Source organism: Haliotis rufescens, unplaced genomic scaffold (genome assembly GCF_023055435.1).
Source record: "Haliotis rufescens isolate VD_foot unplaced genomic scaffold, xgHalRufe1.0.p SCAF_5, whole genome shotgun sequence".
NCBI classification, from domain to species: Eukaryota; Metazoa; Mollusca; class Gastropoda; order Lepetellida; family Haliotidae; genus Haliotis; species Haliotis rufescens.
The window spans coordinates 51128350-51416707 of record NW_025964223.1 but is presented as its reverse complement, the minus strand read 5'-3'; the positions used below and the strand labels follow the sequence as shown (position 1 = coordinate 51416707).

Sequence of the window (288358 nt, the reverse complement as noted above, 5' to 3'; positions counted from 1 at the left end):
TGCTGAAGACCAATTCTAACCCCGGATCTTCGGGGGGTGGGGGGTCATAGGAGTGAGTGATTTATCTTCACAGTATATCACCTTAATGGGATGAAAGGTATGCCCAAAGTGGCGCAGATCTTTCCACGTGATGGAAATAATTCAAGACACTTCAGCTTCTACCTAGCAACTTGAACCATTTTTGTTTATTGCCTCTTCACACGGGTAACAGAATTTAGTGTTAATGAACTCTCCTTACCACTTACACAACATTTGCATCCGACTCCTGCTTTTAGCCGTAATGACAACTCCTCACACTGCCGAAGTTAACCAAGTTACCTTCAGCAGTGCGGGTCATCGTCACATACTTACAGGCAACAAATCAACTCGAGGCCTCTCCAGTGTTACTCAAATCACGGCGAAGAATGTAACCAGATTTATTAGTCCAGGAGCGATGACAAAATTTGCCATTCTCTCGAGTTGTAACGTGTGTCATTAAATGTCCCTTGACTAAATTGCTTGTTGATCGTATTATCCCTCTAAGAAAAGGAAGAAGCTTGACCAAGAGACGGGCTTGCTTCGGTCTTGCATTGTCAGCGTCATCGCGAGGAGGCTCTGAGGTAAACAGTTTTATCAATGCCGAAGGTCATAGACCCTATGGTCAACATGGTTTGTGGTCATTGCCTTCAGGGGGATCAGTTCACCAGTTTCTAAAACTAAACCCAAAAGTCAAGTGAGTGAGTGAGTATTACGGCGTGTCAGCTTGACGTGGGAGGAAAGCCCGCAGCCATGAAGGTCTTGGACGTTTACCACTTTCGTGAAACCTACGAGCATGGGTCACGGTATATAGAAAAATACAGTGTTTATACATGTATTTAAGAAAAAGAGCGTGCTCTACCCCACATGCAGTGTAATAAAGTATGGTCTTGACCTGAATTATTATTATAGTATACTATATATATATACGAGGCCGTTTGCGTCCGTGAGCTTTGGCGATTAATAGTTCAGGGCTATACTTTATTGCACTACACATGGGGATAGAGCAAACGTTTTTACTGTAATTTTCTCAGATGCCGAATTTACGACTAACCGTGTGTTTTGTTGGAGATGGTTTTAAAATCAAATCTGTATTAAGCGGTTCTGTAAATTGTAAATCCCCAAATAGGGCTAACTGTTCCACCTACTTGTCTGCACCCTCATATTAAGAGACAAAGTACTTTGAAAATTATTTGTTTATGGTAAAATAAGTAACTGTTTATTATCCGTTCAATATGTGATTATCCATAATCCCACGCAGCAATAAAAGTATTTAAATTTAAGTTTTTATGAGGTGTTTCTGTCGTAAAAATTGAAATGTAGAATGTTAGCAGACTGCAGCAACTTTAAGCTATGAAACAGTGTGCTTACCGAGTTAGTTGCACTTCATGACCGACGGGATCCGACGGCCTTGGACGTGATACTGGTTGGACAACTTGGCGGAGGGACAATCGACAATCGTTATGTTTGACTGCGGTATGTTGCTAAATGTTCTTCGCTGAACAACAGGTATACATGTGGTCATGAAACTGTTCAAGGATTCCTCATTTCAGTGTTCATGGACAGACATAATTCCTAGGGAACCAACGTTCGTCTCGGACAAATGTGTGGCTGTTGTGACACGGACACAGGGACTGAATGTGTTTGGGGTACGCCGGTGGCATGAGAAGTGGTTGACATCATCATGCAATATTTCTTCCCAGATTATTCTACAAATTAAAACAGGTGTCGATCGATAATTGATGTGGATGTTGCTTTTTTGTACTCTGCAGAAGCAGCTAGACAATATATTGCTTCTCCAACTTGGTATTTAACTCTGGTAGACATACTTGATGTGTCTCTCTGAGAAGAAGCTAGTCCATATATTGCTTCTCCAACTTGGTATTTAACTCTGGTAGACATACTTGATGTGTCTCTCTGAGAAGAAGCTAGTCAATATATTGCTTCTCCAAATTGGTATTTAACTCTGGTAGACATACTTGATCGTGTCTCTATCTCTGAGAAAAGCTAGTCAATATATTGATTCTCCAACTTAGTTTTTAACTCTGGTAGACATACTTGATGTGTCTCTCTAAGAAGAAGCTAGTCAATATATTGCTTCTCCAACTTGGTATTTAACTCCGGTAGACATACTTTATATGTCTCTCTAGGAAGAGTGAGTGAGTGAGTGAGTGAGGTTTTACGCCGCTTTTAGCAATATTCCAGCAATATCACGACGGGGGACACCAGAAATGGGCTTCACACATTGTACCCATGTCGGGAATCGAACCCGGGTCTTCAGCGTGACGAGCTAACGCTTTAACCACTAGGCTACCCGACCGCCCCCTCTCTAGGAAGAAGCTAGTCAATATATTGCTTCTCCAACTTAGTATTTAACTCCGGTAGACATACTTGATGTGTCTCTCTGAGAAATTCTTGTTTCAAATGTGAAATGATTAAAACGACCCACAAGATATGTCAGTGGAACGCGTTGCAATTATACTATTTACATTCACCTGTATATAACTACGTACGCAGTCCTTATAGTGCAAATGAACAGGACCTCAAACGGAGATCGAGTGGTCGCGTTCTTTGACTAGGCTGAGTGTAGCTACGTAATCGAACACCGACGCCGTGAAATATTGATCCTACTAGATTGATTATTCAGAGGCCTTCGGTGTTAGGAGTCGGGTTAAAATATGCCCCAGCACACCAGTGTCGTAAGAGGAAACTTCAGTACGTCGCTAGACCAGGCTCTATATCGTGGCTGATTCAGTGCCCCGACGGTGTGGTGTAGGCGTTTCGATCCTGGATTGTCTGGTCTAGACTTGATTTACAGACCTCCGTGAAATAGCTTGAATATTGCTGAATGCGTCGTAAAACAGCATTCGGTTACTCAACCAAAATGCATATAAACAATATTTTGTTTTATTATATAGAAGTCATCAAAACTAATAAATACATGTTACCACAACATCCTTGATAATATTACAGTGGAAATAAAATTTAATTCTCCCCATAAGTTAAAATACCTTTGAAAACTTGAAGGACTGGTGACGTGGCAATGTTAAATGTGATATAAGATGTCCTGTTGATCATTGATTGGTGACCCCGAGGAAGACTAGGCACCTATGCTTGTAGTCAAAGGCGACTGAGGAGGGTCGGATGGTCAGGCTCACGTGAACAGGCTGATTGCGTGTCATCGTTGTTCGTGTTCGTCCAGACCCAGTCGACCGCCTCCGTGGCCCGGAGAGCAGAAGGTCCGGGGTTCGATCCCCGGCCGCGTCATACCAAAAGACGTTAAAAGATGGTACTTGTTGTTACCCCGTCTGGCGCTCGGCATTAAGGGGCTAAAACAAGGACTGGTCGGCTCGGAGTCAGTAAACTGTGTCTGAGTGGGGTATTCATGTTAAACTGCGGCATGGTATCTCAGTGAGCTAGCACTATAAATCGGCATCGGTCGGTACTAGTACAAGCAGCCACACACAAACACGTGCATGCACGTCGCTATATAAGTGAAATAATCTTGGACGCTATATTAAACCCACTTTCACTTCCAGACCCAGTCATTTAGACGCTGTGAGAACATAACATTTCTTCACTCACTAACACTCAGTAAACACTACAACCTGAAAGTATTCATAGGTCAATAAGATTATACAAAACGAATGGGCTGACAGGTGTGACATTTCAACGATTATTGTCATAGTGCTATCTCTATGATTAACCAAAACTGATTATGTTTTAACGTTAATAGATTTATCTAATGTGTACAACTGTATTTGTGCATAATTCCGCACTTATAATCAAATACCGATGGTTTCTATGGTGACTGAAAGGATTGGTTGCTGTATGGAATCAGTTATTTTTATTATTCTTATAAATATTCCACACATTCCACTCTGATATTATTATTAATGAATTATGATATTTACACACCGTCAATCAAACAGCTGACATCAGCGATGATATTTCAAGTAAAATGACAAGTATTTTCTGGTACATTGACACGTAAACTAATTGATATCTGTGTTGATATTTGGATTATTTTGACATTAAGTATAAAAGGTCAACGTAAGGGGATATATTAATCAGCCTTGAATATCTACGGAAGCAGCTTACAAGAAGCAATCAGACTACAACATCAGGAAACTCCTAGAAGCCATCTACATCAAAAGGTATACTAAGGTCTGCTAGTATACTCTGTGTTCATTAGTCATCCACTGGCTTCCAATTAGCTTAATCACCTCTCTGTGTCCATCAACTAGTCACTGTAACAACTTAGATGTCAATAAGTGTATATATACCTATGTTGTTTAGCCCTATCCATCACTTGCTTGATAAAGGTGTTAGGATCTACACCGAAACGTCGCACTAATTGTAATAAAGAAGTTGTTCATCCATAGAACTCGTCTTACTACTTTACTACTTTACAAGAAGCAGTCGAGTGTCCATTTCATAAACGGGGTGTAGGCTATATGTTACAAAAACACAGGGAACTGTACAGTCTTTACTCAATTAATTGTGATTTTTTTTCTGACGCGTGCAGAAAAGGGATTTAATTGTGACGTGTTGAGACCGTCTGTTACTTTAGATCTTACAGTCTATTAGCATTTCTTGTTGACTGTCTTTAATCTATGGGGAGCAACGAGAGAGAGTCATCGACGTCGCGGAGAGGACATTGTACTGAGTATCATGGAATTCATGTCCCGTTGGTAGGAGGGTACATCTCGGGTCAAACAAGTTCGCAAAAGTACCACGATTTTATATTCCTCTTGTGCCATCTGAAATATTTCTGCGTCGTGGCAAGCTGCTCTCCCCAACTCTTCATATGATTAAACACTGTTTTCATGTACTCACAAGCTTAAGGTGGTATATATGTCTGAATGTTTTTTAAAATAAACCGTGGGACAAAAGACTATACACCCATACTTGCTGGTGACTAAAAATGAAATGAAATTCAATGGTTATTCCGTCACGCCAAAGACCCGGGTTCGATTCCCGACATGGGTACAATGTGTGAAGCCCATTTCTGGTGTCCCCCGCCGCGATATTGCTGGAATATTGCTATAAGCGGCGTAAAACCGTACTCACTCACTCAATGGTTATTCGATGGTGATGTATTTCAACGTAGTTGTGTTTTGGACCTCAGGTTCGCAGTGTTTCGGCGACTGTTTTCAGCCTACTTGTGTTTTTTCATAGTGCGTGTAACCATTTGGTCAAATATTTTTCCAACTGTCAAGTGTATACTTTCTTTTCCCCGCCAGTTTACTAGATCACTAGGTGGTTACCTCTTCAAATTTATGTCCTAATCCAATTCGATTCTCTTAGAACTTATTTCAAACATCAAAAGAATTCTTCCATTTTAATAAACGAGAAAATAATTAAAATGTCTGTCTTTGGCAAGGACCAATGACGGTTGCTTGCGACATCAGAGAAGTTTAAAATTAGTGTTACGTTACTTTGCAGTGTCTTATATAGCCCCACGTGTTTAAGTGGCTTTGCTGCTACTGTGCCAGAACATTGCAACAGACCACGAAGGTTAGATTTAAGATCGTTTATCATAATTATTGTACTGAGGTAGGATGTTATTTATAAAATAAAATAAATTTGTTTTGTCGCAATTTATATGATTATGCCTGCTTTAATTTTTACCGGTAAATCCTGCTGACATCAAATAAGTTATGATAAAGTAAATAAGGAAAGTAGTAGCATGTCGAGTTGTTGTCATTGTTTTTTTGTATCGTTATCATGAAATATGTTAATGCGTATGGGTGTGTCATAGTTTGAATGCAAATGTTATACGTTACAGGTTAATGTATTTTCCTTTGTTGACATGTTTTCACAGGCCGTGATAAAACTTGAATAATATTAATCAAGGTAGCGTAAATGCATACTCACTCGCCTTCTCGCGCTGGGAATTGACTCCATTCAAGTCCACTCTATTCGCTACATCCGACTATTCGCTATATCAGACTATTTGCTACATCAGACTAATTACTGCGTCCAACTGGTCGATATATCTGACTTTTCGCCACATCGGACTGTTCGCTACATCGGACTATCAGCTGTGTCTTGCAATATGCTGTATCCGACTTTTCACTTCATCCAACAGGTCACTGCATCCGACTATAGCCACATCCGACTAGTCGCTACATTCGAATTCGTTATATCCGGACTGTTGGAGGCCAAGTTTGAAAATACAAATAACTGTGAGTGAGTGAGTTGTGTTTAACGCCGCTTTAACATTATTCCAGTTATATCACTGCATGCCAGCATAATGTAGTAGGAAAGCCCGAAGTGATGCAGGTCTCAGACGTTTACCACTTCGGTGAAACCCATGAGCACGGGTATGGTGCTGACACACCTAGAAACATAATAGGGGCGAACCGGGATTCGAACCCACAATCATAGGTTTCTGGCGTGTCCAAGGGACGCAACTCTTCACAACGAATCGCGGCGCCTTAGACGACTTGGCCACCCGTGCACCCTACAAATAACTGTGTCCCAGCTCATATAAAAGATGCCCACTTGTGTTAAATGCCTGTCTGGCGATTTGCCGCTTGGAGCAAACATTATCTCTGTGACCATTCAAACTAAACGTTGCAGATCGGTGTAGCTACAGCGAGCCTCAATGTTTTATTGCCATGTGTATCTGGAGGAAAACATCTCGACGTTTATTTGCTCTTCAAAAAAACAAGAAGTGGGGATAATACCTGGCACAACTTAGTGTCAGTTTAATGATCGCCTCGATGTTGCTTGTGTTGTTAATGTCGAAGAAGAAAATTAATAAACCAACAACTACACGCAGGAAAGCCCAGGTAGAGGCTGAAGATGACGTTTAGAGCACCCACTTCCAACCATCGAGTGAGTGAGTACGTGTCGAAGGAAGACCAAATCGGTCAAGGGGACGTAACTCTACAGGAGAAACATATTTGTGTCAGGACTTTAGCTCTACGACTGTCATATATCAGAGACCATATAATAGATTAATCTAGTATATGGTCTCTGCATATATATGTTAGAGTATGAATAATATGTTTGTCATGCCTTGTGGAGAATGGTTAACATGTTCTTGTCTATTCTCGCCTTGCTTTTATAGTTCGTTATCATTTGTGAAATACACTGTTCCTACCGTTCAGACTTGTTGATAATGGTAAAAATATCCTTTAAAAAAACACTCTGGTGACATTATCTATATGTCCCCACAATCTCTCCACAAAGCCTACAAATCCTGTTATGCTTTCTTATGAAGACATTCTCCTGAACCGCCCGTGGTGTAGAAGGCGTCTGCTTGAGAGCGAAAGATCGTTTGTTCCACAGCTCCGTCATGCCTAAAGACATTAAGATGTTTTTGCCATTAGGGCATAAAACAAGGACTGGTTGGCTCCAAGTCAGAATAATGTGTGTGAGTGGGGTATTCATGTAAAAAGCTATTTTATCTCATTGGGCTAGCACTATAAAACCGGCATTAGTCCGGACTTCACACACATATACACACGTGCATGCGCGTCGCGCCATAAATGCAATAATTTTGAACGTTAAACCCAATTTAAGCTCGACGTAAAAGTGATGGCGGAACAAGTACTGCACTCTCTACATATTGGCCACACGATCATCTCTTAGTTGGATCGCATGAGTGAGTGAGTGAGTATGGTTTTACGCCGCTTTTAGCAATATTCCATCAATATCAGGCGGGGACACCAGAAATGAGCTTAAAACATTGCTCCCATGTGGGGAATCGAGCCCGGATCTTCGGTGTGGCGGGCGAACGCTTTAGCCACAAGGCTACAGCACCGCCCCGGTTTGAAGGACAAACATGGTGTACCAAGGAAGTGTACACGTGTACTGTGCCCATCACAGGGTCTCCTTCTTGGTACTGACGTCTTCCTCATATCGGTTATCTGACCGCACTCTGTATTCTCCTCACACGCAAGGTCAATCTGGATGACCATCCGTTAATATGATGAGACACTGTTCATTTTCCTCCGACTATAACAGTATGAAATCTCATTACTTTGACTGCTGGTCAATATAGCTGCCAATCACCCCATAGTGCCAAGATAAAATGAAAGACTCATCAGGCTTGATATAAAGTGCTTGAATGATCTTGAACCGATGAAAAATGTTCAGATGAATTCCTTGCCTTGCTTGCTTCATTGATTTGTCTATGTTGAGATTAATAGCCTCAGAAAATTCAGAATATATTTAATGGAAATCGACAGAGGTACTGAATCTCGTATACGAATGTTGAGAGTAAATCCTATAGTGTGCTGCATAGAAACATTTATGTTACAAGCAGTCTTTCTGTTCCTAAAACAATGTGAGTTTTCCTAAGTGTTTTCATGTCGCTATGTGAGTGAAATAATCTTGAACGCCACGTTTCGCCTCCTTTTAGTGAGTGAGTGAGTATGGTTTTACGCCGCTTTTAGCAATATTCCAGCAATATCACGGCGGGGGACACCACAAATGGGCTTCACACATTGTACCCATGTCGGGAATCGAACCCGGGTCTTGGCTACCCGACCGCCCCCCGCCTCCTTTTACCTCACCTCAACTGGTACGACACTCGACAATAATAAACACACATGTTACCCAAAGTGCTTAGTACGCCACCTCGACAATAACGAAAGCACATGTAACTCAAAGGGCTTGGTATTACACCTCGACTATAAATAGCACACATTTTACCCAAAGAGCTTGGTACTCCTCGACTATAACGAAGGCACATGTTACCCAAAGAGCTTGGTACTCCTCGACTATAACGAAGGCACATGTTAACCCAAAGAGCTTGGTACTCCTCGACTATAACGAAGGCACATGTTAACCCAAAGAGCTTGGTACTCCTCGACTATAACGAAGGCACATGTTAACCCAAAGAGCTTGGTACTCCTCGACTATAACGAAGGCACATGTTAACCCAAAGAGCTTGGTACTCCTCGACTATAACGAAGGCACATGTTAACCCAAAGACCTTGGTACTCCTCGACTATAACGAAGGCACATGTTAACCCAAAGAGCTTGGTACTCCTCGACTATAACGAAGGCACATGTTAACCCAAAGAGCTTGGTACTCCTCGACTATAACGAAGGCACATGTTACCCAAAGAGCTTGGTACTCCTCGACTATAACGAAGGCACATATTAACCCAAAGAGCTTGGTACTCCTCGACTATAACGAAGGCACATGTTACCCAAAGAGCTTGGTACTCCTCGACTATAACGAAGGCACATGTTAACCCAAAGAGCTTGGTACGACCCCCTCGACTAAACATACCACACATGTTATCCAAGGTGCTTTGTACGACAACTCGACAATTACGAACAGACATGCAACCTAAAGTGCTTGGAACGACACCTCGACAATAACGAACACACATGTAAACCATATGTTAATTCAGCAATTTAAAAACATAAATATTAATTTCAAGTGATTCCGTGGCATTTGATTGGCTTAAAGGTAATTGTTTTTGTGTTTAAGTTGTCATCCTCCCAAATTCTTGTATTTAATTGATTCAAGTGGGTCTTTTGTCAGTTTTCTGTACAATGTTTTAGTTTTGTAGTAATATGGTGCTGCTATTATTCCGTCTAAAACGGCGTCGAAATCGAATTGCATCCCTTTGTTTTTCTCGGATCCGATAATGGTTCGAATACACAGCTTAACCTTCGTCTGTCTTACCAGCTGTTGTAAAGGCCTGTGATATATTCATGTGGGGCTGCACCTAACTTACGGGGGCGGTCGGGTAGCCTAGTGGTTAAAGCGTTAGCTCGTCACGCCTAAGACCCGGGTTCGATTCCCGACATGGTAACAATGTGTGAAGCCCATTTCTGGAGTCCCCCGCCGTGATATTGCTGGAATATTGCTAAAAGAGGCGTAAAATCAAACTCAATCAACCACCTTTCGCAACACATGTAACATCGTGAGTCTTAAGTAGATTTCGTCACGATCTTGAGATCCTTCATGGATATACCGTGCCACACTACTTGGATGAGATGGGTACGTGCTTTGCGACCGCTGCTTTGCCTGACTCTGTAACATGCCGTCGTGATCATGAGGTGGTAGATATATCTCTGACAGGATTCGCTTACTTTCTCCCCACAAAAACTTTGCATTCAACTGTGAAGTAATTTGCAAGAAAGTTTATTACCAAATATATCGATACAAAGACGAATACAAACATATCATCAAACAACTTCACCTCGAACCCCACCCAACACAAAACAAGGAAGGCACAGAGAGAGAGAGACAGAGAGACAGACACAGAGAGAGACAGACGCAGAGAGAGACAGAGACAGACAGAGACACAGAGAGACACACACAGAGAGACAGAGCGACAGACACACAGAGAGACAGACAGAGAGATAGGCACAGAGAGAGACACACAGAGAGACACAGAGGAGACAGACACAGAGAGCGACTCAGAGAGGAGACAGACACAGAGAGAGACTCAGAGATAGACAGACACAGAGAGAGACAGAGAGAGACGGGCAGAGAGAGACAGACAGACAGAGAGAGAGAATCCCCCCCCCCTTCCCAACTAACTTGGGCTAAAGAATACCCAGCATCCTCAACAAGGAGCTTTAAGGTGAAGGTCACCGCATTTGATCACAATCATCCTAACTAGGCATTTGTTTTGAATGTATTCGCATGAAAGTCCATGTCGTCTCTCGTACATCAGTTGAGCAAGTGTTGATCGAACTTCCAATATCTGAAGTACATGGAAAGACAACTGTATAGTATATAATACTGAATGCACATTTAGCCTGTATTGACATATGAAACAACACAAAACCGTTCTGACATCATTCAAGTGTTGTGGTATAAGCGATTAACAAAGATTAGAAAGAAATGAACTGCCGGACAAAAGAAGGTCTACAATTCTGAACTTGACCAACAAATAAGAAAATTTATAACATAACTAGTATCCGCCGTGGAAGGTTGTGTTCTAGGGGATACTTCTTGACTCTTCAGACTTCAGACTTTTCTACACAAGTCTGTCTGTGGGTCCACAACGGTTTTATTGAGATACAGTTACAAAGTGTAGCTCTGAATCTCAGCCCGAGTGCCAAGTTCTGCTGGTTCACAATCACATCTACAGTAAATTACGTTTATAACAAACTGACGGATATTGCGAACTTAATTTTTGGTCCCTGCCATTTGCTGCACAGATGTTCTATATACGCTTATAACGAACTACGGTTATGCTGAACTAAAATTAGTGGTCCATTTGAGTTCGTTATAACCGTAGTTTACTGTTAATATCTTATTAACATATTTGGCATTCCTGACCATGGTCCTAATGTCCTAATAAGGTTATACCTCCAGACCAGTAATGCCTCGTCTGCAATCCCCATGTTATCAATGCAGTGACCATCAGGATATCTCCCTTGTAGTCATGTAATTCCAAGAATATCCCTGAATTCTAAGAATATACCTGACTCCCCTCACTCCCTTTTTGGACACCCTTCCGTGGCTTACATGTATGTTTTAGCCAGGTCAAAGGTGCAATGTTCAGACAATATAGGTATTGGGGAACATCAGTAAGGGGCTTCACTCACGGTATCCATGTGGGGAAGCGAACCCGGGTATTCGACGTGAGGAGTGACCGCCGTAGCCACTGGGCTACCCCACCGCCCCAAGGCAATAATATAAACATTATATGAAATTAGCTTTGATGTATTGTAGCATGCGTGTCTTTCAGTCGTTAGAGGAAGATCTTACCGTTTTTGTCATGTCCCGATCAAACTCTGTATGTCCCAGTCCCCCGGCCTTGGTGTAGAGGCTGTAAGATTTACAGTATCAAATCAAGCACGCCTTTATTGAATATCAAGCGACAAAAACATTTCTATTACCATAAGAAATGTCACCTGAAAACAGCGTCCATTGTACGATTGCGACTATATCGTAAGCATGTGTTTATGAATTACTACCAAATACTGATGATATACGGTTTTCGCGATATACGGTAAGCGTACCCTGTCCCGCCGTTAGCACCCGTCACACACACATGCAAGAGAAAGATAATTATTCACTAGAATAACACGGGAACATATGGTAAAAGTCAAAATTGGGAATTGTATTGGACATCGTTTTTGTCGAGGATGCATCAAATTTGGAAATGTCCTCCACATGTCCACTGTACAACTTTTAAAGACGAGAAATGTTGTAAACAACTTTTGAGCAAGAGCAGTGCGTCGCTCAGAAAAACATAATCTCTCTGTGGTAGTACACATCTATTCACACATATATATTATATTTGGACAAGCATGTGAAATCTTTAGTCTATGTCACTTGATCAAAACAGCAATTGCCGAGGTGTTGCCTGTTGCCTTTAAAGTCTACATGTCTGCTGTATGTCGGCGGCCTGCAAGTAGTTGAATCTGGGCCAGACATTCACGTGATTGGTACTATGAGCAACGCCGTCGGGGTACGGTGATGCGAGGGGGCACGGGGGGGCCCAGTCATCTAAGGCGCCACGATTCGCTGTGCAGAGTTGCGTCCCTTGGGCACGCCTGAAACCTATGATTGTTGGCTCGAATCCCGGTTCGCGCCGATCATGTTTCTAGGTTTGTCAGCACCATACCCGTGTTCGTGGGTTTCACCGAAGTGGTAAACGTCTGGGACCTGCATCACTTCGGGCTTTCCTCCAACATTAAGCTGACACGCAGTGATATAACTGGAATACTGTTAAAAAGCGGCGATAAACCCAACTCACTCACTCACTCATTCACTCACTCACTATGATACGCAATTAGCATAGTCATAGAGCCTGACCATTCGATCCATTTTAGTCGACTCCTGCGAGAAGCATCCGTTGCTCCGTCTTACCAGGAATCTCTTCTATTGAGGCTGATCTTTTTCAGGCAGGCGTCGTAAAGAAATTATACACCCTATGTACTGTTAAACATATTTCTCTTGCTCTTCTTAGCCGCAGAATCATGCGTATGTTGTATTGATCCCCATCTGTTGACCTTTAGATGGGTGGCACATGTCTGCGACTTTAACAAATAATGTTAACTGTAATGACAAAACGTACTTTGCTGTTTAGCCGTCGGTGTCGCTCGGTCAACCGCAGCAGCCGTCACTACCCGCGTCACGACAGACCCTGGTAAACATGATATTTGTTATAATTATATTGCAATGAAATAATTCGATAGATCTTTCTATTGTAAAATATGTATTGTACGGAAACACTTGAACATCAAAAATACCGTCAATTGTAGTTCTTGTAATACAATATTTCGAATGATAACCTTCAAATTTGATTTCATTTGCAGAGCTTTAAACGTCACATGATGTTACTAATGACATGGGTGAGTGAGTGAGTTGGGTTTAACGCCGCTTTTAAAAGTATTCCAGTTATATCACGGCGTGTCAGCTTAATGTGGGAGGAAAAGCCTGATGTGATGCAGGTCTTAGGCGTTTACCACTTCGGTGAAACCCACGAGCACGGGTATGGTGCTAACAAACCTAGAAACATATTTGGGGCGAACCAGGATTCGAACCCACAACCATAGGTTCCTGGCGTGCCCAAGGGACGCAACTCTGCACAGCGAATCGTGGCGCCTTAGATGACTGGGCCACCCGTGCCCCTCTAATGACATAACACTAAGTTGTTGTACAGTGATGGGTCACTTGGTTGTAGGTGTTCATCTAATAACCCTGCCCTCTATATGATTCGTCAGCTATGTATGACTCCATTGCGATCATGTTCTTTATTGATAGTGCAGTTGTCATACACATATGCTCTTATCATCGTGGGTTCGAATCCCTGTTCGCCCCAATTTTGTTTCGTGGGTTTCACCAAAGTGGTAAACGTCTGACACATGGAATACTTCGGACTTTCCTCCCCCATTAAGCTGACTCAACGTGACATAACTAGAATACTGTTCAAAGCGGCGTGAAATGAAACTCACTCACTCACTCACTCAAGTACCAGATGTTTATAGAGAATAAAGAAATGAAAATAAAGCAACTCGTGGTTTAACCAATTTTTTTTTATGGAGACAGAACATATTTTATCATGCTTGCATAGTTTCTAACTCGGAAAAAAATATTTTAGAACCCATCACACATTGCTTTTCAGGTCATCCAGTTAATAATTTATTTATTTTTTAAACGAGAGGGAAAATATATTTTTCAAGTATCTTCTATAACAAATTAAAAATAAATTACAGACTCCCCCTCCGCGCCGTGCGTTGAGTTTTAAAACATATATATACTTGAGTTCAAAAGCCGTCATTTAATTGATGTAATAGCGTTAAAACACCTTCATCATTGACACTCATATATCAAAACGATGGCTTCAGATATTTGAAAAATAAATTAATAAAACGGCATCCTCTCAACAAATTAAACATCCTTCAACTAATCATCACTGTAACATCGCATACATCACGCTCTTAATCCCAAGCACACATTAGTTGGGTATCCCTTGGTGCTATTATAGAATATCCACATACATATCCGGAACAGTCATTGTGACTTCCCTCATCACTTCTCTCGGAATAGCAGAATCTATATCATATATGATCCAACCAACACATCGTGTGGAGGAATAGGATTTGGCTTTACATGTTATGTCTAGCTGGGGTGAGTGAGTGAGTCTGGTACTACACTGATTCACTTTCATCACGAAGTTCTTAGACCTTTCCCACGTTTGTAAAACTCACATGAACAGGTATGGTGCTGCAAAATCATGAAACATTATCAGAGAGACTCTGGGAATCGAAATCAGAGCCATTCTAGGCCTTTGGCACCAATTCCACACAGATGACGAACCAAAAACATACTAGGCTATGGAAATGTACATACCATGTTGAGTTTTAGACGTCGATGCTTCGACGTGATCAGTGTGGGTAGTTGTTGCACTTGCGGTGACAGTCGTCAATGGCGTCGATGGGTGCGATGTTAGTTCTGTAAATTACATATTTCATGAATCCTAAATGTTAATGATTTTCAAATATCATTATCAATATTAGTTTGGAACTATTTTCAAAATAGTTTAACCTATGCTGTACGACATTTGCTTATTTGTCCACCACGAGCATTGAGATTGTACGTGGTCGTCATCCTTACGATATATGTATATATGATTAAGGGTTTTCTGTACAATAACAAGTTTGATTTAAATTTAAATAGGTTTTGTACCATGTTACAAGGAGAGCATGGTCTCCAGAAGTCGGACAAGAGTCGCACGTTTGATGCGCTGAACAAAATAGAAAGAATTGTCGCAAGTTGCAATGTCAACAATCTAGAAACGCCCGCCGTATATGACAAGATAACGTTATAAGTTCTCAGATAGGCTAAAGCTGGTGACTGGGGGTTCAACTGGTAATTCGATACAGGAATATTACAATTCACACACAATTTGATTTGGTTAGAACAATACAATTCCAAACACAAACCCACTTGACATTTCGCCTCGCATCAACGTTGTCGTTTCTCTGTCCAGTGTTGAAGGTAACTTTGTTGTCTCTGACGTCGTTTTTGGTGGAGATGTTCTTTCTGAAACTGCAATAAATCTTATTTTTGAACTAAATAATTTAATAATATCTTTTTAATAATATTTATTCATATTTATATATTATACACCAATTGTCTAGTTATATCGTTTGCATCGCTGTACTTCATGGTCCTGATAGAGACCTGTTAGCAATAACGTCCAATATTGCAACTCTGTTTGTCAAGCACTACGGGTAACTCGACATTATTATGTCTTCAGGAAGTCGAGGTTCAATATAACTGACCTTGCTGCGGATTATTTAATATCCTGTAAAACATCTTGAACCCATACTGGTCAAATGTTTTAACAGATAACGCTACTATTCGTCATTTTGGATTTCAACATTCGTATTGACCTACACAATAAATGACATGCTCTCTTGTTACTGAACTCCATTGCGAAGAGCAAACACTATTACTACTACACTGACAGGTACACTAAAATGCTTTTAATAACGTCTTTATGGTTTGAATACAGATTCATATAAAATCAATAACCTACCAGACTCCTCCCTTGGGATCAGTGTTAAAAGTTCTTCTTCTACAAGATATTTATTGAAGCTGTCCCTGACGTCGGTTGTCTGTGCCAACGGGAGCACTACTGGATCTGAAATAGGGTTTAACACCTTTTGAACAGCATTCCCGTTATATCACGGCGTGTCAGCTTGATGGGGGAGGAAAGTCCGAAGTGATGCAGGTCTTAGACAGGTCATTGACAAATCCCACACTGGCAACAAGAGACAGAGAGACACGCCCCACACGAGGGGTGGTGTAACAACTGAGCTAACAATGTGAATATCGGGTGTGACCTCCATTTGCGTTGATACAGGGCATTGAAAACAGCCTTAAATGTCAACCAAACATTGGCCCTACTGAGAAAGCGTTACCGGCTGGTTCTGATCCTGTCGTAGGCGTCCATCTACTCGTCCCAGATATGTTCCCTGGGGACTGGTCTGGAAAATCAGCCGGTCATAGCAGCACAGTAATATCATGCTACCCCAGGAAGTCTGTTACAATATGTGAGTGGGCATTATCCTGTTGTAACGTGACCTTACGTCACAGCATTTGCACAAATTGTAGAACAAAGTCGTTCCGCTAGCGTACGCACTGAAATTGCTATTAACATTGATGTGTTGTGTTCTCACATGAATTGTGATGCCACCCCATACAGTTACACTTTAACCCCCAAGACGTTCTCCTGGAAGCCTACATACCCTTGCACGCCAGATGAAAGCTGAACACATCTGTGAGCACTATACTGTCCTAGTTTTGTCTGCTGAAGCTCAGATGATGGCGACACCAAACATCAGGCGTCCCTGACAGTGACGTTGAAGCAAAATTTGACGTATCTCTGGACGTCGGGGCCGGGTGTTGTAATCTCTGAACCGGTTGCGTAGGGTTCTGTCACTAATTGCACTCAACCCAGCAATTGTACGAGCTGTTAATGTGGCGGTTTGATGTAGATTCGGCAGATGCACCAACCGAATATGGCTGTTTTGTTGACGTCACATCGCACGTGGACGACCGGCCCGTTTCGGGTCATGAGTGATGCCTTGCTGTAGATAACGTCTCCAAAGATATGACATTAGGTTTCAATGAACATTAGAATGTCTGGAAACTTCATTTTGTCACAATTCCCGTTTTTAGTATACCCCCGGCAGGTAGACGCTGATTTACAGCATGCCGTGGCATTGCGTAATCGTTATTTATGGTTAAACAAACCTGTTTTCATGAGCACTTGATAGCTTAACACCCATTGTGTGCTGTTCACATTCAACGCCCACGAGTCTGAGTATTTTGCTCCCAACACACACTCAAACATCCAAAAACGCCATGCATTAACATACACGTGCAAATCGTGAATCACGACCTTAAAATCGAGGAGATGTCTTCATGAATATGTATTAAATTATGCATTTTATAATTTCAAGAATAAATGTGGTTTATATTAATTCTATATGAAGGACAGTTACTTTTTCACGTCAGTATATGAGGTACAATACCTTTATGTTCTCCGGAACCCGTAGAGAAGATTTCGCCTTCTATGTCCAACTTCCCAGCCCCAGTCGTCAAAGCAGGTGTTTCTTTGGTCGGCATCACATCTGTAGGAGTGAAACATGTAAAACAAACATTTTAGCTTTTTACTATGCCCATGATCAGAATAAACTGTCAAAACAGAGGATTGTGCGATCAGCGTCACACAAGAATTGACAAACATAAAGCAAAAATTTCATCAATCAAGTTACTATACAGTCGCCTTAAAGCAGCTTGTATGATCAACGTCACATTAAAAGCTTGATGCAAGGAACAGGTTTATCATGTTTATGTCTTGGGGAGTGGGGTGGGGGTCGGGTTCAGCGGGTAGCATCTACCTGATGTAATCGTGGAAGCCACCGCTTCTTGCCCAACATCCTCTGCTGTGAGTCCACTGGAGGATTCAGTAGTGAGGGCAGGCTCCCAGGTGTGGATGGAGACTACACGGGTGCTCCTGTCCTTGGCCAGACCACATGGCGCATCAGAGGGAAAACAAGCTGCCAGTCCCATCACTTTGTTCTCGATCCCACTCAAGGCTTGTTTCAAGCGAGCATTATCTTCAAGGACTTCTTTGATGATACTTTTGAATCCACTGACACTGGTCTGGAGAGACTTGATCTGCTGAGTCAGCTGTTTTGATTCTCGATTGGACTTTCGCACTAGCGCTATAGCACCGACCAACTGACGGTATGTCCATGCCATGTGGACCTTGATTATTTGATGCTGGTGGAACATTCGGTCTATCCGTTGGTAGTTGTAGTTGTCGACGGCAATGTCAAGCACACCGGATTTCAAAATGTCCAGCAATTTCTTTTCGATGAGTTTAGGTAGGGTTTGACGTACAACCCTATTCAAGAGTTTCCTTTCCATCATGTTCTGAAAAATGACCATTTCGTTTTTCCAGTGCTCCCGATGTGCATAGATTGTGTCTTCAAGATGGGACAATTTCTTGTACACTGGCCTAAGCCTATGCCCGTTGGTAACCAGCAGGGTCGTCATGATCACATATGCTAACACACATTTTACGTCCATTGCTATCGGATGTACGTTCACAATTGATAGAATACTCTCACTGAATATTGTTGGTCAAGGAAGTCCATATGTCACTAACTATAGTTAACTTTCATTGTCATTAAGATCTGTAAAATCCCAACGATGAGGGGATTCTGTAGTCAAGTATGTTCTTCCTGTTTTCAATACCAGTATACTTGATGCACTGTGCAGACGAGTATTACACAATGGGAAATTGTTATGCAGTGTTATACAAGTGTGCTGGGGAGCAGTCCACATCTCACCAAGTGATCTCATGCTATAGTACTGTAAGGGTCAACAGATGTAACATTTCATCTTGGTCGACAACGCCGCCAACTTCTTTTCAAACTTTCCTTTTTGGTGGTAACTGTAAAGGTCCTAGAATATAAAATGTTACTACACATAAGTGACTGAGGTCAATGAAATTAAATGTAATTAACGCCGCATCGGCGATATGTCAGCAACTACAAATATACACCCAGAAAAATATCTATCAGCCAATTCCTAATTGTGTATTCCCGGATACTTTAGTGTATATAATAAAATAGATTTGGCCTTATAGTTTTCTTCACTCCGTTAGGACAAATGATCAACTTTTGTTTATTGTCACCATTTTCAAAATTTTATATGAGCGGATAGGTCCAGTTTTTATTAAATATTTAAGTAGATTTCCCAAACACTTCAATCTTATTTCCCAATGATACCGAAACGCTCCCTTCAATGCTTTAAAACCTGCTGGTGCCAGGATGAGTTCAAAGAAAAGAAAATGTTTTGAGTGGCCTTACTGCTGTTCTTCATTTTGGAGAATCAGTATCATTCAGCGCATGCGGTGTCTCCTAAGGCAAGTGACGCTCGTAATTTGTCTCTATTTACCCAGCAGTGAATGGGTACCCGTTAGGGTGAGATGTTAACCTTCTAGCGCCTCACGGGCAGCTGCGGTTGTATACTCCTCGGGGAGCTGAGAATGAACACCGAGTTCACACTGATCCATTGACCAGGCTAATTATAATGTAATGCCGTGAGAATTCACTTGGTGAATGGAATTTAGCGAAAATAAATGCACTGATTAATATTTATTACGATTCCACTGGAACTAACCGAAAAAAGGGGCCACTCAATTCAGGGGAGGTGATGTGAAATGGGGTTTAAAGTTGAGTACATGATTATTGCACTTGAACAATACGTGCGTGCGTACGTGCGTGCGTGCGTGCGTGCGTACGTGCGTGCGTGCGTGCGTGCGTGCGTGGCTGTTTGTACTAGTCCGGACTTATGCCGATTTTATGGTGCCAGCCCACTGAGATACCACGCCGCAGTTTAACATGAAAACCCCACTCCGACACAGTATACGGACCAGTCCTTGTTTTAGCCCCTTAATACCGAGCGCCAAGTAGGTTAACAAGAAGTATCATCTTTTAACGTCTTTTGGTAACCGGTGATCAAACCCCCGACTGTCCGCTCCTTCGGGCTGACGCTCTACCACTAGAACACGGAGATAGACAGATATTCTTTATTTCCTCCAGATATTGAAGATACATGGCATATATGATATTATGTATAATTACAGAGCTGTACAGTAGTACAATTTAACAATATTATGAGAAATGATGACTACAAAATGCATGACAATCAAGCATTCTTATAACTGTTTTGTAACAGATACAGCCATGTCCTACAGTATCTTGACACGATAACTATAAGGTCACCCCATAGACTTAGAGATATGGAGCTAACACACTCAGGCATACCGCCAAGTAGTACAGACAGGATTATATCATCGTCCTCACTACATAGTCTTGCAAATGTAGAGACATCTATCAGAGACTAGAACCATTGGTCATAGGAATTACACATTTAGAAAAAAAACTGTTAATTGTTTGAAATCCGGGGTTGACAAATAGTTTGAGAGACGCGACAGTGATACAGAGTTACATTTGACTCGTTTCTCACGAGTGTCTGTGGTGATATGCTAGATATTGTAAGCACATCGTGTCGGAAAAGGAAGTACTCATTCGCCAACACTTGACGTATCACGGGATTGTCCATTTAAACTTATATAAATCCATACTGGAAAACCCACCAACGGCGGTATGAACATAATTATCTACATTCAACCAATAGTACAAGGAAGAAGACTGGACTAAAAAGTATGTTTTAGCGGCAACATGTTTACACAGCACACTAACAAATTTGGGAAGTTTTCGCTTTCTGGGCTGAGAACATTTTTTTTTTAAATATGTACATATATACTGAACAGCAAAAGAAACGTCACCCCAAGTAACATAGCATGAAAAGTTGTCATTTAAATATCTGGGTAACTTTTGTCAAAGTTTCTAAAATTTAATATTACCTTGTCTGGAAAATTTGATGATAAAAAAACAAAGTTGATGACAATAAAACCGATCGCCTAAACGCATCACGGCAACGGCCATGGTAACCCGATGCACGTGAGTTCCGTGCAAATTGAAATGCACATGCGTTCCCCCATTTCTTACCCTATAAAAATCCACCCATATCGGATAACATTTATTCGATATTGAATTGCTACCACATGCCAAGATTGACACGAAATCAGCGACACCAAGCCCTTGGACGATTACAAGCTGGACAAACCGCCCGGAAAGTAGCCAATGCATTTCAAGTCCACCTAAGAACCATATACAGGCTCCAGCAACGGTACCAGACCACCAACACCACAGACGACCGACGACGTAGTGGAAGACCAAGGGTTACCACCCGACGTCAGAATCGTCAGATTGTGCGACAGCATCTTCAAGATTGCTTTGTTACTGTTGTGGAAACTGCTCGACAGACCATGGGGACACACCAGCGACAAATTAGTGCGGACACCGTGCGTCGACGATTGCCGAGCAGACACCTCCACTGTCACAGGCCACACCGAGGACTCATTCTGACACCGAGACCGTCTTCAGCGGGCAACACAGCACCAGCATTGGCGCCACCAGCATCGAAGAAGAGTCCTCTTCTCAGGCGAGAGCCGTTACTGTATCTCAACAGAAAATGGCAGAAAGAGAGTCTTGCGACGCCGTGGGGAATGTTATTCGGATGCTTGTTTTGTTGAGACTCGTGGGGTGGTCCGAGCATCATGGTGTGGGGTGGTATTGGTCTTGCACTGAGGGTCGGTCCTGTGGTATTCCAGAACATCGGTCCAGGGAGAGGCAATGGTGTAATGACAACTGCAGGTGAACTGCGACAGGCGTTCCTGTGTGGGCTCAAGTGCCTATGGCCTTCATCAACCGCCTCATCCACTCCATGCACATGGCGGACACAAGAGATACTGACGTGTGATGCCATTTTCTCAGACACTAGTGTTGTGTTTCACTTTAAGAACATTTGACACTTTAATTTCAACCTTGATGATCAGTTTTGCTAAGTTTCATCTTTTTAATATGTCTCAAAGTATGTTTACAGCGAGAACTTGGTGAGAGTGAGCTTTTAGTAATATTCCAGCAATATCACGGCAGGGGACACCAGAAATGGGCTTCACACATTGTACCCATGTCGGGAATCGAACCCGGGGCTTCGGCGTGATGAGCGAACGCTTTAACCACTAGGCTACCTGACCGCCTTCGAACACTTGGTGTCATCACTATTTGATAGTGATTCATAAACACGTACGTCGGAATCGCATAATCGACTCTGCTTTTAGCAATAAAATCGTAAGATAACGTCAAGTGTTTTGTTGCTTATATGTATGAGTGTGAGTTGATTTAGAACACTGTCAGTAAAACACAACAATAATTGTTGCGAAATCATTATGAACACATTACCAGAAACCTGTGATTGTGGGTTTCGAATCCCGGTTCGCCCCGATTACGTTTCTATGTTTGTCAGCAGTTTGTGCTCGTGGGTTTCACTGAAGTGGTAAACGACTGAGATTTGCATCACTCCGCGATTTTATCTCACAGTAAGCTGACACGCCGTGATATAACTGGAATACTGTGTTAAACCCACCTCATTCACTCACTCACTCACTCACTCAATCACTGTTAAGGATAACTTGCAAGTAACTGGACATTCGTTTCAAATAATGTACGAGCCAGCAAATCTGGCGAGTATCATTATTTGTACCAAGTGTCCAGTGACGCGTACGTCATCTGACTTAAAATACAACATCACCTAAATAGATTCTGCGTAATCACATTTAAAATACAACCTACAAGTTAAAATATATCAATAAATATATGACACTATACACATCACAAACATGATGCACGGATATTCATAATATCTTTATCTTTTTGCTTCGATATCCATGCTGCATTTGAACTTGCTCGAATATATTCGTACTGCACGTGTATTTTGTGCGATTTGATTGTTGTAGCAAGCTCATTCGTACATCACGTGCTTAGAATTGATGCGTGAGATTAAAAATTTGCTGTAGAAAGTAGATCAGGAATCTTTCAATTCGTTACAGGAAGTCTTCAGTTGAAACAATAGAGTGACGTCACAGCTGTATTTAATAACTGTTAAGGTTTATCGAAACTATGGATGATCCAGTTTGGTATTAATTTCAACTTTTTATATTTTGATTTGACATGGATGTATTGCTTGTGTACATGAACAATAACAATGTATGGGTACTTCGAGCAATCGTTACCATCTAGCATCAACAGCGCTTAGATCGTATCAGAGGGGTTACGTTTAACATGTGAACCTAATGTGTGAATCGTAAGCCTTTATAGCTTGATGAAACCCACCTGTACGATCTTGGTACGTCAGTGTGACAAAATACGTACTTCGCGTGACCCGTGAAGATTCAGGTTAGAAGACATGCGTGTCATAAGAGGCGATTAAGGGGATCCGGTGTTCCAGTTCGGCTCGATCTTTTACAGACCGACATCACATAGCTGGAATATTGCTGAGTGCGGCGTTACCCAACAAACAAACAAAACATACTTCACGTGGATGGTGATGGTGTAACAAGTCGCCATTAACATGTTCATCTTGTGTAGTACCATAACGTGACAAAGATCCAACGTTTCGTTTAAGGTGAGACAAGACGGTTATAGAAAATTGTTTCACGGATCAGCGCGATTCTCGAAAGACATGTTGATGTGGCTACTGATTGACGCGTTGAAGGTACACGTCGACGTCCGACCGTCGTTGCCAGGTTATACTTCAGTCTCCTATTATGTACCTTTCTTCAGAATCAATACGTTGTTTCCGCATAACGGCCTGGACGTCCGAAGGGGCATGATATTAAAGTGAGTGAGTATGATTTTTTACGCCGCTTTTAGCAATGTTCAAGCAATATCACGGCGGGGGACACCGGAAAATGGGATTCACACAGTGCACCGATATGGAGAATCGAACCCGGGCCGTCGACGTGACGAGCCACCGCTTTAACCACAAGGCTACCCCACCGCGCCCATGATGTTGCAGCCACACAGAGTTGTTGAGTGATAATCATTCACAGCCAGTCGTGATATAACCTCTCACCAACACACGCACTTTCTGTTGAAAACTGAACCAGAAATATGCGTGCTCTCCGTCAATCAAGTAAACCATGCAATAATGTAGGACGGTGAGAATTCCTGTAAGTGTGCATTTTATGTAAAAAAATAATAGAACATCGCCCTGGCACTCTCCCGTGATCATGCAGGTGTTACATGAAAGCTTGTAATTCCCCCTGACGTTGTTCCCACGAATACACGCCGAAGCTATCTTGAGGGAAAACCAAAAAAATTGTCAAGAATAGTCACGAATTCATTTTTATTCGTACCTGATTCGTACATGCATTCGGCGTATTGTTAACTGATTCGTAACTGATTCCTAACTTTCGTGCAGTATTCGTAATAGCTTCATGTAAATCGCAGTGAATTCTTGACAATATTCATGCGAATTCAGCCGAATCCCACGAATATTCGTAACTCTATCGTACGTGTATCGTAACTAGATCGTAGAGCGTCACGAATTGAACCAGAATATTTGCTAAATTCCACGAATCCTCACGAATCCTAAAATTTACAAATCGTGGCGATTCGTGGGATTCGTCCTCTGTGTGGAATAGTAGCATTAGGGCCTTCACGATGACGCTTAAAACTCGAGCGATTTCACGAAATCACTGGAAATAGCACCAGGTCCTTCATTTTACACAATGATACTGGATAAATTGTTTGATAGGCAGTACTTTTAAAGTTGACGGATGACAAAGTAGACACAATTTATGGATAACAACTTCTCTTCTGTAATTAAAGAAGTTGTGTTATCCATAAATTGTATCTACTTTGTTCCTGGATAAATTTCGGGAAATTTGCATAATGACAATCATAGTTTTCATGACTACTCTCTGAACATTTATCTCAGGTAATTGCATTTGCAGCAATTACTGTCACTATGGTGTCGATAAGTTAACAGTTGATGAGTACGTGTTTCAATGGGATAACTGTTAGTATGATAATTTCAATAACACCATGCTCATCACTCCCTTCTGGGGCACGGGTGGCCCAGACGTCTAAGGCGCTGCGATTCGCTGTTCAGAGTTGCGTCCCTTGGGCACGCCAGAAACCTATGATTGTGGGTTCGAATCCCGGTTCACCCAGATTATGTTTCTAAGTGTGTCAGAACCATACCCGTGCTCGTGGGTTTCACCGAAGTGGTACACGTCTGAGACCTGCGTCACTTCGGGCTTTCCTACCACATTAAGCTGACCCGCCGTGATATAACTGGAATACTGTTAAAAGCGGCGCTAAACCAAACTCACTCACTCACTCACTCACCCACTCACATCACTTCCTTCCTGTACTTCACCAGAAGATCGGCCGGTCTGCTGGGCCACAATAGAAGACACCTATGACATCACAGGTAAAGCTCACGTTCCCACTGGCCATGGGAAAAAGTATGCAACAAAATAACAGATGCTGTCAAACTCTTCAAGTCCTAACCCGTGTGTGTCAAGGGAAGAGGAAGGGTCCCAAGAGTACAGATACGTCACTGGAATATTGTATTAATTACTTCATCACTCATTGGCTATTATTTATTGATCGCTTGTTGATAAGTGTATAAAACACATTGAAATGTTTTAAATGTAATGCGATAAAAAGAGGTTATCATTATTATTATTATTATTATTATTATTATTATTATTATTATTAAAATATAAAATGAAGCAATGAGGGTTTGGGTGATCCTGGCACAGTCAGGCTGGTCAGGTTCATCATCAGCTCAGGGCCCTTAACTGCCCCCTCCACAGGCAGTCCAGACAGCGAATGGGACTTTTCCCAGGAAGCGCTGCCTAGTCGAACCCATCGGGAACTTTTCGGAGTATGTGAAGACTCCCTAACACTGCAGCCTTCTACATTACCCAGATTGTCAAAAGGGTTGTATTTCTGGCAGCAAACTCGGGTAATCTCCCAATGTCAGTCAACAGATTGGGAGGTACCAAACTTAAAGCACCGAGAACATTTGGGAGTCGGACAACTTGGTACTTGGGATGCAAGTGTGACAAAAGGGACAGAAAATTCAATGAAATAAATTATTTCACTAGATTTCAACGCAGCGTCCTCACACCCGGTACCCCTTCAACTTGCCCACAACTATACCTCTTCACCACCCCTAACCCCATCGCCCTAAGACGGTACTACTTGAACGGCCCACCATCAACCAGCGCCCACACACACACACACACACCAACCCTACCGGTACCCGTTCAATTTACACACATCGCCCCAACAAGGTACCTCTTCAACGTCCCCACACATGTGGTGCACCTTCATCCTCCCCGCTGCCGCTAGGCAAACAGACCTGGTGTGATATTTCCTATCTTGTCTTTTCCAGATTGACATGCCAAACAGTACCCATTGTCAGGAACGCTCACTCCTGCATCCGTGATGGTAAACGTCAATACGTGCACGTGTGTCCCGTCATTGTTTCAAACAGATAAATGATAATGTCTGTAAAAAAAACTGAATAGATAGTTTTTCAAAGTTTAAATGAGATCAAAATGTCAGATTTACTATTTTGCATATTCCCCGTACTTGCTATCGGCTTGGGAGAAAGCCTTCACAATAATCACTTCGATCCTTATCACTGTGACTGGTGGCTCCTGTTATTGTACATTTATGCATACCAGGAGAGTTACTGGCAAAATATGACTAGATTTCCTCTGTGTGCAGTGAAAGGGGCTGCAATATCCGAGTCAGGGCCAATGTAAGGAAATGCTTGTATCTCTGTCTCGTCTAGACATGATAATCTTCCAAATAAATCTTTATTCCACATTCATGGGCACAACGGCTGGGATTCCAGACACACACGGGTCCCGCTAATAAGTCTTGAAGGTTGGCAAGTGGCCTAGAAATGACCATTCGGGGCACTAATTCAATGAAGGCTTTAGACTGGCCGCCCCGGTGTCATAATGTCGTAATCTAGACGCCCGGCAGTACATTCAGGCTGCATCAAAAGTTTACTTTTCATGTTGATTGTGTGCGTCACGCCCCAGGCGCGTGGACACTGGCACTATAAACTGGAGAAAATAACTTGGGTAAATAACACAGAGGAGATGTGGAGTTATAGTAGGTTTGGCCTCAGGGTTTCCTGGTTTTGCTGCCACTGTAAGGGTCCTTTTGATATTCGGTTTGGGGTGATTGTGGAGGAGATGGATGAGCAAAAGACTTGGTTCTCATGGATTTACTGGAACAAAATACATTGAGCTTGGTTTTAAATAACGCATTGTTCGCTTGAGTGAGTGAGTGAGTGAGTATGGTTTTACGCCGCTTTTAGCAATATTCCAGCAATATCACGGCGGGGGACACCAGAAATGGGCTTCACATATTGTACCCATGTCGGGAATCGAACCCGGTCTTCGGCGTGACGAGCGAACGTTTTAACCACTAGGCTACCCGACCAGCCCGTTCGCTTGACATAATGAATGTACGAAACCTAATGGTGCCACTGTGGTAGCAGAATCCCGAATATTTTCTCGTAGTGTCAAGTATTTTCTAGGCGTTTTAAACACATTTCTCGTAATTGCGATTTTTTTTTTAAACTTCGAGTTTCTTCTCGTAACCAGACAAACTTGAAATAATGAGAAATATCGAAAGTACCAGGGGAAAAAATGAAATTTCGAGAAAAAGTATGAAATAACTGAAATAACGAGGACAATACTCGAAATTTCGATTTAAAAATAGAATTATGCTTCCAAAGTGGCACCATTAGGCTTTCGTGTGAATGTACTGGAAAGATTGAAAAAATTATTCGGCTTCTCTTTTGGGAGAAAAGAACTTTGTCTTGAAGCAGTGGTCGAAAGTTATTCTGTCTCTGACTAAAACAGATTCAATTACAAAGATAAATGAATTGATCACGGCATTCTTTATAAAAGTTTTGTTTGTTTGTTTTGTTGTTTAACACTGTACTCAGCAATATTCCAGCTATATGACGGCGGTCTGTAATAATCGAGTTCTGGTCTTCGGTAATTCTTTTTATATCCTTTAAATCGAGATGTTTTAACAGACACGCACTAAAAGAGTGTTTCACTAGTTGAAGATTGATTACAATGATTTGATTAGACTAATGCTTAATCTATGAAAACATTTCTTTAAAATAATCGTAATTCTTTTCCTCTGCTAGAGAATGAAGAAAACTAGACTTTGTTTAGTTTGATCTAGACTTGCCTAGGCTTTTAGTAAAACAGAGTCATGGCGCGGGACTATGATTTAATGCGTTGTGTGAATTGTTCATTTGTGTTTGCTTTTTCAGTTGTTTTTTTGCAGTGGACTTAACATTTTTTGCTGTATTGCACAATTAGGATTTTTATATTCTATATTTCATAATTTTTGCTATAGCTTGATTATTGTGACATTGTGTGTATTCTGTGTCACGTGTTCTCTATTGTGGAGGTGTCGCACCAAGTACATTGAGTTACATGTGTGTTCTCTATTGTGGAGGTGTCGTACCAAGTACATTGAGTTACATGTGTGTACAATAGTGTCAAGAAGTCGTGCCAAACACATTGGGTTACATGTGAGTTCTCTATTGTGGAGGTGTCGTACCAAGTACATTGAGTTACATGTGTGTTCTCTATTGTGGAGGTGTCGTACCAAGCACGTTGAGTTACATGTGTGTTCTCTATTGTGGAGGTGTTGCACCAAGCACGTTGGGTATCATGTGTGTACAATAGTGTCAAGGTGTTGCACCAAGCACGTTGAGTTACATGTGTGTACAATAGTGTCAAGGTGTCGTACCAAGCACGTTGGGTATCGTGTGTGTACAATAGTGTCAAGTTGTTGCACCAAGCACGTTGAGTTACATGTGTGTTCTCTATTGTGGAGGTGTCGCACCAAGCACGTTGAGTTACATGTGTGTACAATAGTGTCAAGGTGTTGCACCAAGCACGTTGAGTTACATGTGTGTTCTCTATTGTGGAGGTGTCGCACCAAGCACGTTGGGTTACATGTGTGTACAATAGTGTCAAGGTGTCGCACCAAGCACGTTGGGTTACATGTGTGTACAATAGTGTCAAGGTGTTGCACCAAGCACGTTGAGTTACATGTGTGTACAATAGTGTCAAGGTGTTGCACCAAGCACGTTGGGTTACATGTGTGTACAATAGTGTCAAGGTGTTGCACCAAGCACGTTGAGTTACATGTGTGTACAATAGTGTCAAGGTGTTGCACCAAGCACGTTGGGTTACATGTGTGTACAATAGTGTCAAGGTGTTGCACCAAGCACGTTGAGTTACATGTGTGTACAATAGTGTCAAGTTGTTGCACCAAGCACGTTGGGTTACATGTGTGTACAATAGTGTCAAGGTGTTGCACCAAGCACGTTGAGTTACATGTGTGTACAATAGTGTCAAGGTGTTGCACCAAGCACGTTGGGTTACATGTGTGTTCTCTATTGTGGAGGTGTTGCACTAAGCACGTTGACTTACATGTGTGTACAATAGTGTCAAGGTGTTGCACCAAGCACGTTGAGTTACATGTGTGTTCTCTATTGTGGAGGTGTCGCACCAAGCACGTTGGGTTACATGTGTGTACAATAGTGTCAAGGTGTCGCACCAAGCATGTTGGGTTACATGTGTGTACAATAGTGTCAAGGTGTTGCACCAAGCACGTTGAGTTACATGTGTGTACAATAGTGTCAAGGTGTTGCACCAAGCACGTTGAGTTACATGTGTGTACAATAGTGTCAAGGTGTTGCACCAAGCACGTTGGGTTACATGTGTGTACAATAGTGTCAAGGTGTTGCACCAAGCACGTTGAGTTACATGTGTGTACAATAGTGTCAAGGTGTTGCACCAAGCACGTTGGGTTACATGTGTGTTCTCTATTGTGGAGGTGTTGCACTAAGCACGTTGACTTACATGTGTGTACAATAGTGTCAAGGTGTTGCACCAAGCACGTTGAGTTACATGTGTGTTCTCTATTGTGGAGGTGTCGCACCAAGCACGTTGGGTTACATGTGTGTACAATAGTGTCAAGGTGTCGCACCAAGCATGTTGGGTTACATGTGTGTACAATAGTGTCAAGGTGTTGCACCAAGCACGTTGAGTTACATGTGTGTACAATAGTGTCAAGGTGTTGCACCAAGCACGTTGGGTTACATGTGTGTACAATAGTGTCAAGGTGTTGCACCAAGCACGTTGGGTTACATGTGTGTACAATAGTGTCAAGGTGTTGCACCAAGCACGTCGAGTTACATGTGTGTACAATAGTGTCAAGGTGTTGCACCAAGCACGTTGGGTTACATGTGTGTACAATAGTGTCAAGGTGTTGCACCAAGGACGTTGAGTTACATGTGTGTACAATAGTGTCAAGGTGTCGCACCAAGCACGTTGGGTTACATGTGTGTACAATAGTGTCAAGGTGTTGCACCAAGCACGTTGACTTACATGTGTGTACAATAGTGTCAAGAAGTCGTGCCAAACACATTGGGTTACATGTGAGTTCTCTATTGTGGAGGTGTTGCACCAAGCACGTTGAGTTACATGTGTGTACAATAGTGTCAAGGTGTTGCACCAAGCACGTTGAGTTACATGTGTGTTCTCTATTGTGGAGGTGTCGCAGCAAGCACGTTGGGTTATATGTGTGTACAATAGTGTCAAGGTGTTGCACCAAGCACGTTGAGTTACATGTGTGTACAATAGTGTCAAGTTGTTGCACCAAGCACGTTGAGTTACATGTGTGTACAATAGTGTCAAGGTGTTGCACCAAGCACGTTGAGTTACATGTGTGTACAATAGTGTCAAGGTGTCACACTAAGCACGTTGGGTATCCTGTGTGTACAATAGTGTCAATGTGTTGCACCAAGCACGTTGGGTTACATGTGAGTTTTCTATTGTGGAGGTGTCGCACCAAGCACGTTGGGTTACATGTGTGTACAATAGTGTCAAGGTGTTGCACCAAGCACGTTGACTTACATGTGTGTACAATAGTGTCAAGGTGTTGCACCAAGCACGTTGAGTTACATGTGTGTTCTCTATTGTGGAGGTGTCGCAGCAAGCACGTTGGGTTATATGTGTGTACAATAGTGTCAAGGTGTTGCACCAAGCACGTTGAGTTACATGTGTGTTCTCTATTGTGGAGGTGTCGCACCAAGCACGTTGAGTTACATGTGTCTACAATAGTGTCAAGTTGTTGCACCAAGCACGTTGAGTTACATGTGTGTACAATAGTGTCAAGGTGTTGCACCAAGCACGTTGAGTTACATGTGTGTTCTCTATTGTGGAGGTGTCGCAGCAAGCACGTTGGGTTATATGTGTGTACAATAGTGTCAAGGTGTTGCACCAAGCACGTTGAGTTACATGTGTGTACAATAGTGTCAAGTTGTTGCACCAAGCACGTTGAGTTACATGTGTGTACAATAGTGTCAAGGTGTTGCACCAAGCACGTTGAGTTACATGTGTGTACAATAGTGTCAAGTTGTTGCACCAAGCACGTTGAGTTACATGTGTGTACAATAGTGTCAAGGTGTTGCACCAAGCACGTTGGGTTACATGTGTGTACAATAGTGTCAAGTTGTTGCACCAAGCACGTTGGGTATCATGTGTGTACAATAGTGTCAAGTTGTTGCACCAAGCACGTTGAGTTACATGTGTGTACAATAGTGTCAAGTTGTTGCACCAAGCACGTTGAGTTACATGTGTGTTCTCTATTGTGGAGGTGTCGCACCAAGCACGTTGGGTTACATGTGTGTACAATAGTGTCAAGGTGTTGCACCAAGCACGTTGAGTTACATGTGTGTACAATAGTGTCAAGGTGTTGCACCAAGCACGTTGGGTTACATGTGTGTACAATAGTGTCAAGGTGTCGCACCAAGCACGTTGGGTTACATGTGTGTACAATAGTGTCAAGGTGTTGCACCAAGCACGTTGAGTTACATGTGTGTACAATAGTGTCAAGGTGTCGCACCAAGCACGTTGGGTTACATGTGTGTACAATAGTGTCAAGGTGTTGCACCAAGCACGTTGAGTTACATGTGTGTACAATAGTGTCAAGGTGTTGCACCAAGCACGTTGGGTTACATGTGTGTTCTCTATTGTGGAGGTGTTGCACTAAGCACGTTGACTTACATGTGTGTACAATAGTGTCAAGGTGTTGCACCAAGCACGTTGAGTTACATGTGTGTTCTCTATTGTGGAGGTGTCACACCAAGCACGTTGGGTTACATGTGTGTACAATAGTGTCAAGGTGTCGCACCAAGCACGTTGGGTTACATGTGTGTACAATAGTGTCAAGGTGTTGCACCAAGCACGTTGAGTTACATGTGTGTACAATAGTGTCAAGGTGTTGCACCAAGCGCGTTGGGTTACATGTGTGTACAATAGTGTCAAGGTGTCGCACCAAGCACGTTGGGTTACATATGTGTACAATAGTGTCAAGGTGTTGCACCAAGCACGTCGAGTTACATGTGTGTACAATAGTGTCAAGGTGTTGCACCAAGCACGTTGAGTTACATGTGTGTACAATAGTGTCAAGAAGTCGTGCCAAACACATTGGGTTACATGTGAGTTCTCTATTGTGGAGGTGTCGCACCAAGCACGTTGAGTTACATGTGTGTACAATAGTGTCAAGGTGTTGCACCAAGCACGTTGAGTTACATGTGTGTTCTCTATTGTGGAGGTGTCGCAGCAAGCACGTTGGGTTATATGTGTGTACAATAGTGTCAAGGTGTTGCACTAAGCACGTTGGGTTACATGTGTGTACAATAGTGTCAAGGTGTCGCACCAAGCACGTTGGGTTACATGTGTGTACAATAGTGTCAAGGTGTTGCACCAAGCACGTCGAGTTACATGTGTGTACAATAGTGTCAAGGTGTTGCACCAAGCACGTTGAGTTACATGTGTGTACAATAGTGTCAAGGTGTCGCACCAAGCACGTTGGGTTACATGTGTGTACAATAGTGTCAAGGTGTTGCACCAAGCACGTTGAGTTACATGTGTGTACAATAGTGTCAAGAAGTCGTGCCAAACACATTGGGTTACATGTGAGTTCTCTATTGTGGAGGTGTTGCACCAAGCACGTTGACTTACATGTGTGTACAATAGTGTCAAGGTGTTGCACCAAGCACGTTGAGTTACATGTGTGTTCTCTATTGTGGAGGTGTCGCAGCAAGCACGTTGGGTTATATGTGTGTACAATAGTGTCAAGGTGTTGCACCAAGCACGTTGACTTACATGTGTGTACAATAGTGTCAAGGTGTTGCACCAAGCACGTTGACTTACATGTGTGTACAATAGTGTCAAGGTGTTGCACCAAGCACGTTGAGTTACATGTGTGTACAATAGTGTCAAGAAGTCGTGCCAAACACATTGGGTTACATGTGAGTTCTCTATTGTGGAGGTGTTGCACCAAGCACGTTGACTTACATGTGTGTACAATAGTGTCAAGGTGTTGCACCAAGCACGTTGAGTTACATGTGTGTTCTCTATTGTGGAGGTGTCGCAGCAAGCACGTTGGGTTATATGTGTGTACAATAGTGTCAAGGTGTTGCACCAAGCACGTTGAGTTACATGTGTGTACAATAGTGTCAAGTTGTTGCACCAAGCACGTTGAGTTACATGTGTGTACAATAGTGTCAAGGTGTTGCACCAAGCACGTTGAATTACATGTGTGTTCTCTATTGTGGAGGTGTCGCAGCAAGCACGTTGGGTTATATGTGTGTACAATAGTGTCAAGGTGTTGCACCAAGCACGTTGAGTTACATGTGTGTACAATAGTGTCAAGTTGTTGCACCAAGCACGTTGAGTTACAAGTGTGTACAATAGTGTCAAGGTGTTGCACCAAGCACGTTGAGTTACATGTGTGTACAATAGTGTCAAGTTGTTGCACCAAGCACGTTGAGTTACATGTGTGTACAATAGTGTCAAGGTGTTGCACCAAGCACGTGGGGTTACATGTGTGTACAATAGTGTCAAGGTGTTGCACCAAGCACGTTGAGTTATATGTGTGTACAATAGTGTCAAGTTGTTGCACCAAGCACGTTGAGTTACATGTGTGTACAATAGTGTCAAGTTGTTGCACCAAGCACGTTGAGTTACATGTGTGTACAATAGTGTCAAGTTGTTGCACCAAGCACGTTGAGTTACATGTGTGTTCTCTATTGTGGAGGTGTTGCACCAAGCACGTTGGGTTATATGTGTGTACAATAGTGTCAAGTTGTTGCACCAAGCACGTTGGGTATCATGTGTGTACAATAGTGTCAAGGTGTTGCACCAAGCACGTTGGGTTACATGTGTGTACAATAGTGTCAAGGTGTTGCACCAAGCACGTTGAGTTACATGTGTGTACAATAGTGTCAAGGTGTTGCACCAAGCACGTTGGGTTATATGTGTGTACAATAGTGTCAAGGTGTCACACTAAGCACGTTGGGTATCATGTGTGTACAATAATGTCAAGGTGTTGCACCAAGCACGTTGGGTTACATGTGAGTTCTCTATTGTGGAGGTGTCGCACCAAGCACGTTGAGTTACATGTGTGTACAATAGTGTCAAGGTGTTGCACCAAGCACGTTGACTTACATGTGTGTACAATAGTGTCAAGGTGTTGCACCAAGCACGTTGAGTTACATGTGTGTTCTCTATTGTGGAGGTGTCGCAGCAAGCACGTTGGGTTATATGTGTGTACAATAGTGTCAAGGTGTTGCACCAAGCACGTTGAGTTACATGTGTGTACAATAGTGTCAAGTTGTTGAACCAAGCACGTTGAGTTACATGTGTGTACAATAGTGTCAAGGTGTTGCACCAAGCACGTTGAGTTACATGTGTGTTCTCTATTGTGGAGGTGTCGCAGCAAGCACGTTGGGTTATATGTGTGTACAATAGTGTCAAGGTGTTGCACCAAGCACGTTGAGTTACATGTGTGTACAATAGTGTCAAGTTGTTGCACCAAGCACGTTGAGTTACATGTGTGTACAATAGTGTCAAGTTGTTGCACCAAGCACGTTGAGTTACATGTGTGTTCTCTATTGTGGAGGTGTCGCACCAAGCACGTTGGGTTACATGTGTGTACAATAGTGTCAAGGTGTTGCACCAAGCACGTTGACTTACATGTGTGTACAATAGTGTCAAGGTGTTGCACCAAGCACGTTGAGTTACATGTGTGTTCTCTATTGTGGAGGTGTCGCAGCAAGCACGTTGGGTTATATGTGTGTACAATAGTGTCAAGGTGTTGCACCAAGCACGTTGAGTTACATGTGTGTACAATAGTGTCAAGTTGTTGCACCAAGCACGTTGAGTTACATGTGTGTACAATAGTGTCAAGGTGTTGCACCAAGCACGTTGAATTACATGTGTGTTCTCTATTGTGGAGGTGTCGCACCAAGCACGTTGACTTACATGTGTGTACAATAGTGTCAAGGTGTTGCACCAAGCACGTTGAGTTACATGTGTGTACAATAGTGTCAAGTTGTTGCACCAAGCACGTTGAGTTACAAGTGTGTACAATAGTGTCAAGGTGTTGCACCAAGCACGTTGAGTTACATGTGTGTACAATAGTGTCAAGTTGTTGCACCAAGCACGTTGAGTTACATGTGTGTACAATAGTGTCAAGTTGTTGCACCAAGCACGTTGAGTTACATGTGTGTACAATAGTGTCAAGGTGTTGCACCAAGCACGTTGAATTACATGTGTGTTCTCTATTGTGGAGGTGTCGCACCAAGCACGTTGACTTACATGTGTGTACAATAGTGTCAAGGTGTTGCACCAAGCACGTTGAGTTACATGTGTGTACAATAGTGTCAAGTTGTTGCACCAAGCACGTTGAGTTACATGTGTGTACAATAGTGTCAAGTTGTTGCACCAAGCACGTTGAGTTACATGTGTGTACAATAGTGTCAAGTTGTTGCACCAAGCACGTTGAGTTACATGTGTGTTCTCTATTGTGGAGGTGTTGCACCAAGCACGTTGGGTTATATGTGTGTACAATAGTGTCAAGTTGTTGCACCAAGCACGTTGGGTATCATGTGTGTACAATAGTGTCAAGGTGTTGCACCAAGCACGTTGGGTTACATGTGTGTACAATAGTGTCAAGGTGTTGCACCAAGCACGTTGGGTATCATGTGTGTACAATAGTGTCAAGGTGTCGCACCAAGCACGTTGGGTTACATGTGTGTACAATAGTGTCAAGGTGTCACACTAAGCACGTTGGGTATCATGTGTGTACAATAATGTCAAGGTGTTGCACCAAGCACGTTGGGTTACATGTGAGTTCTCTATTGTGGAGGTGTCGCACCAAGCACGTTGAGTTACATGTGTGTACAATAGTGTCAAGGTGTTGCACCAAGCACGTTGAGTTACATGTGTGTACAATAGTGTCAAGGTGTTGCACCAAGCACGTTGAGTTACATGTGTGTTCTCTATTGTGGAGGTGTCGCAGCAAGCACGTTGGGTTATATGTGTGTACAATAGTGTCAAGGTGTTGCACCAAGCACGTTGAGTTACATGTGTGTACAATAGTGTCAAGTTGTTGAACCAAGCACGTTGAGTTACATGTGTGTACAATAGTGTCAAGGTGTTGCACCAAGCACGTTGAGTTACATGTGTGTTCTCTATTGTGGAGGTGTCGCAGCAAGCACGTTGGGTTATATGTGTGTACAATAGTGTCAAGGTGTTGCACCAAGCACGTTGAGTTACATGTGTGTACAATAGTGTCAAGTTGTTGCACCAAGCACGTTGAGTTACATGTGTGTACAATAGTGTCAAGTTGTTGCACCAAGCACGTTGAGTTACATGTGTGTTCTCTATTGTGGAGGTGTCGCACCAAGCACGTTGGGTTACATGTGTGTACAATAGTGTCAAGGTGTCACACCAAGCACGTTGAGTTACATGTGTGTACAATAATGTCAAGGTGTTGCACCAAGCACGTTGGGTTACATGTGAGTTCTCTATTGTGGAGGTGTCGCACCAAGCACGTTTGGTTACATGTGTGTTCGCTATTGTCAACGTGTCACACCAAGCACGTTGGGTTACATGTGTTTTTGTTTTTGTCGAGGTGTCGCACCAAGTATATTGAGCTTAATTGAAAAATATGTGATGAAACAGTTATAAATCGCAATTAATAAATTCAAATTAGATTAGCTATTTGTAATCTATTTGGGCCTTTGAAAAGCCAGTTGTACATTCAAACCCGTCTATGAAGTATCCGTGCTCGATTTTATCAAAGATATCAAAGGTAACAAGATACAATTTAGGATTAAATTTCCATTATGACACACAGATTAAAATATCTCAATTCTGATGTGCCGCCACTACTATCATTGTATTTAGTTTACAAGTCACACATATTTAGACCAAATATTGTATATTGTGGACAAATATGGAAAACTACTATGTTTATGTGATAATATAAATGAGCGCTTATTCATAAACTTATTGAAACTTGAAACTCCGATTTTAACCTTTCTGCACTTGTGGTATCATTCTGACGGGCGCACTACCAAGATACCCATCTACCTTCAGTCACGAACACACTCCTAGACATTCTCAAAGCCACATGCAGATGCCAAATGCCTTCGCAATGTGTAATACTTTTGACAAACGAATATTATATCTAAATGAGACAAGATGTCTGGTAGTAAGATGCTGGAATATTTTAGTAGACTTTCTCCATTACAAGTCCGAAGAGAATGTTTATGCCTCAAGTATAATCGCTTAGTGTTACAGTGGTTTATTAGGGCTGTCAGGAAATACTGGAACACGTGGGTTCTTAACGTTATTATTTTGTCGTCCAAGTGGTCGTGTGAGGTCCTCTGACCCCGTGTTCCATCTGCTGAAAGAAAACGTACGGTTGTTCAAGTAACTGCGTTTTCAATTTCAAATAGTTGACAACAGATTGGGGGCGATAAATAAAAGATTCAATCCGGGGAAAAAATTAAATGAAAACACAACTGTGCTACAAAGTTGTTTTCGGTGACTGTTTCATACTTTAAACTCAAACGCCGTAAATGTCGTACATGTGTTTCTCATTTTACAGTGTTCCGAAAGTAAGCGGAACATGTTTTAGAAAGAATGATTTATACTTCCGTTGCAATAACGTTAAGGTACCGCGAGGTAACACATAACAACTCATAGAGGCTACAAGCAAGTCAACATTTGACGGACAATGTCAGATTGACGTATGACATTGGTCGATATCTTAGCTGACTTATTTTGTCACTGAGTAATATTAATCAGCCAAGAGAGAAATGAACATTTCTACACAAGCTTTCAAAAAGAATAGTGGTTTAAGATCTAAAATATTTCATTTCATATTGATGTCATATCTTATTCACAACGCTAATAACACTGATAATTCCGATGCGTTCTCATTCTAACACTGTCTTCAAGACGCACATATGTCTGTCAGATTCACACATGCACACACACACGCACACGCACACGCACACGCACACGTACACGCACACCCTTACCTACACCCTCACCCACACCCACCCACACCCACACCCACACCTACACTCTCACCCACACCCACACCCACACCCACACCCACACCCACACCCACACCCACACCTACACTCTCACCTTCACCCACACCGACCCACATAGCGCCCAACACCTACACCCTCACCCACACCCACCCACACCCACCCACACTCTCACTCACACCCACCCACACCAACACAGCGCCCAACACCTACACCCTCACCCACACACACCCACACCCACAACCACAGCGCCCAACACCTACACCCTCACCCACAGCCACCCACACCTACACTCTCACCCACACCCACACCCACCCACCCACCCGCACCAACACCCCCACAGCGCCCAACACCCACCTACACCCTGATCATCACCCACCCACACCTTCACTCTCACCCACACCCACCCACACCTACACTCTCACCCACACCCACACCCACACCCATCCACCCACACCAACAACCACACAGCGCCCAACACCCACCTACACCCTCATCCTCACCCACCCACACCTACACTCTCACCCACACCCTCACCCACACCCACACCCACACCCACGTCTCGGTTATTTCTTCATTATTTACCCTGCCCTACTCCCCGCTACGTGGTATGGCTACAAGGTGACTACTCAGTCCCCTGTTTCACGTATTATCACTAAATACTAGCTGTTTCTTCCTTGTTCTACAAGATGGTATGCTGTAACGTGGTCATGGTTCGAATGTTATATTGTGTGAAGCGGTGTAAAATCGTTCAGAATCTCTCGTCAACGGTCGTCCTTGACGCTGGGTTTACCAACGTGTGCTTAGGAAGCTCCGATTAAAACGATGAAACTGTGAACCATTCTCACAACTAAACACCCCCTAAACACCCCCTATATATATATATATATATAAAAACACTTTCAAAAATTAGTTTACATAGATAGATAGGGTGTCTGATAGTGCACACGGGCCTACAGTTTCATCGTTTTGATCAGAGTTTCCGATTCATAATGTATTGACGTACTATCAAAGCTTGACGTTAGTGTTTTAATTCGCACTGTCTTTGTTTGACGTCAGGGTATAATTTCGTTCTGTGTCCGCTTGGCGTCACGTGAAGTGTTGATGCTGTATCGGGCTTATCCGGCATACAAAACAACCCAAATAACATCAATGGGTACGTTGGTCAATTATCGTCTCGTAGTCACATGCCATCACCCCAGTTACCCGTGAAGATCCGGGGTAGAATAGGTCTTCAGCAACCCATGCTTGCCGTCAAAGGTTACCATGCTTGTCGTAAAAGGCGACTAACGGGATCGGGTGGTCAGGCTCGCTGACTTGGTTGATGCATGTCATCGTATCCCAATTGCGTGGATCGATGCTCATGATATTAATCACTGGATTGTCTGGTCCAGACTCGATTATTTACAGACCGCCGTCGTATAGCTGGAATATTGCTGAGTGCGGCGTTAAACAACAAACCAACCAACCAACCAACCAACCATCACCCCAGGAGCGTTTGTACTAGTTTATGTTCTCCTAGCGGTTCGTTCCCCGTATGGATTCGTACACCGGGTAGGCCCCAAATACCCCTAAATGTGGTGGGTCGATCTCATTAGGGCTTGGGTGGTTTACATGGTGTGGCCTGACTGATTGTGTGTCATCAATCCACGATTGTCTGTGTTCATCCTGTCACCGGTATGTCTGGCCCTAAGGGGGCGGTCGGGTAGCCTGGTGGTTAAAGTGTTCGCTCGTCACGCCGAAGACCCGGGTTCGATTCCCGACATGGGTACAATGTGTGAAGCCCATTTGTAGTGTCCCCCGCCGTGATATTGCTGGAATATTGCTAAAAGCGGCGCCCTAAGACGTTTACAAATAGCCCGACATCATTTCATTTTCAGCACGATTTTATGCTCTTGGTGGGAACTGTCAATCTAAGGGAGACAACTCACGTTTTACGTATTTAAGAGCTGTGCACATGTTTCAGTGCGTGCCGAGATGATTGGTGATAAAGTAAAGGCTCATGATTCTGTCCAGTTTTATTTGAAGTGATGGGCGGTGGTGTCGCCCAGTAGTTAAACAGCATCTCTTGTATCCGCCCTCGCCGCCGGGATAGATCTACAACACTGCTTAAAGCAGCGAAATGGTTTTTTTGGGTAAAGAAAAGATTACTTCGTGTGCTTGTTTGATAGCCTTGAAACATAAACCTAGAAAGTGGATGAGCTTTGAACCATGTTTCTGAAGTAGGGCTGAGAGCAAGTCAACTGTGATAAGTATTTCAGTCACATCAATGTCGGGTTAATGTGGGAGGAAAGTGAGGGAGACTGCACACGTTTACTACTTTATTGTCTAAGTAAGGATAAGATTTTTGGATGAACAACTTCTTTATTACAATTAAGAGCGACGTTTCGCTGTAGGTTCTAACACCGTTATCAGGCAAGTTTAATAAACAAGTAAATTTGCTTGGTAACGTTGTTAGAACCTACACCGAAACTTAGTACTCTAAATGCCCATCAAAGAAGTTACTTTATAGTCAAAGACCTGTGAGCCTAGGCTTTTAGTAACGTAGCACAAGTGTTCGGAAGGCTTGACTTCAAATTCATTAGTTTGATGTCTCAAGTCGGTTCTCAGGCCTGTTGTACAGCATAATTGTGGTAGAAGTAACTGTTCTTTTCAATAGGCCAATGTTTGTGACAGGGGTCTGTGTTCATTTCGTTAAAAATTACATATGCATATTGTGTATAAAGATAATAACCTTGTACCTGAGTCCACAAAATCTTATTTTGTATCTTATTGATACTATTATATTTGTTAGGACCACCTGTGACCATTTGGCAAGTTTAGACATCCAAGATGGCCGCCATATTGTGCTTACTTTCTTTACTCTAACTTTGAAAGTAATCAGTACACAACTACGACTCAAAAACTGCAAACTCTTTTTTACACTTGAACATTCTTATATCAATCAAACATGTACGACAAAGTATTTGCAATGACGTAACAGTACTATTCATTTCTGCAGGTTGTGCTTCAATCAAGAAAATCAAGTTCATCACAATCATGTAATCTAGTCATTTTGACAAAATCTACCTGCCATGCAAACTTGTTTCTTCTGCACTGACACAGGTCACTCCTCTTGATTGTCGATTTTTGACACTTGTATGATGTGAGTTGAGTACATGCAGATGGAGCTGGTTCTTTTGACAAGAGTTAGTGAGTGAGATTAATGTGGGAGGAAAACCTGAAATGATGCAGATCCCAAACCTTTACCACGTGGTGAAGCCCACCAGCAAGGGAAAGGTGATGACAGAAGTAGACTGACAGGAGGTTCTGAAGAGTTTGTGGTTAGCGGTCTAAAACTGGTGCTTAGTCATTCCTAGTAATTCCCCTGTCTCGTTTGACCGAGAGCTGCCTGCATACTGTCATATGGAGGCTGATTAAGGTCATGAAAACAAATATTTTACAGAACCTCACTGATGGCTCTTCGTGTTCCCTAAGTTGTGCCACGACATACTGATAACATTGGGTAATATTAGCATGACTTAAGCAGGTCCAGGAAACGTTGGTGCTATTAGTTCATGAGATCCTACAAAGGTAGAGCACAGCACTGGACCTAGACTGTCTGCAACTTATTTCAATAGTTCCTATTTTAGGTTGCGTTTTGTGCCTATGTGGATCCAGAGCTCAGAACAATGACATAGATAATTGTATCTGGTATATTTGGAAACATATCTCTGGAGACTTGCAGGCTCTTCATGTGTGGTATCCAGGGCCAGGTATGCATGCAATTTCATATGTGTGTTTCATTTCCTATTTTGAAATGTTTTTTACATGAACAATTGTCTTGCCTTTGCATGTGTTTGTGACGGGTGCTATGCTCTCCTTTTCGGGAAAATAAATATCATCACTATTTTATAGTCATTCATAAACACATGCTTATGATATAGCTGGAATGTCAAGTAACTTTGCATCCATCTACAACAACACAGCTTGCGCCATCAGACAATGTATTTGGACCTGTTTTGCGCCAACTTTCATTCCGACATGCAACTAGAGTAGATTTGTTCACTCGATTGCTGATGTACCTTGAGGTAGAGGTTCTCTCAAGTAACCATTGCCTTGACGTAGAGGTTCTCTCAAGCAACCATTGCCTTGACGAAGAGGTTCTCTCAAGCAACCATTGCCTTGACGCAGAGGTTCTCTCAAGCAACCATTGCCTTGACGTAGATGTTCTCTCAAGCAACCATTGCCTTGGCGCAGAGGTTCTCTCAAGCAACCATTACCTTGAAGTACAGGTTCTCTCAAGCAACCATTGCCTTGATGCAGAGGTTCTCTCAAGCAACCATTGCCTTGACGTAGAGGTTCTCTCAAGCAACCATTGCCTTGACGCAGAGGTTCTCTCAAGCAACCATTGACTTGACGCAGGGGTTCTCTCAATCAACCATTGCCTTGACGCAGAGGTTCTCTCAATCAACCATTGCCTTGACGCAGAGGTTTTCTCAAGCAACCATTGCCTTGACGTAGAGGTTCTCTCAAGCAACCATCACTTCAGCGCAGATGTGTTTTTCTGCCTTGCTGGATCCTTGTCTGTCAAACAGATAGGCACATCTCTCCCCGTATGTAGCAGTGGTACCATTTGCAGAATGACCATTCCATCCAGTGTTTAAGCTGTCCTATCCATGTCAACATTCTGCTGTGAGCCAAACACTCCTTTTCAAAGAGATCCATCTGAATGGAAATAGTGGGGGAGTTCATAGGTCAGCATTTTCAGATCCACATTTCTAGAATTAGACATTGTTTTGATTAATCTTCTGAAAAGTCAGTGTCACCGTGAACAGCCATTAGGTTTTCAAATTTTGGTTTGACAAGCTTCTCCTGTGTCCGAGTGCCAGATGATTTAAAATCAGGCGTGATTAGGGCAACCAAAATCAGCACATGAATGTGTCCATTCGTTCATGGATACATTCCCCGATTTGTTCCGTTTGTTAGATTATTCACAGTCAACAACAGTTGAGCTATATCTCGGCAGCCTCTAGACAGTAGAGCCTGGAATAAATAAACCAGTGGTTGATATAGCCAATATTCAGATGGGATACAATGACAACTGATCAAATGTATTTACTTCTTATCTTATAGATTGCTAAGTCCTACTCAAACATGGTTTCACATTAGTGCTTGAGCATGCAAGACGTTGTGTGTCATATTAACTGGTACTACAACTCCAGCTTAAATGTTCACCAAAGATTTCATGTACTGTCATCAATATTTAGAAAGGTGAATGGGATTGCCATTGGTCCATTCGTGACAACTGACAGGGGACTCTTCTCCTTCTCCAGTAAGGTACTTGTGGCACTTGTAATGGAAGCCCTCTTGTAGTTGGTAGGACACCTTTCAAAGTCCATGGCATTGGGTGATTTAATTGATGCCTGCCCCTTCCTTTCTTTCTTTCACATCTATGTGTTGGTCTCAATAAGGAGATCATGTAAGTATGCGTCCATAAAGTGATTTCCTGACACCACTTAGTGTCCCACCCCATTCTGAACAGCATGTCTTTTGTCCTCCTTTTTGTCCTTAACTTGTTTCCTGATTGTCGGAACCTGCAACATGAGTGTTAAACTGTTAAATTCAGTTGCCAGATTTCATGGTACAGTAGCAAACTTATGGTTGGTTGGTTGGTTTGTTGTTTAACGCCGCACTCAGCAATATTCCAGCTATATGACGGCGGTCTGTAAATAATCGAGTTTGGACCAGACAATCCAGAGATTGATATCATGAGCATCGATCCACGCAATTGGGATCGATGACATGCATCAACCAAGTCAGCGAGCCTGGCCACCCGATCCCGTTAGTCGCCTTTTACGACAAGCATAGCCGCCTTTTACGACAAGCATGGGTTGCTGAATACCTATTCTACCCCGGATCTTCACGGTCAGCAAACTTATGGTAGCAGAGAGTAAGCCTGATATGCCACATCAGTGAAGGGCACTCCACACTGGATTCAACACTGGGTTCAGATCAAGCTGAATTACTTAGACACATTCGAGATGCGCCCATGCCATGTCAGTTCTTACATAATCACATAAGGTAATGCTGTCACATTCAGACTATTCATCTCCGCATTTTTCTTTAAGCATGTTATATTTTGTCTCTTGTCAGAGATCCTACACACCAAAATATGATGAACACATAATCTGTTGTTTTCAGATGGAGCGAGTTGCATGTGTGATTATGGTGATATATACTCTGCCAAAAAAGAAACGCAAAAGTAGGAAAATCGTGTTGCCGACATCCATACAACATTAATGCCAAAAATGAATTAGTCATTTCTGCATGGATTGGGATTGATTTGTGTGGAAAGAATGAGGTACTGCAGAGATTTGGTGAAAAATCGCAACAACAAAAATCACAACCACGTGAAATCCTGGCGCAGAATCACACCAACATTAAATGCACGTGCAACATCACTTGTTAGGCTATAAATAACGTTGGGTTCTTATGCCATCACAATCTTACAGCAACTGAACAGCGAAAACATGCCACGACTGACGGAAGCCCAACGCAAAAACACCATCGGCCGACTGCAAACAGGAAAATCATCTACAGCTGTAGCCAGGTTTTTCCACGTAGCACCAAGCACCATTACAAGGCTGTGGAGCCGTTATCATACACAAGGGACAAGACGTGACCTTTCCGGATCCAGTAGACCACGTATCACTACGAGAGCACAGGACAGATTCATACGATCACCTCTACAACTACGGCAATACCAGGACTGAATAGAATACATGTACTGCTCAGACAGTGAGGAACTGTTTTTGCGCTGCAGGTATTCTCGCTCGACGACCAGTTCGAGGTGTAGTTTTGACGAACCTGCATCGTCTTCGTGTTTCCTAGCTCAGAATTGAACACACATTACGTTTATGTCCATTATACCATAAATTAAGGTGGTGAGGTGAAATGGGGTTTAACGTCGCGTCCAAGATTATTGCACTTATATAGCGACGTGTATGCACGCGTATGTGTGTTTGGCTGCTTGTACTAGTCCGGACTGATGCCGATTTATAGTGTTAGCACACTGAGATACCATGCCGCAGTTTAACGCGAATACCCCTCTCAGACACAGTATACTGACTCCGAGCCGACCAGTCCTTGTTTTAGCCCCTTTATTCCTAGCGCCAGACAGGGTAACAACAAGTACCATCTTTTAACGTCTTTTGGTATGACGCGGCCGGGAATCGAACCCCAGACCTTCCGCTCTCCGGGCGGACGCTCTACCACTAGACCACGGAGGCGGTGTCCATAAATTAAACGCCAACGCTTTGAAGATAGCGGAGATATTTAGAGAAGCTACGTTGTTTTGAATGGGTTGTCAATTTCAGTGTGTGTGTGTGTGTGTGTGTGTGTGTGTTGTTTGTTGTTTAACGCCGCACTCAGCAATATGCCAGCTATATGACGGCGGTCTGTAAAATAATCGAGTCTGGACCAGACAATCCAGTGATTGACATCATGAGAATCGATCCACGCAAATGAAATCGATGACATGCATCAACCAAGTCAGCGAGCCTGACCATCCGATCCCGTTAGTCGCCTTACGTCAAGCATAGTCGCCTTTTACGGCAAGTACGGGTTGCTGAAGACCTATTCTACCCAGGAATCTTCACGGGTCGTTGTCAATTTCAAGTAAGGAAACAGATAATAGCCTTAAAACATGTTATGGCGTTATGATAATAATTATTAATATTATGTACAGATTGAAATTACAAAATGCAGCAAAGAGGGTTTGGGTGATCTTGGCAGTCAGACGGGTTAGGCTCATCATTAGCTCAGGGCCCTAGCCCCCTCTACACGCAGCCCAGACAGCGAATGGGACTTCTCCCACTCAGAACTTTTAGGAGAATGTGAAGACTCCCCAACACTGCAACCTTCTGCGTTGTCGCGATTGTCAGAAGAGCTGTATTCCTGGCTGCAAACCAGGGTACTCTCCCAATGTCAGTCAATAGATTGGGAGGTACCAAACCTAAGGCACCGAGAACAATTGGGACAACTTGCTACTTGCGATTGAAGTGTGACATTTCGAAAGCGAGGTCCGCATATTTGCCATGTTTTTCCTGAATCTTCCCAATCACATTAGTGTCAAAAGGGACAGAAATGTAAATGATATAAATCATTTCACTGGATTAAAAAGGACAAGATCAGGTTTGTTGGCCTGGGTAGGTATGAAGCTGTTTACGGGCCTATTCCACACATTTTTTGTATTTATCATTTTCCATGACACCCTCAACATATCCTGGGTCGTACCATGGATGGATCTCTGTGTCAAAACCACAAGCATGGCGAAGACGGTAATAAAATGATCGAGCCACTACATCATGTCGCTTTAGATACTGTGTTCATGCCAAAGCCGGGTATGTTCGACAGTCTCATTAAATTCATTGCATAATCTACATTCCATATTAACATTTTGATACAAAATCACACATTGACGGTTTCGATTGGGAAGTGACTGGTCCTAAGCAGCAAACAGAAAGCCTTCTCCTTCACAATTCAGACCAGCCTACTTCATCCAAGCGAATGACTCTGCGAGGTTGCTGTACCTCTTAACTCACTGCATATATAATCGATGTTGTGGTCGTTCAGATAGCATCTCCTTGAGGCTGAGTTGGTATGGCACTTCGCTTGGTTGACACTCATGCCTGCACCGTTCAGCGGTCCAGAGGTACAGAACCATCAACAAAATCACTACTGACATTCGGATTATGTCCCACACCCCTGGCTCGTTTAAGTAAACTGTGGAATGTCTTGTTTCATCTTAACCAGTATATACCACAGTTGCCACCTGATAAATACTGTTCCAATATGGATTCTTCCCAATGCTGACCTACATGATTGAGGTGAGCCAGTAGTTGGTGTACATTCTACATTGACACAACACGAACGAACATATTCATGTGAAATTGCGAGAAGGACTAAGACGGCAAGTAGGGTATTTGTTTCTCGTGTGAATGTATCTGCACCGAACATATCATGACACGAAGCCGAAACTTAATTTATTTCACATTAATATCCCACGCAAGTAATAACTAAACGTTTATCAATTCCCTGCGTTGAATCGATACCAACATTATCCCAATGCATCACAAAACTAACAACACAACAGAAACGTTTTGAATGAAGATCAAGGTCAAAATTGGCCTTCGAAAACATTCTACGACTGTAGCATGCAACCAAACAAACATAATAATTTTTGTGTGTTAAGATATTACATGTCTTTGTTTCACGTTTCTGTCTCTGTTTGAATGTCCACCAACATAGCTATAACAACTATAGCTATGTTGCATCGATGCCAATAATCAGTATTAATAGAATATACATGGATACCTTTTCTATAGTGTTTGCAATGTCCTTCCATGAAACACGTTCCCTTGCACAATTAGCACACAACTGGATAGGTTTGGAGTCCGATAAGTTGGATACATTTTGGGTAAGATGGTGAGAAACACAGACAGGGCGCTGATGACGAGTAGGAGGGTGATGTAGATGGTGACAACGGAGACATGTCTGGACGTCTTGGGCAGTGTGTCACTCAGCAAGGTCAGGAACACCACAAAGGACAGCATGATGGTCATTATGAAACTGATTTGTTCCCCTTGATCCATGGGCAGAGCGAACACAAGAGGGATTAAAAGCGATATGAACAATACAGGAAGGAAGAGATTAAGAACAAAGTAGGAAGGGCACCGCTTGAGCTTGATAAGAACGACCACATCTGGTGTATAAGGAGGGGAACTGTGTTCAAGATGTTTTGAAATCTCTGCAATACTCCACACACTGTTTTGACCTGTACTTGTCATCACACCAGCAGCATCAAGGAGGTTGAGCCAGACACTTTCATACATCATCCATTTTGTAATAACGATCTTGCAAGTTTGTGTATCGAATGGAAAATAGGTTGTGTCCAATGCACATTCAGTCTTATTCAGATCGCCAGGGCTCAACATCATAGTTTCATTGCTGAACATGAATACTATCAGATCATCATACCCCATTGCCTTGTGTGTTTTAAGGTTATTACTGATCACAAGATCAGGAACCCAAATAGCCTTCTGTTTGTAGCTCACATTAGTCATCAGACTCACTTCATGCTAGAGTAGGGTAGTTGTCGTCATTGTCTGTTTTCTTTCATCCAAATCTGCTAAAGATTGTAAATAGAAATTGACCGAAACATTAACGGTACGTTGACAACGTAGTCCTTCAGTGAATCATTCACCAGCCGTCTCCTGATGACATCTTCACTAACCACAGAAGTAAAGATGGACCAGCCACATAGAATCAGCTTCATCAGCACATTCCGAGAATTCATTGCTGGAGTTCCACGATATGTTTGCTCTCTTTTCATCACAGTGCTGGATGACGTAATGTGGCTAATACAACAGACTAATCGCTTTGTCGAATAAATATTGCGGTGTAACACAGCATTCGTTTTGGTGCAGCAATTACCAGTGTCTTCAATCCAGCCACTTAATGTTCTGTTTATCTCAGTTACACGTATTGACAAATGTCTTAATGCACACTTCCGGCAAGAGGAAACTCAATCCATATTACAATACAAATATTCCATGAAGGGAATATAATGGCCCATCGATGCCATTGTTTAACTACAGATTAGGATTACAGCGGACAAACGGACTTGGTCTCACATGAACCAGCGTCATCAGAATATGTCACGTGATGTGAAAGGGTTTTAAACGTTGCGTCAATGTTTATTGCACCAGTCCGGACTGATGTCGATTTTATAGTGCCTACTGAGCGCCAGGTAGGGTAACAAGTACAATCGTTTAACGTATTTTGGAATGAAGCGGGCGGACGTTCTACCACAAGGCCACGGAGGCGGTCCTTAATATGTCAGTCAGTCATATGCTAACATATGGTGAATGTTCCGATATATTAAGCCATTTGAAAACAATAACTATTCTTAAGTCTGTTCGGACAAAAACTAAACTGCTTGGCGCAAAAATTACATTGTGGCAAGGTATTTTTCTTAAACAAAATTCAGGCTCATAGTTTGAAAAAAAAACCATATCTGGTTTTTGAGCTGTATCTGAAAAGATATCAGATTTAGATTTAGATTCAGTTTTTTTCAGAATTCTAGGCTGTCTGACCCATAGTACATCACATACATGTATATCTAAAATGTATAGGTGCAACCTAATATCTCCTTTGATAGAAAGAACTTTGAACAAAAAAACTGACAATGTAAGCATTTTTTGTGAATTTGAAGATGGTCATATTTCTGCTGCATCCAATATAGAATTAGAATAATTTCATGCATAGTCTTTCAAGTACAAACTACGTTCTACTACATTACATGGGCAATAGAAAAAATACATGACTTCCATCTTTTTTTTACAAAACAGGTTTTACACAAGGCTTCAGGATCATATAATTCACATTTACCTTTACGAAGGCTTTGTATACGAAGAGATATCATACGTGATTTAAATTTTAACAAAGCTTTTTAAATAACATAGATCTAAAGCTAATGTATGTTAAATACATTTCACATTCACATAAAGATTTACATAAAGAAAAAATTGCACATTATACAGTAAATATAAATGGGGTAACAATTTATACGTAATACATTTGACAATTTCAGCTTTTATCCCATCATCTCCTGGGGATTTTTAAACTTAAGAATGTCAATTGCTGTTAATATGTCTTCCTCAGAAAGAGAACTTCATATGTTTCACAAAATTCACTGAGAATAAGTCTTTAATGTAGAATATTCCCAAGTAGACGGCTCATTGTTGTTAGATACTGTTGTTTTTGATTAGTACTGTTTAATCAATGTCAAACAACCTTTAAAATCCCGCGATTCTGACGCTTAAGTAATCTTCTTGCCGATGTTTCTTCTATTATTAGCTTGCTTTACGCTGCATTGATCTTTAAACTTACTTCTAGCTACCATAAAATATTCAAAGTTCTGTCGTGATAATAATTTTCTAAAAACATTTTAAAGTCTGTACATTTCACGTTTAGCGTCTTCACCTTTTAATATCCAATGCCATCACAAGGGATATGTATATCAATCATCATCTCTTAGGGTCCTTTATAATAGTATTTGTACTGTTATCATACATTAGCGGCTGTGATGGTGTATAACATATTAGAGTAATCTCCCTTGGTGACCTAGCCGTCAAGCTCCTTCCCAGCGCGTGACACCTTCGTTACACTCTCGGTAACATCGCTGCCACCAGTGTGGGCGCGGCCATTACAAGAATCTTGAAATTTGCCCTCCAACCCCATATGTAGTAACGTTTATACTTTTGTTTATGTCTTTGGGAATGCCATCATATTTCAATTTGAAAAGGTTAACGACTGACCATGTTTTCCAGATAAATTTACTTTGTTGTTTTGATAATCAGATTGGTTCGAGATTGCAGACTAACGGAAAATCAACCAACTTCTCCCTTACATTCTTACTATATCAATAACACGATAGTTTTAATGAAACAGAAATTCAAATTGACAAACGAAGAAAGTGATTTAGCAGCGATAAGTGTATTCGGCGTCACGACAGTCGTCACTTGTTTGTAAACATAACGGTCATTCGGTTGGAGTTCAACTCAAAGCATGGTTGTGCCCACCTTTTCACAGTGGGGAGTTTTGACTGGTGGCACCGATAGTATTAGAGAGCTCCGGGAACGTACTATCGCTGTGAGGAGCTTGCCTAGCCGTCGGGAACCCCTGTTTTACCGGATGTACCACCCGTGTATGTATGGCAATAAATACAAGACGGAACACAGAATGTCGTTCTCCATTATTTATTCGTCGGAGGCAGCAACAGCCTAGGGCTAGTTCAAGTGCTACAAATCAATCTTAAAGCGTAAGAAAATCACAGTATTAGTTCTCAAATAATATTGTGGTTTTTTAAAGTAACACTGTGGTATTTTATAAATTGGTAGTGCTAATTTGTAACTTAGATTGTTAGTTGATGTACCCTCGAGGGGGGTTGAAGTATCGTAACATTATTGTCCCCCCTCAGAGGGTATGTCAAAGTAGGGGTTATGCATGCCCGAATTAATAAAGTAGTATATTTGTCATTTTACATTGGTGGCGTAACTAGCATACAATCGCTAGCAGCTGAAGAGATGCTGTAAATCATGCTGGGGGACGGTGCAGGTTGCAGAGTCAGTGTAAGTCCCCCCTCGGCCCCTGGTGTGGTGGCCTCACGTTGGTTGCTGGCGATCTATGGCCCATGTTAATATTGTGTTGTTGAATAATACTTTTTTGACTTTTTAATTTTCTCAGCTAGTTTTAAAATCGAAATTGTGATAAGCTAGTAACTGTACTGCCCATCGCTGACAGATGTTTATCCAATCTAAATATATTCATTATAAATAATAACTTCTCGTCATAATATGCCTGAAATATTGACGATATGACGTTAAATTTTAACTCACATATTCACTAATTCAAAGCTCTGTGGTGGCAATTTTCTAGAAACATATATAAAAGTCTGTAGTGTTCACGTTTGGCTTCTTCACTTGCAATATCCCATCACAAAGGATAATTCTTTCAAATCATCATCTCTAAAGTATCTTTTTAATAGTATTAGTTCTCATTTTATTATTTTTTTCAAGAAACTGGTCTTATTGATAATTCTGCAGTTGTGTAGATTGTTAAATTTTATATTATTGGCAGTGTTTAATTTGTTACTTAGATGGTTGGTGGCTGTTTCCTCAAATGGGGGTTGAACTAGTGTAAAAGTATTGTCCCCCTGAGATGATATGCAATTCCACATAATTCAAAGTATGTATATTCCTACCACAGTTTAATACGTAGTGTATTTGTGAATTTTAATTGATGGATAAATTGCATACGGTTACAGCTGAAGGGATTGTGTAAATCCTGCTAGGGAACCGTGCAGGTAGCAGAACTACCGTTATTCCCCATGGTCTCTAGTATGGTCTTGTTCATTATTGTCCTTTGTTGGCCGGTTTTTATGTTGTCTTATTGTATCTCTTCTGTATAACATTCTATAGTCACAATGGGGGCACGGGTGGCCCAGTCGTCTAAGGCGCCGCGATTCGCTGTGCAGAGTTGCGTCCCTTAGGCACGCCAGAAACCTATGATTGTGGGTTCGAATCCCGGTTCCCCCCGATTATGTTTCTAGGTTTGTCAGCACCATACCCGTGCTCGTGGGTTTCACCGAAGTGGTACACGTCTGAGACCTGCATCACTTCGGGCTTTCCTCCCACACTAAGCTGACACGCCGTGATAAGACTGGAATACTGTTAAAAGCGGCGTTAAACCCAACTCACTCACTCACTCACTATAGTCACAATATGGCTGAAACACTGCCGATGTGACTCAATTGTTAACTTTTTAACACACTCACTCACCCACACCCACATTCAATATCAAAACACACAGGCTGCTTGCGAACATTATTGAAGGTATCACCTTCATATGCGAGCCACAGTGTCTAAATATGCTTACGAAACAATCAATAGCACCGTCAATATTATTCTGTAGAGCTCCCATTAAATTAACAAGCATGACTTCATCATTAAAACACTCAATACACTCGTCACCCTTAACTTGGTGCTTTTATATTTAACTCTATCATTCTAACATGACTTGGGTAAATACGTGATTCTGATTGGATAAATAAAGTCAACAAGAGGTATATAATCACATTATACAGGTCTCTGATTTTCGGCTACGCATTTATACATATTTTACGGTAATGCACTATTTTCGTTTGCCCACCAACATGGCGGACTAAAAAATAAACTACCGATACGACGATGAATTACGGCGATGTTACTGTCGGAAATGTAATTTAGATTTATTGATGATGAGCTCAACTCATTACTTGTGCAAATCACAGAATCAGGTGATTATGTAAACACTTTACTCCACAAACAGTGACAAAAATACTAGGCTAAATTAAAAGATCGCCTAGAGTGATGCTATTGATTGTAAAATTAACATACACTCCTCAAAAAAGAAACGCACAGGTAGATTTTTTGTAAATTTATTGCACCTTCTTAAGATACGAATATGAAATTGTGGAGCTCGATAGTCACATGTTGTCGTCGTGCAAAGGCATTGAAAACCGTTCATTGTGATGTCACATAAGGCCACAAGGTTGCGCTGAACTCAGTATCTCGTGTGACCGCCCCGGCTCTGCATCTCCTCGGCACCGACTGGATAAGTGTACGAGTTCCGTCCTGTGGTATTCTGCACCATTCTGCTTGTAACGCGTTGGTCAGTTGTGGGAGTGTCTGCGGCGTGTTCTGAAGTTGACGTACACGTCGATCGAGTTCATCCCAGAGGTAAGTTATGGCACCAACGCAAGCGTCGGTGTCGATGGATCTGTTGCAAAACAGGGATGATAACCGATCTTCTGGGACGGATTCCGGCCTCGCGAAGATGGTTCCTGATATCCTCCTCAAACCAGGGATGCGTCCTGCCGTCTCCGTAGCTGTGGCATGGCGATGACGTAGGTGGAACAGTCGAATGTAGCGATCCAGTGCAGGGGTGGTAACTCTTGGTCGGTCGGATCTCGGACGGTCTACAGTGGAATTGAACTGTGTGTATCGGTCACAATGGCGGCAAATGGTGCTGTGGTGGACGTTGAAGTGGCGTGCAACAGAAGACTGAGATTCCCCTCTTTGGATACGTCCCATGGCGATGTTCCGATCGGCAGCGCTGAGTCTCGGCATTTTTTAACTTGAAAAATGTTGATAATTGAATGACAAATTATTGGCTTATGCTTGCCTTTTCATAGCCACTACCACGAGTTCCGAATGCCTTAACTTGCACATGCATTTTGCTTTGCTGTTTTCCTACATGACATTTTTTAACAAGTGTAAAAACAATGCCGTCTAAAACATTGCAAATCGACCATGGCTGCGTTTTGACGCACTGTTTGTCGAATATCAGGCCACCAACATTTTCCAATAACATATATCCAATTTATATACCGGATTCTTTGTTTAGTCAGGTTCATTGAAATACATACTACCTGTGCGTTTCTTTTGAAGAGTGTATTTAATTTAATTTATTATCAGATTTCGTTGAGGATATGGTCACTGAGGATATGACCCGTAAACGGAGGATAGGCCAAGATCTACATCAACATCGAACACCGAAGAAAGCCTTCAGTCCACATAAACAATGACACTTTGGCCACTGTCACAGGCCACACCGAGGACCCATTCTGACACTATGTCATCGCCGGGACCGTCTTCAGTGGGCAACACAGCACCAGCAGTGGAGAAAATGCCTCTTCTCAGACGAGAGCCGTTACTGTATCTCAACAGCTGATGGCAGAGAGAGAGTCTGGCGACGCCGTGGGGAACGTTATTCGGATGCTTGTGTTGTTGAGAGAGACTCGTGAGGTGGTCCGAGCATCATGGTGTGGGGTGGAATTGGTCTTGCACAGAGGGTCGGCCCTGTGGTATTCCAGAACATCGGTCCAGGGAGAGGCAAATGTGTCACAGCAGCTCGGTACGTTGATCAAGTCTTGAGACCACACGCCATACCTCATTTGGTATGTCGCCGCAACCACGAGTTTCAGCATGATAACGCCCGTGCCCACACTGCGAGAGCAACAAGAGACTTCCTCCAGCAGAATGGCATCAGAACCATGCAGTGGCCTGCCTCAGTCCCGATTTAAATCCCATTGAGCACCTGTGGGACGAGATTCTTGGACGGCTGAATGACGTCCGACCAAGGTCGACAACTGCAGCTGAACTGCGTCAGGCGTTCCTCAGAGTGTGGGCTCAAGTGCCTATGGCCTTCATCAACCGCCTCATCAATTCCATGTATCGACGTTACACGGCAGTCATCAATGCACATGGCGGACACACGAGATAATGACTTGTGATGCCATTTACTCAGAGACCAGTGTTGTATTTCACTTTAAGAACATTTGACACTTTCATTTCAAACTTGATGATCAGTTTTGCCAAGTTTCATCTTTTTGATATGTCTCAAAGTATGTTTACAGTGTTTGGACAAATAAGGTTTCTCATATATCTATCCATGGTGACGTTTCTTTTGCGGTTCAGAATATTTAGGAGAAAAGTGTAATGTTTCAAAATCAGCGGTAGCATAAGATAATTATAACAGTTGTAAAGCTAACTGAAAGCTACCAATTCAGGCCCTACATATTTTTCACAAAAAAATTATTTTATTTGGAAAATTTGACCCCATTGTTAATTACATTGCTTAAACTACAGTAATCTTCTGAGCACATTATTTTGTTTGCGATTGATAATGAGTTTTAAATAAACAGATACCAAGGAGGGGATTGGAACGTCAAAGTCATCAACGGCACGCCGCTTTGTTACAATTGAAGAGGGAAGCCTAGATTAAATTTTCCTGGAAGGGAAGCCCAAAACACACTCAAGACAACACAGTGGGGTGTTAAGGTCTTTAAACGTGTGGAAATATATTACAAGTACACGATGTCTAGCTACTATCTATAGACTTGCTTATATCGATAATAAATCAACAAGTCATTACAATAAAAACAGCAAAATCTAGGCCTATTCATAGAAATGAAAAGTCAATAAACTTGAATGATTAAACCTGGTAGCTCCAAATGAATAGATCTATATAATTATTTATCTGCAAAATTAACGGTCAGGCCTAAATTATTATCACAACTCCTACCTGATACGTATTAATTCCTTCCCATTCCGAAAGGCTGAGCGAAAATGGAAAATCTGTTGACTTTGAATCACTTCCAGGTAAAGAAATGAATGCACGCTTAAGGCACTTACGCAGGAAGTCCGTACTGCAGATGGCTAGTTTTATTCAGAATCATCATTTGTTGGTCTGAGAGCGGAGATACATCGTCACATTTCTCGGCATGTTGAGAAAAATATAACCACTTGGCCTTGACAACGCATCCCATTGTGAGGCTATTTCTCATGGGTATATGTCCAAATTTAGGGAATGTCGGTCTGTAGATTCACCGGTCAATCGTCAGCGTAAAGTATGGTTTGACATCACTTTAGGGTATGGTCACCGAGGTTGCGAAAATCAAAGAGAATTATCACCGACTTCGTTTACCGTTGAAGCAGACAATGTCGGGATGGAGTACATCAAAATGACACACTCAAAAATCACCCAGGGGCTCACGGGATAAAGGACAGGCGAAACCACGCATGTATGCCACCGGTACACCCTCACGCCCTGTGGCATCCTTTCGGAAATATTATTCGAAATAACATCCCCAAATCCAGCTTCCTTTCAACAGCCTCGCCAACATGCCGTGAATCCGATTCCATTTGGTACATCAAAAATGATGAAAACCATATCTACAGAATCGCATTTGTTTGTTTGTTTGTTGTTTAACGCCGCGCTCAGCAATATTCTACGATTCGTACTATATCATAAGCATGTGGTTATGAATCAATATAAAGGTGATACCAGGTGTTCGTGAAAAGTTGAGCGTATCCTGCCCCATCGGTGGCACCTGTCACAAACACATGCAGAGGCATATCAATTGTTCACCTGAAAAACACGGGAACATGCGGTACAAGTTAAAACTAGGAATTGCATTATTTTTGTCACTGATGCGTTGAATTTGGAAATGTCCTCCACATGTCTCCCTTAACACGTTTGACATCTTCTGAGAAAGAGTCGTATGACACGAGATCTTGCGAGATCTTGCGAGAAAGGGCATTCATGGTTGTACCGACATATAGGGAAAGTTGACTATTTGAACGTCACCCCTCTTGTCATACAGTCTTGTGGAGAGTGTTTTGTGACATTGAATCTTTTATACATAGATCTTAATATGACTAACAATTTGTCACGTGAAACGAATGAATCCTGTTCAAATATGAATTCCTCCCTATGCTAACCGAGTCGGCCTATAGAATTGAGGGGAGCGTTCCACATGCACAAACCATGAAGGAATTTAAAATCCAAGGGAGCTTGCTGTACGGAAGATTTGGTTGGTTGGTTGGTTTGTTGTTTAACGCTGCACTCAGCAATATTCCAGCTATATGACGGCGGTCTGTAAATAATCGAGTCTGGACCAGACAATCCAGTGATTGACGTCATGAGCATCGATCTACGCAATTGGGATCGATAACATGCATCAACCAAGTCAGCGAGCCTGACCACTCGATCCCGTTAGTCGCCTTTTACGACAAGCATAGTCGCCTTTCACGGCAAGCATGGCTTGCTGAAAACCTATTCTAACCCGGATCTTCACGAATACCAAGAAAGGCATTTGTTTCTCGTCTGCCCCATACATAACATGACATGAAGTCGAGAGTAATAACTAACCGTTAATCAATATCTTGCTTTCCTAGTCATATTGAAATCATTTAGGCGAAGCAAAGAACAATACGCAACTGCACAACATAAATAAAATATAGGTTAATCATTTAACAAAAGTCTAATAATGTAATCATGTATTTATTGTGTTAACTATGATGAGAATACAACTACATCAGTCTGTCACGCCTTCATCTACCCGCAACTGTACACAACACACGCGATCTTTGCAATGGAAGGCTTTGCACAAACAAGCTTACCAGCTGCATAAGAACAGCTTACTCAGTTTGTTACAGTACAGTTCAGCCATGAGGACTTTGCTTCTCTCAAATCATGAGTTATCTGTGTGCCACAGACAGACGATTCATTTCCAAACTGATAGTGTCGGTGTCCTTGAAACTGGTGAATGGTAGCACCATTTTGATTAAAGGTTAAGGTTGGTCTTAAATATCTTTGACTGTATTGTTCAAGGCAAGAAAACAAGCATCAAACGTCTTAAGTGAAAGTGAGATATGAAACAAACAAACAAATAATATTTCGAATGTCCATGCAAGATACATATTGCATTATCAGTTAAAAAATGAAATTATTATTGTTCGTGGGTATCCTCAAGCAGACAGTCTCTTCAACAACTCAGACGGAGCCCGGCCTCGGAGAAAATAGCTACAACAGCAGCTGATGTTATGTTGATGCCAATAATCAGAATGAATAGTACAAACATGAACATGTCATCTATTGTGTTGGCAATGACCGTCCATGAAAGACGTTCCGTTGCACCAGCATAGCTAGTTGACTTATAGTCACACAGTTTACGTGTCCACGACGGGATAGGTTTGGAGTCTGATAAGTTGGATACCTTTTGGGTAAGGATGGTGAGAAACACAGACAGGGCGCTGATGACGAGGAGGAGGGTGATGTAGATGGTGACAACGGAGACATGTCTGGACGTCTTGGGCAGTGTGTCACTCAGCAAGGTCAGGAACACCACAAAGGACAGCATGATGGTCATTATGAAACTGATTTGTTCCCCTTGATCCATGGGCAGAGCAAACACAAGAGGGATTAAAAGCGATATGAACAATACAGGAAGGAAGAGATTAAGAACATAGTAGGAAGGGCACCGGTTGAGCTTGATAAGAACGACCACATTTGGTGTATAAGGAGGGTAACTGTGTTCAAGATGTTTGGAAATCTCTGCAATATTCCACACACTGTTTTGACCTGTACTTGTCATCACACCAGCAGCATCGAGGAGGTTGAGCCATACACATTCGTACATCATCCATTTTGTAATAACGATCTTGCAAGTTTGTGTATCGAATGGAAAATAGGTTGTGTCCAATGCACATTCAGTCTTATACAGATCGCCAGGGCTCCACATCATAGTTCCATTGCTGAACATGAATACTATCAGATCATCATACCCCATGGCCTTGTGTGGTTTAAGGCTATTACTGATCACAAGATCAGGAACCCAAATATCCTTCTGTTTGTAGCTCACGTCAGATACGTTGTAATCAGTCTGACTCCACGCTAGTGCAGGGTCCATCCACACAACGTTCAACCAGCCATTTGTCGTCATTGTCTGTTCTCTTTCATCCAAATCCACCATAGATTGTAAATAGAAATTGACCGAAACATTAACGGTACCATTGCTTGATGGAGGTACGTTTACAACGTAGTCCTTCAGTGAATCAGTCACCAGCCGTCTTCTGATGGCCACGGCGTCATCTTCACTAACCACAGAACTGAAGATAGACCAGCTACATAGAATCAGCTTCATCAGCACATACCGGTCATTCATTGCTGGAGTTCCACGATATGTTTGCTATCCGCTCATTACATCACAGTGGTGAATGACGCACTGTACCTAAGCATTAAAGCAACTACCAGCCCGACCTTATGACTTGTCTGACAAACATGATTGGAGTATGACAGTATTCTTTTTGGTATAGCAATTACCAGCCTCTTGAACAAAGTCAATACACAGAATCCATGAACATAATACATATTTACATATGTTTCTATGCGTCGGGATATTTACCGATTTTATTTGTTGAAGTTTGGATGTTTGATAGTTCATGGAGGGAACATTATGTTAAATCAATCCCGCTGTTTGTAGGCATCTTTGAAATAGTGAAAGAACATATTTGGTTTTAATAGCCAATAGAAATTGAAACGAAACGTGTCGAATTTAAGTTAAACATCATTCGGCCAAGACAAAAACAAATTACCTTAACATTTTGACAAACTTGTGCAAGACAATAATGACGCACATGGGTTGGCATGACCAGCCGATTGGTAGGACAGGGCCCATCCTACCACCCGTCTAGGGTGAGGGAAAGGGTCGAGTAAGGGTCAAAGTGGTGTATTGGACTAAAGAACACTATTGCTGGTTCCGGAGTCCTCAACCACCAGACTCCCTTCCTCTGCCGACACAGGGACGCCCAATTCGGTTGCCTTAAACGACCAGCAATGGGGCGCTGGTGACACAGTCCACCTCGTGTCATCACGGGGCGGGCCCAGAGATATCAGCATAGTGTTTGAACTATCAGAGCATGTATATACTACCACAATTGCCACTGGATAAAATGTGGTCAATCAATAGAATGACTTCTTTTGAAAAGCCCTGCACACTTATTACCACGAAACAAAATGAAACCTTCCCTCTGTAAATAAAGGCCTACAGACCAATTAGCTCTCATCGATATTTTGTACCGATTTGCTTTTGACGAGCTTTGCTGACTGATATATTCAAATGTTTACATTTTCTACCGATCTAATTGGTTTTGTCTTTAGATTGAATATATCAACAGGAGATTGACTGTACCAACCGTAGCATCCTTCAAGTGAGAAGTTTAACGAGACTGTCAAATGTGTCCATAGAAAAAGGAAAATGTTGCCCCTAGTAGTATGTGACGGACCATATTATTTTGGCTTGACTACGTTCGCCTGCAATACGTGTAAATTGTCATGTCGTTGTTTGGTATATGCATACTTCAGGTACACGTATTTACGGAGGCAACAGAACAGGACATTCGGCTCCACTCGGCACATTCCGTTACTTACATCACACCCTGAGCAACAATGGCGTAGTGGTACCATGATTTCACTGTGCGCCCCATATCGGCATATATAGGCCCTGCAATATTGCAGCCGGTTCTGAGAAAAGTTGGTATGGTTAATAGAATAGGTATACAATTGATATCGAACATCATTTATATAGGATCACGACTGACGATCGATTATGTTTTGTAATGGGAATAAAAGTGACAAAACCCTTTCCATATTCATAAATAAAAATCTGCCAAAAGTAGAGTCGATTCTACGATTCGTACTATATCATAAGCATGTGGTTATGAATCAATATAGTGGTGATACCAGGTGTTCGTGAAAAGTTGAGCGGATACTGCTCGACCGGTGGCACCTGTCACAAACACATGCAAAGGCATGTCAATTGTTCAAAAAAAAGGGGAACATGCGGTACAAGTTAAAACAGGGAATTGCATCGGACATTATTTTTGTCACTGATGCGTTGAATTTGGAAATGTCCTCCACATGTCTTCCTTAACACGTTTGACAACTTCTGAGCAAGAGTCGTATGACGCGAGATCTTGCGAGATATTGTGAGAAGCGGCATTAATGGTTGTACCGAAATAAAGGGAAAGTTTACTATTTGAAAGTTTGAAGTCACCTCTCTTGTTATACAGTCTTGTGGAGAGTGTTTTGTCGCCTTGAATCTTTATACATAGACTTAAATATGAATAACCATGTCGTGAAACCTGAATGAATCCTGTTCTAATATGGATTCCTCCCTCCCTATGCTAACCGAGTCGCCCTATAGGATTGAGGGGAGCGTTCCACATGCACAAACCATGAAGGAACATATCCAAGGGAGCTTGCTGGACGGAAGATTTGGTTGGTTTGTTGTTTAACGCCGCACTCAGCAATCCAGTGATTGACATAATGAGCATCGATCTACGCAAATGGGATCGATAACATGCATCAACCAAGTCAGCGAGCCTGACCACCCGATCCCGTTAGTCGCCTTTTACGACAAGCATAGTCGCCTTTCACGGCAAGCATGGATTGCTGAAGACCTATTCTACCCCGGATCTTCACGAATACCAAGAAGGGCATTTGTTTCTCGTCTGCCCCTAACATAACACGACATGAAGTCGAGAGTAATATTTAACCGTTAATCAATTTCTTGCTTTCCTAGTCATATTGAAATCATTTAGGCGAAGCAAAGAACAATACACAACTGCACAACATAAATAAAATATAGATTAATCATTTAACAAAAGTCTCATAATTTAATAATGTATTTATTGTGTTAACTATGATGAGAATACAACTACATCAGTCTGTCACGCCCTCATCTACCCGCAACTGTACACTACACACGCAATCTTTGCAATGGAAGGCTTTGCCCAAACAAGCTTACCAGCTGAATAAGAACAGCTTACTCAGCTTGTTACAGTACAGTTCAGCCATGAGGACTTTGCTTTTCGCAAATCATGAGTTATCTGTGTGCCACAGACAGACGATTCATTTCCAAACTGATAATGTCGGTGCTCTTGAAACTGGTTAATGGTAGCACCATTTTGATTAAAGGTTAAGGTTAATGTTGGTCTTAAATATCTTTGACTGAATTGTTAAGGGCAAGAGAACAAGCATCAAACATCTTAAGTGAAAGTAAGATATGAAATATCTCTTGATATACTTAATATTTTGAATGTTTATGCAACATACATATTGCATCATCAGTTTAAAAAAAATGAAATCAATATTCTAAGTGCTTATCGACCCGTGAAGATCTGGGATAGAATACGTCTTCAGCAACCCATGCTTGCCGTAAGAGGCGACTAGCGGGATCGGGTGGTCAGGCTCGTTGACATGGTTCATGAATGTCATCGTATCGAAATCGCATGGATCGATGCTCATGATGTCAGTCACGCGATAGTCTGGTCCAGACTCGATTATTTACAGACCGCTGTCATATAGCTTGAACATTGCTGAGTGCGGCGTTAAACAACAAACAAACAAATAATATTTCGAATGTTCATGCAACATACATTTTGCATCATGAGTTAAAAAATGAAATTATTATTGTTTGTGCGTATCCTCAAGCAGACAGTCTCTTCAACAACTCAGACGGAGCCCGGCCTCGGAGAAAATAGCTACAACAGCAGCTGATGTTATATTGATGCCAATAATCAGAATGAATAGTACAAACATGAACATGTTGACCTTCCATGAAAGACGTTCCGTTGCACCAGCACAGCTAGTTGACTTATAATCCGATTTTATGGTACCTCTTGAAGACAAGTTCAGTTTCCTCCATATGTGCTTTTCATCCCATGTGGCATACAGTTTACGTGTCCACGACGGGATAGGTTTGGAGTCTGATAAGTTGGATACCTTTTGGGTAAGGATGGTGAGAAACACAGACAGAACGCTGATGACGAGGAGGAAGGTGACGTAGATGGTGACAACGGAGACATGTCTGGACGTCTTGGGCAGTGTGTCACTCAGCAAGGTCAGGAACACCACAAAGGACAGCATGATGGTCATTATGAAACTGATTTGTTCCCCTTGATCCATGGGCAGAGCGAACACAAGAGGGATTAAAAGCGATATGAACAATACAGGAAGGAAGAGATTAAGAACAAAGTAGGAAGGGCACCGCTTGAGCTTGATAAGAACGACCACATTTGGTGTATAAGGAGGGAAACTGTGCTCAAGATGTTTGGAAATCTCTGCAATACTCCACACACTGTTTTGACCTGTACTTGTCATCACGCCATCAGCATCAAGGAGGTTGAGCCATACACATTCGTACATCATCCATTTTGTAATAACGATCTTGCAAGTTTGTGTATCGAATGGAAAATAGGTTGTGTCCAATGCACATTCAGTCTTATACAGATCGCCAGGGCTCCACATCATAGTTCCATTGCTGAACATGAATACTATCAGATCATCATACCCCATGGCCTTGTGTGGTTTGAGGTTATTACTGATCACAAGATCAGGAACCCAAATATCCTTCTGTTTGTAGCTCACGTCAGATACATTGTAATCAGTCTGACTCCACGCTAGTGCAGGGTCCATCCACACAACGTTCAACCAGCCATTTGTCGTCATTGTCTGTTCTCTTTCATCCAAATCCACTATAGATTGTAAATAGAAATTGACCGAAACATTAACGGTACCATTGCTTGATGGAGGTACGTTTACAACGTAGTCCTTCAGTGAATCAGTCACCAGCCGTCTCCTGATGGCCACGGCGTCATCTTCACTAACCACAGAAGTAAAGATGGACCAGCTACATAGAATCAGCTTCATCAGCACATACCGGTCATTCATTGCTGGAGTTCCACGATATGTTTGCTATCCGCTCATTACATCACAGTGGTGAATGACGCACTGTACCTAAGCATTAAAGCAACTACCAGCCCAACCTTATGACTTGTCTGGAGTATGGCAATATTCTTTTTGGTATAGCAATTACCCGCCTCTTCAACAAAGTCAATACACAGAATCCATGAACATAATACATATTAACATATGTTTCTATGCGACGGGATATTCACCGATTTTATTTGTTTAAGTTTGCATATTTGATAGTTCGTGGAGGGAGCATTATGGTAAATCAATCCCGCTGTTTGTAGGCAGCTTTGAAATAGTGAAAGAACATATTTGGTTTCAATAGCCATTTGAACAAAACATACCAAGCAACTCATTGAGATCAATGTTGGTACAGGAGAAATGCAACCGTTCTTCCCTCCATTGCAAATATATGGTGAATGTTCCGATATATAAAACCATCTGGATTAACACGTGGATCGGCTAAATCTCTTTACGATATCGTTGGATTTAGTAAACAGACGCCATTGGAATCGCCAACGAATTGACCTTCATTTTTACAAACAGTGCATCTGTTTTAATGTGATGCTCAGAGAGACACGATGATCCTGTGAATTGTTTAGAATGGAAGTTACGTCTTTTGAAGTTTGATCTTTCGACACCATAGCTGAATAAAAGTTTAATCCCCGTCTAAACTGATACGATCTAAATATCCCATTTACAATTGTTCAAACGTTGAAACAAAGCAGGATTTTTTTTCTGTTGAAACGACATTTTCCTTTTGTTACGTGTTAATATCCTAAATGGATACGCGAAGGTTACCAAGAAATAGATTGTGAAATCACACACGGTCAATGAACAATTACACATTATAATGAAATACACAGGATAAATTTACATTCATACAAGGCGATACAATGGGTCAAACTGTGTGGCTGCAGTGATATGTAATAATAGATCATATTACGAATGGCAGTGCACTCGCAAATGTCAAATACTTGCCACAAATGTTTGTCTTGAATGAGGCACTTGCTCCGAACTTGAATCCAGCAACCAGTGTTGGAAATAGACAGAAATGTCTGGGTTTTTCTATAGGCATCCGAACTAGGTAGGAAGATAAGCTGCAAGTTAAGGCAAAGAAGCAAGGCTTCGATGTTCTACTAAACCAACTCAGAATCAGCCTTCAGTGCAGATTGAATCATCTTCCAGCTGTGATTGGAAGATTTTGTGTAGGATTTTGATGTTTTTGAAATGAAACATCCATTCAGTAATTAAAACTGACCATGTTTTTTCAACATAATGACTTATGCTGAATGTGACTCCAGGTATTTTCAAGCAAGTGATATTTGGTGAAGAACTTGGAGTGGTGTGTTTAGCTTCCTGTACTCGGAAAAGGAGCTGGCTGAGCTTGTCATTTTTATGCTTTTTATTGCTTAAGGCCAAACTGTACACACACGTTCATTTTATAAGCTGTAGAATGCACAATATTTTAAAATATATAACGTTACTATAGAAGTCTTAACTCAAAGTTTCAGAGTGTCAGGGAAGAGTCAATGGACGAACAAGTTCGTTTGTCAGAAGAAAATGACTAAACTTGAGAGGCTTGACGTAACGTTTCAGAGCAGAAGAAACTACTTCATATTCATGGTCGTGGGATGACACAGAGAAGTTAGCCGTCACTCTATGAGTGAAAAGCTTTGGATAAAAGACGTTGATAGGTATTCAAATGAACGAGCACACCGCTTGAATACCGAATCAAAAGTAAAACCAGTCATCGTTAAGTTCACCTTTTTTAAAGACAACATTTTTTGGATGCAGCCAAAATCAAACTCCAAGATGAAAATATCGTTTTGTTGTAAATGATTTCACTGAGAGGGTTCGAAATGTTCGATCAGTGATTATATCGTTCGTGGTTCAAAACGAAATGATGGCAAAAGGGCATACTTAACATATGACAAATTGGTAATATCTGATCAAATATATGTTCTGTCAGATGATGGCAGTTCACTGGAACCAGTGGGTACCAGGCGAGTTCCTTACCGTGGCACAGATAGAGCTGCATAGGGAGTCCACGAGCTTCATGGGGTGCTTGAGAAGCAACCGATGAACCACAAGGTTGGACACCCCCGGGGTGAGCAGGAGACCTAGGGACTCGTCAGTGGTCTGGACAACAAACCCATAGTGGACACTGATTTTTGCTTTGACAGTTGCCACATAGATCTATCAACATGCCTACATATATGTTCATGGAACGTTCAAGGACTCTTCAAATGATATATTCTGGTGTCCCCCGCCGTGATATTGCTGGAATATTGCTAAAAGCGGCGTAAAACCATACTCAGTCAGTCAGTCAAATGATATATCTTGAAACCATAATGTTATGAATTCTTTCTGTTGAGTGTTCTGTAAACTTTATTACATCTGACAAATATGCTGTTAGTCAAGCGGTTCCATGCCACATAGTTTACAGATTGCCTACCAGTTTGGGCAAAAGTCCAAAAGCAACTAATATACATAGAAATCAAATTAAATTCATGCGAAATGTACAAATTAGTCTTTGTGTCTGACAAGTGCTATCTCAGTTAGCATAACAGAAAAGCCAAAGCTGCAATGGTAGTAGTAGTGGTTTATTTCAGTAAATCAGGCCACAGGCCCATTTTACAATATATATTCAAGCATTCAAACATGTTGTGCCACCAGTGCATGTAGTAATATCAATACTAATCAGTACAAGGGTATCTGAGACCATATACATATGGTGGTAGAATTAGTAGTTTATATAGTGGATAACAGCTGCTTGCTCCTCATTTTAAGAGCAAAGAATGTAAACTTGGCAAGATTATTGATTGTGAAAGCATTAAGTACTGGTGGTAAATAAAACTTTACATTTATGCTCTGATGGAGATATATAATAATAACTTGGCAGAAAGTTTCTTCTAAGATCGTCATAAAACGGACAAACTAAACAAACATGGTATTCTGTTTCTACATTTGGAATGATACAAAATGGACAAAGTCTTTCACATTTTGGAGCACCTAACTTTCTACCCTGTGATACCATAAGATCACTGCTCGACGTACGAAACTGTGAGAGAGTAATCCTAAATGCAGCAATATTCACAACACTAAAATAATTTTCATATTCATTTGATAGTTTAATTGTTTTATACAAATATAATGAAGATAATTTTTCAAAAGATTCAAAGAGACACTGGTTATCAATATCAATACATCTTGTTCTAAAAGCGGATATAAATAAATGAATACAAGAAACTGATTGTCTGTTCCAAATTTCACCATATCCAAAGGAAAAAGACAGATTTTTAACTTTCAGTGCCCAGCAATCTAGACCCTTTTCTGCCCAAAGCTGCAATGATCAATATATAAACGTGACAAAAACATTTCCACTATCATAAGAAAACGCAACGCAACATTGTACGATTCCGACACTGTCATAAGCATGTGTTTATGAATAACTATCAAATAGTGATGATACTAGGTGTTTGTAAAAAAAAGTGAGCGTATCCTACCCAAAGGCAGGTACCAGACATTCCAGTGATTGACATCATAAACATCGATCGACGCAATTGGTGTATGATGACATGAACGGCAACGAGCAACAGTCCATGCGATGAAGGCTCCTGCCATATGCAAATACGTCATGTCACGTGAGGGGTTTGAGAGGTACGTTCACACAGTCAGTACCGTGTGCGTCCATTTTGAGAGAATAAAACCGATTAGAACAATACAGGAGTAATAGACCAATCGATCCAAAAAAGATATGATCCGAGGGTTGAGCAGAGTTCTTTATGACCAGTCACGATCTCGTGTAGACCATATAGCTCGTATTTTAATGGTATAAAATGTAATATTGATGTATGTGTTGATTAGAATTTTTAATCTATATTTGAGATATCTTGCTGACATTTTATTTAGGGATAATTTATTACTTTAAATGTTCTGAACTAGTTTTGAAAATGTAACAGTCGCTTATATAGTGCTGTTAAAGATTGTTAAAGCCTATGCTTAACTCTCTGGTGCTAATCTCCAATCTAGAGCTTGAGGATTTAGATAAATAAATAAATATAAGTGGCTAACCCCCTTCCATAAACATAAGAAATATCTGCTAAAAGCAGAGTACAGTGTACGATTCTGTTTTTATCATGAACATCCGTTTATGAGCTGTACGTGAAACTAGAGACATTTTGGCAGTGAACTGAGGCTTTCACATACTGCTGTGTTTATATGAACAATACCCTTTAAAAGCTACGTGAAGGCTCACTCACTCACTCACTCACTCACTCGGGGCGGTCGGGTAGCCAAGTGGTTAAAGCGTTCGCTCGTCACGCCGAAGATTCCCGACAAGGGTACAATGTGAGAAGCCCATTTCTGGTGTCCCCCGCCGTGATATGGCTGGAATATTGCTAAAAGCGGCGTAAAACCACACTCACACACTCACTCACTCACTCACTCTGCCTGGCCCGGACTCGATTATTTACAGGCCGCTGTCTTATTGTATCAATATCCTTCAGCCAGCTATAAAACAACACACAATAAAGGGTCGACAATTGCTTCTTAGATCACGCGACAAAGACAAAAGCACCACTGTCACTGAGTGTTAATATATAACAGAGAATGACAAGTAAGTGTGAATCACACCTGGATGAGAATCACTCGTGTACAGTAGCACATACATATCAGGCACGCTGACTTGGTTGAAGCATGTCATCGTATCCCAATTGCGCGGATCGATGCTTATGATGTCAATCACTGACTTGTCTGGACCAGACTCGATTATTTACAAGCCGCCGTCATGATTATATAGCTGAAATATTGCTGAGTGCGACGTTCAACAACAAAAAACAAAAACAAAAACATATACGACATGCGTCTGTGTTTGGGCTCTACGAACAAATTCTCAATGGTTTTGGCGTACAATCATTATCTTGACGTTCACTGTTTTTCACACTTCTGTAACAAAACTATAGAGCCCTAATTAAGAAAAGACCGGAGAATTCGACGCATCTTTTTTGTCTTTTGTTATTCAAAGCAGCTTAGGCTTACCCATGTAAACAACAGCAAGCCACGGTAATCTGCCAACTTCGTAAGACACTGTTACATGTTTTGCCCAAAGGTTCAATCCAATTTGTGACCCTTTCACCGCGGCTGTTCTCGAACGCCTCGGGAAGTCACGTTTAATCTCACCGACGCGTGACTTCTGCAGAGTCGGTCGTATGGACCGCCATTTTGAATTCTTTGATGCACTATGTTAAATAAATACTTCCTGTGTGCTATGAACTACACAATGCCCACAACGTTATGGGTGCACTTTGGAGGTCATTATGTACTTAAAAAATATAAAAAACGGTTTATAATTAATTAAAGAGTCATTTGCACTTTTAGAAGATTAGACTCGTTTATTATGAAACATGCGGGTTCATGTTTAGTATGGCTAAGTTTATAACGTATTTAAAAGTATTTTATTTTAGTATTAATTAATGCGTATCAATAAAACCATGGCAATGGTTCAACTATGTCATGACCGGAGTCAAAGGGGGGTTTCACAAAATCCTTGTCTTATTCAGTATATTGTTTTGTTGACTGCTTCTTTGATTTCATTAACCAGACATTAAGATATCTAAAGATATATATTTAACTAGATTTTTCAAGGTTACACTCTGGTACGGTTTGTCTTTGTTTGTTTGAACTATTTATGCATTTAGAATTTATTTTTGATAATTTCATTTATTATGAAAAGCATCTACATTAAATATTAGACTATTTTACTTAATTTTAATTACCCATTTTAGTTAGAATGCGGTCAACTTGTCATTCGTCTGCTGAAAGTTAAATATGTAACCGTCATAACATATTATTTTGCTACTTATTAATAACACATATCAGTAAGTTCTTCCTGCAAATAGAACACTAGACGCGCAGTAAAGCATGTTGAAATCTATATGCTTGCAGAGTAGATATAAGCAATCTACTTCAGATGCTACTACTAGCTACTATATATCTACTATATATGTCTTGTGATACAGGTGCATCACACGAACAAGAACATTTTTAAAAAGTGTGCACTCAACAAACTACTCGAAATACCGTCAAGCTAATTAAAATCCCACATCCCCAAACTTGTCAGATTTACGTTAAACTATTCACGACCACGTAATCGCTCTAACTCCCACATAAAGGTCTCTCAAAGGGCAGACAATCGTTCTTGCTTCCTCTCTTGAGTTCCCGCTTCGCAGTAAGTGGCGAAGATACAGACATGGCAGGACTGTCTCGCACCTACCTTCCGCGTGTCGGCTTATCTGTTCCGAGGTGACACCTTTGTCCGTTGGTGGGCCGAAGTGGTCTTGTTTACCTGACTGCAACTGTCAACACTTTCCAAATGCGAGCTTACCCTTGTAAGCCATCGTCATAAGTTCACTCCCGATCCGAAATGGAAATTAATGGACGTTCTTCAACTGTCGTCTGCTTGATTTCAATAATCATCGTGTTCTTTTCGCCGTCGGTGTCTGGTCAAGGATTTGATATGTCGGCTATTCGTAACGAACTGACCATTGGCGGATGGAGCGTGTGTCCCTACTGTGACCTTTGTGCCAATATGGACCAGTGTTGGGAAGGGTGTGACGAGTACATGTGCCAGTTCTGTCCCTATATCCACCATTGCTACACCACATGCAAGACGGATTGCTGGGACCCCGACCCCGTGGACACTTGGTTTACGTGGGGAAGGCTGTTCTTCTGATGTTTTCTGATGCTCTACAGGACGGCTGGACTGGTATGTGACAATCTTCAACCGTATATATATGTTATTGTGCCGTCACATTTAATGAACTGAGGCCGTATTCGTGCAAGTCTTAGACGTTTTAAGTCTGAAAAGATTCTAAGAAACACCAAATGAAGGGTTGGAAAGCAAAACAGCCTAAGTCCTACTTAGGCTGTTTTTGTATTATAACAAAAATAGAAAGTACTCTTTAAGCTCTATTACCTAAATATAACTTTTACCGGATTTAAATTATTTTTAACCCGAAACAGCGTCTTAAACTATGAAAAATTGTGCAAAAATGACCTTAGTCATACTGAGGTCTGTTTCGCCTGTAAGTACTCTAACGTAGGTTGTTTTGCACCATAACTCTTCTACAATGAAGACAAAAAAGACATCGAAGCACATGGTGTCCTAAAAAGGGTCGTCTCCATATTGTCGAATTCATGACTATATAAGGTGGGTATCAATAGGCCGTTCATGAGACACTTTTCGTTTTTGATCTGTAATTATAAAAAGCATGAAGACAGAATTAATGTTACTCTTCAATCTAAGAATTGTTAAGTCATATTCATAAACCCTTTAGCAATGAGGGTATTCCTAAAGCTAAGAGTAATCGAGAGAACTTTCAGTGACTTTAGGGTGTTGTCAAGTATCCAATATGGCGGCAGATGATGCGCCTGCATCAGCTGGGGACATTCAGGCCAAGAAATAATATGTTCGCAAAGTTCCGAACTGTTTTGTCTCGATAGGGCAGGCTTACCTCTGGTACACAAAAAATACATCATGTCCGAACTAAGAGTTTGGTTTCCGCTAAACGTTACTCTCAGAGCTATTATATATCTACATTCCTAAGTGTAACTCTTACTTGAGTTCGAGAAAAGAGTATTCCTAAGAAAATTCTGAGAATGTTTATGAAAACGAGCCCTCGTCTTTACAACAATCGGTGGTCCAGTCGTGTAAGGTGCCGCAATTCGCTATGCAGAGTTGCTTCCCTTAGACGTGCCAGAACCTTGTGATCATGAGTTCGAATTCACCACAGTGGCAAACGTCTAAGACCAGGCTGTCTTCCCACATCAAGCTGGCACGTCGCGCTGTTACTGTACAGTAAAGTACGGTTATAACGAACACGCTTATAACGAACTGACGGATATAACGAACTTACTTTTTTGGTCCCGACTATTTGCTGTAGTTATGCTGTATATATGCTTATAACGAACTACGGTTATAACGAACTAAAATTAGTAGTCCCTTTGAGTTCGTTATAACCGTACTTTACTGTAATACAGTCCAAAGCGGTGTTAAATCAAGGTCGCATATTCACTTAACAGCTAAATTGGGAAGACGGGCACAGAGTCAGAGGCGCAAAAATATGTTTGTGGAGTTGCGGCCCTTTGTAGTCCAAGGTTCCTCTGGTCTTTGGTTCAAACCCATATTCAACATAATTTTAGCCATGAGTCGGTCAAAACCATACACGTGCTTATAAGTAACACTAAAGTGGTCACCCCACATCACGTGTGGCTATTGGGGACACAAATGCACTGATATCGCGTGTTTTCAAGTTGTAAGGCTTATAGTAGGCATATCCTAGTACTCGTAACACTTGTCAGATTATTCATTTCGTAGTAACAACGGAATCAAATCAAACGTTGCTGTCTGGGGTTTGGCTCATGCATTGTAATGGTATGTATTAGGAACAACACTTACACCTATTCACAAATGGATACCGTATTCAACGTAATAAGTTAAATTTCGTGTTTTTTTAATTTGACAGTCTGAAATGTTTATACACGACAGATATATTTTTTCCAGAATTAAATGCCCATAATTAAGGGTGCATGTAACACACGAGTGCGTATTATACGCGAATAAATAAGTCTTGTGTACATTGATCAATCGGAAGGGGTGCTAATTGGGATTGTTCACTAGCCAATATCTTAGCAAATGTCGCCGTGGGCGCTTAATAGTAGCGGGGCGTTTATTACGTCGAATACGGTAACTTAAAACACAGATAGATATTTGAAGTGGACTTGACTTTACACACAGTGTTGTTTGAGGACCAAACTTCACAAAGTAAGAACCATTTAACCAGCTCGCTTTATAACTTGGTTGCTGTGTCAATACATTGAGGCTTGTCGTCTGGAAAGTTATGCACCACTGATATATTTCCACAAATGAGACATATTTAAATCGCATCTTGTATATTTTGGGGGGTCGAAATAAAAGTGACATACTCGCATTATAATACAGAAACAGAAAAAAGATTATCTAATATTTGTTTGTTTGTTTGTTTGTTTGTTGTTTAACTCCACACACAGCAGTATTCCAGCTATATGGCGGCGGTCTGTAAATAATCGAGTCTGGACCAGACAATCCAGTGATTGACATCATGAGCATCGATCCACGCAAATGGTATACGATGACACGTATCAACCAAGTCAGCGAGCCTGACCACCCGATCCCGTTAGTCGCCTCCTACGACAAGCATAGTCGCCTTTTTCGGCAAGCATGGGTTGCTGAAGACCTTTTCTACCCCGGATCTTCACGGGTCGATTATCTAATGACATATTTCCCAACTGTTCCTCACTACCGATTTCAATCGCTTCAGATGTCTCCTTTGATTATGATGTGGGGTTGTGGTTTCGAACATTTGGACAAACATGCAATGTTCTCTGAATATGTATTAATTTAAAGATGTGATGCTTCGCTTTTCCCCGATTGAACATAAACACTTTCATTAAAGCGTCAGGGGCACGGGTTGCCCAGTCGTCTAAGGCGCCGCGATTCGCTGTGCAGAATTGCGTCCCTTGGGCACGCCAGAAACCTATGATTGTGGGTTCGAATCCCGGTTCGCTCCGATTATGTTTCTAGGTTTGTCAGCACCATACCCGTGCTCGTGGGTTTCACCGAAATGGTAAACGTCTGAGACCTGCATGACTTCGGGCTTTCCTCCCACATTAAGCTGACACACCGTGATATAACTGGAATACTGTTAAAAGCGGTGTTAAACCTAACTCACTCATTAAAGCGTCAGCGAAATAATAAGGACCTTCGGGATAAAATGGAAACAAACAATTTGGATTCGGTTTGCTTTGTTCGCTTATCGAGTGACATACTTTTATTTGTATTTCAGATTTCAGGATATCCGATACTCAGGAAATGCATGAAAGTAACGTGGCCACAAGGATATGGATGAGATCGCTACAACAGCATAGAAGACGCATAGCGAGTCCATGTTCATAGTCACAGAATGTTTGCGGGATCAGTTGTTTTATAGTTTTATACAAGTGTTTGTTAGTTTCGGTGCAAATAAACGATTAATGTAAACTCATGCTTCTCATTTATTAACTCACAAATACGGCAGCTTTCTTTTTTAAATACAAGTTGTTAATCACCTTATTTGTTTGTTTGATGAATCGCTGACATCAAAACAGTTTAAATACTCTTTATTTCTTTGTAGTTTTTTTCTGTAAGCTGCATGTGTCCTGAGGCGTCATGGCTCGCCTGTACCATATCCAGCTTAGTGTTTTTCATTATGTATATGTCCGTCATGGTCTCGAGCGTCATTCAGTTAGAGTAGGTTTTGTTTTTTTGTTTGTTTGTTGTTTAACGCCGCACTCAGCAATATTCTAGCTATATGATGGCGGTCTTTAAATAATCGAGTCTGATCCAGACAATCCAGTGATTGATATCATGAGCATCGATCCACACAAATGAGATACGATGTCATGCATTAATCAAGTCAATGAGATTGATGTGGGAGGAAAACCCAATGCAGTGCAGGTCACAGATGCACGGGTACGGTGCTGACAAACCTAGAAACATAATCAAGGCAAACCGGGGCTGGAACCCATGATTATTCCAGTTTCCGGCGTGCCCAAGGGACGCAACTCTGCACAGCAAATTGCGGCGCTTCAGACGACTCGGCCACCCTTGCCCCCTAAACAACTGAAAGACGGTGTATACTGTTGTTATTAATGTCTTCTTCTTTTTGTTTGAATTACACGGATCTGTGAAACAACCGCGACGGCTTGTGTCTACTCACCGACCTTAATTTGTACCACATTTAAAAAATAAAATATGTTTGTTTGTTATTTAACCCCGCACTCAGCAATATTCCAGCTATATGACGGTGATATGTAAATAATCGAAGGTTTTAAACCTCATGTCTGTAATGTGACGGACCATGTTGGGCATCTATTTTTAACCATTCGTCACCACTCGCCTTTTTCCGTAACCTGCAAGAAGACTCGACTTGTCCCGGAATAACACGAGTTGGTCACGAATGATTTTTAATTGGACTGTCATGGAGTGGCTCCAAATCATGTGACGATAACAAGATGGAACCTCATCTCCTCGTCTCGCTCAGCGACGCATTATCGCTATAAAATTAACAAGACATGATCGTTTGACCATCCAAGTGTTAACAGAAATAATGTTCTCAAAGTTAGGACTTAATTTAATGTAAAGGGATTGTCATTAGATTCGTAATGAGAAATACTTCTTTAGGGGTTATTTGTTTCTTGTTTAACGCCGCAAGCAATGTTCCAGCTATATGACGGCGGTCTGTAAATAGTCGAGTCTGTTCCAGACAATCCAGTGATTGACACCATAAGCACCGATCTACGCAATTGGGCTACGCTGACATGCATCAACCAAGTCAGCGAGCCTGACCACCCGGTCCCATTAGTGACTTCTTATGACAAGCATTTTCGCTTTTTATGGCAAATATGGGTTGCTGAAGACCTATTCTAACCCGGATGATCACGAGTCCCTAATCTTGTAAGAGGCGACTTCATGCATCGGTTTCGGTGACATGTTGCATGCGTTTCATGATACGCCGACGACGTGGATCGGTGCTCACAATATCGACCACTGGAGTGTCTGGTCTCGGAGTGTTGTTTCACATGAAAGGAACGACTCATTGGACGTGAATGCAACTTATTTTCTGAAACTCACGAGCACCGGTATGATCATTTGGGATTCGAACCTTCAGTGGATCTGGACACACTTTAAGGACGGAAAGGAGTGTAAAACTTTATATTAGGGCTTCCTTTGTCTTGCGTTTCTCAGTTATGATGTCATGCGAGTAATCTTTCTCGTATATACAAACATGTGATATCTATATATTTGTAAATTCCTTGTCAACCTATTCAACACTTGTCCTGTTGGGGAACCGTGGAGGTAGCAGAAATATTGTAAGTCCCCATGTTTCCTAGTATGGTCGCCTAGCTTTGGTTGCTGGCGATCTATAGACCATTTTTATAGTGTCTTGTTGAACAATAATTTCTTCTTATACACGTTCTCATCTAGTTTAAAAATCGATACTGTGATAATCTAGTTAGTATACTGACCATCGATGACATGTTTTTATTCAATCTAAATATATTTATTTCCAATGTATAAGTGCTCGTAACGATATGGCTGAAATATTGCTGATGTGACTTCAAATTTGAACTCACTCAATCACTCACTATTCAACACTCTCACATAGAATACTTACAAGATTGATAATACATGATTATTTACAGTTAAAGGAAGGTATCTGACATTAATGTTATTTTACGAAGTTCTGTTAGAGGTGATACTCTTCATGGTTCACGGATCGGTGGGGTAGCCTAGTGGTTAAAGTGTTCGCTCGTCACAACGAAGACCCGGGTTCGATTCCCGACATTGATACAATGTGTGAAGACCATTTCTGGTGTTCCCCGCCGTGATATTGCTGGAATATTGCTAAAAGTGGCGTAAAGCAATACTCTCTCACACATTCACTCATGGTTCACACGGGTACAATGTGTGAAGCCCCTGTCTGGTGTTCCCTGCCGTGACATTGCTGTAATAGTGTTTGCAGCTGCGTAAAACTATACTCACTCTTTCGTGGTTTACCGTTTTTGGATATCATCAATTGTGTAAGCACACGTTGTTAATGTTGAGTAAAATAATATGGTAAAGGTGATAGAAACATGTTATTAATCTGGATTAAGAGTGAATAATAGTGACAAATATCTATTACATCATAAGTTGAGGTGGTCTGTAACATTTGGTGTCACATTGCGTCCATGTAACGCCTGCAAGTGGAAACATTGGATATACAAAACTTTGTATCAGCTGTGTATAATGACATATACAAATCCTCTTCTTTAATGCACGCATTTGGGACGAAATTTATAACAAAGTCATGTACAAGAATCAAAACAGATGTGTATCACGAAAGCAAACAAAATATTGCATTATTTTAAGCAGAAAATAAAAAACATTAACACGCTCGTAGTTGACTTGACACGTATGTGTTACAAGTAATCACCGTAACTTGCGGATGACCCATGTTTTATAGACACGTGACACATCGCTTCCGGATAGCTGTACCTCGGGGCGACATCTTGTCTCAATCCTGTAATTCGAAGGTATGTCATATTTACAACGACTGACGAAAGATACAGTTGGTCGTCCTATTATTTTAAAAACAAAGGGGACATACGGTGAGAACTGAACCTAGAAATGAGAGTTTAATAATAATAAACCAGTATTTTCTTATTAAATGTATTCAGAAATAATACAATCACAATAATTTAATATTTAAATCATTACGTAGGTTATTTTAAACTCGTATGTTTTCGCATCCGCGTCTCAACCTACCCACCCTTTAGTTTGGATTCGTCCATCTAGACCACAAAAACATTAATTGCCATGGAAGGCTGTCAGTTAGTATATAACAGGTAGTATTCACAGTCGACAATAGTTGAGTCCATCTGATCCCAAGGCGTTACAACAGACAAGATGCTGAAGATCGTTGCTGCACTCGTGTGTCTGTCTGTAATCAGCATGGAAGTCAACTCGTTCTCCTTGGACTCCATCGTGAATCAGAAGGGGAAGGACCTTTGCCAATATTGCTCTCTCTGTTCTTATGCAACTGACTGTGGACCAAGTTGTAGCCACGCTTTCTGTTTCTTGTGTCCCTACGCCAGCCATTGCACTACTTCCTGCCAGAATGAATGCGCTACCCGGGTTACCCAAAGGTCTCGATCCACAGACATTTTAGGTACCCTGTCACGTCTCATACAAGGTTAGGAGCTTGGAACAAGGTAAGATACACGACTCAGTATATTTGTCTTAAAGGGACACTGTGCTCCGGGCAAATGGAATTAATAGCAAATTTTATTCTCGGGTTTTAATGAGTAAGAGGTTGAGGGAGTTTGCTTTCAAGCCGTTATATCGCGGAGAGGCAGCTCGTGGTATTTAAAACCTAACCCATAAACTCCAATTTTAGTAGGTACATTGTCTCGAAAGTAATGAAACATCTTAACCGGAGAATGTAAACCAATGCCCACTTGCACAAAATGATCTTAGCACTACGACGATCGTTACTCCCAGACTTTGAAATAGCCTTACGATGGTCGTATCCCTACGATGACTTAGTGCTAGTACTACAAGTGTGTCCAGCCCGCGGATATGGCCCCTGTTTGCGGTATATTTTTGTGTTGTTCAGTTGGCTTACAGGACGGTGACGGTGAAACTACAATGCTGAAAAGAACATAGAAATGTTATTGTTCAGATGCTATTTGACCGTGCCCCAAAGTTTTTTTCATAACTATTTTGCAATCACAACTACCGGTATATGTTTAACACGAAAGGTATACGCAGTATCTTGTAAAATGTTGGGTGATTTTTTAAACCACGAACATCGGCTTTATTTTCTGCGGCTGGTTCGAATTGATCTGACGCTTAGGTCACCAGTCACAGATGAAACATACTCTCAAGTAGAAGGTGACAAGACGCTGGGTCTGAGGCAGCAGATAGCATTGACCGCAGATTTTGTCATCACACACAACGATCCCGACAATCGTAATTCTATGCTAATTTTTCGATTCTTCATTTGAATTTGGTAAGGGGTTCACGAACTTCGTTCTGTTTTCCAGGCAAGATCTTTACAGAGAGCCCGCACTACTTGAAACATCCCCTAACGTTACAGTGACAAGAAGGCGGTCCACCTGACGACATGTCTGTTTTCTGTCGGCCATGATAAAGATATCATCTGACGGTCGTTCACGGCGACACCTTTGTGTTGTTGATCATCGGACATACTGCCGGTCATCATGAAGTAACTGTATGACCGTCTGTCATCGTAAAGATACCCGTCCCAGGGATGTACGTCATCACGCATAAAGAAATATTTTTTGCAGCCGGTCAGTATGAAGATATCTGTGTGTGGTCGGTCGTCATCAAGCTGTCCATCAATGTCGGTGATGGTGATAATATGGAGATTATATCTACTCCATAAGAAGATATATAAATGTCAGTCCACGTGCGTCCAAGAATGGCGTCATCTAAAGACACTCTAGTGCTCCACACCAACCTGACCATAGCCTGACAACATTCCATCTGTCATCATAGTGCCTCTCTGGAAACATTGCCACTTAACGACTAGGACTGAATACATCCCAACAAAGCATCTGATCCTTGCTCCCACCGTGTATGTATATAACTGTATTTAAGTGTCTATAAAAGTTACACTGTAATCTAATGAGTATGCAAAATTGTCTATACCTAGAATTGTCCTTGTCTCTGATGATATAATGTACGTGCAATAAAATATAGAACCCATCTTGTTTTGCGGGTATACTTTTGTCTGATTAAACTGAAACCATTTATGTAAACGGTGATGGCCCCTTGACGTTTGTTGGCCTAAAATATGAACAATATTATGAATACCGATTTGTGTGTATTCGTGGCCAGCATTTATAACCTGACAAGGCAAATAAATATATTATTATTATATATATTATTACAAAAGTGTGTTTATCCATAACAACTTTACGAAAAATCTTGTCAGAATTCTTGCATTCTGAAAAAACACATAAATTCTGCCACGAGTACGATGCGCATATCATTATATATTTATTACCCACACTTTATACACCAGCAGTTGTAAGGAAATAGTTTTTTTATCGACAACACTGTGTCGGGTCGCCATGGCTCCTCCAATGATATGCTTTCAGTTCATTATCGTGTGACGCTACGACACGACACGACACGTCAACAGTGATGTATTTAATATGTCAACAATTTGACTGTATCAGTTTTGAAGGTTAGAGGCATCGTTGTACGGATTGAATTTAGCCGGCTTATTTTGAGCCATAAGAATAACATTTCTTTCTTATAAAGAGAAACAGATAAGAGTTTTGCAAAATTATATCCATTATAAGGCTGCTAACACGAAACTCTCTATAACTCTATATTGTTTCGTTTGTTTGTTGTTTAACGCGCATTTAGCAATATTCCCGCTATATGACAGCGGTCTGTAAATAATCGAGCCTGGCCCAGACAATCCAGTGATTGACGTCATGAGTACGATCCACTCAGTTGGGATACGATGACATGCATCAACCAAGTCAGCGAGCCTGACCACCCGACACTCTATATAGCAAGTGCTGACGACACTCTGTATAGCAAGTGCTGACGACACTCTACATAGCAAGTGCTGACGACACTCTACATAGCAAGTGCTGACGACGCTCTATATAGCAAGTGCTGACGACACTCTACATAACAAGTGCTGACGACACTCTACATAACAAGTGCTGACAACACGTAAATAGCAGGCTTAGTGGGTGTCTCGTTTGCACCTGAAAGTGTTATGGTAGAACATCAAAATAGTAGATACTTCTACACACACGATAAGATCAGTGTTTTAGGGCACAACATGAGGTCAGCGGTTTTGAAAAGCAAAATCTGATTTTCTGGTCAAACCAATTTTATTCAAGAAAAACAATATAGAGATAAGTACAAAATGAATTGGGTGAAAAGAATTCACGGCCATTTTATACATCGCGATAAAATATTTTATTTCACTGAGGCGACAATTCATTTATATTCATGGTAATATTGAACTTATTTGATGAGTGAGTGAGTATGGTTTTACGCCACTTTTAGCAATATTACAGCCTTATCACGGCGGGGAACACCAGAAATGGGCTTCACACATTGTACCCATGTCGGGAATCGAACCCAGGTCTTCGGCGTGACGAGCGAACGCTTTAACCACTAGGCTACCCCACCGCCCCCATATTTCATGAACAATATATATATATATATATATATATATATATATATATATATATATATATATATATTCCGCCCCATTGCACAAAAACCAAGTATTCAACTGCATTATGGATTTGGTACCAAAACAATTAATAACCACAACATATTATAAGGAATTTTAAGAAAACTTAAACCGGCAACCCAAGGAAGATTCTGGAATCAATCGCTGTACAGACGTTAACAATTTATTGACATGGTTGATGCCTCCTAATTCTGCACAACTGCTTTCACCATGATGGGGAACGTTGATACAATTGAATAAAGAAGTCTTGGAAATCATATCATGAAGAACTCATTTAAGTGTATGTCAGCCAAAATACCTCCCGAACCTGCCGTAGGTACATATCCTGGTTCCGCAACGTGTTTGGCAGCATTTACCAACACCACAGTGAGAATCTTCAGAACATTGGTTCCGACACGACCGATACTGAAGCATGTTTCGGCATTGTCCGGGTGATACTCTGTTTGAGCTGGTGGCGAGCAGAGCACCTCTGGTCGGATACAAACCGGATCTTTTCGGAACAAAACTTGACCGTACGGCAACACTGCCCCGGTTTCTCCCTACGACGACTGGGCGTCTGATGTGGGTGGCAACATGGACGGGCTTGACTCCTCTGCGTTCACTTCTCAGTAAACCCCTGTGCGTGCTCACAGTTGAACCCTTTGGAAGCGCACACGACAAGGTTCCGCATGCTGTCGGACAACAGACGTAGCCATGTTTGCAGTCCGCTGAGACGATGCAGCCTTTCTCACAGGTCGTGTGGGTAGTGGTGGAGGGACAGTATGTGGATGTTGTGTTGGTGGGCTGTGGTTTGACTCCAGACTGGTGGGTTGCAGGCTCTGAAATATGTTAATATTATTCTGAAACCCTTGCATGTTGTTTTTCTCGAGTTTACACTTTTGGAAGTGACACTGTCAAACACCTTGTGCCTCAGAGATCGGGATAGTGAAGTAATAAATCCATTCGTTGATTACAAACCGTTTTAATTAACCCGGTAGAGAATTGTATAATGGCAACATCTATCTAGTAAAGTTTGCTTAATGATATGGGTTTACATCTTATCCTTTATCTATAATGGACATATACAGGTAGTTGAATGATGTTAAATATCGTTACATCATTCAAGTTATTTGACCCGTGAAGATCCGGGGTAGAATAGGTCTTCAGCAACCCATGCTTGCCGTAAAAGGGGACTATGCTTGTCGTAAGAGGCGACTAACGGGATCGGGTGGTCAGGCTCGCTGACTTGGTTGATGCATGTCATCGTATCCCATTTCCGTGGATCGATGCTCATGATATCAATCACTGGACTGTCAGGTCCAGACTCTATTATTTACAGACCACCGTCATATAGCTGGAATATTGCTGAGTGCGGCGTTAAACAACAAACAATCAATCAATCAAGTTGATTTGCATTTAATATCCAGTCATATTTCACATACATGAACACTTACTTTTATACTGGCATCCAAACGGAGCATAGCAGCATTTTGAGCCCTGTCCGTACAAAGCTCGGGTACATTTACTGCCGATTGAACACGTTGTTGACCCGGCGTCTACACACCCGCCGAGTTCATTCCCACTGGCGGCCATGACAGGTCGGTTGACCAAGCATGGGTTCACAAGCACCTTGTCCTCGGCATACCTATCCCCTGGTAAACAAAGAGATACTTTGCACGGGATAGAAACATGTATTTACATCTTACATTACAAAAGACAAATATTGGGCGTAGGTTTAATTCGAGGTGACATGTGGATTGCAATTGTGTATGTTTCTTCACACATTCAAACACATACAAAGACATCAAAGATAAATAACTCACAAAATAGGGGAGAAATTAAATTAGGTTTAATTCACTCTCGCAAGCATCTCCATATTCTCTCAACTAAATCGTAGTATACTCACGTATACACCGTGGCACCAAGGGACACGGAGAGATGAGGCACTGACTCTGGACGATGCGGCAAGTTGATCCAGAGGAACACGTCATGGACTGGAACGATTATAAAACACACAGCAGTGACATATGGTGTGTGTGCGTGCGTCTGTGCGTGCGTGCGTCAGTGCGCGCGTGCGTGTGTGTGTGTGTGTGCGCGCCCGTGCCTGCGTGTGTATGTGCGTCCCTTGTTCTTGTATTCGTCCGGACTAATGCCGGTCTTACAGTGCTAACCCACTGAGATACCAAGCCACAGTTTAACATGGATACTCCACACAGACACAGTTTACTACCTCCGAGCCGACCAGTTCCTACTTTATGCCCTAATGCCGACCGCTAGGCAGAGAAAAGACACCAACATGCTTGAAGGCTCGAGCCGCGTGTGATTAAGTGACTGTAGCGGGTGGTGATGGATTTTACTGATCTAGCTGCTACGATGAGTGTCAATAACGCTCTCAGTTCAAGAAATCATTAAAAACATTTAACACAAAACTACAAGATCGTTGGGGCGGTCGGGTAGCCTAGTGGTTAAAGCGTTCGCTCGTCACGCCGAAGACCTGGGTTCGATTCCCGACATGGGTACAATGTGTGAAGCCCATTTCTGGTGTCCCCCGCCGTGATATTGCTGAAATATTGCTAAAAGCGGCGTAAAACCATACTCACTCACTACAAGATCGTTAATGGTGAAAACATCGCATATCTCACTGACGAAGAGTGCACCCTAATGTCATCGTTCAGTTCTGTTATGTTCTATCCACCTCAAACAAAACCCTGGACACTGGAAGCTCACCTTGCAGGGGTCATCGCAAGCCCCCGCTCTCTGCGACCCTCTGAGGAAACTGGGGAAACGTCGACCAATCCCCCTGAAGTGCGTGGTCGGGCCAAAATACTGACCAGTCACATGACCGAGAACGGCCATCGTCATCTGTTGGTTACATGTAAATAATATTAGAATGTGGTGATTTTACATTTTACTTTGAACTCTTTAGTATACACTGGTTCATTGACGCAGGCGTATATCGTCTTCGTCATCGCAGTTCATCGCATGCTGTTGCATGCTGAGGACAATGTGAACAAGGACTATGTCCTATGTTCGGAGTTACGTCCCTTTGCTGTCATGATCTGCTGGCTGTATGTCAGATTACCAATCTCTTTAAAATCAGATCTAAGTTCTCGCTGCCGCTAAACAAAGACATCCCATTACGGGTCACGTCAGAACGACCTTTCGCGAACTTTGACCGACCACTGAAACTGACTAACAAGAAGTCGACATCAGCCAATTAGAAAGCAGCTTTCTCGAGCTTCACGGCACTCGTTCCAACCATTTCAAACTACGCTTGAAAAATATATTGACACAGTTCTCGATTAAAATTTTGAAAACTGATCAAACGAACATTCCGGAATGGATAACATATGGTTGACATTGTATGGCAGTGCTTCCGACGTTCTGTGCAACGCCTCCTCCGTTCAAATGTTTATCCTAGACGAAAATAGACGATAATTTTGACGGAATCAGCCGTATGGGCAGTAACTGTCGTTTTGAATACCCCGTGTTAACGTTTTCGAGGTTGCATGATTAGAAAACACATTCCGACTGTCACTTTCATGATCTGCTAAGTGACGTTTGATTGGTTGGATGAAAGGTCGTTCTCACGTGACCCGTAATGGGATGTCCTCAGATGTTTGTTTAGCGATAGCGAAAACTAAGATGTGATTTTAATGAGATTGGTCAGATTACGGTCCTTTGTTTGTCAGGACCATGGCCGCGCCTGTTTCACCAAAGTGGTAAATATTTGGCTTTCCTCCAACATGAAATTAAAGCAAATGGCCTCTTATGACTGTCACGCCGTTTAAGAAGGCATGACAACGCGTTTGACATGCTTCAGTGATATATACATGACATATGAAAAGCATTCTGAGCATATATACGTCACCACTAACTCATCCCCTATATCACTGGAAAGGCACAAGTCCCGATTTTTTACATGTTCAGAAAATGCTTATGTAAGTACACTTAGTTAAAATATAAGAAATTCAACTCCTCTTGAACAAACTTCAAACTTTATTTGTACCAATGTCGTATGGTATATATATTTGTTTAAAGCTGTAGTCTGCAATGTGCCACTTGGATAACGGCGTCCTTGTAAGTATCCAGTCTGGGCTAGACAGACCAGTGATTGATATTATGGGCAACATCCAATGCTCCAGGAGTACGATGACACACAGTCAACCAAGTCATCGATACGGATGCCAACACTCCACTACCAACCGCGACCCGTGAAGATCAGGGGTAGAATAGGTCTTCAGCAACCCATCCTTGCCGTAAAAGGCGACTATGCTTGACATAAGATGCGACTAACGGGATCGGGTGGTCAGGCTCGCTGACATGGTTTAGGCATGCCATCGTATCCCAGTTGTGTAGATCTATAATCATGATGTCAATCACTGAATTGTCTGGTCTAGACTCGATTATTTACAGACCGCCGTCATATAACCGGATTATTGCTGAGTGCGGCGTTATACAACCACAAACAAACAAACAAACTACCCACGCCGGCTCCCAAACCCCAAGGTTGAAAACTGAAGAGATAACAATTAATCACAGGAGATTTTGCTGCATTTGTATTCTCATGCGAGCAGTACGAATAGCCGGATAGTTTTGCCCGTCACGCCCCAAGCGTTCGATGCCCGCCTATTCTACATGTGCCCCGTCATGGCAGGTAATGAATAGTGCTCAGCGCGCCTGAACTGTAAACAATCATTAACTGTATTATTACCTGACAATCCATCTCTGTATTCATCAAACCACAATTAAATCCACCCATGCTCATGTATATGTGTTTAAAGCTGACCAGGTACCATTCACAGACTAGATTGAGTCTGCGTCTATAGGCTTCCTGTATGACATAAACAAGATAAGATATGGTATTCAAAGTAGACACAATTTATGGATAACAACTTCTTAAATTACTGCCAAGGCGACGTTTGGGTATAGATCTATATACCGCTGTCAAGCAAGACTTTCGTTGTCAAGCAAGTCTTGCTTGACAGCGGTATACGGATCTATACCGAAACGTCGCCTTCACAGTGACTTGATGGACAACGGTATAAGGATCTATACCGAAACGTCGCCTTCACAGTGACTTGCTTGACAACAGTATAAGGATCTATACCGAAACGTCGCCTTCACAGTGACTTGATGGACAACGGTATAAGGATCTATACCGAAACGTCGCCTTCACAGTGACTTGATGGACAACGGTATAAGGATCTATACCGAAACGTCGCCTTCACATTGACTTGATGGACAACGGTATAAGGATCTATACCGAAACGTCGCCTTCACAGTGACTTGATGGACAACAGTATAAGGATCTATACCGAAACGTCGACTTCACATTGACTTGATGGACAACGGTATAAGGATCTATACCGAAACGTCGCCTTCACAGTGACTTGATGGACAACGGTATAAGGATCTATACCGAAACGTCGCCTTCACAGTGACTTGATGGACAACGGTATAAGGATCTATACCGAAACGTCGCCTTCACAGTGACTTGATGGACAACAGTATAAGGATCTATACCGAAACGTCGCCTTCACAGTGACTTGATGGACAACGGTATAAGGATCTATACTAAAGCGTCGACTTCACAGTGACTTGCTTGACAACAGTATAAGGATCTATACCGAAACGTCGCCTTCACAGTGACTTGATGGACAACAGTATAAGGATCTATACCGAAACGTCGCCTTCACAGTGACTTGATGGACAACGGTATAAGGATCTATACCGAAACGTCGCCTTCACAGTGACTTGATGGACAACGGTATAAGGATCTATACTAAAGCGTCGACTTCACAGTGACTTGATGGACAACGGTATAAGGATCTATACTAAAGCGTCGACTTCACAGTGACTTGCTTGACAACAGTATAAGGATCTATACCGAAACGTCGCCTTCACAGTGACTTGATGGACAACGGTATAAGGATCTATACCGAAACGTCGCCTTCACAGTGACTTGATGGACAACGGTATAAGGATCTATACTAAAGCGTCGACTTCACAGTGACTTGATGGACGACGGTATAAGGATCTATACCGAAACGTCGCCTTCACAGTGACTTGCTTGGCAACGGTATAAGGATCTATACCGAAACGTCGCCTTCACAGTGACTTGATGGACAACGGTGCAAGGATCTAAACCGAAACGTCGCTTTTACAGTAATTTAAAAAGTTTGATCCATAAATTGTGTCTACTTTGTTATCAGTCAACTAAGTCATGCCTATCAAACAATTCAAGATACGGTAATGTTACGCCCAAGTACACCTGAACTGACGAGTGGAGTGTAGACCCCATTACAAAATGCTGCGACTGCAGTCGTGCTGAAAACAAACCCGTCGTTAACATACATATTCGTAGATTCATAACACGTTTGCTTGATTGACAGGTCCAATTAACGTCACTGTACCAGCTGACAGGCGGACTCGCGGATACTTTATGACCAAGTAACGCTGCCACGGACTGTTATGCTTTAATCCACAAAGGCAATAAATCATCTCAGCGGGGCTCTACCCATAAATCTCAGACTGTATAATTTGTGAATTATTTTATCACTTTCCTTAGTTATCGCCTTTAGTTGTTTTTATGTCGCATCCATACTTCCCGGAGAACGAATGATAATTTTACATGGTAAATATATTTCAAGGTCATTTGTTATTTTTCTAGTTTTATGAATTTGTATTATAACATAGTTTATGCATCAAAATTCAGAAATAACAGAACTTAGTGGTGCCTGGCTTGCTGCCTGTGTCTTAAATATTGTGGTATAAAAATTATCTTATTAAAACAAACTTACTATTGATTCGCATGCTAAGTTTTGACGAGTCAATGTCTCGGTGTCGTATAGTGTTTTGAATTGACTTTTGTTTATTTGTTGTTTGAGGACCAAACTTCACAAACACTTAGAACCATTTAACCAGCTCGCTTTATAACTTGGTTGCTGTGTCAATACATTGAGGCTTGTCGTCTGGAAAGTTATGCACCACTGATATATTTCCACAAATTAGACATATTTGAATCGCATCTTGTATATTTTGGGGGGGGGGTCGAAATAAAAGTGACATACTCACATTATAATACAGAAACAGAAAACAGATTATCTAATGTTTGTTTGTTTGTTTGTTTGTTGTTTAACTCCACTCACAGCAGTATTCCAGCTATATGGCGTCGGTCTGTAAATAATCGAGTCTTGACCAGACAATCCAGTGATTGTAAACAGTAAACTTGATATAATCTGGACTGATGCTGGAAACATTACAGTCGCATGTCTTGATATAGGAATCGTCTCATTTACAAAGCTATTTCGTGTGAATGTGATGTCAGCTTCAACAAACCCGTGACATTTTATTTGAAACTTCGACACTGCAGTATGGTTGCGATAGATGATGGACCCCATTCAAAATAGTTTGATGGATGCAACAGGGAAAATATATTGTTCTCAGAAACATTTCACACCCACCCGTACCCCAATAAAAACCAGATGGATGGTCTCTAAGATTAGACTGTCGAGCAATAGAAAGTATACACCTAGGTTTGAAGGTGGCGAAAAATGAAACAAACAAGAAACGGTTATTTGATGGTGATGTATTTTATTCGCTATCATTGTTGTGTTTTAGGCCTTAAGTTTGTGATGTCTTCAGTCTAGTAACGTATTGGTGACGTTTGTAATGCTTTGGTTTTTCAAGTATATGTTTTCTTTTGCCGGCAGTTTTTCTTACCTTCCATCCATGTAACATAAACAGCCACAAAGTTAAAAAAAATTCAAAGGAGCCACTTGGCTCCTAAATCTTTTTTTCAAGGAGCCAAATAGAATTTCAAGGAGCCAAGGCAAAATGTAAGGAGCCAAAAGTAATGACTTGTAATTTAACTGAGCTTCTGCATAACAAAACACAAACAAATCCATGAGTTTGAATAATTAGTTTTATATCATGAACAACAACTGTTGTTGAAGCTTTTGAGTTTTTCAGACAAACAAGCTTTAGAACATTGTGTCAGTAACATCATCTGACAGTTTACCGGTGCCAGTTGCAGGTTTTGGTTCATCGAACGTGTCGACAGACGCTGAAACTTCCGTGTCAGCTTCGCCATTCAAAGCATTCCGTATTTTCTTGAGTATACTGCGCATTATCTTCCAAAAAAAACCACAGCTGTGCAGAAGGGGGTGCGCATTATACACGAAATAATGAGTTTTGATGTTTTTCCCCCATGGAAAGACATTACCGTGAGCACGTAACACCGGAAATACCATGTCAACAAATCCATACTGAAGTACGCATATTAATCATGTAATTTCACTGCCTGACTATAAAAAGTGTTCTTTGTATATCTGGACTTATGTTTGTAACTTATTTCATTAATTTTATTCAAAATTACTTTTAATATTGTTTTAATTAATTTCGGCGAAATCGTGTGTGAAGCGATCGGAAGATCGCACAACTCACCGTTATTGACAGAAACCACGGTCAGATTACCGCTATTGACGCCTTGAAACGAACTTTAGTTGACAGAGAATGGATACATATGTCATAAATGCCATACTTTGACTCGTTAAAAGTCATATTTGTTTTTGTTAGACGATTCTATGTCAAAACGTAATTCTCGCGATCACGCGATCACGTGAACGGGAGTCTTGACGGTGACTGGTCAGACTGGTTCCATGTAAGAAATAATACCCGGCAATTGCTATCAGCTGCTTCGCTTAGGGTTATTATTATTTTAAATATGTTTAGTAAAAGCTGCATCTAAATTAACAAGATATTGGAATATATTATTCCTGATAAAAAAATAGTTTCAGATACAACTTTTGCCGATCCTTGCATTAAAATCCTGTAAAGTTATATCATTGGGTGTGTCTTGACTGAATCACCGGTAAATTCCAAGAAAATGTGTGTACAGCTGATCGCTCACTCTCCTACCCAGAGTTCCATGCGGCCGGCAGCCAGCTAGCATAGTACACATTTTCATAAACAAATGTCAACGAATGGTTAACTTTCATTGAGAAAGTATGCAAATACGTAAAAATCTACTTGTTTTTGCGTAGTTATCCTATGTTTACATTGGTTGTACGGCTCCACGTGCTGTCATCGAAGCCCAACGGAGAGCTGACATGGTCACTTTGATGCATAAATATATATTGTCATGCAACTCACTGTCGCTGTTGTAGTAGCTTATCTATATAGTTATGCAAAACAATTTGTAAAGCGCCCCCAAATACTTGCATTATTCCGTTCTATACTGATTTCTGAAAATGCGCGTTTGTTTACAAACAAGAGAAAAGTCCGGTCACGTGATATGCAAATTAGTCTGTGGCAGTGGTGTTATGCTGAGTCACCACTGCGACGGAGTGTGCTGATTGCTGTGTCCGGCTTAGTTTACGAGAAGAAACACATGGTATATCCTGGATATAAATCAATGCCTAGCTGAACAAAAAATAAAATTTAAACGGTAAATCAACATGTCTGGTGATTTTTTCTCTCAAATCTCGAATTTGTACTGACCAAGTTTCTCATCACCCGTTCGTTTGCCGGACTTCGCTAAAGCGGTAGATATATCTACGGTGTAATTTTGTTTCTGCGCTTGGAAGATCTATTCGAATTTTTTCCCCTAAAAATTCTGAATCCGCTAGAGAGGGGTGCGCACTATACTAAAGAAAATACGGTATACATCATTTGCCGATTGACAACGATTTGTTGTTGTTTTGACTTGCGCAAATATGGAAAAATACTTCGTGTTTTTGACCGGCGAAACGACCGCCACAGCTGTCACCTGGGCGGATGTCGTACAGTACATGCGTGGGTACTAAACTCTTCACATTGTTAGTGCATTACTTAATAACAGAAAGTGCTTCCTTCATTCCAGGTATGGAGCTTCATATCGAAAGCGAAAACAGTACACATGGCCTAGCAGTGATCTAGTCGATGTTATTATGTTCTGATATCGATTTTTTTCACTGAAGTTACCGCTCTTATATTAAAAACGATCTTTTTTAATATCTAATGACAAGAGATATTTAGTCGCCAAACGTAATTAAAGACAAGGAGCCAGTTGGCGACTGACATGAAAATACCAGTCGCAAAATACAAAACTAGATCGCCATGGCGACCAATTTAGTCGCAACTTTGTGGCCTGCGGGCTGACAGACGTAGCGATCGCTATCTGTTTGAAAATAATTTGTGTACCATTTTGTTATGTATGGTCTAAGAATTAAAAAAACATACAAAAAATTAGTCATGAATAAAGTGTCTGTTTCCAAAAAACAGCATCGATGCGTCAAAGGGCTGAGATCCTTACATCATTTGTACAAGCGAATTCATACCACTGGTATCAATAAACGTGCATCTTGTATAGTCCTTCAATTGATATGTGTGTGAGTGAAGGAGTTCAACCAATGAGTCTAGATAAGAGGTATAGATTCCCTAGCAGTAGTAGTAGTAGTAGTCTTAAAAAGTGTAGAAGCTAACAAATTAAGAAGTTTAATATTAGCCATATTTCCGTAAGCAGGTAGGTATGGTGCTGACGATTCACAAATAAAATTACATTTTTTTACAATATGTAGAATAAATGTTGATAAAAACAAGCCACTGAAATTAAAAGAATATCGAAAATAGTACGTCATATTCTGATAATCAAATAACTCTTATATGATAAAGTAATTATAATTAAGATGCATTACTAAAACGTCAGTAGACAAGATTAACCACCTAGCAATATAGAGTCGCTTGTCAAACAAAAGGACCTCTTTCCGTCAAGCATTGTCAACCATTATACAGAAATACGATATCTTCAAGCTGCTATACTTACCACACATAATGTCACCCGAACAGTCATCGTAACACGTCTTCTCAACAAATCCCACTCTAAATCATTGACAAGTCTTTATATATGAAGCACCATCACTATACGGGGAACAAGTCAATAAAATTAACCCCCGTCAAGAGAATGTTTAGGAAACGCACCTGTAAGGTAATGAAAGAGAGGCATGCTGATTCCCGCTGTTTCCTTGGACAATGAAACCTAACTATATACAGTACAAGATATGTATACTGTTTATGGCGTAATTGACATTGCAAAGTAATGCAAGCATCAGAATATATGCTATAATATTCGGCAGAGGTAGAAAGTTTCGAAGCCCTTATCATGTAACTATACATATATTAAAAATCCAAAGTCCGATAATGAATTCCGGTTTAAAACGACGCGAGTCATAGGTCACCGAGTACAAATTGTTCCATGAAACTGTCCTCAGCTAGTTTCATGTCCGACATACTTCTGGTATGACAACGTTACGGTGATGCTGGTGTTTCTAACGACAACGTCGATGACATAAATGAAAGTATTCTTTATGTTTTCTATGGCTAATATGGACCATTATTGAGTAAATAAATGTCTGTAAAACGCACTGCAATGCGAACCAAATTCCGCCGTTCCTCGGGAGTTCCATCATATGTAAAAGCGAATTCATACCACTGGTAGCAATAAACGTGCATCTTATAGTCCTTCAAATGATATGGCTATGAGTGAGCGTGTCCAGATTAGAGGTATGAATTCCCTAGTTGGTGGTTGTAGTAGTAGTAGTAGTAGTAGTAGCAGTAGTAGTAGTAGTAGTAGTAGTAGTAGTAGTAGTAGTAGTAGTAGCACTATAAACGTTCAAAGGAAATGATGAATTCGGGATTGGTCATTTATTTAGGAGGGTGTGTGTGTGTGCGTGTGTGGGGGTGGGGGGGGGGGGGGGGGGTGTACGGACGGGGGAGGTGGTCTTAGGACTGTATCATATTGTGTCGACATTATTTCAAGGCACCCTTTAATGCACCCTTAAACACGTATTCATCACAATCTAAACATGTATTCATCACAATCTAAACATGTATTCATCACAATCACACGCACGCACGCACGCACGCACGCACACACACACAAACACACACACACACCAACACACATGCACCTATATTAAATGACCAGTCCCTAAATAATGTTCAAATTAATAGCTAGTCTTCATTCAAATATACATAAAATAGCCTTTATTTAGGACCCACAGTACATTGTAAAATGAATGGGAGTGTGCGTTACAATCTCATTGGTTGAAAAACTATGTTAAATGGGACTGGATCCCGGAAATCTCTTGGTCATGTCACAGCGTGTGATTACTTTTATTGATAACTATCTTAACTCCAAAACCACAAACAATTAATGGCAGCAAATGATATATATTTAGTTGTTCAGAGTATATTTATACTTCAGCTTTAAAATACAGATAAAGCATGAACATATTGTCCGATCAAAACACGTTAATTTTCTACTCATGTGATTACGCAACAGGCAGTACAGAAAACTATTAAAACATCATCGTTAATTATTACATGGAACTATGAGACAGACATGAAAATACTTGACTTCGGTATAAAAGATCTGAATAGTTCTCAAATCCCAGTACACGTACGCAATGTATGCTCGAAGCACAGCATTATTATTACCCCGGTCCATGGCTCAGTGTGCACTCGATGTTTCAGTTGCAGCTCCCTGGGTAGTATACAACCCAAGCCTGTGAGGCGCTTGAATGTTGAGTCATTTATCAAATCCTACCGGGTACCCATTCCCCGCTGGGTGACAAGCTTCCGAACACGTCCACCCACCCATGGAAGGACACTTCGCGACCAACGTTGCTTAACTTCGCCTGATTTGTGAGCTGTGCGGCGTACACGGGACCACGTAAACAGTCAATCTCATTAAAGTCAGATCTTTGTTCTCGCTACCTAGCACGAACTATGGTCTGATTTAACGAGATTGGTAAAGAGTTGAGTGATTAATTGTGAAGAGTAGACATAATATTATAATGATTGAATAATAATGCCTTAGTAAACACTTATCGATGTCACATATAGGTATAGGTCATATACAAACCGTGAAACAAATATATTCAATTCAGCCCATGCAGGTCAATCATATTTGACAGGGAATACTGTTAAAAGCGGCGTTAAACCCAACTCTCACTCACATTTGACAGTATCTCTGGGCTTTTTATTATGTTTCATAACTATAATTCAACAACTGTTTTTCTCTGTAAAATACATATGTTTGTTTATTTCGGAGACTAGATGTAAGTCTACCATATACCTTCAACTTTTCAGTAATACAGTTTACAAACCAGATATGTTTTCTAAATGTTCATTTACTCTCAAAAGACAAAGCACATGCATTTGATTTGACACTCGGCAGCGAAAAGCGCCGAGCTATGATCTAAGGGAGATCACTCTAATTTTCCTGGTTCTCTGCACGTGATTATTTCACAAACTTGAGCAAACGGGAAACGTCAACAGTGTCAGTCAATACGGCGGTGTTAGCAAGAAGTAAGTACACCATGTCAGTCTCTGACTTATTTCATTATTTTAGTTCATACTGAATGCGTGTAACTGACAGTAAGTAAGAGAGTATTTAGTGATCAGCTGGTGATAATAACTGGTTAATCGCCGTTAATCGGGAGCGGGATGTCCGGCAGTGATACTGTTAGCATTCGCTGGGCAGTATTACTAATCAGCATGCATTGTAGCTATTACACAATGTTACAGTTTGATTATTTCTTATTATGAGGGAAATTAGTCAGAGGAGACAATTCTTTTTGACAAATTACCCTGCATCCGATATTCTCTGGTACTTAAATTAAAAAATAGACCCAAAATAAGTTTGATTTTGAGAATGTCCGGCAAAGCTGCATTTTACCGCGCTGGGTAGACTAACATCTAGTCTCTGAAATGAAAATATCGTACAGAAAAAACAGTTGTTCAGTTATCTTAATAAAAATATGATAAAAGGGAGCCCAGTGACTCTCTTCATTTTCAGATACTGCAGTAATCTAGACTTGCCAAACATTATAGACTTGCATGGGCTGTATTTGATATATATGTTTGTATCAGGTCTGTAAAACAGACTACGCGCTGAGGCTTATTGGCTCAGGCTGCCGGCTGCGTCTCTCGCTTTACAGATCTCATATGCCCACATATAGGGCGGTATATATTTTTATTTACTGACCAATATATCGAGTTCCTGTGCATATGCCTCTTCGCCCCTTCCTTATCCCATCCGACTCTATCCTTATCCCATCCGACTCTATCCTTATCCCATCCGACTCTATCCTTATCCCTTTTTTCCCCTTTCCGAACATTCAAAGACCCCTTTCCAATCAAACACTCCTTCCCGATCTGTAGGTATGGGTGGCCATCCTGTCAAAAAATACAAAGTTGAAATAAAGGACAAAGGTATTCAATAACAGTCAAATGTTACGAATAAAGAATGAATGTTACAAATAAAGGTCATTGTTTGCATACAAATAATGAATTCAAAATGCAAAACGATACCAATGAACAATTTTAACTCCCAAACAAAAGGAGTCACATGAAACAAAAGAACAATGTGTACTAGGTCTAAATAAGGTCGGTGCACAAAAAGCAGACAAAACTGATGAAGGACAATGCTGACAATAAACAATGCCACATGGCGCTGCAATTACCGTATTTTCTTGAGTATAGTGCGCACCCATGTATAATGCGCACCCCCCTCTAGCGGATTCAGTATTTTGGAAAAAAAATTCGAAAGTCAAGCGCAGAAAACCCCCCCCCCGTAGATCTACCCCTTCAGCGAATTCCGGTAAACGAATGGGTGATGAGAAACTTGGTCAGTACAGATTCGAAATTTGAGATAAAAAATCACCAGACATGTTTATTTACCGTTTAAATTGTATTTTTTGTTCTGCTAGGCATTGGGATTAAGATTACCATGTGTATTTTCTCGTAAACTAAGCCGGAAACAGCAATCAGCTGCACACACGTTTTCTTTGAATCTACCGGTGATTTGGTCAAGACACACCCAATGATATAACTTTTAGTAAAATATTCAGAGTCTAATCGGCTTGTTCTGCCATGTATACGAATGAAAACATACTGTGAAACATCATAACCAGTTGAGGTAATATTCAAAGTTTGAAAAATTAAATTTTGCAAAAATCCATTTAAATTTTGCTAAAATCCATTAAAATTTAAAATTAATGCTTTGCCCAAGTTTAACATTTTTAAATTTCTTAACATTTTCAGGTTTTGACGTTATTTGGCAAGAAGATATGTTTACTGGATATGGGTTTTCTATTTAACAGGGTTTAAGAATTATCAAATCCTGTACACATTATACATTGTTACTATTATAAACCGTCAGTATTGTACTGTGTACAATTCTCACTTGACCATTCCAAATCACATTCTTGAAAACTTCACATGAATTGAAATAGCAAAAGGTATGAAAAATCTTCCCCTCTTTGCTACATGGTATGTGATTGTCATTAATTGACCCAAAAAAACATCCAGTGTTTATTCTGAAACCAATAGAAGGGTTTGATATTGAATAAATCCCAGGACGTATAGTCAGGAATTCATATAAGACACCCAAAGAAACCTTTATGCTGGGATTGAAATGTGTCTCTAAGATTGATTTGTTAGACAAACATCAATCTTATTTAAATCAGATCTTTGTTCTTGGTGCTGCTAAACAAAGATCTGAGGACATCCCATTATGGGTCACATCAGGACGACCTTTCGTGAACTTTGACCCACCACTGAAATGACTAACAAGAAGTCGACATTAGCCAATTAGAAAGCAGCTTTCTCGAGCTTTAAGCCACTCGTTTCAACCTGGCGACTTCCATTTCAAACTACGCTTGAAAAATATGTTGACACAGTCCTCGATTAAAATTTTCAAAACTAAAAAAACGAACATTCCGAAATGTCCAATATATGATTGAGATTGTATGGCAGTGCTTCCCACGTACTGTGCAACGCCTCCTCCGTTCAAATGTATATCGCACGGTAGCGAGAGATAGACGATATTTTTTACGGAATCAGTCGTAGGGGCCGTAACTGTCGTTCAGAGTACTCCGTGTTAACGTTTTCGAGGTTGCATGATTAGAAAACACATTCCGACTATCACTTTCATGATCTGTTAAGTGACGCTTTGATTAGTTGGATGAAAGGTCATACTGACGTGACCTGTTACGGGATATCCTCAGATGTTTGTTTAGCGATAGCGAGAACTAGGATCTGATTTTAATGAGATTGGCATTTCAAAATCATGGGAGTCATACTGGCTGTTTGAAAATGTCATGAAAAGTATCATGCAAATTTGCCCAAGTTTAAACATTGACTTATTGATTGATGTATTTCCATTTATGCACATGGCAACATATATTTCTTTCTCTCAGTATCCAACAGTGATTTCCAGTACCTGGTACAGTCCAGGCTGCAGTTGTATCAGTCTGGTCCTCCATATTGCCTGTCCTGCTTCCTGCAGCTGTCACAGGTTATAAAACATTAGTATTACCTCAACATAGTAAAAACTCAGTAAAGTATGCTCTGTCAGACTAATCTATCCCTGTATCTGGAATAACATGGTCAGGTCACAGTGTAGTGCCTATTTATTGAGTCTGTCAGACAGTTTATCACCACCAAACAAGGACTTGTAAAAGTTTTATTTTTCGAGATAGAAATAGTTTTATCCATGCTGTTAAACAGTGGCACCCAGTACACTCTCTTAGGGTGCTAATTTGACAGTTTGTGATTTGACATAAATGTACTGGCCCTATATTTGTCTGAGCTATAAATTATTTTTAGATTTGAGTGCAAACAAATGGAGTGAGTGAGTGCGTGAGTGAACAGTATTCCAGTTACATGACAGTGTGTCACCTTGACATGGGAGGAAAGCCTGAAGTGATGCAGGTCTTAGACATTTACCGCTTTGGTGAAAACCACGAGCATGGGTATGGTGATGACAAACCTAGACACATTACCTGGGTGAATCGGGATTCTATCAAACACATGATCATAATTTTTTTTATAGGCATTTAGAAGTTGGAGTACTAAGTAGGGTAAGAATTTATGGATGAACAACTTCTTAATTACAATTAAGAGTGATGTTTCGGTGTAGGTTCTAACACTTGCTTGATAACAGTGTTAGAACCTACACCGAAACGTCGCTCTAAATTGTAATAAAGAAGTTGTTCATCCATAAATTCTTACCCTACTCACATGACCATAGGTTTCTTGATCTGTTGAAGCTTTAAAACATGAAATGAAGATTGTTCATCCTGGGTGTACGTTTAAGCAAACAGTTACCGGTACTTTCTTTTATGAAATTTGTGATCATATAAAACAGTGGGATTTTATAATTATTGAACAGTAAAATGAAATGTACATAAATGGTATAAATTCAGGACCCTCTCAACAATTAAAGTTCCTAGACTGAAAGTGATGAAGCTTTTGTAACTATTGGAGAAGGAACAAATTCGAAAAAATTCGATACCAACAGAAATACAAACATTTAAATAAAATGGTAGGGATTTACCAGACGTGTAGTCTTGATACCACTTACAACTTAATTTCCGTACAAAATCATTTAAGAAATTCAGTCCACAGTCAAAAGCATCACGATATTCTAGTGCTAGCATTTGTAGTTTCAGTTAAGGAATTCCATAGTCATTTTTAACCAGTTGCACCCCGCTATTTTACATCACTTGTGGTAGAGTGCTGTCTCATATTGTTTGGGGTGAAGTTCGGGGCTCAAAGGAGGGCAGAACAACAAGTTTTATGACTGTTTTTTGGCAGAGCAAGTTCGTGTGTTCAAGTGCAAACAAACATGAGTAAAAATGGTGATATGATTTTACATATTAAATGAGATAAAAACCAGTAAGGAATTAAGCTATTTTATCTGAATTAGCATTGTTTGTATTCAATATTTGACCTTTCTCTGTGACCTCCATATTTTAACCTGCGACCCCTACAATTAATTGTGCATCCCCTGGGACCCCAAAATGTTTGGACAGATAAATCCCTCACAAGGAATTGAAGCGACCAAGCCTAAGGTAAACAAAAAGAAAAATCCAAGACTTCAGCAAGCTACACATTATTGTTATCCAACCAAAACACGAAACTCACCAGTTGTCATCCTTCCTTGCATTGTATGTTCATCAAGATAGGCCATTTCCTGAACCATCTACTTCCTGTGTTATATATATGAGTTACCAAAGTACAGTGTAACAGATTCCTTATGTACATGTAATCCTACTAGAGTGGGATGTTTTACTCCAATACAATACCGCTCTGCATCTGGGACACCTCCATTTCTATCATTATAGATATTTGGTGGTTTCTGAGCCCCATGGCATCTACCACCAAAAGACTGCTATCAAGGGTAAATTTGTGTTCCTTGTGGATTTCTTTTACTAAGATCAAAATTTCTGAATCAAGGTTCAGGGTTTGAAATGAACTTAAGTCTGCTTGTCAAAAACTTAAAAAATTCAGGGAGGACTAGTGACATTTGCTTGGGAACTACCACTTATATCTTTAGATAGGGCCACTCTGTAGCAGGACTAGTGACATTTGCTTGGGAACTACCACTTTTATCTTTAGATCGGGGCCATTCTGTAGCAGGACTAGTGACATTTTCTTTGGAACTACATGTACCACTTTTATCTTTAGATAGGGGCAATTCTGTAGCAGGACTAGTGACATTTTCTTTGGAACTACATGTACCACTTTTATCTTTAGATAGGGCCACTCTGTAGCAGGACTAGTGACATTTGCTTGGGAACTACCACTTTTATCTTTAGATAGGGGCAATTCTGTAGCAGGACTAGTGACATTTGCTTTGGGACTACCACTTTTATCTTTAGATAGGGGCCACTGTGTAGCAGGACTAGTGACATTAGCTTTGGGACTACCACTTTTATCTTTAGATAGGTGCCACTCTGTAGCAGGACTAGTGACATTTGCTTGGGAACTACCACTTTTATCTTTAGATAGGGGCAATTCTGTAGCAGGACTAGTGACATTTGCTTGGGAACTACCACTTATATCTTTAGATAGGGCCACTCTGTAGCAGGACTAGTGACATTTGCTTGGGAACTACCACTTTTATCTTTAGATAGGGGCAATTCTGTAGCAGGACTAGTGACATTTGCTTTGGGACTACCACTTTTATCTTTAGATAGGGGCCACTGTGTAGCAGGACTAGTGACATTAGCTTTGGGACTACCACTTTTATCTTTAGATAGGTGCCACTCTGTAGCAGGACTAGTGACATTTGCTTGGGGACTACCACTTTTATCTTTAGATAGGTGCCACTCTGTAGCAGGACTAGTGACATTTGCTTGGGGACTACCACTTTTATATTTAGATAGGGGCCACTCTGTAGCAGGACTAGTGACATTAGCTTGGGGACTACCACTTTTATCTTTAGATCGGGGCCCCTCTGTAGCAGGATTAGTGACATTTGCTTGGGAACTACCACTTTTATCTTTAGATAGGGGCCACTGTGTAGCAGGACTAGTGACATTAGCTTGGGAACTACCACTTTTATCTTTAGATAGGGGCCACTGTGTAGCAGGACTAGTGACATTAGCTTGGGGACTAGCACTTTTATCTTTAGATAGGGGCCACTCTGTAGCAGGACTAGTGACACTTGTTTGGGAACTACCACTTTTATCTTTAGATAGGGGCAATTCTGTAGCAGGACTAGTGACATTTGCTTGGGAACTACCACTTTTATCTTTAGATAGGGGCAATTCTGTAGCAGGACTAGTGACATTAGCTTTGGGACTACCACTTTTATCTTTAGATCGGGGCAACTCTGTAGCAGGACTAGTGACACTTGTTTGGGAACTACCACTTTTATCTTTAGATCGGGGCAACTCTGTAGCAGGACTAGTGACATTTGCTTGGGAACTACCACTTTTGGTGAGGGTCCTCAGATCTCCATGCTGACAGTATCTATCAGAGTGAGAGATGTGATGTGAGCGGGATTTGATTAAACAGACAGTACGACCTTGGTTGAATTCAAATTTTTGTCCAACTCTGAGACCACTGTGTTTTTACAGCTGGGTTGTAGCAATAAGTTCTGTTATAATTTGAACATGTTATTCCAACAATGACAGATATATATTGAATTGTTTTGCCCATTACTAAACTATTTGGTCTTCATTCAATGTGTAAACTGATCTTTTGCATTCTTTAAAATCATTTCTATGCAAGATGAATTCATGCACTGACCAGCGTTAGAAACTGCCCAGTAGTTAAGGTATCCTAAGGACCAGTAGAAATTTGCCCTTTTTTTAGGGGTTTTGCTATATGTTATCATAATAAGTACTAGTGGACTAAAAGTGTTACCGGGTAGTTTCTATCACTGCTGAGAATAACAGGACAGCAAGCCCAATGTGCAGTGTTAGTTTAGCTTGTCATGTTGTTTAACTTGTTTAACTCTGCGGTTTTGAAGTTGAATATTTTGTGTGCACCATCTCTTCGTGGGGAACAAGTAAAATTTGCAATCAGCGGAATAATGGAAATTCTGATTTTTTGTTTTCCACTTTTCATTTTTGAATCTGTAAATCAGTTTTGAAACAAGTCTTGTCTGTTTAGATTAACCTGTAGTAAGAACAAATTGGCATTTACTATTAGCTGTCATTCACCATATTAATTGTAGTGTTGCTTTCTTTCCACATTATGATGAAATGTCATGATATAACTCATCACGCAAAAGACCTGGGTTCAGTTCCCTACATACCGGGTAGGTACAATGTGTGGAGCCCATTTCTCGTGTCCCCCACCATGATATTGCTAGAATATTCACAAAAACGGTGTAAAATCATACTCACTCACTCATGATATTACTGAAGTATTGTTCAAAGAGACATTAATTACAGCTCACAAGTAACTGAACATTGGTGATATTCAGTTTCTGGCAAAGACTAATCATTGATAGTGATCGATTACTATGATATTGTACACCTTTCAGAAATACCTGTACTGATCCATCTTCCCGAGGCAAGGGAGTTAACTGACTGAAGTCCAGTTTCCACTCTTGACGAATAAGGCTGCAATTATGGAGTTATATTTTGGATGGACTAACGAGTCTGTGCATAGTCCAATCAAAATCCTGTAACATAATCGACATCCGGTTTATAAATAACATGGCAACTGCCTTGCTGAATTCTTTCGATTGCTGGATTTGCAGAGCATGTGTACAAGTGCTCACCGACAGATATTTTCTCAATCATTTCATGTTTTTAATCAAGGTGCTCAAGTGATTTCATGAACTTCACAAGGTAAAACACATTTTATTACAATAAAGATCTTTATTATCGATGAGATCGTCTTGACTGGGCGCGACCGCCTCCGTGGTCTTGTGGTAGAGCTTCCGCCCGGAGAGCGGAAGGTCCAGGGTTCGATCCCGGGCCGCGTCATACAAAAAGACGTTAAAAGATTGTACTTGTTGTTACCCTGTCTGGCGCTCGGCATTAAGGGTCTAAAACAAGGACTGGTCGGCTCGGAGTCAGTATACTGTGTCTGAGTGGGGTATTCATGTTAAACTGCGGCATGGTATCTCAGTGAGCTAGCACTATAAATCGGCATCAGTCCGGACTAGTACAAGCAGCCACACACACACATACACGTGCATGCACGTCGCTATATAAGTGCAATAATCTTGGACGCGACGTTAAACCCAATTTCACCTCACCTCACCTTGACTGGGCGCCACCATGTTGTTTGAAGCATTACAAGTGGTATGAGAGGTGAGATCTGATTGGTCATTAGAGATGACACAGAAGGGACATAACTCATAGTAGCCACTGGTTGCACTACGATCAAGCCCAGAAATGCCAGCCTAGTTCGGCAAGGGTGGAAACTGCATGGACTTTTGAAGTCTGTTAACGCCCTTGCCTCAGGAAGATGATATTGATCAGTGATCAATGTGGATATTATTTCAGGAATTTCATTATGACGGAGTGACAGACTATCATTGCGACATGTTGTGTTCCAGTTTCAAGGGTTGGGAAGTTGGGACAGAGACTCTGGTTCTACCCCCAAGTCAGCACCACACAATCTATCCACATGGCAGAGGCAAGCGTGAGTGGCAACTTTCACCCTTTTTTATATTTTGTAGGCAGATTTCCTTTCCAAAACCTTTGGGCTGGTGAGCTAATAAAAAGAACTTTCATTCATGTGGGTGAAATAAGAAGAAAACAAGAATGAGTTTGGGGAAAGAGAATTACTACAGACCTTTTTTGAAATTGTTCATAACTGAAAGTATTTCACAGATTTGGTGGGGAAAAAAACAACTTTTTTCTCAAAATGTTTTTCCATTCTATTTTTGTAAAATGTTGGTTCTGCTGGTTCATAAATTACCAAGTGATTAGAAAAACAGCAGCTCAGGAATCTAATGATAATTTGAAAGATTACACAGAGCTAATTACTGGATATTTTAGTCCGTTCTATTGAATATAATATGAATGTCAGATTAAGGGCTTGGTCACATCAAAAGAATGTGTACAGAGACCAACTCCTCCTAGCTCTGAGAATAGGTCTTCAGCAATCCATGCTTGCCATAATAGGTGACTATGCTTGTCGTAAGAGGCGACTTACAAGATCGCCTGGTCAAGCTTTCTGACTTGGTTGATGCATGTCATCGTATCCAAATTGCATGGATAGATGCTCATGTTATGACCGCCGTCATGTAGCGTAAATATTGCTAAATGCGGCGACAACACACAAACAAACAAACATTGTTAAAGTGTATGGTCTTGTTTCCCAGGGCTTATTTTCAAAACTATGTAGTGAGGGAGTATTTATTTTACAGAAACATACTTATTTAGGATGTTACAAATCTAAAAAAGGTAAACTTAATTCCTCTGTACCATGTGACCTCTTTTGGCCATGCCCTTTGACTGAAAGTGGTAAGAGACAGATCTGCAGCCATGTGCCAACAATGACAGGTTCCCTGTGAATCTGACATCTGAATCTTGGAATGGCATGGTGTGTGCAAAAAGTCAGAATCTGATACAAAAACAAAACTTGAGTTGAAAAGTATCTTCAGCGCTTATGAAAGTATTACATATTAGGGGAAGGGCAGTTTGGGGGCCTATGGTATCAAATTCAGAATTGATAAGCCCAATTATCTTTATGGACAATATGAGGAGAATGGATATACTGGTTATTCAATCATGAGTCTGCAACTTTGGATGTACCGGATTATTTCCATCATCTGCCAGCACTGAAGGAGTGGATTGAGGATATTTTTTTAAAGAGGAGATCCAAGTTTTGTGAACCAATACTTTCACCAGTGTGTACATGCAGAAGATGCACATCACAAATGCACTGTTTGTTTGTTCGAACCACAAGGGAGCATGGGTGGCCCAGTCGTCTAAGGCACCACGATTCGCTGTGCATAGTTGCGTCCCTTGGGAACCGCAGAAACCTATGATTGTGGGTTCGAATCCCGGTTCGCCCCGATCATGTTTCTAGGTTTGTCAGCACCATTCCCGTGCTCGTGGGTTTCACTGAAGTGGTAAAACGTCTGAGACCTGCATGACTTTGGGCTTTCCTCCCACATAAAGCTGACATGCCGTGATATAACTGGAATACTGTTAAAAGCGGCGTCAAACCCAACTCACTCACTCACTCGAACCACAGCCACATCCATGCTTATGGGTTTCGCATGGTGATGGACACTTTAATGAAACAGACAGATGTTAGTTAATTCAGTATTGTTCAAGGTGATGTTCATCCCTAGACTTGATGTCAGCTTTTCTGTGTCTGCACCAAGTGACTGATATCTCATTCAGACCATTTTCCCTCCTTCTAGGGTTTCCAGTTTGTGGAGATGAAAGGTGACTTATTCAAGTGCCCGGAGACCGATGCCATTGTCCACTGCGTCAGCCAGGATATGCACATGGGAAAGGGGATAGCCGTCCTCTTCAAGAAAACATTCGGTGGTGTTGAAGAGCTGAGGAAACAAGGTGTACATACATCAGTGTTTAGATTGTGTGGCCTTTAGGTGGGACTGTGGAGTTTTGTTATGGTAGTGTTTGTTTATGAGAATGAAGTGAAATCACAACCTGATCTATTGTGACCTTTGACAATATTGTAGGTTTGTTTGTTTGTTTGTTGTTTAACGCCGCACTCAGCAATATTCAAGCTATATGACGGCGGCTATAAATAATCGAGTCTGGACCAGACAATCCAGTGAGTGATATCACGAGCATCGATCCACGCCTTAGGGATCGATGACATGCATCAACCAAGTCAGGGAGCCTGACCAGAATATTGTAGGGCATGGTTGCAACTTTGGTTGAAGGCACCACAATTATCTTCTGGGCATAGTTGCGTCTCATAGTTGTGCCAGGATCACCTGGTTGTGGCCAAGATTTGCTTCTTAAATAGTGTTAGAGCCATGAAATTCTCTCTTTCTGTGACCTTGTTTCAGATTTTAAACTAAAATATTCAACAATAAAGTTGGGTTTTTTTCTTTCTATTTTCTTGCTTCAAATAGCCTTCATTTAGGTTACTGAAACTCAAATTCCATTCATCAGACTACACATAATGTGAACCTTTTCAGTTTTTTTGTAGTGCCTTGAAAAAAATATCAGACTTTTGTAACATTTACCTGTTAGGGTTTATGTAATATATGAGTTGCCCCCTTGGCAGCCAACCCGAGAGACCGCTTACCGGATGTAATTTTTCAATAATGGCAATAAATGAAGACAGAACACTGCATGTCATTCTCTACTGTTTGTCCAAGCAAGCAGTTCAATGCTACAAGTGTGTTTAGTTTGTAAGAATATTACAGTATTTACGTACTATTCAGGAAGTCAGTACAGTTTTTTCATCAGTCATTGATAACTCACTTTTACACTAACATTCTGTCATTACTGGACAACCAGGTCCAACATGTTCCTTCTGAAATCAGTTTCTCTGTTGCTAGGGAAGAAGCCAGGTGAGACGGCAGTCTTGAAGAGGGGACCTCGGTACGTGTACTATCTCGTCACCAAGCCCAAGTATTTCAACAAGCCCACATACGGTTCCTTGACTGCCAGCCTGGAGGACATGAAGAAGCATGTTGTGGAGAATAATGTGGTCAGCATCTCCATGCCCCGCATCGGATGTGGCCTGGATGGTCTCCAGTGGCCCAAGGTCACAAACATTATTACGGATGTGTTCTCAGACACTGAGGTCAAGGTCACAGCTTATACACTCTGAGGGGGAGGATCAAGAGGTTTCCAATCTGTATTTTGATAGTGGCTGCAAGACTGCAAGATTGTTTCGTTATTTGTTACACTGGTCAAAGACCAGTGGAGGTATTGGAATGGCAGATGTCTGAATGTGACTGGTATGATTTTCACAACTATTTTCAGTGAAATCTTTGGATGGCTGGTCCAGCCCATTTTGTCTTTTAAGTTTGCTTAAATTATTGTGATCTGAATTCAAAATTGCCACCATGTCTGCCATATTGATAGTCAAATTGGAGCCAGTCTCAGCTATTTGTGTATTTGTCTTTGTGCATTGTAGTATGTAGCTGGTTTCATCATGTTGCCAGGGGCGGTCGGGTAGCCTAGTGGTTAAAGCGTTCGCTCATCATGCTCACTCACTCTCTCATCATGTTGCCCTCTCTCTCTGCATTTTCATTTCAGACTCTTTTCAAACTTTGATTAAAAATCCCATGTATTGTTGGAAGTGAGTATGCGGTGAATCTGAACAAATTGTTATTCATATCTTATTGCCTATTTGGACAATTGAACACATGCGGGCACACACCCACACAGATATCCAAGCTGTTCACTGGAGAAATAGTCCTAGATGAAAAGTTTCAAAAGCTGTATTATCTGCCGAGGTCTTTTTCAATGTTGACAACTGAATAACAAAGTTACTTAAAGAACACAATTGTCTGTGCATTGCTATAGCATAGACAGAAAATGTTGAATGTGATCATGTGAATTGTAACTTTTCTGTAGGTTAGTGATCCGGAATATCAGTTGATCACAATTTCAATTATGGGTCTTCTTTTCTTTTTGCTGTTGATAGGGTTGACGTTATATGGCCTTGAAGGTAGGCATGGAATTTGAAGTCATAGGCACAGTGTTTTGAAATCATTTTAAAACCCAACAAGACAGTTGGGCAGGTGACCGATAAGTATTGCCTGCTCATCTCGCAAGTTACCTGTGACATTAAGACATTATTATTGAAAAATCGCAAAAACAATATAAGAGACAAATCATGTCTTGATTCAGTTGAAATAATGCAACAAAATTGCTTGAGAATCTACAAGAAGTTATAATAAAACAGAATATGTCTGTAGTCTTATACGTATCTGCCAGACAGTCGAGCAGGTGGAGAAACATTTCATGGAGCCCGACAGAAAAAGTTACCTGCCACAGGCAGTTTTTTCGGACACTGCATTGGCAGCAGTGAGCTGAAATCTAAAAAAGATCTTACTGTGTGAGTCATGATTTTGTTTGTCTTATTCACAAGGAATGAATGTGTTGGTAACTAGTGTCTTCCTACAGTATTTCATTCACTTACATACTTTTTACTATAGTAATCTATCTGTTGGGTATTGTGACACAGCCTTCCAATTGTGGGTGTTCTTTAATTTGTTTGATGTAGTATAGTACCAATCTACTTCCAGATTAGTACTTTCATCTTGGAGTAGTGTATTTTTGTACATCATTATTTGAATCTCATCTGTAATTTCAGCCAGTGAAATCCTGTTTTGTGAAAGAGCTATAGGGATGTGACCACATCCTCATCTTGGAGGTTTGCTCGGACACTATGCGTATGATTACATGTCCAAGGCATGGAGAGAACGTTTCTTCTTATTTGTTGTCACGGATGACAATGTTGTATGGGATACATATTTTTCTACCTTTCTGGATAATTATTTAAATCTGCTTTTGTAGATATGTGCTATGTAAATAAATGTTTTCTCTTATTATGTGATGTTTAGAATTTTGTGAGTAGGATTAACTATGTTGAATATCAGTGAAGAGTTTATCACGCTAGTGAGGAATGGCAGACAGACATCACAATATCACAGAAACAGTCCATAACTTCAGCCACTAGTATGAATACTATTTGGTCTAGTATACAGAGTCCATACTTAAGATCTGAAGACCTACCATTTAAGGATTGACTATTTTTTTCGGTTCATTGAGGTATGAATCGAAAAACCGATGAATCTTCACAATAAACGTGAGCAGAAAGGGAATTCCCTTGACTGTAATAATGGGATTCCCCGACATTCTGCAGTAATAAAAGTAGTGCGCCTCAGTGGGCGTGGCTTAATTTTTTACATTCATTGGGAAATGAATGCAATAACACGTGACCAATTCAGCTAATCAGAATGCAGGAATTTCAATGTACACAACGAAAATTTAATTATTACAGGTTGCGTCAGAACGACCTTTCATCTGACCAATCAGAGCGTTGCTTACCAGATCAGGAAAGTGACAGCCGGAATGCATTTTCTAATCATACATCCTCAAAAATGTTAACATGGGGTATTCTGAACGACAGTTACAACTTATTCCGTCAAATCATCGTCTATGTCTCTCTTCAATGGCATAAGCCTTTGAAAGTACTGCCATACAATCTCGACCATATATTAGACATTCCAGCATGTTCTTTTGTCAAAGTTTTAATCGAGAACTTTGTCAACATATTTTTCAAGCGGTCTGAAATGGAAGTCGCCAATTTGAAAGCTTCTGTCCGATTGGCTGATAGAGACTTCTTGTTAGTAATTTCATTGGTCAAAGGTCGTTCTGACGTGACCTGTAATGTCCTCAGATAATTGTTAAGCGGTAGCGAAAACTACGATCTGATTTTAATGAGATGAGTGTTGCCTTATTGTTAGTTGTGCAGTGAAATCTGGCAAAACAGGACTAAATCAGATGTGGGTCAATACCTGATCAATGTTTATGGTCAGGAATTTACAATGTTAATTTATCATTAACTAAAATCTGTCTAAATTGCACTTCCTTCTCTCAGGATACTGGACATATTGAGAGCCAAAGGACCATTTTTTTCATTTAGCATGCATTTGATTCTCACCCTTGTCCATATTAAACTTTCTGCCCCACTGAAGTCTGGTTTAGACAGATTCCAGCGACCCTGGTGCCCCCCCATCTTAGGGTTCACACCCACAGGTAGCAAGAACTGACATAACCCACTTTGCCTAACCCGAGTACATATCCTTGCTGTCATTTATAATCACTGTGTTAGACAACCAACATTTTACAAGTCACAAGTGAATAGATGTAATGTATTGAAAATTCAATACAACATGGGTGGCTTACAAAATGAGTTTTAATACTGCTTTTTAAACAGTATTCCAGATGTATGCTTCATCCATATGGGAACAGAGACCATCTACTACTGTGGTAAAACCACAGGAATCTCAAGTTCTAATTAAAATAACTCAATTTTGTCTTACACCCTCTGGGTGGCAAATAGTAAAATAAGACAAAAAATGTGTTGATCAGAACTTTATACTTATTTGTTTGATAGCCATGATAGCATGGATAGCACAAACAAGGACATAAAGTTTGTTTTTTTAATAGAAGTCAGTGTTTGAAAGTAAAATGAGACAAAATTCTATTTCAAACAGAATTTGGGGCTCCTGTGGTGTTTTTGAATTTTAAAAAAAAAGCATAAAATTTTGTTATTTTCAAAAGAACAGAAAATTCATTCAGTAAAACCCACCAAACAAGGTATATTTGTAATTGTAATTCTTGACAATTTTTTATGTATCATTATAAGCTTCCCATACAAAGCACAGACTTTACGCAACAGTCCATATTTTCTTGAACAGCGTACAAGGGGCATATAATTGCCTTGGCTACTAACGATTATTAAAAAAAATTAGTTTCAGAACATAAACATTACAGCTCAATCTCTGAAAACAGATTTAACATGTGTATGGCTTTAACAAAAGCTCCGTTGTCAATTTTGTAAGCAGGCAGACAGTATTATGGTGAATATGGTACTTGAAGTTCCTTTGATCATGTTCATAAAAATAACAAAAAACAAACTGCTTTAGCTTGTATCTAAAATGTGTTTATGTGATGTGGCATGTTACAGTTTATCAGACATGAGAGAGACTCCCTGCATGGGGTCACAGTGTCGACAATGAAAACAATATCTCAAAATCTTGAGACGAAATGGATGTCCGGACACTGCATGAAACTGAAACAGAACCGTGACATTGCATCATATCAGTATTGTCAACGGCTTCAGTGGAAAATTCAAAATGTTACATCCCATAATTGTTATGTACTGACATCACATCATATGATAAAATTAGCTTGAAGTTCAATAAAAGAGCAACAACTGTTTCTAAAAGTCGGCAGTTATGGATGGCCTCAAGATGGATCTGCAAATATAAGGACTGAAAATCAGTTTCCTCTCACCCGGTCTAGTAGTGTAGCATCCAGTTTCACCTAGAGCAGCGACAGAAACTAACATTTTCAGTCCTTATTATAATTACATATTACAAAACCCTTAAAAATGGCAAATGTCTACTAGTCCTTATACCTTAACAATGGGGCACTTCTGTAAGGCATATAGGACTAGTGTGAATTTCTATCGTTGTAGAGGGGTTCAAACTACAACAGAAGTACCTTACCACACTGCACTTAAGACAGTTGCACTACAATCACTTTGTATTTATGAGCACCATACTGTAACATAAGGTTCTAGACCTTGAGATTTGCTCCAGCAGTATTTCAATCTAGGGACCCCCACCTGAATTATTAACTCTTAACATTAGGGTAAGATACTGGGACTCCTTGACGTTCATGCTAAATTTCGAACACTGGCAGCGATTTAAATAGTTACTCCTGTGTAACAACATCAATCAGGCCATGATTAAAAAGATGTGATTTTCTTGGTTAAGATTTCCTCAAAATCAATATACCGTACTTTAGTCAACTGAACAAGTGAAAACAAAAGTCATTGGTAAAGGCTATGTTAGTTTTCAACCTCTAGAAAATATGACCTCCCAAGTATGAATGTGATTTTCATAACATGTGAGATGCACATGAATCATGAAAATATGAAGCTGAGATGCCCAAGAAGACACCTCCTCACAGTACCGGTAATCACTTCCATCTTCACAAGTCCACTGTTGTGCAATGACATATTTACAATGACAACACACTTCTTATTACATCTCAATGATGTGATGATGTATCTCAGACAACAGAGTCAATTAAATGGAATACTCTTGAACTTGAACTTCATCATGCTTCTTGCTGCACTTGTTGAATCAGTGTGATGTTGTCTCCCTTTAACATGATTCTCCCTGAAAGCAAAAGACATACACATTACTTGATGCACTGTTTCACATGACGCAGAAATGTGCATCCAAATGAAATAGAATGGATGTAGAAAAAGTACATATTCATTCTACCAAATTCTTCACAAAAAATTAATTACTGTAATTAAAGTACTTATTAATCTTACAGTACACTACAGTATATTTTTTTTATTTTACAGGACCCTCCATATTTCCTGTAAGGACCCTTGAAATTAGTATTTGGGGGTCCTCTGGACTCCTATAGTTTTGTTGGTCAAGGTAAAACCCTGTTGATGTGAACACAGCAGGAGTGCATGGGAAAAGGAAAAGATCAAAAGTTTAATGTAGAATAAAAATAGTCGGACCCTTTATCATGTTTATCTTGAATGTACCAATATTGTAAACATTTTCTCAAGTCAAGACCACCTCACCATATAAATACATATAAATTTGACAGCTTACATTGAATTTGAGATGAAAATACATAGTGCTGTATCAGTGAGTGAGTGAGTGAGTGAGTGAGTGAGTTGGATTTAACACTGCTTTTAACAGTATTCCAGTTATATCACGGCGTGTCAGCTTAATGTGGGAGGGAAGCCCGAAGTGATGCAGGTCTCAGACGTCTACCACTTCGGTGAAACCCACGAGCATGGGTATGGTGCTGACAAACCTAGAATCATAATCGGGGCGAACCGTGATTCAAACCCACAAACATAGGTTTCCCAAGGGATGCAACTCTGCACAGCGAATAACGGCGCCTTAGACGACTGGGCCCCCCCGTGCTATATCAAAACATGGACTCTGTCCCAGCTTTGACTTTTCTTCAGAATTTTGTACTTTTAACTTGAAGTTTGCATTTGCTACGCTACATTAATAGTTTTCATAAGCACAAATAAGCATTCACATAGTGGTGAGCAATTCTCCAAGATAGATCTAGTACCTTTCATCACACAATCATCATGCCAACAAACATTGGTCGCACATTTTGTTCGTAAACAATGGTAAAAAAATAACTTTTCATTTTTTTTGGTGAATACCAAAAGCATGTGTCACTTACTCAAATGTTGTTCATGAACGCTACTGATTGCTGCATTGCAATGCAATACATGTACACACTGTTTTGTAAATCCTACATATCATACATGTACACTGTACGTAAATTGATCTTTGCCCGTGAAATGCATGTCAATCTGTCAACACCATACACATAATGTGTTAATAATTTCTAATGTATGCAATCATATTGGTATAGATCTATACATCCCCAATATCTCCAGGGCTCACATTTCGGAAAACCTACACGGACCCCTGGATCCATTCCTGTGGTACTCTCAAACACAAAAGCCCTTGAGTTTGAAATGAGTGTTAATTCTTAGCGCTGCCAAGTTGGAAATCCATGTAATCGTTAACACCTCCCTTATTCCTCAGTAACATCCTGCTTACCCAAATTCTTTCTGTTTGCTGTTTTCATGTGAACTTCTTCTGCATCATCCAAGACCAAATTCATGTACTCGTCAAAACCCTGTAATAGCAATATGTCAATTCAATGGCATCAAGACTTACTGGTTGGTTGGTTGTTTAACGCCGCACTCAGCAATATTCCAGCTATATGATGGCGGTCTGTAAAAAATCGAGTCTGGACCAGACAATCCAGTGATTGATATCATGAGCAACGATCCACGCAATTGAGATCAATGACATGCATCAAACCAAGTCAGCGAGCCTGACCACCCAATCCTGTTAGTCGCCTTTTACGGCAAGCATGGGTTGCAAGACTTACTGGATCAAGTTTACACATATAACATTGTCAAGCTGGAATGACACCAGTTTACTGAGTAAAAGGTGGAAATGTTGCTGTAACAATGAAACCTTTCTCCAAAAGTCCTGTCAGTATTTGACGGGATGATAAAAGGAAAAGGAAAAGACAAAGTCCATGGCTAACTATCATGAAACCCCAGTGTCATCATGGCTGATGATTTGAAGATTGACCATTGTTGACACTGGTTCTATGCCATTATAGTAGCTGTACATCTGCGAACAATAATAGGTCTGCAATCAACCATGTCGCCAAGCCTAACCATGCCAGCCACCTGATTCATAAAGTTGCTTCTTGTGTTGCTTGGTTTTGTTTGTATGTTGTTGCAGGACCAGACAATCCAATGATTGACATCATGAGCACTGATCTACCCATTTGATCTAAGATGATCTGCACCAACAAAGTCAGCGAACCTGACAACCCAATTTCCCTAGTCGCCTCTTACGACAAGCATAGTGGCCTCTTACTGCTAGCATGGGTTGCTGAAGACCTTAATCCACTGTCAAAAGCATTTATGAAAATACTCACCACAATACATCCCTCTATTCTAAGATTGACTTGCTCATATAGCCAGACTGATATTCTTGATCTCTACAAAAAATAAAGAAAGATCAACAGTGTTAAAAGTTATAAAAAAAACACTGAAACAAAATTACTGTAAACATGGTATACTTGAATCTTAAATATTATCTATTTTATGCAAGTAAATCATGTTAATCTCAAAAAATGATTCTATTGGAAGTGACCAGTAATATTACTGACAAGAATATTACGAGGTGAGGTGACATGACATGGGCTTTAACATCACATGTTCAAGATAAATGCCCTTTCATAGTGACATGCATGCGTGCAATTGTCTGCTTGTAGTTCAGACTGATGCTGATTTTATATCATGCCACAGTTTAACATGAATACCACACACAGACACAGAATACTGACTCTGAGTCTACCAGTCCTTGTGTTATCCCCTTAATGCCAAGTGCAAGGTGAAGTAACACTAAGTACCATCTGTTAAGACGGTTAACATTTTTTTAAATGACATGGCCAGGAATGAGAAGAATACCATCATATGTTATTCATAGACATGGAGAACAGTACTGTTACGTGTACATGGCCATGATAAACAATGTGTGGGTTGACAAACTCCAAAGTCACAAAGTTTGATTATATTTACATGTGCACTTCATCAATATGTGACAAAGACATTTGAACTTACCATTCATGTTAGTACTAACCACAATCTTTTGGTAGATTTCATGCTAACTAGATCAAATGTATAATGTATGGATAGCATTGTGGATATTGCATATTTTTAATGATTTTAATGACTGATGTAACATGCATACTTACATTTTGAAGATATCTGAAAATAAGGTTCTGGTGGTAGTTAAGGAAAGAAACCAATCTGTAATCATACTTAATGAAGCAACTGACATGTTCAAATACATGTGACCCCTTTGGCAATATATTGAATGAGGTGGGTTTAACTCTGCTTTGAACAGTATTCCAGGTATATCCCGGTGTGACAGCTTAAGGGTGGAAAGCCCAAAGTGATGCAGGTCTCAGATGCTTACCACCTGGGTGAAACCCACTAGCACGGGTATAGTGCTGCCAGGCCTATAAAACATAATTTAACGCCGCACTCAGCAATATTCCAGCGGTCTATAAATAATAGAGTCTGGACCAGACAATCCAGTGACTGACATCATGCGCATTAATCCATGCAATTGGGATAAAGTAATCCTGTTACTCGCCTGTTACGGTAAGAATGGGTGGCTGAAGACCAATTCTACCCCGGATCTTCACATATCCTGTACACATACAGATCTTGTTATTGATCTGTAAAGTGATAGTACTGATACCTTTTGAGTTGATAAATAGATACTGACTGTTCTAATCAAAGATACCCCTTAACGGAATGTAAATACTCAAGTCTACATGGACTCAAAGAGGCTCTTGTGTCTGTTGCCTTTGACCTGGATCCAAGGCTTTCTAAGCCTGGTGAACTTGTTCTACACTAGGCCTAACTTGTATGCTGCAGTCTAACTCGTTATTTACAAACATTAATATCAAGTCGAATCTAAGTTAGAATATACGGGCGAATATACTACCCTATAGGCCTAAGTAAAATATAATATTTTCGCTTAGCATCAATCCCCGAGAGCACAATGTATTCAACCCAGCTATTCAACGGAGCAAGCTTATTTTCACGTGTTTGCATTCATAAACACTGAAATATGTGCCCCTGATACTTTGACATGTTTTAGATGTAATACAACTATTCAGCAAAGGATACAATAGGTTGTACCATAACCTTCTGGACCTTTTGACCGCCCTTGTAAGCCATATTCGGTTCTTCTGTAGTAACTTTACCTTACGTACAAATAATCAGAAATCACGTTGTTCTTACGCGCCGGAAAATGGCGTCCACTCAATAAATGTAAATTGCGAATCGAAATAAAGTACGGAACGTGTATGAATTTCTTCAACCAGGGAAGACTATACATATTTGGTATTGTTTCCAAATCGTATATACCAAATATTACAGTGGCACCATGGTACTTTAGCGATATATGTAAATAAATTTGAAATGAAAAATTGTTGAACCTACTTCACCTTGATGTGTTTCATTTCATTTGCAAGTTAATCTTTTTGTAGCAACAATACTTTTTTCGATATAAATATTTAGTTATTTTTCGGATTAGACATAACACAGAAATGTGTTTCTATCTGCATAATAATTTTAACACCTGAGATATAAAAAAGGAATAATAAATACGTGTAATTATTAGTTCCGGTTTGAATAGAATCACTTCCGGTTCACCGAAAATATTTATGTGAAATTTGATTACTTGACAACTGACGAATATAAGACTTCTTCTCATGAGTGCAAATTAACTCAGCGACACCGATGATGCAGATATGACTGAATATACTGGTGGATGTAAGTTTGAATAATTTAATCATGACTTAGATTGGTAAGCATTACATATCACATTATACTTGACAATAAAAATACTAGGCCCTATTTGTCAAAATCAAAGTAAATGATTTTTATCATTATAATATTGCATCGTTTAAATTTTCTTACATTATGAACCTAAGAAATGTCAATTTACGTTATCTCAGCAAGGTCCACAGCATAGTCAAAATTCTCTTTTTATTGTGGCCCTGCCTTGTAGGCCTATTCATACTGAAATATTTGAAGAAACATTCTGTTCATAGTTAATAGTATGCCTAATATTGCCTATCTCACCTCTTCCTATCCTCTAAGCATTTACCCATGAAGATCCAGGGTAGAATAAGTCTTCAGCAAACCATGTTTGCCGTAAAAAGCAACTACCGTATTCGACGTAATAAGCGCCCACGGCGATATTTGCTGATATATTGGCCGTTGAACAATCCCAATCAGCACCCCTTCCGATCATGCCGATTGATCAATGTACACAAGACTTATTTATTCGCGTATAATATGCACTCATGTGTTATATGCACCCTTAATTATGGGCAATTAAATTCTGGGAAAAAATATCTGTCGTACATAAATATTTTAGGCTGTCAGCATAAACCACGAAATTTATCTTTCAACTCAGTTTTTTTCACTAAAATAATAATCCAATAAGAGCCCCCGATTTCTAATTTTGAGAGCGCCCTGGGCGCTTATTACGTCGAATACGGTATGCATGTGGTAAGAGGCAACTAACGGGATAGGGTGGTCAGGCTTGCTGACTTGGTTGATACATGTCATTGATCCCAATTGCTTGGATCGATGTTCATGATGTCAATCACTGGATTGTCTTATCCAGACTCGATTATTACCGACCGCCGCCATATAGCTGGAATATTGCTGAGTGCTGTGGTTAACAACAAACAAACAAACAAACAAAAACAAAATCTAAGCATTTACAAGTAATGATGGAGATACATGTATTAGATTATAAAATTTACTGACATTGCTGTTCACAGGTGCAGCTTACTGGGCTCATTGGCTCATGCTGCGGTTCTTGCTTAACTGATCTCGATCACTGCCTCTTTGGTCCTTAGTTTTAGTTGTGTTAGCTTTGGATAATTGTATCCCTAGCGCTTGGATCCCCTTTATGATTATTGATGTTTTACATATCCCAATGAATAACCCAATATATGCACCTGGATGAACAGACATATTTAAAAATTGATGAGGAAACAGAATAGAGTTTACAAGAGGGCAAAATGTACAAATTTTCGCAGCTCACTGGAAGCGGTTTAGAAATTTGCATAATTTAGTCATCTCTGAAATTTGAAAATACAAAGTTGAATTTAATTCCAAACTTGACAATTATAAATACTACACAAGGTAACAACACTTTCTGGTGACTAGTAAAATATTTTCTTCAAACATCAAGAAAACTTAGTCGCCAGTTTCCTCCCATAGAATTTGACTGAGTGCTACATGTGGGCAATATTAATAAAGCTAATGTTCTTAATTTTTTATCCCCTGCAGCTAATATATTTATTTGAGAAAGAATAAGAGAATGTATTATTGTCACTTGACGTATCAAAATCTACTGGCCCCAATATGATACGTTATCATATTAAAGACCTCAATTGAAACGACTTGCAAAGTTATTTAATTTATCTCTGTCCCAACATATCTTTCCTGTGTCATGGAAACAGTTGTCAGTAATTCCAATTTATAAGAAAAATTGCGTCCATGCTTGTTGTAATTATGGACCAATCGCACTCACAAGTTGAATATCAAAAGTCATTGAAAAGTGTATCAACATGATCAAACCCCTTTCACTGTACCAAGTGGAAATAAATATTGTTTTAAAAAATAATACTGATAAAAAACACCTTGCTAATCAAACACCTTCTTTACAATCTTTAGGCACCTCTTTATGATGCTTAGGGTTAGTTTTGAGTTAAGTTATTGGTCAACCATCTAATTTATCGAATTAATCAATGTAATTTGAGGAATATCTATATTTGTTTATCAAGTTTTGAGTTGCATGAAAAAATTGGCTCCTGTGCATGTGCATTAAGGTTAACAATTGGACACTGATCACTTGGCGCATGATCCTCTTTTTTTGATAGTGCACATGGTTCTCTGGTAAAGTGTTGGCCAAAAATTCCACCACTGAGAGGTTACAGGAGTTAAAACAGGTTCCCAGTGTCTGACGTGCTGCGCAATTTAAACGATCTCGACGATAGGGCAGATGCTGAATCTGCCTGCTTCTACCTCGGATTGTTTAATACATTATGCCTATTTTCTGTCTGCTCATCCATTCTATTACCATGCCCACAACTTATGTCACCTTGGTAACAACACTGATGATGACTTCATTTGTTTACTCAGAGAATTAATCCCTGACAGGCATTTATTGTGTGGAATAGGGCCGAAGACAGCTGGTGCTTTATTACCCAAGCAGGATGTTAGTAATAAAAGGCTAGTTACCAATCATAATTGTTATTTTAATTATTCACAATGTCAAGATCAAAGGTCGTTTAACACATTCAACAATGTATGCATTGTTGATATTTTTGTAGGATCAACAGAAACAGCAGAAACAGTATATGTATGACATCTAAGAATCACCAGATAGATAAACGTGTCAAACATATCAGCCAATAAAACAGTTTTCACAGCGGCGTTGGTAGCTTTAGGCCACACCCCAAATATGTTTGTTTTGGATTATATGATTACGGATTATATGATTTCAACACTTTCGCTTGGACATTTAAATGCATTCGACAAATATTATGAGTGTTCTAACTCACCGCCTATCATATGTCATGATTGTCAAGGGCACTTTGAAGGTAATAAACACATAAATGACTTGTAAATAGTTTAATTCAGGAAATATTGTGAGTATAGTCCGGAAACCATAGCAGGAAGTAATGTCCTCACTTGTGATTGGATGACCTTGGAGGTCAAGGTCACTTAGTGGGAAGTTGATATCCACAAAAACTTGTGTCAATCTCATTAAAATCAGATATTAGCCCTCGCAACCGACAGACAGGAAGTTGACATTACCCAATCAGAAGGCAGCTTTCTCATGCTTTATGGCACTAATTTCAAATTGGCGACTACGTTTCCAAACAAATTTGGTCAAATTCTCAATTAAAAATTTAAAAGCTGAAAAAAAGAACATTCTGGATTGGCTAGAAGATGTTCTAGATTGTATGGATTCAGCCGTTAAGCCCGTAACTATCGTTCGGAATACCTGTGTTAAAGTTTTCAAGGTTGCAGATTAGAAATCACATTCTGACTGTCACTTTCATGATCTGGTAAGCGACGCTCTGATTGCTCGGAAAGGTCGTTCTGACGTGACCCTAATGGGATGTCATCAGATCTTTGTTTAGCGGTAGCGAAAACTAAGATCTCATTTTAATGAGTTTGAAACTTGTGCATACACAGTATCTTGAGCATCTATGATTGGAATTTGATGAAACTTTGCAAACATGGTCTTTAGGAAGTTCATTTCACAAATGAAAGTGGTGTTATTAAACTGGAAGTGCTTCTTAAAAGTGCTGTGTTATTAAGGTAGCTGGAGGCATAGGTCATTCTGTTTCAAAGTTGTACTGCATTGGGCATGTATGAGATCATCTGTCACTGATGAGGAAAAGTCAAAATGATTCATGTTTCAGATGGGGCATTTTGGAAATGATTGGGATGGGGCCACTTCTGTTATTTCATGTCATGCAAACACCTTTCCAGTTATTTATGGGCTCTTTTTCAGAAAGCTTGCTACTGAGAGAAATGAAGCTTGGAATCCATGGCAACCCGACCCCCAGGGCCCAGCAGCGTCAGCTACCTGGGGGAGCATCTCGACCAATGAGTGGCCGTTCAAATAGAAATCCAATAACGGTCAGTTACACCAACAGGAACATAGTTCCAAAGTAGCGGCACCTGGTTCACCCAACGTCATGGTCAGCTTATGATGGGTGGATTACGTTTAGTCAAAGCAACCTTTAAACTTTGGTTACAGTTTGTTATTGAATTGAAATTATCCAATGAATCTATTTTGTCAAGATGATAAATGACTCTTACATGTGTAACATTTACTACAAGTTTGGCATGTACTAATAATCACTCTACTTGCCACTGTTGGCTGAGCTAAAGGTTTCATGAGACAGTCGCTTATTGCATTTTAAACTGTGACCATTAATCATTATAAGGTGCTTTGCTAAAAGACCAAAGGTGCTCACTGTACTTTATCCTGCGATAAGGGGGCACGGGTGGCCCAGTCGTCTAAGGTGCCGCAAGTTGCTGTGCAGAGTTGCGTCCCTTGGGCATGCCAGAAACCTATGATTGTGGATTCGAATCCCGGTTTGCCCCAATTATGTTTCTAGGTTTGTCAGCACCATACCTGTACGCGTGGGTTTCACCGAAGTGGTATGTCTGAGATCTGCATCACTTCGGGCTTTCCTCCCACATTAAGCTTACACACCGCGATATGACTAGAATACTGTTAAGAGCGGGGTTAAACCCAACTCACTCACCCAATTATCCTGTGAGAAAGTACACTTTTTGAGTTACATTATATAAGACTGATGTCATGAGGGTGTTGAAATTACCCCCCCCCCTTCCCCCTTGTTATCTAACATCCATGGTAACATTATTCTATCATTACTGTCCATTAAGATGGCAAGATGCTATCAACCATCTCTCATGCTGAGGAGTTTCCCCAAACATATTCCAACCTGTGTCCTTACATAGCAGCCAGAAAGTTGTCCGAGAAGGTCTTTGAAGCCCGAAAATTTTGATAATCCCATGCTCACCTGTTTCTCAGCATTTGAACGCAATCTTCCTGCTTTAACTATAATAGTTCATCGCAAAACTATACTTTATTAAACTACACATGGGGGTAGAGTAATCTATATTACTGTAGTATTGTGTATTTACGTTGTCCTATAAAGTGTAACTTGCGTGATGTAAGGATGACTGATGGTACATATCTGTGGTGACAGCTGTACCTGTCATGTATCAGGAGAGCTGTGATATATATACGTTCAGGCAACTTATCACTGATATGAAGCAATGCAGACGGGAATAATAAAATAGAATTGAAGTTGTCAAAGAGATCATTTGTGTTACGAGTTGATTTCCAACCTGAAACGCGAAGGTTGACCCAGAAATCAATATGTACAGTAATAAATTGTGAAATCAGTAAATATCTACTCAAGATCAATGTATAATCAGCAATTTATTTTGAAACACACAGAATTTGTTTTAGAATTTGTCAATGCAATGTGGCAGCAATAATAATTACCAGGACCTACTACGTTACATAGGTACAGGACCCGTGAAGATCCGGGGTAGAATCGGTCTTCAGCAACACATGCTTGCCATAAAAGGCGACTATGCTTGTCGTAAGAGTCGACTAACGGGATCGGGTGGTCAGGCTCGCTGATTTGGTTGACACATGTCATCGATCCCATTTGTGCGGAACTTAAATTACATCAAACCATCTAAATCTGCATAATCTTTAGTATCAGTAATGTGTTTATTTTCTTATCCCAAAAATATGTGACTTTCTATTGAAGGGTGAGGACGAGCCTGACCGTCCAGTTTCCCGAACAGCCGACACCAGCCACAGTCGACCACAGAGCCGACCTGATGGGTGAGCTCGTATAATCTGGCAGTTATTTAGCATGGCCTGTCTCTTGGCTTGGTTTGCTCATTGTGTGAAAGTAACGAAACATTAAATGATAAAGATTCCATATTATATTTTTATTCTAAAAGCCTGAATGAAAGTATTTTTTTGCTACTTTTGTATTTTTTTTCACATCTCATATTTTTTTAACGTCAGCAGAACGTGTTATTAAAAGTCTGGATTAAATAAACTGGAAACCTCATTTTGAACTTAATCAGTTTCTGCTATGAAGTAGTTAACGACAACAAGACTGAGCTCTTAATCATCTGCTCCAAATTGAGACTGTGCAGCCTGTTTGTTACCACCGTTTAAAATTGGCGACACTGTCTTAGAGACAAGCACAAAGGCCGCAATCTTGGAGTTATACAGGACTCTATGTTACGCCTTGGTAATCGCATCAGTAACGTCTTCAAACAGGCATACTACAATATCAGAAATATTGGCGTTACCAGGAAACACATCAATCAGCCTGCATCTCTCATTCAGGCTTTCATTATACCCCGACTGGATTATTGCAATGCTCTTCTGTATGGGTTGCCAAAGTACCAGATCGCAGAGATTCAGCGTGTTCAAAACGTAGCTGCCAGAGTGGTAACCGTGCTACAAAGTGCAAACATATTACATTTGTAACAAAGGAACTACACTGACTCCCGATCGCAAAGCACATCGAATTCAAACTACTTTTGTTAGTATACAAAGCACGCTATGACATCGGTCCACCTCACAACAGTGAATTGATACAGCTATATCAACCAGTAAGATCACCCAGGTCTGGTAACGGTCAGCTCCTGTTTGTGCCCCAAACCAGAACTATGTCACTTGGTGACCGATGCTTTAGAGGCCGGCTTAACGTTTTTGGAACAACATTCCCGTCAACAAAATGTGCCAAAGATATCAGCCTTTTTAAGGGGCTGTTAAAAACCTTTTTGTTCCCATCCGCCTACAATGCTCACTGAACTCTCTGTTTGACCACCAGACTCATGCAAAAGCGCCTTTGAGCAGATCCAATCAGGATATTGGCGCTATATAACTTTATATCTATTATTATTATTAGTTATATCAAGCACAGGGATTCAAGCCCAGAATTATTCTCTCATGTCAAGCTTGTGAGTGCTGACTTATTATAGGGAATCAAAAACCCTTTGCGATCCAGGTTAGAATTGATCTTCAGTAACCCATGCTTGTCGTAAGAAGCGACTTACGGGATCAGGTGATCAGGCTCACAGACTTGGATGATGGATGTCATCGCATCCCAATTGCGTAGATCGATGCTCATGATGTCAATCACTGGCCTTCATATAGATGGAATTTTGCTGAATGCGGTGTTAAACAACAAAAAACCCAAATTATAGGGAATGAGGCAACTATCCAGTCTTGGCAGCTTTGTCGATAGTCTGCAGGACCATGGACATTTCATGGAAATTCAGGTGTGGAGGGTTGCCTGTGATTTACCATAGGTTTTACAAATAAACAACACCAGACATGACACCTATCCTGAACAAATGTGTTTGCAAACGTGTAATTGATCGGCTTCGCTCTCGGGGCAAAAAAATAATATGTCTTGAAGCAGTAACTGAAAAGATATCCTGTCCCTGACAAAAATATGACTTGGCTTATTTGTAGGTTGAGGCTGGACTGGTTCGATAATTGTGTCAAATGCATCAATTAATCCTGCATATCTGTTCACCCCTCACCTTGGATATATAGTGTTGGGTTTAAAAGGGCAGTAGTTGGTTTAGAGTAATGCCCCTTTGTTTTCAAAAACCTCAAGGATCCCACTGTCTCCTTTTGGGAGCAATTTTAAATATATTTGCACAGTTGTATTGTGACTGATAGTAAAATCTGATACTTGTGTCGACTTTTCAGGGTCCCTGGTCTGAATCTCCGCTACCTTGCTGATGAGGATTCGAAACCGTCAAAACCTATTGACGTTTACGAGTACTCACTGCAAACTCCAAACAGTGCCTCCACTGTCAGGTACTGAGTTGAGAGGTGTCACATTCATAGTTAAGATGTTTTCCTGAAGTGCTTTGTAGGTTTTTGGATGAAATGGATTACTGTGTGGTTTATTGTTGTTTACTTCTGTCATTTGAATGGATAGTCAAGAGACAAGAACTCTAGTGCTGTGAATAATGCACAGATGTTCAACATCTTGCTTTTCATGTTCAACATCTTGCTTTTTATGGCCCTTGAAAATCCTGGATAGATTAGGTCTTCAGCAACCCATGCTTGCCGTAAAAGGCGACTATGCTTGTCATAAGAGGCGACTAACAGGATCGGGTGGTCAGGCTCGCTGACTTGGTTGATGCATGTCATTGATCCCAATTGCATGGATCGATGTTCATGTTGTCAATCACTGGATTGTCTGGTCCAGACTTGATTATTTACAGACCACCATCATAAGGCTGGAATATTGCTGAGTGCGGCGTTAAACAACAAACAAACAAACAAAACAGATCTTGCTTTTTGTAATTTAGACACATGTCATTGTCATGATGCTATGCAACATGTGACTTACCTGGGCAGGAAGGTGAAACCTGAACAGCACATAAGTAGAATAATTTGTAAAACCATCTACTCATTGATTTATAGAACCCAATAGCCTGGGCCGAAGAGAGTTAAAAAATATTCCATCATCTACTGGAAGCGTCACTTTTTGACGTTTTTGCTCAGAAGTCAAAGGGAGTTAATTTCGGCAAAGTCGGTGTGTGCATCTAGGACAAGGACATAACTAGTTGATTGAACAATTTGGCAGAATATTATTGTCAAATTGAGCATGTTGAGTTTTATAGATGGGTAACACTGTGTAATCTCAAAATAATTGTGCGTGTGTGATGTGTCAGTGGATGAAATATATGTGTAAATTTGGATTGTTATTTTATTTCCAATTATTAAAGAGAAGAGTGTCGGGGATCCGTGATCCAAGAAATAAAAACATGATGGCCTCAACTTAGTTTATGCTAACAGACCATTGTTCTCAGCAAAGAGGAAGTTTCTGTTTCAAATTTCATGTGTGATGACTTCCCACCAGCATTCCAGCTTACATCAGACATTTCCTTGTGTTTTCTTACAGCTGGGGCACTGGCAGATCTCAGTATTCACAGAGGCAGATGACAAAACCACCTGTAAGTCATCATATAGATGAGAGGAACAATTGATCTCCTTTGTTATAAGGTCTTGTATCAGACCAAGGTGTCTAACAATGGATGTTTTATTTCTTGTGTGGGTATGATAAAATAGATGTAACATGATTTAAGTGACGTTTTGAAGGTACATTTCAAGAATAGTTTCATACCTGGTAACCCATGTTAGCTAACATATTGTTGAATACTGTTCAAGATGTTATGTTGGTCTGTTCAGTAGACTGTTTGATTGTGCAGATGCAGAAATCCGCCTCCCGTCCTATTGGTGTCCCGGGACTGAGCCTCGAGGAACAGAAGGAAGTCAAGAAGCCGCCATCGGCCAGGAAGGTGCAGAAGGAGGTCAGAATTAATCCTATAGTCCTGTAGTTCTTATGAGAAATATTAAAATCATTTTTTATCATACCCCTATTGGGGTTAGAATTTGTCCCCAGCAGCTATGCTTGTCAAAGAAGCAAAAAATATATCTGGTGGTCTTTGCTCAGTGAGTGTCATTTTACCCTTATGACGTGGAACATTCCTCATAATATCAATCACTGGATTGTCTGGTCCAGGTTTGATTACTTACAGGTTGCCATGAAGTATCTGCAATATTTCCATGATTACTGACTGCAGTGTTATACAACAAACAATTATTCATGGCTAGAACTTCTGGTAGTCTTGACAGGTAGATACAATTCATGTTACAAACTAGGTCATCTTGATGCTCTGAAGGTGGCTATGATGTTATGTTTTGCTGAAGTTGCGTACAGTGCAGTCAGGTACCCAAACAGTGTCAAGGTATACCTGTACACGGTGAAGAAAAATGGAAATTGGAAAAGTGTCAGTGTGTTTCATTCCATTAATCACTGGTTAGTCTGGTCGCTGGAATTTCCGAGTCCACATCAATAGGTTACACATCACAGCCCTTCCCTTTATAGTAGGGCTGGGACGATACACCAACTGTGCGATACGATACGTATCACGATATATGGTTCAAAAGATATCTCTTTGATAGACGGGATGGCCAAATGCCTGACACACTGACAATTTACAGTTGGCAGTATCAAGTATGGCACAATGAATGAACATATTTACATTTTCACTACTAATTTTCCATTACTAATTAGTGTTTGTGTGACAGTTATCAAAGCAAACATTTAAGTTTGTATGAAGAATCGATATTTTTTGCTTAGTGTGCGACTGTGCTCAATACTTACATCGGGAAGTAATAAATCTCACTACTAGTTTATAGTACGAATTAAGAGTCTCCTTATATCATGAGTAGTATAAGGGATATCTGACACACATGCACAATGAAGAGGCAATCACATTTTCTGATTCCCAGTCCAGACTTTCAGGCTATAAGTGTTATGACAAATATAGATACTTGCTAGCGCACACACACATGCTCCCACTCACTCACTCACTAACACACTCACTCACTCACTCACTCACTCACTCACTCACTCACTCACTCACTCACTCACCCACTCACCCACTCACCCACCCACCCACCCACCCACCAAATCACTCACTCACTCACTCACGCTTTATATTATTTTTGATCAGATGCTGCAACAGATGAAGTATTATAGTATAGTGTTCTTTAGATCTAAAGATGTGCTTCATGTATTGCTACAGCCTAGTGCGTGGGATGGCCCTGCTGTATCGGAGAACGTCCGTCCCCCCTCAGCCCACCACCAGGAGATGTACAAGCAGTACCAGGACGACATGAAGCAGTCCTACAGGAAACACGTACAGGCTCCGTACCATGTCGGCCAGGTTCGTAGTACACAGATATAACGAACACGGATAGAGAGAACAAACGGATACAGCGAACTGTTAAAAAATCCCCGAATTATTTCCTACATAATATCATATAAAATGTACGTATATAACGAATTCTCTCCAGCGAACTAAGGGATACAGTGAACTGATATTTGATCACAGACTAGCCACTCTACCACTAATTAGTGATAGTGTATAGCGAACTAAGAAATCTCCCTCAGTGTCAAGTGTCAATCGGCTGTACGCAATCAGCGGTGAATCAACACAATCAACGGTTACGGATGAACCTTGTTAAACTTAGATGAATGTTATGAAATGTTATCAATTTGATGTTTTGAAGTGATCACTGTGATTACAAGTCAATGCTTCAGTTATGTGTTTTGTGATTTGTTTTATCCAAGATGGCGGACGTATCCGAGCGAAAACGTGTATAACGAAGAACGGATATAACAAACTGAATTCTCTGGTCCCTTGTAGTTCGTTATATCCATGTTCTACTGTACTAGAAGTTGCTAGTGTCAGTAGGGGGGTCTACAGGAGTTTACAAGCAATCTCAGTGGATTATCTAAAAGCAGAAACCAAGTGGTTAACATAGGACCCAAGTCCTCTATTGCTTGTCATGAGAGACCAGGGCGGTCGGGTAGCCTAGTGGTTAAAGCGTTCGCTCGTCACGCCGAAGACCCGGGTTCGATTCCCGACATGGGCACAATGTGTGAAGCCCATTTCTGGTGTCCCCCACCGTGATATTGCTGGAATATTGCTAAAAGCGGCGTAAAACCATACTCACTCACTCACTCATGAGAGACCACTAAATTGGATCACGTGGTCAGGATTGAGTGTCATCGTATCCTGGTGGCGTTGGGCGTTGTTCATACTGTCGACCACTGGCTGCTCTGGCCCAGACAGGATTACTTACAGGCCACAGTGAAATAGCTGGAATATTGCTGACAGCAGCGGAGGTTTCTGGGGACCGATTGTAACCCCACTGGGGTGTTATGGATGATATTTGCCCTGTTTGTGTTGGCTGTTTGTCATCTGTTGATGATGATGTTCAGGATGAGGTGGAGCGGGCTGTCCAGGCAGTGAAGAAGGCCCACCCCACGTCACCCAAGGTCAATGGTCAGTATATCCAGGTCGATGACGCTGATGACCAAGATGACAACTTGGACGACAGCTGGACAAAACAGAGATACTCTGGCAAACAGCTCATGAAGAAGATGGATGTAGTAAGATATTGTTTCACAATCACTTACATATAATTGTTCAGGAAAAAACAGCATTTCTTCTAAACTCAGGAAACTGTTTGCTTCATGCAGGGCAAATTTTTTTGGCAGACTTTTTGCTAGTTTTAGGATTTTTATGGTTGTTAATTTTAAGGAGAATGCTCTCAAACTAAGCTAACCAATTTATGAATATATGATACTCCTAAATCCTTAGTGCACAAACACAGCCTTTGGTATGTTTATTGTTTTAATAGTGACTGATTTCTCTCCCTACAGGAAGATCTGTTGGAGTACAACAAGAAACAGAAACTGATAGAGACTGTGCTAGCTGACCAGCTGTCCAGGTGAGTGGGTACAGTGCTGACTGACAAGTTGTCTGGGTTAGTGGTTACAGTGCTGGCTGACAAGCTGTCCAGGTGAGTGGGGTCAGTCCGTGCTGACCAGCTCTCCAGGTGAGTGGGTACAGTGCTGGCTGACCAGCTGTCTGGGTTAGTGGTTACAGTGCTGGCTGACAAACTGTCCAGGTGAGTGGGGTCAGTCCGTGCTGACCAGCTCTCCAGGTGAGTGGGGTCAGTCCGTGCTGACCAGCTCTCCAGGCGAGTGGGTACAGTGCTGGCTGACCATCTGTCTGGGTTAGTGGTTACAGTGCTGGCTGACAAGCTGTCTGGGTGAGTGGGTTCAGTGCTGGCTGACCAGCTCTACAGGTGAGTGGTTACAGTGCTAGCTGACCAGCTCTCCAGGTGAGTGGGTACAGTGCTGGCTGACCAGTTGTCTGGGTGAGTGGGTTCAGTGCTGGCTGACCTGTTGTCTGAGTGAGTGGGTTCAGTGCTAGCTGACCAGCTGTCCAGGTGAGTGGGTACAGTGCTGGCTGACCAGTTGTCTGGGTGAGTGGGTTCAGTGCTGGCTGACCAGTTGTCTGAGTGAGTGGGTTCAGTGCTAGCTGACCAGCTGTCTGGGTTAGTGGGGTCACTGCTGGCTGACCAGCTGTCTGGGTATGTGTGTACAGTGCTGGCTAACCAGCTGTCTGGGTATGTGTGTACAGTGCTGGCTGACCAGCTGTCTGGGTTAGTGGGTTCAGTGCTGGCTAACCAGCTGTCTGGGTGAGTGGGGTCACTGCTGGCTAACCAGCTGTCTGGGTATGTGTGTACAGTGCTGGCTATCCAGCTGTCTGGGTATGTGGGTACAGTGCTGGCTGACCAGCTGTCTGGGTTAGTGGGTACAGTGCTGGCTGACCAGCTGTCTGGGTTAGTGGGTTCAGTGCTGGCTAACCATCTGTCTGGGTATGTGGGTACAGTGCTGGCTAACCAGCTGTCTGGGTTAGTGGGGTCACTGCTGGCTGACCAGCTGTCTGGGTATGTGTGTACAGTGCTGGCTGACCAGCTGTCTGGGTTAGTGGGTTCAGTGCTGGCTAACCAGCTGTCTGGGTGAGTGGGGTCACTGCTGGCTAACCAGCTGTCTGGGTATGTGTGTACAGTGCTGGCTAACCAGCTGTCTGGGTATGTGGGTACAGTGCTGGCTGACCAGCTGTCTGGGTATGTGTGTACAGTGCTGGCTAACCAGCTGTCTGGGTTAGTGGGTTCAGTGCTGGCTAACCAGCTGTCTGGGTATGTGGGTACAGTGCTGGCTAACCAGCTGTCTGGGTTAGTGGGGTCACTGCTGGCTAACCAGCTGTCTGGGTTAGTGGGTTCAGTGCTGGCTGACCAGCTGTCTGGGTATGTGTGTACAGTGCTGGCTAACCAGCTGTCTGGGTGAGTGGGTTCAGTGCTGGCTGACCTGTTGTCTGAGTGAGTGGGTTCAGTGCTAGCTGACCAGCTGTCCAGGTGAGTGGGTTCAGTGCTGGCTGACCTGTTGTCTGAGTGAGTGGGTTCAGTGCTAGCTGACCAGCTGTCTGGGTTAGTGGGGTCACTGCTGGCTGACCAGCTGTCTGGGTATGTGTGTACAGTGCTGGCTAACCAGCTGTCTGGGTATGTGTGTACAGTGCTGGCTGACCAGCTGTCTGGGTTAGTGGGTTCAGTGCTGGCTAACCAGCTGTCTGGGTGAGTGGGGTCACTGCTGGCTAACCAGCTGTCTGGGTATGTGTGTACAGTGCTGGCTAACCAGCTGTCTGGGTATGTGGGTACAGTGCTGGCTGACCAGCTGTCTGGGTTAGTGGGTACAGTGCTGGCTGACCAGCTGTCTGGGTTAGTGGGTTCAGTGCTGGCTAACCATCTGTCTGGGTATGTGGGTACAGTGCTGGCTAACCAGCTGTCTGGGTTAGTGGGGTCACTGCTGGCTGACCAGCTGTCTGGGTATGTGTGTACAGTGCTGGCTGACCAGCTGTCTGGGTTAGTGGGTACAGTGCTGGCTAACCAGCTGTCTGGGTTAGTGGGGTCACTGCTGGCTGACCAGCTGTCTGGGTATGTGTGTACAGTGCTGGCTGACCAGCTGTCTGGGTTAGTGGGTTCAGTGCTGGCTAACCAGCTGTCTGGGTGAGTGGGGTCACTGCTGGCTAACCAGCTGTCTGGGTATGTGTGTACAGTGCTGGCTGACCAGCTGTCTGGGTATGTGTGTACAGTGATGGCTAACCAGCTGTCTGGGTTAGTGGGTTCAGTGCTGGCTGACCAGCTGTCTGGGTTAGTGGGTTCACTGCTGGCTGACCAGCTGTCTGGGTATGTGGGTACAGTGCTGGCTAACCAGCTGTCTGGGTATGTGTGTACAGTGCTGGCTAACCAGCTGTCTGGGTTAGTGGGGTCACTGCTGGCTAACCAGCCATCCAGGTCAGTTTAATACAGCAATATTGAACACAATTGGATGACAGTCATGAGATGTATCAGTAATGATCATTCAATCCAGTTTGATGGTGAATGGTATGTTGGTTCCATATCATGATGATATGTTTATGTGTTTGTATTATGTGAAAACTACAAACAGTTTAGGGAAAAAACACCTCTTGATGTGATACATTGTGTTCCATGTTTGTGTGCAGGGCAGTGATCAGTGATCCGGAACAGAATGACCGGAACAAGGCGTATGAGCCGAGGCGTGGCCGAGGACAGAACCGCTTTCTTCACGACTCCAAGTAAGCACACAGACAGATCCCATTGTTAATAATTGTCTGAAAGTGGACTTCAACTGGATGGTGTAGGAAGCTTTGAGCAAAATCAAGCTGGTACCTCCTACCACATTGCCGTAACTGCAGAGCTCGAGGTTGATGGGAATATATATATATGGGTCAAGCAACAACTATTGGGTTAGTGGGCTCATATAACACTGAAATGGAGGTACGAGAGTTTCTCATTGGCCATTGTCATTGGTCAGCTGTTTCGCTACATCTCAACATCAATCCGTGTGAGACCCATGAAGATCCGGGAATAGAATAGATCTTCAGCAACCCATGCTTGCCGTAAAAGGCAACTATGCTTGTCATAAGAGTTGACTAAGGGGATCGGGTGGTCAGTCTCACTGACTTGGTTGATGGATGTCATCGATCCAAATCGATGCTCATGATATTAATCACTGGATTGTGTGGTCCAGACTTTATTATTTACAGACCGCTGGAATAGCTGGATTATTGCTAAGTGCGGCGTTAAACAACAAACTAGAACAATCAATCGTGTGTACTCATATATGTCTGTCTGCAGAGTGAGCACAAGGGCCACGCCCACGGAGAACCTGCTGTCTAAGAGGGTCCGCTTTCAGGCACGGATCATCACCAGGTATTGACACCAATGTATCTTCTTTGCTTTCATGTTGTCATACTCTGCCATGTTATCTTTCGTCTCCTCTATTCTACTATTGCTCATGATTAGCTGAAACATTTTTTAGTGCCGTCTTTGAACATAGTGCAAATATGTTATGTAGAGAGTAGAGAGTGCCAGACCATGTCCAGGTTATGACACTCACTATCACAGGAGAAAGAATGTGGTTTTATCCACAACAAGCACGTTTTATTTCTGCATCTAATTTAAATGTTCCTGTAGGTTATGTTTTATCATGCACAAGTTACATTATTGAGTCAAGAAAGTTATCTACGCCACTCATACTTATAGATCCCACAATCGTGAGTTGGCCTCAAGAATAGCAATTCTTTATTGTGTAGAGTTTATTAGTTTTCACAAAGCCCTAAAGCTAAGCACCAAGAAACTTGAACCGTGAAGATCCAGGGTAGAATAGGTCTTCAGCAACCCATGCTTGCCGTAAAAGGCAACTATGCTTGTCGTAAGAGGTGACTAACGGGATCAGGTGGTTGGGCTCGCTGACTTGGTTGAAGCATGCCATCAGTCCCAATTGCGTGGATCAATGCTCATGATGTCCATCGCTGGATTGTCGGTCCAGTCTCGATTATTTACAGATCACCGTCATAGAGCTGAAATATCGCTGAATGTGGCTTAAAACAACAAACAAAACAAAACCAAAAACCAATGAACTTGATATCTTTTCATTACATATCTGTTTTGTAGACTATAAAAATGGAAAATTTCCTCAAAAACAAAGTAGCAATACATTCACAGATTCAATACAAAAATTGGATGCACAAAATTAAATATGGTATGTACTGACTGAACACAGAACTTATGTTTGTGATAAATAAAGAAATGACTTCACAGTTTCTTAGCGTCTTTGACCGTTGCATGACTTGACTGTTTGTTTCCTAGGAACGGCCATGACGCGCTGAGGGAGCTGACCGGCTTCTTCTTCCATGTGGACAACACAATGACCATCTATGAATTCAAACAGTTCGGGAAAAGGTAAATTGTGATTTTTGTTCACCTGGATTAAAAATATTATGACCCCAGACCAGCAAGGTCACAACTTAGAGTCTTGCTGCATTAAGTCTGTGTGACTACCTAATTTCCATGTGTCTGTAATACCGATGTAAGTTTTTACAAGCTTTTACAGCAACTTGGGGCTCTGGGGCACCTATTTGTCTAGTGAGGCTTAATGAGTGTATTGTTCAGGTGCTTAGTTGTTTTTCATTTTTGCCTCTCGCCTTGTTTGAATGAAATATTGTGAAGTTATGTAATTTTCTTTTGTGTGGCAGTGCAAAGGCAATACCGTTCATCAACAGAGGTCACTTTCTCCACTTGAGGGGAGCTCGGAAGGACCAGCCGTACACTCTACTGGATATTTACTCTGTAAGAAGGGTCTCAGTTTTCCTGGTGTAAAGTATTTTTTAGAATTTAAAATACAGTGATACTAAAATTATTTTGAACTTCATGAAATTATTTTGTGCCTTTGTGTTACATTTTGCTTGAATTATATGATAGACTTTTGAGTTCATCAGTTGTGTGTGTGTTATCAAGGGAGGCAACTTACTGATCTCTACATCCGGACAAATGACCATCCCTGCATCAATGAAGGGCAATGAGTTTATCAAGTTCCGTGTCATCAGTGTTGATGAAGATGAAAAGTCGGTCCTACTGTGAGTTCAGATTTCACCCCCTTGTCTCTTTCACTGTCAAGTCATGTCAGTAGCACATGAAACACTATTCATCAGGGATGGCATTGTATTTTGCCATATTGATGCAGCGATAAATTTTTAATGTCAATGCTGTTTCGATACAAATATATGAATATTGATATTAATTAATAATACACTACCACAGAAACATAAAATTGATAACTTATCTCGCACTATGCATTTCTCCTTCTTCTTTCAATCCTATGTAGAAATGTATGTGAACAAAGGTTTTCAGCTTCTAATAACAATTCACCTGAACACATCCCAGCATCACCATGGTCACCAACCAAACAAATGGGTCACACTCTGTCATCCCCTCCATAGCGACCTACACGATACAATCACATGACTACCCCTGCCACATCATTCTCCTTCTCATCGTTACCTGTGGAGAAGTGTATTGAGTCTAAGAGAATCCATTTTTATTATTTTAGTAAAAATATTGATACTCAATTAATAATTACTACCACAGAAACATGCACTATGCATTTCTCCTTCTTTCCATTCTATGTGGAAACGTGCTTGAACAAAAGTTTCCAGCTTCTAAAAACAATTCACCTGAACACATCCTAGCATCACCATGGTCACCACCAAAACAAATGGGTCCAGCACTGTAATCCTGTGTACAGAGACCTAGATTGCATCATTAAAATGGCTGTCCCCTCCACTGTAACAGCCGTGAAACAACCTGCATCTACCATACCTTTCATGTTAGTCATGGATGATGGCATCTTCCGTGACTGTTTTCTCAACAACGACATTCCTTCCAAAACAAACCAGCCATCTGTTGCCATTGCGTCCACTACCACATCTACCTACCGTATCGGACGTTCACACAGTCAAAGGACAGCTCGTCTAAGTCCGCCTCGACAGTCCCTACAGTCCCTACAGTCGATTCACGGACGTCAGCAGAAAGTTGCAAATCATCCCAGCTCCTCTACCATCATGCTCTCTCCCAGGCCCATCCTGTCTGATGTCATGACTTTGTTGGACAAGGCTTTTCCTTGGTTCTGCTTAGAGGATACTGGCACTCATGGTTTGTCAACTACAACCGTAGCACCTAAATTTGATGGCGATATTTCGACACTCTGCCCCTAGCATTCTGTTACTACATCTACTGTAGATCGCCTCCACTTGGATACCTGTATCCGGTGCATGCTTATTTCACCCATATTGTCGGTCACCCATATTGTCGCCGTGGCGTTCTCCAGTGCTGTCAATTGGGTGTCCACTTCAAGGCAAGGCTATAGCAACTACCATGGCCCAACCGCTTTCCGTTGGCCAACAGGATGCAGAAAGTCACCCAGGATGTTACTCAGACATCATCTCCAGGTGTCTGTAGATCTACTTAGACTTCAGAAACAAACTTGGAGGACCTACAGAAGACTGCAGTTCATCGTTTTGGATTGGATTTGATGATTAGAGCTGGGTCTAGTACTTTTCGTGGCAGAGGACATGGTCGTCAAGGACATCAGGGTTCCAAGTCCACCAAAATACGGTCCATTTCTTCACAGCTACTAAGAACGTCAGAGAGTCAACCAAGCTTGGCGACTCATCCCTTGATTGACTCATTTTGGCTATGGGATGACTTGGACCTTCACCCCAGTTGTACCCATTGTAAAAACTCCTGTAGCCAGAAGACTCAGTTTGTTTGCAGAGAACTGGTCCATCCTGTCTGACCCCTTTGTCAGATGGCATCTGGTATCTCATTTGAGATGGGTACAGGCTGCTGCTGGTCGGGGGCTCCTCCAGCAACATCCAGGCCACTGCAGTGAGAGTATCCACAAGCCAGCTTATGTTCAAGTCAGAGACAATTCATACCATGAGTCGTCTCACATGCATCACTTTAGGGCTTTCTCCCAAAATCAAGCTAACACACTGTTATATATAACTGGAATACTGCTCAAAGTGGCGATAAACCCAACTCACTCACTCACTCACTCACTCACTCACTCACTCACTCACTCACTCATGCTCACTCACACACACCAGTCTCACATGCACACACACTCACACCACACAGTCTCAAACAAACACTTACACTCACACACACACACACACACACACACACACACACTCACACATGCAAACACACACAGACGCAAACACACACTCTCAAACAAACACTTACACTCACACACACACACACACACACACACACACACACACACACACACACACACAGACGCAAACACACACTCACACATGAAAACACACACAAACACACTTCTTGAAACAATGCTACTTATTGACAAGTAAAGGTTTTCTACTTACTGAGGCAGGGAACTACTTTATGTTCTTGTCTTTGTATCATTTAGATTGATGGCAGAAATTCTATCTCAGGATATATTTTCACTGTATGACTTTAATTGTAATGCTTACAAAAAGATTTGTGTACAATTTATCAACTTTGACATGTCTTATATAAATATATTGATAACAATATTGGTTCCATCCATTGTTTAGTTCTCATGAAAAGTAGCAGTTTGTATTCTGACCGCTAAGTGCTGTGGACACAGCTGATTGTCTGACTTTGTTCTACAACAGTGACAGCACTCGTGGCCAGGAGACTTTCGCCCGTCTGCAGTATCCCACTAAACAGGAGTATGAGAACCAGAAGATCCTGGAGTCGCTGCAAGGTGAGGATCTGACAGTAGTGAGCATGTAGGGGAATGCGTCTTAAACATGTTCCTCAAGTCATACACATTAAACACTCCCAGGATCAACCCCACCGGTGATATTGCAGGAATATGGCTTTAAGCAATGTAAATAACTCTCTCATTCCATAATAGCCTTAAAACATCCACTTTAAGTTTACATAGGTCCCAGCACTCTATTGCTTGTAGTAAGAGGTGACCAGATTAAATCAAATGGTCAGACTCGGTGACTGGCTTAATTGTGTGTCGTCATACTCAGATGGCATGGTATGTTGCGTATATCATCCATTGGTTTGTGTGGTCCATGAAAATTCAGACTGCAAATAAAAACAGACTTCAGTGACATAAATGTGTTGCTAGGCAGCTTTATTATTTTGATATAAAAAAAAACGTGTGTCAAAATTTGCAGAATGTTGAATGTTCCTGTGGCTACTAGACACCAAAATAGTTATTGTTAGTGAATGAAGTAGGCTGCAGTCAGCAGCATCACAACATCCAGGGTATCAAGTGGGCTCAGTAGTGTTGGGGTATGATGGTACACAAACTCAGCCAGCCCCATACTCAGCAAGCATGACCTTTGACACTGATTTAGTGGTCTCTGTCAACAAGCATCAGTGTTCTGAGCTTGATGTTTTTCAGACGTCGTCGGAGAGAAGCTGAAGAAGCGTGGCATCAAGACGGTGACGGGGCTGGGTCGGTGGTACCGGAAGCTGGACACAGACAGCAGCGGACTCCTCACTCACCACGAGCTGGAGCAGGGGCTTGTCAAGTACCGCCTGGAGCTCCCACAACAGGTGCCGCCATAAAATAGTCTAAATATATGTCACCTGATATGAGTATGTGCTGTTGGATGAGCCAGATAAACTGAAAACTATTGACCTGTTTCAGGCTGTGGCGGGGCGGTCGGGTAGCTTAGTGGTTAAAGCGTTCGCACGTCATGCCAAAGACCCGGGTTCGATTCCCGACATGGGTACAATGTGTGAAGCCCATTTCTGGTGTCCCCCGCCGTGATATTGCTGGAAAATTGCTAAAAGCGGCGTAAAACCATACTCACTCACTCACTCACTCACTCACTCACTCACTCACTCACTCACTCACTCACTCACTCACTCAGGCTGTGGCAGAAACTTGAAATAGTGAAGTGAATTTTGTCAACGAACTTGACTGGATCATTTCAACTAACTACTAATCAAGCATTTGAAATTATATAAACAGCTTTGTTTGGTAGAAAGCAAGAGAATCAGCATGAGCACTGAAAAGAATCTGTTTTCGAAACAAAACATGACTGTGAAAAACAGCTAGCCAGTCTCAATCGGGCTACTCCCATGCAGATTTGATAAAGCTAGCTTCATTCTAAATGTTGGACAAGATAACCAGACAACTGCTATATTTGTTTCTGCTGTTTTCAGATACTGGATGCTGTGATTGAAATCCTGGACCCTGATAATGAAGGCAGAGTCGACTACAGTGACTACATGCATGCCATAATTGGGGAGATGAACGAGTATCGCAAATCTCTTGTCATAAAGGTCAGTCTGCTGCCAATGGTTCATAGTGTACAACACCACCACATGTTGTCTCTCTGCATTGTTTTCCCAGTAAAACCATGGCCACATCATATATATCCTGTCTTTCTACCTTCCAGGCATTTCGTAAGATTGACAGCAGTAAGCGTGGATTGATCGTGTTGAGTGACATCCGGAAGTTCTTCAATGCCACAGCCAGTGCCCGGGGCCCTCCAGGTCTGTTTCTAGTGTCTCTCTAGTGTCTCTCTAGTGTCTCTCTCTCTAGTGTCTCTCTCTCTAGTGTCTCTCTCTCTAGTGTCTCTCTAGTGGCTCTCTCTCTAGTGTCTCTCTAGTGTCTCTCTCTCTAGTGTCTCTCTAGTGTCTCTCTCTCTAGTGTCTCTCTCTCTAGTGTCTCTCTAGTGTCTCTCTCTCTAGTGTCACTCTCTCTAGTGTCTCTCTCTCTAGTGTCTCTCTAGTGTCTCTCTCTCTAGTGTCTCTCTCTCTAGTGTCTCTCTAGTGTCTCTCTCTCTAGTGTCTCTCTCTCATGTCTCTGCCTGTCTAGTGAAATAGTATAGATATTTTCAATCTAATGTGTACAAGCCAGAAAAACAGAGTATGATGTTTCATAAGTCCTAAGATGATAAACCTCCTCCTGTAGGTTTCACAACAGAGGTAAACATCATAAGTGACTTTCCCCACATTAGTCTGACAAGGCTGGATATAACTGAAACACTGTTCAAAGTAGCACTTGCCCCTGAAGATCCGGGGTAGAATTGGTCTTCAGCAACCCATGCTTGCCGTAAGAGACGACTATGCTTGTCGTAAGAGGTGACTAACGGTATCAGGTGGTCTGGCTCACTGACGCATGTCATCGTATCCCAATTGCATAGATCGATGCTCATAATATCAATCACTGGATTGTCTGGTCCAGACTTGACTATTTACAGACCACCGTCATATAGCTGGAATATTGCTGAGCGCGGCGTTAAACAACAAACAAACAAAAAATCAAAGCAGCACTGAGCCTAGGTCTCTCCTCATACATTCTCTCCTCATACAAGAATGTTTTGTTACTGTTTATGTATCATCATCAACGCGTCACGGCTTTGTATACTCTATGTTACTCCATCTCCCGTGGGTTGTTTATATACCAATGAATTGAGGCCGTTTTTAACTCATGGAAGTTAATTGGGCGCTATTACATGCACACATTTTATGAGAACATACGCAGAGTAGATAGCCACAAGGATGTGGCCCATGTTGCATATGATGTCAACTAGAAACATGGCTTTGCAATGTCAGCTGTTTTGTCATTGGTTTGAGCACTCACAGCATCCCACTCAGTGAAGCCAGGTCTTTGTTTGAATTGTTGGTTAAAAAGAACGACTACACCTCCTAGCAGCCATATGTATTCCTAGGTGATGGAGGAACGTAGTGTATACACAGTCATGAAGTACAGATAATGGTAATGTTGAGTGAAGACGTTGTTTCCTTCCACTGTGCAGATGCGACCGGGACCTCGGTGATCCAGGCCTTCCTGGAGTCGGTGATGGCTTCACCCAAACAGGAGGAGGTGTCGTATGTGGAGTTTGAGGAGTACTATGAGGGACTTAGCATCGGCTTTGATAGCGAGGAAGACTTCGCCAACATTCTACGCAACACCTGGACCATATAGACATTCATACTACTGAAAACATTGTGTTGTATTTAGATGATTTTAGTCATAGATGTTAATACATGGTCTTGATATTTATTGTGTAAATCTGATGTTATGAAGATAAAATTGATTGGTCTGTACCAGGGTCTTATTCCACAAACACTATGACTATCATAAACTTCTGTTAAAGTAGGAGAGTTACGATCATATTGGCGGTAAGATGGCTTTGTGGTATGGAGAGCCCAGATCTTTGTTTTTATTGTACAATTTGATCATTTTGATCAAGGTTTAGGGCGGTCGGGTAGCCTAGTGGTTAAAGCATTCGCTCGTCACGCCGAAGACCCGATATGGGTACAATGTGTGAAGCCCAGTTCTGGTGTCCCCCGCCGTGATATTGCTGGAATATTGCTAAAAGCAGCATAAAACCATACTCACTGACCACTTGATCAAGGTTTGAAAGGCGTTCATTCAGTGAAGCCACATCAAATGGATTGCTTAATCAGATGCTGTTGTACAATGAAAAGTATATCATATCTAGAGCAAGTGGCTGTTGTACCTCTCTAATCAAAAAGGCATCCCTACTAAGGTTCAAATAACAAGATGAGGCTTAACTTTATTTTACTATTAATGTCTAACAATGGACTACAATTAAGTCTTTGAAAGGCATTTAGAAGTGAAACACTTAAGGAAGAGAATTTATCGATATCAACTTCTTTATTAAGAGGAACACAACGTTTCGGAGTACAAACTTACTCCTTCATCAGGTGAATGAATGCCATGAAGCAGAGAACATATATGTGTACATGTATTCACAATTATCACTGATTGGTCATAGGTAATAAGCAATGGGCAAACAGGAGGCATGGGGTAATTAGCACTGATAGGTAATAAGCAATGAAAATGGCACTGGACAAATGAACTACACTTGTGACTAGACTGTTAGGATAAGACGTATTCATTTGCCCAGAGATATTACCGGTACATCATTACGGAAAGAAATTGTCCTAGTTCCCTACTTTTGACAAGACTTTACCCAGTAAGTCATTCATTTATTGTTGCCAGGTGTGATGAGTTTGCCTGATTGTATGACGAGGTTATACAGTGACTGTTGTGTATCTTTGTACTGTGTAGATATAGTGTGATTGGAGGCTGTCATTCCCTCTGGTGCTGCTCGAGTCACAATGAACTACAGTATGTACAATGTATATAAGTAAGCAATGTTGTATCATAGAAACTGTATGACAAACATGCTGATGCTTTTTTACCTTTGGATGTTCAAGTATTGAGTGTGTTAATGATGTGTACATACAAAACTTGCATTAGCTTGATGTCATGGAAGGGGAAGATGACTCCTATTAACTGGACAGTTGTACAATTGGTTGGTTGGTTTGTTATTTAACGCCGCACACAGCAATTTTCCAGCTATATGATGGCGGTCTGTAAATAATCGAGTCTGGACCAGACAATCCTGTGATTATTATCATGAGCATCCATCCACGCAATTGGGATCGATGACATGCATCAACCAAGTCAGCAAGCCTGACCACCCAATCCAGTTAGTCGCCTTTTACGACAAGCATAGTCACCTTTTACGGCAAGCATGGGCTGCTGAAGACCTAATCTACCCCGGAATCTTCACGGGTCGACAGTTGTACAAGAACATATCAGAGGGAACAATTATGTCACAGACATTCGCTTGGGTTGATCTCTCTGTGTCCTGGGAACTGTCAAGGATACTTCCGTGGGTCCGAGTCTGGACAACTGGGAAACCTGACCTACATGAGCTTGATATCTACAGTCTAGGGACATGTGCTTTGATAGCATCATAACATTCACATTCTCTGAAGCCCTACACTAATTACGAAAGACAATTTCCTTGTTGAAACGACCTCAATAATTGAGTGAAGAAAATCAGAAATGGACAGTCTGAACTTTGATTATATTTCTGAACATTTATATTTAAGAGAAGGGCAATGTGAATTAAATATAACATGCATGTAACAACTTATTTCGTTTTAATGATTCAAAGAGTCTGTAATTTTGAGTCCAGTGGCATGCACAGTGCATATTATTTTGATCAATTCACAGTTGTTATGAATATAGGATGCAGACATTGTGGATGCAATATTTTGCATCTGGTAAAACCATAATTTTAATATTCACTCACTAATTATTAATAACAAAATAGTGATAAGAATATGAACAAGACCTGTGTATCCTGCATCCCTGAGTAGCTGCGCGTGCTCTTTTCGCCATAGCAAAGAAGACTGACACTCAAAAAAACAATTTCTCATTTTTCTGAGTTTTAATTGCCAGAGAGAATTCAGTATTTCTTTGTGGTTGCCATTGACTTAATTTCTCAAGAATTATGAATCATGAATAGTAGAAGCAGGGAATAGAAATGAAACTAGATGAACATAGTAGAATTACTGTGCATTTTCATGCAGGGAACAGTCAAGTACAGTGTGGCGTTCATACCTCTAGCACACTTTGTTTGATGGAAAAACAAGTAACATAATCTTAAGAGAGAAAAATTAAGTTACTGGATTTCTTATTGCTGTCTCCACAAGATGTGGTGACAGAGGTGCTGGAGTGCAGAAGACGTGATAATGCTACCATAGTGTCCATGTGTATGATGTGCGAAACAAAGCCAGATATATAGTAACGGGACTAAAATTCGTACTTTAGTATGGATTTGTTGACATGCTATTTTCAGAGTTACATACTGCCATTCATGTCTTTGCTTATCCGAGGGGAAAGCAGAATCCATTATCTGTGTGTATAATGTGTATCTCTATCTTCCCATCCCCATACCGCACCCACCCACGACTCCCTCCTCCCCTCTACCCTCCACCCCTCTAAGCACAGATGTTTTTATTTGAAAATAATGGTACACCTTACAACAAGAACCATAAGAGCTTAAACAGGTAATTGATTTCTACCTCACCTCTGACAAGCCCAGAATACATATCTCAGAACCAACTTAAGGTTGTGACTATTTGCAATATGCCTTTCAGGTTGTGATGTCCTCGTTCATGTTATGGCGTCTCATGATGCTAGTTAAACAAAGGTTTTTAGACGTTCAGTATAAACAGATAATTCATATATTCTTGTAACATTCCAATTACATGATTGCAATAAAGGGAAAGTAGAGTATTTATTTCTACAATTGTGACAAATATTTTAAAGCTCAATGTCAAGATGTGTCTGTAATACATTGCTGGTTGTGTTGATGATGGTTGTGATGGCGGCTGCGGATTGCATTCCTTCCAGAAATGAACATAATAATCTATCACTTTCTGCTTGTTTTGAGGTGACCAATACTATCACAGTTGCAGATATTCCAGATTGTGTGATACTTACGTGTCCAAATGTTCTTTGTGTTTGTTTTAATGAGATATTTCTCTTTTCAATCAAAATATGTAAATTGTGATATGATGTGAGTTTAAGAAAAAATTATTTTTTCTCAATGAAATTAATTGTTTTGCATTTCTGTACAGTTTGTGAACATTTTGTGTCAGAAGTTTCTTGAACAACAAGTTTTGTATGTGGCTGATTGTTTGCAGGTAGATCTTCATACTGAACATGATGAATTTGAAATGTGTGAACTTTGTCACTTTGAATGTCTTTTTCATTTGCATATATGTATCTGTTTATAAATGTACAAATATGTTTTAGTTTTTCTAGTTGTGGATGTTTGTGTACTGAGCATGTGGGAGATGTACGCCATGTTTGAGCTTGCTGTATATCAAAGCTTCTGGCTTCATGGAGTGAAATCAGTGTGGACTTCTCAGCTCATAGTAACAGAGAAAACTGTCTCCTTTATGAAACATTTTGAACATCAAACTGACCTCCATGAATATTGTCCACTCTCGGACACAAGTCTGTGGAGATGTGTAGCACATATACTCATAACCAAAAGTTAAGCATAGTCCGATTTTTATTTATCCCAAATATATTAACATTTTTACAAGATTCAAAAACATGTGTCATTGTTCTTAAACTTACCAATACTTAGCAAAACGCTGTCCAGTCATCCCAGATCACCATGCAGGAGAACGGAAAAGTTGGAAAGAGCATTATTGGGTCACATTTTCACATCAAAAAAAGTACAATCTCATTAAAATCAGATCTAAGTTCTCGCTGCCACTAAACAAAGATCTGAGGACATCCCATTACCGGTCATGTCAGGACGACCTTTCGCGAACTTTGACCGACCACTAAAATGACTAACAAGAAGTTGACATTAGCCAATTAGAAAGCAGCTTTCTTGAGCTTTACACCACTCGTTTCAACCTGGCGACTTCCATTTCAGACTACGCTTGAAAAAAATATTGACACAGTTCTTGATTAGTATTTTGAAAACTTAACAAACGAACATTCCGGAATGTCTAATGTATGGTTGAGAGTGTATGGCAGTGCTTCCTACGTACTGTAACTGTCGTTCGGAATACCCCGTGTTAACGTTTCCGAGGTTGCATGATTAGAAAATACATTCTGACTGTCACTTTCAAGATCTGGTATGCGACGCTTTGATTGGTCAGATGAAAGGTTGTTCTGACGTGACGCGTAATGGGATGTCCTCAGATCTTTGTTTAGCGATAGCGAGAACTAAGATCTGATTTTAATGAGAGTTAAAAAAGTATGGTTGTGGTATCGAATCTGTTGCATGTTGTGGCAGATGTGTTCACAGAGACCTTGTACACCCCATGAAAGCAATTTCGACTGGAACTGGACTCTGCAGCGTAATGTCACCCTGTCTCTGCTCTCCGTCGTGTGTCCTCCGTTAGCAATCACAACCTCCTGATAGGCCTGGACATGCTCCTGGTGAAACTGTGCCAGTAGTGATCCCCACAACAACAAACACATGATCATCTCTCCTCAAAAATGTCACAAATATAGTGTACGGGTTGAGCTGCCAAATGTTCGTTTTGACACCATCACGCAAGAACAGTTGGCTGTTTAACTTCTGGTTATCAGTATGTCTTGTTTAATTCTTCATCAGAGGATGTATTCGAAGGCCAGTATAAGGCCAGACAAGTGTTATTTGTTGGGTTGGGTTCTCGACCTGTCTGCCAAGGTACAGGAGGAAAACAAGAGCTACAGAGGAAGGTGAGGGTTAACATGAGTGGAGGTCATCACAGTGAGTGTCTGTAGGAACTGTATGATTGCCGTAGTTGTGACACTATGAGAACACTTAGGTCATGTAGATGCACGTTGTACAATGTCTAGCTACACTGTAGCTTGTAAAAAAACAAGATCCGTCCAGTAGCTTGCCAGGATTCCATGTTTGAAAACTATAATTATATATGAGACATCGGATAATAGTTGGAGCAGAGTTAAAAAGAAAATACCAACCACAACAGATGGCGTGATTTGTTATGTAAGAACGCTCAAGCTACATGTATTTTTCATGCTCACATAACTGTAGGCAATGCTTGGCATATTTTATTTCTCAAAAGGTAGTTGAGTTGGTCATGTATAGGATTTGAGATCTTCAAGACAAAAATAAAAAAGGCAAAAGTGAATTAATTATTAGGTTTTCATGCAAATTCTTTTACAATGTGATGCATTTGTTTATTTTTAAACACATTTTTTCCCCCAACATGAACAGGTGATGAAAGTGATGAAGCATGGATGTTAGGTAGGACTATATATCTGTTGTATGTCATCCAGTAAGGGGCGGTCGGGTAGCCTAGTGGTTAAAGCATTCGCTTGTCACGCCCAAGACCCGGGTTCGATCCCCGACATGGGTACAATGTGTGAAGCCCATTTCTGGTGTCCCCCACCGTGATATTGCTGGAATATTGCTAAAAGCGGCATAAAACCAAACTCACTCACTCACTCATCCAGTAAAGAAAGAACGCAGCATATTTGCACTTTTTCATCTTCAGGAACCTAGGGACAGCAACATGATGCGAGGTGGGATGATTGGTTATGATTGAATGAAAATTTCATTATTAATTATTATAGCCAAATGAATTATTGACGATATTTTAGATTTTGAACTTTCTACAGCGAAGGGTACAATTACAGTATTTCAAACATAGAATCCTGGTTTTGCTGTTTCCACACGTATTTTACAAGTGTATTACACAGTATTTTTTATCAATGCGTGTACTTCGTCATGAGTCTTGAGAGAATATCTCAGACAAACATTCCATTCCAAGGTTGTGAACTGTAACATACAATTTTAACTATTTATTCCTGTTTTTTATTTATGTAATTTATGACAGTATGATGTGATCACTGTACATATCAACACTGCCAAGATGGTGTACCAGAATATTCTATATGCTCATTGAAAATAGATTATGTCCATGTATACTTATTGCTATAACTGAAAAAACATAGCTGTGCTTGTAGATCTGTTTGTGTCTATCCTCTCATTGACAATAGAGTTTATCAATGTATATGAATAGATGTTGATGTATTTTCTTAGCTGACTAAACTTGTAGATCTACATGTTATAGTGGTGTCAAATATTATTTGCTTATTAAACATATTTTATTTCTGATTTGTTTAAAACTTTGTTATATTTAAGATAGGGGACATCATAAATGTGTCCTTACACAAGGAGGTCTTGCCAAAGCCATAACAATTTAGTTTTCTCGTAAGCAGATTATTTTCATCAGTATTTCAAGATGCAGGAGTACAAGAAACATCCTAATATTATCTTGAAATAAAAGTTATATAACATTTGTATTAAAAAAAAGACAAATAAAGCATTATATTTTTTTATCCCCTACAATGCATTTTGCCGGAGATGTCGTTTCCAGAGCCGTGAAAACTGTACAATTTTATTTCACCATTCTTGTCACAAAGATAGGGTTAGTGGTGAACTGGTGCATTCTGATAGTTTGGGATTTAAAAAAAAAAAATGTTTGAGTTTCCCTGGCAACAATATATATATAACTAGTTCATGACAAGTATTTACCATTACGGGGGATATAAATGACTTTGTCCTCTTGTTGAAATTCAGAGCAGGTCATTTTGTAAACCAAGGACAAAGTTAAATCTTTGTCTAAGATGCCATATTATGGTATGGTAGTTTAAATCCATCCTCATCAAGGCTGCAACTGGTTTCTTTCTCTTACATAAAATATATTTAATAGTAAGATAATCATTGCAGAGAACAAACTTAGGATACTGCCAAACATGCTTTATCCGTAGGGAATCTGGGTTTGAAAATTACACAGCCGTCAATGATTGTCTTAGGGCAACTAAATAGATCAGGTAGTCGGGCTTGGTGACTTGGTTGATTGTATGTCATTCATCATACCCCAGTTGGGATGTTGCTCTTAATATCAATCACTGGTTTGTCGAGGCGACTAACGGGATCGGGTGTGTGTGTTGCTGCTTGTACTATTCCTGGCTAATGCTGGTTTGAAAGTGCTAGCCGACTGATATACCATGCCGCAGTTTAACATGGATACCCCACTCAGATAGAGCATACTGTCTCCGAGCTGACCAGTCCTTGTTTGTCGTATGAGGCGACTAATGGGATCGGGTGGTCAAGCTCGCTGACTTGGTTGGTGCATTATCGTATCCCAATTGCGTGGATCGATGCTCATGACATCAATCACTGGAGTGTCTGGTCCAGACTTGATTATTTACAGGCCGCCATCATATAGCTGGAAGATTGTTTGATGTTTAACGCTGCACTCAGCAAACAAAGAGTACTTGTTTTATCCCTTTAATGTCGAGCCCCAGGCAGGGTAACAAGAAGTACCCTCTTTTAACGTCTTTTGGGATGACACGTCTGGGGATCGAACACCAATTTTCATTCTCCTGAGACAGTCCCTATGATTTTCAGACTGCCGATACTGTTATGAGTTAAACATGATGTTTAACCTGGTAATTTAGGTGAAGAAGAGTCTGCCCAACCCCAAAATAATGAACACATTTATGACAAGAAAATTTTATTTAAAGAAATAAAAATGATGGTGATAGGCAGAATAAGGAAATAATATATGTGATACAGATACAGATAACAAAACAAGTTGTCTGGAACTCCACCAGTGGGTCTGACAATGGACTTCATGTAACAACAATGGTAGACCTTCATTAACAGATACAACAATAACACATCATATCACAGATTAGCTTTGCCTGTCCAGTGTGACGAAGAAACCCCATCTAGGACATCACTTTGGACAATTGTTGACAAACTTGTAGACATTCCTAGCACAGTATATATGACCCTGTGACCACGTATGTATGAATACTTGTACAGTTTAGAGCTGTGATGCCTGAAGTTGTTCAGGTATGACAAAATAATGTCACAAATACCATTTGTGCATAATTTTCTTATTACAGAATGATTTTTGTTCTTAATACTCAGATATGAGGACAAAGGGCCATTATGTCCCGATATCTCGTGCTTGTCGTAAGAGCCAAATAAAAATGACAATCAAATGGTTACATAATGTGACCATGTTCATGGGGTGTCATCATATTAAAACTCATGCTCATGCCGTCAACCACTAGTTTTGCTCAATTGTCTACAGGTCACATTCATTTTGCTGACTGGCTCTCTTTCACTCCCTCACTCATTGGGCTGACTCTAACAAATACTAACTTGGCTTAAAATATTCCCACTATAACTTTTTTTCAAATTAGGAGATAAACATATACTGTGTTTTCAAAGAAGAGCTAGATTACTTGCAGATATAACCACACTAAATCAAATTTGGAACCAGACGTACAGCATCAAATCAGCAGTTCCAAACTGAGGTTGTTATTGTGATTTGACCAAACAAGTATTTTCCAAAGCCATTGAAAAATAATTATTCTACAAAGTATTTTGGAAAAGATGTGAAAGAGGAGATTTACTTTAATTTTTCCTTTTCAGTCATATATTGAACCAGCTAGCCTGATTAAAGTGATGTTTCAGACAATATTACCCTTCACTCAGCACTAACAATCAGTTGCACTGTAGCTGCGATACATCCGCAGATTACCACTTTTCAACATTTGGAAATAGATGTGAAGACCCATCACTCAATGTAGACATGCAGGTTGTATTACAAGCATAGCAATTACAGTAAAACAAATCTGAGATCGAACACATCCACGCTTTACCACAGAAGTAAGAATATTGCCGAAAGATATTGTACACAATAATATCAACTGTATTTCAAAATATATGAGACTGTTCTCTATACATCTTTTATATTTTTTTATGAATCTGGCTTGCTTGATCCATACTTGCTGTCTTTCAAATTTAATGAGGACTGTCCAAGTCCATGACCTTATTCTCCAATAGGCAATTCTCGACTCAGCAATAAATTCAAAGGAAAATGTCTAGCCCCAGTGGGAAGCCAGGGTTCAATAGGTCGGTCTCCAGTGCTCCACCGCTTGTCATAAGAGGTGATACATAACATACTTAATATAATATAACATGGACCCAAGGCTGAGGCCCACTTACTGACCTTGTCATCCTTTGTGTTCAATCAAGAGCTGCATATTCCAGCAGTTCTTGCACCCCTAGGCATGACATGATCTCACAGATTGATGAGAAAGACACCCGTGAAGATCCGGGTTCGAATTGATCTTCAGCAACCCATGCTTGTCGTAAGAGGCGACTAACAGGTGGGTGGTCAGGCTCGCTGACTTGGTTGATGCATGTCATTGTATCCCAATTGCGTAGATCGATGCTCATGATGTCAATCACAGAATTGTCTGTTCCAGACTCGATTATTGACAGACCGCCATCATATAGCTGGAATATTGCTGAGTGCGGCGTTAAACAACAAACAAACAAGCAAACAACCAAGGGTAAGACAGTCTCAAGGAGGCCATTTTTTTATATAGTAAGATCTCAGGAGACCTAAAAGAGAAATCTGGGCCACAGACAAATATAATCCACCCAAATAGTTATCAACGTTTGCAGCATCTCATGGAGATAAAGAAAACATGGAGAGAAGAATCATAAGAGACGTTCAGGCCTACAATGGTTATAGCCCAGAAATAGTGATGACAAGACTCTTGAATGTTTTCAGCAACAGAGAATATCAGATCGTGTTTTGGTAAGACCACTATTGCAGCTGGAGTTCTACAGGACCTGACCTCAGCTTGGTGGTGGATCAACTATCTCCTCCAGTTCAAGAGGTATTTCTTCTGGGGCTTGCACTTCCGCTGGCTTCTCAGCTGGGGGCTTCTCTTCTGCGGGTTTGGGTTTGTGAGAGAATGCTTGCATCTTGGAATATTGATGGTCCTCACCCATTAATCTGAAAAAAATCACTTCAGATACAATCACAGATACAATCACAGATACAACTGTAGGCAAGGAGGGGTGCCTCTTGTCATCACAACTTCACATACAAGTGTAGCTGAATGCAAATTAACTGGGTAGCAATCTTTGTTTTGCAGGTGTGTTAATTTTCCTAAAACTATTCCCAAATGAATTAGCTACTTGTACAGTCAGATTCCCTTTCCGAATCTGAAATGTATAAGTGTTAGGGATGCTTCAGAAAGAGTGCATTATCCTGGATCAAGGGAGTAAAATTCCTGTCTCCACCCTTGCCAAACGAGGCTGGCATTTCTGGGCTTGATCATAGTGCCCCCTGCGGCTATCACGAGTTTTGTCCCTTCTGTGTCCCTCCTACTGACCAATCAGATTCCACTTCTCATATCACTTGCATTTGCTTCAAACAAAATGACGGCAACCAAGCAAGACAATCTGATTGATAATCAAGATCAATATCGTAATAAAATGGGTCTTATTTCGCAAAGTACACCAAATCACGTGAGCACCTTGTTTGAAAACGTCAAGTTAGCTTTGCAAATCCTGCAATGTATGGAAATCTGCTCAGCAGTTTATGAACCAGATGTTGATTTCATTACGCTACTTTGATTGGACTATGCATAGGCTCTTTAGGCCAGCCAAAATATAACTCCATAGTTCCAGCCTAGTTTGGCAAGGGTGGAGGCTAGAATTATATAGGCAGTTAACTCCCTTGCCTCATGAAGATGAAAAAGGGGTTGCTCTCCCCTGCATCTCCAGTCTTGCTCTCCCCTGCATCCCCAGTCTTGCTCTCCCCTGCATCCCCAGTCTTGCTCTCCCCTGCATCTCCAGTCTTGCTCTCCCCTGCATCCCCAGTCTTGCTCTCCCCTGCATCCCCAGTCTTGCTCTCCCCTGCATCTCCAGTCTTGCTCTCCCCTGCATCCCCAGTCTTGCTCTCCCCTGCATCCCCAGTCTTGCTCTCCCCTGCATCCCCAGTCTTGCTCTCCCCTGCAACCCCATTCTTGCTCTCCCCTGCATCCCAAGTCTTGCTCTCCCCTGCATCCCCAGTCTTGCTCTCCCCTGCATCTCCAGTCTTGCTCTCCCCTGCATCCCCAGTCTTGCTCTCCCCTGCATCCCCAGTCTTGCTCTCCCCTGCATCCCCAGTCTTGCTCTCCCCTGCATCTCCAGTCTTGCTCTCCCCTGCATCCCCAGTCTTGCTCTCCCCTGCATCCCCAGTCTTGCTCTCCCATGCATCCCCAGTCTTGCTCTCCCCTGCATCTCCAGTCTTGCTCTCCCCTGCATCTCCAGTCTTGCTCTCCCCTGCATCCCCAGTCTTGCTCTCCCCTGCATCCCCAGTCTTGCTCTCCCCTGCATCCCCAGTCTTGCTCTCCCCTGCATCTCCAGTCTTGCTCTCCCCTGCATCCCCAGTCTTGCTCTCCCCTGCATCCCAAGTCTTGATATCCATATAACTCTTCGGGCTTTCCTCGCACGTTTAGAAAACATACACTGTGATCTTATTGAAACACCAGTCTGTGAGTCTACTACCATGAATTTGTATTTTGAAATTATTTTCAGTAGATGTAGGTCTTAGTATGGACTTGTACAAGCTGATCTCACTAGACAATAAGAAGCTTCGGACTATAATAGATCCTCATGTTAATCTCTCTCACAGTGCCTGAAACATATTATTTTCCCTTCCGCCCAGCCCTAATCTAATGCAAATTCTTAAATGAAGCAAGTCTAGATTTTCCTCAGGTTCTGATTCTCCCATTTTACTGGGGCTCCCTTTCTATATACATGGAGTTATTTGTTTCTGTCAAAATTATATTATTTCCGCGTCTAATTCTCATGTTTAACACAGCAAAAACAAACAATCATACGACATGCTTGATGAGTGGATAACGTCACAGACTGAAATATTGTTGAAAGAGGTCCAATTCACTCACAAGAATATCAGTATGTATACAGTAAATATGGTTAAAGATGACTGCTTTGAGTAGTCAGACAAGATGCTGACAGCCTGGATCTGCCCATCACTGGGTGGAGCAACTCACTTGTTGTAGGACTCCCTGGGCCACTCCATGAAGTAGGAGAACACCCACGCCCGTGTAATGCCCTGACCGTGCCGGACATTGTCCAGATTCCCACGCCGCTCCAGGTTCACTTCCCGACGTTTCTGAGCCCACTCTCGTCGACGTTCCAGCTCGTGTCTCATCGTCTCCCTAGCCTCAGCCTCCATCCGCTGAAGCTGAACACAACAGTTGAGGCTTAGTGACACTGCAGTCTACACGTTTGAAGGGTCAAGGAATCAAAGGAAGTTTTACTTTGGCAATAATTTCGCTCGTCAGATACCAGAACTATTCACTCGTTTCATAACATTGTTAGTACATGGGAGCTTGTTTAGTATTCTATATAACTCCCATATGTTAACACAGACAGCAGCTTTACATGGTCTCCCACCTCAAATAATATTTTGGTGCAACTTACTTCCTCAAACCTCTTCTTCTCTTCCTCCCTATTCATCTCTTCCTCCAGCTCCCGCGCCTTCTTCTCCTCTTCCAGTCTATATTCTTCCAACAGCATTGCCTCTCTGTAACACACAGAAGACATTTCAACTCTGTTGAAGGAAACCTGAAGTAAGGGACCGACACAAGTTGATGTTGCAAGAATGTTGCTCTTGCATCTCACATTACATCCAGACCAGCAGTAGTGTGAAGATCATTTTTCATCATGGATATCCAGCTTTATAAGGCCTATATTGGAACCTTGACCACAGTTGCTAATAGGTGAATATTATTAAACTTTTTGCCAGTGTAATTACTCTGCAGTAACTTGTATTCCTCTGTAAACCTAGTCAATTACATACTACAATTGTTTATTGTATACCATTTCTTTGTTGTTTATTGGTTTCACAGTAAATTCCTTTACGGAAAGATTTCTGGGTTATAATTATTTCAATTTGGAAATTGACATGTAACACTGTGTGTATTCCTTATAAGTATGAGCCATGGCAAACCTCTTTTTCCGCTCCTCTTCCTCAATCTGCCGTGCCAGTTGCTTTAGCTTCCACCTGCGTCTCACCGCATTCTCCCTCTCCTCAACCAACCGCTGCATCGCCTCTTCCTCCGCCTGTATACACAAGATACACCAACATTTCATCATGCTCACTCACCATTACCTTGATCCCCGGCCACATCATACAAAAAGATGTTAAAAAATGGTACTTGTTGTTTCCCTGCCTGTGCTCGGCATTATGAAGATAAAACAAGGACTGTGTCTGAGTGGGACATTCATGTTAAACTGTTGCTTGGTATCTCAGTGGACTAGGACTGTAAAGCCAGTATAATTCCGGACTAGCATTGCTAGTCTTGATCGCGATGTCAAAACTTTTCACTTCACCTCTATCCCATACAGATTATCAATGAGAGTGAGAGTTTCTACTAACTCTTCTCTAGTGTTGGATTTTACCCTCTTACAGTATTCCTGTCTCATAAGTATATTTGTGTTTCGTATATTTTTCTTATGACAGCATATCAGTGCCACAGGAAAGAATCAATCTCACATGATAATCTTCACTATCATCAAAAACTGGCTCTCACAGGATATATCACTTGGGTGAGATCAAGCGATCTCACATTGTAGATATTGCTGCAATGAAATTGCATCACAATGCTTTGCAGACCATTCTGGTTACCATGACGTCACAACCAAATGACATCACTAATGGCTCTACTACTGAATCTGTTAGCAGTACTTTTTACACTTAAGACACTGCTTATTACTGTCTACAAACTGAAAAAGTTGGAAGAATGACACGAGTTTGATATTTGATATCAAAAGACACTCGGGTGAGATTCCCTATGTGTATCCAAATTAATACAAAACTCAAGAGCGTCAGTCTCGATTGTCCACCCAAACGGCTTCCATTGTTCTTGAAAGGTAAATAGCAATGAAATTATGGGAATGGAACACTGATTTACACTATACTGGCAAAATCCCCTCTTCTGATTTGTGAAACAAGAAAGGTGATACTTCTCCTCATCTCCTTCTCCAGCTCTGTCATTGAGGCCCTGATTCCTAATCAAAGTCCTATCACAGTTGTGCTTTACTGACAAAATCTCCTTTTAACCATGAGGATATAAAACAAGAAAGGTGATACTTCTCCTCACCTCCTTCTCCAGCTCCCTCATCCTCAGTTCCTCCTCCTCCGCCTCCCTCTGGGCCTGTCTCATCTCCTCCTGCACAATGCAGACACAGGAAAAGCTTGTAGACAGTGGATGAATGGTGGATTAAGTCACATCAAGGACAGTTACAGAGGCCATCAACAGGATTCACAGCTAGTGATGATGCGATTAATTGAAATAATCGAAGACTGATTGGAGGTCCAAATGACCATGCAATCTAACTGCAATTTTTCAAAATCAAACATGATTTTCTCCCCTCTCTCAAGTTCTCAACTCAGGCTTTTGTTAAGGTTTATTCACTACCTTAATAATACTTAGTACTTGGAGAATATAGTGGTAGAGAAGCCAACTCCCTTAATAATACTTAGTACTTGGAGAATATAGTGGTAGAGAAGCCAACTACCTTAATAATACTTAATACTTGGAGAATATAGTGGTAGAGAGTCCAGTATTCTATTTAAAAATGAAATGTTGAAGTAAGTATTTGTGTTTGGTTTTGTTACGTGTCATGTAGTTTTACTGAACTTAACATTGAAAAACACCAGAATGACACTAACCGATTCATTTTGATGATCAGTCAGTTGTGATGATCCCATCAACATTCATGATTTTACAACCAATTCCCAATACTATCCCAAACAGGATGAACACATCATCCCAGGCAACCTAAATCTGCACTATACACAGTACAGCGACCTGAGTGTGAGAACTTCCATCACTCTCTTCTCATTCCTCACCTCATACTTCTCCTGCGCTGCTCTCTCCTCTTCCTCTCTCTTAAACTTCTCTTCTTCTTCCAGTCTCCTCTTCATCTCGTTGTCAGCAATTCTCTGCAGCATCTCGGCCTCCTTCAGCCTGGCTGCTTCTATCATATCCTTCTCCTTCTCTCTTCTCCGTATGGCTTCTTGCTTCTTCCTCTCCAGATCCTCCTTCCTCCTTCGATCTCGAGCCTCACGTTCTATTTTCCTGGCCATGGCTACTTGGAGTCGAGCGTCATCCTCAGCTTGCTGGATCTCCTCCTCCTCTTTCCTTAGGTCCTCCATCTCCTCGGCCAAGTCCTACATAGACAGTGCAGACGTGTTTGCTACATTATACAACAAAACAGAGACCAAAAGTGTATGCCACTAAAGCGCGACTCACACGGGTCGACATGTCGTACTGACATGCCGATTTCCATATATTGTACAACATGTTCGGTGATTGTAACAAATATCGACTAATCGATTTGCTACCACTCACACGATTTGATCTGCTGATTGAGTGTCGATCTCATGATATCTCAAAGTAGTTTTTTTCCATGGTATCAAAATGTCTGAAGCACACATGGCAGCAGTCACCTACTGCGCGATATTGTATTAAGAAGACGTCAATGCCAAAGCTAAGAAAAAGAGAAGCTGTTGGACGAAGGACTGGATTTTCCGTCGTGACATGCATGGAGCGAACAACAATCTAATTAAAGAATTAGAAATTCATGGTTAACCCATGGTTAAGGAAAGTTTTGGCGATATCTTATTGAAAGTTGAGCCAAAGATCCAAAAGCAGGACACCAATATGCGGGAAGGCCCTCCAGTTGGATTGAAGTTGGCAGTTACACTTCGTTTTCTGTCGAGTCGTTAGTATATTTTGCTATACAAATATCTGAAATGACTTAATTATTTTTGTCGATTAAAGCAAAACACATATTTATCAATCACTCAGACGATACGACTCAGTCGAATTTGGCATATAGATTCGACAGGCCAACCCGTGTGAGTCCGCCTTAAGCCAACAGGTACAATACTAAACACAAACATTCTGATACTGTCAGGTCATGGCCTAGAGATTAATTATTTCATCATCTGCCATGACATCATCAGCAGAGTCTACATCTTCATCATGAATTGCATAGCAGTGCCAATGGACCACCTGTGCCTTGTAAAGCTCTTAGGCATTCGAGTCCTCTTAAGTACCTGACCAAGGGAAATTATTCACACGTTCACTTCTTTAACTCGAGAAACGGTACAGTGTCAGAGTGAATTTGACATACATAATGCAAGATAAAAAGATACAATGTTGATTGTGTGGCATAGTGCAGGGTACTCTTGAAATCGGTACTCATGTCTGGGTCGCGTTTTTTTACACAGTTTCTTGCATCAATTCTTTCCACTGTCTAGTGCCCACATTTCGGAACCAACTGAGAACACAATGCTCTCAGACAGCATCATGCTCGTCTACAAAGTGAGCATCAAAGTAGCTGTATATAACCTACAATGGTGATTTGTTTTGTGTGTACCTAGATGAAAAACAGAAAATGTCCGACACAAGAAACTAACTAACATTTCAGTTGTTCATTCTGTTGGTTTGAAGCATTTTCAATGAACATAGCAGTAAAGATTATTCTGTAATGTTTTAATGTGTTACCATTCCATTTGTCTACAAGGAAAAGCCTTCTATCTGACAACAATATTACCTCTGCCTTCTTCCTGGCTTCTTCCTCTTTTGTCTTCCTCTCCGCTTCTCTGGCTCTGATCTTCTCCTGTAGTGCCATTGCTTCCTGCAGGCGTTGCTGTGGGCAGAGACATGAGAGTCTACAAGGACAGAACTAGCATTCACACCAGTACTTATAACTCGATCCTCTCTATGTTCTTCTCTGGTTGATACCCTACTCCTTTTTTCTTCATCAAGCTACCTGTTTTCCCTAAATATACCCCTGTTTCTCCCACCCTTCCCCCACCCTACCTGTTTTGCCCAAATATATCCCTGTTTCTCCCACTTCCTCCCCCCCTCCCCCAACTGTTTTCCCCAAATATACCCCTGTTTCTCCCACTTCCTCCCCCCAACCCTACCTGTTTTCCCCAAATATACCCCTGTTTCTCCCACTTCCTCTCTCACACCCTACCTGTTTTCCCCAAATATACCCCTGTTTCTCCCACTTCCTCCCCCCACCCTACCTGTTTTCCCCAAATATACCCCTGTTTCTTCCACTTCCTCCACCCACCCTACCTGTTTTCCCCACATGTACCCCTGTTTCTCACACTTCCTCCCCCCACCCTACCTGTTTTCCCTAAATATATCCCTGTTTCTCCCACTTCCTCCCCCCCACCCTACCTGTTTTCCCCAAATATACCCCTGTTTCTCCCACTTCCTGCCCCCACCCTACCTGTTTTCCCCAAATATACCCCTGTTTCTCCCACTTCCTGCCCCCACCCTACCTGTTTTTCCCCAAATTTTCCCCTGTTTCTCCCACTTCCTCCCTTCCTACCTGTTTTTCCATTGCCCTGCGTTCCTTGATGGCTGCCCTCTCCTTCTGTAGATCCCTCTTCTCCTCAACAGTATCCGTCTTGTTCTTCTTCTTGGACTTGGGTTCAGTTGCTTTGACGGCAACTTTGGGTTTGTCCGGGGTCTTATTGGTTACATTGTCAATCTTAGCCTCTGCCTCCTGTACTCTCGCCTTCAAATGAAACAGTTGCACGTTAATATCTTCCTGTTGTCAAAATTACTATGTTCACTTTGTTGATGACAATGATTTGTTTACCATTACAATTGTTTTGATCAACCAATACCAAACAGCCGTCCATCTTCAGATTCACACAACTAACATTATTATTCAAGCTATTCTAAACTTACAATCACTACAAAACCTGTGCTAGTTTAAGATATTCAGCAGCAAATGTTTCTGAATGATGGGGAACCAGGGAAGTGTTTCAGCATGGCTCTGTCTCTCCATGTCACAAGTTGTTTCAGTGGACACTGAGCCAGAAACCAAACCAGAAGCAACAGGTTGGACCAATGCTCACATCAGTTAAAGGGCAAGTTCACACGGAAATGAACCAATTTTTCTTGTACTTTTTCCACATTAAAAGTGTTAACATAGAAGTGTCATATTTAATTAACATATTTTTTGCATTAAAACGATTTATAATTTTCACATTTACCAAGTGTTCTATTTCCATAACAAAAACACCATGGCTTATGCCCCTTGCAATATGACGTCATTGGTGCCAATTGATAAACATTATGACGTCATCATGCTTTGTTAGAGCGGCTTCACGTGGTGTAGGTACAGTTTTGTGATTCTAGCGTCTCAGATGCCAGCCAGAATTGTGTTATGCTGAGTCACCACTGCGCCGGAGTGTGTCGTAGACCATGTTGTTTTACCGCAAACTGGTCCTTGATATCTTTTGCGTTGAGAATAGACAGGGACCCAGTTGAATTGGCACCAATTACGTCATAATCTAAGGGGGATAACTCAGGCCTATTTCGCTCGTAAAACGAAGGCCTCATAACGACATATCATTTTAACACTATTGTGAGCTTCCTACTTTCACTGTGAAAAAAAATGAGTGTATATTTTCAAACACAGATACTAACTAATTCTAAAATTGCGTTTTGTTTAGAAAAAGAAAGAAAGTGATTTTTGCGTGTACACTTCCCCTTTATGAAGATAAATTATATCACATTCTGGGACAAAAAGTCCCATAGCAGTAGTATTGAACTGACAGCTTATAAACTATAGTTCTTTTGATATAGTTGTCATGCTACAATTAGGATGCTCTTTGGGCATGCGGCCTAAATGGATATTAAGGTTGTTCAGACAGCAAAGTTTAATCATATGAGTTATAGTTATTCTGTCATTGTGTTCACATCATATCAAGATAATGGGGTGTCTGGGGACTCAAGGCTCCATGGTCTGTGTACTTTCTTCAATTCTTTTCTCACTCCTTACAGGGTGTTACTGATAAACAATGTTACCAGCAGCGCCTCGTTCTTACAAGAAGCATCAATTACTCGGGACCTATTCTGGACAGACTCCCTACAGGGTGTTTACTGATAAACAATGTTACCAGCAGCGCCTCGTTCTTACAAGAAGCATCAGTTACTCGGGACCTATTCTGGACAGACTCCTTACAGGGTGTTTACTGATAAACAATGTTACCAGGAGGGCCTCGTTCTTACAAGAAGCATCAGTTACTGGGGACCTATTCTGGACTGACTCCCTACAGGATGTTTACTGATAAACAATGTTACCAGCAGCGCCTGCTTCTTACAAGAAGCATCAGTTACTGGGGACGTATTCTGGACAGACTCCTTACAGGGTGTTTACTGATAAACAATGTTACCAGGAGCGCCTCGTTCTTACAAGAAGCATCAGTTACTCGGGACCTATTCTGGACAGACTCCCTACAGGGTGTTTACTGATAAACAATGTTACCAGCAGCGCCTCGTTCTTACAAGAAGCATCAGTTACTGGGGACCTATTCTGGACTGACTCCCTACAGGATGTTTACTGATAAACAATTTTACCAGCAGCGCCTCGTTCTTACAAGAAGCATCAGTTACTGGGGACATATTCTGACAGACTCCTTACAGGGTGTTACTGATAAACAATGTTACCAGGAGCGCCTCGTTCTTACAAGAAGCATCAGTTACTCGGGACCTATTCTGGACAGACTCCCTACAGGGTGTTTACTGACAAACAATGTTACCAGCAGGGCCTCCTTCTTACAAGAAGCATCAGTTACTGGGGACCTGTTCTGGACAGACTCCCTACAGGGTGTTTACTGATAAACAATATTACCAGCAGCGCCTCCTTCTTACAAGAAGCATCAGTTACTGGGGACGTATTCTGGACAGACTCCCTACAAGGTGTTTACTGATAAACAATGTTACCAGCAGCGCCTGCTTCTAACAAGAAGCATCAGTTACTGGGGACGTATTCTGGACAGACTCGCTACAGGGTGTTTACTGATAAACAAGATTACCAGCAGGGCCTCCTTCTTACAAGAAGCATCAGTTACTGGGGACGTATTCTGGACAGACTCCCTTCAAGGTGTTTACTGATAAACAATGTTACCAGCAGCGCCTGCTTCTTACAAGAAGCATCAGTTACTGGGGACGTATTCTGGACAGACTCGCTACAGGGTGTTTACTGATAAACAAGATTACCAGCAGGGCCTCCTTCTTACAAGAAGCATCAGTTACTGGGGACGTATTCTGGACAGACTCCCTACAAGGTGTTTACTGATAAACAATGTTACCAGCAGCGCCTGCTTCTTACAAGAAGCATCAGTTACTGGGGACGTATTCTGGACAGACTCCCTACAAGGTGTTTACTGATAAACAATGTTACCAGCAGCGCCTCCTTCTTACAAGAAGCATCAGTTACTGGGGACGTATTCTGGACAGACTCGCTACAGGGTGTTTACTGATAAACAAGATTACCAGCAGGGCCTCCTGTGCCAGCGTCAACTCCTCTGCTGTCAGCCCCTCCCCTGCCTCCACAGCCAGAGTAGGTCCCGCCAGCGTGTCCTCGATAGCAACACTCACTGACAAACAGGGTTATTAGAACAATTTTAAAAACTACCGGGTAATATGAGCAAGCAATTTATCAACATTTGAAGTTTTTCTTCTTTTACATATGGATCTGCCCTAACTTATGCAAAATTAAAAGTAAATAGTGAACCAATGATTGAAGACAAGCTCCATTTCTAACACCCACTTGTCAATAGAGAACAAGAAGTAGCTCTTGGAATTGCTACTAAAAAAAACACTGGTTTTTTTTTTACATTTCCTGTCCAAAAATTGGGTCAAGAAAGCACAAAATACATGTTTTTATAACAAAAATACAAAAAGGAACAATAATGTAAAAAGATCCCCAGTGAAATACAAGACCACTGGGAGAATCCCATGGTGACTTATCAAAGTATTCCATGTGTAAAAAACAACCTGTAATACACCAAAGTGCTTAGTTTATGGTTATTATGACTTTAGTGAGTGAGTGAGTATGGTTTTACGCCGCTTTTAGCAATATTCCTGCGATATCACGGCAGGGGACAACAGAAATTTGTTTCACGTATTATTACTTTAAATATATATAGCAAAAGTGAGTGAGTGAGTTTGGTTTTATGCCGCTGTTAGCAATATTCCAGCAATATCACGGCGGGGTACACCAGAAATTGGCTTCACACATTGTACCCATGTGGGGAATCGAACCCGGGTCTTCGGCTTGAAGAGTGAACGCTTTAACCACTAGGCTACCCGACCACCCCTATATAGCAAAAGATGCAACTAAAAGACAAGATATAAAAAATATGTTATTCCTAGTTAAATATACTGTATTTTGCCTCTGTATCTTGGCAAATTGACCAAGACAATCTGTAAAACAAAACACAATTAATCTGTCTACGTCCCACCAATATTAACATCAGAAGTCGGCTACAATTACTGATGGCAACATTTCTCCAGATCTAATTGATGGTATTTATTTGAAGCAGCTTACTTTGAGCAATTTCATCCTCCAGTTCCTCTTGAGATTTCAATGTGCTCCGCCGTCCCAGAAACTCCTCCATATGAGCTGGCAACACTGACGACTTGGTTTTGTCCGACTTGGTCTCCACATGGCGAGCAGGTGGCTTCTTCACTCTGACCTTCTTTGCTGGGGCTGCTGGGACTTCCTTCTCCACCTGCGTTGTTTGAGAGGATGAATACAGCAATATAGACGTAGGTGGATGCCAATCTCATTCAAATCAGGTTTTCTTCTCTGATACAGTACCTCTCTCAGTGAAGATTTGACAAACCCTTCATTGGAGGTTACTACAGGTGAACTTTCTCATCAAACAATCAGCATCAAGGTTTCTAAGTTCTCAATATGAATGAGCAGAGCACTGAGAGCAGCATATCTCAATCTTGAAAACGAATATGAATGGGCAGTTCCGAATGCCAAATAATAAAGACTATGCTATTATATTGTTGTGGATATTTTATAAATCTAAACCCAAAGGAGTTTACTATCAAGGGTATACTTGTGTTCTGTGAGGGTTTTCTTTTAAGATCATAATTTCTGAATTGAGGTGGTTAAGAAATGACGGTGAATCATTGAAGAAAGCTCAGATAGGAACCTTTGCAGTCCTCATTTAGATTAGAGGTTTGTCAGATCATCACTCAGACAGGTATCACAATGGCATTGAAGATCTGGTTTTAAAGACATTGGTAGAATGCAGTGTCATTCACAGTGTGGGCAAGGTGCTTTACACTTCATTGACTGTCCCATACAAATTGCTGTAATCTTTGAGACTCGTTCCACAAAGCAATTGCAGTGCTATGACTATATTGTAAGTTTGTTTTGCTATAAGATTTTGGACAGTTTTACCATGACATACTTCTGTTTTAGCAACAAAAACGTTCACCCTCACACAAAGACATATGAAACGTCCATTTGTTTTATTTAAAATATTTTTTCTCCGAAAATCGTAATTGACTTTAATTTCAAAGTCATAAGTAATGTAGGCATACACAGGTTTCTGGTAATTGCAAGAATGCATCAAAGCATGATAAGAAGTCAATATTTGAGGTGCAAATTGCTGAAGACATTCTTAGGCAAAGAAAAACAAACTTATAAATAATTCAAGTGGAGATAACTCACTTCCTGCTTGTCATTCTCAGGTTGAACTGAAGTGATATCCATTACTTTAACAAACTTCTTGGTGTCCATCTTCACATCTTTCTTATCACCTCCCTTTGCTGGAGTCCTTGTCTTTGAAGTTGGTTTTGTGGAAGGTTTAGTCTTAGGAGGTTGAGGTTGTCTCTTTGTCTCGGGTGGGGTTTCAGGGACAATTTGAGTTGTTACCTTCTGTTGATATGAAACAAATTAAAGTATTTCAGCAAACATGGTATATACTGTTGGTGTGTAATTACGTTTTAATCCCATCCCATGTTCACGTCAATAACCACAAAAAAATCTGCACATTCTTTGTCTTCCCTACATTACGACATGACGCTTTTATTGATAACAACTTTGCTATTGTTTGTAACAAAGACTTGATCCCTACATCAGTATATTATCAAAATAAATGCACCAATACTAAAACCCATTGGGTATATCCTCATCAGCGATCCACCCAAATCCGATATTGACTTGAAAAAACACAATCCCAACTCCCATATGCAGCCAACATCGGAGGACTTTACCTCGTTAAATGTGACCTTGCTCTTCTCCCTGACTGGGGATGCAGGTGCTTGTCTCCCCTCTCCCTCCAACATCTGTCCTGGAGGAGAATCCTTCCTCTCAGGTCCTGCTCCAGCACCTCCTGCTGATGCTTCCTCATCCTTCCCCAACAGTGACCCTCCTCCCTCCTCCACCTCACTCTGTGCAGCATCAGTGGGGCCTTCAACATCCTCATCCGAGGCCTGGGTAGTAACAGGGCTGCCAGGTATAACATCTCTATCACCATCTTCATCACTTCCACCCCCTCTGTCACCACCATCAGCCCCACCATCAGCACCACCACCCTCTCTGTCACCACCACTACCAGCTCCATCAGCAATGAGGTCTGGAACAGTAGCGAGGTCACCATTCTCAACAAGTTCCTGATCTGTCTTGAGATCTCTGTTAGCACTATCGTCTGGTTGACTAAGGCTTTGGTCACCGATATCTTTGTTTGCCTCTGACACAGCATCTATAATAGATGGTGTTTGAGACTCACTTGTCCCCTCACTGTCTCTCATGTCTGTGAATGGCACACCTTCAGCTGAAATCAGATCACAACATGACAAATTATAAACACATTCTCTGTATGTGTTAACATTGGGTTTCTATGTATATCATCACTCATTTTCCAGATACAAATATTTGTTTGTTTGTTGTTTAACGCCACACTCAGCAATATTCTACCTATATGACGGCGGTCTGTAAATAATCGAGTCTGGACCAGACAATCCATCATGAACATCAATCCACGCAATTGGGATACGATGACATGTCTCAACCAAGTCAGCGAGCCTGACCACCTGATCCCGTTAGTCGCCTCTTTCAACAAGCACAGTCGCCTTTTACGGCAAGCATGATTTGCTGAAGACCATTCTACCCTAGATATCCACAGGTCACAATTATATGTATCACAGTTTAACATTGGTGCTGAATAAAATGTCACCTTCTAGCTCCTCAACTTCCATTGTTTCCTCCACTTCCATTTTTGGCTCCTCTGCTGGGACATCTTGAGTTGTCTCCCCTTGTGTACGGACATCATGCTGAGGAATGACACCTAAAAAACATCAACAATACCATTAGCAATCTTCAAATGTGAAGTGGAAATTTCAAAAATTCTAAAGCCCCTTTTCGAGCTGAGTTTAAATTGTCAAATAATAATGATATGATCCAAATAATCAATATCAACACACCATAATAGAAGCGTAGTTTCATCTTTAAGGTTCAAAGCGTTTTCCCCCACTTTGCCTGCTTCAACTTAGTTTGGAGTCTTAGATATATCCCTGCTCAATTAGCTGTGACAGCTCTATGATATTGACACTGCTAGGGGTTTGACATATATAAATAGTGCCAATTAGTATTAGTATAAATTATGAAGACATCATTGCACAGTATCTTTATTGGTCACATCCTAGAAATTTCTCTGAATTATTTTTAACTTGCATGACCACTGATTACTGATAATAAAGCTGAAATATCAATATCAAGGATGAGCTGAAAGACGAAGGAAAATCTAACAATCATTTATTTACAACCACAATAGGTTGTTTGGAACCTATTTTAACCTGGAACCCCACTGGTGTTAACAATCAAAACCCATATCACAATAAATTTTAGTATTTACTGAAGTACATTGAATCAGTATGCGAAATCTTCAAATCTTTGCACAAAAAGAATAAAATATGTGGAAACAAGTTTTGTTATAAAAATCAAGACAATATGTTTCTGAAAAGTAATAAAAACTATTAATATTATTAATCCTAGAGAAGAACAGTGAATCAACATGTGAAATCTCAAAATATTTAACAGATCAAATAACCAATGTGTGGTATACCTTTCACTCAGTTAATATTGAGATCAGCTGAAACAATCACTGTTGATTAACTGTGGCCTCAGAGTGCAAACAAAGTTATTAATGAAAGAGAGTATATAAACACATTCCAATACTCACCGCTGAAATGATGAAATACAAGATGGTTATTGATCACATAGATACACATTACACCCAAACAATCTATCAAAACATCACCACACTGTATTTACAACTCCTAACTCATTAATCATATAGGTATATATATCCTTTAAAAATTCCTTATTTCGGCACGTTTAAATTTGTTTTTGAACATTTTATATTATATCCTATTTGATAATAGATTTACTTTCAAGAGGATATGCTTGAGCAATAATTTTTCATCATTGTTACTTGCAAAGCTGGCCGGCCCATATGTCCTGTTCGCACTTGTCGCCATGCTGTAAGTCTGATGGCAGTCACAAGATAGAATAAATTTTCACACACACAAATACTTCACTGAAAATATCACTTGTTAACTACTTTTAATGATGTATTGCATGTGTCACCTCTAGGGAGTACACGATTTTACAATCTGCATGTTCATGTACAACCTTGACCTTTGGTCTCATGGTGTCAAATCACATACACTCTGTTTAAAACACATGTTACGCATATTTCATAATATGCAGATATGTAGGTATGATAAATTATTTGGGTGCATTGTTATACACAGTTGAGTTATACACAGTTGGGTTATATCACAGTTGAGTTATATCACAGCAACCATACAGGACACACCTGGTTACATATGGGATGGGTTAGGTGTGCTTGGGTACAGTGGGAGGGTACAAGCTGTGTTGGTGCACCCCATCCTCCATGCAGACATGCAGTACAAGGAGGCACTGCACATCAAACTTACTCTCTGTCTTCAACACATCATCTTTATCCTGAAACTCAACTTCTTCAGTAGGTTCTACATTCTCTCCTGAGATGGATTCTGACCTTGACCCAGGTTGTGACCTTGACCCAGGTTGTGACCCTGACTCTGACCCTGACCTCAACTTGGTGTCTTGCTCTGACCCATCATGTGATCCTGATTTTGAACCTTGGTCATGTTGGTGTGAATCTTGCAATATTTGCGACATTGTCTCTTGAAGACTGGTAGCATTATCATCTTCAGATGGACTTAAGTCCTTCAGCTCTTCTGAATCCCTTCTTTGTTCCACATCTGAACCATCTTTAGATCCTGGCTGTGAGTCAACCTTTAACCCTGGGTCAGAAGCAGCAGACTGTGGCCTTGACACTCGGCTTGACTCAGATGATACTTTAACAAGAGTTCCATCTTCAGGAAAGATTCCATCTTTTGTACATTCATCAGTACCAGGTTCTGCTTTAGCTGACAGTTTCTCCTCATCGGATGTGTAATCATCTGGCAACTTAGAGATCTCTGCATCAAGATCAGCAGTCAGGGAGTCATCATTGTCAACACCAAGGTCATCCTGAGCTTCTCCATCAGCAGCTTGTGGTGAGGGAGGGAGAAGGTCTGTGGGTGGTGGTGTCGTGGGTGGTGGTGTTGTGGGTGGTGGTGTTGTGGCTGGGTGTTGGGCAGGGGAGGTATGTGAGCATGATGAAGCTGGTGTGGTGATGTGTGATTCCTCCGTGACATCTGTGGTCAGTGCAACATCATCTGCAGCTGGCAAGACTAAAACAGTGGCAATCTACCTCTAAAAGTACTGGCTGTCTCTGCTAAAACTATCCTAAAGAACAAATGATGAAGCGTTGGCTAAAAGCATATAAATAATTGATTTTCATGCAAAAACGTATTGGGTCTAAAGAAGAAGAAATTGCTTCACAGCTTATAGATTGTTTACTGATAGTTACTAGTTTAACTTGATAAAATGCTTATTCTGAATTATTATAAGTAATATGTTAAAAATTGCAATACTATCCTGTCTGCATGCTGGAGTTCAGGGTCTATCTTAAAGACATCGCTGTGTCTAGTATGGCATACACGAAACCCCCTCCTAAAGCCTCCCTCCCGCCATTAGTTTTAGAACCACATCTTGTTTATCAGGCTTAATACAATAGGATGTTGATTAAGTAATTGAAAATTAATATGTACAAGTATCTTTACGATATTGCAAATCAGACATGGTGATAACATGTCATACAACACATGCAGCTGAAGCGAGTGATAACTAAAGCACCTAGAACTACTTCTGTCAGGGTATTAGCCCAACTTTATTTGCTATAGCTCCATGTACACTATACCCATATCTCAATCTATTTGCTAAACACAATCACTCCAATCTCATTTAAATCAGATCTAAGTTCTCGCCTCCGCTAAACAAAGATCTGGGGACATCCCATTACGGGTCACGTCAGAACGACCTGTCGCGAACTTTGACCAGCCACTGAAATGACTAACAAGAAGTCGACATCAGCCAATTAGAAAGCAGTTTTCTCAAGCTTTACGGCACTCATTTCAACCTGGCGACTTCCATTTCAGACTACGCTTGAAATATATGTTGACACAGATGTCGATTAAAATTTTGAAAACTGAAGAAACGAACATTCCGGAAGGTCTAATATATGGTTGAGATTGACATAGTGTGCAACGCCTCCATTCAAATGTAGAGAGAAAGACAATAATTTTTACGGAATCAGTCGTACGGGCCGTAACTGTCATTGGGAAAACCCTGTGTTAACGTTTTCGAGTTTGCATGTTTAGAAAACACATTCCGACTGTCACTTTCATGATCTGGTCGGATGAAAGGTCGTTCTGATGTGGCCCGTAATGGGATGTCCTTAGATCTTTGTTTCGCGATAGCGAGAACTAAGATCTGATTTTAATGAGATTGACAATTACTCTTTAGGCTCTTCAAAAGCCTGAAATTCTTGTATACCAAAATCATGTAAAATATTAAGACTGTTGCAGAACAAAGTAAGCATTCCTATCTACTGAGACCTGAAGATGATGAACTAAGAGCCTCTAAGCTACAGTATCCCCAGCTTGACCTTACCCTGAGCAGCATCAGCGAGGGGGCCTCCAGGGACATCTTCTACCTCCTCCTCTTCCTCCAACTCTGCTGTGTCAATCACCATGTCATCAGCATCTCCCTCGAGTTTCGTCACTGGAACAACACCATGTCTTGATTGGTTGATAAACAGGGTGGAATTTAGTTGAACTTTGCATACAGTAATGTATTCAAGCAACCTAAATATGTGTTAATCATTATAACTTGTAAGAGTTGCATCCCTTGTCCGTACAAGGATTTGCTGTTTGTATCCCAGATTTAACCCAATTATGATGTTTGGTGTGTCATTCTTCCTGCATGACTTAGGATTTCCTCATTACTCAAGCTGACACAGCATTACTGTTTAAAGCAGGGTAAAACCCATCTCACTCACTCACTCACTCACTCACTCACTCACTCAAGCAACAAACCCAAACCCACCCATCCACCCACCCACTCACTCAGCTAAATTTCATATTCTCTATTGTTAATTTTAAATTGTAGTATATTAGAAAGACACACACTGCTTAGAATACCAATATGCTGTAGTCTCAGCTCCAGCCACAATTATAAGTCCCCATCTTGTTGGTATCCTACTTGTATAGCTTAATATAACATACTTCAATAATTGGGGCACTGGTTTTACTGTCTGTTACAAATGGCCCAAGTGGAATCCCCTCTTTAAAAAAAAATGCTTAGAAGCCATCTTGTGAATGAGTTGAATGAGTGAGTGAGTTTTATGCCACTTTTACAAAAGTTTTAGCAAAATATGACAGGAGACACCAAAAATGGGCTCCAGACATTGTACCCATGTGGGGAATTGAACCCAGGTCATCTGTGTGACGAGCAAACTCTCCAACCAGTAGACTACCCCACCGCCCCGATTGAGTTGAGCAGCACGTACCTTTATACTGCGGCATGAGAGGCTGTGTGACTGCCTGAACCTCCACTGCCGGAGACCCACTGCTGTAAACACAAGCTACTCATGCACTGTCAAGCTTGATGAAATATCACTACTCATAGTGTAAACACTTCTTTCATTTTGTGGTTTATAGATTTCACCAACCAGAACAAGGAGACACAATCAGAAAATATAATATACCGTATTAACGTAATAAGTGCCCAGGGCGCTCTCAAAATTAGAAATAGGGGGCTCTTATTAGAATATTATTTTGGTGAAAAACAACAGAGTTGAAAGATAAATTTTGTGGTTTATGCTGACAGCCTGAAATGATTATATACGACATATATATTTTTCCAGAATTTAATTGCCTATAATTAAGGGTGCATATAACACAAGAGTGCATATTATATGCGAATAAATAAGTCTTGTGTACATTGATCAATCCGAAGGGGTGCTAATTGGGATTGTTCACTAGTCAATATATTAGCAAATATCGCCGTGGGCGCTTATTACGTTGAATACGGTAATTGTAAACTACATAAATCTGTACAATTGTATCCCACATGAACTGGTCCTGAGGTGCACACATTTCAAACAATTAAACCAGATCCTGGGGATACAATATATGAGCAGGGTGCCAGTGAGAGGCTATTCCAAGTCATTGATCCCATAGAATACCATTGTTTAAGCAATGTTCGATTCTAAATTATAGATATTCCAATGAAATGGGAATGTATCCAGATCCAGATATTTGCTCTCCTGACAGTTTTCATCCAGTACCTACTGTCATACCTTTTGGTATAAATTGTGCAAGGTCAGTTTTTACTTCTATATAGAGATACTTTGTCTACACAAAGCTTGAGCCAAGTTCCCCTTTAACTTACAGTAGCAGTGACCTACCCTTTCCGATTGCCCTCCTCCATGACTGGCCACTGGTCAGTCCCTCCTCCAGAACCTCCCTCCTCCGCCCCCACCTCAGCATCTGTCATGGGGAACAATCATGCATGTTCAACTGTTTCAAAAACGATTGAAAGCATTCAATTTCTATTCCAACAGCACCTGTTTAATATCAATTGTTGTCAAAGTGATTGAGTATGTTTTTTAAAGATGCTTTGAGCATTATTCCAACACTATCATGGTGGGTGATTGGGGGGCACCAGAAATGCGATAAGGCATTTTACCCATATATGGAATTGAAACTTGGCCTCCAGCATGCCAAGTGAGCTATTTAACCAGTGGACGTAGCCCCACCAGCCTTGTGGTCAGTGAATAAAAGGGGCCTTTGCTGCCTTAAGCAAGACACCATGTATTCTTTTGTTTTGTTTGTTGTTTAATGCCGCACTCAGCAATATTCCAGCTATATGTTGGTGGTCTGTAAATAATCAAGTCTGGACCAGACAATCCAGGGATAAATATGATGAGCATCGATCCACGCAATTGGAATGCGATGACATGCATCAACCATGTCAGCGAGCCTGACCACCCGATCCCGTTAGTCGCCTCTTACGACAAGCATTGTCGCCTTTTACGGCAAGCATGCGTTGCTGAAGACCTATTCTCCCCCAGATCTCACGGGTCAGAAACCTTGTAAGCCATTGTAACATTCGGCCTCAATCAGCCTAAATACATTAGGCCCCTAGTTTCAACACCATTTACATGACAATCTATATGTTTGTGGGTACATTACACCTTCTTTACAGGAAGAAGCCCGCAGACGGGTGTATTAAGCACTGCCTGGTAACTATCATGGAAAAAGTTCAAGTTTGATTTGAACTAAATTAGTTCACTATCACTCTATCTCTGAAAACAAATTGTACTTGTCGTGTACAGTGCCCCCCAAGCGCCAATTTTATAATTATTTTCTTATTAAAGAGAGAATATGGTTTATGAAGGCACAACTAATTGTTTGCTTGTTCAAACTAGTATGTTACCAAATAAACAGTTGTGGGAACTTCGGAAAGGGCCTCCCTACATAATCAAGCCTACAAACTCCTATTGCTGTCATGACCATAACATGAGATGCGCAGTAAAGCAGTACACATTTAAAGGGAAGTAACTGCTACATTGGACCCTGTTTTTTAGTATGAGGATTTTAAATGGAAATAAAAACGAAATGTGCGCCAGATTTTATGATGATGCAGGCGATGCCTGAGAACCCCCCAAACTATTATTTTTTTTAGCCTTAAACCTACCATGTGTCTGTATTACAAATAGTTTACCTGAGAGTAACAGAATTTCCTGCTCATCTGCTGCTGAAGTGGCGTCACCGATCTCCTCCTCTTCTTCAGCTTGTAATGGCAGCACATGCTCCTTCGTACCTGACGCATTGTCGTTGACTGGGGTCGTCTGTCTGCTAGAACGAGACCTGGCGCTGCGAGACCTGGTACTACGAGACTTGGCACTGCTTGACCGACTGGATTCCCCCTTACCCGAACCCTGGTTACTCTCTTCACCTTGAACCCACAGGCCTGACTTTGTGGATGACCTTGACCTAATGCTGGATTCCGATGTTATTCGGGGCAGATTGACAGCTGGTTCAGATGTCACAGATGATGATGCTGACACTACAAAAGTATACATCTTATCTATAAAAAATCATTAAAAAAACTTTACTCATGCAATGCAAACAATCCAAAAAGGTTTTGGACATTCTGTAACTCAAGTACTGTAGGTATGTTTACTTTCGCTTTGCACAAAGTTAAGTTGCTATAAATTGCAAAATGAGTGAGCTGCGTTTAACGCCGCTTTTAACAGTATTCCAATTATATCGCAGCGTGTCAGCTTAATGTGGGAGGAAAGCCCGAAGTGATGCAGGTCTCAGACGTTCACCACTTCGGTGAAACCCACTAGCACGGGTATGGTGCTGACAAACCTTGAAACATAATCGGGGCAAACCAGGATTCGAACCCACAATCATAGGTTTCTGGCCTGCCCAAGGGACGCAACTCTGCACAGCGAATCGTGGCGCCTTAGATGACTGGGCCACCCATGCCCCCAATTGCAAAATGAGAAGTATCTCTCATACAATATAAATTTTGTAAGACTTTCAGCATAAGAATGTATAGGATGGTACTTCAGGAATACTGAAGCAATAAAGAAAGTGGGCAACAAGACTGGACTTTTTAAATTGAATGAAACTATGCGGTGATTCAAACAGAGACCTTCAGCAAGGGAACAAAACTTCCTTGGCTTGTTTTTTAATGCTGCACTCAGCAATATTCCAGCTATATCATGGAGGCCTCTAAATATACTGGGCCAGACGATCCAGTGACATTGTTACATTGTGAACGATACAATGACATACTATGAAGCAAGTCACTATAAGCCTGACCACCCGATCCATCAGGTCGCCTCTCACTACCAGCATAGGGGGTTGCTGACCTATTCTAACCTGGAATCCCCACATGGAAGCAAAATGCATTAGTCACAGTGTACTTCATATCCCCTATTTACCTTAATATGCACCCCAGATACGCAGAAAATTGACAAAGGGGAACCTTATATAATGATACACAACAAATTAAATTTGTTTTCAGAGATCGAGTGGTCATGAACAAACTTAGTTCAAATAAAACATAAACATTTTCAATAACAATAATTAGGCAATTATATACCCCTTCCATACTGCGACTGCCTCCGTAGTCCTCTACATTTTGTATTAGCTTCATTGTGTTGAGGGGAAACACGTATAAAATAAAACATTAACATAAATAAATTACCAAAATTTGTTACGATAAAATGTAACTAAACAGCCCTCAAATGCAGGAAATAGCGTTTAAGAGCATCTTATTTCTAAAAGATTCTGGGGGAGCATCCCCCAAGATCCCTCTAGCGGGCCCTCATTACGTTGGTTTTGCTTACAGTTAAAATTGGCCATGTTGCACTCCTGCCATTACAGGCTGAGTCATACCAAAAGACATTAAAAGATGGTACTTGTTACTCTGTCTAGTGCTCTCAGCATTAAGGGGCTAGAACAAGGACTGGTTGGCTCGGAGTTAGTATACTGTGTCTGAGTGGGGTATTCATGTTAAACTGTGGCATGGTATCTCAGTGGGATAGCACTATAAATCGGCATCAGTCCGGACTAGTACAAGCAGCCACACACACACACACACACACACACACACACACACACACACACACACATGCATTACCCTGGAAGTTGGTTGGAGACTGTTATTGCAGCATTGTGCTTAATACAATGAATACGGTAGCTGAGATATTGATCAGTCAGATTTCAACAACAAAGAAACAAACAGCAGAGAATCAAATCCTAAGCAATGTGATAAGGAAAGAGTCGTACCAGCAGACGCAGGTCGGCCGAGGTAGGTGGAGGATCTCAGTGATGCTGTCAGCTTCTTGCTGGAGAGAACACGCTGCCTGGGAGTTCCACTGCAGGATAGTAGTAACAGACACAGCAGTGAGAGACTGTGAGGAGTTGAGTTTATTTTGTTTATTTTAGAATTGACTTCAATCATTTTCGTTAATACCAGATTTACCCAAAGCCTGCACCACACTGGTTTCCACATCTATTACACAATATAGGGCTGGGACGGGTAACTTGGCTACTCAGGTCAGTTGGGTCATGAGTAGGACCCAGGTCCCCACAGGACTACCGGACCCGTGGTTAGTCACGTGATATATTGTTTAATTATAATAATAATAAAGTCGCATATATGTTTGTATCTTTTTTTGACTATGCATGCATTGTTTCTGACTTTTATACATTTGAGTAAAGATAAAACTTCAGTCAACTGTGTATGCATGATCAGATTGTTTTATTCGTGTGTCTAAATAGTTTTAGCCAATTTCCAGTTGGAAAATTTGGACCCAACCTTTGATCGCGGGTACCTTTGGACTCGTCCCAGCTAAGCTTACCTCAAAAAGTCAATTCTTTTGGATAAGTAAGTAAACAATAATTACTTCACAGACTGCTTATTAAACCATTAACACAAGTGAGTGAGTATGGTTTTACACTGCTATTAGCAATATTTCAGCAATATCACGGCAGGGAACACCAGAAATGGGCTTCACACATTGTACCCAGGTTGGGAATAGAACCCTGGTCTTCGGCGTGACGAGTGAACGCTTTAACCACTAGTCTATCCCACCGCCCCTCATTAACCAAAACATTATGTAGACAATGGTACAAAAAATTAGTGACATTGTTCTGTGCAGAAGTACTCCATTGGTTGAAGTTTGTTTAGGTTTATTTAAAACAAAATGCAAAACAAAAAAATGCATGAATTGCTAGTCTTATGCCATGGAATCACTTAATGTGGGAGCCAAGTCCAATTTTACAAGGGTAATTATAAGAGGTTAGCTGTGGTTTAATAAGCTAACCAACCAAGGATCATCATTGGGGTGATCAGGATTCCAACCAATGCTCATAACCAATCTTGAATGTCTAAGGGGGGCAACTCTGCAAAGTGAACTCTTGGTTGGTTTGTTGGTTAATGGGTGGTTGGTTGGTTTGTTGTTTAACGCCGCACTATTCCAGCTATATGACTGTAAATAATCGAGTCTGGACCAGACAATCCAGTGATTCATATCATCAGCATCGATCCACGCAATATGGGATCGATGGCATGCATCAACCAAGTCGGCAAACCTGACCACCCGATCCTGTTAGTCGCCTCTTTCTGCAAGCATAGTCGCCTTTAACAGCTAGCATGGGTTGCTGAAGACCTAATCTACATGGATCTAAGAGAACTGTTGAGCAATAGACTAAAGGATCACCCTTGCACCTGTAGCGGCCATAAAATTTCCGAGTCCCGTAATGGGATTCGAACCACAGACATTCTGATCCGAGGTCGGACGCCTTGTCCACATGACCAAAGAGGTTAACCCCGTCAGCAAGCTGACAAGGTAAAGATATCACCTGTGGGACGACTCCACGCCCTGCTACATACTCCCCCGTCAACAGAAGGCACGTCCCGGGCCGCATAGTAGGGTACTGAGGCTTATTTTGCTCAAATTTAAGATGAACGTGCTCAGCCGCACGCTGGGCTCCAATGTAGCAGCCATAAAATTTCCGAGTCCCGCTATGGGATTCGAACCACGGACCTTCTGATCCGAGGTCGGACGCCTTGTCCACATGACCAAAGAGGTTAACTCCGTCAGCAAGCTGACAAGGTAAGGATATCATCTGTGGGACGACTCCACGCCCTGCTACACACCCAACTCAACAGAAGAAATAGTACTTATGTTAATAGTTACAAGTGTCAACTTATCAACGGTAACCCCAGTAACATAATCTTGGAGGAACCATCTGCCGTTATTCTAAAGTATATTATGTCTGTGTCAGGAAAACAGGTAGTGGGTTTACTCATATCTTATCAAAATTTGATATCTCACTAAAATAGATATTAGTAATATTGCTGAAAAAGCTGTTTACCTTTTGGATTCTGTGAAATCAGCAGAAGTCATAGATCTACCACCCATTGACCGTGGAAATGCTCCGTCCAAATCTCGTAAAATCTCACGCAGTTCGGGTGACCTTGACACTGACCCAGAGTCACCTTGAACATGCTGGCGACTACTGTAATGGAAATTATTTAAGATGAGGTATAACGCAAGAAATCTTCAGTGAAACAATATGAAAATTGGTAAAATTGTTAACCAAGGATAAATTAACATGTAATTAGCATTCAAAACTTGTTGATCACAATTGTTATTGCACAAGAATCTGTTGGAATGTAAGAACATATTAAATACAGAGATATAAACTTCAACACCCTTTGGGCTTCATGAGCATGTCAGGCTATAAAACAACATTGAATTGTTACCTTGTTTCATTTTGTTGCTGTGTGTACATATGACTGCACTTCCTAACGTTATGACGGGATAGGCCGTGGCCGTGACGTCTCATAGACTAGGGTTATGCGAAATGCAAGTAAAAACAATTGTTGTTTTGCGTATATGTTGCTTCGCCACTGTATAAGAAACATATTTCAGTTGGAACTATATTGGCCACTGTCACTGTCCGACTGACACATCACTTACCCTGTGACGCAATAAATATTTATGCGTGCATTCCAGGACAACTCGCAATGTTTCGGTAATGTTTGTGAGAGAGGGAAAGTGATTTTCAAGCACAGAATTGAAGAATGACATTATATGATAAAGAGGTTATCACGCTTGTGTGTTTGGGAATGGTAAATATCCTATGTTAGGAATAAACACTGTATTTAGTGAGCCTTGGCTTGGCCTTGTCACATGTTTGTGAGAGAGGGAAAGCGATTATGAATTGTTTGATAGGCATTACTTAGAAGTTGACAGATGACAAAGTAGAGATAATTTATGGATAACAACTTCTTTATTTACTGTAAAGGTGATATTTGGGTACAGATCCTTATACCTTTGTCAACCTTGCTTGGGATAATGCTGAAGCGTCGCGTTTACAGTAAATAACGAAGTTGTTATCCATAGATAATCTCTACTTCAACAATGAATTATATTTTCTTGCACATGAAACATTTCAGGAACTATTCCAGACCAATTTAATTTCTAGTTTTTAGATATTGTTGTAAAAAGTGTGACATATTTGAAGTGCAACAAATAAAGAAAAAAAATCAAATGGTCGGTTCCTAATTGAATTATCTACAATGGCTTCGTTATGTGTTTGATTTCTGATACAGACAATCCTTTTCAGCTTTTTTCAGTCCTTGGCCACTCTAAATGTTTCCGTTGTCAACCATAATATTGACAATATGTCAACAAATCTACAGAGCTAACATTGAGCTGACCCATAATCGTAACCCAGGTCCCAAATTATAATACCTCGTCTAAATACCGAGTTATCATGGCTGTAGCGACACTCCAAAATATCCCAAGCTTAGATATAATCCATACCATACAATAAGCCTGAGTTTGATAGTTGTACATTGCTGTCAATATCCAATGTTCACTACCCTCACAGTGACAACAGTATGCTTAAACTGTTGTACATTACACCCTTTTAGTAGCTTGGATGACGATATGTTCAAAATTGTATTCCTATGGCTGGAAAATGCAATAAGACATTTCATTATTCGGTCAATGAAAACAAATCATATTTGAAGTCTATAAGATTATATTTGTAATTAAATAATTTATTAAATGTTTTATGACTCTGCCAACCTTACTTATTAATTAAGTAGGACTGCGCCGTATTATCGATATAACCGGATACTGCAATACGCTTTTCAAACTATACATCTATTCAAGTATATTGGGTAAACGATACATAACTAGTTTCGTTATTATTTGCATCCTTTAAGCTAAAATTTACACAGAAATTCATTCACAAATGATGTTTCCCTTGAAATTGATTGACAATTCGCTGAAACATGAAAGTGAGTGACCACGTTTTTTAGTACATGTATGTAGAAAATAGGGTCTCCATGTACAATCTGTGTCAACCAGGGACAAACACTTTAGCTCCCAATATATCGCAATATGTTTCGCATCACAGATACCTGTATCGCAATATATTCTACAGCTGTCCTTTCTCAAGTCAGAACAAAATCCCAATGTTTGAATGGCCATACAATGAACATCCTCATTTATCCAGGGTGTTAGGTCTCCATTCTGTTAGGATTAAAAACCCTGGCCCCATTCTCTGTCACAGCTTAATTTTGAGTCAGAATGAAACACTCAGAAATGAAAGGAATAGCCCTCAAATTACGCTTACTGACAGGATAATCTGTGCAAATTGGAAAAACAAAAACTTACTACCGGTCTATAAAAATCTGGAAATCCAGTTTCCAGAACTGGACAGTGAATTTAACAAACTTACAATGCAACTATTGTGCTCCATTTACCCGACCAGTGAACGATCATGCAATCAGTCATGCAGTCACACGTAAAACTGATTTAGAGTGGTATGTGTCACTGTATGGTGTAGAACAGGGGTTCGCTAGTGAGGAAGGCAAATATGAAATCTAAGGCTTAAAAAAATAAAAGACTTAATTGGTTCTCAGGCAATGGTTTCTGAAAATAGAGTGCGGGTGGGCGGGTGGTGTCTTTTTCTTTTTTTTCAATTTAGTATGTAACCAATAAAAAGTTGTGTAACCAAATAAACAGTTGTGTACAATCAACCTGGGAAAGGGCTTCCCTACATAAATGTATTCCTTGATGAGCAAAGTACTGGAATACAGTATTTGACTACCGTTGGACCGTTGGATTTATTAATGATTTTTTTGTTTTCTTTGAAATGGAAATAAATATGAAACATGTGGCAGATTTTATGATGATGCGGGTGATGCCTGAGAACCAAGACTATTATTTTTTTAACCCTAATATTAATTTGTTTATTGTGGCCTTACCGGTATAGCAGGATATGCTTATCCCTTTTGCGTACACCTGGTGTCATCACTGATTTTGAGTGATCCATTCATATAATTTCCCCAGCTATTTTTCCTTTTACACTTAACGTAATCTGTTTCAGCTGATAATCGAGACTAATTATTCTCTGGCATTGATGTTTTATATTTACATAAAACATTTAACAAAAAACACATGCTTCCTTAATAGTCATACCTTGACTGTCCGTGGACATGAAGTATTGCTCTGCAACAAAGTCAATACTGTGACAATATATTGTCATGAAATCAAAATGGGGACAGAAATAAACACAAATATATATACTCCATATATACACTCTACACAGACAACAAAGCAAATTGTATTTACCGTATTCGACATAATAAACACCCAGGGCGCTCTCAAAATTATAAATAGGGGGCTCTTATTAGAATATAATTTTGGTGAAAGGGTTGAAAGATCATAAATTTCATGGTTTATGCTGACAGACAGAAATGATACAAAAGAAATGTCTGTGCGTATTATACACAACATATATGTTTTTCAAAAATTTAATTGCCTGTAATTAAGGGTGCATATAACACACGAGTGCGTACTATACGCGAATAAATAAGTCTTGTGTACATTGATCAATCGGAAGGGTGCTAATTGGGATTGTTCACTAGCCAATATATGAGCAAATATCACTGCGCTTATTGCGTCAAATACGGTATTTGTTTGTTGAGTCAGTATTGCTTCAAATTTCCATGAATTACAACAAGGAAGACCCAATTTCTACTTTTAATCAGACCCCAATATCTTTAGGCCATACACCAACTGGAAGTTAACGGCATTAAATCATGTCACTTGCAAATATTCAATGTGAAGATACAATGGCTCAAAGATCACTTGTTGCCATAGTGATATGTCAACACTTTTCAAGCAAGGACTAACAGGTCCCCCTTACATAAAGCCTCCACACAATACAGCTCCACTGTCAGCCAATATACTCAACAGCTCAAACCTTTTTTCATTTGTACGAATGTGCTGCTGAATATATATAACGGTGAAGGAGACAGTGGACGCCTCTTCAATCACTGGGACAGTGTATACGTCTATTTAAACTGCCAGGTGCTTGTAATTGCTCAACATGGGAATTACATACAGAGTTCGTTCATGATGATATTCTTAATTTGTGAAAATTGTGTCAGACCTTTGGTTGATAATCTGCTTCATGGGTGTTAACAAACCGTTTCAAGTATGATCCTAGTTATTAAGTTTGTATTATTGTATTATTGTATTATTGAACTAAATATACTTCTCAGAAGAACTGATACTTTCATAGTATCATAGAGAGTTAAACTGTCATGGTATGACATATTACTAGAGTTAAACTGTCATGGCATATGACTATAGTTAAACTATCATGGCATGACATATGACTATAGTTAATCTGTCATGGCATGACATATGGCTATAGTTAATATGTCATGGCATGACATATTACTGTTGTTAATCTGTCATGGCGTGCCTTTAACTTCTTCTAAGTAGTATACAATTATTTTTTAAGTGAATATTAGACAAAATGTCATTTATTTTGCAGTTCTGATTTCTTTCACATATTAACACATGAAAGTAAATAATACCCAGGAAGCTGTCTGTTGTATTGTTTAAATCATATGAAACATGTAACATAGGTTTATAGTGAATAGAAATTACTGTAACTGAATACATCTAGCATATCTTTATACATATTTAGACATATGAAAACCCAACAGTTATTAGAGACAGCTGAAAATAAGTAGAGTACAAGAGAAAACAAATGAAATAATATTAAATTATAAGAACTTCCCCACTCTGTCATTTAAAGGTTTCACGAAAGTTGAAAACATGTATGATCTGCATCACTTCGGGCTTTCCTCCAGCATCAAGCTGACACGCCGTGCTATAACTGGAATACTGTTCAAGGTAGCTTTAAACCCAACTCACTCACTCACTCACTCACCGACTCACTCACTCACTCACTCACTCACTCAGTGCCTTACACCTTCAGTAATCTGTGTTTTGGGTTGAGTTCAACATACTTTATGGTCATAATTATAACCTACAACAACTGAGTGTGTAGACAAGATATTTTCTAAAAAAAACAATATTTCTTTTAAAAAAACAGGCCACAAAAAAATTAACTTCTTGCACCTTTCACTATATACACTACTGAAAGATGATCCCATATATCATGAACAACTGACCGCCTCTGTGGTCTAGTGGTAGAGCGTCTAATCAGGAGAGTGGAAGGCCCCCTCCCTCGTCATAGCAAAAAGACTTTAAAAGATGGTACTTGTTGTTACCCTGTCTGGCACTCGGCATTAAGGGGCTAAAACAAGAAATGGTCCGCTCGGAGTCAGCATACTGTTTGGGTGGGGTATTCATGTTAAACTGTGGCATGGTATATCAGTGGGCTAGCACTACAAAATCGGCATCACACACACACACACGCACATGTGCATGCACGTCACTGTATGTAAGTGCAACAATCTTGGACGTGACGTTAAACCCCATGTCACCTTTCACTCATGTACAACTACTATGGTATTCGACGAAATAAGCGCCCTGCTCTAATAAGCGCCCACTGCGATATTTGCTAATATATTGGCTTGGGAACAATCTCAATTAGCACCCCTTTCAACTGTACACAAGACTTATTTATTCGTGTATAATACGCATGATACGTATGTTATATGCACCCTTAATTATGGGCAATTAAATCCTGGAAAAATATTTCTGTCGTATATAAACATTTCAGACTGTTAGCATAAACCACAAAATTTACAATCTTTCGACTCAAAATAATATTCTAATAAGAGCCCCCTATTTCTAATTTTGAGAGCATGCATCCTGGGCGCTTATTACGTTGAATACGGTATTTACTCACACTACAAGACCCTTACATACCAGAATCCCCTAAGGTTTAAAACCTTTTCCATCTTATCATGAGAAGTTTCATAATCTGCATGGATATTACTGTGCTTGACCTCTGCTCTACAGGCAACCTCCCCTACTTGATGCCAAACGGAGCACGATATCCGTGTTGTGACCTCCGAGACACACCCTCCACCAGTTTCAAGTACTCTTCTCTATGTCCAGGTTACTTAAGTACCATCTTGAAACGGGGGAACAGAATACTACAGGCTTACTGTGTAGGTAAGAAATGTAATAAAGTCTGGTGAATACCTAAAAAACCTGCAGTGTATACTTTCTGTTATATAACACTGTTTGCCTGCTATTTGAGTGGTCAATATGTTTGAACAGTGATAAAAGAAAACAGATTTTAACAAAGGTAAGATAAACTCTTTTGACTTTTGTAATGACAGACACTTTTTGTCCACAAACTTTTCGTAACCATAAAGTACTGTAAATCGTGAAATTAATGCGTCTCCAAAAGAATGCGACCACTGGACCCTAGCCAAAAATGCGACTCAATATGAATGCGACACCCCCTCCTCTGGATTTCTATCTAAAGGAAATGTCCTCAGTCAGGTTTAGAATCCTCGCGTTAATCCAACCTTACATTAATCCGATCACACACCAAATAGCACCGCTTATTAGCGCTGAGTAAAGTACTTCCGCAAAAACAATACATGCGTGCTGGCTCGTGTCAGCCTTTGACGCAGTCACAAAGAACAAAGGGTGGCGTCTGTCTGGACTTGCAGGTGTGATCAGTGATGACATACCGTATTCAAACCCATTAAGCGCCCCTCCCCCAATATACCCGAAGTGATACTGCTACAACAAATTTATTCTTGTTGACATGTTTCAGTCTGCCATTTGTAAAAGAACTGAAACCAATTGAAAATTGATAGAATTCAATTGGACTGAGGATAACTTATGCATTGTCATGTGATTTTCATTGACTCGTAAACCATGTCCAACTTTATGCTCATAGCGGGGTATACAGGATTTATTCCCCCACTCAGAAATTTATTTTCCTCTCAGACAGGATACATTAAAAGTTGTAGAGGGTCACAAGGGGTACATGGGGTTTTATGTGCCCGCGTTAGGTTTTATACCACGAGCTGGACCTAAAGAGGGACGTATAAAACCCCATGTACCCCAAGTGATCCTGCTACAACAAATATATCTTACTAACATGTTTTAATATGACATCATAAATGAATTAAAACAAATTTAAAATAGATGGTAAAAAACTGTTCGACTGAACGGAGGTTAGCTTGTGCTATGTCACATGACTTTCATTGATTTGGAAGAAGTGTGCAGCTTTTTGATTTGAAGCAGGGTATAAGGGATTTATTCTTCCTCTCAGAAATCCACGTGCAGCCTGTATTGCTCATGGTGGGGTATAAGAGATTTATTCCCCTGCTGAGAAATTTATTCCCCTCCAAGGCGGGATACATAGTATTTTATCAAGGTCACGTGGACCCATTAGATCTCATCATTCTGACATTGAGGTTGATAAAGTATTTTATCAAGATCACGTGAACCAATCAGATCTCATCATTCTGACATCAAGGTAAGATAATACACATTAAAACTGGATATGGTAAAGATTTGTTGCATATATTGCATGCCCATGTCAGCTAAAAGCAATTTGCTGAACATTTTGAAATATACCTTTCAAAACTTATTAAATATTACTTTTGCATCAGTGTTATTTCCACAAAAAATTCAATACATTCACACAAGATACGAAACTGTCTCAATGTACAATGACATCCTATATGAAGTAATTACCTGTAGGTCAATATTTTCATATATTAATCATTCAGCTCAATATATACTGACAGTGTGAAACGCAGGTGTAGCCCAATAATCATCCTTCGATTAGAACTCTACCATGTGATATCTACCGTTATCTACCACAGATGTAGGGTAGCTTACATCACAACACAGGACACAGACATAAGATTTAGAAAAAGACTTCACCAATGGTGGGATATTAGAATGCTAGATTCACACTCAGGCCAAACCCATTTAATTACATGTTTTACCAACATTTACCTGGAAACTACTTGTCATGAAGGAATAAGTAAAATTTAAAAATATCTGTTTAAAATGAAAAAATTAATGACAAAATTTATTATAGCATTTTGTCGATTTCCATTTTCCTTTATTGGAATATTTATCCACTGTAAGTGATCATGAGTAGATAAGAATACAGACATCTTACATTTATTATTGTTTACAGGATTTTCTGTTCATAATATGTTTACATGCTATCTATGCAGATTTTGATGTTGTATTGATCAATTTTATATTTTTTCATCAAAATATCCAAAACATACTTTTTCATTAAAGAAATGTTTAAGTACGTAGGCGGATCCAGAGGGGGTCCAGGTGGTCCGGGGGGTCCGTACCGCTTCTACTTTTGAAAACCAAATGTTGTATGTTGTAGGCTGTAAAATTATCTGGGAGAGGATTATGATGTTTAGGACCCCTCCCTTTTAAAAATGCTTGAAAAATTCCTCTACTGTCATGAAGGAATAAGTAAAATAAAAAAAATATGTTTAAAATAAAAAAGTTAATGACAAAATTTATAATAGCCTTTTTGTCGATTTCCATATTCCTTTATTGGAATATTTATCCACTGTAAGTGATCATGAGTAGATAAGAATATACAGAAATCTTACATTTAGACTTCATTAGACCTCTTCAAAAATTCCTCTACTGTGAGTGAAACATATTCTAAAATCTTCTATAAGTATTGTCATCTTTAGCCAAGTATGTGAAGCATTGTACCCAGAACACCTCCCTCTGTGGCCAAGTCCCATAGCATTCCTCACTTAAAGCAGCAGAACAATATGGGCTTGCATGGTAAAGTGCACTTTCACAATATACTGTAGACGTACAATAGGGTGGGATCAGGCTGAACTAGTCAAGTCATTTCTCAATGCTGGTATGATGGTAATGGGTAAACTGATATTGACGATCTATTGACAGCATGTCACAACAGTGTTGATGAAATGGACACTTGATCGAGAATGCAAATAGCACATAACAGACTGAGAATTGACTTACAATGACATTTCTCTGTAGGAATGAATAGGTTTTGTCCCTTATGAGATTCCCAGATTGAACACAGGTGAATGATTAGGGTGTTGATCACTTGATCACTGCTTGTGTTATTTTTGTCTGTGATAAGATACTCTATATTTATTGCAATGTCTATGCAATTTATTACACTAAATAACATAAAAGTAGAAGAATAGTTTAGAATGGATCAACATAAGGGCCAAACTGTATTAATGTGTAGAAAATTCACTTTATATTTAAGTCAGTTTGGCAAATAATTTCATTTAGATTTTTACAATGTATCCTGCTCAATTGTATCCATGTGAGGTGCGGTGGGGTAGCCTCGTGGTTAAAGTGTTCGGGTTCAATTCCCCACATGGGTACAATGTGTGAATCCAATTACTGGTTTCCTCTGCAGTGATATTGCTGGAATATTGCTAAAAGCAATGTAAAACAATACTCACTTAGAGTTTCCTTATGAGATGGATGTATGGGGTGAGATGTTAAATCTTTGTTTGAGATGACGTCACATCTGGTGTAGACAAACCTTTAGCTGAGGATTGAACACTAATCCAGGCATTTGGCACATGCTTACACCGAGACAAACAGCAAGCAGTGCCACCCAATCTACACCAGGTGCCACCCAATCTACACCAGATGCCATCCAATTCCCACCAGATGCCATCCTATCTACACCAGATGCCACCCAATCCACACCAGATGCCACCCAATCCACACCAGATGCCACCATGTCCACACCAGATGCCATCCAATCCACACCAGATGCCACCCAGTCCACACCAGATGCCACCCAATCCACACCAGATGCCACCCAGTCCACACCAGATGCCATCCAATCCACACCAGATGCCATCCAATCCACACCAGATGCCACTCAATCAACACCAGATGCCACCCAATCCACACCGGATGCCACCCAATCAACAGCTGATGCCACCCAATCAACACCAGATGCCATCCAATCCACACCAGATGCCACTCAATCAACACCAGATGCCACCCAATCCACACCGGATGCCACTCAATCAACAGCTGATGCCACCCAATCAACACCAGATGCCATCCAATCTATACACCAGATGCCACCCAATCCACACCCTATACTACCAATGAATACCAGACGCCACCAAATCTACACAAGATACCATCCATTCTACACCTGACACCACCCAATCCATACCATCCTATCCCAACTTTAAACACCTTGCACAACAGTTGACTAAACACAACAACGTGTGGATCAATTTTTAATTCCACAAGGTTACCCACCCTGGACATCTTCTGTTGCTTTGTTACTTTCAGTACTGACTGACTGTTCCGGTCATGAAGCATGAAGGGCACGTGGGGGGAGGGGGGACATCAGGTAAGTTCTTAAAGATCCAAGTAGTCCACCATGAACTGCACCTTGGCTGTGGGAGCAACCAGAGTGCAACGCTCATGTTTAGTGCACTATATGTACTGTATTCGATGTAATAAGCGCCCCGCTCTAATAAGCTGATTATAAGCTAATATTTGCTGATATATTGGCTAGTGAACAATACCAATTAGCACCCTTTCCGATTGATCTCTCGTATATAAACATTTCAGGCTGTAAGCATAAACCACAAAATTTACAATCTTTCAACTCAAAATAATATTCTAATAAGAGCCCCCTATTTCTAATTTTGAGAGTGCCCTGTGCCCTTATTACGTCTAATACGGTATTTACTTACACTACAAGACCCTTACATACCAGCATCCCCTAAGGTTTAAAACCCTTTCCATCTTACCATGAGCAGTTTCATAATCTGCATGGATATTACTGTGCTTGACCTCTGCTCTACAGGCGACCTCCCCCACTTGATGCCAAATGGAGCACGATATCAGATGCCACCCAATCCACACCAGATGCCATCCAATCCACACCAGATGCCACCCAATCCACACCAGATGCCATCCAATCTACACCAGATGCCATCCAATCTACACCAGATGCCACCCAAACTACGCCAGATGCCACCCAATCTACACAAGAATCCATCCAATCCATTCCAGATGCCATCCAATCCACACCAGATGCCATCCAATCCACACCAGATGCCATCCAATCTACACCAGATGCCATCCAATCTACACCAGATGCCACCCAATCCACACCGGATGCCACTCAATCAACAGCTGATGCCACCCAATCAACACCAGATGCCATCCATTCTATACACCAGATGCCACCCAATCCACACCCTATACTACCAATGAATACCAGATGCCACCAAATCTACACAAGATACCATCCATTCTACACCTGACACCACCCAATCCATACCATCCTATCCCCACTTTAAACACCTTGCACAACAGTCGACTAAACACAACAACGTGTGGATCAATTTTTAATTCCACCCTCAGTACTGAGTGACTGTTCCGGTCATGAAGCATGAAGGGCACTTGGGGGGGGGAAGGGGGGACATCAGGTAAGTTCTTAAAGATCCAAGAAGTCCACCATGAACTGCACCTTGGCTGTGGGAGCAACCAGAGTGCAACGCTCATGTTTAGTGCACTATATGTACTGTATTCGATGTAATAAGCGCCCCGCTCTAATAAGCGCCCACAGCGATATTAGCTGATATATTGGCTAGTGAACAATACCAATTAGCACCCTTTCCGATTGATCTCTCGTATATAAACATTTCAGGCTGTCAGCATAAACCACAAAATTTATCTTATTTCTTTTCACCAAAATAATATTCTAATAAGTGCCCTCTATTTCTAATTGTGAAAGTGCCCTGGGCACTTATTACGTCGAATACGGTAGTTTGAAAAGGCAGAAATACTTATCTGTGTGTGTGTATGTGCGTGTGTGCGCGAGTGCGTGTGTGTGTTTGTATGTATGTGTGACTCCTTGTACTGCTGATTTTATAGTGCTAGCCCACTGAGATATCACGCCACAGTTTAACATGAATACCCCACTGATACATAGTATACTGACTCCGAGCCAACCAGTCCTTGTTCTAGCCCCTTAAAGCCGAGCACTAGACAGAGTAACAAGTACCATCTTTTAACGTCTTTTGGTATGACTCAGCCTGTAATCGAAACCCAAGCCTCAACACTCACAGGCAGACACTCTACCACTAGACCACGGAGGCGGTCTCACGGCAGAGGCTCTACCACTAGACCACGGAGGCGGTCTCATGGCAGCGGCTCCACCACTAGACCACGGAGGCGGCCTCACAACAAGGTCCTAATTTCTTCCTTGATAAGCCTTAATGTCCTCATTGTGCCAGCATGTGGATCTGTCTAGTGAGTCACAACACAGCTGAATCAACACACACTTGAACTATGCTTACATAATGTGCTTGCCATTGAGGGATAAGACAACAGAGGTGAAAGCGTAACACCAGAGTAAAGAGTAGGAATGCCCAACACCACCATGTCTGTCCTTCCCCACCAAGCCACCCTGATCTGTGTTGTTCAGGACAGCTCCACTGATTCTTGGAAGCTCAATGCGGCATTGCATGTCAAGATTCACTTAATGTTTTCAGTTCTCTTTGACATACAGGAACACTGTCTCATGAACATACCTTCTCTTTTGTCAAAGCAATATTATTCCATTTCATTATGACTCAAGGGTATATATACATACAGTAAATATCATACTGGTGACAACCTATTCACACAGTCAGTTGTGAATACTCAGATCTATGGCAGATTATCATATCATATTAATCATTGGAAATTTCTGGAGCGCTAAATTTTGAATAGATTCATAAAGCGGCAGACATTTGATGATCAATGTTGTGATTTCTCTGGATTATTTTTTATCACTGCAGCTTTGGAACAGCATCGTCGGTTCAGGGATTGCATATATGTACTTTCTTAAAAACCTTCCCCGTAGTTTCATCGTAGAAATCATTTCCTAAGACCTTCCGCACCATCCTCTCATTTGCCAGAGTTGACAAAATCCTGAATCCACTTCGGATTCAGAGCCTTTACACAAGGAATGGCTTGGAATTTTAAAAATCATTTAACGATTCCATATTGATTTCTTCTTCTGCCGGCATGAATCTTAATTTTCTATGGTATCCGGCTCCATCATTTTCACCTGATCGCAGTGTCTTTTGGAAATAGACGTTTAACTTACATGATGTTATGACGGGCAAGGAATCGTGACATCATATAACAATTGAACTGATTATCCACAGATAAGACATCATTGCAAACATGACGTCATATAACAATGAGAAACTGCCACGGATCAGAGTCCTGCCATAGATGTGAGTCCTACATATATATGTCATGTCTACTAACACTTGTAACGCAAAACGCTACTGTAGCGACCTCCAGCAAAATCCAATATCGTCTTACACTAAACAAAGGCAGTAAGAGTGTACTCAGACACTGGATACAATCTATAAACAAACTGTTAACACAGGCAAATTGGTCTCATTACTTGATAGCATTATTACAAGTGAAATCTTATTCCAGTATAGTGAGGTGAGGTCAACACTAGCACAATGGCCACTGTGTCCGGAAAGTACTTGTGTCAACTTTAGACTGCCAACTTATGTACATCAACATCATCGATAAGAAATTAAAAAAGCGATTTCTGTAAAAGTGATCATATTTGCACCCCAATTTCTTTTATTCTCAACACTTACAATATGGACAATGGCAGTATGTGTGGTAGGAAGTTAGAAATATAGGATAAATATCTTTCCCTCTTTAAATGGCTCCATGGTTCAGTGGGTACTGCAAGGTCTTAAAGGAGGACTAGACCTGGAGCAATTTGGCAGACCAAGCAAAATTGATTCAAGTGAATCAAATGACACTTTGTCTTCTTTTAACTTAATTGGGTTTTTTATATTAATATTATATTTTGATGTGTGTCAACCTAGCTGCTACTAATTACCTACACACAGGGTGATAATGTCTCTGTTGCATACATGGCTCTAAATAGTGATGTCATGATCTCGGCTGGATATAGTCTGCATAGAGCATAGATCCCCTTTAAGAAGTTTAACCATGGGTTTATGTGTATTCTCCAACTATTTCGTTCGTTCGTTCGTTCGTTCATTCGTTCCGTTCGTTTCGTTTCATTTGTCCATCTGTACACCAATCCATTAATATATCATTCTGACATGGACTTTTGGCTTTATTTACCAATCTCCTTAAACATGAATATATTTGACTTGAGCATATCACTAAGAGTGAGTATCTAAGCAGGAGTGCAACATGCCTAATTTTAACTGTAATCAAAATTAATGTTATGAGGGCCCGCTAGGGGGATCTTGGGGGATGCTCCCCCAGAATTTTTTAGAAATAAGATGCTCTTAAACGCTATTTCCTGCATTTGGGGACTGTTTTGCTACATTTAATCGTAACAAATTTTGGTAATTTATTTATGTTAATGTTTTATTTTATACGTTTTTCCCCTCAACACATTTTCGACTTATATTCAGAAAACATTTATGATGAAATAAAACGAATCAATATTACTTTTGTGTGTCTTTACATGTTCATTCATAGTAGTTGATGGTTATTTATTTTCTACTCGAACTGACCTTATCATCATTGTAATGAAAATAATTGTGTGCATGTTTTTTTAGGTGCGAAAAACATTTTTGCTTTTTAAGGCGTAAGCAATTGCTTTCTGTTACAATGGTAGTTTCACCCCTGACAGGTACAAGGAGTGTACAGTCTTATGAACTACAGTATAATACTGTAATGGAAGAATAAGACTGGTAAATATGATCTAGTGTGAATTATTCCAAATGCAGTCACAAATTCATATCTCCAAAATATTCTAATTATTTTATCTTATTTGAAAGACGTTTAAACATACACTACTCTCATTACACAGTATTGAAATATTAAAGCTAATACAAAAATGTAGGGGACTAGTTATTTATATTTAAAACATGAGGATTGCAAAAATTTGAGTTGACAAAAACAAATTTCCTTCCCTTTATTATCATAAACAGACTTTGTATTATTGTATGGTTTTATGCCCCTTTTAGCAATATTCCAGCAACGTCACGATGGGGAACATGGGGTCTTCGGCATGGCAAGCGAACGCTTTAACCACTAGGCTACCCGACCACCCACATTGTTTTGAGAGGTAAAAGCTTTTTATGTATAGTAAAAAAGAAAAATTATAGTTTGTAATACACAACATTTCCAAGCCCCTAACAACAACAAAATGGGTGTTTCCAAACAAATCTATTCATCATAATATCTATTTAAAAAAACATGTTGATTTATACTTCATAGCACTTTTGACAGTTATAAAAACATGTTGATAACACTAGAGTGTGTGTTTATTTCACTTTCTGTAGTATCATATCATTATCAAGATTCTTAGATCTCTGGGATCAATAAATATGCACTGAAAAGTCAATATCTGCATTACCATATCAATGACATATTCTGATCACCAATATTGATCGCGCCGATGATCAATAAAATACTTGAAGATTACATCACCAGCTTGTCAACCAATGAATGGAACATGGCTAATGGAATAATCAACCTATGGTTTTTATGTCATTACTGGTTTTAATATGTCAATATTCACTGATACAATTTGTTAAAACTTGAAGAAAATTTAACATATGAGAAAATAAAGGGCAGAACAAAACGATTTAGAAACTGTATCAATATGTCTTCATATAAATCAACTCAGGCCTTACAATTTCATGTAGTTCTACAGATATTGCTAACCTGTGTAGATCCGGGGTAGAATAGGTCTTCAGCAACCAACGTTTGCTGTAAAAGGGGACCAGCTTGTTGTAAGAGGCGACTAACGGGATCGGGTGGTCAGGCTCGCTGACTTGGTTGATGCATGTCATCATATCAGCAATCCAGTGATTGACATTGATGCTCATGATGTCAGTCACTGGATTGTCTGGTCCAGACTCGATTATTTACAGTAAACAACAAATAAAAAAACAAACAAAACAGATATTGCTGCTTGCATTAGCTTCAGTCAAAAGAAATAAGAAAAAGTACTTGACTCATTATTTTTGTAAGTGTAATTAAGTGAAAAACAGGGCAGTTCAGATTTTTTGTTTTTCTTCATTAACTTATCTGAAACTGTTGTTCGTAACTATGGTCTCTGGATGTTGACATTTTAAGATTTTTTTCAATTTTGCTTCCTCTGTCTTGACATATTGAACAAGGAAATGAGAATAATAAACACAAACTTGGCCTGGCCACACAAGTAATTGAGACTTATTACCATGAGGAAAACCTACAGGACTAATCAGAAAATGATTTGAAAAAAACCATGAAAACAAAGAGCACCATAATGGGGAAATGTTGTCCCGAAGTCAAAGTAGCCATGGTAACAAGGTACTAAACAACCAAAAAATCTGCTATAATGATCCATCACATGTCTCGTACATATCGCAATGTACAACATACTTTATTAGTCAGCTGACTAAAAGGTTGGCAGCCATCAGCATAAAAACAAAATAAACATTACATGCAGATCAACAGATGGAAAAGCATAATTAATTTCCTTTCCCCTCTCTTACAATATGTTACATTGTTAATCACCATAGCAACGAAGAAAATAAACATTACCCTCCTCCATCTGACTAGGAATAAATCAAATCTGTCACATCTATACAGCCGCCATTGTTACTGAGACACACGGGTAGAAGCATATGCTGGACTGGTGTCTCAAGGAGAAAATAAACTTAGGAAATAAGTTAGGTGAAATTAATTCATTGATTGACAGAAGTGATCAATTTCCTTGCTGGTTTTCCATTGTTGTGCACAGAAGCTTTTAGGCAGGTAATAAGCCATGTTGCCATGTTGCAATGAACCAAGGTAATTGTGTGGTTGCCTTGGGGAGCTCTATACTGGGCCATTGTATTTGCTTGACTGAGACAGAAATTACGATGTCAGTTGGCATAAGTCAGACATAACCATTTAATGCATGTGTATCCAGTTACTTTTTCTCTTAAAATGGGAGAGTTGATAATTTACAAGACACACTGGTGGAGATTTCAATAATGCTGCAGTAAATCTTTTGTAATTGAGGCCAGACCGTTTAAAATTTGCTTTTTCCAATTTACTTCTAATAAATTGTTTAATACTGTGTTGGAATAAAAAAGATACTTTTTGGTTTTGTTTTATTGTTTATTTTTGAGAGTTAATCTCGGCTTGTGATGTTTTAAGTTACCCATCCAAAATAATTGTGCATTTACTGAAATTAGTTTCATGTAATCAGAGATTACTTAACAAGAAAATCACTTGAATATAGTTTTTGAATACAATTGCTCTCCAATTAACTTAGTGTTCATGTTTTTCTGCAGCAGTCAGCAATATTCCATCTGCGTCCTGGTTGCCTTATATAGTGAAGTCTGGTTCTGGCAAACCAGTGATTGATCATAGACACCACCATGGCTGTACAAACACAGTGACCCGTGAAGATCCGGGGTCTTCAGTAGCCATGCTTGCCGGCGACTATGCCTGTGAAGATCCGGGGTAGAACAGGTATTCAGAAACCCATGCTTGCCGTAAAAGGTGACTATGCTTGTCGTAAGAGGCAACTAATGGGATCGGGTGGTCAGACTCGCTGACTTGGTTGATGCATGTTATCAATCCCAATTGTGTGGAACGATGCTCATGATGTCAATCACTGGATTGTCTTGTCCAGACTTGATTGTTTACAGACCACCGTCATATAGCTGGAATATTGCTGAGTGCGGCATTAAACAACAAACAAACAAAACAAAAGACAGTGTTCTGTGACGACCTTGACAGGGGACATTCAGAGAACTTTCACACCACTTCTTTTCTAAGGACTGAAAAGATTCATTGTAATTAGACAACTATATAGAATGTTCCAGAACTGTATTAGAACTCTCACCTGGATCTAGACTTCAGATCACGGAGGTAAAAATCCAGGTCGCCACCTGGTTGAGAATGAGCATCAATCTCTACATCTTCTGGTTCTTGAGGTTGATGCACGAACTTCAAGAATGTTTTATTGCGTGGATCTGATACACTCGAGTTTTCTCTGTCATACTCCTGAAGAAAACAAAAACTGACATCTTGCTGATGTTCCAGAGTACATGTAAACACACCTACAGTGGCCTCCTGATTCTAAACTGTGTATCAGAATACAAGTATGTTTTATTATAGGATCAGGTGAGGTGAAATGGGGTTTAACGTCGCGTCCAAGATTATTGCACTTATATAGTGACGTGCATGTACGTGTGTGTGTTTGCTTGTACTAGTCCGGACTGATGACGATTTATAGTGCTAGCTCACTGAGATACCATGCCGCAGTTTAACATGAATACCACAACAAGTACCATCTTTTAACGTCTTTAGGTATGACGCGGTCGGGGATCGAACCCCGGACCTTCCGCTCTCCGGGCGGACGTTCTACCACTAGACCATGGAGGCGATCTATTATAGGGTCAACCATTTATAATGAAACACAGACATTTAAACCTATTGTATTAACAAAGATGAACGTCCCCAACAGATTGTGATGTTTTACGTTAAGCCATCCAAAATAATTGTGCATTTACTGAAATGAGTTTCATGTGATCAGAGATTACTTAACAAGAAAATTACTTGAATATTGTTTATGAATACAATTGCTCTCCAATTAACTTAGTATTCATGTTTTTCTGCAGCAGTCAGCAATATTCCAGCTGTATCCTGGCTGCCTTACATAGTCTGGTTCTGGCAAACCAGTGATTGATAGCATGAGCAATGATCCACGTCGACTATCTCAGAACAATGACATCAACCAAGTCACCTTTACCACCTGATCTCAAGGTCAGTTGACCCTCATGACAAACTTTAGGGTCTCGGGACCTACTTTCACCCGGAATCCTAACAGGTCTACCGGAATCCTTACAGGTCTACAAGTCTTTATAAAACAGTTGTATATGTTGTCATATCCTCCCCTTGAAGTTGTAAATTAGAAGTGGTTTCTAACACCCCTGACTCTGGCCATAAAGACACTACTATTAAATATATACTACCTATTTTTTAGTATGAATGAATTTTTAACTAAAATTACAATTGGTGTATTAAAACAATACAAAAATAAAAATAATTATCGAAAGAAAAAAATAATTAAAATGAAATACCAAAGAATAAAAATTTAAAAGAAAAAATAACCCCATTAATAATAAAGAATTAAATTGAACTAATGTTTGAATATACAACTGACCTCGCCTCCATACTGAAGTACAGACTTGCACAGCCTGTCTAGAGTTCCAAGTTTCAAACTCAGGTCAATCAGCTGCTTCCCTTTCTGTCTTCTGTGAAACCTCTGACTCGGAACATTTGTTTGTTCCGAATCATCCGGAGCTGTGAACAGTAACAATGCCCCTTTCCGAGTCAGGAATGTTTTGGGAAGGTCCAGTTTCCCATCACAGTTTTGGAACCTGATTCCACAGTTTCCAGGGGCTGTGGCGGGCACCGAGTTTGGTGCTCTTGGAGAAACTGTAATCCCATGACGATGGGGTCTCGTGGATCCTGCTGTTTGGGGCAAGATATTCTGAAAATATTAGATACAAAGTATACCATTTTAAGGCCACACTGACAGATATTGTTTCCATATCCATGATCACAGTACAAAAAGATATGATCATCCTAAAAATGCATCCCAACCCTTTCAAGTGCCTGTCCATTATTTTAAATTTTTTTCCTCTTCAAAAATGTGAAACTAGAATAAAAACAATGAATTATGAAAATTACAAATATCAATATCTGTACCACAAAATAATTATCAAGCCACCTTACACCACCATGAATAAAAGTTAAAACACATCTGTGACGTCATTCTATTGTTAGAACGCTCCATTATTTTTCAGGAATGGAGAGTTGTTTGTCAACCATACATTATCTTGAACCAACATTTGAATTAATTTCCACTTCCCGAAAACATGTGTCGCCAGTGGGATTCGAACCCGCATCGTTTGAATCGGGAGCGTGTAATGATCAACCTCAGCTACGGCGGTACATGAATGTATGGATGGTAAATTAACTATTAAATATTTTCATAATTTTGCATAGTGCTTAAAAGCTCAAAATAATATGCATATAATTTGGGTTAGAGCAGAATATATATATATCCTTGTTCGGGGCTCTATATTTCCTAATATTCCCGTCAGCATGTATTATCAATGTCCAAGTAATTGATAAGTACTAGTTTAGAACCCAACGAAATTAATAAGAGCTGTGTACCATGCATTGTAAATGTCAGTTCACGACGGAGGTTGGCGCATGTGCAACAGCGGCAGAAACGCATTCCTCGTGCATCACACAAGGGCCACTCATGCAGTAAAAATACAGACAACAAAGGGTTCTGTTTTATTTTTCAAATATTATCCACAACAGAATATTATGCCAAAGTGTAAAAGTAGGGATGTATTTTAAGTAGGGGAATATCCTCGTAACTCTCCATTCCTTAACTATAATGGGCCTCTGTTCCATCTTTTTTTAGGAATGGAGAGTTCCCCTCTACGTAATAGCTTTCTCAAATGTTTGTATTATGTGTCATGAGCCTTTAGAATAAGGCCTCCAAAAAATACTAGGTTGAGTGTAATGAAGCAGGAATTACACATTGGATTTAACAAACTCATATGTGATGGTACTGCTACAAGTGCTATCTGCGATTACACTATAAAATAATATTTCTTCCAGGAACAACTTCTAAATGTAGATATACATAGTGAGTAATTATATGAATGGAAATGTAGTGATTTTGTACCCAAAAAAATTTGTACTCTAAATTTCCTATAAATAATATATGTATTTTACAGATAATATATTTGTTCATTTGAGTATTTTGTCAAAATAACTACCTTTAAGGAGAATGATATATGCTTCAATGCCTGCATTAAAAAAAATATAACACAAAAAACTATAATTTGTTTTATCTCATTTCTCTAAAAAACAGTACTTCTTTAAAATAATGAAATCTTCAACAAGCATATACTTCTTCAAAATAATCAATTACCTTTTTTCTAGTGCTCTTTAATATAAAATAATTCTCAGAGGCAAAAGGGAACTGAAATATATTGGTAAAAATAAAGACATTAATAACGATAAAACAAAAAAGAAAACATTTTATATAATCGATATGAGACTTACTGTAGTTTCTTTTGTAAGGGTCAGATCAATGTCCCCATTCCACGACCCGTATCCCTTTGCTAGAGAACTAAGCACTGACATTGCCTCCTAAAATCCTAAAATCAAACCCTCACATAAGAAGGTTTAGATTTCAGGCACTTGTTTCACTATAAGCTGTCAACATCATGAAGCAAAAGTTCCCAAATCCAGGCAACTGCCATCTTACACAGTAGACTTGTTGACACTTGAGTGTTCTCCAGGGACAACGGTTTAGAAGACTCTCGCGCGGATCTTTCTCCAATAGTGTTCACGACAAGAATGATATATCACTTCATTCAGTGCAATCACTTTCAGTGGGACACCTCAAGGCTTACACCCCCCATATATGCATTGGACTGTCCCAATACTTTATGTCTGCGGTTTTATGTGTATTATTGATTATACATTATTCCAAAGTGTTATGTTTACTCATAAGAAACCTTAACGTTTCTGTAAATGTTTTATAATCGGGTAATGTCCTACTTACCATACACCCCCATTAATAATGTTTACATCATATTGGAATAGTCCAGAATTAAAAGCGCATGCGTGCCATTGAGACACGTACTTCCGGGTTAATCGTCAAAATGGTGAGTACGGGCACTTGTTATGTGTTCCGAATCCACAGTAATCGCGCTGTGTGTGATGTTTATTTCAACTGACAACTACTGCATTACATAGAATATTAATGTCTTTATGTTCTGCCTACAATATTTTCATATTTTAGGCCGTTTTCTCTGTTTTTGCAAGAAGATGTGCCACGTATCCCTAGCCGGTACCCTTCTTCCGGTTAAACATAAACATTACTATTTTCACGAAAAATATCAAAACGAATATATTTCAACAATCAGTTGGCGAACGCACACTTACAAGTACATTTCTAAGCAATTGCAGCGCTATTATATTGCAAATTTAAGGTGTATGATATCCTAAATGTGGAAATCAGTCCAGGTTCACCATTTCACACAGATTCTGTTCGTGGATAAGTATAAAAATTCTAGCTGTCAGAACGTTTTCTGCAGCAATAGAAATTTTAGTAGGATGAAATTGTGAAGAATTTCCGAATTGATGCGTCCATATAATAGTTGACTAAAAATATTTTAACGTGATCCATTCACAGTTGCTTATGTGCATATGTTGTGTCCACGTATTATCACCCTCGTATGCTGATAGGCAAAAACGTGGACTAGTCCTCAGTTGGATGTCTTTGATATTAGAGAAACTGCCTTGTGATAGATGACTAGAGCATATATCTATCACTGTTTCACTGAAATTCTATCACAAGTGATAGGACCCGTGAAGATTCAGGGTAGAATAGGTCTTCAGCAACCCATGCTTGCCGTAAAAGGTGACTATGCTTGTCCCAAGAGGCAGTTAAGGGGATCAGGTGGTCAGGCTTGCTGACTTGGTTAATGCATCATTTTTACATGTCATTTATCTAAATTGCATGGATTGATGCTCATGATGTCAATCACTGGATCGTCTGTTCTAGACTCGATTATTTACAGACTGCAGTCATATAGCTGGAATATGACTGAGTGTGGCGTTAAAGAACAAACAAACAAAATCACTAGTGATAGACTCCCAATCAAGAGCCCTTGATAAGCTTTTGTATTCAAGCTGAAATGAACTTTTAGCTGGAATATTACGATTGTTGGTTGGTTTGTTGTTTTACGTCGCACTCAGCAATATTCCAGCTATATGACGTCTAATATTACGACTGAAGAAGGAAGTCATTAGGGAACCACTTCTAGGCATTCCCAGTTGTTTTTTTAGAAGCTATGCAACAATGTGATATGAGTATTGATAATTATGATAAACATACTGTGTTTTCAATGTAGAGCTAGGTTACTTGTAGCTTTAAGTAGATAAATTGATATGATTACCTTATTTAAAAAACCAATATTGTACATTGTGGATGACAGTCAGCATTTTAAAAAAATGAACTGGTCTGAAACACTGGCAACAAATAGTGTTATTACCGTACATGTATATAATAATGATATCTTTTAAGACTCAACTGTTGTTGTTTCTACTGATGTTGGGTTGGTTTTTTTTGACATCATGCATGTTGCAATATTCTCAGCTAAACTTACTTTTGGCAGTTCATGACTGTCTTGTCAGGTTTGAGTGTTGGGTCATGAAATTTCCGTGTGTTTCAGTCTGCCGCCCTGGAGTCTATGAGCCGCTATGTCAGCCCCATCAACCCGGCTGTGTTTCCCCATCTCACCATTGTCCTGCTGGGGATTGGCATCTTCTTCATGGCCTGGTTCTTTGTGTATCCTTGGTGTGTCGTTGCGAATATTGTGAAAACGGGGTGAAAGTGACCTATTAATTAGCACAGGATTCAGAAGTTCCGATTGAAATAATGAATTACCGTATTTGACGTAATAAGCGCCCCGCTCTAATAAGCTCCCACGGCGATATTTACTAATATATTGGCCAGTGAACAATCCTAATTAGCACCCCTTCCGATTGATCAATGTACACAAGACTTATTTATTCGCGTATAATATGCACTCATGTGTTATATGCACACTTAATTATGGGCAATTAAATTCTGGAAAAATATATCTGTCGAATATAAACATTTCAGGCTGTCAGCATAAAGCACAAAATTTATCTTTTAACTTGTTTGTTTTCACTAAAATTATATTCTAATAAGAGCCCCCTATTTCTAATTTTGAGAGCGCCCTGGGCCCTTATTACGTCGAATACGGTATATGCCTTATTACTAACAAACACACCTAAACTAACCTGTCTATCTATGTAATCTCTCTCTCTTTTCTGAAATTTTTAATGTACACATAGTCTACTACTTGGTTCTAAAACTATGACATCTTGAGACTTGCATCAGTGCCAGACTAGGGGTGTTCAAGGTCACTAGATTCACCATTGGTATGGCGGTTACAAACAGAATTGATTCACATTTAGTGATATATCATATATTTCTGATCATGCTGACAATGGAGGAAAACCCAGTAAACCTAATGGTCGGCCAGCTTAGTCAAAGGGAGGTAACCCATAGCAGTCAAATGGTTATGCATGTTTGAGGCAGTGTACCAATTGTTGACAATATAGTTGCAATGTTATGTCACACATGATCATAAGTGGTGTAATGATACAGTGGGGTCGCGATACGATGTGTATCCGGATACTCTGGCCACGATACGATGCGTATCCTGATATGGTACTTTTATTTCCCAAGTGGATGCTCTTTCTTTAGCAGGTGAATAACAACCCTGAGGCATTTGTTCTTAGATTTCAGAGATTAAAGATGGGATATTGTAGGGCAGAAACATATTGGCTAGAGGTCAGTGTGAATGTTAGGCCATTTATGTTCCCGGTAGATTAAGATTCCAGGGTAGAAAAGGTCTTCAGCAACCCATGCTTGCCGTAAAAGGTGACTATGCTTGTCGCAAAAGGCGACTAACGGGATCGGGTGGTCAGGCTCGCTGACTTGGTTGATGCATGTCATAGATCCCAATTGCCCGGATTGATGCTCATGATATCAATCACTGGTTTGTCTGGTCCAGACTCGATTATTTACAGACCGCTGTCATATAGCTTGAATATTGCTGAGTGCGGTGTTAAACAACAAACCAACAACAACAACATTTATGTTCAACCATGAAATACTAGAGAATCTGTGTAAGCTGTTTGTTGGAACAGTTTCTTATTTTCCACATGTATTTATGCCAATATAGTGCAATGTATCATATGAAATGCGATACAGGTGTTGTAAATTGATGTATTGTAACATGAGCATGTATCACGAAACAATACTGTATCAAAGCACCATAATCATGATAACGATCAGGTATGAAGATTTATCATAATATGATCATGCTTTTTGAATTCCTTAGCTTGTGTCAGATACGAGGTGACATCAACTAAGTTTACACGTGATATCTACAAGGAGCTTCTAGTGTCTTTATTTGCCTCAGTGTTTATGGGCTTTGGAGTGCTCTTTCTGCTGCTCTGGGTCGGCATATACATCTAGCATCGGTAAGTGATGAAGTACACAATGTCTATGTCCCCAAAAGAGCTGATACACCATACAAGGCTTATGCTTGTACCTTACTTGAACACGCAACACTGAACCCCTTCAATTTCTGTACATCACCTCAATATCCAGATCTCCAACATGGTGTAGTGGATACAGCATCTTCGGGAGAGCAAAAGAAAGAATTCCGAAAGACAATAAATATGTGGTTCTCGTCACACTGCCTGGCTCTCAGCATTGAGGGGATAAAACAAGGGCTGGTTGACTCGGAGTCTGAGTGGAGTATCCATGTTAAAATTCAGCATGGCATCTCAGTGGGCTAGCAATAGCCACTGGCTCATGAAACCCGCTTGCTTGCTGAAAAGGCGACTATGCTTGTCATAAGAGACAACTAACAGGATCGGTTGGTCAGGCTCGCTGACTTGGTTGATGCATGTCATCTATCCCAATTGTGCGGATCGATGCTCATGTTGTCAATCACTGGATTGTCCGGTCCAGACTAGATTACTTACAGAGCGCCGTCATATAGCTGGAATTTTGCTGAATGCGGTGTTCAACAACAAACAAAGCAATAGCCACTAAAACCACCATTGGTCACAACCAGTGCAGTGCGCGCAGACATGCCAAAAAAATGGTATATAAGTGCAATAATCTTGAACCCCATTTCAACTCAGTTGGCAAGTGTATTGCTATGGCAATTGTATTTGAATTTCCAAAATTCACCATAGTCCTATTTTTTTTTAATGAAATGTCCATTTTGTTTTGAAGGTAATGTCACTGTCTGTTACAGAGCGCTGTCCAAGAGGCCATCAATCATATAGTGTTGGAGGGAGCTACTGCAGCCGCAGCCACACATTGTACATATTCAATAGTAAAATATTCATTTGGTGTAACTCTCTGCTTATGTCTTTGTTTATGCTGCTTGTCTCAGTGATCCACAACCTACACTTTACAAAACTGGGTATTGTTGACTAACAATCTCTTCTAATAGGAGTGCATGTTTTGAGAGTTCCATAAGTAAGTTTTCCTCAATGATGCACAACTTTTCAGCTAGATCATGACAGATTATTTAACACCATTTGTTTTACAAGAATTCAGTGATCTTGGGTTTGGAACATTGAGGAGATGTGTACGAGGGCTTTACTTCCACGTTTAGCTGCCAATAACTGAAAAACTGTTCAAAGCAGCCTTGAACCCTACTTCCTCTTTAAATTCGTGTTAATCGCTGATCAATAAAATTTAATCAGAAACCCTGTCCAGATATGTTAATAGTGTGTGAATGTTAGGATTTCAAGTTATTGGTCCCCAGAAGCCTATGCTGTTCTTGAGGAACCAGTACAGATAGGTGGTCAGACTCTTTGAATTGATTGTGTGTACCGTACCCCGACCGCGTTTGACATTGTCAATCACTGGATTGTCACAAAACAGGGTCCAGACTCTAATTACATGCACCGTCACAGAGAATTTGAGAGTTGCTTCGGCGGCGGCGGCGTTAAAAGCACTGACTGGGATCCAAATATTTTACGTTCGCTTCAAAGATTGAATTATTTTCCATCAGAGTCAAGATAAAACAGACCAAGGCGGATGGGATCATTCAATTACTAACTTGATAAATCGGTGTTAAAACCGTAATGTCTAGGTACGAGGTCAATCGTCTCCGCCGGGTTAACCTGGTGCCTAAACACAAACTTACAATGCCGGGTCTCTGTTCTACCAAATTAACACTGTTCCAGCTTCGTCGGCGCTGGGGGCACGGGGACCCAGTCGTCTAAGGCGCCGCAATTCGCTGTGCAGAGTTGCGTCCCTTGGGCACGCCAGAAACCTATGATTGTGGGTTCGAATCCCGGTTCGCCCCGATTATGTTTCTAGGTTTGTCAGCACCATACCCATGCTCGTGGGTTTCACTGAAGTGGTATGCGTCTGAGACCTGCACCATTTCGGGCTTTCCTCCCACATTAAGCTGACACGCCGCGATATGACTGGAATACCGTTAAAAGCGGTGTTAAACACAACTCACTCATTTGTCGGCGCTGTCTATATGCAATCGTTTCTAGGTCAGGAAATCCAGTGGTCGGAAGCATGATCAATGATCCACGCCATCGGCCATGTCCCTCTGTTTAACGCCGCACTTGGCAATATTCCAGCTGTATTACGACCCGTCTGTAAACAATCGAGTCTGGACCAGACAATCCAGAGATCGACACCATGAGCATCGATCTACACAATTGGGATATGATGACATGCGTCAACCGCGTCACCGAGCCTGACCACCGATCCCGTAAATAGACTTTTACGACAAGCAAGGGTTGCTGAAGACCTATTCTAACCCTGGTCACTCCGTGTAATGTAAAGAAATATTCGTTTAATCGGCTTTGACCAGCGTTGGGTTCGTTTGAACTGAAGATACGTTTTGTTTCATATTTTGGCAGGGGATACTGTGATACTGACGCTTTCCAAACCAATCACATTCAAGCTATGAGTAATCGGGTCTTGGTATCACGTTCGGTAGCTATATCAACGCACTGGTCCAGAAGTATCCTGTCGCTAACTGCAGATGACCAGTTTTTAAGCCGACAGGACAAGAGAGTGAATGCTGTTTTAGGACGCAACCATCGACGTTCCTGCTACCCCGCTACGGACTGCAAGTGGTGAGCAGACAACCAGTGAATGAAAGCTTGAGCGACGTCTTTGGGGCGTGATGTTCCTCAATCAGCCAAGCCTCGAACCTGACAGCCCGACCGTCAAAGTCTGCTCTTACGACAAGCATGGGTTACTTGGGACCTAATCGTCCCCGGATTTCCCACGGGACGCGAGCAGCGTGTGTGACCTCTGGTGAATTGAAGGGCAGATCCCCACTGAGGTCGCAACAACCGAATTAAATAGGGTCCATGTCATTAGAAGTGACCTTATTGTGTCATAAACAACCGACATTGAGGCTAATCATGCTGTCAACTACTTGGTTGCCCAGATACTATTTATTACAGACCGTCATGTCATAGCTGAGTGCGAGTACATCCCCAGTGGTTTGGTCGAAGCTCACTCTATCACATAATCAATGATTTAATCTGTTGTTTGCGTACTCTATGCTAAACATACCATGGATAAAAGAGACATTGTCCGAATGGTGGTTTTGATCCTTTGACGATGTACCACCATGCTCATTATATCATCCCCATTGTTTTTATACTTGGGGACCGCCCCCGTGGTCTGGTGGTAGAACGGAAGGACGGGTTCGATCCCCGGCCGCTTCATACCAAAATACGTTCGGCATTAAGGGGCTAAAACAAGGACTGGTCGGCTCTGAGTCAGTATATTGGGTCTGAATGGGTTATTCATTTTAATCTGCGGCATGGTATCTCAGTTGACTAGCACTTTAAACTTGGCATTAGTCCGGACTAGTACCAGCAGCCACACATACCTATACACTACACACTCACATGTACATCGTTGTATAAGTGTAATAATCTTGGACGCGACGTTAAACACCATTTCACGTCACCTTTTACTTTGGGCAATACATGCGACTCCCATAAAACAATAGAACTATAGCTTGTCCCCGAAGAGTTGCAGGGGACCTAGTTATTTTTCCAACGAATGAACATGCTAAGACAACTTAAGGTGGTAATTTATTACAAGCATCAGCGTCTACAGAAAAAAAAGCCGGGTGGAGTGTTTTTTGCTTGATGCGGCGTTGTCTACACCAATCCTTGACATCGTGTACCCCGTTGCCATCCAACTCAGCGTCTTCCCTCCCACCACCAATATCCGACGCGGTCCCCATGTCCTCTATTTGCATGCCTCTCCTGTTACCAAATCGTGTATCAGGTAAAGCTCCTTTGGTGAATGCTTATGTTCTGCAATTTTCTTCTTAAATTCGCAGCTGGGCTTTCTCCACTTGTCATAGAAACCAATATGGTCGTATCTAGGTATACCGGAAGCGGAAGCAACAATCCCGGTCAGGAATACGTCCTCCATTGGAAAGAAAGGCATCGTTTGCGCTTGGACATACAGCCGTCGTGCCGCCTTGGTTGTCATCGAGTATGCTACACCCACAGTGAACGGAGGGTAACTGTTTCTACCGTAAATGTTTCGTGGAATAAACCATTTAGATTTCTTGTCACGCACTGGTCTCCCCTTATCGTGAAGATGGCCCATAATAAACATATCACGTTTAGGTCCATGAAGGGCCTTGATAAGATTTGGCAGATTGATGTACATGTCATCATCAGCTTTCAGCATGAACTTGGATGAATTGCAATAGTGCGTCACCCATTCCAGCATTGATAAAGACTTGAGCGTGAGGTTCATGTAACTGTCCACAAAGTCCTTTTGGATCATGTCTTCAAACGCTCTGCTTTCATTTTTAAGAAGCGCACGGTTTTTCGGTGAGCGGCTTCCGCCAACAATAAATACCAGCCGTATTTTGTATTTCGGGTTTTTGGCGACAGAACCCCAAGTCTTCCGTATGGCAGTTCTTTTCACAAAATTCGACGGTGACGAGCAGACGACAACGACGAGCTCTGTATAACGATCACAAGCTCCTAAGACATTGAGGAGGAAAGCGTACTGTTTGGTTCTGGTAGAGGTTTTCGGACCATAACGTTTGTCGAGTACACGAAGTTTCTTTGGTCTGGATCGAAGTTTAGAGTTTAGTTTATTTAAATCACCATGTCGTTTCTTTGTAATTTTGAATTTTTTAGACAAACTTTGCGGTTTCGTTTTACTGACAATTTTCATTTTAAACCTCCTTGGGGACATTGTAGAGGCTTTTATAGTCGTTTTATAGTGACCTATTGTTCTAGCAGAAGCGGTTGCCTTTACAAGAGTCGCTGGTTCGTTAGGTTCGCCTGACTTTGATCCTATCCCCTGTTTCCTTGAGGATTTCCTCCAGCGTACGTCCTTTAGGGTGCTATTCAAGCCACTTGTCTTCCTTGCGAGTTTATCAGAAACTTGGGCGTAAGGGGTTCTTCTGAACTGGTACTGTGAGAGGTGACCAAATGCCTTGTTCTGGAAATCACCAACTGCCTTGTTCTGGAACTCCCCGAAGAAGGCAAGCAGACTGAGCACGCCAGCGACCAGAAGGACGGAGAACTTCCCTTTCAGATTGCGACCAAAAGTTCTGTTGACGATCCTGAAATAGAAGGAGTGAGTGAGTTGGTTTAACGCTTGTAAATACTCGACAAACCAATGGTTGATATTATGAGCAATAGACAACGTTCCATGCCGCCCGGGTTCGATGACACCAACTAAATGCACCGAGTCTGACCACCCGACGAATTGTTTGTTTGTCAGAATCTTAAACATGTTGAAATAGAAATCTCTTAAATGTTATTGTTTTTTGTTTAACGCCACCCTCAGCAATATTCAAGCTATATGACGGCGGTCTGTTTTTTGTTTAACGCCACCCTCAGCAATATTCAAGCTATATGACGGCGGTCTGTAAATAACCAACTCTGGACCAGACAATCCAGTGATTGACATCACGAGCATAGATCCACGCAATTGGGATACGATGACATGCATCAACCAAGTCAACGAGCTTGACCACCCGATCACGTTAGTTGCCTCTTACGACAAGCATAGACGCCTTTTACGGCAAGTATGGGTTGCTGAAGACCTATTCTACCCCGGATCTTCACGGGTCCCGACGAATTGAGTTGCCCCTTAAGACATATGTACATTATTTAAGTTATGCTATACTACTAGAGGATTGAAGTATTCATAAAATCACCCATGTCTTGCGTTACTGAACAGAAAAATGATTGGCCACACAGAGTATATGCTGAACAACTCTAATTAAGATACTATCCGTAATTGTACAATATGTGTTCTTTCATTCTCTTAACAAAGCAAGTTGACTGTCATTTCATAGATGCCACTAGGCAGTCACACCAGTATGTTTGTTTGTTTGTTGTTTAATGCCGCACTCAGCAATAATACAGCCATATGACACCGGTCTGTAAATACTCGAGTCCGGATCAGATAATCCAGTGATTAACGCAATGAGCATCGATCTACGTGATTAGGAAACGATAACATACATCAATCAAGTCATCGAGCCTGACCATTTGATCCCGTTAGTTGCCTCTTACGATATGTATAGGTTGTCGAAGATCAGTTCTAAGCCGAATCTTCACGGGTTCAGACCACTTTAAATGTACACAACTGTCCCGATAAATGTTTACGTATATTCAGGGATATTGCGGGAGACAAATACCTTCAGGTCAACCCATTTCATGATTCAATACAGTCTTATTTATCATTACCAGGGGCGGTCGGGTAGCCTAGTGGTTAAAGCGTTCGCTCGTCACGCCGAAGGCCCGGGTTCGATTCCCGACATGGGTACATATTGAAGCCCATTTCTGGTGTCCCCCGCCGCGATATTGCTGGAATATTGCTAAAAGCGGCGTAAAACCATACTCACTCACTCACTATAATTACCAATTTTGAAATGCCCAGGACAATTTGGAGAGATAACCAGGCAACGTCCTTCAATATGCCATTTTAAAATCCGGGATAATTTATCATTACTGCGTTTCCTATCATAGATTTGAACAGAAAGAAATTAAGATGACTAACTCACTATTGGCGATATTCCAAATTAATACACTGGCACACAGAACTAAAAGTAACTGATGTTAATGCATTGCATATATTTGTTTTCAGATAAATGCGCAGATATACGAATCATAGAATGGTAACATTTCACAGAATTGTAACGCAAAGTTTGAGTTTTCGACCCTACTTAAAACACACATACAGCCTGTTTGCCCACCACTGACATCAATGATTTGCAATATAACAAATACAATTATATTAAAAATAGTTGGTGAAAACAAATACTGTTAATGAATAATCTGTCCCGAATCAGATTTGAATTTCACAGTTTAGTTCTTTTCAACAACTATCGCTGGAAAAGTTTGTCTTTTCATATTTCAGACACAAATGTTATGATCGGAAATGCCAGTGGCACATATTATCCCACCTACCCCTTTCTATGGGTAAACACTAACATTCACTAATATACACCACTGAAAAGATTAAATCAGTGGGTTTTTGTGTGAGTGAGAGAGTTCGTTTTAAAGCCGCTTTGAACAGTTTTCCAGTTATATCACGGAGTGACATCTTGGTGTGGGAGGAGTGAGTGAGTATGGTTTTACACCGCTTTTAGCAATATAACGGCGGGGGGACACCAGAAATGGGCTGCACACATTGTACCCATGTCAGGAATGGAACCCGGGTCTTCGGCGTAACGAGCGAACGCTTTAACTACTAGGCTACCCGACAGACCCTTGTGTAGGAGGAAAGCCCGAAATGATGTTTACCACTTTAGTTAAACCCACGAGCACGGGTATGGTGCAGACAAACACAGAAACGTAATCAGGGCGAACCGGTATTCGAGCGTACAATCATACTTTAGGTTCTGACGTGCCCAAGCGACGCATCTTAGCGGCGCCTTAGACGACAGGGCCACCCGTGAACTGACAGATTCTACAAAAAGATACACGTTTACAAAAGAACTACATAGTTTAGTGCTTTATAGCAACAAACAAAAGCTAAGTTGGTGAATGATGCTGTACGCAGCAGTCAACAACATGACAGTTATAACTTATAGCAAGGCGCGTATATGACTCGGATGCAGCAACCAACCATCACCATCTATCGGCCCTTGCGACAAGCATACTGATGACCCATTCTACCCGGGATCCATACAGGTTCGTGTGAGCGAGCTGGTTACAATGCTTGCACGCCGACCTGAGCTAGATTCAAACTACACCATGCAAATATACCAAGAATGGTCATCACGCCATTCATTGTTGATCGCTGATAATGAGATATACTTCGATTTGATGAATTCTATCTGCGATTGTCCCTGATCTGAAAGGTGCGGTTGTTAGTTCCATATTGTTCACAGTAACTATAATATTGATTATGGTGATGTAAACAAGTACCACACTTACATATCTGATGCTGAGCCTCGCCAGATGACCTCACCTCACCTCACCTGCGCACGAGTTGTTTCGGGCGAGAAAAGCGTGCAACACGTGAAGCGAAGTCTGAATTTGAAAACTGCTTGTTTAAGTGCATACAAACTCAACTAGTTCTGATTAAAATAATATAATATGGTGTGCATATACATAGTGTAGTATTTGATATAAAAAGTCATACCATTTTATTAATTTTTATCAGAACTTCAGATTCCAGAGGATGCGACTTAATGGCGGAGCAATTGTTCATTAACGAAGTTTTAGACATAAAGCTTAGACACTCTGAAACAGTATTCCGCATGTGACAGTTAAGCAAACACCAGATCCATTTCTGAGCAAGTCCGATCTCATTGAATAACGTGAAGATACATACAATCAAGTTTTCACTTCGAGTGCACATTTCATAACTTTCTGACTTGCCCAGAAATGGTTTGTGTGTATGTTTATGTCATATGCTTAATATTACTGTTTCCAAATGTCCAACATGTTATGCCTAAAACTTCGTTAATGAACTAATCTCACAACCCATTGCCATCTACGACTTGGACTGATCTGCTCCGCTGATGCAGTTATGGGTGAATGGGGGTGGTTAAGTGCCGTTTGTCTGTATACAATTATCACACTCACGTATGGGTATTAAATGAATTCGCAATGTGAATGTAGATTTAAGTGAATGCAAATCTTTCAGCGCCTTGGAACTAAATAATCTTATGAATTTACGAGAATATGCCTGGCGCATCAACAAAATACATCGGGCCAAGGGTTTTCTCGTAAACGTTTTGCTTTTCAAGATTTCGAACAATAAAAGTAACATTTATATATTATAGTTTGAGGTGAAAAAAATTAATTCAACACATAAGTGTTTGCAAGGTCCTCGGAGCAGCAATATTTTGTGTAGAAAAAGAGAGTAAATTCTGTTCAATGCAACGGTCAATAAACTCAAGCGACATCACAGAGGCTTTATTATTTTAACTGAGTGTGGGCCTGGCAAACCCACGGAAGCCTTGGTGTTTTTTTCTTGAAATTTCAAGATGTTATGTTGAAATTTCACGATACCAAGTTGAAATTTTAAGATAATGATCTTGAAATTTCAAGATAAGTTGAACTTTAAGATTACAACTTTAAATTTCACATCTTTACCATTCGTCACCACTCACATCCTCACCATTCGTCACCACTCACATCTTTATCATTCGTCACCACTCACATCTCCCTCATTCGTCACCTCTCACATCTTAACTATTCGTCACCACTCACATCCTCACCATTCGTCACCACTCACATCTTTATCATTCGTCACCACTCACATCTCCCTCATTCGTCACCACTCACATCTTTACCATTCGTCACCACTCACATCTTCACCATTCTTCACCACTCACATCTTTACCATTCGTCACTTCTCACATCTTTACCATTCGTCACCACTCACATCTTTACCATTCGTCACCACTCACATCTTTACCATTCGTCACTTCTCACATCTTCACCATTCGTCACCACTCAAATCTTTACCATTCGTCACTTCTCACATCTTTACCATTCGTCACCACTCACATCTCCCTCATTCGTCACCTCTCACATCTTAACTATTCGTCACCACTCACATCTTTACCATTCGTCACTTCTCACATCTTTACCATTCGTCACCACTCACATCTTTACCATTCGTCACTTCTCACATCCTTATCATTCGTCACCACTCACATCTTTACCATCCGTCACTTCTCACATCTTTACCATTCGTCACCACTCACATCTTTACCATTCGTCACCACTCACATCCTTATCATTCGTCACCACTCACATCTTTACCATCCGTCACTTCTCACATCTTTACCATTCGTCACTTCTCACATCTTTATCATTCGTCACCACTCACATCTCCCTCATTCGTCACCTCTCACATCTTAACTATTCGTCACCACACACATCTTTACCATTCGTCACTTCTCACATCCTTATCATTCGTCACCACTCACATCTTTACCATTCGTCACTTCTCACATCTTCACCATTCGCCACACTCACATCTTTATCGTTCGTCACCACTCACATCTTCACCATTTGTCACCACTCACATCTTCACCATTCTTCACCACTCACATCTTTACCATTCGTCACTTCTCACATCTTTACCATTCGTCACCACTCACATCTTTACCATTCGTCACCACTCACATCTTTACCATTCGTCACTTCTCAAATCTTTACCATTCGTCACTTCTCACATCTTTACCATTCGTCACCACTCACATCTTTACAATTCGTCACTTCTCACATCTTCACCATTCGTCACCACTCACATCTTTACCATTCGTCACTTCTCACATCTTTACCATTCGTCACCACTCACATCTTTACCATTCGTCACCACTCACATCTTTACCATTCGTCACTTCTCACATCTTTATCATTCGTCACCACTCACATCTCCCTCATTCGTCACCTCTCACATCTTAACTATTCGTCACCACTCACATCTTTACCATTCGTCACTTCTCACATCTTTACCATTCGTCACCACTCACATCTTTACAATTCGTCACTTCTCACATCTTCACCATTCGTCACCACTCACATCTTTACCATTCGTCACTTCTCACATCTTTACCATTCGTCACCACTCACATCTTTACCATTCGTCATCACTCACATCTTTATCATTCCTGGACAAGCCGAATGGCTTCTTGTAGGTTACGGAAAGATGCAAGTGATGACGAAACCTACAACCTAACCTACAACCTAACCTACAAGAGTGTCCCGGAATAACACGGGTGGTCAAGAATAAAGTCGAATGGCGACACACCCCTCACTCATCACCACTCCTGTTTTGTCGTACACTTCAACAACGCTTGTCCCGGAATGACACGAGTGGCCAAGATGGGTACGGAAAGACACGAGCAGTAACGGTTATTTCTGCACGAAGCGCATCAGCATCAAGAGAATCACACGCAACATTATGAATTGAGTAAAAATTGGAGTCAGGAGAGGGCGTTCGTAGCTGTACAGGTTCACTGAGACTCTTATTCCCTCTGTGCTATTAAAAAACGTTAACAGCAGTCGTCCTTTCACAAGGACTAGAAATCGATACGCCATTTTAGCACCTTACCTTTGCAAGATTACACAACATTGGCCGGGGTATTAACATCGTCTATCAGCGATTTTGTTTAATATATTGATCGTGATTATATTACTTGGTAATGATTTGGACATCGATTAACTGACACGGTTAATACAAGTCGATCAGCAAATAAATGTTTTTACGAAAGAAATATGGACCATATACAAAAAGATAATGAAAGAAAGAAAATCGACATACTGTAGTATGTATTAACGCGAAGAAATTACATAGAAACTCCGTCAAATGACAAATAATATCAACTTGAGTTTACAAAATAATACGAGAATTAACGTTGTATGGATCATCTAAAAAAGTAATAATATAGAAGCAACAATTCTATATATTACGATATATTTATTTATCTATTTAAGAGTGAATTTGACCAGAAACGCATGCTCTTGAATTGATTTCTATTCAAATATGTATCTTAAGCTAATATCTTAGTGATAGAAATATCGCATGAATATGCTTGCTATTTTTATTCTGCACTTTCCATATACATGTCTCCAGTCATATTGCTGGTAAAACACTGGAGTCAATGTTTATCCTTTGGTAAATTCAATCATAGAGTATACACGGTAAACACTTCTCCCTGTCGGTTCAACAGAGCACACTCGAGCGTGTTGACATGAAATAGACATGTTTACCTACCCAGTGGTGTACTCAGAAAATGAAAACCTCACCTCCGGAGCTTTTTGCTAGTTTGATTGGGGTATGAGTTCTATTGGAATCAGTGAAAACGGATCAAAGAAAACTCAAAACATGTTCACGACACACTAAACCCTCGGTGAAAAAGTTGTCAGGATAAAAAAGTCAAGGGTTCGTCTACAACAGAGAATATTGATATTCAGATGGTTCGTGACAACACAACGTGTCGCTTTTCTTATCATATTTTACTGCCTGTCGTTGGTACACAACAAGAGTGATTTGTCGATCTTTTCAAACGTCTTTTCAACTCTCATGTTCTTGTTGTGTTTTGTTTGTTGTTTAACGCCGCACTCAGCAATATATTCCAGTTATATGACGGCGGTCTGTAAATACTCGAGTCTGGACCAGACAATCCAGTGATTGACATCATGAGCATCTACACAATTGGGATACGATGACATACATCAACCAAGACAGCCAGCCTGACCACCCGATCCCGTTAGCATGGGTTGCTGAAGACCTATTCTTCAAGGGGTCATGAGGGGCGGTCGGGTAGTCTAGTGGTTAAAGCGTTCGCTCGTCACGCCGAAGACCCGGGTTCGATTCCCGACATGGGTACAATGTGTGAAGCCCATTTCTGGTGTCCCCCGCCGTGATATTGCTGGAATATTGCTAAAAGCGGCGTAAAACCATACTCACTCACTCACTCACTCACTCAAGGGGTCATGTTCATGTACTAAGTGATAACTGTTTAAATAAGAAGTATTTACAACTAGTATTGATGCCCCTTCAAAATATGAATTATGAATTAAATAAAACATTAGCCTGAATTAGTTCCGCCACATGATAGGCGCATGCAGTGACCTGTGTGAAAGCTCAAGGTCAGACAAGCTGACGTCACTTGCAGCGTCGACTCAGTACGTCGGAGTAAGATGTTGCGCTGGCAATATTACGCGATATGATCACTATTTCAGGCCAAGGGATACCGGGATACGATTCTACACATTACGTTGGATATCACGAAGTTAGCTATCGCGAATAGTCAGCATGAACAAACCTACGTCATAACCTAAAACATTTGCAACCAAGCACGGTAGCCTAGTGGTTAAAGCATTCGCTCGTCACGCCGAAGACAGGTTTGATTCCCGAAATGGAGACAATGTGTGAAGCCCATTTCTGGTGACCCGTGGTATTGCTGAAAAAGAGCTGACTCACTCACTGTTCAAACGCCGTCTCACTCCAGGTGAAATGATTCAACATGTAACGACGATCCCACAAATACATGACACTGCTTCAGGGTGAGTCATGGCAACTTAAGTGAGGTGTCTAGTGTCAGTGTATGTCTACGGAAGCCTGATAGTGCCACTTTGGTAGCATTTATTTTGTTTTTGTTTTTCTCGTTATTCAGTTACTTTTTCGAAATTTCGCGTACTTTCTCATTACTATTCTCTCCGACTTCGTGATATCCAGCGTTGATTAAATAATAAGTAATAATAATAGAATTCCATTCACCAAGTGGATGCTCATCTACGGTCAATGGATCAGTGAGCACGCAATTTTCATTCTCAGTTCCCTGGGGAGTATACAACCCAAGCTACCTGTGAGGCGCTAGAAGGTTCACAGCCACATTACCATCTCATCCTACCGGGTACCCACTCACTACTGGGTGAACAGGGGCACATTTAGAACAGAGTCACTTGCCTATGGAGACACCACATGTGGTACATGTGCTTCAGTGTGGGGCAGGACCGAAGCCCTAAAAACTCCCAGGAGTCAAGCTGCTGAACGTGGTCACCCATCCAACTACTCTCCAAGACCGACGTTGCTTAACTTCCCATGTTTTGTGATCTGTGCGGTGTGCCCAGGACTACGTGCCACCACTTTCACTTATAAGCGTCACTTACGATTACATTTATAAGCTCTTTTATTTCTCGTTTTCCCATATGTCAGTTTCCATATCGAGCCTTCATCCCGCTCCTGATTTGCATATACAGTAAACTACGTTTATAACGAACACGCTTATAACGAACTGACGGATATAACGAACTCATTTTTTAGTCCCGGCCATTTGATGTATATATGCTGTATATATGCTTACAACGAACTACGGTTATTACGAACTAAAATTAGTGGTCCCTTTGAGTTCGTTATAACCGTAGTTTACTGTACATCAAGGGAGTAAAGGTCAACTTTAAACACATTTACTCGTACAGCCATAGCTAGATCTATTTTGAAATCAACGTTAATTGCATTCTCTTTCCTCTACTCACGAAAAAATGAGAGAAAATACCTTTTTCCTCACGCGAGCGGTTAACGATATTGTAGGACTTCTTCATGTTACACATGGAGCCATTGGTGTCCAGTTAGACGTACATTAAGACCACTATTAGCCATTTAGCCGTGTGTTATGGCCATTATTCGCCATTTAGACGCCCATTATTCTCATTGGAAAGCTGTGTAGGATTGGAAAGTAATTAGAAATCGATTAATGAGAGGACATGGATTAGTCGGGCCATTTGTATTGAAGTAACATCAATGACCTGGGAATGTGGTTGGTATTAGTAACAGGTTCTTCGAGAGAAAATAACAAGAACCCGGCCCGTTGCCACGATTGCCATGCATATGGACATTGCTAACATTCATACGCTTTTTATGAATATAATTCACCCAAACTAAAAACAATGACTCGGTAACTTTTATATAGAAAAATCAAAATGTGTCAATCAATATTAATCATTCAAGAGCGCAAGACCAAATACCTACTGATTTCCACAAAAAAACCATGTATATTATTTTACATTATTTTTGTTTTTTCGGCATAATTTCATTGGTATTCTGCAAGGTTCTATTTTGTGGGTAAGTCTTTAGTAATGCGATGTTCAATTCCACTTTCATATCCCCACTCAATCGACGTCTGTGTACAGAGAACTTACCTAAGGAGCACACGATAGCGTAATACAATCTTTGATCCTTTTCAAATAGACTTGTTCACGGCACTCCTTGTGCTTCATCATCTTGATGCGATGTTGTTTTCTGGATACAAAACAAACACGTGTTGTCTATGTGTCCTAACTTATCCAGACTAAACATTATCACAAGGCACACTGTTAACATACATCTCAAAGTTACCAAACTTGCGACAACAGTTCAGTGTGTGTATTGTGAGTTGTAGTTTGACCAATCCAAATTTACCCCTGCAATATCAGGACAGGGGACACCGGATATAGGCGTCACACATTGTACCCATGTGGGGAATCGAACCCGGGTTTTTGGCGTGGCTTGAGTAAGCTTTAACCACTAGGCTACCCCACTACCCAATACAAGTTAAGTTTTTTTCTTTTCATATGTTTCTGCCTCCTGAATTGTATTGACCTCAAAGACTGAAAGCAACTGCAGAGCATATGTGATTCTGAGCAGGCAATTCAGAGATGCTACCTAAGTATGTTAGTAACTACCAAGCTCAAAAAGCTGGAAAAAAGTTCTCCTAACTTCGCATATTTAATTCATTTAGAATCTAAATATACAAGTCACTCGAGTTCTCAAAAGAAATGTTGCGTCATAAGTGTTTAAAAAATCGATTAAAAAAATATTTGTCAATGTAGCCAACGTCGTATTTCATTAAACCCTAAATAACTTATTCAAAAGGTCCATGCATGAACCTGATGGATGTGTAGTACCGTTATACTATCTCTGTTACTGTAATCTCCAATCTAGCCAGAAATAACCACACACATGACAATTGTTGATGTAATGCATTGCAACTGAAATATACCCGCGGTGCGCTGTGTGCTGAATGGGCTCCAAATAACACAGATCTGATCATGTGATTGAGATAAACCAACAAGATCGATAATGTCAGTTAAAAGTGATAAATTAACGAAAGGGTTATTTGGTGTGTTTGGTGAGCGGCGAGTGAGTGTGTTGGTTTTATCGATGCTTTGAACAGTATTTCAGTGAACGGATTGCACGTCAGCTTAATATGAGTGGAAAGCCCATAGCGACCCTGGTCGAGGACATTTACGACTGAAATTCATGAGCATGCTGTATGTTTGTTGTTTTACGCCGCACTGGGCCGTAGTTCGGCCATACGACGGCGACCTGTAAATCATCGTGTCGCGACGAGCGAAAGCTTTAACCACAAGGCTGGGTAGCCTACTGCTTAAAGCTTTCGCTCACCGCCCTACAAGAATCTGGAACATTGAGTGTTTTTTGTAATACAGAGAAGCCATGTTAACTCGAACCTCCACGACTCGTGACCCCATGGATCATAGTTGAGAACTATCTGATCCTGTTTGCTTCGATATCGGTAAAGCCGACATCTTGTATGTGAAGACATATTGGAGAAAACAGGAATAATAGACTGTGTGTTTCATGTCAGAGAGATTATTTGCAGATGACAATCATTGTTTACTTATTTGTGATATCTATAATTCATTGAGATGTTTGAATATCCAGCCATTTTTTACTCATTTCCCCAAAGACACAGACTCAATTCACATCTCAACTGAAACTATATATATATAATGCAATGATAGTATAAGATAAGATAAATTATTATTATTATCATTAAAATAATGCAATGAATAGTATAAGATGAGATAAATTATTATTATCATTAAAATATCTCTATTGTAATGCTATATTTTCTCTCTCAAGATGATAGTCCTGGGTCTATAACATTTATCACGGGATGAATAAACACATTTGGACCATATTTTTGAGAGCTTTTTCTAAACACGTAATCATTCGACATCTCTTTTTGTCAGTATGCCCATATTTTAAAGTGAAATTACATTTTCGTTGTTCTATTCGGAGCCAAAAAACCGGACGAGTGACACGGAATAGGCAAGAATTGACGAGGCTCCGTCCTTCACCGCCATACTCACAGGTAACACAGCAGCCTGTCTTTCAAGGACTGCACCAGCAGGTTAATTGCATGCGTGGGGCGTGATTGTCTGTACAACACTGAGATTCTCTTGCATAAATCACGCTGGTGTGAAATGTCAAAGCTACTGTCTGACCCACGTTGTTACAACCGCAGTATCATATAACCCACACCGTGAAATCTCCAGCCGGACCAGTTGCTCGTACACAGTAATATGTCCCAGCAGAGATACAGTAAACAACGGTGATAACGAACTGAAAGGGGCCACTAAGTTTAGTTCGTTATAACCGTAGTTTGCTATAAGCAGTTTCTCGTACACAGTAATATGTCCCAGCAGAGATACAGTAAACTACGTTGAGAACGAACTGAAAGGGATCACTAAGTTTAGTTCGTTATAACCGTAGTTTGCTATAAGCAGTTTCTCGTACACAGTAATATGTCCAAGCAGAGATAAAGTAAACTACGGTGAAAACGAACCCAAAGGAACCACTAATTTTAGTTCGTTATAACCGTAGTTTGTTAAAAGCACATATACAGTCTATATACGGCAAATGGCCGGGACCAACAAGACCAGTTTGTTGTATCCGTCTGTTCGTTATAAGTGTGTTCGTTATAAACGTAGTTTACTGTATTTACATTTTTGTTTGTTTGTTGTTCAACGTGCACTCAGAAACATATATTCCTGCTATATGACGGCGGCCTGTAAATAATCGAGTCTAGATCAGACGATCCAGTGATTGATATCATGAGCAACGACCCATGGCCGGTACAATGACATGCATCAACCAAGTCGCTGAGCCTGACCCCCCATCCATTTCGTCGCCTCTTACGACCAGCATAGGTTGCAGGGGGCCTATTCTAACCAGGAAGTCCCACGGTGTTTCGTCAAAGACAATATCCATGCTCAGCGAAGATAACATTTGTTTTGTTTCTTTGTTTGTCTGTCTACCGCCGCACTCAGCAATATTCCAGCTATATGACGGCGCTCTGTAAATAATCGAGTCTGGAATAGACAATCCAGTGATTGACATCATGAGCATCGATCCACGCAATTGGGATACGGAGACATGCATCAACCAAGTCAGCGATCCCGTTAGTCGCCTCATAGCCAAGCAAGCATGGGTGACTGAATACCTGTTCTACCCCGGATCTTCACGGGTCAGCAAATATAACACGGAGGACTGGTCAAAGTGGTCTCTCTATAGTGATAAAAGAGCATTACGTTTTTAATTTAGTTTTGTTAAAAGTCATGACTTAATATAACGGCTGACAGCCAGGCATTCCTCATGACCCCGCATTCAAATGAGTATATTGATTATTTTCTTCCCAATTAAAACAGATAATATCTGACAGAATACAACTGAATACTCAATAAATATTTTATAATCGTCTCCTTGTGCCAAAACCCATATCGCTAAATATCAATGTACCCCTAACCTGCCTTTTTAGAGGATCGGTTTTATTTTTCTAAAAGTTGTCCCTAGACCAGCTTCTCATAAAAGAGTTTAAAAAGCTGTGGTGAGTGAGTATGATTTTACGCAAAGGTCCAAGGCATAACACGCCTGGGTGAAACCAGAAACGAGCTTGACACATTGTACCCATGTAGAGAATGAAACCCAGGCCTTAGGCGTGACAAACAAACGCGTTAACCACGAGGCTACCCCACCCACGGTACATTTAGCTGTAATATATCTGACTCCTTATTATCGCATTACTATTGTGTTCTTTCCCCGCTAAATGAATACCAACCTATTTGGCAATGGTTTTACATGTATTTCTTTCTTGTCAAACGTTGTTTACAATATGAATGTTCTTTTTCTGTTTCTTTCAGTTTCTTTTTTAGACACAGTAATCGACACCAGGTAACAATGATTTAAAGGCTGCGGTGGTCCTGTAGTCTTGTCGCTGACAGTTGTAAACAAGTCTCAACTTTAAGATTTATCGGTTCGGGACTTTTTACATATTGATGATTCATTGAAATAGGTTATGTGAACCTATACTTCAGTTGTGCACCAATGCATTACATACAAAGTTCATGCCACCGCAAGTTTGTCTTACTTATAACGTGTAACCAACTCCCTGTCATTCTTAAAGCTGCTGGAATTGTCCCTCGGGAAAAGCGTCAAATGAATGCAATAATAATAATAATAATAATAATAATAATAATAATAATAATAATAAAATTAAAATAATATTATTTGATTATTTTTTTTTTAAACAACGGCTTTAACATAAAATTTGAGTTACATTGGCCACCAATATTATCAATTGTTAATATCGGCAATGTTACAGCCCACACGACATGTTACGTACATTTGCTCTGCTGTGATCATAATTGACAGTACAGTGACATGGGCCCGATCACTTTATACATACATACACTTTGGCTCGGGAATGTAAAATCCTTTGGCTTAATGTATCGTCATGGCGAATCTGGGTTAACAATATGTTATATATTCATGAGCATAGTGTGAAGGAAATTATGTTCTGTAGAAGAGTCCTGTCCTTTGGAAAAATCGCCTGCGTATTACAAAACAGCGTCTATGAAACAATTAGTCAATACAATCAAATCAATCACAGCCGTCGCCACCAGTCTAGATCTCAGTCAAATTTGTTGATAATCTGATGTGAACTACCGTCTAAATATCTGTAGCACTTTAATAATCTCCCGTCTAGTATTTCGATTCCAATAAACGCCAGTAGCCTATCGACTCAAGCCGGGAATAAAACAGGATTACCTCGCGGGGATTATATAGGAATTAGTGCTGCACAAAGCCATAGTATTACTAACTATAAACCACGGTAGGGCGAGCGTCTTACGGGGCTATTCTGCTCTAGTGAGTACATGGGTCGTATGTTGGCGACTAAAGTGTTCATTGTTTAGTCAGTTGCTACGGCCCTCAGTTACCCACCTGGAGCAGTATGTGGTGACACTCTATACCCAAGGGCCGGAACAGCCGAGCAAGTACTGCTAAAGGGTACGTTTTGATTTGAGAAGTTAGAATTAGCGTTAAATGGGTAGCTTCCCAAAGATCTGTAAACCCGGAGGCAGAGACTTGATAATATTTTGTGACCCCGCGGCGGTAGTGAGGGGTCGGCAGGAGCGCCCCTACCCTCGCTAGGTAACGATGGAGGGTGACAAGGACTTCTGTACCGTGGACGTGAGGATATCCCTTTGAAGGACCCTACACTGAGAGCAGGTATGTGTCCCGTGAGTGAGCGTAACAATGAAGAGCAATTGAAGATTGGAGGGATATATCATGGTTCCGAATCACAGCAGACTGTCCTTGTTGACTGAAATATTCACTATGTGTGGTGTCATAAAAGAGGGGCATTTTAACAACGAAGGTGGATAAGGAGCACGTGTGTTTGCGCTGGACCAAGAGGCAGTCAATTCAAGAGGTCGGGGATGTCCGGCTCACGGAAATGTATAAAAGGTAAAGCATGTATGTTTCGGCATGGCTGAGTCTAGTCTGAGCGGATCACGAACCACGGACGTGGTGTCCCATTCTTCCAGCTTCGCTATTGGTGTCAGGGGGAAAAACATGGCTGCATCTGAAATAGATAAGCCACTTCCGGTGGTTGAACTAAAACCGTTTACTCCGCGGGTATGGAGAAGAGAAAAGAGCCTGCCTGAGTTCTATGACAAGCCTCCAACTGCAGGAGGAGAAAACAATATTGAACGACGGATCCAGTTTGAAAATGGACTTGGTGAAGAACTCGCTAAGAGTGAAAATAACGCTGCGCTTGTTGCTAAGTATTTGTTCGGCGGAGAGAGGGGATACACAAGTGAATCAAGACTGTCGGATTTAAATATCCCGAGGTATAAAATCAAACTCCACCCAACTGTAGATTTCAGTTACAACTGTCGACCTCCAAGAATGAACGCGCTCATTCCTGAATTCATACCTCGTGTGGAAAGAACAAAGACCACACTGCAAGACGTGACACGTGATGACAATCCTAACAGACAATACAGTCTTGCTAAGCAGGCAGTGACGGACGTAACGGCAGCAAGACACCAGGGCATGAGAATACATGGTGGGAGAGTACAACAGACACCTGGTGTCCATAGGACACAACTCACATACCTCAACCCTATAGATGAATACAGCCAGACAGGTCAGTGGAAGCGGGGAGATAAACGGCTGCCTGAGAAATATTATCGGCCACCTCACACAGGTAAAGGGTCAATAGTTAATGGACATGATTCAAGAAACAGTCAGAGCAAATCATCAGTGGTCAGCAGTGACGCATCATCTGTGTCCAGTACCGGAAGTAGGGTTGTAGCACGCTCTCCGATGAAGCAGGTGAGCCACAGATTTAATCAAATATTCAATACAAAGCAAAGCGTCAGTGTGGATATAGGAGGCATCAAGACTAAGAACGCCTTGCAGATCTTAAGCGAAAATGGGCCTACAACGAAACTGGAAAAACAACTAACATTTGAGATGGAGGTCAATATGGAGATGTGTCGCCGCCATCTTGATTTTATATCTTCTGATGGGTCATATTTCCCACAATCTAGTATCCCCAACATGTTTCATGATCTAAGCCGGCCTATAACTCTGACTAAAGGGGAGGCGATGTTGAGAAAAGGACGCGACCTTAACAAGCGCAAAATACAAAATCGGAGACAGTCACGTGGCAGGAACGTGCTTCCGGTTGACTTTGACCGGAACGTACGTCAAGTCGATGCTGCTCAATTTGATTCGGGGATACAGAGCCCAAGGACTGGTGTTCTAGAAACTGCTTTTCATAATGGATTATTCGACAGAGTGGATGACCCTTCCATTAAATACATGACATATGCAAACAGCGGCTTCCCTTTCTCAAGAGGGAGCCCTTTGAAAGCGATCTCTTCAAAGGGAGATACCACCCCTACAACGGACGCTACGATGCCCGGAAACAGTATACCACGTGATTTGGAAAGTGACATGCGTTTGGAGGAAGTGAAGGATTCTCTTCAGACCAGTCCCAGAAACTCTTCGTATACATCTGGGATCAGTCCTACTTTTGACACGTACATTACCGAACCGAACCCGAATGTTGGCAGTCACGTGATGTCGTTAGATTCACGGGTATTATCAAACAAGAGTGCACAAGGGGCGCATTTTACAAAAGCGCATTTCAAACCATGCACCAACGTTAAGTTGAAAGATGGCAGCAGGGGATCTGACATCGACACTCTCCGAGCGGTCACGTGATCACCGGTCCGTATTGAACAGTTCTATTTATTTTTATTTATCAAGCAATGTGTGATATAATGTATTGTACATATGTTTATCTTACCACAGAAAATGGACAAATCTTTTGCTGTGCCATGTGCTAGTGTACAGATGTAATGAGTGCACCAGTACTTAAACCACATTACTACACCTGTCCCCGAGTGAGTCCGTCGAAATATGTCTTGTCTGTCTAATATTCCAACTGTAAACGTTACAATGTAAATCAGTGTGTCATATCCTAAAAAGGTATGGATAAATATGGATAATCATTTTATATATCAATTTTCTACTTAAAATAATATTTAGTATGACAATCAATGTATAACATGACAATATTGTCCAGTTGTTTTTATCGGCAAATCATGGTAAACACTTCGATACCGACAAACAACTCTTTGATCGCGAGATACAATGTTGAAACGGATATTTTCCGAAAGAGGAGTTTGATTATACATATGTTTTTTTGTTTTTTTTGTGTTTTACGTCAAACACAGTCTGTGAAAAACGTTTTTGTCTAACATGACAATCTGAAAATTATCTGGGATGCCTTAAATATCAATACTAATTGAAAGAAGAACCACATTACGAACTAGATTCAAGCGCAGCCACAAGTGATATTTGGAATACGGGAATGGAGGTTCTGTAACGGAGCACCCAAATAAAGAGTCTTTATAACCCCGAACTATGTTAATAGATAAGTCAAATACAGCTGCCGTTGCAATTATTCGGATATCTTCCTGCCAACGAAGACATCTGTTCACGGGAATATACAATATTACCTGGAGTCAACAAGCGTAGTCAATATTACACTATCATTGTCAATGCTCCCGCTGAACGTGCACAACCGCAGATAATACAACTGCTTCCATAGTAGCTCAACAACGTATAATCTCTGTCAGGGATATTTACGAGTCAGGTAAATCGATATGCCCATGTTATAATGGAGGGCGTCCCTGAGTGCCTGCACCTCTGTTTACCTGGGATTCACAGCGACTGTCCCGATAGGTCACTCATACTGATGTTGTTGTGTAAATAGAGAATCTCACCCGAGTTACTTTTGATATCAAATATATCAACACGAGTTGATACAAGTGGGAAAACTCCGAGGCTTGCCGAGGATTTTTTCCACTTTTATCAACGAGTGTTGATATATTTGATATCAAAAGACACGAGGGTGAGATTTTATTTATCATCCAACATCATTCTTCCAACTTTTTCAGTTTGTAGGCAGTAATAAGCAGTGTCTTAGTGTAAAAAGTACTGCTAACAGCTTCAGTAGCAGAGCCATTAGTGATGTCATTTGATTGTGACGTCATGGTAACCAATGACATCACAATGGTCTGCAAAGCACTGTGATGCAATTTCATTGCAGCGATATCTACAGTGTAGATATCGCTTGATCTCACCCAAGCGATATCTCCTGAGAGAGCCAGATTTGGATGATAAATTACAAACACCACCTTACCTTTTAATCGAAGGAGACTCTTTTTAATAAGTTTGTTTACGGATTTGACCGAACTTAGCCGAAAGGCATACTGAGAAAAGTATTATTATTTTGCACGACCACTTAATACTAGTATATGACTGATTAGAAAAATACAAAAATGCAATGTCAAAACTCTAACAGGTAACTAAGTATGTATTGCATTGTATTCATGATATATACTCTCTGGTCACTGAAACACCATTTACAAAGAGAACAAAGCCTTCTCTGACTGAAGTGATACATGCAAATATTAATGAAAATATACAACTCAAAAGAAGTTAAACATACGATTTTTGAATAAAGCTAATCTGTTGTCATGCATAGATGTAAGATCATATGGAGCATTAATTGTTCTCCACTTGACCCAGCTCCGAATTCATGACTTTAAACGTGGTGTTGTGTATAATTATACCTTTCATGATAACTTAAATGATAATTGTTAATTTTGCATACGTCGACCACCTTACTTTGTTCATTGCCGTTAAGAAACTTAGTTTTACCGGGAGAGGATGTAGATTGACATATACTTATGGAAAAAAATAACGGAACGTATGTCAGCGGAGGCATTTGTTATGTCCTTTATTTGTAAAATAATAATTAGCGATTTAATGGTATGTTGGATTCGAATAATCTGGTCCTTATTTCGGTTCATATTTACATTGAGTGCAGGCATTCTACTGTTAGAAATATTTGTGTGTTATTTTATTGTTTCCATCATATTTCTTTAAACGCGTATCTGATAATAGTGATTTAACCAGTCAAGAACATAAAATTTTCAAATTTTATAATTTGTCTGTATTTCCCCTCTTTAAATATATCACAATTTGGGATGATTTAGATAAGCATAGCAATGCATGCTATGCTAATCTTATTTTGACCATATGAAACATACGCGTTGATTATTATTATTGATTATTTACAACCTATCAATTATCCTTATTTATCAGGGATAAAAAAAAACTTACTTTAAACTAAATAATTACAACTGAACTCCATGAGGTATTAAGTACTGATCACAGCGTTCTACACTCACTGACCCAATCCACTTAAGCTCCAGTACGCTGCTAATATCATAATAATAGGGAATTATGTAACCGATACAGTGCATGGAGTTTTAGCCTTATTCAGGTGTCATGGCGGAGGATAAACTCAATTGAGCGAGAAAAATACGGAGGGTTTGCACCACGCTAAAGTGATCAGCCACAGAGATTTAGGCAGCTGATATCTAGTTACGTCCATGTGTGCATGTGATTGTGCGCCTTGACCGGCATATCACCAAGGGATCTACACGGTTCAACGGAGACGATAGCCTGTCTCTATGGAATGCTGGGTTAAAGAAAGATTAACACACAGGACTAGTTTCAGTCCTGAGACAAAGTTATGTTTTAGGTTAAATAAAAGACTTTAATTAAACTGAAGTCTCTTCATTCCTAGAACTGATGATCCCAGGAGATGAACATTGCCTGCTAGAACTGAAAAGGGGAGTTAGTATGGGCTGCTAGAGCTGAAAAGGGGAGTTAGTATGGGCTGCTAGAGCTGAAAATGGGAGTTAGTATGGCCTGCTAGAACTGAAAAGGGGAGTGGGCTGCTAGAGCTGAAAAGGGGAGTTAGTATGGGCTGCTAGAGCTGAAAAGGGGAGTTAGTATGGGCTGCTAGAGCTGAAAAGGGGAGTTAGTATGGGCTGCTAGAGCTGAAAAGGGGAGTTAGTATGGCCTGCTAGAACTGAAAAGGGGAGTGGGCTGCTAGAGCTGAAAAGGGGAGTTAGTATGGGCTGCTAGAGCTGAAAAGGGGAGTTAGTATGGGCTGCTAGAGCTGAAAAGGGGAGTTAGTATGGGCTGCTAGAGCTGAAAAGGGGAGTTAGTATGGGCTGCTAGAGCTGAAAAGGGGAGTTAGTATGGGCTGCTAGAGCTGAAAAGGGGAGTTAGTATGGGCTGCTAGAGCTGAAAAGGGGAGTTAGTATGGGCTGCTAGAACTGAAAAGGGGAGTTAGTATGGGCTGCTAGAGCTGAAAAGGGGAGTTAGTATGGGCTGCTAAAAGTGAAAAGGGGAGTTAGTATGGGCTGCTAAAACTGAAAAGGGGTAGTTAGTATGGGCTGCTAGAACTGAAAAGGGGAGTGAGTATGGGCTGCTACAACTGAAAAGGGGAGTGAGTATGGGCTGCTAGAACTGAAAAGGGGAGTGAGTATGGGCTGCTAGAACTGAAAAGGGGTAGTTAGTATGGGCTGCTAGAGCTGAAAAGGGGAGTTAGTATGGGCTGCTAGAACTGAAAAGGGGAGTGAGTATGGGCTGCTACAACTGAAAAGGGGAGTTAGTATGGGCTGCTAGAGCTGAAAAGGGGAGTTAGTATGGGCTGCTAGAGCTGAAAAGGGGAGTTAGTATGGGCTGCTAGAGCTGAAAAGGGGAGTGAGTATGGGCTGCTACAACTGAAAAGGGGAGTGAGTATGGGCTGCTAGAACTGAAAAGGGGAGTTAGTATGGGCTGCTAGAGCTGAAAAGGGGAGTTAGTATGGGCTGCTAGAGCTGAAAGGGGGGTGGTATAGGCTTGTAGAGCTGAAAAGGGAATGAGAGTGGAATGGTGGTGAATGTTTTATTTAGTATATGTTCTTGGGTCTGTAGGAGAGACTAGATGAGACTGCAAATCTTTCTAGTACGTGACTATTTGCAAGTGCTATGTATTTTGACATTAGAATGATATTTCGAAAATATGTATCCTGGATATTTTCTGTTATACTGTTAGTACACGTGATCTGCGGTGTCAGCAAACACTTACCTTTGTATGCAAAATTATTTGAGTGGCGGGTGTTACCTGTTGGACACCTGGTGTCATCACTGATTTTCAGTGATCCATTCATATTATTTTTCACCGCTATTTTTACCGATCCATTTCGGCAGATAACCGAGACCAAATCTCACACTCTTACTCTCAGTGGTCAGCTAGTCACCCAGGAAGCGCTGTGTACTTGTATTAAAACATAAGACCTACTAAACCAACACAAATACAATCAAATAAATTATCTGTCATTTTGAGATAAGTAAATCTTCAGCGTCTTTGATAGGCATTTAGAATTGGGAGAACATGAATACATGACACTTTCTTATTGATAGCAATTTCTTTTATTCTTCAAACGACATTTCAGAGCTACTTCTTGCTCCATCATCAGGTGAATTCACTGAAATATGATTTTGATTATGCAACTTAATGTCTCTGATTTACGTGGCGGATATGATATTTCATAAAGATCGTTATTCCTTTTGAATTATTGCTTTCATATGCTGCCATGTTCGGTACAGTCAGCAAATGTGTGTTTTACAACATAAACTGCCAGGCAAAAAAAAGTGTACACTTGAAAATTGGATTTAACCCGAACAATGCAAACGTTATCAAAACGTTACGTCAGTAGCCGAAACACTGCAAACGTAAAGTCCGAAGCGTGACTTTGCTTCCCATTTCAAATACATTTCTTGTTTGTTTCATTCTGAGCTACCACGAAACATGAGCGGTTACTTTCTTTTGCCTGTCAGTTTATCAATGTATGTGCGGCTACTATACACAATAGCATTACAAATGACCAGGGTACAAATGACCTATACAGTGACACCTCGTTAATGCGGATCTTGTTACACAGAATGCTCCCCAAACCCAACATAACCAGTTCGTATAATAATAATAATAATAATAATAATAATAATAATAATAATACGAACTGATTATGTTGGTTTTATATATTATGATGATGATGATGATGATGATGATGATGAATCTAGAACACTATAGCCATGGATCCAAGGATTCTGTAATTTCTTGAATGAGAAAGCTGATCTGTTCATGTTAAGAGGTGTCACTGTCCATGCCAGTTCACGGTGACTTTAACTGTGTATAAACAGCTTTTGTTTGTATATAAACTTGTATCATATCGAGTAAGCACGTGTATGATGGAGCACTTCATGTAAACTACAGCAAAGTGCCAAATAAAATATCTGACAGTCTTTCGTCGTTTGTTTTCACGAAGGAGAACGTCGACATGCTGAACATAATCCAAACAGCATATACACGCGTCTGGTCGTGCACCTGTACACACACGCGCAAACACACCTATACACAACCTACATGTTTAGAGCATACGTCACATCTATAAATACACTAAACATACGCTTGTAAACATACATGCCCACATGGCTTCACACACGTTTGCAAACACCTGCACAGTGACATGCTCCTAAATGTAACTCCGTACCACACACCTGCACGTGCCTATCATGCATGTCCACCACAATACGCTTTTTAAAACACCTGCATACAACCAGCCACACCTACACACGTTTGTACAAATGTGTGTACGCCCACCTGTGAACAAACCACACCTTCATACATGTCTGTACAAATGTGTGTGAGCCCATCTGTGAACCAAACACACCTACACACGTCTGTACAAATGTGTGTGAGCCCACCTGAGAACCAAACACACCTTCATACATGTCTGTGCAAATGTGTGTGAGCCCACCTGTGAACCAACCACACCTTCATACATGTCTGTACAAATGTGTGTGAGCCCATCTGTGAACAAAACACACCTTCATACATGTCTGTACAAATGTGTGTGAGCCCACCTGTGAACAAAACATACCTACACACGTCTGTACAAATGTGTGTGAGCCCACCTGTGAACCAACCACACCTTCATACATGTCTGTACAAATGTGTGTGAGCCCACCTGTGAACCAACCACACCTTCATACATGTCTGTACAAATGTGTGTGAGCCCATCTGTGAACAAAACATACCTTCATACATGTCTGTACAAATGTGTGTGAGCCCATCTGTGAACAAAACATACCTACACACGTCTGTACAAATGTGTGTGAGCCCACCTGTGAACCAACCACACCTTCATACATGTCTGTACAAATGTGTGTGAGCCCATCTGTGAACAAAACACACCTTCATACATGTCTGTACAAATGTGTGTGAGCCCAACCGTGAACCAACCACACCTTCATACATGTCTGTACAAATGTGTGGTAGCACACCTGTGAAACTAAAAATATCTACCCATATGTCTGTACACATGCTTGTGAACCTACCGGTGAACTACCCACACCCACACTCAAGTTTGCACAAATGCTATATAAAACATTATCTTAGATGCTTCGCTAAAAGATCAAAGGCACCGACTGTTACGTCATAGTAGGCTGACGTCATAACGCTGTTCAAATTACCTGATCAAACGTTTCCTTGGTAACATCGTTCTTTCATTACTGTCAAACAAGATGGCGCATATAATTCACATCAGCTATCGCTGAAATATTTTCCTTAAACATGTCGAATATCTGAATATTATTACCTGGGAAGAAATATGACAAGATGATGTCAACTCTTGCTCATGCTGCTGGGGTTACCCAAACGTGTTCGAACCACTGTGTCCGCGTCACAGCAGCCACAAAGATGTCCGGGGCGGGCGTTGGTGCAACTAGGAATTATGGTTGTCTCTGGACACAGGCTGAGATGCAGGCAATAGGCAACATACTGCAGTCAAACAAAACGACCACTGTCACTTTTCTTACGTCATATAACGCATCAGGCCGTCGCTTCACGTCGGTTACAGTATCATGCAGCGCAACTAGCTCGGTAAGTACAGTGAGTGAGTGAGTATGGTTTCACGCCGCTTTTAGCAATATTCCAGCAATATCACGGCGGGTCGGTAAGTACAGTAATTCACAGAATGCATTCTGATAACATTAGTGGTATAAACAAAGTTGCGACTTTTACGACAGAAAATACCTCGACACACAACATCGGCTAGGTTCAGTCATGTGACAAAGCTGAAACAAATCAATATGAAAACTTTAAAAAAAGTATAAATCATTGCTGTATGGGATCATGGTTAATCACACACTGAAAGAATAATACACTGTGACTCATTTAACCATAATCTACACATGGATTTTAGTGATGTAATATCATGTTTAAAACGTATATTTTGTCTCTTAACGATAGGGTACAAGAAATTAAGTGGGGCAACCCTGCTCGTGGATTTTCAATTTACGGCGCCTCTTATTGCAGATTTGATTTTAAACCTTATGACTACTTCCCATTATGACTACCTTCCATTATGACTGCTTCCCATTATAACAACTTTCCAGTGTGACTACTTCCCATTATGACTACTTCCCATTATGACTACTTCCCATTATGACTGCTTCCCATTATAACTACTTCCCATTTTGACTACTTCCCATTATGACTGCTTCCCATTATAACTACTTCCCATTATAACTACTTCCCATTTTGACTACCTTCCATATGCTTACTTCACATTTTGACTACTTCCCATTATGACTGCTTCTCATTATGACTGCTTTCCATTATAACTACTTCCCATTATAACTACCTTCCATTATAACTACTTCCCATTATGACTACCTTCCATATGCCTACTTCCCATTTTGACTACTTCCCATTTTGACTACTTCCCATTATAACTACTTCCCTTTATATCCTCTTCCCATTATGACTACTTCCCATTATAACTACTTCCCATTATTACTACCTTCCATTATAACTACTTTCCATTATTACTACCTTCCATTATAACTACTTCCCATTATGACTACCTTCCATATGCCTACTTCCCATTTTGACTACTTCCCATTATAACTACTTCCCTTTATATCCTCTTCCCATTATGACTACCTTCCATTATTACTACTTCCAATTATGACTACCTTCCATTATAACTACTTTCCATTATTAATACCTTCCATTATTACTACTTCCCATTATGACTACCTTCCATATGCCTACTTCCCATTTTGACTACTTCCCATTATAACTACTTCCCATTATAACTACTTCCCATTATAGCTACTTTCCATTATGACTACCTTCCATTATAACTACTTCCCTTTATAGCTACTTTCCATTATAACTACCTTCCATTATAACTACTTCCCATTGTAGCTACTTTCCATTATGACTACCTTCCATTATAACTACCTTCCATTATGACTACCTTCCATTATAACGACTTCCCATTATGACTACTTCCCATTATGACTACTTCCCATTATAACTACCTTCCATATGCTTACTTCCCATTTTGACTACTTCCTATTATGACTGCTTCCCATTATAAATACTTCCCATTGCTTCCCATTATAACTACTTCCCATTATAACTACTTCCCATTTTGACTACCTTCCATATGCCTACTTCCCATTTTGACTACTTCCCATTATAACTACTTTCCATTATTACTACTTCCCATTATGACAACCTTCCATATGCCTACTTCCCATTTTGACTACTTCCCATTATGACTGCTTCTCATTATGACTGCTTCCCATTATAACTACTTCCCATTATAACTACCTTCCATATGCTTACTTCCCATTTTGACTACTTCCTATTATGACTGCTTCCCATTATAACTACTTCCCATTATAACTACTTCCCATTTTGACTACCTTCCATATGCCTACTTCCCATTTTGACTACCTTCCATTATAACTACTTCCCATTTTGACTACCTTCCATATGCCTACTTCCCATTTTGACTACTTCCCATTTTGACTACTTCCCATTATAACTACTTTCCATTATTACTACTTCCCATTATGACAACCTTCCATATGCCTACTTCCCATTTTGACTACTTCCATTATAACTACTTCCCTTTATATCTTCTTCCCATTATAACTACCTTCCATTATAACTACTTCCCATTATGACTACCTTCCATTATAACTACTTCCCATTTTGACTACCTTCCATATGCCTACTTCCCATTTTGACTACTTCCCATTTTGACTACTTCCCATTATAACTACTTTCCATTATTACTACTTCCCATTATAACTACTTCCCTTTATATCCTCTTCCCATTATAACTGCCTTCATTATAACTACTTCCCATCATGACTACAGTTTCAATACACACACTGCATAACTCAGCGACTGCTACTTACAACATATCACCCCTGTTTCTTGGTGAGTTGGAGTAGTCAAAATGGAGAAAAAGACAAAACAGATTCCTTGTAGTATTCATTTGATTTATTCATTTAAGGAGCGTTACATAGTTTACATACTCGTTTCTCTAAAACTTTTTGTTAAATCCAAAAATATGATAATCCGTTCATGCATTTTAATATACGGTGGTTCTCTTCCAAATATAAAATAAACGTCAAAGCTAAAGTATACCTAAGTCTCAATTTTCCAGTGAAAAAGATTCCATTCAGCTTAAAATGAAAAACAGCGACGACAATCATATGAATTCATCGTAGACTATGCAAGTAGGAGTAACGAAGGCCAGCTGCTAGAAAAGTTACATGCACTCATTCAATTATAATTTTTTTAATTTGAAGTTTACACGATATACGGCTTTTCCATTGGACAAGAGGTCGGTCACATGACCGCGAAATTGACGTTCATATGTGTATGAGCGACACAATTTGACGTTCATACGTTTTTCACGAGGCCGTGTTCTCCGACGTTCCGGCGTTCATACAGTTTGGCCCTCATTCTATGAAGGTTCATACTCCAATGAACTCACACAAAGTGAAAGTCAATTCTTAAACGTTTGTATTTTCAAATCCCTAAATTTCCTTACCATATATTAAAATCGGGGTAATCATTATGTCAAATGCTGATAACATACAATCAAGAGGCAAGTTAATATTTCGTGCTTTATTTAGCAATGCCAACAAAGATTTTGTTAATGTCCTAACATTGTCCTACTAATGTCCTAACATTGTCCTACTAATGTCCTAACATACTTCTCGGTGAGGTATGCGCTGTAATTGTTGTTAAAAGATAGAATATCAGAACAAATAATGCATCGAAATAACGTCTTTCATTGTCCATGTATATATGGGCAGAGTGAAGATGACGCCTGGAGTAGTCCATTATTCTGTAGGTAGGCTCATTTTACACCCTTCTTTTTTCACCCATCATAATAGGAATAGTCATGTGGGAGTGAAACTTCACATGACACCAACGCATATTCTTGCAAGTACACCCCCATGCATACTTAAACAACCCTGCACACACGATTGCACATATTCAAACGTACACGTTGAATGCTGACCTTCCCCTCATTCTGATGTTAGAGTGTGCTTGTCTGAGGCAGGTAATCTATATGACGCACCTGTTCTCGGGTCTTTGCGTGATTTGTTATTGATCAAGACACAGGGGGTTCGGTATTGTTTGGGTCGAGCGTTCAGACATTTCATGATATCCTCGCAACAATGTTTGGGGACATATACTATTTCAATCGTTCGATGCGCTCTCCGGTCAATACTTTCTACATGGTTAATGATAGAAAATAATCCACATACGCGTGGGTGAAAATGGCACAGTAGACGGCAATTGAAACAGATGCTTTCGCTGACATTAACGCAAAACCAATCACATGTATTGCTAAACTTCACTTACATAATCACATAACCGTTTTTTAACCAATCAGATGAAATACAAAGAACGAGTTGATAAAAGTGGGAAAACCCCGATTTTTTCCACTTTTATCAACGAGTGTTGATATATTTGACATCAAAAGACACGAGGGTGAGATTTTATTTATCATCCATCATTCTTCCAACTTTTTCAGTTTGTAGACAGTAATTAGCAGTGTCTTAAGTGTAAAAAGTACTGCTTACAGCTTCAGTAGCAGATCCATTAGTGATGTCATATGATTGTGAAGTCATGGTAACCAATGACGTCACAATGGTCTGCAAAGCATTGTCATGCAATTTCATTGCAGCGATATGTACAGTGAAGATATCGCTTGATCTCACCCAAGCGATATCTCCTGTGGGAGCCAGTTTTGGATGATGAACGCTTTTGCCCATACATAATTTACAACGGTACACTGACATAGAAAATCATGTTTAAGAAAACAACTGAACAAAAATCGATTGAAAAAAGTAATAAGAAAGTAATGTAGTGTATATGTTGTAATATGCTACCGCGTGACATGCATCACTGAATTTCAGTGTTATATTTCCCCGGTATACCGTCACCGTGTGAACGGCTCCACGGGTTCTTTGTACAGCGGGTAGATCAATCAGGTACGAGGTGTCGTTGACGTAATGTCCTTAAGACCAATATGCTGATCTCGCTTGATTAAACCGTTGGTGGTATTACACGTGTGAACAGTGCAAGTCAGGTTTTAATGTGTAATGTGGTGTGTGCTGCTCCGAGAGGAATCAACCTGAAGAACAATTATGGGAATTCTGAATGAAGTGAATAATTCCCCCATCCATTTATTCATTTTCTATACCTACATTACCACTACATTCGCTTGCTCTTCATTTTTTTCTTAGTTGGGGCACGGGTGGTCTAGTCTTATAAGGTGCAGCAACTCACTGTACAGAGTAGCGCCCCTCGGCACACCAGAAACTTATGCTTGTGGGTTCGAATCCCGGTTCGCCCCGATTATGTTTCTAGGTTTGTCAGAACCATACCCGTGCTCGTGGGTAAACGTCTGAGACCTGCATCACTTCAAGCTTTCTTCCCACATTAAGCTGACACGCCGTCACATAACTGGAATACTGGGTACTGGAAAAAATCCGGGTAGAGAATAGGTCTTCAGCAACCCATGCTTGCCCTAACAGGCGACTATGCATGTTGTAAGAGGCGACTAACGGGATCGGGAGGTCAGGCTTGGTGACTTGTTTGATGCATGTCGTCGCATCTCAATTGCGTAGATCGATGCTCATGATGTCAGCCACTGGATTGTCCGGTCCAGACTCGATTATCTACAGACCGCCTTCATATAGCTAGAATATTGCTGAACAACAAACAGATAAACATAAACACTTGACATATACTGCCGGGCAAAAGAAAGTATACACTTATATTTGATGGTGGCTAAAAACGAAATTAACAAGAAATGGTTATTCGATGGTGATGTATTGGATATAGATATCAGTAGTTGTGTTTTGAACCTAAAGTTTCGGCGACTTTTTTCACCTTGTAACGTTTACATAAGATTTGTAAATCCAACCAATTTAAAGTGTATATTTTCTTTTATCGGTCAGTTTTTTTCATCTGTATTGTTCTATATCAGTTCATGAGCAAATGATATCATCAAATGGGCTACCAGATCTAATAAGTCGTTGATATTAAAATATGTCTCCATGAACTGCATCACTGTCATCTGACGTCAGCGGTGATGGAATAGATGATTACGAATGAAATATCTATATTTCCTGTATATCACACAGTTCAGATCACACCCGCCAGAATAGGGCTTCAGCAACCCATACTTGTCGTAAGAGGCGACTAAAGGGATCGGGTGATCTGACTTGGTTGATGCATGTCATCGTATCCCAATTGCGTGGATCGATGCTCATGATTTCAATCCCTGGATTGTCTGGTCCAGACTCGATTATTTACAGACCGCCGTCTTATAGCTGAAATATTGCTGAGTTCGGCGTTAAACAACAAACAAACAAACAAAGTTCATTTCATTACTGTAAATGACCAGTTGAACCATCGGGTCAAACTTTGTTCCCAGCATCACATGATGAAAGAACTATAACGGAGATCGTATGGTGAGGCTACCTGACTTATCTGGATTTGTGTCGTCGTATCCAGACCTTCCTTCTCTCAACCACTGGTTTAAAAGCCCCAGGCTCGATTAATTATAGGCAGCCGTGATTTATCTGGTATATTTTTGACCTCGACCTGATGATAATGAGTTGTTGTTTTTAACTTCTCAAATGCAACTTTACTGATGCTTCCGTTCTCACTTCTGCTGAGCCTCATCTGACACCATTGCACTCGACCCTCACGTCACTCAGCATCTGCAACATTCTGTGTCGAATTTAAGATGGAATGAACACATGCGTGTCATAACTTTATAATGTTATATTGAGGCACGTGGTCCTGTGATCACAAATCAGGTGAAGCAACGCTGGCGACGGAGAGGGTCAGTGAGTATGGTTTTAAGCCGCTTTTACCAATATTTCAGCAACAGCACGGCGAGGGACACCTGAAATAGGGTTTACGCATTGTAACCATGTCGAGAATCGAACCCGGATCTTCGACGTGACGAGCGAACGCTTTAACCACTAGGCTACCGCCTCCCTCCCCAACCCCACCCCGGCGACGGAGAGAAGATGGATGGCTGGTTCTAGAGTTTACCGAAACACAGTTTATCAAACACGAGGTCTCTCTCTTCCGTACTCCCCATACGAAGCGACCGCCTCCGTGGTCTAATGGTAGAGCGTCCGCCCGGAGAGCGGAAGGTCCGGGGTTCGATCCCCGGCCGCGTCATACCAAAAGACGTTAAAAGATGGTACTTGTTGTTACCCTGTCTGGCGCTCGGCATTAAGGGCTAAAACAAGGACTGGTCGGCTCGGAGTCAGTATACTGTGTCTGAGTGGGGTATTCATGTTAAACTGCGGCATGGTATCTCAGTGAGCTAGCACTATAAATCGGCATCAGTCCGGACTAGTACAAGCAGCCACACAAAACACACACACATACATGCACGTCGCTATATAAGTGCAATAATCTTGGACGCGACGTTAAACCCCATTTCACCTCACCTCACCTCACCTCACCTCACCACGCCTCACCTCACCATACGAAGCAAACACTAGAACAATATTTTCATCTCACTTGCGCAGCTGATGTTTTCTATGATATATTATGTTCCAATAATAAGACACTATTATCATAGTTTCTCTTGATTATATATGTTTTCATCTTACCTTACATGTAAAAGACATTATTAGTCATTGACGTTTTGGTACAATAGACCGCGCCATCATGACTACAGACACTTTGCCGGTTCGGTAGTCTCGGCAATTCAAGCTCCTTACAGCGAAACGGCGTCGCGTAATGTGTTATTAGCGTTTACTTGAAATTTACGCAATGCACAGAGCCGAAACATTACAATTTGTCGTTTGGAAATATGGCGACAAACAAACGTTTCACTCGTTTGTTTTCAAATTGTGGTATATCATATGTCGGGAAGATACGGTGTGGCTGCGGTCCTCGAGCCCTCTTATGTTAACGCACTGGGCAGCGCTGTTGACGCAATAATCTATTGCGGGGAGACTTGAGTAGGCAAGTAGCTGCAACTTGCCTCTGTTCACCATGTAGGGAATGGTAGCCCGGCAGGATGAGATAGTGATGTAAATCTTCTTGTTCTACGCAAGGGCTATTGTAACCATAAGGAGACGAGAACGTACTTGGAAGACAGAGGTCTCAGTGTTTGATGGACACGGCTAATAAGGACTGGGTGGTTACAGTACGGCATTTGTTTGTTTGTCTGTTTGTCTACAACGCAACCGTTGACAGTATTCCCGCAATATGACGGCGGCCTGTAAATAATCGAATATGGACCTGACAATCCATTGAGAGCAACGATCCACCTATTCGGGGGACCATGCGTTAAATGTGTGCCCTAAGCTTATTGGCTATTGTCATGCTGGCCTGCCTGGGTTGACATGGTGTAGCTTTGATCAGGTTGACGTGGCATGTACAGCTTTGATCATGTCGCTCAGGTGAGGTGAGGTGAAATGCCGTTTAACGTCGCGTCCAATATTATTGCACTTATATAGCGACGTGCATATACGTGTGTGTGGCTGCTTGTACTAGTCCGGACTAATGCCGATTTATAGTGCTAGCCCACTGAGATACCATGCCGCAGTTTAACATGAATACCCCACTCAGACACAGTATACTGACTCCGAGCCGACCAGTCCTTGTTTTAGCCCCTTAATGCCGAGCGCCAGACAGGGTAACAACAAGTACCATCTTTTAACGTCTTATGACGCGGCCGGGATCGAACCCCGGACCTTCCGCTCTCCGGGCGGACGCTCTACCACTAGACCACGGAGGCGGTCATGTCGCTCTGGACTATCGTGTTATTATTGCGAAGGCTCTATGGGCTGACATGGCATAGTTTTGATCATGCTGACTTGGTATGTTTAGCTTTGATAATCCTGACTGCTGCATAAAACGAACCCCACCTCCTTCCCATCTCATGTCTGTTCTGTTGTAACCGCTATATACACCAGTAACAATATGACTGAGAATGATCTTTGCTTCAGGAATATTCGGTAACAGTGTGCCGTGGTTTAATTGTAGACATGCATAAATATCTGGTTCAACGCTGCTGGTGGACATCATGCCTAACTTTATGATCAAGGGTCAGTCGGGTAGCCTAGTGGTTAAAGCGTTCGCTCGTCACGCCGAATACCCGGGTTCGATTCCCTACATTGGTACAATGTGTGAAGCCCATTTTCTGGTGTCCCCCGCCGTGATATTGCTAGAATATTGCTAAAAGCGGCGTAAACCGTACTCACTCACTCATTATGATCGACGTCAATGATTTCGTGCACAACGTTAAGTACAATCAGACTATCTGTCGGTCTAGACGCAGCCGTAATTGTGTCTTCGTGTGTCGAAGCTGTGACAAGTCTACCAACATATTGCCAAATAAACTACCTGATCTGATAGCCCTAATTGCCAAGATGTCACACGTGATAGAGATGAAGTATTTTATCGTGTCAGGGAGTCCCGTCATGTGTACTGCACGTGCTAATCAGGCATATTCATCCGCGAGGGGTTGTTTGACGTTTGGCAGATAAGTGACACGATATGATCACATGTTCACAAGCACACGCCGAACTATATGACAGGGGTGCTGGGTTTTAACCAGCGGGTTATGACGTTGTCGAGCTAGGAACAAATACCCTGTTCATGCTTCGCTAACACCGCAACCTACAGTGGCCAACGTGGAGGGACACACAGCCAAGTGGTGATTAGGTCGCGAGCTATGCCGATTACTCCGCTTTGAAGTAGGACGGTAATGTGGACAGTATGGGTTTCTGTGAAGACTGTCTGCGTCACTGCAGTTGTTAATTGGATGTGGATTAAGCGTTCAAGGCTTATGCTTGTCGGCATAAAGTTCCCATGTAATCCTGAGTTGAAACTATTGTCACCTCCAACAATGGTTGTGGTATGAGAGTGTATCGTTTTAAGTCTTCAAACGTATCAAGACAGTTGCTACACTTAATCCTTGTATATGTAGCGGTTGTGGGTATTGCCGAATGACGTCAGATTGCATTCGCCCTCTTTGTGCCAAGTGTATTAAGGTGATACTAGCTCAAGTTATATCACGCATGAGATACAACCCATGTGATAATCTCTTGTTTATTGCATTGAGCCAGTAAATCCTTAGTCGTATATGTTATATATTTCTATATACACGATACCATATCACTTGATATTTGGATTATTTGAAATTTAAAAAAAAATGATTTAGGGTGTGTGTGTGTGAGTGTGTTTGGGCGTGAGGGTGCCGTTGTGAATATGTGGTTGTGACTGTGTCGACGTGAGTGTGTTGTGTGTGTGTGTGGTTGTGAGTGTGTGTGTGTGTTCATGCGGTGTTAGTGTGGGTGTGCGTGAGAGTGTGAATGAGGGTGTTAGTGAGGGTGTGAGAGTTATTGTGTGTGTGGGTGACAGTGATAGTGTGGGTGTGGGTGAAGGTGTTAGTGAGGGTGTGAGTGTTATTGTGGGTGTGAGTGAGGGTGTTAGTGTGGGTGTGGAAGTGAGTGAAGGTGTTAGTGTGGATGTGAATAAGGGTGTTAGTGTGGGTGTGAGTGTGGGTGTGATTGACGGTGTTAGTTTGTGTGTGAGAGTGAGGGATAGTGTTAGTTATTAAAGAGTTGAAAACCACTGGACTAATAATACCTAATATAATGTAATCAGCCGACCAGCTGCCCAGACGCTGTACCAGACGTCGACACTTTATCTGGGGCCGACGTAGAGACCTTATTTGAAGCAACAGTAAAATAATTTTGTACAAATCGATTTTTGGCTCTCATGGAGAAAAGAGTTGCCTCCCTTCGTAAATCGCTTTTAAACTTTTCTTATCACAAAATATTGTCCACGTTTGTAAGTAATAGTTTAACCCATCCAAGACCCAAGAGTACTCCTGGACAGCACCTATTGTGACAAGCAAATTATCCTCCCAGAGCAACTTCATTCTGTTTTCTCATCCGATCTTTTACATTGATACGATACCTGGTTGCATGAAGATTAGAGAACATCCCCATTGAAAGTCGCGTCAGGTGCACTTTCAAAGTAGCCAATCAGCGTCGAGGCTTCTAAATCTTCGGAACGAGTGAGCGAAGCATTCAGACAAGCTTGTCTGATTTCCATAGCTCGAAAAGGAACCCAGGCCGCGTTATATAAGTTGTGAATATTTTATGTATCCTATCGTTTCTTAGCGCCATGGCATCTGCAACCAACACGTGTAATATCGAGGGAATGTTTGTGAACTGTGTGTAGGATTTCTTTTGTAGAGGCCGAAATTGAGGCTGTAAAGAAATGAAACCGAATTATCTAAGCCAGCTGACATCTATTATAAACTGTCGTGAGAACACACGCATCCTCCCCACGATGGTTGTAAGATCTTCATGCAGAGAGGAAATGCATAGCAGTTACTATAGATCAGATTTGAATGAGATTTGGGTCATGATTATTTCACAGTTACGAAGTTAGGGCTGTACGGTGCCTTGTGTATCGTAACATGTGCTGTTTGCTCAACATTGGTCATCTTGGGAAACACGAACAGCAAAACCATTTGGTTGTCTTTTGAAATGCTTTACACGAGCGGTTACGCCTTTTCATGAAAGTACAATACATTTTGTGGTCAAAAAGCCATTAGAGTTTTGTTTTGTTTGTTTGTTGTTTAACGCCGCTTTCAGCTATATTCAAGCTATATGACGGCGGACCAGGCAATCCAGTGATTGACATCATGAGCATCGATCCACGCAATTGGGATACGACGACAGCATCAACTAAGTCAGCGAGCCTGACCACCCGATCCCGTTAGTCGCCTCTCACGCCAAACATAGTCTTCTTTTACGGCAAGCATGGGTTGCTGAAGACCTATTCTAACCCGGACCTTCAAGGGTTCAGAGTTTGACAGTTGTGTTAATTTTGTGGAAAATATCGCCAAGTTATAGTCTGGAAGTTAATTTAAGGTTCCGACGTTTACTACAATATCTGAAAAACTGTTGGACCTACTCAAGTCAAAGTTGGTATGAGATTATTAAACAGTCATACATAACTGGATATTACATTTAAAGACAATCGGTGCATGAATAAAAAATCTGTCTATTTAGCTATCACTATATTTCATCAACAACCAGACCTGTTCGACTCGAAAGGTTGCACGGGAATCACGCACGCATGAATACGGTGTTAGCATTAGATTTCATGATGTCTCAGCGCAGGCATCTTTCCGCTGATGCGAAAGGTTTCGTTGTTAAAATATTTGAATACTTAAAGGCTGAAAGTGAAAGACGTTCGCCCTTCTTTGACATTTCAAGTACATGAAAACAACAATTCATGCGTTACAGCTTCCCAAACAAACCGTAGTTAAGCTTTTGAACTCTCATAAAAACACATGCTCCCCTGCACATCCCTTAGGGGGCATCTCAAAACAGGATAGGAAATTAAAGTTAGATTCCTTTGATAAGAAAGTTGTCAGGGACGTGATTCGGCGGTTAACACGAGAAAATGAATTTATTTCAACACGAAAACTATAACAAATTCTCCTTACAGAGCATGACTTAGATATTTCCAAACAGACCATTTGTAAACTCCTTTCCAAATTTGGATATCAGTACAAAAAGACGAAAGGGTCGAAACTAGCAATGTGTGAACGACCAGATATCATTCGTTTGCGTATCAGTTCTTTGCGCACTATTAAAAAGAAACGAGAAGAAGGCTATGAGCCTGTCTATTTGGACGAAACCTGGGTTAACGCCTGTCGCACAGCGGCTTACCAATGGTCTCACCCAGATACCAGAGAGCCACAGCGCAAGATCCCCCCTGGTAAAGGGGAGCGCCTGATTGTCCTCCATGCAGACTCCCACAGAGGTTTCCTCCCTGGGTGTGATCTAGTGTTCAGATCCAGATCTACAGATGGCAGAGACTACCATACCGAGATGAATAGTCAGGTTTTCACTGCGTATGTTGAGGAGCAGCTCCTCTTAGCACTGCCTGATAAATCCTTTGTGGTTATGGACAATGCTCCCCATCACAGTTGTCGAGATCCTATTAACCGTTGTCCAACCTCAAATTCCACCAAAGGTGAGATATGTCAGTGGTTGGACAACAACCGCATTGCTCGGCCCACGCAAGCCAAAAAAACTGACTACTTCCAACTGGTTCTTCAGAACAAACCCCCGCCCTCTTACTGATTGACACCATGTTGAGAGAACACGGTCACGAAGTTCTTAGACTTCCTCCTTACCATTGTGACTTGAATCCCATCGAACTAATCTGGGGTGATTTGAAAAATATGGTCGCACGGCCAAATAAGAACTTCAAGCTTGCCGACGCCAAGCAGATTGTCTTGAAAGGGATGGGAGAAATTACAGATGTACGTTGGGCAAACTGTGTCAAACATGTTATCAAAGATGAGGAAGAGTATTGGAAACAAGACTGTATCCGACCAGATACTGTCCAGCCTGTTGTTGTTCATTTAGGTGACAGCACTGACTCAAAATCTGACGACGAGGGCATTTCGTGGGACCAAGAATAGTGAAATACATATACCCTTGTTTCACTTCGACATGTAATAGCCCGAATTACCACGGATATGAATTCTTACATATTCGTACATATTCTTAATCATTTCTTAAGAATCTTAAATATATCTTATTTTGATTCCCAAACATTCTTGTAGTTCGTGGGATTCGTGAGAAAAAAAATGTTTATCAAAGAATCCTAGAAATCGTCTACGAATTTCAGGTTCGTGCTTTGTAGTACATGTCGTAATCGGATCTTGTCCACTTTGTGCAATTCTTGGCTCAGAATTTGATTCTCTTTCACCCGTAACAGCCCCGAAAGTCTCGAATAATCTACGAAACTATTAATATATTTTCTACGAAACCATAAAGCAATGATTTGCCTAAATGAATAATTACGTATGATATATTACACCTTATAACATGATGCATGAAATATAATAATGTGGCAAGGAATGATACATTCAAGTCAATAACACTGACCTGAAAAAGAATGCAAAAATAATCTGATAAATATAATTAAATAACTGCTTGAGACGCCAAACGCTAACACCGTATTCGTGCGTGCGTGATTCCCGTGCAACCTTTCGAGTTGAGTTGATTGGTTCAACTGTGTCATATGGCCCTGTGACGCAGTGGTAGCATTATGCAGATGGCTGTTACAATGAATGCTCGTTTCACCCGTGACGAACAGTTCTGGTTGTTGATGAAATATAGTGATAGCTAAATAGACAGATTTTTTATTCATGCACCGATTGTCTTTAAATGTAATATCCAGTTATCTATGACTGTTTAATAATCTCATACCAACTTTGACTTGAGTAGGTCCAACAGTTTTTCAGATATTGTAGTAAACGTCGGGACCTTAAATTAACTTCCAGACTATCCTCTCTATTGTAATTTGTTAACAATGCGTATGCCTGATCAGTTTTGAACTTGTAAGTGTGTCCACCCTTGCCCGCTTGCACCCTTGCCCGCTTGCACCCTTGCACCTTGCATCTTGTACCTCACAGATCCACAAAGGCTTACATGTTGGTCTTCTTCGAAGTTTCTGAAGTATTTATGCTTTGTATTGAGTAGGGGGCATTTCAAATTCAAATTATCACACAAACAGATAACACCACACTCGTTCTCGAAGGATATTTGTCAGAAGAGAAAAGAACATGGTTGACCAGAAAATCGCGAGTATCGTGAAAAAGTATCAAACGAGAAAATAATTGCATTTATACCACTGTGTAATATTCGAAAGTTACAAACGCGTTTCTGTAACGTGCCCCTTTACCTCGAGCATCTTACCACGGTTACAAGTACACCCGTTTTGCGAGAACATTCAAGTGTCACTGATCTCCCTGCAGTCGAGTAGTCTTGCCACAAGTGTGCTAGGTGTAGCTCGTGATCCTACTAAATATTTTGAAAAGAGACCTCAGAATATTATATGTTATTGGTACGTTCGGTCCCGGCGAAGCAGTGGAACCCAAGACTCTTTGAACCGTGTCAGTGACGACCACAGATGAAGGGCAAGGTCACCATAGAAGAAGAACAGATAACCCTGCTGAACTCATAGAGGTGAAGACTTACAGAACTGACTTATTTCAGCATCTTGGAACGTTTTGTACTCGTCGGTCGATCTGTGGCGTTATATCGAGTGATTCATAAACATTCCCGAGACGGAGATTGAGTGCGTGAGTTGTGTTTTACGTTGCAATATTTTAGTTACACTGTGTCAACTTATAGTGGGAGGAAAAACCAAAGTAAAGCAGGGCCCCGTTCCACGAAGCGATCTTAGTGCTAACCGTCGTAAGCCTATGTTAAAGTATAGGAGTTACGACAACATAAGCGCCAAGATCGCTTTGGGGAACGGGGCCCAGGGTCCACTTGCACAAAGCCATATTAGCGCTACGGCTAACATAAGTCTATGTTAAAGTATGTGAGTTACGATTGTCTTAGGGCTAAGATTCCTAAGGTCTTAGACATTCACACGAAACCGCCGCCACCGATTAGTCACATCAACCTGGGCTCCGCTTTGATCAATCGCTCGTTGACTGACCAAACATTATATGTATCGTTGCTAAACCTTTGATCTAACAGAGTCAATCCGACCTCTAATAATTAACAACACCAACTGTAACACTAACTACGACCATGGTAACCATGTCGTGTTGACCACAGACAATTTCCCAACGATCAAAAACAGTTGTTACTGAAAAGTAGTCATCGTGAGGTCACCCCTAGTAATAAGCATCCCAACACAAGATTTACATGTTTGACGCACATTATATTTTTACACATTTGTCTTAATACCTTTTGGTATTCTGAATATGAATAGGCGCTCGAAACTGGTCGAAAGAGACGACCACAGAGGCTCGGAGCTAGTTGACATGTACTACTTCGAAAAAGGAAAAAAATACCCCATAGGAGAACAAAAAGTGTTCCATCTATCAAGGTGGGGTCTTTAATCCCCTGACGTTTACCCCTCAGGGTACATTTAGGCCCCGGGGGTTAGTTACCCTAGGGGGTAAATGTGTGCATGTAAACCAGGCTTCGCACGGTGGTGAGATTCTGTGGCTTGGCTGACTGCGTGTCATTGTCACGATGGCGTGTGCTTTCAGTTCATGGTTGACCTGGTCTAGACTCGATGATTCACAGGTCACAGTGATATAGCGGGACTAGTGCTGCGGCGTAGAACAACATTCACTCACACTGGTCCAATGTCCTGCTAATAACCGAAGCTCAATGGAAATTTTAATTTGGTGAAAGGGCTTATCTATCGGATGAGGTAACTAAGAGAGTTCATCCACAATCATCAACCAACATCTTCACTTTGTGTCACAGCAGCTACACAATGGATTTTTCCGGACTGCTTGACACTCTCCTCAAGGACTCTTTATCTGCCAGCACCACGTATCATGATTTCACAGTGGGATACACAAATACGTTCTGTCAATCTGGACATGAAATGAAGCCTGCACTTAGTTGTGTAACTGAACTACCGATCTAACCCACTTCGCCGTATCTATAAGCTTACTTCCTACCTGCTTAAACTAATCACGCTTGTTGTATTTGCTCGGCATGTAACTGTGCTGTATTTAGGGATCATGTGGTGTTTACACATTACATTTGGTATTTGCTGCCTCCGTGGTCCAGAGGATAGAGCATCTGCCCGGAGAGCTGAGAGTCGTGGTTCGATTCGCTCGCCGCATCATATCAACAGACGTAAAAAGATGGTACTTGTTGCAACTGGATAAATCAGGGCCTGGTCGGCTCGGAGCCAGTATAAAGTGTCTGAGGGGGGTACCCATGTCCAATTGCCGCTTGGTATCTCGCTATAAAACCGGCATTAGTCATGACAAGAACGAGCAGTTACATGTACACACAAACACACATACGCAAGCACGCACGCACATAAAAAGTAGCAGCTTTTAGACTTTGTGGTGTCCGTCTGTAAACACATGCTATCTATGGAGATGACGACAACAATAATGCCGGGCGTCTCCTTGCGACCTAAGCACAGTTCGGGCTGAGCGAGCTAAGCTCTAAGAACCCTTCACACCATCCATAGGTAATGTGTTGTTAAATACAGTATTAACAAAGGTTAAACTACACATACACGAATGGAGAGACCTTTCATGGGGACTATTTATATATATTTATATAAATTTATAATTAACCCTTGACCACAACGTCCAACAAATATCTAATTAATCGAGTTGATGGCTGACTGTGATTTTAGTTTGCAAACAGCGGCGTGTAGAGTGAGTGAGTAAATGAGCGAACGAGTTAGTTGTTTTTTTCGCCGCTTCGAACAGTATACAGTGCCGTAGCCAGCCGGTGAAGGGGAGAGGGGAGCAGTTGCAGTTGCTTTTAAATGAATCATGAAAATACAAGTTGGGGAGAAGTGATACTTGTACAAATATCCCCCCCTGTCAAAAAAAAAATAACTACGGCCTTGGCATACCAGTTATATCATAGCGTGTCAGTTTTCTGTGCGAGGAAAGCCAGAAGTGATACATGTCTCAACCGTTTACCACTCTGGTGAAACCAACGAGCACGGGTATGGTGTTGACAAACCTAGAAACATAATCGGAGCGAAAACCGGAATTTGCATCATAGGTTCCTGGCGTGCCGAAGGGACGCGACTCTGCAGCCAGGTGGCAGTCACTATTCTGGCTCCTCAAAGCTCAATATCCCAACATAATCGCTTTGCATTGAGTAACGAAGACAAGAAAGGTGTCCCCGAAAGTCATTTCATTTACCTTCACCCACTTCCTTCCCACTTCTACCCTACTCTCCACCCTCGCCCTGTATTTGTGAGACCACCAGACCGTGGAGGGATTAAAGTAATCGACAGAGCCGCTGTAATGTTCGCCTATCTACGGCTGGTTGTCTATATCAATACAGCGCTCAACAATAACGCAGTCAATATTTGCTCTTGCTTGAAAGAAGGGGGTACTTAATATACTGATATCTCCTATGCACCAGAGTGTTTAAAATCGCGATTAATTGAGCTTAACGTCCACTTACAATGGTCAGGTCAACCGGGCGTTGATCACAAAGAGTACTGTAAATATTAGGCTAGCGGAAACAATTGAAGAGAAATCGGGAGTCGACAGCGTCAGATTACATTCCCTCTAGGTAGACGGACACACCACAGTCATGAACTGACGAGGCAGTAGGTAAGGCATGCTTCTCTTTCAGTATATCTGTCATAGGGCTGTGCATGTTATTTTTATTGCCATTCTTACTCGGCAGATATTCGGAATTAGGAAAACTTGTAATAATGTTTTTTTCACATTACCCATGCTCTCATTGGTGATATTTATTATCATGTTATTAAGATACTTTTGATAACAAGACCTTAAAGAGAGATATGCCAAATAACTGAGCAATATGGACGCGTATCTCGTTGTTCCGAAGTACTACTTCTACTACCATTAATACTACTTCTACTACTTCTTAGTACTGCTAATATTACGAAATACTGCTGCTAAGTACTACTAACTACTAACTACTACGACCATTAATACTACTACTACTACTACTAATACTAAGTACTACTTCTACTACCATTAATACTACTACTACTACTACTTAATACTACTAATATTACGAAATACTGCTGCTAAGTACTACTAACTACTACTACTACTACTACTACTACTACTACTACTACTACTACTACTACTCAGTACTGCTACTAATACTACAACTACTACTATTGCTACTACTACTAAGTACTCCTTCTACTACCAATAATACTACTTCTACTACTACTTAGTACTGCTAATATTACGAAATACTGCTGCTAAGTACTACTAACTACTAACTACTACTACTACTACTAAGTACTACTTCTACGACCATTTCTACTACTACTACTACTACTACTACTACTACTACTACTAAGTACTACTTCTACTACCATTAATACTACTACTACTACTTAATACTACTAATATTACGAAATACTGCTGCTAAGTACTACTAACTACTACTACTACTACTACTACTACTACTACTACTGCTAAGTACTACTTCTACGACCATTTCTACTACTACTACTACTACTACTACTACTCCTACTACAACTATTACTACTACTTCTAAGGATTTTATGCTGATTAACGTTTGGGCTCTGAACATGTTGACAAGTAAAAGCAGTAAATGGTTGAACATTGATGTCATGCTATCATGGTGACGCAGCCGCTATCAAGTGACGAACCCGAACCCTGTGACATGAGCGATTGTAACACTCTAGTTGCCGTCACGTCAGTCCGGCCAGGGAGGCCTTACACCTGATGTGTAGAGGAGGTACTTAGTACATGTACTGCGGTGTTAGGAAACAGGATAAACTCTCGGCTTTGTTGATCATGATATAACATTCAGCGCCACTCGTCCCTTTCCGCGAACCGCCATGGCAGTGGAGTAGTAAGTACATTTGACAAACACTTTCTCACATGTCGACAGCTGGGGTTATCCACGCCTTATCGGTGCCCCAAATGGGTAATGCTGCGGTCATCAGTTGTCTCCATGATGACCCTTAATTTGTCATCGCTGTACCCTTATTCGTAGGTTTCACTCTGTGGCCAACGTCAACGACCTGCATCACTTTAAACATTGCTCCCACAACACATGTACACACCCTGACACACCTGAGCTCTGTACTCTCTCAATCATTGCAAGTATGGGGCTGGGTCACACATAACGCTATGCAGTGAAAGCAATGTACATGTGTCGTGAAACCCATGTACACATGCAGTGAAACTAATGCACATATGCGGTGAAACCAACATACATATACACTGAAACCAACATACATATGCAGTGAAACCAATATACATATACACTGAAACCCATGCACATATGCAGTGAAACCAACATACATATGCAGTGAATCCAATGTACATATGCAGTGAAACCAATGTATATACGCAGTGACACAGCAAACTTGTGCAGTGAAACCAACGTATATATGTAATGAAACCAACATACATGTGCAGTGAAACCAATGTACATATGCAGTGAAACCCGTGTACATATGCAGTGAAACCAACATACATATGCAGTGAAACCAATGTACATATGCAGTGAAACCCGTGTACATATGCAGTGAAACCCATGCACATATGCTGTGAAACTAATGTATATATGCAGTGAAACCCGTGCACATATGCAGTGATACCAACATACACATGCAGTGAAACCAACATACATATGCAGTGAAACCAATATACATATGTTATGAAACCAACATACACATACAGTGAAACCCATATACATATGTAATGAAACCAGTGTACATGTGCAGTGATATCAATGTACATATGCAGTGAAATCAACATACATATGTAATGAAACCAATATACATAAGCAGTGAAACCAACATACATATATAATGAATCCCATATGCATATATTTATGAAACCAGTGTACATATGCAGTGAAACCAACATACATATACACTGAAACCAACATACATATGCAGTGAAACCAATGTACATATGCAGTGAAACCAACATACATATGCAGTGAAACCCGTGCACATATGCAGTGAAACCAACATACATATGCAGTGAAACCCGTGCACATATGCAGTGAAACCAATGTACATATGCAGTGAAACCCGTGCACATATGCAGTGAAACCAACATACATATGCAGTGAAACCCCTGCACATATGCAGTGAAACCAATATACATATGCAGTGAAACCCGTGCACATATGCGGTGAAACCAATGTACATATGCAGTGAAACCCGTGCACATATGCGGTGAAACCAACATACATATACACTGAAACAAACATACATATGCAGTGAAACCAATATACACATACACTGAAACCCATGCACATATGCAGTGAAACCAACATACATATGCAGTGAAACCAATGTACATATGCAGTGAAACCCGTGTACATATGCAGTGAAACCAATGTATATATGCAGTGACACCAATGTACATATGCAGTGAAACCCGTGTACATATGCAGTGAAACCCATGCACATATGCAGTGAAACCAATGTATATATGCAGTGACACCAACATACATGTGTAGTGAAACCAACATACATATGTAATGAAACCAACATACATGTGCAGTGATACCAACATACATATGCAGTGAAACCAATATACATATGTTATGAAACGAACATACATATGTAATGAAACCAGTGTACATGTGGCGTGATACCAATGTACATATGCAGTGAAATCAATAAAAATATGTAATGAAACCAATATACATAAGCAGTGAAACCAACATACATATATAATGAAACCCATATACATATGTAATGAAACCAGTGTACATGTGCTGTGATACCAATGTACATATGCAGTGAAATCAATAAACATATGTAATGAAACCAATATACATAAGCAGTGAAACCAACATACATATATAATGAAACCCATATACATATGCAGTGAAACCAGTGTACATGTGCAGTGAAACCACTATACACTTGCAGTGAAACCAAGAAACATATGTAATGAAACCCATGTACATATGCAGTGAAACCATCATACACATGCAGTGAAACCATCACACACATGCAGTGAAACCATCATACACATGCAGTGAAACCAATATACATATGCAGTGAAACCAGTGAACATATGTAATGAAACCATCATACACATACAGTGAAACCAACATACATATGCAGTGAAACCATCATACACATGCAGTGAAACCAATATACATATGCAGTGAAACCATCATACACATGCAGTGAAACCAATATACATATGCAGTGAAACCATCATACACATGCAGTGAAACCATCATACACATGCAGTGAAACCAATATACATATGCAGTGAAACCAGTGAACATGTGTAATGAAACCATCATACACATACAGTGAAACCAACATACATATGCAGTGAAACCATCATACACATACAGTGAAACCAACATACATATACAGTGAAACCAATGTAACATGTATTAAAACCGATAGCAAAACCCGGATATTGGTGGCGACGGACCAACTCGTCACCAACAGCCTACCCCGTAATAAATGCACTGACTAAGTGAACAGTGACACCACAGCTAGGTTTCCGCGACCCAACTAATACACCCTCATTCTAGGTCTTAAACAATTAATACCTGTCTCAAATTTTTAAAAAAATATATGCCATAAGAAGAATACCTCTCAAATACATTCCCAATCCAGAAAATTAGACTCGATCCAATTATTTTGTACACACATCTAGTATGCATCAATTGTTAACTGTGTCTGTACTCAGTGACAGTACAGACTTCGCACGTGTTCAGTGTTATCTCCTCGACCCACAGGTAATATTATACATAACTAGTCTCTAGCTGGTCTCAGACAGACCAACGTCATTATGACTCAACCCCTGCTGGGTTGGCCGTGTCGTTTTCCACTGCTGAATACACGCTATACATTCGTGATCTCCGTACACGACCCTAATCAGTATGCACTGAACTGTTAAAGGGTTAATGTAAATATTTAGGAAGAAATCAGTGAAAGGCAGGCACTTCAAGTCGGCTGAAGTCAATGACTATGATTGATGTTCTGTAAATATCACTTTGTCAACCAAGATACCGCCGCCATATGGTTACTAGGGAAGCGGTCCCATAGAGTCGCTATGACCAGGACTAAACCGACATGCTCACCTGAGCAATATTCTCATGCTAACAACTGTCATTGTTTTAAACATTAAAGAATTATGTTTTTAAACATTAAAAGAAATCAAATGATCAGAAATGTTATTGAGTGTCCTTATTGTTCGATATGATCAAGGTTTTTATGCCAGTATACGGTTATAAAATCATTACTTGTTCCTTAAAAATATGTATCTGAACTTCAGGATAGAACTTTGAGAAGATCTTTGTGTAAATAACGTATATCATTACATAATTTTAATGGTAATTATCTCAGAAAGAAAAACAATGTACAAGATAAAGAAAGTAGTTTATGCCGTTATTGTAATGAAGGCTATGTTGAGGATGAGTTTCATGTACTTCTCATTTGTAAATATGATCAGTTTCTTAGAAATAGATACCTCCCTATGATTTCAACTATGTACAAAGATGAACAACTGATGAAAAATTTGTTGAACTCCCGCAATGTTAATGCAATATCATCTCTGTCAATATTCCTGAAGAAGATTTTTGAAATTAGACGTCAATATTATATGTAAACTTATTATTACCTACACGTGACTGTACAATGTTGATACAAAAAAAACACCATTTCTGTACTACAGGTCATATGGCCTAAAATATTGAATAAACTTCTGTCTGTCTGATATGATTAAAGTAAAACTTCAGTGTGGATGTCTCAATGTTTAGAAGAGCCAGGCAGTTTGCCCATCTGGCCAAAGAGACTACGTCAAGTCAATGAAATATGAAATGTTCCGATAAGAGATGATAGTTTGGGGAAAAAATAAAACCAATTTCAGCTTGATAACAATTAGAATAAAGATACCTATGACAAATAAATTGTGTTAACTCCGATATGATAAAATTATTCATAGTCAAATGTCAGTCTGGACGAAACGTACGGTATCGTACGAAACCCGGAAAAACACGGGGGTTAACTGTGTATGGATGTGGAAAAAGTGTTCCGTCAATCCTGTTAACCTGTCCATGACCCATTCCGTGCATGAAATGTAGATGTGCAGGCGTGTGTGTATGTGTGTGTGTGTGTGTGTGTGTGTGTGTGTGTGTGTGTGTGTGTGCGTACAAGGAATGTGGCTAGGAGAGGGAGGTACGCACCAGTGATTAAACTTTGTTGACCCTTCCAAAATGCATCTTCATTATTACCACAACCCCTATAAACCCATCAAAGCAAAAGTGGAAAATTCAGATTATTACCATTCTATAATATTTCAAACATAGAAAAAAGGTTATTTTGAGCATGACCATTCTGAAATTACCCCTTCCACCACACATACACACACACACGTGCACACACACACCTGGACCAGTATCTTACAGCAATATTCCAGTCCTTATCAACCCCACGCCACTGTTAACACAACGACACAGACATCCCTCTTAATAAAACCCGAGCAATATCGCCCCTACCCCGACAGTTAGAGCCCACGATAAGCCCAATATAAGAAATGGCGGAACAATGCCAGACGAAGACCTCCTTGGCATTAACAAAACCAAACCCCCAAGCCAGATTTGAACAAATTTACGGGTGCATTTCTCTCGTGGCTTAATCTTGTGCGATAAGGGACTGCTCTCGGTGTGGATATCACAGAAACCAACAAGAGAGAGTGAACTCTTTATTGAAGTAGTTTATTTTCAGCATTAAGTCAAACATTTAATAGTCACGCCGCATTCAACCGTCGAGGCAGGCGCGAGTCTATATAAGAGTGTTGTGTTTGAACTCTGACTTACACAACACAATGCGGCCATAAAGGAAGGTACGTTCACTTTGACAGTACAGGTCTGTGTTCAGGGCGCCGTGGTATAAGGCTCATGTTGCCTACTGCCAATAGAACTTATTACCCACACTTTTCTCTCTAAAAGATGCACTTTTATTTATAATTTGGAGAAAATATTAATGTGACTTTATCTGATATCTGTATACGAAAACTATTCTTTTAAAACAATGTCTTCTTAAAGAAGCGAGATAGCTAGGGCATTTATACCCATACACTTGTGCTATGCGGTCATGAGTGTTATTCTCTAAAGTCAAAAACTTGATGACTGCTCGGTACTCGTTCTTTTCCATGTCCGTGTCCATTTGGACCCCTATCACGTTCAACACTGGCTGTCACTAATATACAAACCGTCATCAACAGACCAAATACACTTACAATGAACTACTCAAACAATGTACTACATTGACTAGTTCACTTTGTTATGGCCCATAGTTGAAAGATAGTCAGACTTAGAACTTTTTGTCCAGCCCTCGCACGCAGACAGGTTACGATATCAGCGAGTTTCTGTACCATTGATTACTGTATTAAATACACTAAATTAGTACTACTGACCACACTACGGTCAACAAGGGTGAGGACACTAAGATCAGTCGTTCTGACTTCTGTTTGACAGAGTTGGGGTGTACAGTTGCACTTGCAGGCGACCAGTGGACATTGTGTTCACTTAGTGTTACCGAAAGTGTTGAGCGCATCTCTTGCATACGTTTGAAGTTGATAAAATACACTAATGCTTGCATTGCATGGAAGGTACTGATATATCTCTCATACAATGAACTCATATTTCAGATAAAAATGGCAAGCATGGGGAATCGGCCAAAACGTCCCCGAACACGCCCCCTCGGCTACGTTCCAATCCGGAACCCGTCCTTCTTGGAAAGAGAGAAAACCGAGTTCAGGGACGGTCTTCAAACAATCTCCGACCTAATTCACTACGGGGACGGCATGAAGGCACGAGCACGATCCACCATGAAGACATCAACGAGAATGAACGACGCCAACATTGCCAAATATTACAACAATGTTCCCGATAGAGTGATCAGCCCTGAACTTAGAGAAAATGACGGACTGTTTCGACAGACGTCCTCAATATGCAACCGAAAATTGAAACCAGACAGAACTTCCTTGACTAATCTACAGTGCGAAGTCCTAGGCCCGTTCTTCTGTGCGGATTGTTCCAAAACGCGACGCCAAGACACGAACTGTGAGACTCACAAGGCAATGTATCCTCAAATTGCAGTTCACCAGCGAGCTCTAGTGGCACCTGAAAAAGTGATGCAGTTTAATTCCGCTATGTCCATGTCGTCCTTTAAAGACAAAAGGGTACTTTCTTGTGGATGCGTCGTCGATGTAGGGAATGCTCTTCACATACCTGTCGTTTACACACAGCACGACGTTCATAACAGGGTCAGACATGCGCACAAGGCCGGATGTAGCTTGGTACATAGAAAAGTTGTGCCGTCTACTAAAACGAACCCCGGCAGACTTGAATTGTTGAATACTGAGGAGCCGGAGTCCTACAACGTTGAGAATATCCGTGTCTCAGTTCACTTTAACTCGCCAACAGAAGAAGGAAAGCGATTTTTCAATGTTTAGGGATGATGGAGTGTGCCCTATCGCTGTTATAATGTTCGAACATTAGCTGGCATTGGATCTATAACATTACATTTTACTTTTGTTGTCGGAGTAAATTTCGTTTTTACAAGTGTAAAATGCTTTTGCTTATGCATGGGGATGGGAAATGTTGATTTATAACAAAACTGTGATCGAAAATATTGTAACTGTTATACTAGTATTTGGTATATGTAGGGGCCGTCGGTTAGTCTAGTGGTTAAAGCGTTCGCTCGTCACGCCGAAGACCCGGGATCCATTCCCAACAAGGGTACAATGTGTGCAGACCAGTTCTGGTTCCCCCGCCGTGATATTGCTATAATATTGCTAAAAGCGGCGTAAAACCATACTCCCCATATGTAACCGCTTATGTAGTAGGGTTTCGAATTTCAGAAACTTCAGTTAAATGTAAACTTTCTGACATGAAACATAAACTCTCATAAATGTACACGTGTGTTCATTAACTATTATTGCTGTGATGCTTAAAAGATATGAAGCCACGGATGGCCAAGTCGTCTAGGGCGCAGCAATTAGCTGCGCAGAGTTCCGTTCCTTGGGCCCGCCAGAAACCAATGGTTGTTGTGGGTTCGAACCCCGAACTCCCCGATTATGTTTCTTGGTTTGTCGGCAACATACTCGTCGGTTTCGCCAAAGTTATAAACGTCAGAGACCTGCATCACTTCAGGCATTCCTCCCATGTGAAGCTGTCACATTTTACTTTTGAATCCAGTCGACGGAGATACGTCTGAAAACAATACTTATGGGCTAGCAATAAAATAGACGAGGTTTGATTGTTTTTCCTGGAGGATTACGTCCATATCTAGTGCAATTTTTTTTATGTTTTACATCGCGTACTTATCATACCAACATAAGAAAACCATATAAGGATAACCTAGTTTATCCAGATTTCGTCCTGTAAACAACCGTGAAGATCCGGGGTAGAATAGGTCTTCAGCAACCCATGCTTGCCGTAAAAGGTGACTATGCTTGCCGTAAAAGGTGACTATGCTTGTCGTAAAAAGCGACTAACGGGATCGGGTGGTCAGGCTCGCTGACTTGGTTCATGCATGTCATCGATCCCAATTGCGTGGTTCGATGCTCATGATATAAATCACTGGATTGTCTGGCCCAGCCTCGATTATTTACAGACCGTCGTCATATAGCTGGAATATTGCTGAGTGCGGCGTTAAACAACAAACAAACCAACCAACCAACCTGTAAACAACTTTCCGGATTAAAGAATCTTTTTCACAGAGTATATGGCTTTTGATATATTATGTACGTAATGAAGAAAGACGCACAGGAGAGATGTTGACAGACTTATACGGTGTCACCAACACGTATTCAAGCGCTGCTTTCACTTTAGAAATAGAAATAATTTTTAACTGCCATCATATCATAATTTGTCACACCGACCGTATTGTCGTGATACCCCTGGCCATACCATGACGTCTATAAAATCGCGTTCTATCTTTCGCAGAAGAAAAACGCTAGTTTGCACTCAGAAATATTTACCTCACCTCGAATACATCCATTAAGGCAACTATAATTAACATTTAACCTGATAGCGCCCATTCAGGCATGAACGCACTGATATGATAACCAATAATCAATGATAATCACTTATTCCTAGGTTATTGTTACCAAGTGCCTCAATGTTGTGTCTGTTGCTATAAATGACACAGACACTATTCACATTATGACTCATTTTGTAATTACATCTCACAAACATTGAAGTCAGTTCGGCCATGTTGTTTTTTTATCTGGAGACACAATTATGTAGAAGCACACGCTATCACTAAAGCCTGGCTGAAATACAGCTATGCCACAAGAATCAGGTTAAAGATTAATATGCAACCAATATTTGTATCGAATGAGTGTGAGTGAGTGAGTTTTGTTTAAAACCGCTTTTAACAGTGTAACAGTTATATCGCGGCTTGTCAGCTTAATGTGGGAGGAAAGCTCGAAGTGATGCTGGTCTCAGACGTTTACCACTTCGGTGAAACCCATGTGCACGGGTATGGTGCTGACAAACCTAGAAGCATAATCGGGGCGAACCGGGATTCGAACCCACAATCATAGGTCTCTGGCGTGCCCAAGGGACGCAACTCTGCACAGCGAATCGTGGGGCCTTATACGACTTGTCCTCCCGTGCCCCCTTTGGATGGAATGACGTGAAGGAACATGGGTGACATTCACTTTATAATAACGAAACAGACAATAATAACGTCCTTACAGTCCCATTCATTAGAAAAGATGGTTAAGCACACATTAAGCACAATGATGAAGTAGGGTATCCCTTTACCCAACGGAAAACAACATATATGTAATTGTCGTAAAACCAATAATGAAGTAGCACAATATTTACTACCATTTAGTGTCTTAACATTTTCTGACATTAGTGTATTAACCACGCCAACATAGGCTACTGAATTATCAGTAAACAATAGAGGATGACACAATGCTTGATGCTGCACGTGCCAATCTTTAAATTGCTTCGAAATAGCACAAATATAGGATTTTGTCACATTTTTGTCTTGCATGACATATTTTGCTTCAAGAACGTACTGCTTGCACGAAACCAGGAGTAACAAAATCCATATTGATAGAGTATATGCCTTAAGCCTTGAATCCACAGCTGTGTGATTGAATTGGCTTCAGACATTGTACCCATATCGGGACCCGAACCCGGGTCTTCAACGTGACGAGCGGACGCTTTAACCTCTAGGCTACCCGACCGCCCCTCAACATCATGAAGTGATGTCAGCAGTACGTAGCATTGTTGGGTGGTCTATTCTGTAGAGAGAGTCTCATACGACACAAATATTTAATTACACGTCGCAGATAAACATTGTACCATACCCTTAAACGTTGCCTTATTCACTTTAAGATAGCTTTTACAAACGTTAAGCTGAACAGACTCTATTATCTATCAGTGAGAATTGCTCCCAATTTCACCACCATACAAAGGAAAGGTATTATCATTGCATCCAAAATGTAAATAGACCTGAACACCTAATGTTACCTAATGAATCAAGTAAATAGAAACATAAATGCCAGACATGTTTGAACTTTGCTCCGTATAAGTTTAGATGTTCAAACTAGTTCCAAATATCGATAAAAAGAAACCGTTACAATAGGGATACCATTATAATACAATACATAAGCACGTAGAAAACATGACTTTATTTTTTTAATGTTTATTCCCATTACAGTATAATTACAAATTTGTTCCAAGACACACACACATACAGAGAGAGAGAGAGAGAGAGAGAGAGAGAGAGAGGGAGAGAGAGAGAGAGAGAGAGAGAGAGAGAGAGAGAGAGAGAGAGAGAGAGAGATCAGAAATATCGTCAGCATTGATAAGTGCACATTCTTTATTTGAGGGCTGGGTTATGAAAGAAACATCTCGGCCCCCATCTTTTCCAGCCTTTCACGGCCCCGTTTCTTTTTATTACGAGGAAAAAACCTAATTAAATTGTATACAATTAAAAAAACTGCGATTTTATCAGAGTGTGTGTGATTGTTGTTTCATGCCGCAATCAGTATATCACCGGATCTGAGCCGGATACACCAAACACTGAAACAATAACGCCCGGGGCATTGGGGATCTATTTCGATTAATAATCACAATGGGTGGCGTGTTTGTGAGCAGGTGCCGATCAATTACAACATTAATGACAGCAGATAAATGTACTATTAAGCACATGGAAATGACAACACACAACGATACCCGATGTCACAGAGTAGACCCAGGCCGCCCACCCGGTTCTGAGAGTGAAGGTGGGGTCCTCTCAATCACGTTTATCACCCCTGTAATTAATGATGAACAGGCCGACACTGACATTACAGGAAACAGAAGGTCGAATCTACCCAATAACCATTAGATCCCTTTGTCTGTATAAAGTACTATCATTACTATTTGATAGTGATTCATAAACACATGCTCATGATGTAGTCGGAATGGAATTGTACAATCGACTCTGCTTTATGCAGAGATTTTTTTGGATATAGAAAGGGTTTTGTCGCTTTATTTTAAAACCACCTTTACGTCATGGCTATGAAATCGGATCACCTAATGCACTGCTTGTAATTGTGCATCGTGTTAAGCAATAACACAATCCATCCAAGCGACATTGTATGTTCCCGATCACCCTACATTGTATGACGTATTGCATGTGAAGATGTAACACAATAACCAAGTTTAATAGGAACAGTTCGGTTTTACTAATGTAAGTGTGATAGCTAGTGGTACATTTGGATACCTGTTGTTTTGAGGCTGTTGGTGAAAAGGGATGTACAATGTAGATGTTCAACATATACTTTGAGGCTTCAAAAGGAACGTTTATTTTGTTTGGATTTGTTGTTTAACGCCGAACACAGCAATATTCCAGCTATATGACGGCCGTCTGTAAATAATCGAGTCTGGACCAGACAATCCAGTGATTTACATCATGAACATCGATCCACGCAATTGGGATGCGATGACATGAATCAACCAAGTCAGCGAGCCCGACCAGCCGATCCCGTTAGTCACCTCTTACGAGAAGCACAGTCGCGTTTTACAGCAAACGAGCTCTTGTGCAAGTAATATTCATGAAGGCATTATACAAAAATAATGCATTCACATGTTTACACTTTACTAAATATTCCAAAGTCGTACATTTGACACTTAACAAACAACTTTTATGAAATTGCAAAGTCAGCATACATATGAATGAGTGAGTTAATGACAGGTTCAACTCTTCTATAGACAGCAGTTAAGTTATTTCAAAGCATGTCAGCTTTTTGTGGGAGGAAAGCTTGATGCTGTGGATGCAATAGAAACAACATTGCATAAAATGTTAGCGGTAATTGTGGTCATAGAGACGCGAGCATTATGCAAATCGTTACTGTATGAAGTCAAGTTGCTACACTGCACGATATTGCATATCAAATTAATAACAATTACCACGAATCGAAATGTCCTGTATACTGATAGAATAGAGAGGCCACTATTCCCGAACGTACCCAGCGACCTGTGCTTATCGTAAGAGGCGACTAAATGGATCGGGTGGTCAGGCTCAGTGTCTACCACTTGGGTATTCAGGGTAAGAATAAAGGTCCCAAGCAACCTATGCTTGTCGTAAAAGGGGAATAAATGAATCGGATGGTGAGCCTCAGTGACTTCATTGATTCCATGTCATCATATCCCAATGGCGTGGATCGATGCCCATTTTGTCAATTACTAAATTGCCTGGCCCAGACTCGATATTCCTTGCAATATTACGGTTTGGACTCTTTATCTTATTTATAGCAACAGGAATAGGAAAATGACTACACGCACTCTGTAAGTCTTTAGAGTTTAAGCGTACAACAGACACCCTACCTCTGCTGCTGCTGGGGTACCTTGGCCTTTGCCCTCGTGTGGACTCATAGCAGGTGCACCTTTCATCAGTATCGCAGTTTGGATGCAATTTTAGTTGTATCTGGAGACGAATATTAAAACTAAGTGTCACAACTTTATCAGTGTGGTTATCACGTTGAATGACGGGTAAGACGTCATGTTCACCAGGTCGACATAAGATCAGTATGTCCATCTGCTAGTGTCACTTCGAATAAGAATGGTGTGCAAGGCTGATCCGCAACTCATCCGCTCCCATCAAACCACTTTAAAAACCAAGTTTAGAATTAAACCATCTTAATTTCATTGCCATAATGCTATCTGAAGCTATTTAAGCGTGAAAGAAGCATCTTTCATAAATGATGCATAATCGATTTATAACTATTGTAATGTCCTTTCGATTAATAAAACCAAACTGTAATACTATCTGAAGTATCCACACTCTTAATACTGTGAGGTCCTTTAATTTTATGAGGACGTTACAAGGTACGAAAGGACTAGACTACTGACGTCACACCAACCAATTGAACGTGAGAAAGGCTATCAGTTTACAAAGTGTACGTATAGTTAAATGGCAGTGTATTTTGTTGTGTAACAATGATTGTTATGGTGTTACATTGTTTTGGTTGAGATTCGGGAAAGGGTCATTGCGTTGTGTTTGGGCAGTGATTAGTGGTCAGAAATTGAGTGCCATTTGATCTAAGCAGTCGTCAGGAAGTTACTATATTGCGATGCTAGGGTGTTATGTAACCTTCCGGTTACCGTGGACGGTGATAGCATATTGTGGAAACTACTTTAATGTTCTCGTGCCGATGGATTGGTGAGGGCAAGGTGGAACCTTACAGTATCTGGAAATAGACTGGTACAAGAGCGTGTTTACATATCTCTCACACACATCGCGTCGGTAGCAGCTTTCATGTGAGGATCGCCCACCATCCCTGATTCCCTGCCTAGCCCATCTCGGAAGCTTCACCACTGTCGCTGCTGGGTGAATATTTCGCCAGAGCCTACTTGTAGACATTACCACAAGCCAGGGCATATAATTTCTGAGTGTAGAAAGACTCAACAGTCATTCTTCCCCGAATGCTTTTGTGAATGTCAAGTCACAGCCATTTTGTGGTTCAGCTAATAAGGAGCTGGCTGTTCTAGACGAGTCATCAAAGTCTGTTGTGAGAGAGGAGTACTTACCTTTTGTTGGTTAAGGTTTTGTGTCAGCTAAAGGTGACAGTTCCAATGTTAAACCCGTTGACAGCTCTTCAATTGTCAATTTTGGTTGGCATTTTGCCACTTTCTGATGAGTCATCAGTGAACTCTGAGGTTTTTTTGTGGTTGTACCAGTGCACATCTCCATGTTGTGAAGATTTGTCTTGTAGAAACTCTACCTGTTAAAGATGTCGATTGCTCATTGGGAATGATTTGATGTTTGGTTGATCCTGTTGTTTGTCTTGAGCCTAGCACTTCGGAAAGTACTATCAATCTTGAAAACGAAATTCCAGATATTTTTCCTTCGTGTGTTGTTACTCAAGCTATGGCTAAGCACAGTTCTTCTGAGAATGATTCCAGGTTGGATTTGGCTGTCACGTTTATGGATCAATCTCTTGACCGATCTTAATGTTTGAGGGAGAGTACTAAACATTCTGACAGTATGGCCGTTGAGGAACCAGTTCTGGGTAGGGAGCAGTAAGATAACTTACAGGGGACAGATCCAGAACTCAAAGTTCTTGCCAACAAGGAACTCTCTTTAGAAGTATAGCATTTTGATGAGGAAATGGAGGCGGCCAGATGTACCTTCTGGAAAGTTTTCCATCAAATTGTTCTTCCAAATTCATATCGAAAGCCTGTTTTGAGTTTGGCATATGAAACTCCTTTGGCAGGTCATTTGGGTGTGAAAGTGACTTGTGACAACATTCTATCCCATTTCTTTTGGCCCAACGTACGGCATTCTGTGGCTGAATTGTGCAAAAGTTGCCATATGTGTCAAATGATTGCAAACCTAACTGTGAAACCCATTCCAGCCTTAAAGAACCTTTCAGCAGGGTCATCATTTATTGTGTTGGTCCTATGCCTAAGACTAACGCCACCCTGACACTTGCACGATTTTTGTTCCCGCAATGGCTCGCACTTCGGCGTGCCAATGATTAAAGTCTTCGGGAACGAGCGTAAGGAGAGTGTGAAGGATGCGGGGATGCGTACCATGTCGTAGAGAGAATTTCAAAATGTTCAAAAATTTGGCATGCATCAATTGTCGTGCCATGTGCGTGCCACTTGCGTGAACCATTCGTGAACACTGTACGAACTCGGTGCGAACACTGCCGACGGTGCGTGTCAATGCGTGCCATGGGAATCCACTACACGCTCTGACACGCCATGCCACGCATGGGTCACGAACTGTCCACGTTGTGGGCGCGCCTGTTCGCGCCGCGTTCACGCATTCGAGCGTGTCGCGGAGTGATCGTGCGGTCGTTAGGGTGTTGTCACGAGTTGTTCACGTAATCATCGAACGCCCAGCTCACGCATAGGTCGCGCACGTCACGAACCATTCGCGCAATGAACGAACTGCTCAAGAAGTGTTTACACATTGTTCGCGCGTAGTTCCCGACCAATGAGCGACGACGGCGCTCGCGTCAGTGCGTATGTTAGCGGGTCCTGGTCATTCTGCAACTTGCCAGCAAACGGACAACATGCCTTACAAGGAGAAATTCCGTAGAAGAAGGGGAAGACCAGTGCAAAAAAGACAGGAAGAGGAAAGGCCAGAGACAGAGAAAGAGACAGAGTTTGCCGACGGGGAGAGGGATCTTTCTCCTCCTTCCTCCTGCTCAAGTGTGGATGTTGTTCCACAGACACAACTTGAAGTTTTTACAGAGACTTAAATAGAACTGTCAAGTGAAGAAGAGCCCACAGTAAAACAGAAGAAGAGAATCAGAGTGTCCAAGGAAGAAATTCCTGAGTATAAGTGGACAGATGAGGGTACCATGAAATTAGCAGAATATGTAAAAGACTACCCACAGTTGTATGACAAGAGACAGAAGGACTGGCGCAATGGGGCACCACCCTCTGCCCCAACATCAACATACAGGAACTTATACCAAGGATCTGCAACAGCTATGAGTACAATGCTGTGGAAGCCATTGTAATTATAATAGAGGGAGCCTGCTTTGGGTGGCTTCTTCATAGCAACTTGCTTGCCGTCCAGGGCCCCCAGACAGTTGTGGTAGTTCCATCTGGAGCTGAACATCTCAGCAACCTTCTTCCACACTTCTTGAGTTTTGGGGCAGCTGAGCACTTCGTCCTTGTAGACCTCAGTGATGGCTTTGCACACCTCTGGTAAGAACTTGCAGATTGTACTTGCTTCAACTCTGAAGCTGTACTGTGGCCTTGGATAGGAATTTCCAGTGACTAGGAAGCGGAGGGTGGCAGCGAGCTTGAGTCCAACTTCAAGCAGTTCTCTCATGAATGTGGTCTCTTTCTTAAGGTGAGGGGTTAACTTCTCCACCATCTCTTGGAACAGGTCAGGTGTCATTCTCAGGTAATTCCTGTAGCCTCTGGGATCTTCCTTATGGAGTCCTGTCAATAGCTGATCATAATGTCTGAACTCACGTCTTCTCGCCAACCAATCCCTCACCCACACTGTCCTTGCTTTCCTTGTTCTAGTCAGGGTTGTCTCTTCTTTTTTCTCATGCTCTTCCTCTTGCTCTTGCTGCCTTTTCTCCTGCTCTTCAAGAAGTAATAGTCCTGCAGCTGCCAGATAGAGACACCTTCTCTGTTCTGCAATAGCAGTGTCTCTGGTATTCAGCATGTTGTATCGTCCACAGCGAGTCGAGGAATGAAGCGTCTCTTCTATTTGGAGTTTATATACATATGCCAATAGCGAGATTTGAAGCGAGCCGCCAAGCGGGACAAAGCGTGACCAAAAATTGCCACGACGACATCACGCATGCGCGAAGTCGTGGGGACAATGCGTGGAGATGCGGGAAAACAGCGGGAACTATGCGTGTCGTATGTGACAATGCGGGACATTGCGGTACGGAAGACGTGAACAATGCGCGAACAATACTTACCCTATACGTAAACAAGTCGTGCCATTGCGTGTCAGTGCGTGCCGATGCGGCCCATTTTTTGCCGTGCATTGCGTAGACATTGCGTAACTTATGCGTGTGCAGTGGGCGAACAGGGCGCTAAAGCGGCTTCACGTTCCGCTGCGTACCATCGAAATGGCACGCCTTGCCACGACGCATTGCGCGGCATTGCAGGGACAAAAATCGTGCAAGTGTCAGGGTGGCTTAAGTCAAGAAATCAGAACATGCTTACTATCATGTGTGCTTCCACAAGGTTTTCAGAGGCTATTCCTTTACGTAACACTACAGCTCAGATTACTATCAAGGCATCAGTAAAGTTCTTCACCATTGTTGGTTTGCCCAAGACCATTCAGTCAGATCAGGGCTTTAAGTTCATGTCAGGTTTTAACAAGCTGTGCACCAGCTTGGCATAACTAAGATTAAGTCTGGTGCATATCATCCTGAATCTCAAGAAGCTTTAGAGAGGTTTCATCAGACTCTTAAGAATATGATAAGGACTTACTGTTTTGAGACTGAGAAGGATTGGGATAAAAGCATTCATTTGTTATTGTTTGGAGTTCGGGAGTCCGAATATAAAACTTTTAGTCCTTTTGACCTTGTCTTAGGCCATGCAATTCGTGAACCTTTAAAACACTTGAAGGAGCACTGGTTTAATGATAGGTCGGAAAATATGTTGTTTTAGTATGTCTTATCATTTCGTGCTAGGCTTTCAAAAGCTTATGAAGTTGCTAGGGATAACTTGAAGGAATCCCAGGACCAAATGAAAGTACAATATGACAAAAAGTCTCAAGAGAGAAATTTCAGTCCATGCGATAAAGTCTTAGTATTTTTTGCCAATCCCTGGTCAACCGTTACGTGCTATATACCACGGTCCTTATGTGTTTGACTGAAAAGTCAGTGAAACTGACAATGTTGTAAAAACACCAGACTGTCGTAAAAAGACACAGTTTTGTCATGAAAGAAATGACGTATGTAGGCCTTATTCCGTTATGATATCCGGGACCGACTATACAAACAACACGTGTGAGGTTATATGCTGAGCATCTGATTTAACATGTTAAGTTCCCAAAGCTCATTGCTTCATACGACTAGCCATTTCATTTTTTGCAATTATGTTGTTGTTTTTTAAAATGACAATTAGGAAATTGCAGCATTATGACATTGGTAGGGACATATATTATCAATCAATGCCAAGGACAAGTTATGATATAGGCCCTTTTTATCACTAAAACTCGCAATTTTCATCACCCGTTTTTCATATGGATGAACACTCTTTCACGATTACATACAGACGTGTTCATATACTTCTAAGACCACCATATGCAGAAGACTGTGTTTCTTATGTTTAAACATGAACAATCTTTAACCTAAATTGATTTTCTCCACAAATTCGATCAAAACAGTGCAGATATTTAGTGCTATGGGCTGGTTCAAACTTAAAATACTCATCCCTTTTGACGAATCTTAGCTATGCTTCTGAAGAATTTGCAAGTTACAGAAGGACAGATCCTATTTGTCAGTCGTCTGAGTATGTCCAACATGTTTCATAACAATTTTAATAACATTTTAAACTTTGGATGACATTGGTAATTTTTCAGTGGGTCAAAGCCCTATGCAAATCTGATCCTGTGTCTTCTACAGCTGCGATGTGACATAATTTGTAACATTTCAACACTTAACTTTGACTCGACATTATGACATTCATAGGTTAACCAGTATCGATCTCCACCACAAGAGCATCTCACTTATGGATCCATTTCACTGTAAGGAGAAAATTGCCCAATTTCCTGCATGCATACTTAAAAGCTGTTCTGTGAGTAGAATCGTAAACCATATGACTCCAGTTCTTCGAGGCTTTGTCATTGATTACATCGTTACTTTATTGAAACCACACATACTGTTCCCTAATCCAACAGCTATTAACTCCCTTTGGCACGATATCCTCATTGATTTATCTGCTCAAATCGTGCTGATACTAATAAAGTATACAGGTCTCAATATTGAAGGATTTGCTGAATATTGGTTTGAAATAGGCTTGTATGATTGAACGGACGTGAGGTACCGTATTCCATCTTGTTTACCAAAAACTCCAGAATATTGAAATGATGAATATTAATACAGTTGATCCATACTTCTTTCTTTGGGTGGCCCGACATTGAGAATGTGCTTTTATTGTAGTCAGCGTTAGGCCGTGGCTACGACCGTGACAGAAGCCCTTGATGTGATAATGAGACGACGATTGAGCGGAGATTTATAGGAATGTTATTAACTTAGCGAGGAGTGGCCTCAGCCAATCGTTATGGGATACTTTAGCCGGAGCCAGGCTCCTCTCACAAAGTTTACTTAACGAATGGCTAATAGCAAAACGCCAGGCAGTTGAGAATTATGACATGTCAGAATACAAGTGGTTTGTTTGGAGTAGACCTTTATTAGTGGAACAATGTGTGTGTACCTATGGCGTGAGCGTGGACTTTGGGACATTATATGGTTGTGTGTGAACTGGAAAACACCAAGGAATTGTTGTTGTGTGTTGGATTAACTTGAATCAAGGAACCATTGAGGTTTGTGTAATTCTTAACCCTTTTATTACATTACGCTAGCAACCATGGCCAAACAGCGATGCTGTACATTCTCATCCAAGGAGAACCTTAGATGAGGATACTGATGCGAACCATGTGATGTCAGTGTTGTGTGGACGACGGGACGATAGTGATATTCCAAATATAGTTTCGATTACGACGGAGTCGCACTAATGGGAGAGATACTATTCTCACTGCAAAAAAACTATTTAAATCATATCTCTACATCAGTTAGTGACACATGTACGTACAAAATGTGCTATTAATCGGTTTTTGTGAAATTCTTTTCCCTTCCAATCCAAAATGGTGAAAATAGAGTTGATGGGAATCCAACCAGGGACTCTGTGTTCAAAAGAAGCAGAACAGAGCCTGTTCCGGAGAATGTCCAGTAGATCTTTAATTCCACGGGCCAGCTTATCCAAGCTCCCTACACCAAGTCCCACACTCAGACCGAACCTTACCACAAACTCTGTCGTGTCATCCAGTTTCACAGCCCTAAAGACTCAAGGCACCAAACTGACTGGGAGGAGAAGTGCTATGCTAAGTCGCGGATGCACCCCTAATAGTGGCCCTGTGGTGAAGAAAGGTGCTATGGGTGATGATCTGATGTGTAGGTTGTCACTGCCGTGCCCACATGGATGCTGCTACTGTGTGTATGGTAGACTCCTGGGCCCTGTTCGTGTATACATGTCCAACTTCACCCCGCAAAAGGATGAGAGAAAGATCAAAGGTATAAAGGATGGAAATGGAAAGAATGTGTTCCCTGTGTCTAGAAAACGTGACTTGAAAGGTCTTGTGTACGACCACGATACCTTCTCACTTCACCCGCCATTGCTGAACAGACGTCAACATACCGTTAGAGCTTTCAGAACATCCGGGTATCGACACATAACCGGAAGTTCCAATACTTCTTCTCGGTATCCAAGGATCTGGACTTCCCGAACTCGCCTCCCTCAAAGACTCAGTTGAAGTAGTCCGCTTATATCAGTGAATTACATAACTGAGTCGCTTCTAGTCTGGATATTATGTAATCGTCGGGTTTATGCATGCATTTAATGTTCGTGGGACACATCTTGTTACCTACCAACCTTTCCCCGTTGGTAAAACCAGTTGACACAAAGGTAATATTAAGTACGCAATTATATTTTCTAAAAACAATACACAGTCTCAATATACAGAGCGTGGATACTCTTTAGTGGTACAATAAGGTGATTGTATTTCTATTTTGACTTAACGAGAAAAACGAAAACTGATTTGTCTTCAAAGATCACATTTTATGTCAACTTTGTATGTATATTCTTGTCAACACTATTACATCATCGGAAAATGGACTTCAGGCGTGAAATGTAGATAAGTATAACATCCATTCCATTCTAATGTGATCACATATGGAACAGTCAAGCAGCTTCTGAAACATACGTGTCAATACATACTAGAGTGTTTCATGTATCTATGGCTGAGTTGGATATTGCTGCACTGTTGAATCATCTAAGCCTTTAGTAACCTCTGTATGGTTAATACGCGATGCTTTCGACTTTCACGATCCTAGTTATCCGGTCTCAAACATTCTTTCCACACGAACAAATATTTTAGCACTGAAATTAAAGAAAACAAATTACATTTCGTTTGTGAAAATCCGTGTAATGGCACGTTCTTTACAAACAAAAAACAACAACTCGTTTGCGAGAGCTATTTGGATGTAAAAAGCATTATTTGCTTAGGAAAAAATGATAGATACATGTGTTGGGAAGGTGAATGGATGGGTGTTTGATAGGTAAACAAATTTGTTACAAACGTACTAAGAAAAAAACATTGAACTTTGAAACTCGAAATGATGGAGACTATTGCATGTGTATCGGTTTATCAGTGATCCTAGACAAGCGGGTTGTCAGTACTAGGCTGAAAGGAAGAAAGTAATATAATACTTGTGAAAATGAAAATGTTAATACCATAGGCAGTGTACTATTAGCATGACAGAACAGGCATCCAAAGCAAATTGGTTTTTCGGATGCCCATACATATACTATAAGCCCATTGTGACAATGTAGGTTAATCAAATCTGCGACACAGTAGAATGAATAGTGCGAAACAAAGCCGTAGAAATCAAGGATGTATGACGAAAGTCAACTGACTTTTATACATTGGAATTGTATACGTTTAGCTACAGTTTACAATGGGGTATTGCTATATGTAATAATACCTGTTTCTGCTATCACTGTATCTAGTCAATGTTACAATAAATATGTCAACAATCACAATCAGGTGTATTTGATTTAATCTATTGTTCATCTGTGATAAATGCTCCCGATCTGCCGGGTGGTGACAATATATACATATTACATTTTCAACCCAATTTGCCGAATACGTGAGGCTATAGGCATTTTATATGTTTCAGAAAAAGGCGTCCGCGTAGAATTCTATGGACAAATTTTTATTCTGTAACTGTGGTCATCTTATATTTCATATTAAAGTCTATATGCAATTAAGAAATCCAAACAGTACAGAAACATATTAGCTGATCCTTTGATATATGTCAATATGAAGTGTCACAACAGTCGCAAATATTGGAACCGGGATATCGGTCGAGTTAAACATTCACTTTAATCAAATGTTGCATGCATGTAAAACCATGGACATGGTGAATGGACACGAGATATACTGTTGTACATATGAGATACATACAAAAAAAAGTTAGTTCCCTAAACATATATCAACCCACAAAGACAACAAACATCAATCAGAATTCATTTAAGAACAGCAACAACTATTACATGTACAACTAAAATAAACGACTCTAATCTACATGTATATATACTACTCAAAAGAAGTTAATGATCACCTGATTCTTTCATATTACTATAGTTAATCTCTCATGTCATGACAGATTGACTTTACCATTATGAAAGAATCGGTGATCCTTAACTTCTTTTGAGTAGTATAATTACAACAGGGTAACTTGAACCATGCAAGTAAATAAATTGTTGTATTTCTTGTAAATTAACTTTAAAATTATCATGTTCTTCTTCATTATCGCTAAAGGGGGTTAATGTTCAATGTCTTTCAGAGTGGGTCAAGTCAGTACATAATGTTGTAATTGGTAGAATGCACTGAAAAAGAGGAAACAGAAACGGAAAAAAACCTGGCTGCCCGACATGAAAGGTTTGTAGTTGTCCCCACTGACAAGGTCTCAAATAGCATAATAATTATATGAAGGCATTACTACCTTAATTGTTTGATCAAAGAACTTGGTATAAGTGACATATCAAATAATACCACGTATAAGGCCAGAATATTAACTGGTAAGAAATCTTCCACAACCATGCATCAGTACTATCAACTTTTGACCTGGCACTAAAACCTGAAGATATGTCCATTCCTCTTTTGAACTGGATTCCAAAGTTCCATAAAAATCCGTACAAAGAGAGATACATTGCTGGGTCAGGCAAATGTACCACAAAATCCTTGTCTCGGCGATTACCCATAATCCTAAATACAATCAAGGGAGGACTTTCTATATATTCAAGGTAATTTGGCCAAGATTTTCAATGATCTGATATCGTTCAATGACCATCAAATAGCCAGTCCCTTCCACCGTTTTACCCACCTGAACTAGAAATATAGACGACCAGTGAGACAGCTTCATCTGTTTCACATTTAGATCCATGTAGACATATCCAGAGTGACAAAACACTCTCCACAGGACTATATGTCAAGAGGAGTGACTTCAAATTTCCAATAGTAAACATTCCCTTCATGTCGAGCAATATTCCAGAAGAAATCTTCCAAAACCATTCATCAGTACTATCTAGAAGCTCCAGCCCATGGTGTCTACATATTACAGATTTTGAGGTACAATCGAGCATGCTCTTTCTACCAACACTTCAAAGAGCTTCATAATTGTCGTAAAACCAATAATGAACAATATTTTGGGGATACAACAATATTAATAACATTTTGTGACATTTGTTTATTAACCATGGCAACTTAAACACCTGACTTATCAGTGAATAATAGACGCTGAGACAATACTTGATGTTGCTCATGCCAATACTTACACAGCTAAGACATGACACAAATATAGGATTGTCACGTTCCTTCTTGTATGATTTCATGAAGAAATCAGCGTGTCCGTATTCCAACGAGAGGATCACAGTACCCGGTGCAAGGAGGAAACGACTAACATGACGATCGGTTTATTACAATATGTGGACTGTCGGATTGTGTATCATCCTACACCGACGGCATGGGTCGTTGCTCATGCTATCAACCACTGGTTTGACTGATCGAGATTCGATTATTTATGACAGCGAACATTTCTTGAAAGATGTATGACATTACCTTTATTATGATTATGAACAAAGAAAATAGTTGTAATGCAAAGACATATTTGATATTTGACAATATAATGTATCTTTGTTTTTGTTTTTGTGTATGGGGCTGTGAACATAACGCTAAAAATATTTTCTTCGTTCACATTAATAAATGTACAGATTAACGTGAAGTGTAACTTAAAATACATATAGATGTCGCCAGCCTGGTGTTTGAATATAGAGACTTGAGATGAAGATTACCTTGATTAAACTAAGCAAAGAAACCTTCATATAACCATACAAAGTCACACACAACAACATCTACACCATCTCGTACAACATGGTTCGCTCAATCACCCGCTTCCCTTCCATGAGTAATGCAAACACAAGAGCATACTTATGCATTAAGCTGTGAATTTCATAAGAAAAATATGAAGTATTTCTTTTGCTTCAAGAACGTATTAGTGCGGGCACAAACCATCTTGAATGACAATGAAAGCCGTTGAGCTGTTTCCCCGACTTGTTTAAATGAATAGCCAGCATGTGACTTTTTACCAGTCACGAATGGTGTATGTTTCTCAAGTTAGGATGCTTCAACTTGCTGGCATCAGAATCTTTCCATGTCCATCCCACTGCACTCTGTTTCCTGCGTGGGCTTTTCGTCTGGGTCACATGGGCTTACTGTCCGTTTGGTCACACGCAAGTGTAAGCGGTAGGTCCAGATTATGAAAGAAGCTGAGAGGAAGAAGATCACCCCAGCGAAGTAGAAACATCCGTCAACTTTTTTTATCGATTTTTCGATTTCATCTGCAACATAAAAGGAAAATACATCATTCTGGAAACACCAACGGTGCTTAGATATTTATTTACTGTGTGATGACATTCTACTTTACGGCTGTTGACATAGGTTAACTGTTCTACTTTAACCAACAGTGAAATCTGGTTAACGCTTAATCAATCTGAAGTTTGACACATAAATTGCGATATAGGCATTGAGGTTATGAAATCTTAAACGATCGATCGAGGAAACGGCCCGGCCATTTAATATCGTGTGTGTCTTTTCTTATTTTCCAGCATTTTCCGGAACAAGTTTATTTCAAAACAATTCCAACCCATCAAACTCCAGTTCCCATGAACAACCCAATTCGGTGTAGACAGGATCCGGATTATTGAGGTTATCACAGGCATTACGTCGTTTGTCAGGCAATTTCGACAGTGAACTCCAGATTGACGAGTAATCAATGAATCAATAATTGATACAAAATTAACGTAGTAAATTATTGACCGAACACTTAGTTCAATCGTAAACACATTTATAGGTTACACAGTAATACCATAAAGCAACTCTCCAAATGTGAGTCGTAATGATGTGCTTACTGGCAATGGCTGGCATCGACAGGCTTCCAATGCCCTGGCCAAAGGTCAAGATGCCTGCACCGATGGCAGCGTTGTTCTCCCCGAGAAGCAGCGGAATCAGATACTCCAGCATGGGTTCCCCTAGGCCTTCAACGTAGCAACAACAAGCAGGGGTTAGTTTTGTTTTCAACCATTCAATTGATGACGAAACACGCTAGCATTAGTAATAAAGGGGGGATTTCTTCCTGTCCTATTTCATGATGATGATGTTCGCCATGATGAGGAATGTAATGCTAGAGTTTGGTTTAAAACCGTACATGGCAGTGAGTAAGTGAGCGGGACTTAAGTCCGTTCTATCACTATTCCTGACATATAATGGGAATGAAACTATGGGATTTCCATATTGTACCCTTGTGGGGAGTCCAACCCAGCTAACGAGCCAACGGCTGTCTCACCCATGGCGAACAGTACTTCAGTTGTATCACGGCGCGATAAGCCAACGGCTGTCTCGACCACGGCGAACAGTAATTCAGTTGTATCACTGCGCGATAAGCCAACGGCTGTCTCACCCATGGCGAACAGTACTTCAGTTGTATCACGGCGCGATAAGCCAACGGCTGTCTCGACCACGGCGAACAGTAATTCAGTTGTATCACGGCGCGATAAGCCAACGGCTGTCTCACCCATGGCGAACAGTACTTCAGTTGTATCACGGCGCGATAAGCCAACGCCTGTCTCACCCACGGCGAACAGTACTTCAGTTGTATCACGGCGCGATAAGCCAACGGCTGCCTCACCCACGGCGAGCCAATGGTTTCCCCACCCACTACGAACAGTACTTCAGTTGTATCACGGCGCGATAAGCCAACGGCAGTCTCACCCACGGCGAGCCAATGGTTTCCCCACCCTCTACGAACAGTACTTCAGTTGTATCACGGCGCGATAAGCCAACGGCTGTCTCACCCACGGCGAACAGTACTTCAGTTGTATCACGGCGCGATAAGCCAACGGCTGTCTCACCCATGGCGAACAGTACTTCAGTTGTATCACGGCGCGATAAGCCAACGGCTGTCTCACCCACGGCGAACAGTACTTCAGTTGTATCACGGCGCGATAAACCAACGGCTGCCTCATCCACGGCGAGCCAATGGTTTCCCAACCCTCTACGAACAGTACTTCAGTTGTATCACGGCGCGATAAGCCAACGGCTGTCTCGACCACGGCGAACAGTAATTCAGTTGTATCACGGCGCGATAAGCCAACGGCTGTCTCACCCATGGCGAACAGTACGTCAGTTGTATCACGGCGCGATAAGCCAACGCCTGTCTCACCCACGGCGAACAGTACTTCAGTTGTATCACGGCGCGATAAGCCAACGGCTGCCTCACCCACGGCGAGCCAATGGTTTCCCCACCCACTACGAACAGTACTTCAGTTGTATCACGGCGCGATAAGCCAACGGCAGTCTCACCCACGGCGAGCCAATGGTTTCCCCACCCTCTACGAACAGTACTTCAGTTGTATCACGGCGCGATAAGCCAACGGCTGTCTCACCCACGGCGAACAGTACTTCAGTTGTATCACGGCGCGATAAGCCAACGGCTGTCTCACCCATGGCGAACAGTACTTCAGTTGTATCACGGCGCGATAAGCCAACGCCTGTCTCACCCACGGCGAACAGTACTTCAGTTGTATCACGGCGCGATAAGCCAACGGCTGCCTCACCCACGGCGAGCCAATGGTTTCCCCACCCACTACGAACAGTACTTCAGTTGTATCACGGCGCGATAAGCCAACGGCAGTCTCACCCACGGCGAGCCAATGGTTTCCCCACCCTCTACGAACAGTACTTCAGTTGTATCACGGCGCGATAAGCCAACGGCTGTCTCACCCACGGCGAACAGTACTTCAGTTGTATCACGGCGCGATAAGCCAACGGCTGTCTCGACCACGGCGAACAGTAATTCAGTTGTATCACGGCGCGATAAGCCAACGGCTGTCTCACCCATGGCGAATAGTACTTCAGTTGTATCACGGCGCGATAAGCCAACGGCTGTCTCACCCACGGCGAACAGTACTTCAGTTGTATCACGGCGCGATAAGCCAACGGCTGCCTCACCCACGGCGAGCCAGCGTAACAGAGTGACAGGATATGTGATAACAGGATTAAGGTCATCTTCGTGCTTTTGATTGGATTCGAACCCTAATTAACTGATTCTGGCACGGCTAGGAGGCGACACACATCTGTGCAATGTTGTTATTTTATGATATTCGCTGAAAGATGTGGTACAGACACCGGTATTGGCGATTTCACCTTTAAAGGATACCAGGGCGCCAGTGTGGTTGACTTCGTAATCAGTTCAACTGATTTGTTTGGTTAAATGTGAAAGTTTTAAAATACCTTCTCGCACCGAGTCGTCACATCTTCCAGTCACCATTGGATTACGTACGCTTCACGAACTTAATGAATGATTAATCAGACATTGCAAAAACACTTCATTCAAATTTGTTTGGGTAGACAGTAAGGCTGATTAGTTTAGAGATAACTTATTTTCTTACATGGTCCAAGATTTACCGGAGAAGAGAGTTGACACAGCATTTGATAACATCGATGAAGGCATTAGATACATCACAGATGCCTTATGCGAGTAATTGCAAAAAGAGACCACATCAGTTATGGTTTGATAGTGAATGCCAATTGTTTAAATAAGTTTAGCAGGTATAAAGACATTGAATTATATTGAATCAATGAATAGCTACAAACCTACAATGATATGTGTAGGAAAAAGAAAGATGAATATTACAAACATATACAATAAGTTCTGGAGTAGAGAATTATCAATTCTAAACAGTTTTGGCCTACTGTAAAAATTCTCAGTTCAAATAGACAACCACAGAAAAGATTTTTCTCTAATTTGTATTAAAGAAACGAAGATGATTTGGGCACGATCAATTTCGATGATAATAATTCTAATGAAGTGACAACAGACATTCTCGAATCTCCAATTACCATGAAAGAAATTTGTGACAGTATTAATCACTTAAAGAATTATAAGACATCAGGTGCGGATAAAGTTCAAAACGTCATCAGACATACTGATTCCATATCTCAAACTGTTTACAGATATCATATTCACGTTTTTATGCTTTGAGCTGACACATTTGAAAAATTCAACATGACACAATCTGGATTTAGACAAACATATAGCACAACTGATAACGTTAATTTTACAGACAATAATACACAGATATCTAACAAGAAAGGGTGGCAAATTATATGCCTTATTTGTAGATTTTGCGAAAAGATTTTACTCTCGTCATAGAGATAAACTCTGAAGCTATTTAAAACGTATGGACCTGGTATCAAAAACGGGTTATTATTGTGCTGTATCTACCATAATGTAATAAGGTCTGTGACAGATACGTCTGCTTGTAATATTGGTGTTCGCTAAGGATGTATCATAAGTCCTTTTCTCTTTTCTTTCTTTATAAATGAATGAGCAGAGCAAATCAAGGCGAATTGTGCAGGTGGTATACAGGTACACCCTGAAACACAGTAATGTTTTCAAGTACAACGCCCGGATTACAAAAAAACACATATTTGAACTTGAATCCTACTGCGATAAATGGAAACCGTCTGTGACTTTAAAAAAAGACAGAAGTAGTTGTGTTTAAACGTAGTGACAGATTATCGCGAAGAGAAAAATAGTTTTACAGAGGATAACCTCTACAAGTCATTACTCTGAATAAATACCTTGGTGTCTATTTTACTTACAGATTGTCATGGTCTATGCATATTCATAAGGCTTCTTTACAAGCTATGAATATTTTCATTGACATTTTTCAAAACCTTAAGCAACTTGGGAATGTAACTTATAGTATATTTTTCACATTTTTTGACACTACAATTAGCCCAAGTTCGATGTATGCAGCCGAAATGTGGGGATTCAAAAATACAGATGCTACTGAGAAGATTCACAGATATGCTTGTAGGAACCATCTCGGTGTTAAACCAAATGTTATGGTATATGGTGAATGTTGATAGATGTCAATTGTACATAGACGCTCATGTGGTGGTTATTAAATACTGGTTAAACTTACAACAGATGCAAAATTCAAGATTCCATTGATTGATTGATATTCGCTTAACAAAGATACAACACTCAAATGCTAGCCTCAAAGTTCTGCGAGAGAGTGATTGTGTTGGGTTTGAACAGTATGCCCGGGCGGACACTCAAAGTGACGCACGTCTTAATTTTAAGTAATGCCATTTGGGTATACCCAGCCCAAGTATGGTACTGTCACACATATGTTCATAATCAGGGCGTTTACCATTATCAGGATTCTGGCTTGATTAATTGACTTGAAACTCTACTGGAATTCCGACGCTTTAGACAAATGAGCCATATGTGCCCCCGACAACCTATATAATTACACAGACCTCTATTGACCTCACATGGATTCTATACCTTTTATCACTCCGACTAGTATGGAATAGCAGATGGCATAGATGAAGTCATACAACAGACTGGCCATCATGTTGAGGAGGAACAGGATGCCACTGAAGACGACCATCGCAATGACCACACTCCTCAGACGGATATTACTGGAGATACAGCACGAGCAGCACGTGCCCACGAGACTGGCCAGCAATATGATGTATACCAACAACTGTCCAGCGGGCAGGAACCAGAGTAGACCCTTGAAACTCGGTAGTTTGGCCTCAATGACACTGATACCTTCAAATAGAAAACAACTTGGTTGATCAATTGTAATTCTGTGTTTTAAAATCTATCCAATTGTCGTGATTTTTCCTGGAGACACAGTTCAGTAAGCAGGTCGGTGGACGTGATGGGCTGACAATGCAAAGTGTCAAGGGGAAAACATTAGACGTTCCAAGAGAAATGCCTTAATGTAGGGTGGAGATATTTATAATTTGGTGGGATGTCTTTTGGTTGGGCATTACAGAAACAAGAATTTGGGGGATAGTATTAAAGGCTGTCGCAAAGACAAATACTCATTTCAAAGTAGACAAGTTTATTGTTGAAAACACAAAATTTCAAAACTACAAATAAACACCACGTATATATTACTAATTCTTTGTCGGTATGGTTCTCTCTCTTTATCAGAATATTTTCGGTGTTCGTTATTTCCTACCTCCGCCCCACAGGCAACAGACCGCAGCGAAGACGTAGAGCAGAGTTGATCGGAAGACCTTCAGTTCATCCATACCCATCATATAAGATATTAGGCTTTGATTGGCTTGGCCTTTCATCCGTGCATTGAGGGGTTTCAGAAAAAGGCTAGTCGGGATCATAACAGCAGCAGCACCCGCTTGAAATATCAGATAACTTTTCCAGCTGTTGATGCCAAGGGATCCAAAAAGGAGAAATGACATAATGGAAAAAGCCATAGATCCCAGGATGACACCAACATGAGGGATGAGTAGAGCCACCAGTCGGCGCCTTCTAAAATACTGCAGTATTGCCGTGATGTATGCTACTACGACCAGGTTATGACCCATACCTGAAATATGATAAGAGGACTGTCTTAACTTTCTTATAGTCGATCTTAGCATTTTCAGCTCAACAGAATATATTAATTAATGACCCGATCAGCTGATCTTTGATTACGTTTGAGAACATTGTGAGTGAGTTAGTTAGTTTGGTTTCACGCCACTGTGAACGACATTTCAGTTATTTCACGACCTACCAGCTTGACTTTGAAGGAAAATAAAAAAGTGACATCTATATTCACTTCAAATGTGCATATGTGTGGCCTGTATTTTAATTCCACAACCGTGCTAAAACTTAATTCGGCATGTCAGTTTCATGTTATCAGCTGATCAAAAAAGATGTTTTGCAATTGTCAAAATCAAAAAAACGATTATGATTAAGTAAAGCTCAGGTTGCAGTCTCTACTGACATACCATTGGACAGAGCTAACCTGGCAGTGCCCCGTATAGGAAGGAGATGAGATGGACATTGGAAAGATCACTAAACGCGGCTCCGAGATATCCCACGGCCGTCAGAACACTTCCTATCAGCGCCACCCACCGGTAACCAATCAAGACTGTCAGAGTGCCGCTAAGTATTCCTTTAACGGGATTGATAAAAAAGAAAATTGATCAAACACATGCAACAATTAACTAAGGCCTTTCATACAAATATAATTGCTTAACATTATTGTTTTAAGTGCTCGCTAAATAGTTGGTGGGGTAACGAAAACATAAAATACATGACCAGGTTTAAAACTATTAAAGCAAAACCTTCCCTATACTGCAAGAAACGGTAACAATTCTCATACATACTACGCTCTATTGTCCTTTTACGTTACATTGTATGGAAACATTGTTGGAGACGTGATTGGCATAGCCAAAGAATTAAATGCTAAATTAATTTTATGAGATTCAATAATTGTGACAGAGAAACTAAAGTTGTTCTTCGACTTTCGGCAACGTTGCGTTGACTCACATAGACTTAACAAGAAGATTCAGATCACTGTCAAGCATAAACGTTCTTACACCAACAGGCGTTTGAATTATTGTTCAAAAACTGCAGGATTTAAATGTTGTTTGTCTGTTTTTTTACGCCGCACTCAGCTTGGGGTCGCAAGTCGCTTGAGTAATGTAACACACCCTATTATAATACCTCTCCTAGAACAATAGCTGGTCTGAACGGAATAAATGATGATTGAAAATGACCATGCATATACTTTGATTTAATTATTTATTTTCATGGCATACCTGATATGGAAAACAGAGCCTTGTAAGTGTCCAGTACTGTTCTTGCTTCGGCTGACAGAGAATCTAAGGTAGGTAAAAATAACCCCTGGCTCTGTCCAGATGAGATATTTGCACTTTTCATCAAAAATAGAGTCGGCTGCTGAAGAACGATGAATGCTTCCGTCAAAGATGCTAAAATCAGCGAAAAGAATACTAAGCACCATGCCTTTCCCCCATCAGGGGGATCTACAATCGCATCGGCTGTCGGGATGGTCAGTTCTTGCCCAGTTCCGTAGTCCATGGTAAATTCCTGAAATATGGAAGAAACTTTCACAAGGAGATACAGTTTGAGTTTGTTTGTTGTTTAACACCGCACTCAGTAAGAGTCAGGCAAAACGACGACGGTCTGTAAATAATCGAGTCTGGACCAGACAATCCAGTGATTGCCATCTTGAGCATCGATCCACGCAATTGAAATACGATGACATGCATCAACCAAGTCAGCGAGCCTGACCACCCGATCAGTACATAGTCAATGCTTCAACAATGAGTCTTCCAGCTGTGTAAGCGCGGCCTGCACATAATGGCACACGAGAGATTACAGAAATGGTGACCACCCGATCAGTACATTGTCAACGCTTCAACAATGAGTCTTCCAGTTGTGTAAGCGCGGCCTGCACATAATGGCACACGAGAGATTACAGAAATGGTGAATTGAGGTGAAATTGTGCTTAACGTCGCGTCCAAGATTATTGCACCTATATTGCGACGTGGATGCACGTGTGTGTGTGTGTGTGGCCGCTTGTACTAGTCCGACTAATGCCGATTTATAGCTAGCTCACTGAGATACCATGCCGCAGTTTAACATGGATACCCCGCTCAGACACAGTATACTGACCAGTCCTTGTTTTAGCCCCTTTATGCCGAGCGCCAGACAGGGTAACAACATGTACCATCTTTCAACGTATTTTGGTAAGACGCGGCCGGGGATAGAACCCCGGACCTTCCGCTCTCCGGGCGGACGATCTACCACTAGACCACGTAGGCGGTCGATTACAGAAATGAGGGACGATCAACTCCATCGAACAATCCCCTTTTGTCTGCTCGGGGTCAATTGGCGATCTAATTCTTCCCCAGGGTCACAATGGATGGAAATGACTACACACAACAATACCCCATATCACAGAGTAGTCACAGGCCGTCCACTCGGTTCTGGGAGTGAAGGGTGGGGTCCTCTCAATGACGTTTATCACCCCAGTAATTGCTGACATTACAGAACATCATAGAAGAACCCGCTAATACACGCGGTTAGGACATGAAAGGTTGAATCTACCCATAACGGTTAGATGCGTTTGTCTGTGGAACTAGTATAATGTAAAGCTCGTTACAAAATTAAATCTGCATCACAGCTATCAAATGGAATCACTAATGCGTTGCTACTGATAGTTAATCTTGTTGTGTATGCACAAGCATTAAGCAATCACACGCATTTGTGATGAAACATTAAAAATCTACTTCAGCGACATATTTAGTTGGAAAGGTTTTGTCGTTATTTACTGTTGTTCTGAACTGTGATAGTGGGTGAGTGAGTTGTGTTTATCGCCGTATTGAAAAGCGACCTTGGAGCTACGGCGGCCGTAAATCAGTGTTAAATTAAAGGGAGTTGCGATCGTCTTAGTGATAAGATCACTTTGTGCAAGTAGGTCCAAGGCAGGAAACTTGATGCGCCGAAAAATATTGGGCAATGTAAGCAATTAAAACAGTGAAAAAACGTAACAAATATCTACATATCTCACTTACATAAAATGAGTTAAACTTATCTGTCCTAATCACAATTGGTGATTGTAACAAATATTCACAAACCATATTTCATAAATGTTCAACATGGTTCCAAATGAACGGCGAACAAACACGTAAGTTGTGAGTATAGTGATATCAACCCCTTGTTCTATTGTCAGCAACGTTTCTTTGGAAGTTCTTAAATTGTTATCAAGCCAGTGAATGAAATAAAACGTCGTCAGTGTACATATCTTCATCTTTTGATGTTAGTAATTGCTCCACCGTCCGCGCCAGCATGTACACATGGCCCCACCTGCGTTAAGTGTGGGCCAGGAGAAGAAACTAGTCAAGGGTTTTGCCGACTGGGTTCAACATAGGTCCCAACCAATATTACTCATATTAATGCACAGCGGTTATCACTTGAGTGTGAATTTGGATGGCTAGTGTCATGTATCATGCATGTTTGTTTGATGTTGTTTACTTGCGTAATGTATTATGAATAAACAGTGTAATGGGAGAACGTTTTGTGAGCCTAGTGGTTATAGCGTTCGCTTGTCACGCCGACGACCCGGGTTCGATTCCCGACATGGGTACAATGTGTGAAGCTCATTTCTGGTGTCCCCCGTTGTGATGTTGCTGGAATATTGCTTAAAGCGACGTAAAGCAATACTCACTCACTCCTCATAGAGGATATTTATCATCCCAAAACTCACAAATCTACAACCTCTTTATCACATAATGTTATGCTTAAATTCTATCATTACAAACGGTTCCTCACAATTGCAAGTTTTCCTGGAATGTGCGATTAATATATTGCGTCAAAAGGTCAGCGCTTAGTCAATTGGACAGTGACAACAGACAATGTAGTTTCAACTGAAACTGGTTTTTAGGCAGTAGCCTAACAACCTTGTAGGCAAAAACACAATTGCCTACACACAATGTCAATGATCACCTTTCGCGGTAATCAATCGGACCTCCGGTTTGAGTTATTTCCCTTTATCAAAGGGAGGCTACTCCCGTCTGTTGGGCATCTTAGCTGGTTCCCGCGGTCAATCGTCGCTGTGTCTAATCAGGCTAGTGCCAGAACCCAGTGAATGAGGCATCACGTTTCTTTAGAGTCTGCCTGTTATTTCGTTAAGAAATGTAGTCACAGTGATACACAGCAAGGTATGGACACTTTCCGTCATGTTGGGACCCGTGAAGATCCGGGGTAGAATAGGTCTTCAGCAATCCATGCTTGCCGCAAAAGGCGACTATGCTTGTCGTAAGAGTCGAATAACGGGATCGGGTGGTCAGGCTCGCTGACTTGGTTGATGCATGTCATCGATTTCAATTGTGTGGATCGATACTCATGATATTAATCACTGGATTGTCAGGTTCGGACTAAATTATTTACAGACCACCGTCATATAGCTGGAATATTGCTGAGTGCGGCGTTAAACAACAAACCAACCGCCCACTAAATAAAGTAAACTATCTCATATTCGGGAAAATGCCGACCAAGTGGCAGAGGTCTACAAGCACAGTTATGGGAACTGATACCCAGATCGTCATCGTAAAATGTCTTCGCAATCCATGTTTCCAAATTGCTTGTACAATTGCAAAAGGTGAAAGCTACGCCCACGACTTCTGGTAACTTAGACTATTTCTTTTACAATGATGACAATTATCTGAGAGAAAGACTCATGTACACACACACACACACACACACACACACACACACACACACACACACACACACACACACACACACTGATGACAATTATCTGAGATAAAGACTCATGTACACACACACACACACACACACACACATATATGTATATATAATCACATCAGGCAAAGTAATTTCTTTAGTAATCAAAGCAGGAACGTTTACTTACAGTAGGGACAACCCATTATTTCCTTGGTTTCATGGATCAGGTTAACATTTCACAACAAAAAGGTCGAACTATGCATGAATGCTGTTCATAAAGGAAGTAAATAAACAAAATACAAAATACAACCAAAACAGTTGTCCTTTGTGTTGAATGACAACTATTGTCATGACTGTTTGCGTTAGTTATTGGAGTGAGTGAGTGTGGTTGTACGCCGCTTTTAGCAATATTCCAGCAATACCACGGCGGAGGACACCAGAAATGGGCTTCACACATTGTACTCATGTCGGGAATCGAACCCGGGTCTTCGGCGTGACGAGCGAACGCTGTAACCCGAGGCTACCCGATTGCGTTATTGGAGTTAAGAACGTTGTCTGTCTCATTATTAAAATACGGTACAATGTTGTCATTTGTTCTTGTGCTCAACTATATTGTTCATCTTGAAGATAATATAAATTAGGCCGAGATAAATTTTACTCAGTATTTTTATGTTGAATTTGAATCATAACATTTGCTAAAATAAAGAGTTTACAATAATTTACAAAAGTGACCCGCGCAGTAATTTTTGAATGGGTTAAATTCTACCTTTGTAACGCATATATTTATGAAATACATAATATATATAAGATATATTATTTTACATCCGTGTTAATGTATGATGTAGTGATGCCACAAAAGGGTTACATATGATATGCATGCAGAGAACAAACCATATAAACACCATCACAGACACACGCCATCTATGGTCGCATGTAGGCTGTAAAATAAATGCCCATATGGACCCTGTTGGAACACGAACGGGGCCCAGAAGGGTTACCCATTTAAGACCCATTTCCGAAACCGAAATTAACCCCAACAGGGCTAATGTGTACATGTTTGCGGGGGTCTTATTTATATAATACTTAGCAAATCTCCGTTGTAAAATTGCACAATTAGCATACGGATGAATGTATGAGTTTAACGCGGGGGTTAACGCTTCGATGAACGGTACTTTCAGTTGTCAGCTTGATGTGGGAGGAAAGCCCGAACTTATGTAGACAAAAAACAACATTGCCTGATATATTATTGGAAAATGTGGTCATAGAGGCGCGGATCATTATACAACACGTTACTGACTGAATTCCATTTGCTATACCTCATGGTATAGCATACCAGTATATCAAGTTAATAAGAATCAATCATGTTTTACCACGAATCGAATGACCAGTCTACTGATAGAATAGAAAAAACCTTCTAGGCCTAACCCGTTTGGATCCAGGTACGAATATAAGTCCCTACAAACTATGTTTTAACGTAAGAGGCGACTAAATGGATCGGGTGGACAGGCTCGCTGACTTGGTTGATGCATGTCATCGTATCCCAATTGCGTGGATCGATGCTCATGTTTTCAATCAATGGATTGTCTGGTCCAAATCCGAATATACAGATCGCCGCCTTAAAGTGATTTAACCCACAAACAAACACCACACTTCCAAGACTAAGGTCAATTTTTCTTGATTTATAGATTCTTATTTATAGCAACAGAAACGCGAACACGACTACAAGTCCTCCTTTAGTATTGACAGTTTCAGCCTCCAGTAGACACCCCTACCTCCGCTCCTGCTTCCTCTGATGTCCCCGGGGGACATTGGTCCTTGTCTTCGTGTCCACTCATGGCAGGGGACCTTTCACCGGTAGTGCAGTTTGGACGTAATGTTAGCAGTATCTGGAGCGGAATATTCGAAATACAACTGTGCGGTCATCACGTTGGCGCCCCTAACGATTTGGAAGTTTGTTTCACAATCCAACAGTTTTTAGAAATTTTGATAAAATGATCCAGAGATTACTAAACGTTAAAATTTCCTGTTATCCTTATGTCGGCGAGTATCAGTTCTGCATATGAATACAAGACCAGTTTCCATTAAATAAACAAACTTACCGTAATACAGACACTGTAATACTACCAGGACGTGTCCACACTTAATAATATGAAATATGTCAGGACCAGATTATTTAAGTCAAGCCAACCAATCGAACGTGAGAACGGCTATTAGATGCAAAGTGTGACTCCCCCCCCCCCGCGTGTTTAATGGCATATGCTGTGGTGTACATATTTCAAATTGCGCAGCATTTGGCACATTAGTTGTTGATGTGTTACGTGCTGTGTGCGATCAATGCCAACAGAAATACTGATTCCAGTCACACCTAGAACAGACGATGCACCGCAGACAAACTATAAACACATTTAATCGTATCTGCCACTGATGGGATTGTAAATGCAATCAAGATAATGGCTTGTCATTTGATGTTGTAGTCGACGAGCAGTTGGATATGTCAATACTCGCACCTATACATAACAGACAGCAGGTAGTTGTAGTCGTTGATCTAGGACGCGCATGAAGCAAACGTTGGTGATGGTGGGAGGAGCTCTACTGAAGATGTAGTAGTAGTCGTTGATGATTTCTGCAATGCTGTCATCTGGAGGATATATATTCAAAAATCATTAATTATATTACCACTAATTACTAGTAGTTTAAGTGTGAATGAAATACAAAATTTAACATGGTGCGGGCGCAACTTTATTACATAACAATACAGGCGGAAGTCGCGACAAGCAGTGTAACTAATGCGGTTAGATTGTTTGCGTCCGAGGCTTAGCTGGGTACACGTCGTGACGCAATGGAGTAACTACAAAATCATGACCAAATGGGCCGGAATATACACACCATGACCAAATGGGCCAGAATAGAGATGACAGTTCAGTTCATCCTCCGTGGCTATACACAACGTGAGGCGTGAGTCCATCCATCTTGTGTCATTACATACACTGCCATCCTCTGTGGTTTTTGTACACTACATGAGGTGCAGTTAGTACCTTGAGGCTCAACTTCCTTACCGTTAGTCAGTGTTTATGAGAAAACTGAGTTGCCTGCCCCGACCTCCGCCACTGAGCATGGTTTATAGCAAGCTCATTCCCCTGAGGATTAAGCATAAGACCTGACTACAAGCGACACTAGATTTGACATGAGCGCCCGGACGCGAACAAACCAGCAAATAACTCAAGACACCCCAGCAATGAGTTCATGAAAATGTAATTGCCAATGTACGACAGGTGGACACCATCCTGTTTGAACAAACCCCTGTCTGCTATGTTAATTTCATTGTGTCCGAGAACGCGACCTCCAAGGTCTAGTACACCTTTCCTACCAAATATATTAAATCTCTTCCTCTTCTGCTCCATCACTCTGCCGTCTGGTTTACCCCGCCATGTGACTCTGTAGAACATCTGACCATATGACTTGTGTTTAGGACATCATGTGATGAATGTTTGTAAGATCCCGACTCACCGTTTGTAATAGTACTGTGGTTGGCAAGTCCCCGAGGTCGTTACCTCCCAAATGAAGGAGGAGCCATGCTGGTGGAGGAGAATGCCTCGTTTTTGCTGTAGAAATGGCAACAATGATTTCCACTTCATTCCTCTTCTCCCGTACCATGTTAAGCTGAGTCCATACTTCTGTAGACCTCGGTTCAATTCCACTGGCCTTGCAACTGCTCTTCGGTGAGCCCATTTGATAAGGCTGGAGCCGACAAGCCATATTTCTGTCAAAAATGAGTTGTTACAACATCTGCCCGTGCACCGATACCAACATCTGTCAGTTTCAGTGTTCTGTTCTCATTCACCTTAGACACTAGCGCTTTCTCACCAATCCGTAGGAATGCAAAAATTGCCAAGTTAAACATGGCAGCAAATAAACAAGCTTCACAACCTGATGTACAAATAGCCTGAAGGGCCTGGGAAGCCTCTTCAACATGTCAATTGTGATTGAGTGTCTTGTGTCAGGCGTCGACACCAGAGCTGCTGTATTTCTGTATCCCTGCATGCATTTGTGAACTAAAAGGTTTTCATAAGGATCGGACAGGCTATTTATTTTGTCATGTCTTCCAAGAGCTGAGAGATGCTTAACTATATTTGAGCTTGCAAAGGCCTCCCTGGACATACTGGAAATCTACCGGCGCAGGCCATATCAGAGGTACTTTATGGTCGTGAGGAAATTTGTCGAGTGAGTGAGTATTGTTTTACGCCGCTTTTAGCAATATTCCAGCAATATCACGGCGGGGGACACCAGAAATGGGCTTCACACATTGTACCAATGTCGGGAATCGAACCCGGATCTTCGGCGTGGCGAGCGAACGCTTTAACCACCAGGCTACCCGACCGCCCCATTTGTCAAATGACCTTAATGCAGCTGCATAGTTGTGTTGAGTATTGCTCGACACTGATACTTTTATTAAAACAAAAGCCTTGGATTTTAGATAAGCCACAGATTTTTGGGTACTGGTGTCGGTTTGGTTCTGTCTTCTGGTTTCAGCTGCGATCTGAGGATCAAAACGAGATAAGGAATCTGCAATGCTGTTTTTAAAACAAGGTAAATACTGACCTATGACTAATACATTTATGTTGAGACAATGAAGGACAAACTGTCTCACAATCTGCATAGTATTCTAACATTTAGTTGACTGCTTGTTCAGAATGGAAACAACTGCTTGGTTATTACTGTTTATTATCAACTTTTTGCTCCCGAGGGCATCAGCCCAAATGTTAACCGCAACAAAAAGTGGGAAGAATTCCAGCAGTGTGATGTTTCGTGTTAGGCCTAAAGTCCTCCAATGTTCTGGCCATGAACCGTTGGTCCAGCGTCCATGAAAGTACGCCCCGAACCCACATGACTCTCCTGATGCACTGTCTGTGTAGAGGTGTAATGCTTCATTGGTAATCCAGCATTGATCCAGGAACAATAAAACGTTCCAGGTCATATTCCTAGTAACCCTAACTTTATGATGAGGTTTCTTAATACCACAGATCGAAACGTAGGAAGGCCCTGCCGATGGGAATGGACCCTACCAATGTCATTTAGTAAACCAATGATACTTTCTGTTTGGTTGCTTTGGATTTGACATGGATTTGTCAAGCAAAGGTATAAGCAACTTTGCTTGACAACGGTATAAGGATCTATACCGAAACGTCGCTTTTTACAGTATCAAAAAAATGTTATCCATAAAGATGTGTCTACCGTATCTAATCCTTTCACTACATGAGATCGTGCACCATTATCGAAAACATGAGGTAATACATCACCTGATCCATTCTTCGTGTCGACGGGCTACGACGACCGGGGGACGGTAGTTGACGCCATGTTGTCTGCATCGCCGGGCTGAGAACTTCGATTCGTTGATTTGTTGACTCGAGACGATTTCCACGATGATCTCCGGTCACTAGGTGCTTGGATCTTCCGCTTCCTCGATCTCCGACCTGACATCGTTCTTCTTACCAAACGCACGGACAAGAAATGACACTAAGATCATAAATAATATGTTTCCTATGAGATATGCGTTTGACTGCTTGCTGGGGTTTGCGGAAAGAGGTTTGATGCAGTCACGTGCGTCACGTGATCGGATTGCGATTACCCCCACACACACTGGTAGAAGGGAGGCAAATCCACTGAACTGTGGTAGGGTGCCTCACCTCCCACTTGAACAAATTTGTTTCATACTGGCTTTCACAAATTGGATTATTAGCGTCACGGGTGGCCCAGTCGTCTAAGACGCTGCTATTTCGCTGTGCGGAGTTGCGTCCCTTGGGCAGGTGGGTTTGAATCCCGGTTCAACCTGATTATATTTCTAGGTTTGTCAGGACAAACCTGTGTTCGTTGGTTTCACCAAAGTGGTAAACGTCTGAGACCTGCATCACCTCGGGCTTTCTTCCCACATCAAGCTGAAACTCTGTGATATATTGGTTGGTTGGTTGGTTGTTTAACGCCGGACCTAGCAATATTACCACTATATGACGGCGGTCTGTAAATAATCGAGTCTGGACCAGACAATCTAGTGATTATTATCATGAGCATCGATCCACGCAATTGGGATCGATGACATGCATCAACCAAGTCAGCGAGCCTGACCACCCGATCCCGTTAGTCGCCTTTTACGACAAGCATAGTCACCTCTTACGGCAAGCATGGGTTGCTGAAGACCTATTCTACCCCGGAATCTTCACGGGTCCTCTGTGATATAAGTGGAATACTGTTCAAAGCGGCGTTAAACCCTCGTGATTGTACAGTGTGTGGTACGAATCCCAGATTCGCCCTGCCTATCTTTCCACGTTTGTCAGCAATGTGTCGGTTCGTTGGTTTCGCCAACGTGAGAAACGTCTAAGACCTGTAACACTTCGGCCTTTTCAACATCAAGCTGAAAGCAGTCACATAACTGAATATTGTTTAAAGCACACGTCTCGCACACTCA

At 41.0% G+C, this 288358-nt stretch overlaps 13 protein-coding genes, 1 long non-coding RNA gene and 1 other non-coding gene across 18 annotated transcripts; 6 read left to right on the top strand and 9 right to left on the bottom strand.

The window, feature by feature from the left end:
- Positions 1–10497: 10497 nt before the first annotated feature.
- Positions 10498–18676, bottom strand: LOC124126660. The gene is made up of 8 exons (XM_046490163.2): positions 17872–18676; positions 17503–17601; positions 16002–16106; positions 15407–15508; positions 14810–14911; positions 13032–13100; positions 11717–11777; positions 10498–10703 (listed from the first exon to the last, which is right to left on the bottom strand). The coding sequence occupies exons 1-7, from the start codon at positions 18563–18565 to the stop codon at positions 11725–11727; spliced, it is 1224 nt and encodes a 407-aa protein (XP_046346119.1). The 5' UTR covers positions 18566–18676; the 3' UTR covers positions 10498–10703; positions 11717–11724.
- A 39682-nt stretch (positions 18677–58358) lies between these two features.
- LOC124127764 (neuronal acetylcholine receptor subunit alpha-2-like) lies at positions 58359–59537 on the bottom strand. The gene has a single exon (XM_046491130.2). It carries the CDS (start codon positions 59535–59537, stop codon positions 58359–58361), a length of 1179 nt encoding a protein of 392 aa, XP_046347086.2.
- A 3341-nt stretch (positions 59538–62878) lies between these two features.
- On the bottom strand, positions 62879–64105 carry LOC124127774 (neuronal acetylcholine receptor subunit alpha-2-like). The gene has a single exon (XM_046491142.2). It carries the CDS (start codon positions 64103–64105, stop codon positions 62879–62881), a length of 1227 nt encoding a protein of 408 aa, XP_046347098.2.
- Positions 64106–77453: 13348 nt separating this feature from the next.
- LOC124127513 lies at positions 77454–79481 on the top strand. Its single transcript, XR_006859978.2, has 2 exons — positions 77454–77962; positions 78797–79481. It is a non-coding gene; the product is annotated as an uncharacterized LOC124127513 (long non-coding RNA).
- Positions 79482–81085: 1604 nt separating this feature from the next.
- LOC124127518 lies at positions 81086–92006 on the bottom strand. Its single transcript, XM_046490907.2, has 5 exons — positions 91790–92006; positions 83710–83844; positions 82889–82976; positions 82437–82634; positions 81086–81821 (listed from the first exon to the last, which is right to left on the bottom strand). Exons 1-5 carry the CDS (start codon positions 91814–91816, stop codon positions 81289–81291), a joined length of 981 nt encoding a protein of 326 aa, XP_046346863.2. The 5' UTR covers positions 91817–92006; the 3' UTR covers positions 81086–81288.
- A 2224-nt stretch (positions 92007–94230) lies between these two features.
- Positions 94231–107782, top strand: LOC124126669 (ADP-ribose glycohydrolase OARD1-like). The gene is made up of 4 exons (XM_046490171.2): positions 94231–94335; positions 102839–102924; positions 104660–104813; positions 105779–107782. The coding sequence occupies exons 2-4, from the start codon at positions 102910–102912 to the stop codon at positions 106051–106053; spliced, it is 444 nt and encodes a 147-aa protein (XP_046346127.2). The 5' UTR covers positions 94231–94335; positions 102839–102909; the 3' UTR covers positions 106054–107782.
- A 2107-nt stretch (positions 107783–109889) lies between these two features.
- LOC124126679 (small nuclear ribonucleoprotein E) lies at positions 109890–115412 on the bottom strand. Its single transcript, XM_046490182.2, has 5 exons — positions 115258–115412; positions 114312–114338; positions 113490–113552; positions 112589–112667; positions 109890–111151 (listed from the first exon to the last, which is right to left on the bottom strand). Exons 1-5 carry the CDS (start codon positions 115306–115308, stop codon positions 111090–111092), a joined length of 282 nt encoding a protein of 93 aa, XP_046346138.1. The 5' UTR covers positions 115309–115412; the 3' UTR covers positions 109890–111089.
- A 361-nt stretch (positions 115413–115773) lies between these two features.
- Positions 115774–139328, top strand: LOC124126687 (calcyphosin-2-like). 2 transcript variants are annotated; one of them, XM_046490192.2, is made up of 19 exons: positions 115774–115905; positions 119681–119808; positions 121488–121564; positions 123464–123574; positions 124671–124722; positions 124978–125079; positions 126361–126501; positions 127563–127733; positions 128007–128074; positions 130696–130788; positions 131351–131425; positions 132365–132457; positions 132751–132844; positions 133013–133131; positions 135718–135809; positions 136467–136621; positions 137237–137356; positions 137473–137569; positions 138838–139328. In XM_046490192.2, the coding sequence occupies exons 2-19, from the start codon at positions 119701–119703 to the stop codon at positions 139005–139007; spliced, it is 1938 nt and encodes a 645-aa protein (XP_046346148.2). In that variant the 5' UTR covers positions 115774–115905; positions 119681–119700; the 3' UTR covers positions 139008–139328. The 2 variants fall into 2 exon arrangements, with proteins under 2 accessions (XP_046346148.2, XP_046346155.2); XM_046490199.2 differs by having other exon boundaries at positions 115774–115939.
- Positions 139329–148643: 9315 nt separating this feature from the next.
- Positions 148644–195818, bottom strand: LOC124126704 (enolase-phosphatase E1-like). Of its 3 annotated transcripts, none has more exons than XM_046490210.2 (23): positions 195518–195818; positions 193590–193919; positions 192267–192427; positions 174474–174617; positions 172380–172468; positions 170296–170640; positions 168977–169058; positions 168077–168138; positions 167179–167289; positions 165075–165857; positions 163310–163420; positions 162348–162907; positions 161803–162009; positions 160660–160843; positions 159603–159706; positions 156643–156831; positions 155851–155946; positions 154139–154459; positions 153387–153455; positions 152234–152346; positions 151705–151807; positions 151272–151465; positions 148644–149221 (listed from the first exon to the last, which is right to left on the bottom strand). In XM_046490210.2, the coding sequence occupies exons 1-23, from the start codon at positions 195596–195598 to the stop codon at positions 149062–149064; spliced, it is 4599 nt and encodes a 1532-aa protein (XP_046346166.2). In that variant the 5' UTR covers positions 195599–195818; the 3' UTR covers positions 148644–149061. The 3 variants fall into 3 exon arrangements, with proteins under 3 accessions (XP_046346166.2, XP_046346174.2, XP_046346182.2); XM_046490218.2 differs by having other exon boundaries at positions 165075–165848; XM_046490226.2 differs by lacking the exon at positions 165075–165857.
- A 467-nt stretch (positions 195819–196285) lies between these two features.
- On the top strand, positions 196286–199436 carry LOC124126727. Its single transcript, XR_007218373.1, has 3 exons — positions 196286–196310; positions 197698–197813; positions 199412–199436. It is a non-coding gene; the product is annotated as an uncharacterized LOC124126727 (transcript).
- Positions 199437–203148: 3712 nt separating this feature from the next.
- LOC124126739 (beta-1,3-galactosyltransferase 1-like) lies at positions 203149–207615 on the bottom strand. The gene is made up of 2 exons (XM_046490257.2): positions 207503–207615; positions 203149–204672 (listed from the first exon to the last, which is right to left on the bottom strand). Coding segments are annotated over exons 1-2 (1347 nt in total). The 5' UTR covers positions 207505–207615; the 3' UTR covers positions 203149–203327.
- An 11315-nt stretch (positions 207616–218930) lies between these two features.
- Positions 218931–222561, top strand: LOC124126747. The gene has a single exon (XM_046490266.2). The coding sequence runs from the start codon at positions 219645–219647 to the stop codon at positions 221391–221393; it is 1749 nt and encodes a 582-aa protein (XP_046346222.2). The 5' UTR covers positions 218931–219644; the 3' UTR covers positions 221394–222561.
- A 29807-nt stretch (positions 222562–252368) lies between these two features.
- Positions 252369–255043, top strand: LOC124126759. The gene is made up of 2 exons (XM_046490275.2): positions 252369–252392; positions 253177–255043. Exon 2 carries the CDS (start codon positions 253183–253185, stop codon positions 253981–253983), a length of 801 nt encoding a protein of 266 aa, XP_046346231.1. The 5' UTR covers positions 252369–252392; positions 253177–253182; the 3' UTR covers positions 253984–255043.
- Positions 255044–270953: 15910 nt separating this feature from the next.
- LOC124127527 lies at positions 270954–276938 on the bottom strand. Its single transcript, XM_046490918.2, has 4 exons — positions 276860–276938; positions 276172–276441; positions 271724–271849; positions 270954–271153 (listed from the first exon to the last, which is right to left on the bottom strand). The coding sequence occupies exons 1-4, from the start codon at positions 276936–276938 to the stop codon at positions 270954–270956; spliced, it is 675 nt and encodes a 224-aa protein (XP_046346874.2).
- A 700-nt stretch (positions 276939–277638) lies between these two features.
- LOC125372881 lies at positions 277639–284029 on the bottom strand. The gene is made up of 4 exons (XM_048383569.1): positions 283998–284029; positions 283671–283784; positions 278448–278736; positions 277639–277798 (listed from the first exon to the last, which is right to left on the bottom strand). The coding sequence occupies exons 2-4, from the start codon at positions 283731–283733 to the stop codon at positions 277644–277646; spliced, it is 507 nt and encodes a 168-aa protein (XP_048239526.1). The 5' UTR covers positions 283734–283784; positions 283998–284029; the 3' UTR covers positions 277639–277643.
- Between the last annotated feature and the right edge of the window lie 4329 nt (positions 284030–288358).

Excerpts from the sequence above, each read along its gene's own strand:
- LOC124126704 (XM_046490210.2), bottom strand. The coding sequence starts at position 195,598 with ATGTCAGTGCTTAGTTCTCTAGCAAAGGGATACGGGTCGTGGAATGGG. Across the intron at positions 159,707-160,659 it reads GGAGGATGAAATTGCTCAAA|TGAGTGTTGCTATCGAGGAC; the intron begins GTAAGCTGCTTC and ends CCTGTTTGTCAG. Across the intron at positions 149,222-151,271 it reads CCCAGGGAGTCCTACAACAA|ATTAATGGGTGAGGACCATC; the intron begins GTGAGTTGCTCC and ends GATTTTTTTCAG.
- LOC124126660 (XM_046490163.2), bottom strand. The coding sequence starts at position 18,565 with ATGGACGTAAAATGTGTGTTAGCATATGTGATCATGACGACCCTGCTG. Across the intron at positions 13,101-14,809 it reads GACGTCTAAAACTCAACATG|GGTCTGTCGTGACGCGGGTA; the intron begins GTATGTACATTT and ends CATGTTTACCAG. Across the intron at positions 11,778-13,031 it reads ACCGACGGCTAAACAGCAAA|CCTCTACACCAAGGCCGGGG; the intron begins GTACGTTTTGTC and ends TAAATCTTACAG.
- LOC124126687 (XM_046490192.2), top strand. The coding sequence starts at position 119,701 with ATGAAGCTTGGAATCCATGGCAACCCGACCCCCAGGGCCCAGCAGCGT. Across the intron at positions 119,809-121,487 it reads CAAATAGAAATCCAATAACG|GGTGAGGACGAGCCTGACCG; the intron begins GTCAGTTACACC and ends TTTCTATTGAAG. Across the intron at positions 121,565-123,463 it reads CCACAGAGCCGACCTGATGG|GGTCCCTGGTCTGAATCTCC; the intron begins GTGAGCTCGTAT and ends TCGACTTTTCAG.
- LOC124126679 (XM_046490182.2), bottom strand. The coding sequence starts at position 115,308 with ATGGCTTACAAGGGCGGTCAAAAGGTCCAGAAGGTTATGGTACAACCT. Across the intron at positions 114,339-115,257 it reads AGGTTATGGTACAACCTATT|AACCTTATTTTCAGATATCT; the intron begins GTATCCTTTGCT and ends AACTACCACCAG. Across the intron at positions 111,152-112,588 it reads AGCAAACAGAAAGAATTTGG|GGAGAATCATGTTAAAGGGA; the intron begins GTAAGCAGGATG and ends TTTTGCTTTCAG.
- LOC124127764 (XM_046491130.2), bottom strand. The coding sequence starts at position 59,537 with ATGAATGACCGGTATGTGCTGATGAAGCTGATTCTATGTAGCTGGTCT.
- LOC124127774 (XM_046491142.2), bottom strand. The coding sequence starts at position 64,105 with ATGAATGACCGGTATGTGCTGATGAAGCTGATTCTATGTAGCTGGTCC.
- LOC125372881 (XM_048383569.1), bottom strand. The coding sequence starts at position 283,733 with ATGAGTGGACACGAAGACAAGGACCAATGTCCCCCGGGGACATCAGAG. Across the intron at positions 278,737-283,670 it reads CAGAGGAAGCAGGAGCGGAG|GAATTTACCATGGACTACGG; the intron begins GTAGGGGTGTCT and ends TCCATATTTCAG. Across the intron at positions 277,799-278,447 it reads GGCTCTGTTTTCCATATCAG|GAATACTTAGCGGCACTCTG; the intron begins GTATGCCATGAA and ends ATCCCGTTAAAG.
- LOC124126669 (XM_046490171.2), top strand. Across the intron at positions 104,814-105,778 it reads TGAAGAGCTGAGGAAACAAG|GGAAGAAGCCAGGTGAGACG; the intron begins GTGTACATACAT and ends CTCTGTTGCTAG.
- LOC124127527 (XM_046490918.2), bottom strand. The coding sequence starts at position 276,938 with ATGGGTATGGATGAACTGAAGGTCTTCCGATCAACTCTGCTCTACGTC. Across the intron at positions 271,850-276,171 it reads ACTAGTCGGAGTGATAAAAG|GCCTAGGGGAACCCATGCTG; the intron begins GTATAGAATCCA and ends GCTACGTTGAAG. Across the intron at positions 271,154-271,723 it reads GTCGATGCCAGCCATTGCCA|ATGAAATCGAAAAATCGATA; the intron begins GTAAGCACATCA and ends TTTATGTTGCAG.
- LOC124126759 (XM_046490275.2), top strand. The coding sequence starts at position 253,183 with ATGGCAAGCATGGGGAATCGGCCAAAACGTCCCCGAACACGCCCCCTC.
- LOC124127518 (XM_046490907.2), bottom strand. The coding sequence starts at position 91,816 with ATGACTGTTCGGGTGACATTATGTGTG. Across the intron at positions 82,977-83,709 it reads CTTGCGATGACCCCTGCAAG|TCCATGACGTGTTCCTCTGG; the intron begins GTGAGCTTCCAG and ends TAATCGTTCCAG. Across the intron at positions 81,822-82,436 it reads GTTTGGATGCCAGTATAAAA|AGCCTGCAACCCACCAGTCT; the intron begins GTAAGTGTTCAT and ends AACATATTTCAG.
- LOC124126747 (XM_046490266.2), top strand. The coding sequence starts at position 219,645 with ATGGCTGAGTCTAGTCTGAGCGGATCACGAACCACGGACGTGGTGTCC.